Source organism: Dermochelys coriacea, chromosome 2, assembly GCF_009764565.3.
Source record: "Dermochelys coriacea isolate rDerCor1 chromosome 2, rDerCor1.pri.v4, whole genome shotgun sequence".
Classification (NCBI taxonomy): domain Eukaryota; kingdom Metazoa; phylum Chordata; order Testudines; family Dermochelyidae; genus Dermochelys; species Dermochelys coriacea.
The window spans coordinates 156,257,415-156,545,772 of NC_050069.1; the positions used below are offsets into that span (position 1 = coordinate 156,257,415).

The window sequence follows — 288,358 nt, forward strand, 5'->3', positions numbered from 1 at the left end:
CGCACTGCAGCAGGACTAGGTATTATCTAGACCATCCCTGACAGGTGTCTGTCTAACTTGTTCTTAAAAACTGCCAATGACAGAAATTCCACAACCTTCTTAGGTAATTTGTTCTGATGCTTAACTGCCCGTACATTTAGGAAGCTTTTCCTATGTCTAACCTAAATCTCCTTTGCCCCAGTTTAAGCCCATTACTACCTGTCCTGACCTCAGTGGCTAGGAAGAACAATTTATCAGCCTCCTCTTTATAACAATCATAGAATCACAGAACTGGAAGAGACCTCGAAAGGTTATCTGGTACAGTCCCCTGCATTCATGGCAGGACTAAGTATTCTCTAGACCAGGGATCGGCAACCTTTGGCATGCGGTCGATCAGGGAAATCCGCTGGTGGGCCGGGACTGTTTGTTTATCTGCAGCATCCGCAGGTTCAGCCGATTGCAGCTCCCACTGGCCGCAGTTCACCATTCCTGGCCAATGGGGGCTGTGGGAAGCGGCGTGGGCCGAGGGGGTGTTTGTTTAACCAGCTCTTAAAAATCTCCAATGATGGAGATTCCACAACCTCTCTAGGCAATTTATTCCAGTGCTTAATCACCCTCACAGTTAGGAAGTTTTTCCTAATGTCCCACCTAAACCTCCCTTGCTGCAAATTAAGCCCATTGCTTTTTGTCCTATCCTCAGAGCTTAAGAAAAACTATTTTTTCCCCTTCTCCTTGTAACAACCTTTTATGTACTTGAAAACTGTTATCATGTCCCTCATCAATCTTCTCTTTTCCAGACTAAACAAACCCAATTTTTTCAATCTTCCCTCACAAGTCATGTTTTCTAGACCTTTAATCATTTTTGTCACACTTCTCTGGACTATCTCCAATTTGTCCACATCCTTACTGAAATGTGGCACCCAGAACTGGACACAATACTCAAGTTGAGGCCTAATCAGAGCAGAGTAGAGCAGAAGAGTTACTTCTTGCGTCTTGCTTACAGCACTACTGCTAATACATCCCAGAATGGTGTTTGCTTTTTTTGGAACAGCATTACACTGTTGACTCATATTTTGCTTGTGGTCCACTATGATCCCTGGATCCTTTTCCGCAGTACTCCTTCCTAGGCAATCATTTCCCATTTTGTATGTGTGCAACTGACTGTTCCTTCCTAAGTGGAGTACTTTGCATTTGTCCATATTGAATTTCATCCTATTTACTTCAGACCATTTCTCCAGTTTGTCCAAATCATTTTGAATTATATTCCTATCCTCCAAAGCACTTGCAACTCCTCCCAGCTTGGTATCATCCACAAAACTTTATAAGCATATCTAAATCATTGATGATGATATTGAACAGAATCAGACCCAGAACTGATCCCTGCAGAACCCCATTTGTTATGCCCTTCCAGCATCACTGTGAACCACTTTACACTTTGTGGGATAACTACTTTGTGGGAATGGTTTTCCAACCAGTTATGTACCCACCTTATAGTAGTTCCATCTAGGTTGCATTTCCCTAGTTTGTTTATGAGAAGGTCATGCAAGACAGTATCAAAAGCTTTACTAAAATCAAGATTAAACCACATCTACTGCTTCCCCAATATCTACAAGACTTGTTACTCTGTCAAAGAAAGATATCAGGTTGGCTTGACACAATTTGTTCTTGACAAATCCTTACTGTTACTTACTACCTTATTATCTTCTAGATATTTGCAAATTGATTTCTTTATTATTTGCTCCTTTATCTTTCTGGGTACAGAAGTTAAGCTGACTGGTCTGTAATTCCCCAAGTTGTCCTTATTTCCCTTTTTATAGATTGGCACTATATTTGCCCTTTTCCAGTCTTCTGGAATCTCTCCCGTCTTCCATGACTTTTCAAAGATAATCGCTAATGGCTCAGATATCTCCTCAATCAGCTTCTTGAGTGTTCTAGAATGCATTTCATCGGGCCCTGGTGACTTGAAGACATCTAACTTGTCTAAGTAATTTTTAACTTGTTCTTTCCCTATTTTAGCCTCTGATCCTACCTCATTTTCATTGGCATTCACTATGTTAGATGTCCAATCATCACCAACCTTCTTGGTGAAAACTGAAATAAAGAAGTATATAAATAAATTAAGTACCTCTGTCATTTCCACGTTTTTTGTTATTGTTTCCCCCCCCTCATTGAGTAACGGGCCTACCCTGTCCTTGGTCTTCCTCTTGCTTCTAATGTATTTGTAGAATGTTTTCTTGTTACCCTTTATGTCTCTAGCTAGTTTGACCTTGTTTTGTGCCTCGACCTTTCTAATTTTGTCCCTACATACTTGTGTTATTTGTTTATATTAATCCTTCATAATTTGACCTACTTTCCACTTTTTGTGGAACTCTTTTTTGAGTTTCAGATTATTGAAGATCTTCTGGTTAAGCCAGGGTGGCCTCTTGCATACTTTCTATCTTTCCTACACAGTGGGATAGTTGCTCTGGTGTCCTTAAAAATGTCTCTTTGAAAAACTGCCAACTGTCTTCAATTGTTTTTCCCCTTAGACTTGCTTCCCATGAGATCTTACTTGCCAACTCCCTGAGTTTGCTAAAGTCTGCCTTCTTGAAATCCATTGTCTTTATTGTGCTGTTCTCCCTCCTACCATTCCTTAGAATCATGAACTCTACCATTTCGTTATCGCTTTCACCCAATCTGCCTCCCACTTTCAAAATCTCAATCAGTTCCTCCTTTTTTGTCAAAATCAAATCTAGAACAGCCTCTCCCCAGTAGCTTCCTCTACCTTCTGAAATAAAAAATTGTCTCCAATACATTCCAAGAACTTGTTGGATAATCTGTGCCATGCTATGTTGTTTTCCCAGAGACATCTGGGTAGCTGAAGTCCCCCATCACCAATAAATCCTGCGGTTTGGATGATTTTGTTAGTTGCTTAAAAAAGCCTCATCAACCTCTTCTTCCTGGTTAGGTGGTCTGTAGTAGACTTGTACATTGACATCACCCTTATTTTTTACTCCTTTTATCCTTACCCAGAGACTTTCAACAAGTCTGTCTCCTTTTTCCATCTCAACCTCAGTCCAACTGTATACATTTTTAATACATAATGTGACAGACCCAGACCAGTGCGGTGCAGGAGTCTGGTAGAAGGCAAACATACTGGCCACCGGATGAATAGTTTTCTGTTCCCTGAGTGACCAGAGCAGGGCCTGCCCTAGAGCAATCAGGTACTTGCTAGAACCAATTAAGACAGGCAAGCTAATCAAGACACCAGGAGCCAATTAAGAACTTTCTAGAATCAATTATGGAAGGTAGGCTAATCAGGACACCTGGTTTAAAAAGGACCTCCCATCAGTTAGTAGGGGGTGTGTGCAAGGAGCAGGGAGAAGACATGCTGCAAGAGGACTGAAGAGTTCAAGCGTGATCAGACTGCAGGAGGAAGATCCTGCAGTGAGGATAAAGAAGGTGCTGCGGGAAGGCCATGGGGAAGTAGCCCAGGGAGTTGTAGCTGTCACGCCGCTGATACAGGGAACATTGTAGACAGCTGCTATCCACAGGGCCCTGGGCTGGAACCTGGTGTAGAGGGTGGGCCTGGGTTCCCCCTATCCTCCCAACTACTGATCAGACACAGGAGGAGTTGACTTGGTCTGTGAGAAACACCAGAAGGAAAAGTCTAAATTGGAAAGGGATCTGGCCTGTTCCTGACCCACTAGGTGGGACACAGAGACTGCAGGGATTCTTCTCCATTTCCCCCATGCTGGCCAGTGATGAGGTTAGCTGAGTGGACAGCAGGTTTGAGCCACTGGCAAAAGTGGCCAAACTGAGGGCGGCTGTGAATCTCTGAGGCAAGCAAATCTGCCAATAAGTGCAGGACCCACCAAGGCAAAGGAGGAACTTTGTCACAATAAGCAACGCCTCCTCCCTTTTCCCCCTGCCTGTCCTTCCTGAGCAAGCTGTACCCTTCTATACCAATATTCCAGTTGTGCATATTATCCCACCGAGTCTCTGTGATGTCAACTATGTCATAGTTGTGTTTATTTACTAGCATTTTGAGTTCTTCCTGCTTATTCCCCATACTTCTCGCATTAGTATACAAACATCTGAGATACTGATTTCATACCCCCACCACCAGTTCTGACTTGTCTCTCCCTTGTCCCTGCTATAACAGCCCATGCACCCCACAAATTCTGATCCTTCTCTCACGTCTCCATGTTTTTGACTTACCTGTGGCTTTGGTCTCCTGCCCCCTTTGAACCTAGTTAAAAGGTTCTTTTACCTTTTACATACTTGAAAACTGTTATGTCCCCCCTCAGCTTTCTCTTCTCCAGACTAAAGAAACCCATTTTCTGGAAACTTTCTTCATAGGTCATGTTTTCTAGTCCTTTAATCATTTTTGTTGCTGTCTGTTGTGGAATGATCATTGTTCATTTCACTGTGTTTTGTGGGTTATGGATTAAATTTAACCATACCATACACTGATTTTCAGTAATTTGTGGTTCAAGGAGACAAAGATAATTCCAGAATTGATACACATGCACTGGTAGAGCAGAGTTCACACTGTATTTGCAGACATGGCATGTAGCAGAAATGTTTGTGCAAATCCACATCTGAATCAGAGGAGATTTTCTTCTTACAGATCTCTGATTTACTGGTATATCTCATTTGTTATAGATTATTATGGGTTCTTCTTTGAGTGATTGTATATGTCGGTTATGCTGTAGGTGTGTGCAAGTCTCATGCACCAGTGCCAGAGAGTTTTCTCTAGCTGTACCCATTGGGGCAGCCACGCATATGTCCTATCTGACTTGTGCTCTGATCTGAGAGTATAAAGGTTGAAGCTGCCTATCGAGGCCTGTTACTTCATTGCAACTGATGGTGGGGCAACCATCCATTTTGGTGCAGAAGTCTATATGGCTGCGAAGAACCTGTTGCCCCTTTCGGTACTGCCATTGCCGCTGATTGAGGGCAAAGTCCTCTACCAGTACTGTCGCATGTGGTGCAGTCCTTGCACTGGCATTAGGGTCTGTTGTGGCCCCATCAATCTCAAGACCCCATCGATCCTTATCAGCCTAGTTTGTGGCTCAACACATAGTACAAATAGCCAGGAAGCCTCTGCTACTGCTGCCAGTACCGCAGTCTCAGCATAGATCTTGGTCCTGGTCTCTGAGAGCTCCTCCCCATACCCAGGTGTAAAAGTAATATTAATATCTTACTGGTATGAGGGCTGGCTCCGGGCACCTGGCCAGTGCCACCCGGGGTTCCGGTGGCGATTTAAAAGGGCCCAGGGCTCCTGCCGCTGCCAGCCTTTTAAATTGCCAGCCCTGGGGCAGCTGCCTCTTTTGTCCCCCCATTGGGTAAGGTCCCTACTGGCAGGGCAGCCGATGGGGGCACAAAAGGGGCAGCAATATTAAAGCGCTACTGTGGCAGCGCTTTAAGGAGGGTCCTTTGCTATGGCAGCGCTTTCATGTTGCTACCTCTTTTGCCCTGTCCCTCCGCCCCCGTCAGCGGCCCTGCCGATAGGGTCTCTACCAGCAGGGCCGCCAACGCGGGTTGATGGGGGGGCAGACAAAAGTGGCAGTGATGTTAAAGCGCTGCCAGAGCAGCGCTTTAACATCAGCTGTACCTAGGCCAATACCGGCTTCCTACCGGTACATCGTACCACCTACTTTCACCCCTGCCAGTACCACACCACCTTGGCCTTAGGAAGGTTCTTACTCCCCATCAGTGTCTGAAGTAGGTTCCCATGTCTCCCACTTCAGAGTCCAGAACTTACTCCAGACATTCCTGCTCTCATAGAAAGTGCAGATCAAAGGATTGAGAGGTCTGGTCTAGGCACAACTGGCCTCCAGTACTTTATCAGTCCCCTTATTGGTCATATATGGATGCCTTGGGGGATGCCTTCAGCATCAAGATCTACATCTCCACTTCCTTACAGAAACAGATCACCAAGAAGGGAGGCTTTCCTGCCTGGTACCAAGATACTGCTAGCAGTCAGTACCTAATAGCCTCTAGACAGTAAATTCCTGGATCTCCCTTCACCTGCTTTGGATCAACCTTCTACCATGGTGGTATTAGAGTCCTGCCTTGCCTCCTCTGAATATATCATCTTCTTGGATGGAGCTAGTGGAAGAGAATCCTCACAAGTTTATAGACATCTTGCATCTGACTACTGCAGGGAAGATAGCCTTCCCTATTAATGAGGCAATAATGCAGTCTATCAAGTCAACCCTCATCTATTCCACCAGAGGCAAAGTGCATGAGCACAAATAACAGGTTCCATCCCAGGGATTCAAACAGTTTTATTCACACCCCATGCAGGGCTGACTGGTGGTGGCAGAGGTGAAGAAAGGCACCATCAAGGTAGAGCTTGACAGTATATAGGTCTGTTTATTAGACTGGGGTAGAATTTTGGGTTTGACTTTTTGATACTGTTATACTAATATTTGTAAACAAAGGACAAAGACACACTGATGTTGCTTCTGCCTAGTCAGATGGATTTGTTAGTACAATGGGAATAGATAAGAGCAGTTAAAGTGTTACACTTTAAGATTGCGTCAACCCCTATCTCAAGGCAAAATCAAACAACCAGTCGGGAGGGACAAAGGGGCTTGGGGGAGGAGGGGGAGGTATAAAACACTAAAAGACCAAAGAAATGCCTGTCCCTGACCGGAGCACAACCTCACTTCTTACCCCTCCCCTGGGGTACAAAAGAGGTGGGATGAAGACCCCAGACTCAGAATGGAACATGATCCTAAGTTGTAAGGGGTGAGACTGTGGGCGTGCATTTCAGGTATAATTATGCCTTCGGGGGTGTGGGGACGAGACACTGGGAAACAAGGCTCTGCGGTGTGAGAGTTATGGAACACGTTTGCTGGAAACTAACCCCAATAAACATTGCATTGTCTATATTTCGGACTTCAGGCCTTCTGCTTTCTGTCCATGTGAAAAGAACCAGGGGAGAGGGTAAAGGAAAGACCTCTAACAGAGCTAAGGTGACCCCCTCCCTCAGCCCCCAAAAAAGGATGTGAAAATGCTGATCTTTTGGGGAAAAAGATTTGTTCAACTGTGGGGTTATACCACCAAGCCTGCCTGACCTGGTATAACTATTCAAATTAGGAGGCATATCTAAATTCTTAAATAAATTGCCTGACGGTTCTAGGGATGAGTTCCAATCCTTGGTGGAACATCGTCTGGTTTTGTGATTGGCCCTACATACTTCCTTAGGTGCAGCAGATTCAGCAGTGAGGGTTATGGTGACAGCGGTAACTATGCATCATTCCTCGTGGTTGAAGTCATTTGGGATTCCTGCAGAAGTACAGCAGACATTTGAAGACCTTCCTTTGGAGGGCTGTGCCTTATTTTTTTCCAAGACAGATTAGGCTTTACATACATTAAAAGACTCTAGAGCAGTCTTACAATCCCTAGGCCTATACACACTAGTCACAAAGAGAATGAAATACTGCCCTCAAACCGAACTGAGGCAGCAGATTTACCCCCATAGACAGCCTGACCGTTATAGTTGAAAAAACACAAAGAAAGGAGGCTTCTACCTTCTGCCTCTTTGGTCTCTTCATTCAGGCAGCGACAGACCTCAAAACAGCCTGTTTGACTCCTCCATTGAGGACAGAATACCATCACCTTGGATCTCTTTGGCCTTTTCTTGTCCAACAAGGACAAGGTGCAGTTTAGGCCACAATCTACATTTCTTTTCAAGGCGGTATTTGATTTCCTACCTAAACCTGTTGATATATTTATTCCAAAGCCACATATAAAGATAGATGAACAAAACGCCACACTTTAGATGTGCTCTGAGTTCTAGGCTTGGTCTGCGCTAGGAATTTAGATCAGGGGTATAAAAAATCCACGCTCCTGAGTGACACAGCTAAACTGACCTAACTCTCAGTGCAGACAGCATTAGGTTGATGGGAGAATTCTCCCGCTGATAATAGCTACTGCTTCTCGGGGAGGTGGATTATCTAGGCCAATGGGAGAACCTCTCCCCTCGGCATAGATGGCATCTTCACAGAGGCGCTTCAGCGATGCAGCTGTGCTGCTGCAATGTTTTAAGTGTAGCTAAGGTCCTACTCTTTTATCCGGATAGAATAAAGCCTTTTTAGGTTTCTACCCAGCTCTTTGTGTCCTACTTAGAACAAATGAGAGATCACCTTGTTGCACATAACGATTCTCTAAATGGACTTCCAGACGCACGGTCATGTGCTATGCTGCCAAGGGTGTCATGCCCTCTGGGAAGCTGTCAGTGCACTCAGAGCACACTTGGTCTCCATCACGTTTGTGGGAAACGTCTCTATTGCGGACATCTGCAGAGCAGAGACATGCTCCTCGACCCACACTTTTGCGAGACACTATGCAATTACTGCTGCATCAAGGAAAGACGCAAATGTGGGGAAACTGGTCCTATAGTTCCTCTTCAGATGAGAGTTCTAGCCCTACCTCCATCAGAAACCTCTTGGGAGGCCCCTACTGTGCAAAGAACATATTCAATCACTTGACAAAGAAAAAAAATAGTTACTCACCTTCTCGTAACTGTTGTTCATCGAGGTGCATTGCATATGTCCATTACATGACCCATTCTCCCTCCCTAATGCCTCAGAGTCTATCACTGGGATCCCTGTGTGAAGGAACTGGAGGATAGGCGGCATCACTCTGCCCTTTATACCTTTGTCTGGGAGGATGAGGCAGCTGGGGCGCATGCGGGGCTGCCCCATGGGTACCTCTCAGGAAAACTCTCTGGCACCAGTGCATGAGACATGCACACACCTTGTGTAATGACCCATGTAACACATCTCAAAGAATAACAGTTCTGAGAAGGAGAGAAAAGATTTTTTTTTTGTTCTCTCTCCCTGGATTTTAGACTGCATTGCCATTACCGATTCATTTTCTGCATGACCGCTGTGTCCCTATCAGCTTCTGCTGATGCCATCAGCTGCCCCTCCTTCTGTATTATAGTATGCACAATCCGGATCTCTCACTCCATGGGCAGTTAGCTGTGGTTTGGGTCTCCCGAAGACAGAACAGAACTTTTATAGCAGGGAAGTATACATTGCTGCCCAGAATCTCAGAGGTATTTAGGTGCCTAACTCCCCTTGAAACAAATGGGAATTAGGCATCTAAATATCTGTGAGTTTCTGGGCTCATCTCTACATATATGGAATGCCCACACTCATGGAAACTACGTCCACTGTTGGCAGCTGATAGTACAAATCAGTGTGGATTTGATTGGAGAATAGGGCATAATTTACACTTTCTGGTTTAGAGTATATTTTTCCCTTAAAAGCTTATTCCAAAGAAGAGGATTAATTCCTATTCTTTCCCCCCTCTGTGACATCATTGCTTATCCTCTCTGAACGGCTTGTCTTAAGGCCTTGCAGATCCGGTGACTGCTGTTCTAGGGCTGTTGTTGGGAAAATTTGCATGAGGAAGATTAGAAATATTTTACTGAAACACACTCAAGAGATTCCTCTAAAAGCTGAACATCAGGGACAGGTAGAACCTACAAGCACATAGAAACTCACATTCCATGGGGGAATGACAAAATCGGGTACATAGATTATTGGGCTGATTCTGGCCCCTATGTTACAGTGCTATAATATTTCAGGGGAGAATTCTTACAACACAGAAGCAGTGTACAGCTGATGTAAGTGCCTCTAGATTGTGCACACATATACTCTGTGCTCTCCAGGAGGCCCTAGCAAAGGGCTATGCCAGCCTAAGGAGAGGGTGGATCAGTGGTTGGAGGGGGAATTGGGGAGTTTGGACCGTGGCACAGCATATAGACAGGTATGGACAGGTTAAGTTAGAGCAGCCCCAGATCTGCTTCAATTTATGCCATAACCCATGTTGGTCCCCACAGCAGTTCTTCTGGCCTATACCTTCTGTGCTGCATCTCTCAGGAAGCACAAACCAGAACCTCCCCATTTATGTCTCATGTTTAATTTATTTTATTTTACATGTGTGTGTGAACTGTAATATCTGAAATAGGCTCATTTCATTAGTTCATGTCTTATTTCACTTTTTTCATTTGTTGCCTCTTGTGAACAAAAGGCTCTTTATAAAGATTTACAAATACTAACTTTTGACATAATAAATCATCGGACTTCTTCAAAAACTTTGAAACTTGAAATCAGCCATATTTTTAGTCTGTGTATTTGATCCTATACTGGTCCAGTAGGTAGAAAATAAGCTATTTATGAAACATTCCCATAAAATTACATATGCTTTTGATCCATTTGGGAAATATTGTAGATATTTGTTCCACATGGAAAACACTGAAGATCAGTTGCAGTTCTTGATACCATCGCTTATTAGCACCGTAGTGTCCAGGAAGTGGATCTCTTGTGTGGAGTACTTGTGGCACCTTAGAGACTAACAAATTTATTTGAGCATAAGCTTTCGTGAGCTACAGCTCACTTCATCGGATGCATTTGGTGGAAAATACAGAGGGGAGATTTATATACACACGCAGAGAACATGAAACAATGGGTTTTATCATAAGATGATGTCTGTCTGTATCTGTGCGAGTTTTTTCATGAAGTTGACAGATTTCCACTCTATACGGCTAAACACATATAGCTGTATAGAGTGGAAATCTGTCAGCTTCATGAAAAAACTCGCACGGATACAGACAGACATCATCTTATGATAAAACCCATTGTTTCATGTTCTCTGCGTGTGTATATAAATCTCCCCTCTGTATTTTCCACCAAATGCATCCGATGAAGTGAGCTGTAGCTCACGAAAGCTTATGCTCAAATAAATTTGTTAGTCTCTAAGGTGCCACAAGTACTCCACACAAGAGATCCACTTCCTGGACACTACGGTGCTAATAAGTGATGGTCACAATACGGACTAACAGGGCTGCTACTCTGAAACCAGTTCTTGATACATCTCAATAGTCAGCAAAATCTAAGCTTCATCCAAATAAATATTAATATCTTTTCTATTGTGAAAATACAGCCATCAAAATGTAAAGAAATGTGATCTGTCCTGTGCAGCGGAAAACTCTCTAGCCAAACAATTGTAACAATAAAGGTCAGAAGTCCCCACTTCTGCAGCCCCCTTTTGGCCGCAGTAATATCTGATTAGAAATATTTTGTCTTTTTCCAGTTTTAGTTTTTTTCATATGCCAGTGATCTCAGTTTTATTTCAGAATTGATAATTTAACTTCCTATTTCATGCACTAGTAAGATGACATCACTCCCATATGCTTCTAGGAGAACCCAAGGCCATGACTACACTACAAACCTTGGTCTACACAAGTCACGTCAGCATAAAGCTGCTGCAGTTAGTATATCGCTTGTGCTCTGGGCTCTTCACCAGGGGAGTTGTGTCAATGCACAGTGAGGTGCACCATGGGTAGGCATCCCAGTGTGCAACCCACCATTGTCCAGTGCCCTGTCTTTTGGGAAGTTTTGACAATGCATGGTGGGGCAAAAACAAGTAGTGCAGGGATGACTGGGAGAAAGGGGTCAGTTTTCCAGGGTGTAATTGTCTCCATCCCATCATGTCATCTATGTTCCATATTTTTCTCTCTTTAAAAAAAAATCCTATGAACCATCTTGCTGTCCGCCATTTTTGACAGAAGCATGGAGCCTGCACAGCTCGGCACTGTTATCGTAAGTGTTGCAAGCGCAGGACACAATCCCCCAGTATTTGCAGAGCTGTAAGAACCAAATCGGTAGGGGACGTGATGATTTTTTGGAGGATAGATTGCTTTGGGACATAGCAAGAACTTATTCAAGGTTTTTGCTGACATTCATGGAGCAGCTGCAGATCGTGGACCACTGCTTCTGGGCCAAACAAACGAGCACTGGCTTGTGAGATGGTATTGTAATGCAAACTTGGGATGATGAGCAGTGGCTGCAGAACTTTTGGATGCACAAGGCCACACTTCTGGATCTGGATGCTGAGCTTTCCCCAGCCCTCCAGCACAGTGACAGCAGCATGAGAGCTGCACTGACAGTGGAGAATTAAGTGGTGATTGCACTGTGGAAACTTGCAATGCTGGATTGCTACTGGTCACTGGGAAATCATTTTCGAGTTGGAAAAATCCACTAAGGGAATTGTTGTCATGGAAGTGTGCAGAGCCATTAATAATTTTCTGCTATGCAGGATTGTGACTCTTGGCAATTTGTGGGACATAGTGGATGGATTTGCAGCAATGGAGTTCCCACACTGCGGTGAAGCAATAGACTGCACGCACAGCCCTAGTTTGGTGCTAGATTTACCTTGCCGTAGAGCACATCAACAAAAAGGGCTATGGTTATGCAAGCATTGGTGGATCACGGCGGATGATTCACCGACATCGGTATTGGCTGGTCAGGGAAAGTGCATGACACTCGTATCTTTAAGAACACAGGACTGTTCAGAAAGCTACAAGCAGGGACTTTCTTTCCTGACCTGCGGATTACCATTGATGATGTTGAAATGCAAATAGTGATCTGGAGGTCCCAGCCTGCCCTTTACTCCCCTGGTTCATAAAGCTGTATGACCTTGACTCCACTAAGGATAGATTCAACTACGGGCTCAGTAGTCGAATGTGCTTTAGGTCGATTGGATTACTCACAAGATTGGATCTCAATGGGAAAAAAATCCCAATGGTTATAGCTGCCTGCTTTGCATAATATCTGAGAAACAGAGGAGGAAAAGTTGCAGCTTGGATGAAGGGTGGAGGTGGAGCGACTGTCTGCTGAGTCTGAACAACAAGGGCTACTGGAAGATCTCAGTGAGGAGCTATATGGCTCAGGGAGGCTGTGAAAGAGCATTTTAAGAGTGAGTCAAAGTGATGCATTGTGATGTACCCTGCTTTGCCTGGGTCTTCACTTTTGGGGCCTCTCAGGAATTGTGTGGTGTTTGGTGTATATCTATGAATATAACACTGTCCATGCACATATGCACAATGAGGTGCAGCTCAATGTCCATATGCACAAAGCAGGCCGGCAGTTACTCTAAATCAGATTGCCAGTCATCTGTTGAAGGTCGCCAAAACTCCTGTTGACAGAGTTGTCAAATGACAGGTACATGACGGGTGGCAGTGTTTCCTAAGGAGTAATTCAACCAATAGTAAGAAGGAAACATTGACTAATCTGGAATTGGATAAAGTGCTGAATGATTTAAAAACAGGTACAGCTCCCGTATATGATAGAATTGAACATGAATTCATGAAACATCTGGGTCCTTGTGCTCAGGATTGGCTTGTTTGGTTTTTCAATAGAGTTCTGTGGGAATCCAGACTGCCTAGAATCTGGCACCAACCAAAGGTCATTGCCTTGCTGAAACCTGTGAAAGATCCATACTTGCCTTTGAGCTACAGACCAATTTCACTTCTAAGCGTCTGCTTTAAGCTGCTTGAGAATTTGATTTAGCAAAAAATTTCACCATCTGTGGAAGGCATGCTTCCTGTGGAAGACCAGAGCAAGCTAGTCTTCACCATGATTGTAGTACATGTGAGCAAGTGTTGGCACTTACAATTTTCATCAAAAATGGATTCCAACGTAAGCTGAAGACTGGTTCAGTTTTCCTTGACCTGACCATGGTTTATGATACGGTTTGGCACGCAGGCCTTTTGATGAAATTGTCTAGATCTATGCCAAGTTGGTTAGTATGTGCAATGGTTCTGTTTTTGAGACATCACCATTTCCATGTGCATATTAGTGATATAACAAGTTCTTGGAGGCACCAGAACAGCCCCTGCAAGGTTCAGTATTATCTCCAACGTTGCTCAACTTATATTAGAATGATCTATCATATACTGGGTCTCGCAAATTTGTTTATGCAGACAACAAATGCCTCTGCACTCAGTCACACTCACTCCTTTGACATACTTGAGAGTGTTCTGAATGCAGATATGGCAGTTCTGACTCATTATTGTCGTTGGTGGTGCCTGATACCAAGTGGAAGTAAGACTGTGTTGAATGTCTTCCACTTACATCACGCACAAGCGGGCAAAGAGTTGAATATAGTTCTCAATGGTCAGTGAATAAAGCATGATTCACACCTGATCTATCTAGGCGTCATGTTGGATAGAACTCTCACATATTGTGATCATCTTACAAAGACAGCGACTAAGGTCAAAATGTGCAACAACCTGCTCGGAAAACTGGCCAGAATGACATGTGACGCCAACGCCCAAATATTACGCAGTTCAGCCTTGGCACTGTGTTATTCAGCGGTGGAGTACTGCGCTACAGTATAGGCTCATTCGTCTCATGACATACAATTTAATTGCACCATACGTATTATTTCAGGCACACTTAAATCTGCTCCTCTACCATGGTTACTGGTTCTCTGCAATATTGCTCCACCCACGTTTGCAAAGAGGAAAGCATAGTAAAGCTTGTGATGAAATTGTTTGATATGCCACATCTACCATTAATTAAAGACTTGTTTAATCCACCACATGGTCGTCTTCCCTTATGGTGCCTGTTGTGGATAAGTTTACTGTGTGAGGGATTTATGGTAGAGGATGCGTGACGAGCTTCATGGTCCGCAGAGAAAATTACAAATAATTATCATGTCTCAGATCTCACTCAATGGCATCCCAGGTTTGATTTACTGTGAAGGTAATGGAGCCTTCTGAACCGGTTTTGTACTGGACATGGAATTTGTGCTGCAGTGGAATTTTGGTGGCATTGTAGACAGTCCGCTCTGTCAATGTGGGTAGCAATAAATCATAACACATATTGTTGAGGACTGCAAAAATCCTCAACTTCCTGGAGGTCTTCATGCCTTGAACATAATTGAAAAGAACGCTGTGGCTTGGCTTGATTTGATTGCATACACCAAATAAATAATAAATAATAATAACAATGCACATATTAATTTTGTGGTGCTTGCTGTGCATTTATGATTATTACACTGTTTGTCACTGATCCTGTGAGTTGTGTCACACTGTCCAGTAACCAGCAAGTGGGTGCTTTCTGAACTGGTAGGCGCTGTGCAGCATATGTTGTGAACTATTAAAAAATGAATTATTTTCCAAATAATAGAATTGTATTGAGTGCAAACAGTGCAAAGAAAAATCTGTGCAATTTAGAAGCAAATACTTTAAAAACATAAATTAATGGAACAGAACTTAAGGGGAGAGAACATTCACATCCATTTTACCTACACATACAGCAACTGTGGCTTTCACACATCAGTGTATGTGAAGCTGCTGTTGTCCTTAATGTCCCCCAGGGTGGAGTGGTAGGGGCAGGGATGTGGACCCTGAAGCCGCATGGAATGTTTAGGGGGAGGTGTAGGGAGGTGGTGTAGTGGAGTTCACAATTGTGAAGAGAGCGGTCAGGGTTGGTCATTGTGGAACAGAGGATTGTTAGGGTCGACATACATAATGCAGTGTCTACACTTGCACTGTGTCAATCTCAGTACATCAACCATGGCTCAACAACACTCTGGGAGGTGGTGTTGCTGTCGCTGTAAGGAGGTGCTTACGTCGGTGAAAGACAAATTTAAGTGTAGACACATGCACAATTAGGCTGATGCCTACGTGGCTTACATTAACCTAACTGTAGCATAGACCAGGTCAAGGAATCATTTCCATTCACGGTGCTCTTTCAGTCCAAGTAGATGCTCCCCTACATTGATGGGAGGTCCCACAGACAATCTCTCATACTAATTCTGCCACCATACCTGTTTTATCCTACATACGGCATTCCTAGTCTGCATAAGTAAACTGTAACTTAAATTCATGCACTAACAATTCATCAAAACCTTTGTTCTATTTTTACAGCTTGCAGTCGTTATTTCATCATGGAGAAACTGATCCCTTTTATCTGGTGTTTCTCTCTAGTGGGGCAGCTTTTCTATACTCTTCTTCTGGTTAAAAACAAAGATTATTCATCTCTAAATTTAAAGCATTTAGATACGTTCTCACTTGCAGCATCCAAAACCAGACAGCCATTCACTTAACTCTTCTAAGCATGCATTATTGGAAAATGAATGTCTTCCCTCCTTCGAACAGACAGAACCCTGTTGTTCCGATCAACCCTAGTGTCCTATTTTTAATCTCATAAGATAAGAAAAATGACTTACATTTAGTTCTTGCCAAAATCCTGGTGACCAATTGTACTTTACATGAATGTTACTATCTCCATATTTATAACAAAGTCCAGTAAACTCTTAGGTAAAAATATGGGACCCAATTTGAATTAATGTACTGTTACCCTTTTTTGACCCGAGTAGTAGCCAAATTTGGCATGTTGTGGGTTGTTTCAGTTAGGAGGAGAAATTGGTGATGGAGTCAGCAGTTTCTTTGTTGCAATTCTATTTATTTACAAAGAATGTACATAAAACCCTGCGACCCTGAACACAGCAGCAATCAAACAATGAGACAGTGTCTTTGCTCACAGTTTAAAGCCCCTTTCCCATCAGCACTTAGCCCCAAAGCTGTCGCTGTGTCTCTCTCTCTCTCTCTCTCTCTCTCTCACCTTTTCTCGGACCACATTCTTACTGCTTGTTTTGCCTTATCCTTGGCTTTGCTACCCCTGTTTCTCTGGTATTTTCTCCTGCTTTGCTCTCTGCTTCTCTGCCTCTTTCACAGACACACAAACTGTTGCAAAACAATACCCACCGACATCGCTCTGCCTGTATGTGTCTTGCATGTGTCTTTATTTTGGACAGTGACGTGCCTGTGTTTGGGATGGAGGCTACTATTATTTCACCTATCTGGTTCTATAAAGAAGTTTAACTGCTTCTTAAATGAAAGGAGGCAGTTGCACCCAAACTGTAACAATAATATGTATCAATAATAACGCTCATATTCACAATTAATAGAACTCTGTGAAATATTCATGACAAAATTTGTTACTGGGGTTGCTGTCAAACTTCAGACCATGTTTAATGAAACGTTCAGTGGGGCTTAGGAATTGTTGAAGATAATTTGCACTCAGTTTTTGAGCAAATGCTGCAAAGCCTATTTCTTTACTCTGGCTTTTCCTGCAGGATGCGGTCTGAGTAGGGAGGGTTCTTGTGGATTGGGGATGTTTTGAGATATTTTTGCTACTTTAGGGTCATATAGATCACTTTCATGGTGTATGTTTTAAAATATATTTTATTGTGCCACAGAGGATGGTGAAAGTGCACAATATAAACTCTGAGGAGACATGAGACCAGGAAAATTCTACTGACATTGGGTCTGCTGTGGTTTGGACACTTTGCATATGGGGATTCTAAAGTGGCAAGGTGGCTCCTCCACCTATAGTCAGAATAGAAAGCATGCCTGGAGAAAAGGGGGCATGGCCAGAATGGCCCTAAGCCCCCTTGTTCCCTGGCTGCAATATACCCCTTGGGGACATTGAGAGCTAGCTCAACTAAGAGAGGTTGCTCTAAGTTATGCCATGAACTGTTCTGTCATCCAGATGGCCGAGAATCAGGGAGCACAAAGGCAAGCTTTGCAGTTCCCTCCCTAACTGGGCTGTGTGGTCCTGAGCCACAGCCAAAGATTGGGACCGAAAATAAAATGAAGAAGAACTGACTCTAATTTTGCAATGTTGTATGGTTTCAACTTGAAAGCTGGTGAATTTCCGTGTTTCAGCCGAGTTTCATGTTGGGCTCATTTGATCCTGCAACTCAAAGTTAAGTTTGGTGGGAGAATGAATTGAAACCCAAGGCAACGACATACAAAATAAAACTGCCAACTTTTGCACAATTCTGCTAGTGAATGAGGGCCAGATTTTGCCTTTCTAACTCGTGCTGAAAAGTATTGTACTTCACAAGTAGCTCACTGTTGTTCACTCTTGCAATTCAGTGCGAGTCTTGATAGATAGTATTTTTCTTAAAGACCCAGTTTCTGGATTCAGGTAACTACATGACAATGTCAGCTTTAATTTAAAAAAAGTAGGTTTCTGGTCCTCACAGGTGTGGGGAAAAGCTTGAAGATGTGAACACTAAAGGCTCAAAGACCAGATGGCAAATAAAAAGACCAAACCTTTGTTATATTTTAAAATCTCATGATTTTAAAGCCAAGCTCATGATATTTTTTCAGTCCTGACTCATGATTTTCATTGAATGCTTGGGATTGGCAATATTGAAATCAGTGGGAGTATTTGCAGATGAAGGTACTACTCAGAGTGTGGAGGGGGTGACAGAATCTGCCCCAGAACAATTAGTAGAATTGCTTTATAAAAAGTGAAGTCAGTTGGGGTGGGTTACTTTAACATGCAGTCCAGAGGCAGACTTGTTTTTTTAGAATTCTAAACTGGTGATACCATAGCAACTTTATACAATGAAACTAGTTAGGGCCAGATTCTGACTGATGGTCACTAGCCTGCATTGAGGGTGGGGTGGAGCTGCACTATCCCATGGGGCTCCGGGAGGCTCTCAAAGCTTGTAGGCCTACAGCAGAACTGCACGTTCTGCACCAGGCTATAGGTTGGTGGAGCATGTTTCCACCCCTAGAGATAGAGAGGCCACATCCAGGGTCCTGCCTCCTCTTTGCTCCTTCCGGAGCCCTTTGAGGTTGGCCATGACGGAGCAGAACTAAAAGCATGAGGTGTTGCAGCTTGAAGCAAAAAGCAAAGGTTCTCTAGCTGGGGCTGTGACAACTCATCCTCTGTGGATCAGGCTCAGAGGAGGACCTGTAACATACATTCACACTGGATTACATAGGTGCGCATTGATATGGTAGGAGGGAGCAGTCCTAGTGCTCGGGGGGTGGGGAAGAGCACCGATGCTGCAGTATTCCTGATCCTTATGCAGGGACAATTGGGGAGGGGTTTCTCGCACCCGCACACACAAAGTACTCATATTTCTGTGCATGGGCCAGGTGTAATCTAGACCTTGGGGATAAATTCTGCCCAGGATGCCTGCTTCAGGTTACACAGGGCCTGAAACAGCTCCAATGGAAATCAAGTGGAATTTGCTGTTTGCTTTGGTGGGAGCTGGATCAGGCCTTGCACCATATACTGCCCATGCAGGGCAGAAGTTGGCTCACAGTTTGGAGGGCATTTTTCTATAAGCCTGAGCATATTTGGCTCCGCTGCTTTTTGATGTATATAGATGCAGCTACCTCTCCCACAACCATACACACATTTTTGTGGGTTTCAGAACTTTTCTTCAGCCCAGATAAGTGAAATGTGCTTCACAAGGGCTGGTTACTACCCCTAGCTAGAAAAGAGTTACATTACCATAACCATGGCCTCGATCAAGATGTACATTTGAGACCAGAACACCATCCAGGTGGAAGGAGCAGCAGGTCTAGAAAGTGGGTGGTAGCTACCTCCACACCACCACTTAACAGCTCTGCCAGCACAAACACTCAGCAAATTATGAGCCTCAGGGGCCCCCACACACCACAGGATGTGCTGCATATGGGGACCTGATTGACAGGACATTTCTAATTCCTAATTGATCTAGACATACTACTCAAATCTGGGGAAGATACAGACAGCTTATCTGCACAACTGGGTGGACACCAGCTTGTTGTTATTATAGACCCTGCTTCCATGTGGTGCTCCTGGTTCTTGACCTTGGCTTTACCTCGTGGCTCTTATACCCAGTTTCTGAGTTGGCCTTGTTTTCTGCTTCTGAATTCTGGCTCCTGACTTCAGATAAAATAAGTGTCTCCATTTCCTGACATCTGGCTTTGGCACTAGCTACTAGAGAGGCCTGCCCCGACACAGTTCCTGTTAAAAGAAAAAAGAGTACTTGTGGCACCTTAGAGACCAACAAATTTATTTGAACATAAGCTTTTGTGAGCTACAGCTCACTTCATCGGATGCATTCAGTGGAAAATACAGTGGGGATATTTATATACACAGAGAGCATGAAACAATGGGTGTTATCATACACACTGTAAGGAGAGTGATCACTTAAGTTGAGCTATTATCGGGGTGGGGGGGGCGAGGAAGAAAACCTTTTGTAGTGATAATCAAGGTGGGCTATTTCCAGCAGTTGACAAGGACATCTGAGGAACAGTGGAGGATGGAAAACATGGGGAAATAGTTTTACTTTGTACAATGACCCATCCACTCCTAGTCTCTATTCAAGCGCAAGTTAATTGTAGCCAGTTTTCAAATTAATTCCAATTCAGCAGTCTCTCATTGGAGTCTGTTTCTGAAGTTTTTTTTATTGAAGAATAGCTACTCTTAGGTCTGTAATCGAGTAACCAGAGAGATTGAAGTGTTCTCCGACTGGTTTTTGAATGTTATAATTCTTGACGTCTGATTTGTGTCCATTCATTCTTTTACGTAGAGACTGTCCAGTTTGGCCAATGTACATGGCAGAGGGGCATTGCTGGCACATGATGGCATATATCACATTGGTAGATGTGCAGGTGAACAAGCCTCTGATAGTGCGGCTGATGTGATTAGGCCCTATGATGGTGTCCCCTGAATAGATATGTGGGCAGAGTTGGCAACGGGCTTTGTTGCAAAGATAGGTTCCTGGATTAATGGTTCTGTTGTGTGGTCGCTGGTGAGTTTGACAGATTGACAGAGCCAGAAGAGTACCCAGAAGTCACCTACAACAGGACAGGCCCAACAAAGAAAATAGCAGAACGCTACTAGCCGTCATCTTCAGCCTCCAACTAAAACCTCTCCAACGCATCATCAAATGATCTACAACCTATCCTGAAGGACAACCCCATCACTCTCACAGATCTTGGGAGACAGCCCCCCAGCCTGAAGCAAATTCTAACCAGAAACCACACCCACCCACCACACAACAACCACTAACCCAGGAACCTATCCTTGCAACAAACCCTTGAGAGGTGTGGGATTTGCTCCTCCACATAGACAAATATGAGGACTGTCCTTCAAACCTCACAGATCTCTTGGCAGCCATATAGTTCTTGGGGAATCTGGAGAGGTCATGTCCTTCCAAGTAGGAATCCTGGGCCTTCACACACAGGCTGTTTGGCCCCCTGCTGCTTATTCCAGCTCCCTGTCAGCCATTGATCAGGGAACCATCCATCGAACAGGGATATGCTCAAGTCATAATGAAAACTACCTTATACATTTTGAAGTCATTGACAAATAAAAACAATACGTTCTACAGCCCTGTTAACTCCCCTGTGTGGAGGGCAGGTCTACATTACCACTTAAGTCGATCTAACTTACATTTCTCAGAACTGTAAAAAGGACACCCTTGAGTGATGCAAGTTACAGTGACCTAAGTGCTATCCACACTGGTGCTATGTAGGCGGGAGATGTAGCCGATGTAGTGCTTCTAGTGTAGACCTGCCTATGTGATGTACTAGTGTAGTCTGATGAACAGGAGACTCTACAGCCTCAATAGCTTGAATGGATTGGATGAAGGTGGCTAAGTACAAGTTGAAGCCCTGACTCACAAGAAGGCGCATAGAGAAATTAGGATTTCTAGTGTGTCTGGGGAGGGCGGAGGGGCAAGTTTGAATTTCCTGCCTCACAGAAGAATAGTAGATGGAGGAAAAGTGATGTTTCTGGCTGTACATGGAGGATAAGATGTGAGATAGTGTGGTCTGTTGCCCATAGCAGGTAGTTGGGATTAGGGAGAATTGAGTTTCTGTGCTGTATGTTATTTTTTGTATGTGTATGACAGTAGCACCTAGCATCTAGGTGCTGTACATACACCTAGGAAGAGAAAATCCCTGGCCCAAAGAGCTTGAGGTCTTCGTTTAAGACAAGATTTAACAGGTGGGTGAATTAAATGAAGTGGGGGGGGGAGGGAGTCATGTGTGGTTTTGTTCTTTTTTTGGTAAAATAAATGTTTTTTGATTAAAAACAACTGAGACCACGTCATCTTGCTGTGTGAGGAGGGACACTTTGCATATAGATTTCCACTATAAATTGTGATTGCATCTGTGTAGATGGGCAAATCAAATGCGTTAGTCTCTGTCTTAACCATTCAAATAGCGGGGAGAAGAGCATTGTGGAAGCCCATGAGGGAACCAGGCCGCTCTTGCCAATCAGTGCAGCCTGCAAGTATGTGGCCTACATCTTCTAACTGGCCACAGCGGCAAAGGTGGGAATCACAGAGGCCCCACTTATAGTCATTAGCAGCACATCTGATCGTTCCACATCTGAAGCAATTGAACTTTAGCCAGGATGGCATGGAAGGCTAAAACCAGGTAGCTGGACAGTTGGATGTGCCATGAGACAGGGATTGGCTATATTTGAGGTTTGTTCTTGGCACTTTGTACTCCACCTGGAGGTGACATTGAGCTTCCTTAGGGGAATTGTCCAGACAAGTTGCCTTGAGCTAAGACAGTGGCCCTATGGATCAACATATCTTTAAATAGGGATAGATAGCGCCTGTTTTGCGCCTGGAGGTGCAGATTTTGCGGGGTGACTTGTCTGATGTCAGAGAGATCATGTCAGCAGTCAGGCCACGCTGGCCAGTCTCATGGTATCTGTTATTCTATGCATTGCTTCATTCAGCTGAGTGTCTGCTAATTGTGTGTGAGCAGAGCTGAGCCATGCCAGGGAGCAATACCCTTTGACCACAAGGCCAGCGTTTCTCAGTGGCTGCACAGTGCCTCCCCAGGGAGAAGCAGCTAGTCTGCTGATCAGGTTGTTTCTTGTCTTTATTTTCAGCAAGGTCTCGCTAAAGTGTTCCTTTGAAAGTCAAGGAGCAGTTCTGTGTACCACCTAGATACACAAGCTTTGAGTTGTGGTCCAGCCCGTGTCTATTGAGGAAGAAGATGAACTATTTCTTGGCCTTTATGTGGTATAAGATGGAAGCAGCTGGAAACGGTCTTCTTGGTGCTAGGTTTAAGTCTCCATCTTTTGCAATGGTGGGACACGTCTTTCATGTCAGCATTCAGGACTTCTTCAAGCGACTGAAATCCTGGTCCTGCACTGACAGTCAGATGTCATCTGTGTAGATAAAATGCCTGGCAGTGGTGTAGGGAAGGCCACTTGTGAGGAGATTGAAAAGCGACAGTGCTAGAACTGAGCCCTGAGGTAGAACATTGTCACAGGATCTTGTCACAGGGCTCTGAATCAGGAGCTGATTCAATAACCTGTCACTCAAATCCCCACCAAAATAGGTTCTAAGTGGAAGACCAATTAGCAAATAAGGCCATAGCCAAAGGGCTAATTAGGAGGTAGAAGTAACCCCAGCAGCTGGGAGCAGATAAATAGAGGAAGGAAGCCCTGTAGAAGAGAGGGTGCAGAGCCTGAAAGAAGGCAGAACTGGTTGCTACTAGTACTGCTCCCATTTTCCCTCCGGAAAATATATTCCCTTGTATATATTGTGATAGACCCAGGCCAGTTGGGTACAACAAAGTAGTCGTATTGGAATCCAGGAAGTGGGAGGGCTTCACTCGCCCACTGCTAAAGGATCCCCCCCAGCCTAAGAGGGGGGTCCACAGGACTTGGAAAGCCAAATAATTACGGGGGACAACTAATGAACAACAGGATCAGGAGTGCGGTCAATGGGTCAAACGAAGGGAACCGGACGGGGACACTGATCATAGAACCCCGGACAGCGCCCACTGCTCGTCGAAGGTGTCAAGGGAGTCAGTGGACGCCGCCCAAAGGAACTCTGCCCGGAGGCATGAAGTGATCCCTCTAGGGGAGTCAGGGCGGAACGCGAGGGTGAGGACGTGAAGGGTGTGGAGCATGAGCGTGTATAGAGTTGTTTCCTTGGCGCAGTCTGGAAATGGACCGGCTGCAGCTCGTGTAGCCGGCTCACAGTGAAGGGGCGGGGTGGGGCCAGTCGGGTCCACGGAGCAGGGGCCCGATGAAAAGGTCCGGAGGGCCTGGCGTGGAACGCCCTCCCTTAGGACCTGGTCGAGGTAAACCCAAGCAGCGGGCAGCAAAGCGGCCCTCACCTCCTGAAGTACGCGCAGGGGAGTATGAGGTCTGGAGAGCCCCATGCACTGAGCGAGCATCAGGGGATCCAGCCAGTCTCCCCGGTCGTAGTCCAGGAGGTCTCCAACTCTGGTGACTTCTGCCAGGACCAACCTCCGATGCACCGCGGGGGACTCCGCCACCTGCACACAGAGCTGGGGGTTGTGTAGCAGGGGCTCCGCGAGGAGATCTTCCCCCCATGGAGGCCGCCGCGGACCTGGTCGCTGTGAACAGTTTCCAGGTCCGGAGGAGGTCCTGGTAGAAGACTGGCAGCTCGGAGAGGTCTCGCGGAAGAAGTCTCGGATGGAGATAAAGGAGTTGCCGGTCATATCGGAGCCCCCGGAGGCGGCGCAGGAAGGCGTGTGCCAATATGCTCCACGTCGGACTACCTGCACCATAAAGGAGCATCTGCAGGGCCTGGAGGCGGAAGACATTGACCTGAGTGCGAAGACCTTCAGGCCCTGCCCTCCTCCTCCAGGGGTAGATGGAGGACCCCTGCAGAGACCCAGTGCAGTCCTGACTAGAAGAACTCCAGAATCAACGTCCGGAGGTTGGTCAGGAAATCCGGGGCCGGGACCAGGGTGTTGAGCTGGTACCAGAGCATGGACAGGACTAGTTGATTAAGCACCAGCGCTCTCCCTCGAAGGGAGAGACATCGGAGTAGTCCTGTCCATCTCCAGAGCCGCCAGTTCTCCGGTGGAGACAGATGCGTGGCAGAAAGGTAAATGCCGAGATAGAGCAGCGGACCCACACTCCACCGGATGGCCTGAAGCGTGGGTGGGGTGGGAGGGAGCTCGCCTGCTACCCGTCCCCTACCACCAGGCCAGAGCTCTTGACCCAGTTGATCGGGCGGAGGAGGATGCCGAGTAAACAGCTGGCAAGCCTCCACCCATACCAAGTTGCCCGGATCCTGGGCCACGAGGAGCACATAGTCGGCGTACGCCGACAGGACCAGCCGCAATTCCGGCTCCCGCAGCGCCAACCCATCAACCTCCTGTGGAGGAGACAGAGGAAGGGCTTGATTGCCAGAGCATACAGCTGGCCTGAGAGGGGGCAACCATGCCGTGCTCCTCGCCCAAAGCTGACTGGTTCGGTCAGGGTCCAGTTGAGCCTGACCAGACACTCTGCGGAGGTGTACAGCGCCCGGAGAAAACCCACAAACTGGGGTCCGAAGCCAAATGCTTGCAGAGTGCTCAGGAGATACCCGTGATCTACCCTGTTGAATGCCTTCTCCTGATCAAGGGACAGGAGGGCAAACGACAGACCATCTCGACACCCGAGTTCCAAGAGGTCCCGGACCAGAGATAGGTTGTCGAAGATGGTGCAGCCCAGGACGGTGTAGGTCTGGTCTGGATGGATCACGTCCGCCAGCACGGACTCTAGCTGCAGCGAGATTGCTTTCGCTACGACCTTGTAGTCCGTGCTGAGGAGCGAGACGGGATGCCAATTTCATAAATCGCGGAGGTACCCCTCCTTCGGCAATAAGGTGAGCACAGCTCGCCTGCATGAAAGAGGGAGAATCCCGCTCTGCAAAGACTCAGCCCAGACGGTGACTAGGTCTGGGCCAAGGACGTCCCAGAACATGCGGTAGAACTCCACGGTCAGCCCGTCAATGCCCGGAGATTTATTAGTGGGCATGCGGTGGAGGGCTTCCGAGAAGTCGGCCAGAGTGAGAGGCAGCTCTAGCCGGTCTCAGTCACCTGCAGCGACCGTTGGGAGTTCATCCCAGAGCACTCTGCAAGCATTAGGATCGATCAGATCCAGGGAGAAAAGGCGTGTGTAGAAGGCCCTGGCCCTCCCGCACATCTCCGCTGGATATGTGAGGGGGGTGCCATCCTCGGCAAGGAGGCAGTTGACGTGCTTCTATGCCCTGGAGGAAAAAGAGGGGGGCTTAGAAGAAGCAATCCATCTCCTGAAGGAGGCAGATGCGGGATCGAACAAAGGCACCCTGGGCCCGATGGTCCTCAAGGGCCTGGAGCTCCTCCTGCTTCTCCCGGCATGCCCCGCAGAGGGATGTATCCTTGGGGCTGGCGGCCAGACGCCTCTCCAGCTCTAAGACCTCCCATTCCAACTGCCCTATTGCCACATCCCTCCGTCGGCTGGCGCCCCAGGTGGTAGTCACGGCAGAAGAACCAGGAGCGCCTTCCCCAGGTCCCACCACCACCACACCGAGGGAAAGGCATGCCGCTGCCCTCGCCAGGCCAGCCAGAACTCCTGGAAGGACGCCACGAAGCCCACATCCTCCAACAAGCTGTTAAAATGCCAATAGGCCAGCCCCGGCCTCTCTGCACTGAGAGAGAATGTCACAGTGGCTAAATGGTGATCGGAGAACGGGGCCGGCTGGATGCTGGAGGAGTGGGCCCGTGAAAGGTGGAAACGCGATAAGTAGATGCGGTCCAACCGGGAGTGGTGCGACCGATGGGCCTTCACCCGGACAAAGGTAAACGTCGAGACGTTGTCTGGGTGGTGGTCATGCCAGACGTCCACCAGGGAGTGATGGTCGACTATCTCCCAGAGGACATCCGCGGCGGCTGGGCACGGCTCGGTCCCCGAGCGGTCTTGCTCCTCGAGGGTCGTATTAAAGTCCCCGCCCAGGACCAGGCATTCGCGAGGATCCAAGGTGCCGAGGAAGGTGGATGCCTGCTGAAAGAAATGCAGCCGCTCCAGGCCCGATGTCGGGGCATAGATATTGACAAGATTGACCACGAGCCCCTCCATACGGACCCGGAGGTGCAGCAGGCGACCCGGCACAGCCTCGGCAACCCTCAGCACCTCAGGCTGTAGGTCAGGGGAAGAACAGGGTCACCACTCCAGCCGTACGAACTGTGGGATGGCTAAAGTAGACCCTGTCCCCCCAGTCCAGCCGCCAGCTGTCTTCAGCGGCTGGAACCGTATGGGTCTCCTGCAGGAAAACCATAGAGTACCCCTCCCCCCGAAGGAAGGAGAGCACCTGGGACCTGTGGAGACCCATCCTACAGCCACGGGTGTTCAATGTTGCAAAGGTAAAAGGTGCCATGAGGAGGGCTGGAGGGGATCCTCGCCGGCAGGGACGCTTGCGGCTCCCGACGGGCTGCGCAACAGTTCGTGACCTACCCCATAGGTGAATAAGGAGTCACGTAAGAGGCGGACCTGCCGGTAGGCCGCGGTGCCCTGCTTCCCGGTCCTTTTACCCTCCCCCATGAGGGCCCTTGCGGCTCGGAGGATTTGATGGAAGTCCCCCCATCGCTGGAGAGCGAGCTGCACCTTATTACGGGAGCCTCAGACATCCTCAAGGAACTCCCACAGCTCCTCTCGCAGCGTATGGGGGGCCGGGGTCACTAGCCCCCGGCTGTGCTCCGGAGGGACCACTGACACAGCCCAGTGGCCCACCAAGATGGGCAGGCAAGGGGCAGACCCCCGACGTGGCACCCGATGGGCTGGCACCACATGGCCCCCCTCACTACCTGGTTCAATTGATGGCGGCGGAGGGAAGATAGCAGCCCCTGGTGAGTCGGGACTGGGAAATAGAGGCTGCTCCCTGGGGGCTATCCTCTGGGAGTGAGGAGATGGTGGCCCCAGGGGTGGCAGTGATATCACGGAGGTGAAGGGGACAGGGAAGGGGTTGACATCAAGGGCAGGGCAGGGATCCAGAATAGGAGCAGGACAGGGGTCAGAAGCAGAGTCAGGGTGAGGGGCAAAGGCAGGATCCTGAGCTTCAGGAGCCACCCAGCTGGAGATTGGCCCCCCTTGGTTGAGCTCAAGGGACTGGGGGGTGGGAAGGGGGCCCTCCATGATGTCGGGCTCTGGCACCACGGCCGGCGGAGTAGCCACAGCATCTTCAGTGGGGTCCCCGCCCGGGAAGGAGGTCAGTTGCGCCATGCCCACAAGGGACAGCCCGTGGGGCCCGGGTCCCAGCCGCACGGCACCGGCCGTCGCCTCAATGGGCTTGGCAGCCGACAGCAGGGTGCCACCTGCGGCTGGGCAGATGGAGGAGCCCAGGCAACCCTCAGGGGCGGGAGCAGAAGCAGCAGTTTGGCAGGGGGGGAGCATGGAGAAGGGGGGGCTGGGGTGAGGTCTCTCAGATTGAGGCCCGCTGGCATAGGGTCGTTCTCCCCCTGGGTGACTGGGGTCAGACCCAGGGCCTCGATCTCCTTGTAGATGGAGGGGAGCTCCCCTTCCACCACCCCGGAGGTCTCCCTGCCAATGCCCGAAGTGACGCTCGCCTCGGGGCTCACAGGGGCTCTGGCTGGTAACGGGGCAGGAGGGGCTCCATCGGGGGCCTTGGAGGGAAGGGGCTCCAATGGAGGGATGGTACTGCCCTCCTATGCTGCCATGCCCTCCCCAGCTGGCACTGGGGGATGGAACACGCCCATGGGCAAGGCAGAGGACTCTGCATTGATGCCCCCTTTTCTGGTCTTCTGGGGGGCTTCCGCATCGGTGGAAAGGAGCGGAGCTCGAGCCTTCTGCTTGCCCCGCTTCCCCTGGACTAGGGCCCAGCCCTCCATGGCATCATCAGGGAGCCGGCTAACAGGGGTCGGGTCGGGAGGCAAGGGCAATGGCTCAGGGACTGTGGGAGGCAGCGGTGGGGTGGCATGAGGGAGGGAAAAATCCCCCTGGGGCGGGTCTTCTCCCATGCTCGGTGGTATCCCTGCCACACCCTCCTCTAGATGCCCCGCCGAACTGCAGGCAGCAGAGGTGGGGCTCTCCCGCTCATCTGGGCATGCTGGGGGGAGCGGCCCTTGGGCCGAGTGGGAGCAGTGGTGGACTGAGTGGGAGGAGGGGCAGCTCTGGGTGCCGGGCAACCAGGGGCGCCAGCGATGATGGGGCCAGCGCCCCGCTGAGATTCAGGGGTCCCGGATGCCCCTCCTTGCCGGGCCAAGGGGAAGTCCCTCGGGATGTACCCCATCGCCCGGCAGAGGTAGCACCGGGCCTCCCCTGTGGAATAGTGCACCTGGTAATGGGCCCCCTGGTAGGGGACCAAAAAGGACCCCTCAAGCGCCTCTCCAACTGCTGCCAGCGGCGCGTGACGAAGCTGCACTTGCCAGCGGAACGAGAGGACGTGACGGAGGGCGGGGTCCTTGCAGTCCAGTGAGAGGGCTCAGGATGGAAAGGGGCTTCCCCAGGGTCGAGAGGGCAGGTAATAGGGCAGCACTGGGAAGGAAGGGAGGGACTGAGGTCAGGACGAGGCGGACGCCAAGGTCGTCCAGCGGCTCCAGGGGGACGAACATGCCCCCCACTGCCAGGCCCTTCTCCACTGCCTCCTGGGCGGCAGCCTCCAATGCTAAAAAGAAGATGACCTTCCCGTACATTTTGGAGGCCGCCACAATGGCCATGGGCCCCACCACCCTTACCAACGCCCGCACGTAGGTCTCCACGTAGGGCGAGGCGGGCACCAGGAGGCAATGGACGCCGTGCTTCCTGGTCATGGTGAGAAAGGGGCCCCGGCCGCTATAGCTGGTAGCGGTGGCAGTGGGCAGGAGATGTAGCAGCAGGCGGGGGGGCCGGTGCCACCTGGGCGTATGCCCTGGGGGCCGAGGGAGGGACACCCACAGAGCTGGTGGAGGGAGCAGCGGGTAAGGATGCTGCGGCTGGTGGCGGGGCTGCAGCAGTGGGGGCAGTCCCTGCCATGGAGGGCCTGGATTTTTGGCGGGGCCCTTCCCCTTCTTCCCCTGGCCATTCCCGCCGGCTGGGGGGGCTCCCCCAGAATCCAAGGCAGCGAGTTACGTGGCAGCAGCGGAGGTCACCCCGATGCCTGCCGCTGCCGGCGCCCCGGTGGGGGCGGTGGCAGCTGGTTTGGCAGCAGCTGTTGAGGTAGAGGCTTGGGGGGAGTGACGGAGGGCAGGTGGGGGAACAGTATCGGGGCAGTTGGAGGGGCCCCACCCATCGTGTCCCCCTGCCATAATAAGCGAGGAGGGAGGGGAAAACACCAGAGAGAGGAGGGGAAAGAGGAGGCAGGTCGACCACTCCTCCCCGCTAGGTTGCTGGCTGGGGAGGAGGGCGCCAAAAAAGGGAGGCCTGGACGGGGGGGGGGGGTATCAAGGGCTCGAAAGGGACAGTCACCGACTCAGGATAGGAATCCGGCTCCTCTAGCTGCACTAGGGGAGGGAGGTCACAACAACGTTAGGGGGGGTGCAGTGAGATAGGGGCAAACTCAAACGGGAAGGGCACAAGTGCATGGGCGGGGACATGGGCGCACTGGGTATGGGGCCAATCAGGGCAGGGGTACCACGTGGGGAGGGGGGAGAACCAGGCCGGAGGCAGGACAGGGAACCGAGGAGCTAGCTTCAGAGGCCGGGGCGGGGTAAACAAACAAGAACTGCAGAGGGAAAAGGGCAGGGCAGGCAAACAAAACTGAAGCCAGTGAGGTGCTGGGGTAAAGGGAAGGGCAAAAAGGCTGCAAGGGGCAAAATGGGGCAGGTAGCAAGAGACAAAGCTGGGGGCTTGCTAAAGGGGGTCCAGTCCAGGGGGATGGGGGGGCACGTACATCCACATGCGCTTGCAAAGAGTCTACGCGGGCTGGCTGCTGCTTCAGGCCCAAAAGGTGGGGAAAAGGCGCGGCAGGCCAAGCAAGCAGCGGAGTCCCAGAGGCAGGAGCCTGAGGCAGATAGGAAGCGTCCACTGGGGGCTGTGGAGGGGGCAGCAACGATGGTGGCGGTGGGGGTTGGGGACATGCAGATGGACTCGGGGGCAGGCTCCATGCCACACACCTTGTGCCCCCACAAACAGTCAAAACCCCCACCACAAGAGCACAGCTCAAAAGTTACTCAGCCTGAAGGCCCCCTCCACAGTGGTCTGCAGAGTCCCTGTGCGCTCCCCCAGTAGCAAACGGCCTCATCCCCGCCTCCCTCAGGGTCCAGCAGCTCCAGGCAGCAAAGGCAGCAGCAACCCGGTGGCCAGGCAGCAGAAAGGACCCTCACAGGTGGTGGTGGTGGTGTCCCCAGCAGCAAAAGCAATGGCTGGGGTAGGGGGTCCCTCACTCCCCCCCTCTGGGGAGCGAGCCAGCAGCCCCCTCCCAAGGGGCTGCAGCTGGAGCAGCACCCAAGGGGGGGGGGGGGAAATCCAGCAGCAAGTCAGCAACCAGGTAGCAGAGAAGGGGGGTGGGTGGTGTCTGGCCCAGCCCAGCCCAGCCCAGCCCAGCCTGAGAAGTAGCTGGAGTAGTAGTGGTGGTAGCAGCAGGAGCAGCAAGAGCCCAAGGCCCAGTAACAGCAGCAGGAATCTCCCTCCTTTCTCCGGGCCAGTAGGATTCAGTAGAGGCAGCAGCTCTCCTAGTCCCTGGGTGAACAGGTTGCTGTTCCCTGAGTGACCAGAGCAGGGGCTGCTCCAGGCTAATGAGAGCACCCGACTCCAATTAACCTGCAAAGAGTCAGGTGAGGCCATTAAGGTAATGTGACCACCTGACTCTAATTAAGGCCCCTCTGATACTATAAAGGGGCTCACTCGCCTCAGGCTGAGTAGAGCCAGGGAAGAGGAAGTATAGTTGAAGGGCTGGTTGATGAAGACACTGTCAAGCTAGCAGTAAGGGAGCCCTAAGGTAAGGGTGAAGAAGAAGAAGAAGAAGAGAGCTGTGGGGAAGTGGCCCAGGGAAATGTAGCAACTCTGGCAGTGAAAGATCAACTACCAACAGCTGCTACCATTAGGGTCCCTGGGCCAGAACCTGGGGTAGAGGGTGGGCTTGGGTTCTCCCCAACCCCCCACTATGGAAACATCTCCTGGGAGGGGAAGACAGGCCCCTGTCAGGACAGGAGGCTAAACTGTTTAGGAATAAGCCCATAGGGACAACAGAGACTGTGAGAGTTCTCACCAACCTCCTTGCTGGCTTATGATGAAAAGGGCTCAGTAGACTGTAACCCTGGCCCTAGAAAGAGAAGGACTATGTGGAGAGTCACAGTGAGTCTCTGAGGCTAGCATAAACTGCCTAGAAGTGTGGTACCTATGGGGACAAGGTTGGAGCTATGCCACAATATGTAAATAATATAGGCAGTGGCCTGACAGAACCCTTTTTAATAAGACCTGGAATGAGCATGGTCTGCATCCAAGGTGAGAGAGACCTAGGGAGGACCGCCCCATGACAGGCCCCCATGAGCAGCCTTCTGTAGTTCCATTGACATGTGTAGAAAGGGAACCATGAGCAAGGCTAAGCACAGGGCCTGGGGGATGCTTCCCTCAACCCATAGGGAATCCATAGCAAAGCTAACACAATCTCAAGATGGAGTAAGTATGCTACTGATACACACACTTTGCCACCTTCCCATCTCACTGAAGTCCTTGTGTCTCCAGTGAATCCCTAGAGATCTGTACAAATCAACCTGGAGGATGCAGCACAGAGGGAGCTTCACGGAGCTTTCCTCCATGCTGACCCTTTCCCATGGGCTTTTTGTTGGAAGGCAGCAATCTGATGCTGGGAAATTAAAAATGCCTGAAGCCATGCACAGAATTTGTCATGAGCTAATGTCATCACAGTGATAGAAACACCTGAAAAAAGCCCAAGTCTTTTTATAACTTTTAATGGATTTCTTCTTACAGATCAAAGGACACTTTAGGCAAACTATTTTCACCAATAAAAACATAGCATGGACTATCAGCATGATTTATGGAAATCTAATTCAGAATAATTGGACTCATTTTTGTTAATATCTGCTGCCTACATAAATGGAGTACTGAATTTTGAAAAGTGGTTTGACTCATACAAATTTTTTTTTTTAAATTAGAGAGACTAAATACTGATTTTTCTGCTAATCTTGCTAATTGAATTCATCATCACAGCTGGAATTTTATCTTTTAGAAAGTAGGAAAGAGGTCACTTTTTTTGGGAATACATTTGTAATCATTAGCTGAATTCTTGCAACACTTCATTGTTTTTAATAACCGGCTAATTAGAAAACAAATATAATGAAGGCAAACACTAGCTATTTATTTCTAAATGTAGTTGGATGTTCCAAATCTATATCTGTTTTAATAATCTTTCCCCATTTCAAGTAATCTGTGGATTTATCTGGTTTTTGTTGAAATCTTTGTGTAAGTTTGTGATAAAAGGTTATCAAAATGTTAGCATTTTGAAAAGAACTGTATCACTTTGTCTCATAAATACTAATTAAACAACTCAACCTGGCATCAGTGCCAAGATTCATGTCAGCAGTTAGTGCAACTTGTTGTTGTAAGATTAGTTCTGACATCTTCCTTCCAGCATAGCAAGCTGTGAGAGCCTATGCAGTGTTGGGAGGAGGGCATCTCTCTAGAGAATGCCAGTGGGGAACCAATAGAAAGGAAGAATGCTTTCTTTAACTGGATTAAAACTCTTACTACTTAATTTAATCATCTTGAAATATAAATCTCACCACCTAGAAAGGAATAAATATATCACCAATCACCCTGTCTTTTCCCTGTACAAGACTTTCTGGCTGTTTGTATTGCCCATCTGTAAATTCAGGCTGATGTATTGCTAGGAGGCTAGCTGAGGGATTCTTCTCTAGCTTGATTCTTAGCACTGCTGGGCAGGTCAAGAGTCATTCGCAACTACAATAATTGGCAATGATTTTATGAATCCAAGGACATCATGCAAAAGGCTCACTCCTCAGAGCAATTGCTAATAGGGAGGGAGAAAATGGAGGGAAGGAATTAGAATGACCTTGTTCTGTTCAGCTGGCATGCATCTTGCTGGTTCAGAGGTTCTGCTCCAGGGATACATGGGGTAATGGGGGCTGCTGGTAGTGGTGTCAATGTCTTAATGTTATCCTTTGGGTTGGCTGATACATCATTACTTAATGCTGATATAAAAGGGAGCAGAAAAAAGATCAACTGAAGAAGTAAAACACAAAATAAAATAGAAAAAGAAATACGTTAAAACTAAGCTCAAGTTGTTTCAGCTTTTAAACTGAAAATTCATTATAGGAGACCATCTCATGGACATTGCAGATTTGTTGTGTATCTCTTCTAGAATGCTTAAATAGTATGTTAACGTACAAAATCATTTGGCATTGTAAGAACACTGTGAAATACTTCATCTACTTAGAGCCCATTCTCAAAGCATTGCTTAACGTAAGAGTTTAGACTGAACAAGTGGTTGTGGTAAAATGCCTTTACAGAGTAAGTGTGTGTGTGTATACTTGTGAAATTATAGCATGTGGTGGCAGTGTGATATGGACAACACTTAAATGTAATATACAGATTTATAGTACAATCACATACCATGCACCAACTTCTCATGATTTTATCTCAACAGAAAATGTAGATACACACGTTTCTGGAAAATCTGGATTTCCATGTCTAATTTGCACATGCACTTGCCATGGCTAAATGTGCAACTGTGGTAAACTTCCATGTAAGTGACCATTTACGTGTCCAACTGATTGTTTGTTTGCCTGGGTGCTTACAATGATTCAGTTCATAATTCCATGCACAAAATAGGAATTTAAAAATATAGCAGTTCTGAAAATCTGAGTCTTAATAAGAATTTGGGCACGTACTACCTTCACCAAGCAGGGCTAGATTTTTGGCATCAAATTGTTATGTAAAATATCTAAAATATATTTAGAAGACCCCAGTGGATAGAAAAGCCACCAAGGGTTCTAGTAGTGATTCCACTGCCATATTTTTTAAAAGAATCCATTCCAAACATGTTCCCTATTCTCTGCCAAATGTTGAATTTCTCCCAAATTGCATTGCGCCTAAGTACAGTATTGGCAATATTCAGACTTTGGCTATTGTCAGTTTTAAAGGCTGATATCTCGCATCCTATCAGGGCTAGAAGAACCTGGGATTCCTCTCGGATATGACACTTCCACCACAAGCAGTATGACATTTACGTTACAACCTCATGCGCCCCACCACTACTCAAACAAAATCCCTACCTTAAACAAAGTTTCAGGTAATCAGAGAAAGAAGATAAGACTCCACCAAGTCCACCATGGACATTGCTGTGTCAATCTACTAGCCTGGGAAGGGTCTCAAGTACTAAGGTAATGGGTACTGGTACAAAACCCTAAGACAGAGATGGATAGAGCAAATTATTCTAGTTTTTCTGTTTTTTCTGAGGTCTGTATCCAATAGCTAAAGCAACTTGTCTTTATTGGAAGAAGGCTACCCCAAGGGCCTGGGTAGGAACAAGAATTTTTACAGAACTTTTAGAGAAACTGGGCTCATTAATATGTAAGAAGGGGGAGAAAGATAACAATGACTCAAAAATAGCTGAGATGAAGCCTGGCGTTTCTAATTTAAGGCATGTTGGAGTTATGCATGCACAAACATTTTGTATGGAACATACAGTGAAGGCATGGTGTTTATTTCCAGTTGATTCAAAAACTGCTGAATTGATTTTAAGGGAATGTGAATGACAATGGAACTCCAACTTAGCTGAGAAGCTAGAAAATATATAAAATATCATCATACATATGCACTAATACATGTTTCTTAATCCAGAATCACAAATATTATTCTTGTCATTTTATTTACATTGGCTTCAAATTCAAAGGCGCATTTTGAACACACAGTTGGTGCAGTGGGCAAGAATACCATAGGGTTTTGTAAGTGATAGTTCTATCACCAATATACTGTCATTTTGGAGGTTCATTCTAGTGGCACATGATAGGCATTCAGGTTGCTGAGTATTGCTTATTGAAAGCTGGCAAGATAAATGGGTTTCCACCAGAAAAAAAAATTCTTTCCCAAAAGCAGAGATTATTGTTAGCTGTTCCAGAATGCTAACTGTTAAAGCATTCACTCTCAAAGATGCCCTAATGAAGACTGAAGGCTTATATAGGCTTGGCTAGTCCCCATGGTAACAGCCTTTCTACTGGGTTACCATAGGAATTGTAAAAGCCTTTATAAACCTCCATTAGTAGAGCATATACACTCTTCAGGCAGACTGGAATATCTGCTAGAGAATACACCTCAAGTTGTTAAAGATCAAGATAAATGGGTTTTGTTCTGGAGAGGTAGTCCTATCTGTTTGACTAGCTATGTTATTATTTACATTAGAAATTGGAGTCACATGTGATGTGAAAAGGATGAACAGTGTTATGAGTAAGACAATCCATATATGTGCACCCAACCTGCACAGAACCACAGGCAAAAAATAATTCTATACAACACTTCTGACATCACTCAAAGCACGACAATACATTGCCCATTAGCCGTCCTTTGGACAGCACAGGGGGGTTAGTCAATCTGAAGTTTTGTTGGACAAAAGTTACACAACAGGAAACAGATTTATTAAAAAACAAAAACATAAGTTCTTTTGAGGGCTCTTTCCAGGGCTGAAGCAACTCATTGGCTGTTTTTCTATTTGTTGAAGTTCTAAATTATTTTTCTTGAAATCATTGCCCTTGTTACAGAGATGGTACTTAAAATGTGCCAATTTGATAACTCAATGAGATTACTAGTTAACCACAATATTTGAAGCATTACAAGTATAGGGAAGTACAATGGAACACTATTGAGGGAACTGTATCTAACTACCTCAGATTTAAACTGCCATCGTTGTGTACGTTTCATTTTATTCAAAATGGTTTTGGGGAAAAAAATAGCTACAGAAACCTTGACAGGTTAAAAGTCTGAAATAGCACTTCAACCTTATTTCAGCTTCCAGGAGTCACACAAACCCATTTCCAAATACAGCAGTGACCTCCCTAAAGAGACAGAAAATTAAGACACTATGAAACGTAGCCAACACCTGCAGGGTTTGTTACGATTTCAGACAAGTGCTCACTATAATGTTTTCAGTTATAAGACTGTCAGCAGCATAACATTCTGCTTTCCAGTTGGCTAAAGTCCATGATCTATTTAGGGCCAAATTTTCTCCTGGTGTAAATTGCTGGAGCTAAACTGAAGTCAGTGGTTCTGTATGGTTACATGAGCAGAGAATTTGGCTTTTAGGCTCCAATTTGGTAAATGTATAAGCAGCTCATCTGAAATCAGTGGGATTAGTCACATGCTTAAAATTAGGCATGTGCTTCTCCTGGGGGAATTCTACACCACTGTGCAATGCAGAATTTTGCAGAAGTTAATGTTGTGCATGCAGAATTTTCTTTCCCCCACACAAATGGGCTGCTGGCTGCCATTAGGGGCTGCTGGACCCAGCAGAGCCCAGCCCACACATTGAAGACACTGCTGGGGGAAGGGAGCAGAAGCTAGAGGATTCCTGGCAGCTGCAGTTCCCCACACGCCCTGACAGAAGGAGACAGCAACGTGCCGGAAACTCCACACAAGCCTGGGACCCAGCATCAGGCTGTTTCTCCTTCTGGATCCCTGGGCTCTGAGGCATAGGGGGTGGGTGTCTGGGCTGGGGAAGGGCACAGCTGGGCTCTGGCAGGGGAGGAGTTGTGGGTGTCTAGGCTGGGGGGGCCCCACAGCTGGGCATAGGAGGAGGTGGAGGTATGCTTATTTGGGCAAGGGGGGGGCCCTGCGGCTGGGCTCTGGTGGGGAGGGGTTGTGGGTCTGACTTGCTGGCTGGGCTCTGGTGGGGCAGAGAAACAATAACTGGGTTGTCATAGGGTCTTCTTTAACTCTGCTCCTGGGGGAATTTGTGTACGTTACAAACATACTTGCTGACAGGTATTTTGAAATAAATTACCAAAATAATAGAAACTGGTGTGATTATGTAGTTATTTTGACAAATAAAATTTGCAGAATTTTAAAATTGTGTGGTGTGTGTGTGTGTGGTGTGTGTGTTTGTTTGTTTATTTATTTATTTATTTTGGGGGGGGCACAGTATTCCCCCAGGAATAATGTGCTTAAGTGTCTTATTGAATAGGTTTCAGAGTAGCAGCTGTGTTAGTCTGTATCCGCAAAAAGAAGAAAAGGAGGACTTGTGGCACCTTAGAGACTAACAAATTGATTTGAGCATAAGCTTTTGTGAAAGCTTATGCTCAAATCAATTTGTTAGTCTCTAAGGTGCCACAAGTCCTCCTTTTTCTTTTTACTGAATAGGGGCATTTCTAGCTTAGGAAATAAAGACAACATTTTTTTTTTAAAGATAAATGTAAACTGAAAGATGAAAACTGCTCCATATTGTAGAAAGAACACAAGGGCAATACACCAAGACAGACAATAACACATCACATACCTCTTGCCAATAGAGCTGGTTGAAAAATGCTATATACTTCTGAAAATTTTTGAACCAAATGAAAATGTCACTGGTAAAACACCCATTGATTTCAATGGCAACAGAGCACTTCTGAAAAATCTCACCCCAAAGATTTTATCTGATCACGCCAGTTAGTTATCTAAAAGGAGGTAATGAAAACCTTGCATGCCCACTATGACCTAAATCCTTTTCAGAATCACTGCTTTCTAGGATACAGTTCCCCACTCTGTCAACGTGGTCTGCATTCCTTCTCAGATACTTAAAAGTGCAAAGAAACAAAACAAATGGCAGACAACCAGCAAATCAGGACCAAGAATTCTTCTATACACCAATCATTTGAAGAGTTGTATTAAAAGAGGCCAAACCTACTATAGTTCAAATGCTTGAGTGGAGTGTGTCCTCTCTGTCACGGACCATGTGTTGTTGTTGACAGTCTTATGTAAATGTAGGACTGAGAAGGGAGAGATTGGTATTCAGGATGGTAAGCTCTCTCTGGGCCCTGTATCAAAGGAAAGGGTTTACATTTTAAAAGTAACTGAAAGTAATAAAAAATGAACGTGAAAAGGATGACAAATAGATTGCACTTAGGGATTCAGCACTCAGACTGATCTGAAGAATGGATATGATGTCCCAGGCCCTAGAGATTCCAACCAAATCCTAGGAGATTATCAACCCATCCCAGGAGACTATAATGGCCCCAGTTCAGGAAGGTACTTAGGGTGGGATATTCAACTGCATCTAAGTGACTTAGGACCACATGTCCCATCAACTTTCCATGGGACCTATGTTCTGAAATACAGCAGGTGCTTTAAAAATCCAACAATTAAAGCATAATTCTAACTTTTAAGCACGAGTAGCCCCATTTACTTCAACCACAATAGGCCTTTCTCCTGGGACAGATGGTGGCATATCATAGAATATCAGGGTTGGGAAAGACTTCAGTCTAAATCTAGTCCAACCTCCTGCACAAAGCAGGATCAATCCCCAATTTTTGCCCCAGATCCCTAAATGGCCCCCTCAAGGATTGAACTCACAACCCTGGGTTAGCAGGCTAATGCTCAAACCACTGAGCTATCCCTCCCTCGCAGGCATGTTTTCAACTGTTCTCTCTTCTTCTCTCTGCTAGTTATTGCAGGTTTCCATTAGCTGCTGCTTTAGGCAGGGATTTTCTTCCCTTCATCAAAAAGTTATGACAAAAAGTAATCACTGATTTCCTCTCCCCTGTTGTGCGTCAAGTGGCTCACCTGCACTTCATATTTACTGGGAGGGATTTTTGGTTTTAGACTCTCCACTCTGTTCTCCTAATGTCAATGGAAGGAGTTCCTTTATTTCTCATTAATCATCCTAGACATGCAGTTGACACCCAAATCCAAATCCTAAGGCCCTGCTCATGCCTGGGTTCCCCAGGAGTAACTTCCCCTTTACAGCTCCACACAGCGAACAAGGACAATGGCAGTATTTATGCCTCCCCTGAGTGTAAGGATTATGCCTGAAGAGTGCACACTGCACCCTCTTAAAGGGTAGCACAACTGCAGTGCTCCCCTGGGTGCCTGGGTGTTCCAAGAGGAGTTCCTGAAAATTCCAGCCTTCCTGAGGCACAATGGACCAGGTCCTGGCCCCCACTAAAATTGTGGCACAATCATCAGGTAATGTTGTTCTGTCTTAGCCAGCTCTATGCCACCCCCAGCCACAGAAAGGGCATGTGGGGGAAAGCTAGGGAAATGGGGACATTCCTAGGAATCCATAATATCTGGCCAATCCCCAGCTGCTGGAATAAACATGGCAGCTGGGAATAAATTAGAGCTGCCTGGAGGCTGCTGTGTTTTGTGTCAGGGACTAGGTCAGCACCCTGGGAATTGGGCAATGCAAAGGTGATGGACAGATACCTTTGCACTTCCCTGCCCCAAAGCTGCACTAAGCACAGCATAGCCAGGCCTCGAAATCTGGCCCAATGCTTTTGTAAGGTCCTTTGGGGAGAAAATGACTGAGCATGGCACCCAGCCCTGGGCAATTGCTGTCTCACACTATCTGCATTTTCTGTGTTGTTCTCAGATAGGATTATCCCATTGCTAAACAAACAAACCAACCAAACCAAAACTGCTCTGAACCTTTATCAGAGGTCTAAAATATAGCAAGAACTACTTCATCTGGTAATCTGTTGTCTCTGTTGCTTTCCATTAGCGGGCCCATGCTGTCCATCATGGAAAAACAAATGACTTCAAAAAGCCACAATCATTCTTTTCTTCCATTAGGCAAATAAGGAAGCTGCCCTGGCTCAGATAGTATCATTTCTGCTCACTGCTGCTTTGTCTCCTTTAAAAAGCCTCAGGAGGATGGGTCCGTACTCTAGGCTTTCCGTAAGAGCCTACTCAATATGCAACAGAAGGCAAGTGCTCCTTTCTGACTGTCACCTTTCTACCACACTAGAGAGCTATTAATGACTGTATGTTGCTGAAGCCACTGTGGAAGCCTTTAGAGGAAGGAAATCCATCTGGTCTGTGCCTTGTGTTTGAATTGGTGCAGCTGTTTTGCATCTGCAATGATTACCATGTGTGACCGTCTGGAAAGGAACAGCCGCACTGACCGCACTCTTCCAATGAAATGGCCATCATGGTTTGTACAGTGTTGTGATTGCAGAAGAAATCATGGGCCATCAAATTAAGGCAGACTGCAAAACCTGGCACACGGACAAATTGCCTGTCCTTCACGACATGCACATTTGCTCTGTTCTCGGAGGTGGTGAACCAAGGGAGTGGAGGGAAAAAGGGCTAAAGCATATGGCAGTTTAGTGCAATGCGATATCATTCAAAACTTCATTTGACGATTATTATCTGCTGACAGTCACATTGTAGCTCTCACTGGGTAAGAAATCAGACTACACTTTTCTGATAACAGGAATAAAAGGAATCCAGTGGGGTGTTCTAGTAAATAAGGCGGTCACCCGTCTCTAGTGATGTAGCTTGCTCTGTCCTGGCCTCACTTGTGTACACAGTCCTTTTTCTCCTTCTCATCCAGCATTTCCCATTGTACACTACCGATCCAGTAATCTACTTCAGGCTCCACAGAGAACATAAGAACATAAGAATGGCCATACTGGGTCAGTCCAAAGGTCTATCCAGCCCAGTATTCTGTCTGTCGACAGTGGCCAATGCCAGGTGCCCCAGAGGGAGTGAACCTAACAGGTAATGATCAGTGAGATTTTTCCTCACACTGCTCCAGTTATCTTTTTGCAGCAGATGTTCCTATCTATGTACCCTACTTTCTCTTTTGTATACACAGCACACTGCATTACTGTTGTCGTTTCCATCAAGAGAACCACCCCTCCCTCTGGCAATACAAACATACATACTTACACACAGACCCTGGTTTCAGAGTAGCAGTTACCATGTTAGTCCGTGTTAGTCCATGTTAGTACCATGTTAGTCCGTATTCGCAAAAAGAAAAGGAGTACTTGTGGCACCTTAGAGACTAACAAATTTATTTGAGCATAAGCTTTCGTGAGCTACAGCTCACTTCATCGGATGAAGTGAGCTGTAGCTCACGAAAGCTTATGCTCAAATAAATTTGTTAGTCTCTAAGGTGCCACAAGTACTCCTTTTCTTTAGGCCCTGGTTTGTCTTTATAAGCCACCAGGCAAAGGGGTATAATGCTGTTTCTTCACCTCTGGATCTTCAGGAAAGTGTTGTTTTCTGAGCTTTACTTATTTAGCCCTTGCTTCTTTCAGTAATCCTGACTACAAAGGTGGGTTCATATTTATTGCCTTTGTCTCCTATTCTTTCATATACAAAGCTGGCCTTTGGCCTATGAAGTGCCTGCAGATTTGGAGAAACTGAAAATGCAAAGGAGAATCACAGCTTTATTTTTCTAAGCTCTTTCTCATGTGAAAACATTCTTGAAAATATACACCAGTGTAAATCAATGGAAACCTGTTTTTAGGTTGGGAAGGAAGAAGCAGCTGGGCTCCCATTCTGCAGCAGGAAACAAAGGGAATGGAGGGAACCTAAAGATCCCTGCCATGCCCCCCACAAAGAAAAACATTTTATGTGCCTTAAAATGAGTCAGCTAAATTTGGAGCATAGCCCAAAGACACATCTTGCTAACCATTCCCAAAATCCTGAGGCCAGCTCTATGCATAGAGATGTGATAATGATGGACAGGAATCAGTTACATTTTGATGAAGAGTCTAGGGGCAAAATGTTGTTTTGCGGGATTACCACAAAGTTTATAGTCACTATTACAAAGACAAGATTTACTAAGATATTTTTTAAAGTTTTTATGAACATAACAGGAATAGTGTTATTGGGGAATAAACATAAGTACACAGCTGAGGACAACTAATATGCTGCAATGTTCACCCTTATAGTTGTTTTCTGTTTGCTTGTCACTACTGATGGCCTCTTCCTACTTTCTTTTATTTCTCTTTCCGTTACACAAGCAACAATATAACTGTCAAAATCCCTCCTGATCTCCATTTAAAAAAGGCCCCTCCTAGAGCATGGCGAAATTTTCCAACTGCAGCTTTTTAAAGTGAAAAATGCAAATTTGGCAATACCAAAACACTTCATGAATTTGTGTTGATTGTGCTGAATTGTTTCAGTTGAACAAAAGTTGAAAAACCCCCCAGCAAGGTCAAAAAGTTTTGTTTGACAAAACAAAGTAAAACATTTTGATTTTTTCAATTCGAAATGGCTTTTTATTTAGAGATTTCCTTTAATTTTATTTATTTTTTTTAAAAAAAAGTTAAAACTTTCTCATAGTCAAAACTAATTTTTTAAAAAATTTTGATTCACTGAAAATTTGTTTCTGATTTGATTCGAAACAGATTCCCCCCCCCCTTTTTTGGGGGGGGGGGGGAAAGAGGGAAGAAATTTCCATGAAACTGAAAAATCTATTACTGGTCCAGTTCTAGCTTTTGCTCCATCACTGTTACCAACACCTCCATCCTAGCCATCAGTCCATCATCTTATAGCCTTGGGGTTATCTGTGACTCTTCCCTTTCTCTTTCTCTTTCTCCTCTCCAACCCAGATTGACATCACTGATCTCTCTCTCTCTCTCACCTGGTCTACTTTAACCTCCTCTCCAGCCTCACTGACTCTCCTGATGGCCCCCTTCAGTCTAGCCAACATTCAGCAGCTAAATAACCTTTCTGGCCATACCATCCCCTCTTCAGGCCCATTCACTGTCTCCCTGTTTGTTCCCACATAAGTTTAGGTACCTCATTCTCATTCCTAAGTCTCCACACAGCCCACCCTGCCTACTTCTCAGCCCTTTTCAGCCTATTGCCCAACACTTGGTCCCTTCCCACTCTTCTCACATTCTCTCTCCCTTTGTTCTCTCCTCTGACTGACACCAGCTTGCCTTTTCATGCACAGCTCCCTACAGCTGGACAGACGTTCTTCCAGCGCGCCAGTCCTCCCTCCTCACCTTGCTTTCAGCTGTTGTCTTCTACTTGTCCTATGCCTTCTACTCCTTGCCTCTTTCCCCACCATGGTATCTATTTAACAATAGGAAGGTGTACAGGATTTGCTTGCTATTGTGACAGATTCAGACCAGAAGAATATAAGAAAGTGCTGGAATATCAGCCTTCAGAATGAGCAGCCCTTGTTCCCTGGATGGCCAAACAAAGGCTACTCCAGGCCAATTAAGACACCTGACGCTCATTAACCAGTTAAGGCTATTAGGCTAATGGAGACAGCTGGAACCAATCAAGGTTCCACTTATACTGTTTAAAAGCTCTCCTTCCAGGGCCCTCTAGAAGGCTGAGGTGAAAGGAGCTGGAGGAGAGGAAACATTGCTGAATTCTGAGGTGAAGCTAGGAAAAGGGAATCAAAGCAGTGTTGGTGGTGAAGGGAAAGCCACCAACAGCTGCTACCATTAGGGTCCCTGGGCTGGAACTCAGAGTAGAGGGTGGGCCTGGGTTTCCCTCCTCCCACACTCTACAGAGATCCTATGGAGAATCAAAGCAGATTTGGTCCAGGCAGGTGGCTGAACTGTGCCTATTGAGCTCTATGGAGCAACAGAGGCTGTGGGGTATTTCCCCTTCCCATATCCCCTACTGGCTGGCGATAAAAGTAACTCAATAGGTTGTGACTCTTGCTGCTACACTGAGAAAGGGGAGGTCACACTGGGGCCTTATTGAGTTCCTGAGGCCACTGAAACTGCCCAGAAGCACAGGACCCACCAATACAGGCTCAAGACTTTCATGCTATATAATATGACATTATTTTTGTTCCTCCTTTCCCTACTTCTTCCTCTGTCTGTTGTATTCCTTTTCTTTGTTTGTCCAGTCTAGAAGATAACGTATATCTGTCTAGCAAAGCATTTATACAGTGCTCATAGCTGTAGTTGCTGAGCAGCACAAGCCAGATGTTTTTCTTAAAAACATCTGTCAAATATGATACAAGTGTTACTTGTGTGTATTATTAACAACAAACTAAGGAAAAGTTATTAATGCAATTGATGTACATTAGATTGGAATTCAATAGGATACTTCATGGGATGTATAGATCCCATCCTAACACAATCACTAAGGGTTAACAGGTAGGTGAGCTATTTCCACAACTGCAGCTTATAGCTAGCCCAGCAACAGCTGGGGGATAAGGCTGCAGATGGGAGGGGTAGGAGGTGGCTGCCAGTTAAATGTCTACACTGCAATATAAACCTGGGCTCAGACTTGGGTGATGAGCCACCTGTAAATTGTATTGAGGGAGGGGTGAATGTAGTGCATGGGTTCACTGCACTATATACAGCGGGTGTTGCATACAGTCCAGAAATGTGGTGGGAAGGAGGGTGCTCTGCAGTTCTTGTTACCAAAGTATGCCTGAGGTGGCATGGGGTGGGTAATTTAGGCAAGCTATTCCCTATTATGGGTCCCACCAGTTCCTGTGCTATGTATATAGTCCATGTGCATGGTATTAAGAGTCTGTATTATCAGGTGTGTTTTAGTCTAAACAGGCTGTATGGTGAGCCTTAGCTGCACTGGGGTAACTGCATGAACGCAGACAGCTTTCAGCAGCTTACAGGGAGGCAGTAATCCAATTGGAAGCTAGCACAGCATTTTCCCCTGTGAAGTTTGAGCCAATCCTGGGTGCCAATAGCTACAAACTCTTCCTGTAGTAAGAACTCCATGTGGGTAGTCATATTGTGGGGAAGGGCATACTTTCCAGGGCAACTGAAGAGATGCCTGAAGCAGAAGAGGGAGATTCAGAGAATGAGTCTGGAAAAGGCCTACAAGAGAAGTGAGAAAGGAAGTAGGCCAGGGAAGCAGCAAGGGATTGTGAGAAACCAATCCCAGCTACGCAATTGGACTCCTGATCTTTCAGACTCTTTATTGCCCCAGAAGTGGGGAGACTAAACCACCTGGCTGGGGTCATTAGGGGAAACCACCTGATGTTGGCATGGGAGCAAACGATTGTTTGTGGAGTGGAGGAAACTGAGGCAAAGTTGCCATGACACCATGCACAACCATGAGGGGACTGGCTGGCTCAGGCACCCCCAGAGAGACCCATAAGGCAGAGTTTGCATCATTTAGAATGAAACATTGGGATCTGGAATCAAGAGGAAAAAGATAGGGGAACAATAGGTTTATAGAATTAAAAAAAGGTGAAGTGGTATCACAATTAGACAACAAGGAAGAGATTCTGGGTTGTCCCTCTAAGACAGAGGTGGGCAAACTTTTTGGCCTGAAGGCCATATCAGAGTTCTAAAACTATATGGAGGGCTGGATAGGGAAGGCTGTGTCTCCACAAACAGCCTGGCCCCTACCCCCTATTCCTGCCCCCTGACTGCCCCCCCTCAGAACCTCCGATCCATCCAACCCCCCTCCTTGTCCCCCTGACTGCCCTGACCCCTATCCACACCCCCTGACAGGCCATGCAGAACTTCCACTCCTATCCAATCGTCCCCTGGGACTCCCTGCCCCTTATCCAACCCCCCCCCCCCCTTACCATGCCACTCGGAGCACCAGGACTGGCAGCCGTGCTGCCCGGCTAGAACCAGCTGCGCTGCCTGGCAGGAGCTCACAACCCCGCTGCCCAGAGCGCTGGCGGCATGGCATGCTGAGGCTCTGGGGGAAGGGGGACAGCAAGGGAGGGCTGGGGGCTAGCTTCCCTGGCCGGGAGCTCAAGGGCCGGGCAGGAAGATCCCGCAGGCCGGACACTGCCCATGGACCATAGTTTGCCCACCTCTGCTGTAAGAGCTATGGCCCAGAACTCACAGCTGGGGGCAGAGGAGATATGGCAGCTTTAAGCCATTGTTGTGCTCTCCTGATCCTGGGCTGCTCTAGGCACTGGGGAAGCTGCCAGTACCATTTAGACAGCCCTGAGTGTAAATTTACTGACACGAATTGTCTGTCTTCAATGAGATGATTCATATGAGTCTAGCTTAAGGTTTTTTCAGGATGGGGCTCATTCTTGAATGTTTCATCCCTTAATTCCAATTGTGATTCCTCTATATATTTTAAGAATATTAAAGAAATTAAAAAAAACAAACATGCACTGTAGCAGGGCAGTCACCCTGCTTCTGACTCAGAAAGGGGTAAAAGCTGGCCCTTGGAGAGAGCTGGGGCTGAAAGCAGCCCAGGGAGGCTGATTGGGTAGGTAGCTGCAGGTGTGGCCACACCCAATTAGGGTCCAGCTGGCCTGATAAAAGGGCTGGGAGCTAGGCAGAGGGTGTCTCACCCCACCACTGGAGTGGGAAGGACCTGGCTAGAGAAGTGTATCTCAGACAGAGCAGTGCTGAGGAACTCTGGCCAGGTGAGTCCCCCACAGGTTGAGGCCAGGCTAAAAGGGCCTGTGGTGGTATTGAGGGTGCGGCCAGGCAAAGACAGCAAGTCTAAACCCCCTTGCCAAAGATCGGCCATTTGAGACTCCAGTTTGCCCCTGAGACAAGGGGATAAATGAAGACTGGTAGTCACTGAGGCAGGGGGTAATTGGGGTTCCCCAGGGAGGGGAGGATCCCTTAGTGTGGGCAGCACTGCTGCGGGGCACTACCCCGGGAGGGACATGGGGCCTGAACTAAAGGGTGGTCCTAGAAAAAGGAAGAAGCAGGTGGTAGCAAAGGAGACACTGGCCAGCAGGAGGCAGGCTGAAGCTGGAAGAGCTAATTTCCAGACCAACCAGCAGGAGGTGCTGCTGAGTGCTCCACCCTGCTACGTGCGCCAAGGAAAAATGCAAAGGACAGAAAAATTATGCAGACAGAGGATAAGACAGAAGCAGGGTCTAGAAGAGCTAAACTTATAGGGCCAAATTGTTTGCAATAGTAAACTGACAGAGCTCTATGGAAGTCATGGGATTTGACCTATATAATGTAGAGAAGACTTTACAGGACATGATTGGCCTTTTAGTATCTTCAAGATGGCAATATAAATGAAGAGAGGGGGTTATAGATCCATTCAGAAGATCATAGGAAAAATTAAAACTGAAGATAAGAGGAAATTTTTAGGAAAAAATTCTTAACAATTCACCATATTGTGCCAACAGCAACAGAACTGCTGTTAAAATCAGTGGAGATTTCTGTTTAAAACCAGCTGTCATGACACAGCCTAACAAGAGCAGCTGGGCAGTGGAGCAAATAACCAAGGATGGTGGCTGTGGAATCTGTGCTGCAGACAAACCTGATGAAATTAGTGAAGACATTAATCAGAATGATAGAGTAATTCTGCAAACTCCACCTGCATGGCCAAAGATTTATTTTCCTGGATCTACTATCATTGGGCCAAATCCTGAAGACCTTGTACAGTATTTTTTTTCTCAGTCTAATCTGAATAATGTCTTCAGGACTGACTCCATGGTATGACTCTAAAATTTGGTCCCTGTTACTAATACGTAGAGGATACATTTATTTTGTGTGATCTTTTCTAGAGCAGTGAAAAATGACTAAAAGCTGAAAGAATCAGAAATTGGGATTTCAAATTAATTGTTCACTTTGGCTGTAATAGCAGGTTTTACCATGTACTATAGTCCCTGAACTGTTTTGAACTCATTCACCCGAGACCTAAGCTAGAAAGTGGTGAAATCAGAAGGCATTTTGGCATCTAGATCAATTTATCATGAGTTTCTTGAGAACAAATGACATGCTTTGACATGTAAATTGCCTGCTACCACCTGAGCAAAGATCAATAAAATTAGTTTTATTCAATGATTTCACTGCCATCTAACCAAAAGGCGTGTAAATCTCAGAGCTAGAATTGAACTATGACACTTGAGAGAGCGACTAATCCACTAATCATCCTGTCATTTTTCATCACTAAATATAAACATTTGCAGTTTTAAGTTTTTAGATTATCAGCATTAAAGAAACATTTTAAGAAGTCTTGTGGATTCAATATCTGGTAGACTGTTCCAGGGTCATGGTCTTTGACGCATCACAATAAAACTTCATCTTTCATCCTTGGTGGACATTTTTTATCTTGTGGTCCTACATATGCAGTATTATGCTGAATGTTATTAGAATTATTTCTATTAAGGGGCTCAATTCTCATTTACATTAACATCCCTTTTCAATGCTCTGGCCACGTAAAGGGGCCTCACAGAGGGTCTTTGATGAAAAGGGGCCTTACTGTATATGAGAATCAGGTGCGTGGTGTGCATGTGATGCTTTATAGGTCAATAAAAGACCAGGGGCATGGCTGACACTGCCTGTCGCCTTGTGTAGTCATTTACACTAGTGCAAAGTGGGAGCAAAGCTCTTTTCATTCTGCTCTAGTAGTGCTTAACACTTACTTCACATTTACATGGAACTTGTGCAAATGACCACACAAGGCAATGGAGAATTAGGCCCAACTGCTCTTTGGAGCTTACTGTCTACATTAAATGAAGTCGTAACAAAATGTCTCCACCATAAAAAGTAGGGAGGTGGGTAGGGATATGAGTGTGTGAGTCAGTATACAGATATATATGCACACTTATCTCTAGCTAGTTCATGTAGGGTTCTTTTAGAAAATTATTGTCCTTTGGGTGCCAAGAAATGGCTATAGATTGTGCACAAATACAGGGCTGTAATGAATAAACAGAAGTTTCAGATTTTAGAACTAACCAAGTCAAAGATCAGCAAAACTTGTACCACACAGTCACTGGGTATAGCTGAGATGAGAGCAGCATGAGCAAATGAGATTGGGAAGGAGCCATGCAAGACAGAAAATCTGTTGTGACAATACTTTTCTTTTACAGTGTCTGTACCGTGGCTGCCAAAATAAATCAACAGCTACTGCATATTAATGTGCAAGATAGTGCAGTTATTACCTATACTAAGTGTAGGGGAAACTGTTGTATCTCAGATGCAACTGTATAGTTATGGTGTGCGCTACTTACTTTTTAAAGGTGGCCATTGTATACAGGACAATTGCTTGTATCTATTGAGATCAATGGAGCTGCATATGCTTATAATATGGTCATGTACTTTATCCAATGTACACTTGAATGAATTTAGTTTTCACTTCCCAAAGTGAATTAGCTATGAGCATACATGTGTGTAGCTCAATGTATAACTTAATTCTTAGGGCATCTAATGGGGGCGGGGTCCTCCTTCCCAATGCACAACATACAACACTGATTTACTAGGAATAAATCCTTTAAGGCTCCATAAGTGTGATAGGAGCCTCCCTGTGAACATCAGCCACTCTCTTCCCAAAAGTCTTTGGCAGAAAACGAGCTTTGTATTTAGAGGTGAAAGATTCTGTCACAAGGGATTGTCATGCCCACTAAGTTCACTGACCTGTTGGGTCAGAATTAACTGGCACCCGGACCTTTAGTTGTTAACTCTTTTCATGTTAGTGTGCTCATCCAGAATGACTCCAAAGCTATCTGCTGATTTGCAATAGTGGGATGCATTTTCAAAAAGTATTACAAATATAAAATCAATTGCAGCAAATTGCACAAACCATGGTAAAATACATGTGATGCTTTAACATGCTGCGTGTGGTTAACCAAAGCCTGGTATGCATCAGTAAGCTTTCACTGTTAATATCCCTCTCTCTGATAATGTGCTTTTAGAATGTTTTTTCAAACCTATCTATGGATAATGGTTTAAATGTACAAGCAATATAAACTCGTGTGTTTTCTCCATGAAATCATTAGGTGATAAACTTCCATGAAATCATGTAGCAAAATTGTAGCAATATATGCAAAGGACTAGATTATAATTATTCAAAAGACTAGGTCTTAATTGGCGCCTATGTGGAAACTGTTTTGCTAGAAATCCAGGAATATGTATCAAACATATCAATGAGTGCTATGGCATTTTAATATGATAACCACCAGAGATAAGTAAAAGGGATCTTAGTTTGATGTCCTTTCTGCAGCTGCACCTGCACCCTACTACCAAACTAGATTGTCAGTACTAGGTCTGAGGCTTGGGCCCTTATAAGGTGTAGAAATCTATGATCTGCAGGCATTGAGGAAAGACTGCTACAAAATGGGTCACACTGATGCTATAGAAAAGCCCACTTATGTGCTAAGGACCTTGGATGCTGAACATGTAGCATTGCAATGCAGGATCACGTCACAAAATGAATATTTGTGTACAATAGAAGAAATGAAGAGATACTAAAGGTCAAAACTATTTGTACAGAGTCACTGAGATATAATTTGACAATGAGCAAGTTTGCACTGAAATGTTTTGTGCACAGATCAGGAATGAAAAGCAAAGGTGAAGTTACAAGGGGCATCTGCTAGAAACCACCAGGCTCTCGGGAAAATAAGAAATGCTGGATTAACTCTTCTGGCACTCAAAGCCACATGATACTATATCTACGGGGGAACTTAACGACCCAGACATCTGCTGGGTAACAAACGCATCCAAACATGGATCATTAAAGAGCACTTCTACTTTTAAAAATGGCTCTGAAAATGACATCCTGGGGCTCCATGTTTGTTGTCTCAAAGATCTCTATCAAATTTGCTCCATTTACAAGGAAAAGGATGTTTTCTTTAACTGCCCAACCTGCAAACTCAGCCTGCTCTCTGAAAGTCAGTCTGGACTGTTTCCTTGTCATGTGTCATCATGAGCAATGAAAACTTTTCCTCCAGCAGCACCTTTGCAGCCTGGCTTTGCACTGGTGTAATTGACTAGAATATGGTAAACAAACGGTTGGTGCAATGGATGCTAATTTTCACTCTTAGTTGTGTTGGCTCTGCAGGGCTAACAGGAGTAAAAACTGTATTTTATGTCAGTAAAGTCAGCAGATAGGACTTGGTCTATACCCAGGGAACTGAACAAGAAGGTGAGATTTTCAGATAGTTGCTTTTCAGAGTAGGACCACACTTCAGAGTGTATTTCAGGTTACCCAAGGCCAAACTTCTGATTCAGAAAGAAAGGGATTGAAGCACATAAGTGATCAGAATCTGCTTCTTACTGACTAAGGCACCGAGAAGGTGCACAGTCTACATGGTCCATTAGGCTGCTGTGGTCTGCTTGCTCCGCTATGCCTTGCCTGCTCTTTGGGGCAGTGTGGATGAGATGGGACAATAGCTTTGACTTCTCATCTCTTGCTACTCTCTTTGTTCAGTGTGTGCCATGGGGGTGGGGCACATAGAGAAAGTCGTGCCTGTATGATTCTGCAATTGTCACTGCATGTAAGCAGGGGGATGAGTTGTCTCCTTGTATATTTCTTCCCCGGGAACCCATGCAAGGGCCAGTTACAATGTGATGGTGAGTAATGCTAGGGAACAGATGCACAGAATGCAGCAGGGCAATTGTATTGAACCCCAGGGAGGAAAACTGTGGGAAATTAAGAGATATTAAAGTATTAAACTGAATAAATGGGAGTGGAAGATGCTCAGGATTTTGCAGGGGTGGAACCTTAGTGAGCATGTTGTGGCTGGTATTCAAATCAAGGGGCTTAGTCCTCAGCCATGAGACTCCTGTTGGTGCTGCAACAGGGACATACTAGTAATGGTCTTCAATAGCCAGTTGAGATCTCTCTGGCATAGGAATAATGCTCAAGTCGCATAAAGCTGGCATAGCCAGCCCTGTACCATTCCCTAGGGGCAGGTGGAGGCGTGGTAAGCATTCTGGCAATCCCCAGTTGGTAGATGGCAACTTGGAGACTCTTGCAATGGGGACATAGTTTAGAGCAGCCCAGAGGGTGGTTTAAACTAGGCCAGGACCAAATCGAACCGGGGATGTTTCCAAGATCGGGGAGCTGCAGCCAGGTCTTCTGTGACTCTTCCACCTTTACTGAATTCAGCAGAGACTGACACCATAACTTTGGCACAATATGTTATAACTCCTCTTGAAAACAAGAAGTCAAGGGAGGAGAAATGCTCAGCACACAACTGCTTTCAGTAACAAAGGACTGCTCGGACATACCATGGGGATTAAAGCAAAACTCCATAAAATGGAGATGGGTTCAGACTGGGAATTCTGGATCTGACTCCAGCTCAGATTTGGAACTTAAGTCTTGGCCCATCTCTAGTAAAAACAAACACTGGAACTTGAGGAGCCTCAGTAGTAGAAAACCAAATAAGAATATATAGAATCAGATTAGGCTGGCAAGGACACAAATAGGGCTTTTATTTTAGGGTTTTATGCTGCTCTCTGGCCCCACTCTATCTGAGCATAGAATGAAGGATGTCTAGAATGAGTGCATTTCTAAAAAAGCAGAATGAGTGCTTATCTAACCAAAGGGGTAAGAGAAATGGGGAAAGTCATTTTCAAGTATATCAGGAAAAAATAAGTACTAGAAGAAAAAATATGCCATGACCATATTTAAGTTCAGAAGAGCCTGAGTCTTTCTAAAAGGCTGAGAGATTTTAAATTATTCAGTATCTGTCTTAGTCGAGAAAAATAAAGAAAAGCAGTGTGGACAGCAAAGAATGGGCCTGAATGACTGACTTTGAAATTTCACAGAAAACTAGAAAGGTCCCAGAATACTGGGGGGAAAAGCAAATGGGGGTAATGATCTTCAATTCAGAAAATAAGACTGATGTTGACAATGATGGTCTGGTAAACCAGATTTAATCACAAATAAATAATGAACAAATCAAGAAACGGAAGGCTGAATTGTCATTCAAACTTGATTGTGGCTTTTAAAAACTATGATTCCAAAGAGTTAAATTGTCTCTTGTGGTGGATGGTGTGTCATGATAGATCTTTTCCATCTCTAATTCTATAGCTCAGATTTATTCTGTTAATCCTAACAACACTTCTGACTCAGGCCAGTTTTCCTTTGGAAGTCATGCTCTCCAGATCACCACATTCCAATTGGAAATACAATCATATTTTCTGCTGGAATCTGTGTTCCAGTCAACAAGAACAGCAGCAGGGAACACCTGTCCCTAGTGCACTGTTACATTGCTGCTATGGATGGATAATTTACTATATGCAATGATCATAAACATACCCAGTATCCATCATTTTCAAAAGAATAACCTAAAGGACATTTTTACAGCCAATCTGAATTATAAAGCTTTTACATTTTTTTCTGATGTATGCCAAGTTATTGCGCCCATCAGTCAAACTAGATATATAATAGATGCCTTTTTTTTAAAAAAGGATAACAATAAAATCCTATGCTTAGCATACCAGATCACATTTTTGATATGACATTTCATGCTTTTTTATATAGTCCAGGAATGGCTATTAAATGTCCTAAAACATGTTACTCTATTGCCATCTCAAAGAACAGCTTCTCTGGTGGGACACATTTTACCAACTTTCTTCCTTCCAAAGGATAGCAGTCATCCTCTGTGTCCCTTAAGCAGTATCCAAAGATCAAAACACTTCATCTGGGAATTGAGAACAACAATATATACTGACTGGTGGACAGGTACATATTAACCAATGCAATCTTCACATTACAGACCCTGTGACAATAATTTTGCAGTTAATCACAACTCCACATCTCATGTAAAATGAGACCTTCCTGAAATATAAGTTGATTACAATACTTATACAATAAATAAAAAAATTATATTTATAAATATAATTTAGTTTGTCCCATTAGGGTTGGTAAGCAGAGTACATTGACTTAATTGTTCATGAAACCTTAAGACTGAGAAATCAAAAACTTCAAGATCAAGAAAGGGAGAGGGGAAGGTGTAAATTCAATCAGAACTCTGACCCCTTGTATTTATGCTTTACAATTTACAATGATACAAAGAAAGATATTTTATGTCTTTTAGCACAATTCATTATTATAGGAAGGGCAGCTTGGTAGCACTGCCCATTATTAACATTGCACACCCTTTTTCCCATAAAACCCTGTTTTCAGTTGCTTATAGCTTGCCAAATGTTAACTATTTGGGTTGAATCTTTCCATGCCAGATGCCATGCTGCAGAGTGAATTCTTTTGGAACTATTCAGACAAAATGGTTCAGCCATTTCCAAGAAAATGGCTAGGAAAAACATGTTTTGCCATTTTAAAAAATTCTGGTGTCCATCTGTAGTACCACCACGCTTTGGGATGGAGATTAGAAAATTGTTAGGGGAGTCACCTTTGTGTCAGGAATGTGCTTGTTGCTATTCCTGTGAAAATCTGCTCTAATATGGCCAAGTTATAAACTTTTGAAAAATTGCAGTTAGCACATACTCAGTAGAGACTTTTTAGAGTTTAGCAGCTAAAATCACTGAAGATTCCTTCATTACTGAGCATGCTCCATCCCCTCACAGCACCTAGTGTTGACCAAACTATGCAAGTACCCTCCCCGCAGAGCCCAGGGCTATAGGGGAGAAGCTGGGCTTGCCTGGAAATCTATTGCTAGATTTTTTTTAAAAAAAAAACCTACAAGAATTAGATCTCAAAGCTATTCTTGGTGCTTATCTTAAAGGTTACAAGCAAAACAAAAGCACCTAGGATTAGCGCACAGGAATCCACAAGCCATAAAGGAATAAACCTAATCACAACTTCCTAGACATTTCCTGATCTACTTGCATATTTGTGGTTTTAAATGAGTAGTTTCTAGGTATGATACTGATTTTTTTTTTTTCATACCTGGCCTGAACTTCTTACAACATAGCTCTGCCCTGTCCTCTCTCTCCGGGAGAGCAGCAACAGACAAACAAAAGGAGTCATTTTCCAATTTTAAAAAGTTCTAGCCTTCCCATTGGCTCTCTTGGCCAGGTGCCCACTCACTTCCTTTTACCTATGCATAGTATTGAGACTTTTTAACTCTTTACAGGTAGAGCCATTAGAAAACAGCTACTAAGAGGGATTTTATAGCTGCTGGCTGGCTGAATGTTCATAAAAGGGAGCTACCCACACATTTATCACAAATGCAGAGGGGACAAGAGCTGGGCCATGTGGGGCAGGGAATAAGGAGTAAATTGGGTCAATGAGCCTGGTAAGATTGAATCGGGTGGGGGGGGAGAGGAGGAAGAGAATTGGTAGAGGGAGACTTGAACTGGTTGGGTAAGGAGCCTGGGAGTGGGTGCATCAAGTAGAGATTGGGACTGAGAGCCAGTGGAGAGGAATGGGGGTGGTGGGCAAAGGGGTTCTGTGGGAGAGGTGGGACTGGCTGGGCAAACAAACTGGGGGAGGAGGTGAGGGATGGGAGACTGAGACTGGACGAGGAGACATTGTGGGAGGAAATGGGTGGGGAGGAGGCTGACTGGAAGCTGGGCAGGAGGGGAGAGAGAAATTGGATGAGGAGCTGGGAGGGGGAACTTGCTGGTCAAGGGAATTGGATGGGAAGCCTGAGGAGTGAAGACTTGGACTGGGTAGGCAAGGAGAATGGGACTTGAGGTGGTTGGAGGGAATGGGCAGAAGGAGTCCAGCTTGGGGAAACCAGAAGGGTCTGTAACTACTAGAGCGCACTCCCCTCCAGAGCCTGGAATGGAACCCAGATTTCCTGAGTCTGGCCATTCCTCTGCTATCACCAAATATCTGTGAAACCCACTGCCACTGTGTGTCTCTCATCTCACTCTAGTGCTGCTCCACACAGAGGATGACAATCTACTATTATCATCGGTTATTCCATTAACTCAAGAGGAAAAGGTCTGTGTGGTGGATCTAAAAGTTCCATAGCTGCTGCTGACCCATGTGGGTGTCGGTATGATGCCAAATGATGGAATTTCTGTTTTTTTTTTTTTCAGTTTTCTTTTTTTAAAAACAAGAATATGAGGTATGAGTGGAGGGGAGGGTTTGGGGAGAAGTGAAGCCAGAAACTCGGCAAGAGGTTCTGGAGGACCTGAAGCACCTTCCATAGATGTGTACCAGAGTCTCACTCTCACTACAAAAAGAGACAGGTGTTGGAGGAGTTCATGAACCATGCCAGGCATATACCTATGCTCACAGCTCTGTGGAGGAACAGCCAGCTGATATTCCTGATGGGCTGTCGAACCAGAGTGGAGTATAGGCAGGCCCACCAGGGTTCCTCGCCCTCTTCAGGTGGCAGCAGGTCCCCCTACAGGATGTTGGGGTGGGACAGGAGGGTGAGGAAGTGGATGCTATGAAGCACAAATACATACAGATGTTTTCTGAGCACAGTTGGGAGACAGAACAGCTAGATGTCGTTCAGCTGATGCAGGGAGCATCTGGGGAGGCTCGTGGGGCAGGGGGCCTGATGACAAGCTGCAGAGGGCTGGGATGACTTCCTGATTAAAAGGCCTGCAGCTCAGAGAGAGATCTCAGGTGGAGATAAAAGAGCTGCTGCTCACATTCGAGTCCTCAGAGGCCATGGAGAAAGGCATGTACCAGAATGCTTTATGCTGGAGTACATGTTCTGCAACAGAGCCTCTGCAGACCCTGAAGGCAGAAGGCATGGGCCTGGCTGTGGAGGTAGACAAAGCTCTATCTGCCCTCCCCCAAGGGGAAACTCAGAACACCTGCAGAGAGGCACTATAGCCCCAGCCGGAAAAACTCCAGGATCTTCTTCTGGAGGTTGGCTAGGATCCCTGGGGTGGGCTCTGAATGTTGAACCAGCGCCAGAGTGTGGACAGGACTATCTGGTTCGTCAGCATCCTCCCTCAAATGGAAAGGCTCTGGATCAGTCCCATCCACCTCTGCAACCAGTCAGATACTCTGGCCTTTAGATAGATCCAATTCTTCTGTGGGGAGGGATCGGTGGCCTAAAGATACACGCTCAGAGCAGTCAACTTGCACCTCACCAGATGTCCCAAAGCATGGGTGGGAGGGAGCTTGCCTGCTACCCATCCCTGTCCATCAGGCTAGAGTTCTTGACCTGGGTGTAGGAGGCCATGAAATAGATGGCTCGGCAAGCCTCCACCTGCCAAGAGGAGCACATCATCGGCATATGCTGACAGGATCACCTACAAGCCTGTATCTTGCAGCACCAACCCTATCATCTTCCTGCAAAGGAGACGAAGGGCATGATTATGATGATCTAAAACTGGCAGAACAGTGGGCAACCCTGATGTGTCTCTTGACCAGATACTCTGCAGAGGCATACAGCACCTGGAGAAACATCTACGAAGCAGGGTTTGAAATTGAATGCCCACAGAATGCCCAAGAGAGAACCATGATCCACCCTGTCAAATTCCTTCTCCTGGTCCAAGGACAGGACGGCAAGTGACAGACTGTCCATCCACACTAGATAACCTGTATCAGGTTATCAACGATGGTTTGGCCAGGAATGGTGTAGGTCTGGTCGGGATGGATCACATCTGCAATCATGGATCCCAGCCACAGTGAGTTTTTGCTACAACTTTGTGGTCTGTGCTGAGGAGAAAAATTGGGCAGCAATTCCCTAGGTCCCAGAGGTCACCCTTCTTACTCAGGAGGGTGAGCACAACCCACCTGCACCACAGGGGAGCACCCGCTCCCCAAGGACTTGGTCTAGGTGGTGGCAATATCTAGGCTGAGGACATCCCAGATTGTGCAGCAGAACTCTATCGTCAGCTCATCGATGCCCAGAGATTTGTTGGTGGATATCAGATGGAGGGCTTATGAGAACTCAGCCAGTAAGAGGTTGCTATACCTAGACCCAGTCACTCATGCTTACCATAGGGAGTTCATCCCATAGGACCCCACAGGTATCAACATTGGTCAGATTCAGGGAGAAGAGGCTGGCATAGGAGACGCTGGCCCTTTTCCACATCTCCACTGAATCTGTGAGAGGAATGCTCTCCTCAGCCAGGAGGCAGGTGATATGCTTTTTGGAATCCCTCTCTTTTTTTTTTTTTTTTTTTTTTTTTTTCCCCAGGGCATAGAAGAAGCAGGAGCCAATATTCATCTCCCAAAGGAGCTGAGTGCAAGATCTTATGAAAGTGCCCCAGGTCATCGGGGGCCTGTAGCTCATCCTGCTTTTCCTGACACACTCTGCAGAGGAATGGATCCCCAGGGAGAGTGGCCAGATCCCTCTTCAGCTCCAAAACCTCCTATTCCAACTGCTCTGTTGCTGTGCCCTTCTTCTGACTGGTCTCCCAGGTATAGTCACAGCAGAAGAACTAATCATGTATCTTCCCAACATCCCACCACCTCTACACTGAAGGAAAGGCATGCCTCTGCCTTTGCCTCCACCTCTACCAGGCCAGCCAGAACTCCTGGAAGGACACTGAGAAGCCAATGGCCTTCAACAGGCTGTTATTGAAGTGCCAGTAGGCCTGTCCTGGCCTCTCAGATGTCAGTGAGGCCTTCACAGCCACCAAGTGGTGATTCATGAATGAGGCTGGCCTGGGCTTGCAAGATGTTAAACTAGGAAATGTAAATGCAGTCTAGTCAGGATTGGCATGACCAAGTGTCTTGCACCCAGACATAAGTGAAGGTGGTGCAGTTGTTAGGGTGGTGGTCATATCAGACATCCTCATGGAGATTGTCCACCATTGATCCCTGGTGGAAGACTGCAGTGGCCTGGCAGTGCTCTCTCCCAACGCAGGCCCACACATCCAGGGTGGTGTTAAATCCCTATCCAGGACCAGGCAGTTGCAAGGATCCAGGATGCTGAGGAAGGCAGATGACTGCCACTAGAAGCGCACCTCCTCTGTGCCTGGTACCAGGGCACAGATGTTGACCATTTCTAGAATCAGCTGTTCCATGCAGATGCAGAGGTGCAGCAGGCATCCCGGCATAGCCTCAGCAACCTCAGGCCATAGGTGTAGGGAGAACAAGGTGACCACCCTGCCCAAGAGCGTGCTGAGGTGGCTGAAGTACACTCCAATCCCCTGACTTCAGCTGCCAGCTAGCCTCAGCAGCTAGATTGGTGTGAGTCTCCTGCAGGAAGATCATGGAGTACCTGTCCCCCAGCTGAAGGAAGGAGAGTACCTAGCACCTGCAGATACTCGCCCTACAGCCACTGGTGTTAAATGAAGCAAAAGTGGTAGCAGAACCACACAGTTACCTATGGTCAATCCCAAAGGTGATCAGGGAATTGCAGAAGCTGTGGGCTTGCTGGTAGTCTGCAGCATCCTGTTTACTGGTCCCCTTGCCTTCCTCCCATCTAAGCTCTTGTGGCCCGGAGGACAAAGTTAAAGTCCCCAACACTGGAGAGTGAGCTGCACCTTCCCCTTGGTCCCACACGTGTCTGCCGTGAACAGGTGCAGCTCATTCCACAGCATGGCAGGGGAGGAGGGCTCCATAGCCTTAACTGAGCCCATGGACTCTTGGTCATCCTCCAGCTGGCTCCCATCAGTGGCATGTGCCTCTCCCTCAATGGTAGCTGAATGGTTTCTCCAGGTATGTTAGCAACAAGAAGGAGGTCAGGGAAAGTGCAGGCACCTTACTGAATGGGGGAGGCAGCCTAGTGACAGAGGATGTGGAAAAAGGTAATGTACTCAATGCTTTTTTTGCCTCTGTCTTCATGAACAAGGTCAGCTTCAAGACTACTGCACTGGGCAGCACAGTATGGGGGAGGAGATGATCAACCCTCTGTGGAGAAAGAAGTGGATCAGGACTATTTAGAAAAGCTGGACAAGCACAAATTCATGGGGCCAGATGCACTGCATCCGAGGGTGCTAAAGGAGATGGCAGATGTGATTGCAGAGCCATTGGCCATTATCTTTGAAAACTCATGGCAATCAGGGGAGGTCCCAGATGACTGGAAAAAGGCTAATGTAGTGCCCATTTTCCAAAAAAAAAAAAAAAAAAAAAAAAGGAAGAAGGAGGATCCTGAGAACTGCAGGCCAATCAGCCTCACCTCAGTCCCTGGAAAAATCATGGAGCAGGTCCTCAAGGAATCAATTCTGAAGCACTTAGAAAGTGATCAGGAACAGTCAGCATGGATTCACCAAGGGCAAGTCATGCCTGACTAACCTAATTGCCTTCTACAATGAAATAACTGGCTCTGTGGATGAGGGGAAAGCAGTGGATGTGTTGTTCCTTGACTTTAGCAAAGTTTTTGATATGGTCTCCCACGGTATTGTTGACAGCAAGTGAGAGAAGTATGGGCTGGATGAATGGACTATAAGGTGGATAGAAAGCTGGCTAGATCGTTGGGCTCAGTGGGTAGTAATCAATGGCTCCATGTCTAGTTGGCAGCTGGTATCAAGTGGAGTGCCCCAAGAGTTGGTCCTGGGGCCAGTTTTGTTCAATAGCATTAATGATCTGGAGGATCGTGTGGATTGCACCCTCTGCAAGTTTGCAGATGGCACTAAACTGGGAGGAGTAGATATGCTGGAGGGTAGGGATAGGATACAGAGGGCCCTAGACAAATTAGAGGATTGGGCAAGAAGAAATCTGATGAGGTTCAACAAGGACAAGTGCAGAGTCCTGCACTTAGGGTGGAAGACTCCCATACACTGCTACAGACCTAGGGACCGAATGGATAGGCAGCAGTTCTGCAGAAAAGGACCTAGGGGTTACAGTGGACGAGAAGCTGGATATGAGTCAACAATTTGCCCTTGTTGCCAAGAAAGCTAACAGCATTTTGGGCTGTATAAGTAGGAGCATTGCCAGCAGATCGAGGGATGTGATCATTCCCCTCTATTCGGCGATGGTGAGGCCTCATCTGGAGTACTGTGTCCAGTTTTGGGCCCCACGCTACAAAAAGGATGTGGAAAAATTGGAAAGAGTCCAGCGGAGGGCACAAAAATGATTAGGGGTCTGGAGCATATGATTTATGAGGAGAGGCTGAGGGAACTGGGATTACTTAGTCTGTGGAAGAGAAGAATGAGGGGGGATTTGATAGCTGCTTTCAACTACCTGAAAGGGGGTTCCAAAGAGGATGGATCTAGACTGTTCTCAGTGGTACCAGATGATAGAACAAGAAGCAATGGTCTCAAGTTGCACTGGGGGAGGTTTAGGTTGGATATTGGGAAAAACTTTTTCCCTAGGAGGGCGGTGAAGCACTGGAATGGGTTACCTAGGGAGGTGGTGGAATCTCATTCCTTAGAGGTTTTTAAGGTCAGGCTTGACAAAGCCCTGGCTGGGATGATTTAGTTGGGGATTGGCCCTGCTTTGAGCAGGGGATTGGACTAGACCTCCTGAGGTCCCTTCCAACCCTGATATTCTATGATTCTAACATCTGCACAGGTGTGAGTGGCAGGGGCAGTACAGCAGCCCCCAGTAGAGCAAGGAAGGGGAATATAAATATTGTTCCTCATGCTCACCATCCAAGAAAGGAAAATTGACAACCTCGGGGGCAGCAGTAGCACTGGAGGTGGAAGGAGAAGGATCAGGAGTGGAATTGGGGTGGCCAAGCACAGGGATTGGAGGGGCAGGTAGGGGGCCCCTCTATACTAGGGTCAGGTGCCATAATGGTTGCATCACCCTCAGCACCAGATAAGGATACTGATTGAGTCAGGGCTCCTAGGCTGCTCTGGGAACAACTGCCCCATTGCAGGAGGGGATGACCCAGAAAGCCCTAAGCCCGGCTGTTTGGCACTGGACATTGTCTCAATGGATCTGGTGCCATCTGCAGGTGGAAGGGGCAGGGGTTGCTCCAGAAAGCAGAGCCTGTTGCGGTAGGTTGGGATAGGGGAGAAGGAGGAGGGGGCACTGCAATGGACTCTCAGTGCTTGCTGGCAATGGGTCCTCTTCCTACTGGACTACAGGGGTCATACCCAGGGCCTTGTTCTCCTCAGAGATGGCTTGGAGGCCCCCACCTGCCATAAGGAGTGCTCCCCATCAGTGACTGAGGCGGGTTCCACCTCAGCACCAATTGGGATGGGGGGATGAATGACAGCAGCAGGGAAGCTCACTCTGAGACCTTCTCCATAAGGAACTCCAGGAGGGGGGCAGCAGGGGAGGAGGGTTCAGACAAAAAACAGAGGTGATTAATAGAATAAAGAGAGGAGTGTGGGGGCCCAGCAGGCAGTGTTGGGAGAGGGAACTGGCTCCTCTGGCTGCGCTGTGAGTGAGAGGCAGTAATATGTGTGAGATGGGGGAATTCAAACACATTTTTGGGGGGGGAGGGGAGTGTGCAAGTGCAGGGGGCAAGTGGGCCTGGGAGGGGCAGGGGACAAACAGTAAAGGGCTAGTTAGGGGACAAAGCAAAGGGTCTGGCTTGGGCATGCTAAGGAAAGCAGGTGAGCAAACAACAAAGTGGGGCCTGATAGGGCCTGGGAGGTAGGCAAACAGCAAAAGGAGGGGCCCAGGCAAGGCAGGGAGATGTAAGTAACAAACAGCAAAGAAGAAGGGAGGGAGGTAAAAACTCCCCCCCCCCCCATGAAGTGGGAGGGGGAGCAGCAAACTGCAAGGTGGGAAGGGGGGACCGTGCCAGATTGGAAGGGTGTTGCAAAGTGTGAAATGGAGGGACTGGTGGGGAGGCAGGGGGAGAAGGAGGATGCCCTCCAGCCTATGCAAACAGGGTTGGGGGAGAAAGACCAAGGGGGCATGTGCACCCACTTGTGATAAGAGTTTGCTGCAACAGTCCCAGGGTGGGTGGGTGGAGGCAAGCCAGTAGATGGTCTTCAGCCAGAGCAACTGCAGGAAGGAAAATAGAGGGTCTTGTGGGTAAGGCTATTGAATGCTGGTCTGGAAAACTGGATTCGAGCTCTGCCACAGCCATGGAGTTCCTGTGTGATGCTGGGTCAGTCACTAAAACCAAACTTTTCACTGGTGGTCACTAATTGTGTGTGCCTCATTTTCTGGGTGCCTGACTTGACACTGTCTGATTTGGGAAAGTGCTGAGCTACAGCTGAAGTCAGTGGGAACTGTGCTGTGAACAGTGGGAGTGTCACAGGGTTTGCTACTCCCCACTAGGGTACCTCCTTGTGGCTCATCTGGGGATTAGCTCTTGACCTGTCTGGCTCTTTTGGTTGCTTGTCCCATGATCTCTCTCTCTCTCTCTCTGAATTCAGGTTATTCCCTCTTTGTGACTTGGCACCCTGACCAGGTTGCTATAGTTCTCCCGTTTTGGAGTAGCAAAGGCCCACCAGACAAATACTCTATCTGCAGTCTTCCTATCCGCTTCCCAGTCCATGCCTCTCTTCCAGTGGCCAGCAGGGGAACCCAGGCCTGCCCCACTAGTCCAGAATCCAGCCCAGAGACGCCATGCCCAACAATTATGGTCTGCTCAAGCTCTGACTCAACTGCTGTTTCCCTGGGTTCTTGCCTACCTAGCCTTGTTCAGGCTTTTCTCACCCCAAACCCTCTGGGACGACCTTCCTTTCAGGACTTGGATCCCAATGCTTATGCTACTTCTTGGGTTTGCTCCTTCCAGCTCCCCTCCTCCCTAAGGAGTCACTGCAGAGCTCCTCCCTAGAGCCCTCTCTTACTACCATTTTGATCACTTTATAAACCTATCTCAGCTCCTCCCCTTGCTGGGCTTCACCAGCCATTAGGCATCATCAGACCTTGCCTTTCCTCCAGGTGCAGCCTATGAGGTTAATCGGCCTATTTTACCTGTTCAAGCCTTGTGTGGGGTGGACACCCCATCACGCAGTGCAATGTGATGCTGTGTACTCTGAGAGATCAAATCCTAGAGGTCTCAAATTGGGCATCCAAAAGTAGGGGACACTTCTGACCTTCATCTCTCTGTGCCTCTGCTCCCGATCTGTAACATGGGGATAATGCCACCTCCTCACCTCACAGAATGTTGTGAAAATAATTTGTTTTTGAAGCACTCAGATAGCACATTGATAGGCACTATTTAAAAAAAAGTCCATGGGGAAATAAATTAATAATTCCATCTTCACAGCAGGGTTTGAATAGTGTGCAGTAAATAAGGCCTGTGGCGACACACTGAACAATGAGGATACAACAAAATGTTGTATAGCTGCTCATCAATTGAGCACCACATCCATCCTGTGTATTGAATGGGGAATGGGTTTTGTGGACAAAATAGGATGTAATGACGTAACTAAAGACTGTAGCATAACACCTGTGTGCAAGGGTAGTGAATGAAGATTGCACACGCAGCCTTAATTTGGCATTTCCTACCTTTCTGGTTTTGCACCTGGAATGTCTTATTAATGTAGTTGTTTTTGTGTGTATTCTAATATATTACAAAATGGAAATTCTCATACAGCATCACATGCAGGAAATTACAGAACAGTACATATAGTACCCAGTTCTCCAGATCAACCAATTCGGCTGCTATTGACAAGCTCTTCAGAGTGGAGGCATATATGTAAGATGACATACAGGTATGCTGTATGATCCCCCCTCCCCCCCCTCGGTTCTTAAACCAGGCATATCACAATGGTGCTCTGTAATGCACATTTTCAACCATGTATAAACTTGCTAGTTAGGAGGACCTTGTTAAGCTGATAAAATGTTTTACTGCCAACTCTATTAGCAGCCACTTCAGCTTCTTTGGCAATATTATGTATGTACTTCCTCTTGTCTCTTCTCATGCTTCTTTTTAATGCTCTGCCATTTGTTTTATACAGAACTTTTGCTGCTTTTTTGCTTGGTGTTTTTGAGGAGTTAACGTTTGTTTTGGCTTGTTTCTTGTCTTTCATGCAGTTCCATGCACACGCTCAGACTTTTTAGGTTTCTTTGTCGGGAAACCAGCTTCAGTTGTGGCGGTTTCTGTCATATCGTCAGGCAGAAAAGACCGCCAAATGTTAATGTTGATTTTTTTTTTTTTTTTGTGGTCGGTATAAGTAGCACCTGAAACCTGTTCTTTAGTTCCGTTTGAAATTGCTGTTATTTCTTTTTTTTTTTCTATCAGCCTTTTACTGTTAATTTTCTTAATGTTTTTGGGGGGAGGGATTGTTTTTTATTGAATTTTATCCTCAGTCTTGCTGTTGTACACAGGTTTCATGAGCACATTAGGCATGAGTGCAAGCAGACAGGTAACTGCATGCAGAATATGTAGCACATGCAAAATGGGCAACTGCACTCAAATAAGGGTTTCTTCAGTCAGTTACAAAATTTGTCCATGTAACTGCATATGTGGTGCATATAATTACCTGCACGAATCCATGAAATCTCCTGTTTGTGAAACACTTGCTGGTGGTTGTGTTTTACAAAGACATATAAGATAAAGTATTTGTCAGCATCTTTTATGTAATATTTCTACCTTTACTTCCTGAGGTACTCCCCTTTCCTTCCCCCGCACCGTGCAATCCCTTCTTTTCCTTTCTTTTTAGGACCCTTCTTCTCCTCCCTCAACTTCCCCATGCTCTTCTCCTGAGACATTGCCCTTCATCATAGTCCCTCCCCTGCAACTTGTTGCTGCTGCAGTTATTGAGAGAGTAGGTGGATGAGGTAGCAGGGTGTACCAGTGACCTCATCTCCTTCTGTCCCCACCCTTCTGCCTTCTATCTGTGCTGCCGGCCTGTCCTACTCTGCTGCAGAGTGGGAACCTAAAAGTCTAACAGGGAGAATTAGGAAGACGAGGACAGGGTAGGTAACTGCTGCCAACAGAGAAGCCAGAGCAGCTCCCAGAAGCCCAGGACCATTCCACTGTTGCAGAAGAAACAAGAATTCACAGCTATCCTGCCAAAATTGTGATTGGTGTCAGGTATGTAGCACTGATCCCTCAGGAACCTCTCGATTAATCTTTTTCCACGTTTACCCCTACAGTATTCTGATTTTTATTTCTTATCCTGAAGTTATGACCCTGTGAGTGAATTTATTGCGAACCTATTCAAAGTGTAAATAAATTGTACCCACATAGTCCCCATTAGCCAATATTTTCCTTAAATTACGGGGGGTTAGGGGGTGGGAGGGATCAGTGTTGCATGTAGTCTGCATGAGTAAAAAGAATCCACACCAAATATCACCACCTAACATTGCTATTCCTTTGAGTGCATTTGTGTATATAAATTTTCTTTCAACAAAATCTAAATGTAGAAAGGCAGAATTTATCTTAAATAAATGCCACACTGATATGTCCTTGTATTCATTTAGGGGCTTCAGCATTAATAATATTCTCTACTCTTTCTCAGTCTGTCATACCTCAGTATATAATTCACAGGCTCCTGGCTAATATATTTTTCACAAGCTAAAGATGTGTATGCTATTGACTACCCTCCTGTGTTCCAGTGTAGTAGCTGTTTTTAAGGCTAGCGTAGCTATTGCTACTTTGTTAGTTAATGCCTTGTGAATTCTGATATCAAATTGCTGCCTTTCAGTCATGTACTTTATTAATAAAAGACAGACATCAGAGGCAGCCGTAGAAGAACTCAAGAATTAAATTGTAGTAATGTTGTATGCAGTGGTGTTTGTTCTGGGATATTAGAGACAAGATGGGTGAGGTCATATCTTCTATTGGACAAACTTCTGTTGGTGAAAGAGACAAGCTCTCAAGCTACGCAGAGCTCCTCTTCCTCACATTAATAATGTTGTAATTAGAAGTGTATAGAAGATAAATGTAAAGGTCATCATGTAATTGGAGAAATGTTTTGGGCCTATTTTGCTCCTGTTGAAGACCACTGAATTATTGCTATTAACTTCAATTCTATTATCTGTTCTGCTTAGGATCTTACTCCACACCCATTACTGTGGCGCGTGCGCGCGCGTGCGCGCACACACACACACCCCCTTCTAGACAAGAAGACTAATATCTGTCAAGCAAGGTTTTCTTCCTTCTTCTCCCCAAGGGAAATGGGGTGTGTGTGTGTGTATGTATGTATGTATTTTCAATGTAATATTAAACTAATATGTTTTGTGGGAAAGCACCAGGTCTAAGAAATGTGCTTTGGAATTGAACTGGAAGTACTAAGATTTCTGGTTTTTCTTAGTTAGGAGTAAATTCCATAATCTTGGACCTGCCCCTGCAAGAAATAGTTAGTTCCATTCCTCCTGGGCAATAGAGCAGTTGGTCATGGAGGGAAAGGCAGTATTTTAGGTATGCCAGAACATTTAGCACTTGAAGATGAACACAGAAGCAACGTTTTTTTTTTTTTTTTCAAAAGTGACTAGTGACTTTGGGTGCCTCCATTTATGGGTATCCAACTTGAAATACCTTTAAAGGGGTCTTATTTCCAGAAAGTGCTGGACACCCAACCTTGAAAAATTGAGCTTTTTTTTAAGGTGTCTTAAGTCAAAAATGGAGTGATCCAGAAACACAAGTCTTTTTTGACCACCAGACTTTAAAATTGTGGTGATCTCCTGCAGTGAGCCAGGATGAGCATGAAGGTAGTACAGGGATGATGATCTCCCCCTGACTCACGTTGCTGAGAAGGAGTCCTGCAGAATTCTGCACCAGCTGCAGTTTTTTCAGGGCTGATCTTTCAAGCCCAAATAAATAGCATTGATTCAGTCCAATCACTAAGTGACGAATGTGTTATCAAAGCCAGGTCATCAAAAGCAAAGATGGGATACAGTCTACTAGATAGTGGAAGGCAAATGTCTGTGTTTCTCACAAATACTGCTCTGAGAGCTCTGTGATGTACTCACTGATGAATCTAGACTGCAGAAAGTTTCAAAGATTTGCAGACATGCATCCCCCACTGCTGAAGACATTAAGGTAGGTCTTCCTCATCTATGTGTGGAGCTCAGCCAGATAATGTGATAACTGCTTTGGCTGTGGTGTTATCAGTATATTCTGAATGACATACAGAATTCTGTCTCATCTGCATATTGTTGATGTATGAAATGATGAAGTCTCACCATGTCACCTATTGGATGCATATAGGTATTGAATAGGATCTGGGAGGAAACTCAGCCTTGTGGTTCCCCACAGGTGAGGAGCCTGGTGGCCGATGTTTAGTCTTCCATAAGTCTCTGGGTATGACCCTTCCCGCAGCTCCCATTGGCCAGGAATGGCAAACTGCAGCCACTGGGGGCTGCAGGGCACTGTGCCTGTGAGCTGTCAATGTAGGCAAAATGTCTTGTGGCCCACAATCAGATTACCCTGATGGGTCACATGCAGCCTGTGGGCTGCAGGTTGCCCACCACTGGCTTAGATGTGCCAAAATTCTATTGTTTCTGTTTCAAGACCTAGGAAGACTTCCTTGGGGGTGTAGGCTCCATCCCTCATTGTGGTTATTAAGCTCATTAAGCTTGATGGCTTTATTTACCTTCTATGTAGATGTACTTTTCATTGTCCTCTGAGGCTCAATTTACATTGAAGACACAAGAAATCAGGTTGGGTTTATGCACTTCCCGCACAACACCATTTAATAACATTTCCATCACAGAGCTATAATTCCTTATACATCACGTACACATACACCACCCAGTAATATTAATGACCAGCCTGTTACCAGTTTGCAAATGATATCTCCCCTTCTAGATATACATTATGACAACAGTGTGTTGGGAAAATGAGTGTCAGGCTTGCTGTGAGTTATGGTGTACCCTCAATGCCTACCAGCAGAAGGACTCCCTGGGTCACACCTTCAGAAAGGATTCAAATAATTTCAAAGTGTTTCCCTGGACCCTGCCATCTCTTTCAGCTGGGACAGTAGTATCACGTGATTGACCTTATACAATTCAGCAGGGAAATTTGCCATTTATCCATGGATGGGAAGAGGTTGTCCATTGTAATCCAAATACTGGCTCCTCTTTGGGCCAGATTTTTACAGTTGCTCTGCACGCACAATTGGGGCCACCTTTTTCAAAAGTGCTCAGGAGCCAGCAGCTCCTATTTTTCTCAGGTTCCTAAACAGGAGCTGAACTCTGAGAGCAGAATAAAACTACTTAAACATATACATTAATTACTTTAGTTCTGTCACTGATGTATATTTTAATGTTGATCTTTGTAAAAACGACTGTATTCAGACAATATATTGGAACCTGACTTTCAGAGGTGTTGAGCACCCCTGTTTCCCACTGAATTCAATAGGCACTGTAGGTGTCTCAGCACTTTAATGATAAAACATGAAAAAGTTGTTAAAATTCAGCCTGGAAAATACTGTATAATTCATTTGCTTTGCATAATATTTTGAATTTGGCAGAATGTGTATTATAGTAGAAAGAAAATACTAGGCCAGAGCCTCCTATTAGATACATTGGTGTAGCACTGTTGAAGTCAATAGAATTATGCCGACATGCATCATATAAGGTTCTCGCCCAGAGTTGGTACTGTAAAACAAAATGTGACAAACTGTCATTGGTGTATCAAATGTCAATAGTCTAACTACAGGAATGTCTAAAATTAGGGCTCTGATTATTGATACAATACACTACCATTCCATTTACAACTCCATTGTTGTAAGTTTAGAAATCATTCAGTGAAGTTATTCTATAACTAATGCAGATGAAGTGGAACACCACTCATCCATTATTTGTCATTCTTTATTGGCTGCTTAAAACTTTAACCTGATTTCAGCCAATCAGTGTTTTCAGTCTCTCAGAGGCATCTGACAGGCCTCTGTTGTTCTGAGTAATGCCCATGAACATCTGATTTTACATAAAACTTTTTTGATTTGTTGGTTATATTAAAAAAAAAAAAAAAAAAGTTTTGTAACCTCAGTATTATGCCTTGTTTTAAGACCAGTCAAATGACAATTATAAAACATATCAGATCAGAATATAGTATTCAACTAATACAATGATGCTTTTAAAAACATGTAAAGTTCTATAAATAACCTGGTGAACATCTGAAATTTCAGTTTCAGGAAGTAATGCTTCATGGCTATCTAAATCTGTTTTGAAGCACTTCCAAATATCTAAAGATAAAAAAGCTACACTAAGAAAAACATGGTTTTACGTATACTATGACTCAGCAGAAAAAGCCATTTAGTAACACTTGTTTCTTTCAGATTTTTTTAGGAGGAGAGATCTTTCACTGCGTTCTCTTTAGATAACCAAAATATTTCAGCTGTGACTATTTTTTTTTTTTTTAAATAATGCTTTCTTTGTGGGCAGATGGCAGATTGCTACATGACACAGTCATGAAAATATATTCTGAAATGGTCACTGCATATGCATCTAAAATTTTTCATAAACTTAGGTTTTAAAGCTGAGTAAACTACTAATAGAGAATACTTTACGTGATAAATTTAACCTTCACATTTGTCTGCAAGTGGCCTGTGATTTTTCTTGAATTCATTTTAATTGTAAACTATTCTCCAAATATTCCCTGCAACTAATTTTTGGGCACTTAGATTGTTTCTAACCAATTAAATGTGGCTATTTGATATCCAAACTTCAAGCTATGTTTAGTTTAATTGGACATACAGGTCACATGGTACTGCTTCTGTTCCCGGACTAGGGCACTGATCCTAAATTCATTTAAGCCAATGAACTTTTATGACCCTAGCTGAGTGAAAAATCTTAAAATCAGGCTTCCACTATGAATGTGTGTTTATGAACTCAAAATCTTCTGACTAAAATATTCTCCAGTTTTCATTTAAAATTTGCTGTATCTAGGAGCCATTATGCCAGCAAATTCATTGGCTAGAAGAGATGTGAAAGTCAGACTCAAACTATCAGGAAAGCAAAGTGTGATGTTACACCCCATATTCTTCATAGAAATATTTTTATGATGTGAACATGGTATAACTAAGATGTTTTATGCAAGATGGGTCGTGTGGTATCATTGAAAAGGTTATGATCTATTGAATGAGTTGATCCAATTTGTACATACACCTCGACCCCGATATAACACTAATTTGGATATAATGCAGTAAAGCAGCGCTCTGGAGGGTAGGGTTGCCCGCTCCAGCGGATCAGTGCGTCAGCATGTCTGGCTCTGACATGCTTCTCTGAGCAGCATGTTAAGGATGCCAGGCCAGGGCTGAGGGGTTGGATAAGGGGCAGAGGGTCTTGGGGGGGCAGTTAGGGGATGGGGGGGTTGGATGGTTCGGAGGTTCTGGGGGTGGGACAGTCAGGGGATGGGGAACGGGGGCATTGGATAGGGTGTGAGAGTCCCAGGGGGCCTGTCGGAGTTCGGGAGTGTGGTTATGGGTCAGGGCAGATGGAACAGGGGGGTTGGGTAGGGGGTGGGGTCCTGGGAATGATTAGGGACGGGGGGGTTGGATGGGTCGGGGTTCTGAGGGGTCAGTCGGGGCGGGAAGTGACTATTAATAACAAATGTTCAAGGCCAAAGCAAATTCGATATAATGCGGTTTCACCTATAACACGGTGTCAAGGTTCCTTCCCCACTCTGAACTCTAGGGTACACACGTGGGGACCTGCATGAAAAACCTCCTAAGCTTTCTTTTACCAGCTTAGGTTAAAACTTCCCCAAGGTACAAACTATTTTACCTTTTGTCCCTGGACTTTATTGCTGCCACCACCAAGTGTCTAACAAAATTATAACTGGGAAAGAGCCCGCTTGGAAACGTCTTTTCCCCCCAAAATCCCCACAAGCCTTACACCCCTTTTCCTGGGGAAGGCTTGATAAAAATCCTCATCAATTTGCATAGGTGAACACAGACCCAAACCCTTGGATCTTAAGAACAAGGGAAAAACAATCAGGTTCTTAAAAGAAGAATTTTAATTGAAGAAAAAGTAAAAGAATCACCTCTGTAAAATCAGGATGGTAAATACCTTACAGGGTAATCAGATTCAAAACATAGAGAATCCCCCTAGGCAAAACCTTAAGTTACAAAAAGACACAAAACCAGGAACATACATTCCATTCAGCACAACTTATTTTATCAGCCATTTAAACAAAACAGAATCTAACGCATATCTAACTATATTGTTTATTAACCCTTTACAGGAGTTCTGACCTGCATTCCTGCTCTGGTCCCAGCAAAAGCAAAAACACACAGACAGACAACCCTTTGTTCCCCTCCTCCCATCCAGCTTTGAAAGTATCTTGTCTCCTCATTGGTTGTTTTGGTCAGGTGCCAGCAGGTGATCTTTAGCTTCTTAACCCTTTACAGGTGAAAGGGTTTTTTTCTCTGGCCAGGAGGGATTTAAAGATGGTTAGCCTTCCCTTTATATTTATGACACATGGTAAGATTTTTTTTTTTTGGCTCCCAAGGACCACGTTATCAGGGTAGAGGTGTATGTATCATTTCTGTATCTGAAGTTAGGAATATTGATTATGTAACAATTACAACTGTGTGTGTATTTGGGGGAACACCCACGAGACAGTATGCAGTCAGCTTCCTGGGCCATTAAGAAGAACAATAAGACTTGGAAATACTAATCTCCCACCTTCCTGGGAAGCTCTCAGGGTTGCTGCTTTAACACTACAGGGCCAGGTGATTGTGTCACCTGGTAGTAGACCCTCATCTGGGGCTTTTAGTGTTTTTTCTATTAAGAGGGGGTGCGGGGTCAGACTGAGAGAGAAAAGATTCCCGCCTTATGTAAATTCTATTTAAGGCTGGGGAGTAAGTCAATCAGGACTCTTCTCCATTGACTCCCTGTCCAAGAAAGAAAATTTCTTCAGATGCTTTTAGCAAAAGGAACTAAGCTGAGGGAAAGGCAAGGGCTGAATTCAGGCTGAGACAGGGGTCTAGTCTGCAAAGAGAAATAAGTAGAACTCTAAGCTACAGAATCTCTGCAACCTGTCACAAACAACATTTAGGGTGAGAAATTACATTTTGTAACCTGTTTGAGTGTAATAAGCTTAGTTTGTGTGTTTTTTGTTTTATTTTTTCAGTGATCTGCTTTGTTCTGTTTGCTAGACCTTATAATCGCTTAAAATTTATCTTTTGTAGTTAAACTTTTTTATTTATTAAAAAGCCAGTTTGTGCAATTCATATGGGGGCGGGGAGCAAAAAGCTGTGCATATCTCTCCACACTGAGGGAGAAAGCAAATTTTTGAGCTTGCACTGTGCAGATCTTTCTATAAAGCACAAGGTAATATTATTTTGGATTTATACCGGAAAGGAGGGGGGTGTGTGTGTGTGCGTGTGCATGCATGTGTGCTGGAGAAAGCTTGAGAGCCTAGCACAGGAAGAACCAGGTGAGAAAACCCAGGGTGGTGGAAAGGGCAGGCTCAGTGGGACTCCAGCATATCAGGTGACACCCCAGGAGGGGGGTTCAACCCGTCACGCAAAGCGAATTCATACTTTTTATTTTTTCTGAAGATTTACAGTATTTTGGGCAGTATTTGCCCTGCATTAATTATATTGCTGTTCAATTTTATTTTACTTCCCCCTCTGCATCTTTTTCAGATTTACATTGTGACCTCTCCCATGCCCTCACATTAGTTTAGGCCTATGCTACTCAACTTTGAGGTTAGAACCTCATGAAGAGTTATGAAATTAAGTTCTGAGGATGTGATATACAGAATCTTCTCTAAACGGTTATTTAAAATTTTGACTGTAAGTAGCTGTAGCTTATTGAATATATAGCAACAGCTAATGTTCAAATCATCACATTTTCACTAAGAATTTATTTATACTTTGTTGATCTTTTTCTAAAGATGTGAAATTATGCAATTTATTTGTACTGATTGCCAGTGCCTACATCGGCCATATGAAGTATGCTAAGGTTAAATAAACTCTCAGGTTATTCTGTATTACAGAATTGTGGATGGTTAGCTGAAGCAATGCAGAGTACTTTGTGATACAAGCACAGAGGATTCTGTGATATGGAGTTGAAAAAAACCAGGTGGTTTGGAAGTTGTATAATAGACAAAAAGTAAAGAACTCCTGGTATAGGCCATTCATCTAAGGAGAGGGCTGCAGTAGAAAGTTAATGAATAAAAGTCTGTCTTGAATGATACTCAGTGAAAGTAGCTGAAGTCACAGGATTTTACAAGGCACAAATCAGGGCCAAATTCAGCCCATATAAAAGACTTGAGATTTTTACCCATTCCTGAATCGTGAGCAAAAAAGTCTCTGTTTTAATCCTCTCCTGCAGCAGCTGAGCACAAAATAATAATTAGCTCAAAGACTTATTTTCATGGTTAGATAAAAGCACAGATTTGTCACTTTTTTGAAAAAAGAAAGCTACTTTGAAAACAGTCTGAAGGTACAAATACATGATTATTACCTTGCTTAGATTTATCAGGGAATAACTGTACCAATTTATTCTTTTCCCCCACTTATTAGAATATAAATATATAGCAGAGTTCTTAAAAAGCACATTTAAATGGTTATTTTTTATTTTATATTCTCTCATGCATGTATTTTATATATATTTTTATGATTACATTGGTGTGAGGATTCTCTTAAGCCTACATTTAAAATAACTACTCCCTGTGAATAACCCCTCCTTGTGGCCCAAATAAGCCAAAAGAGCAGTTACCAGACATATTAAGTTGAACTCAATTGAATATGTGAACTGCTGACTAGTTAGGTCAAGTGTGTCTTTAATGCTCAGCACAAAAACATGAATAAAGAAATCCTATTTTGTTCTGTCCCAGTTTATATAGCCTACCCATCACCAGGGTATTTGAGCTCCTATAAAACCATCCATTAGATACATGTGATGGGGGAGTGTGATCGAGTGGACCAGGCCCAGAGATCCCCAGCTGGAGGCCTCAGGGTCCTACCACACTCCGTCCCAGAAAGGTGCAGAGGTGTTGAGTCCTCCAAAGGGCCTAGAGAGGCTGTGCAGGAAACAGTAAATTTGACAGGTTTCAGAGTAGCAGCTGTGTTAGTCTGTATTCGCAAAAAGAAAAGGAGAACTTGTGGCACCTTAGAGACTAACAAATTTATTTGAGCATAAGCTTTCGTGAGCTACAGCTCACTTCATCGGATGCTCACGAAAGCTTATGCTCAAATTTTAGTCTCTAAGGTGCCACAACTACTCCTTTTCTTTTTAGTAAATTTGAGAGAGGCTACAAGGAGCAGCCAATCAGGGCCCAGCAGGCTCACATAAAAGAAGCTGCAGAGCCAGTGTCAGTCAGTTCCTTGATGGAGCCAGAGGAGCATAGATAATGCTTCTGGCTGGCCCAAGGAAGCTGTAGTAACATGGACAGCTCAGTTGCTGGCAGGGACTGGGAGAGCAAGATTTAGGGCTCCTGGCTGGCTGCTGGGACTTGGTTGCTGTATGCCCTGAGGTGAGGGTGGGTCATTGGTGAAAGTACTGAGGCTGTGAGGTAGTGGCTCAGGGAATTGTATCCGTTTAGTGAAGAGCTAAAAGGAATGCAGTGTTGTGGCTGCTATTCATAGGGTCCCTGGGATGGGACCTGGAGTAGTGGGTGGGACTGGGTCCCTCCCACCTGCCACAGATGGAATGGCCTTAATCCCAGAGAGGGGAGCTGGACTCCTCTCAGAGAAGAGATTGAAGACCCTGAAGAAGGTCAGGGATTGGACTGTATTGGACTTTGATACACCCCTGGAAGGGGAACTGAACTGCTGAGTGGCCCAGCTGGAGACCTGGTGCCAGAAGGACCCAGTGAGGGTGAAACCATTGCCTCCAGGGAGGAAGCCCTGGGGGTACAGCTTGATAGCAGGGCCAGGACTGTTTAAAGACTGAGCCCGTGGAGGGCTATGGAGATGTCAAATGGAGGGGTATTGGGATAGGCCACTGTTGGACTGTATATCCCGGAAGCGTCTGTTTTGTTTCATGCGCACAGAATGTGCTGGACTTGGCTGGAGGGCTGACTCACCGAAACTGCCTGAGAAGCCACCATCTGGGGTCACCACAGACTGAGAAAGGTGCAGAGGTGCACCTGCCAGGGAGTGTTCACAAGAGGTGGGTGCCACCCTGTTACAGGGAATCAAAAAACTGTATTTATAAAGTCTGGGGGGAACTTCTTTTCATTGGCAAAAATAGGACATATAATTTAATGAAATTACATCAAAGTAACTGAGATCAGAATCTGACCCCCTGGCTCTGTCCCTCTGTACCGCTCTGGCAACACAAAGGGGTAGGGAGCAGCCCTTCAGAGGGCAGTTAGAGATCCCCCCCAATGTAGGAGGAATGCTTGGATGCTGTAAAACCAGCATAGCAACCTGCTGTCACCAAGGCATGGGGGGAATTCCGAGTCTTGGCCTGGAGCAGAAGGAAGTCGGTAGTTCACTGTAAATGGCTTTAACAAGGGTTAAAACTGTAAAAAGTTCTATTGCAATTAGGCTAATAATGCAAAATCCCTCCAAACATGACAGGAACCACATTGTTTGTGGAACCTATTCTAATCTGTGCCAGGAAATTACCCAGATCCTGCTAGTGGAAGCAGGGATCCAGGCATTTCTGAGATAATGACTACCATGGCTGTCATAATACCCTTCGCTTAGTCTCTGGCCTGATGTAATCGCTGAAGTCCTCACTGACAGTATTACAATTTCTTATGTTCCTTGTGTCAGCAGCAGAGACGGGAGCTTGCCGTGGATAAGAGCAGAGCTCTGGCTCACCCCTCTGCTCCGAGTTGCTAATCCAACTGTTGCAGACCTCAGTAAGAGCTGCTTCTCCTCAGCCTTTTACGTCCCTTCTGCTTGAGAAAATTTCTTTGGCTGTTAATTTATTCAAAAGTTCCCTGGTGACCTTTCCATTGGTCACTTTCTGAAGAAGTGAGCTCTTGTTGCTCTGGCAACTGGATCCAAAAAACAGTGCTCCAACCAGAAGGCTTTGCGGGAAGATTTTTGTGCTGGAGACACTGCTGCAGGTGCAGTTGTATTTTTGTGAATTCTTGGACTCTGCAAAGAAGCATTGCTGGTGCTTATAAACAAATAGTGGATTGCTAATTCCTTGGAGCAGATACTATGTACTTCAGGTACTCCATATGTCTGGTGGCTGCCTAGACAATGGGCCTTAATACTTATTGAAATCTCTGGTCACTACTGGATTATTATTATTACTGTTTTATTTATACCATCCCCATGAGAGGTTACAGGGGCTAAATGAGATAATTTAACGTAATGAGTTTTCAGCACTGACTATTTTGGTGCAGCTCATAGAGGGAAGATTTTTCTAATAGAAAAGGTGCTTCAGCATATTTCATTCTCGAGAACAGAGAACAATGCTCATCCGATATCAGTGGGCATCAGTTCTACTATTACTGCTACTTTTGGTTTCTGCTAATATAAGCCACGCTAGGAGTCTGTGGTCTTTAATCCCTTTTGGAGGCTGGTCCAAGTGAGACTAATGAGCTTTCTAGAAGTGTTAGTTAGGGGACTTAGTACTCTAGCTCAAATGATAGTGGCTCATGCTTGTAGACCTTGAGTTCAAACCTAATTTTTGGCTCAGGGCAGGTCATTTATACTGATGGTGCAATGCTGGCCACACTGAAATCAATGGCAAAACTCCAATTGACTTCATTGGGGCCAGGATTATACCCTTCAAGCAAGTCTCTTGACCTTTCATAGACTACGGTAGGTGTTAAATCTTTATCCATGTCAGTGGCAAAACCCAAGAAATCTCTGTCCCAGAAGTGATGATCTGAGTTGCATTTTCATGAAACTGAAACTCTGCTAAACATTTTGCAGGCTTGCCTTTATTTTAACTGTTTTCAAAACAAATTATTTTCTACAGCTGAAAAATGTGCTGTTTTATTATGAAAAAATAAGTTTATTGAAATTTTGCTGTAATATAAATTCAGGAAAACTTACCATTTTATCTATAGCATAACATTGCACATTTAGAGTAGAAGTCTGTTTGTAATGGAATGCTGTTTTCTTCCCCCCAAATGGCACAACTTTTATTCCCCATCATATGAAAAGGCACTTGCTGAGGTTTCTGGTTTCATATGCAAATCTCTGCAAAAGAGAAGTATCTGTCTCTTAAATAATTCTACAAAACAGAATCTTCCACAGATTCACATGGAAGAAAGTTATTTGCACTGACCTAACTTAGAACAGTAATAGTACGAACAGTGAATGTAGCCTAATTGTTATGATGATCATAGCTAGCATAATTAGACAGTTTGTTTTTGTAAAGTACAAACAATACTAACTTAAATATTCTAAAAACTTGAAATTTACTTCCAAATATATACATAATACTGAAGTTTTCCCTTTATTACTTCTCAGGGTTTTAAAGATGCAGTAGCTAGCTTGGTTTAATTTTGCTCTTATTTTTAAATGTTAATATATTTTTGGAAATGAGAACTATAAGCTTTTACTCCTTTCCCAGGGTGCTTGTTCCTGATTGGCTACACTTTTATTAAAGATGTATCCAGTGGCCTAAATTGTTCCCTGGAACATGTCTGTAGGTCTCCCACTGAAATCAGCGCTAATCTCAGTTGCTTTGAGGACAGACTTTAGCTGTATTTATGTACTGTTGACATTGCACATTTTTATTAGAAAGGTGTGTTTGCTCAATCTGTGCAAAGGAAGGAGCAGTTTCAGTGGAAATTTTACATTCCTGAAGCAGTACAATGATAAATTTGGGCTTCATCCTATGTTCATGGAAATCAGTGGCAAAGCTTCCACTGAAGTTAGTGGTACAAGATCAGGGCCTTAATGCAGTAGAAGCTAGGCACTAAGATACCACAGTGATTTCCATGATATGAATACTATTGCCGGCTCCATAGCATCATAATTAATGTTTCTTGTGAAGTTCACTTCCTACTTAGGGTCGGAAGTAGGAGCGCACAGGCCTACTAAAAAAATCTAGAAAAGGCAATTGCATTGATAATGTCTACATTAATGTAATTCTTGGTGTGTTGTATGATGGAAAAATTTCCTACTCAAACATGCTTTATTTTTTTTACCATTGAGTTGGGTTTCCAATTGATGTTACATCAAGCTATATTTGACATCACCAGTCCACTCTGTTCATCAAAGGAGAAAACTGTTATGATGTTATGGAGAGAAAGTGATGTACAACAGAAATAAAGGATAATTTCAGTTTCCCACATATAAAAGTGGTCAAAAAAGCTTTGGGATAAGGTTTAGAGAAGCAGTTTCTCAGCACCTTAAAAGATTGCTTCTTGGGATGATTTGGGATTAGAGCACAGAACAGAGTAATAGTGACCTTAATGTAATTAAGTTCCCCATCCTTGGGGGAGGGGTTGTACCAAAAGATAGCCTCGTGACACTAATGTTAGAAAAGAGGATTTGAAGAAAGTGAGTAAGCTTGTCAAAAAGGTCCTAATGTCAAAAGTGAAGGTGTTAAAAATCTTTAGGGCTAGATCCGCTGACATAAAGCAGCCCTTTAGCCACTTGAGGATTCCCTCCATTTAGGAGAACCCCTGGATGGCAGATAGCCACCTTGTGGCACTCCTCTTGGCCCCCCCCTCAGCGAGGGCATGACTGGGGAAAAGGGTGTGTGGCTGAGAACCCCTATGCCCCATTGACTTCTGGCTTTTAGAATAGCTCCTTGAAGCGATGGGTGGCCACCATAATGTTTTACACCAGGGACTCAGCCAGTAGCCAAAGAGCACTAGGGGTGGTGGTGGTTGTAAGGTGTACCTTTGCACACAATTACTAAGATATGCTGACCACTGACTGGCCACAGCTGAGGAGATAGACCCTCAACTCATTAAACATATTTAACAATGGCTGAGAAAGCAAAGGGAAGCAGGAAGGCCAGGAAAAGAACAACGTGAGTAACTGGGAAGGTTGAAGAGTTCGTTAGAGCCAAACAGGTGCTGGAATGCTTGCCTCCTTACTTGGGGCACAGTTAAAGATGTGGTGGATTCTCTGTAGTGCATAGTGGTTGTGTGTGTGGCTTTGCGTCGGGGAGCAGAGGCTGTGTACAATTAGTAGCCTTAACTTTTCATTTATGGTTGGAATGTTATGAATAGAGCAACCTTAACTGACCTCCAATGCAGTGTTTTTCTGAATATATAAAATAAATTTGGGCTATAAACCCATTATAAACTGCCAGTAACTAATGGGGTTAGGCAGAAACTTCTCTGATGGATTATTCTTTCAACTTTCTTTGAGATAACTGCCACTGGCTACTACTAGAGACGGGATACTCCACTAGATAATCCATTAGTCTGATCTTTTGTGTCAATTTCTATGTTCCTGTGTAAAGCCCTGAGTCAACGGGACAACTAACAGTGTCTAAAATTAAGCACAGGCAGGATCAGAGATAACTTGTATAGCTAGAAATATAGCTGGGAGAAAATTTCTGGCAAATTTATTTATTGAAAAATGTAGTTTTGGGCTGACCAAAGCTATTCACAAATTTGGGTCGAATTCAGTGAATAATTTTGACTAAAAAACCCCACCTCCCCCCCAAAAGTTTTTTCAATATTTTTCATATCAAAACTTTTTTACTTCTTCATTTCAAAATGAGTGTTTTTTGTTTTGAAATTTAGCTAGATTTATTTCAAAACCAAAAAGTGCAAAAAACCCCACAAAAGCAAAATGAACCTGAAAAAGAAAAAAATATTAGTTTGGGGTTGAATGAAATATTTTGTTCAATCTGAAATTATTTTTTTAATTTTTTGGTAAGAAACTGAAATTTCCATTTTGGGTTGACCTGAATGAAATTCTTTCCTGATTCTCTTCCCCCACCCCAAAAATCGGTCACTGAATTGCAAAATCAGGTTCGCTCAGCTCTATATAGAATACCTCTAAAATGAGTAACTCTTCAAGAAAAGATCACATGCAGCTCATTTTTCTTGACAAGAGTAACTAAAGTCCTGAACAAACTTACACACAAAACAATATTTCCAATTTGCTATATTTTGACAGGCGTAGAAGAAAGTGACATACCAATATTCTTTTGAAAAACCCAAAGGATATTTAGGTACTAGATTCTATGCCAAAGTTTAAAAACGACAAGCTGGCTTTTGCCCCAAAAATATCATCCACGTATAACCAAATCTGCATTTTCGTGACCAAGTTAGACACTTACATGAGCAAAAAGGTACTTGCAAATATAGGGTTTGCCTGTACAAACACTGGTACATAAGAGTTCTATTGGCACTTGGTCTGTCTCAGCTGAATCCTAACTGAGCACATTTATCTTAGTTATAAGTAAACTATCTATTTTTGAAAGTGTAGCTCTCTGACTCTTTAGGATTGGCTATTTTTAATATCCATAATTTTCCAGGGTCAAATTAAGCTACCGAGTGGCTGAAATGTTTGAGTCCAACCTTCTGTCAAAGACTAATGAAACTTCTTCTCACAAAGAGTTCTGTTACTCACTCCTCTTGTTGCCTTTGGCATTTGGTCCCTATGTTAACCACTCTGTGCAGAAATAAATGAATCACGGCGTAAATCCCCATTTAAAATGAATCAGACTGCTTGTTTTTAATCAATGTCACAAAAATTGACATTAATCCATTTTTTGAGGTGGGAGAATCCTTTGATTTAAGTGTTGAACAGGAGATCTGTTCTGATATGGTCTGCTTGTGTGGATCCTTAGCTCATTTGCGTGTCCTCTGTCATCAAATGTAGACTTCTCAATAGAGAGCTGGAGGCTTTCCAAAACATATGGGAATTAAAACAAAACACAATAAAACTCCCCTGCCCTTCTTTCTTTAAAGTCGTCTTCTCAGATTGGGAGGTCTGGCAAGAATCTAATCTTATCCTTGCACCCTGTAGTCTCAAGATCAAAGCTGGATCATTTTTATGTGTTTCTCACACCTCTAACCTGAACCATTGTAGCTGATTTGGGTACACTTTGGATTTCTGATAGGCCCTTTCAGCAATCTGCTGACTAGAAATAAACACAATATAAATCTCACTAGGTGGTTTTGTAAAAAGCCAGAATAATTTCTACTAAATTCTGTTACAAACTTTTCCCTTCTGCCATACGCTATTCAGTTACGTGCAGTTTATTGCTGGTATTATTGATGTAATTTACTGTTTTCTATAGCTCCCGTCATGTAGTATCTAAATGCTTCTGAAGCAAATAAATCTCATGGTGAGGTCCCTAGTGGACTTCAGGGATTCTTCTCCTTTTCTCTCCTCCCTGATCCTTTTTATTTTTTTTACCTCCCCTCCCCCCATTCACCTATCATCCAGGTTATAATGAGAACTTTCTGAAAGCGTGTACCTTAAAGACAGTCAGATTCTGCAGTAGGCTGACCTTCTCTAGGAGCTTTTCCCACAAACAAATCCCTTGGATGGAGATCACTGTCTTTCCATCTGTCAGGTACTTCTTCCTGGATTTTGCAAGCTGCTGTGTCTGAGAAAAGAAAAGGAGGACTTGTGGCACCTTAGAGACTAACAAATTTATTTGAGCGTAAGCTTTTGTGAGCTACAGCTCACTTCATTGGATGCATCTGAGAGGAGCACAGATGTGTTTAGAGTCCTGAAGGGGTCAGCTCACTGCTGGCACCTCCTTGTGGCCAGGATTGGCATAGCCACTCTGACTCCTCTGGTGTCTGCTGCTGCGGAGCGGCCTGCCTGTTTCTGTTCCTCCAACCAGGTCATTTCAAAGCAGGGGTGAGAGTAACATTTAACACTTACCGGTACCGGGGCCGGCTCTGGTGCCCGGAAGAGGCAGGGCCTCAGGCGGAAGGGGGTCAGCATCCCCCAGTCAGCCCATCTGTGCTGCCTGGCCTGCGCCGCCCAAGGCTCCAGCGGCAATTTAAAGGGTCCGGGGCTCTGGCCACTACCATGGTAACGGCAGCTGGAGCCCTGGGCCCTTTTAAATTGCTGGCCCTGGGGCAGCTGCTCCTTTTGCCCCCCCCCCCCCCCCCAGCAAAGGACTAGCGCTTTAACGTCACTGCCCCTTTTGCGCCCTTTCCCCCTTCCCTCCCCCCGCGTAGCGATTTAATGTGTACAGGCCGCTACCAGCGGCCTCTTTTTACCGGTACGCCATAGCGGCCCATACCGGCTTACTTTCACCCCTTCTTCAAAGTCTTCCCCTTCCAGGATAGCTTAAAAACAAAAAGCAAGGAGAACTTACACAAATAAACTGCGTTAGTAAGAGAGAGCAAGGAGCAACTCCGTCTCAGGGTAGATCAGGATCAAGCCCTCCCTTCCCTCAGGGAGGGACCGTTGAGCAGTGGTTGTTAGGGAAGTTCCTGCCTTCCCTTGGCCCTCTCCTCAGAAGCTGAGGATTGAAGGTCTGTTCCTTCTCAAGTCTGCCACAAATGAGCTGTTCCACTTCCCTTTTCATTCCTCCTATGCATCTCTTGCAGGTGTGGTAGGTTGCAGCTGGCTGACGCCAGAGCTCTCCTTAGCCTCTCGTCCGGAGTGGGATTTGTATACCCCATCACACACCCTCACCCTCACCCTCAAGATGGCTCCTGGGGAACTGGGGCCAGTTGATTGTGCCATGCCTTTTCCTGGAGGGGAGAAATCGGCATTTTGGTTAGCTTTTCCTGCTCTGTGCTGAATTTGGAAGTTGTATGGCCTCAGTGTCAGGTACCAGTGCATAAGCCTGGGGGTTTGTGTCCTTCATAGCATTTAACCACCTTAAGGGGACATGATTGGTGACTAGCTTGAACAGATTTCCCAGGAGGTAATAACAGAGAAGTCCATGGCCCACTTCACGGTGAGTCTGTCCTTTTCTATCATGGAATATGCCTGCTCCCAAGAGAACAATTTGAAGCTCAAATAGAGTACAGGATGTTCCCCTCCATTTGTTTCCTGGGACAATATGTGCATAGGCCCACTTCTGAGATGTTGGTTTGCAAAATGAACTCTATTGAGAAATTGGGACCGAACGGGACAAGCTCTTTACACAAGTGGCCTTTCAGAAGTTGTTCAGAAAAGTTCAGGCTTTTCCCATGTCTTGGACCAGTGAATATTCTTGGGTCTACTGTCTTTAATTAGGTTGGTAAGGGGGGGCTGCTATTGTCAAAAACCCTGGCACAAATCGGTGGTAGTAGCTTTTGACCCCGCAAAACCTTCAGACTTGTTTATTCATGGCTGGATGAGGGCATGCTTTGGGGGCTTGGACTTTGTTCCTGAGGAGCTGGATTTGGCCCTTCCCCAAAGTAGGTGGTCTCTTCTTTCCCAGTCATACGCTCTGTTGGGTTTGCAGTTAGCCCATCCTCCTGTAGGGACCAAAGTATGGTGGCAACTTGTGGTGGATATTCCTTCCAATCTCAGCTGTAGATGACAACATCATCTAAATAGGCTGCTGCAAATGAGCCATGTAGTTGAAGAACTTGATCCATGAGCCATTGGAACATTGCTGGAGCACCATAGAAGCCAAAGGGCATAGTTCTAAATTTAGACAGGCCAAACAATGTGGCAAAGGCAGTTTTCTCCTATGATTTTGGTGTGAATGGGATCTGCCAGTAGGTCTAATATGTTGATTATATCGGGCCTCACCTAGCTGGTCTAATAGCTTGTCTACTCAGGACATAGGGAAAGCATCAAATCTAAAAATAGCATTAACCTTTTGAAGTCTATGCAAAACTTAATAGTGCCGTCTGGCTTTGGGGCCAATATGCCAGGTTTTGCCATTTGCTATGGGATTTTTCAATAACCCCACGCTCCAACATGGCCTGTTCCTCTTGCCTCTCAGCCTCCCACATTTTTCTAGAGAGTAGCCATGGATTCTCTCAGATGAGTTGCCCAGGTTCCATTTGGATATGGTGTTGCAAGAGATAAGTCTGCCCCAGCTGGGAGACAAATACTGTTAAGAAGAAAAGGAGTACTTGTGGCACCTTAGAGACTCACATTTGAGCATAAGCTTTCGTGAGCTACAGCTCACTTCATCAGATGCCTTTGGTGGAAAATACAGTGGGGAGATTTACACACACACACACACACACACACACACACACACACACACACACACACACACACACACACACACACACACACACACACAGAGAACATGAAACAATGGGTTTTATCATACCCACTGTAAGGAGAGTGATCACTTAAGATGAGCCATCACCGGCAGGAGGAGGAAAACCTTTCATGGTGACAAGCAAGGTGGGCCATTTCCAGCAGTTAACAAGAAGGTCTGAGGAACAGTGGGGTGGGGGGGAGAAATAACATGGGGAAATAGTTTTACTTTGTGTAATGACTCATCCACTCCCAGTCTCTATTCAAGCCGAAGTTAATTGTATCCAGTTTGCAAATTAATTCCAATTCAGCAGTCTCTCGTTGGAGTCTGTTTCTGAAGCTTTTTTGTTGAAGGATAGCCACTCTCAGGTCTGTAATTGAGTGACCGGAGAGATTGAAGTGTTCTCCGACTGGTTTTTGAATGTTATAATTCTTGATGTCTGATTTGTGTCCATTTATTCTTTTACGTAGAGACTGTCCAGTTTGACCAATGTACATGGCAGAGGGGCATTGCTGGCACATGATGGCATATATCACATTGGTAGATGCGCAAGTGAACGAGCCTCTGATAGCGTGGCTGATGTGATTAGGCCCTATGATGGTGTCCCCTGAATAGATATGTGGACAAAGTTGGCAACAGGCTTTGTTGCAAGGATAGGTTCCTGGTTTAGTGGTTCTGTTGTGTGGTGTGTGGTTGCTGGTGAGTATTTGCTTCAGGTTGGGGGGGCTGTCTGTAAGCAAGGACTGGCCTGTCTCCCAGGCTTTTACGAGGCTTCTCACCTGGGCCTCTGTTCCAGGCAGAGGTGTTCTTCCATCTGTATAGGGTCTGGGTCTGGTGAGGTGGGCACTTGGGGGCCCCCAGTTCTGGTTTGGGAGTAAGGAGAGAGAAATAAACTCTTTCGCTCCTTCCATTGCTTCAGAAGGTTAACATGGTAGACGTGAATTTCCTCTTGTGTGGTTACCTGATTTAATAGCTAACTGACCCAACTTGGTGTACTATTTTGTATGGTCCTTGCTATTTAGCAAGTAACTTGGACTCTGTACTTGGAAGTAGAAATAGTACCCAGTTGTCTGGCTTAAATATGTGCATATATACCCCTTTGTTACAGACTCGTTCCTGGGCCTCTTGAGCACTGAGGAGGTATTCTTTGGCAAAGGCCCTTAGGGTCTTGAGCCTCTCCCAGAGCTTCAGTACATACTGTATAATATTGTGTATCCTATGGGTCTGCTCCTCTCACATTTCTTGGGCCAGTTGAAGAGTTCCCTAGAATTGTCTCCCACATAAGAATTAACTTGGGGGAATCCAGTAGGTGACTTAAATAGCAAATAACAACATGAGAGGGGTCAGCTGATCCCAGTGATTGAGGGCCCTGGCAACAAAATTCTTTAACATTCTTTTCAGAGTCAGGTTGACTCATTCAAATTGTACATGTACATAAAGATGTACATTCTTTATATTTAGAACATTGTATATATACCTGTTTCAGCAGTTGGGATGTCAAGTTGGTGTCTTGATCAGTGAGGATCTCCTTAGGTACCCCTATTCTGGAAAGGACTTTTAGCAGTTGTGTAGCAATAATCTTTGCATTAGTGTTGCTCAGTGGGATTGCCTCAGGGTAGCAGGTAGTGAATCAATTATCACCATCTTCACCTTTTTCCAAGAGTCCAATCAGGTTCATCCTGATCCTGTCAAATGGGATGTCAGCTACATGGAGTGGGACCAGAGGGGCTTTTGTCACTCCTTTAGGTCCGATGAGTTGGCATTTGGGGTAGGAACTGCAGAAGTCTTTAACTCCTTTGTGAATCTTGGGCTGAAAAAAGCAATCTAAAATTCTGTCCAGAAGCTTCTTATACCTGAAATGACCAGCAGAGGGGATAGCGTGAGCCAGTTGCATGACTTCTGGAGCTGAACTCTTATGTTCTAGTGTGGGGTTAGTTTATCTCATCACAAGAGTCAAAGCTCTTCTCATATACCACCCTGCGCATCCTTATAGCTGATAGCCCAGAATATAATCTTCTCCAGTGCATTGATTTCCTGAGAGAGGCTACTTCCTGCCATATATATAAAGCCTATTTAGCCAAAATCCACTTTACTCCAAGACAGGAACTGAACCGAAGAGCTGTCATTATCTTGAATTAATTTAGTGTCTTCTCCTAGAAAAATCCTGCATGGCCCATATTTCAGTACCTGACACCCTCCTCATTCTTGCTTGGTATGGACCCACAGTGAAGTGGTAGATGTGAGAAAGGAGGAAAGACCACCTGGATTGAAGACTTACAACTATGATACGCTTAGACAGTGGCGGTCTGTAGTGCTGTGCGTGTCCATGATCACACTGTAAGCTTTATTCCAGGCTCTTAGAGCTCCACAGGGTTATTACTGTTTTGGTGAAGCTAGGTTAATTGCAGGTGATCTTGTTACCAACGCCAGTCCATCACTGGGCAGTGTTCCCTCCTGACCTCCAGTCTAATCTACAGAGCTCAGTGTGCAGGGACTTTGTCTGTGAGGCAGAGAACATGACCAAAAAGTGCCACCCAGCAATGACCAATGATAACTTCAGTCCTCTCCAGGCCAGTTCTCAATTATATATCCCTTATACTGATAGTCAAACCATCTTATACCTATTAGTTACTTCTGGTAAAACATGAAATGTCTCCAGCTTCCTGATATCTTGTTTAAACAATCCTCATGTTTCAGTTTTATACAAGAGGATTGTATGCATACAAGTTTGATAAATCGGTAAATTTATATATAATTTCATTCTTTTGGCTCCAGACCCTAAGAAGGTCCCTCATGACTGAGTCTGCTAAATTAATTCTGCTAAGGACATCTGGCTGGCTGTGCCCATGTGATGACAGTTTACTGCTGAGATAGATGAAGACATCCACTAGGCCACAGTTTTTGGCAGCACAGATGTCTTGCAACTCTTGCACTGACACTTTGGGTTTTTTTGGTTTTGCCCAAGAAACCCTTAGCCCAAGGGCAGCTGCCTCATGCCAGAAGCTCTCTAGTGCATCTTTGAGATCGTCTGCATCCTGCCCGAAAAAGATGACATAATCCCAGAGTGATACAAGAGTCTGAACTGCCAGTTATACAGATAATGATGGAGATGCACTCAAGGAACCAATTCATTACGCAGCAGAACAGGACTCATCCCTGCTTCACCCTGATCTACTGTGAAACCTGTCAGAACTTGGGGTCCCCCAATGCACCCATGTCCCTGAGCCATTATGTAGATCTTGAATTATCCTCAGAAAGAGGTCAGGAACAATGGTGCCTCGTAGGGCATCCCACAAGGCAGCTCTATCAACAGAATTGAAGACTGCCTTTAGGTCTATGTATGCTGCTGTCAAAGTCTGGTTAAATTCACAGTGAATCTCGGATAAAAGAGGGAGAGTGAATATAGTGTCTGTTGTAGATCACCCCACAGTGAAGCCCAATTGCTCTGGGTGACAGTGTTTCACAAGAACAGCCTGGAGCTAGATGAGTAGGACATGTGTGAAGACTTTCTTCTAAGGACAGAGAGCAGAGTTATTGGCCTATAGCTACTGCACTCAGTGCATGGACTTTTCCCCTTATAAAGAGGGAAATGATCACTTCCTTCCACTCTGCTGGTATGTTCCTAGTAGTCCAGACTCTGACAAAAAACTAGTGTAACACTACCCTTATGGCACACCTGAGAAGTTTGGGCATTATATTGTTGGGTCCAGCAGCACACCTGCTTCAGTTTCTCTATGGCAGAGCAAACCTCTTCCAACACGGGTGAATCTACACAAGTTTTGGGGTCAGGGATTGCATCTACTACTAATGCATCCTGATCTGGACATGGAGTTGCTTCAGGATGGCTAAGTGTGGACTTAGAATATTCTTTCCATCTTTGCAGGACTCCTTCTTGAATTCAAGAATTCCCTACATTTCTTTGATTAATATTAGTCTAAATTAACAAACCAAAACAAGAATAAAGAAAATTCAGTTAGGAGATTACAGCTCCCAACACCAAAAGCCCATAAATGGTATAATTGAAGTTCCAGGAGGTTTTCTGAATAATTATGTTTTATCTAGTAGCAGAGAGATGCAACCAGTTTCAATACTACTAAAGGGTGAAATTCAGCACAAAAATCCACTTACAATTAAATGTTAGTCCTATTTTGAATCCTTTCAGTAGGACATAAGTAGTGCTGGCCTTGTGCTGGATTTCTGCATTGGGGTGAATTTCATTTCTGGGAGAGAACCTGTTTCCTTTTATGTTGTTGTTTTTTTTTTTTCTGTTGTGCCTTGATCACAAAAAACACCCATAACCAACAACAAGTTATGGTTCAGTCAAAACTACCTAAGGTATTTGGATGCCCAATTTCTATTAAAATGAATAGTTTCAGAGTAGCAGCTGTGTTAGTCTGTATTCGCAAAAAGAAAAGGAGTACTTGTGGCACCTTAGACTAACAAATTTATTTGAGCATAAGCTTTCGTGAGCTACAGCTCACTTCATTTGGATCGTTTAGGCAGCTTTGAACATCTAATTCTGTAATCACAGATGAGGTGAATACACTTAGTTGGTGACTGTTACAGCAGGCAGGTGATGGCTGTATACTATCAGTTACAACAGAAAAAAACCAACCTGGCCACAGATGTTTCTCGTAAGTCCTTTAAACATTAGGTTTGTCTGAGAGAGCAAACCTTCTGTTAGAGAATGTCTGAGGACAAATCAGCAGAAAACTCAGGAAGGGGAAAAAATGTTTCATATATTCTTTGTCCATTCACATCCATATAGGAGAGCTTTCAGGAGTTTCAATCCAAAGAAGCCTTGCATTCCCTAGCAAACTACCTGCTAGCTAGCAGGCCCTGTAAATTAATATCTAATACACAGTTCCCTAGCAACAGCGTGCTGGGGATTAGAGGATAGTATACGTCTGTTAACACTGGCAGTGAGAGGAAGTGTTTTCTTCCTCCTTCTGCCTATGGAGGGTTCTGTTCAGCACCAAGCCTCTCCATCTATGTATTGTCCATAGGAGATAGTTTGGGGGGTATAGAAGGGCTAAACACATAGCACTATTGGTTTTTCCAATGTTTCCATGCAGTGGGCCATTTCATAGAGACACATTCTTCTATGAGCTACCTAACCCATCCCAACCCCCTTTTCCCTTTACTGCTTGACTTTAAACACATTTCATTCTGCAGCGCGCTAGGAAGGGCTCCCTGGGCCACTGGTGATCTGCAGACCACAAACAGAACTACAGCATAAAGCACAGGCAGTTCTCACTTGGTATATATGGAAATTAGTTATCAACTATTTCATGCTGTCTTGTACAGTTGCAGCCTTTTCAGCATTGTGCAGCTTCATGAGTTGAGAGAAGTAAGTCTTGCAGAAAAATTATTGGGTAATCCTCTATAGCCATATTTATCATAACTCTGTCAGGTTAAGTATAGTTCCGCAAATAGCTTCAGAAGTATGGAACAATTTAAAGTTGAGTTTGTGCCCATCTGCAGCTTACGTTTGAAAAGCTGAATGCTGTTTCATACAAGGCTTATCTTTCCTTTTCATCAGATTGTACATTTACAGAGTATCCCTTTTTATAGCAACGATGATGTATTTTAGTGTGTACATTTTCCACAGATCGTTCCTTGAACATGTGCTTTTCACCCGACTTTTACAGCTATATCTGTTCTGGTGGTGACTGGTGAAATGCTTCAGACACTTTAAGAATGCATAACAACTACTCCACTCGACACTTTACACTCTGTTTCTTAGGCATTTACATATTTTATCAGTTAAAACTTTCAGTGCCTTTGTTTTGTCTGACTCCACACCCTTTAAGACTGATCCCTTGCCTAATTTAGAATCAAGAAGTGCCCACTAACACATGTTGGGAAATGTGTGTATTAGGTGCATAGCAGGGAAGTGGTGTTTGTATTAAGATATACCTGCGTTTTCTGCTCAAAGAACATAAGAATGGCCATACTGGGTCAGACCAAAGGTCCATCCAGCCCAGTATCCTGTCTACTGACAGTGGCCAATGCCAGGTGCCCCAGGGGGAGAGAACCGAACAGGTAATGATCAAGTGATCTCTCTCCTGCCATCCATCTCCACCGTCTGACAAACAGAGGCTAGAGACGCTATTCCCTACCCATGCTGGCTAATAGCCATTAATGGACTTAACCTCCATGAACTTATCCAGTTCTCTTTTAAACCCTGTTATAGTCCTAGCCTTCACAACCTCCTCAAGCAAGGAGTTCCACAGGTTGGCTGTGTGAAGAACTACTTCCTTTTATTTGTTAAACCTGCTGCCCACTAATTTCATTTGGTGGCCCCTACTTCCCATATTATGGGAAAAAGTAAATAACTTATTCACTTTCTCCACACCACTCATGATTTTATATACCTATCATATCCCTGCTTAGTCTCTTCTTTTCCAAGCTGAAAAGTCCTAGCCTCTTTAATCTCTCCTCATATGGGATCCGTTCCAAACCCCAATCCTTTTAGTTGCCCCTTTTCTGAACCTTTTCTAATGCCAGTATATTTTTGAGATGAGGGGACCACGTCTGTACGCAGTATTCAAGATGTGGGCGTACCATGGATTTATAAAAGGGCAATAAAATATTCTCCGTCTTATTCTCTATCCCTTCTTTAATGATTCCTAACATTCTGTTTGCTTTTTTGACTGCAGCTGCACACTGCGTGGACATCTTCAGAGAACTATCTACAACGACTCCAAGATCTTTTTCCTGATTAGTTGTAGCTAAATTAGCCCCCATCATATTGTGCGTATAGTTGGGGTTATTTTTTCCAATGTGCATTACTTTACATTTTTCCACATTAAATTTCATTTGCCATTTTGTTGCCCAATCACTTAGTTTTGTGAGATCTTTTTGAAGTTCTTCACAGTCTGCTTTGGTCTTAACTATCTTGAGCAGTTTAGTATCATCTGCAAACTTTGCCACCTAACTGTTTACCCCTTTCTCCAGATCATTTTTGAATAAGTTGAATAGGCTTGGTCCTAGGACAGACCCTTGGGGAACACTACTAGTTACCCTTCTCCATTCTGAAAATTTACCATTTATTCCTACCCTTTGTTCCCTGTCTTTAACCACTTTTCAATCCATGAAAGGATCTTCCCTCTTATCCATGACAACTTAATTTACGTAAGAGCCTTTGGTGAGGGACCTCGTCTTTCTGGAAATCTAAGTACACTTTGTCCACGTTTGTTGACCCCCCCCTTCAAAGAACTCTAGTAGATTACTAAGACATGATTTCCCTTTACAGAAACCATGTTGACTTTTGCACAACAACTTATGTTCTTCTATGTGTCTGACAATTTTATTCTTTACTATTGTTTCAGCTAATTTGCCCGGTACTGACGTTAGACTTACTGGTCTCTAATTGCCGGGATCACCTCTAGAGGCCTTTTTAAATATTGGAGTTACATTAGCTATCTTCCAGTCATTGGGTACAGAAGCTGATTTAAAGGGAAGGTTACAAATCATAGTTAATAGTTCCACAATTTCATATTTGGGTTCTTTCAGAACTCTTGGGTTAATGCCATCTGGTCCCAGTGACTTGTTACTGTTAAGTTTCTCAATTAATTCCAAAACCTCCTCTAGTGACACTTCAATCTGTGATAATTCCTCAATGTGTCACCTACAAAAGCTGGCTCAGCTTTGGGAATCTCTGTAACATCCTCAGCCGTGAAGACTGAAGCAAAGAATTCATTTAGTTTCTCTGCAATGACTTTATCATCTTTAAGGGCTCCTTTTGTATCTCAATTGTCCAGGGGCCCCACTGATTGTTTAGCAGGCTTCCTGCTTCTGACGTACTTAAACATTTTATTACCTTTTGAGTTTTTGGCTAGCTGTTCTTCAAACTCCTTTTTGTCTTTTCTTATTATATTTTTACACTTAATTTGGCAGTGTTTATGCTCCTTTCTATTTACCTCACTAGGATTTGACTTCCACTTTTTAAAAGATGCCCTTTTTATCTCTCACTGCTTCTTTTACATGGTTGTTAAGCCACTGTGGCTCTTTTTTTAGTTCTTTTACTGTGTTTTTTTAATTTGGGGTATACATTTAAGTTGAGGTCAGCCTCTATTATGGTGTCTTTGAAAAGTGTCCAAAGAAATGAATGTCCTTAAGCAGATGTAAGCTGACTAGTTTAATGAAAACAGTCCTTAAGTATCTGCAGAAGAAACTTCCATTTAAACTGAAAGGAACTTTTACAAATTACCTCATTCTGACATTTTTTATTTCTTCACGAATGTAGACTTCTTTTTTACCTCCTTAGAACTGTAATTTCTTTGCATGAAATGTTTAAAGTATCTGGGCAGCTCATAATTTTTAAAATACACATGAAAAGGCATTTAACAGTTTGCTACATTCAGCTATGTAAGGTGTTACCTGAAGTTGGTCATTAAAGATTTTATGTCCCAAACCCTTTCAGGAAGCGAAGAGTAGAAATGCTTCCATAAGAAAAGGGAGACCCAAATAAAGATGCCCTGATCGGCTTCTCAAAAGTTCTGTATATTTAGCTTTTCTTTTATTAAACTCAGTGCACTTCTGACATGCTACCAGTTCTCTTCCTACAACTCCTGCTGAGTGCTAGTATTCTCCACTGTAACACCTGTTAATCTTCTGTTGTGTGTCTGTACCTGGCCCGTCAGAGCCCAGTCCTGTTTGCCTTACTTAGGGTAGCTATACTTGGGGACAAAAGCCCTGTGGCATGGCCGTGGCTGGCCCAGGGAGCTGACTTGGGCTTGGAGTGCAGGGCTAAAAATTGCCGAGTAGATGTTCGGGTTCCTGTGACCCTCCAGCCTCACAGAGTCCTAGTGCTTGGGATATTGTCCTAGTGCTTGGGATCCAGCCCAAGCCCAAATGTCTACACATCAATCTTTCAGCCCCAGAGCCTGAGTCAGCTGACCTGGGCCATCCATGGTTTTTTTTTTTTTTTTTGTTTTGTTTTGTTTTTTTTTTTTATCCTCATGTAGACAGACATTTACACAATTCCAAGTGATGTTAACAGAGCAGGCTTTAAACTTACATAAGAAAAACAAGTCAAGGGTCAGAAAGGTTTGGAGATGTGTCTCCATATGAATGATAAAAGCTCTGTGTGTCTCATCTTCTGATTAATGTATTCTTCATCTAACAGTTGAAGATGATGCAATGAGTTCCTGGTCAGCTAGTTGTGGGTGGGGTGTGCATCAGGCTATGGTCTCATCTTGTCTAGTCCCCAACCTGTAACCAGTCCCTGTGGAGTGACCCCTTCATAGTGCCCAACCCTAAGAGTCCACCCAAATCTACAGGGGCAGGGTCACTGCTTCCATGACTCTGAAACTGGGCCTTCAGGCACCAGCAATCCATCGCCCCCTCTGGCCAAACCAGATTCTTGCAGGAGGCTTGGTCCATACTCCTTTAGGACTCAATACTCTCAGTAAGTATTTGAAATGACCCCAAGCAGCCTTTTTAAGGTAACAATTTATTAGCCACTGGAAAAAACCTGAAAGGTCCTTAGTTTAGCACAGAGAAACAAAGGTTAAGACAGAGTAATGCCAGGACTCCCTTGAGCCACCCTGCTCTAGGTAGGGTTGCCAGTTTTGGCTGGATGTAATCCTGGAGGTTTCCTCACATGATATAATCTTTTAATTACAGATTAATCTTAAATTCCCTGAGACTCCAGGACAATCCTGGAGGATTGGCAACCCTAGCTGTAGGAACCATCTTTCCTTCTCGTCTTTGTCTATGTCCTTTTGTCCGACAGTCCCAAGTGAGCCCCTGTGTCTCTGAGGGCTCAACTGTTAACAAAGCTGCCTGATACTACTTGTTTTTGTTCTCTGGACAAAGCCGTGCTGTGTTCACATGTTTAGCTGTATCTTCAGATAAGTGTTAATTTTCAGTCATTGGGGTTTCCATTGTTTCTGTAGGGTCTTTCATTCAAAGGTGTTGATTCCAGCCCAGACTGTCTGAGCGGCTCTGTCTCATACCTAGCCTGATTTCCTGTGGGCTAAGGAGAAAATTTTCCCTCAATGGATAGTGATACAAAGGTGATCAGTACAGAGTTATACCAATAGCTCATAAAAATATTACAGAAAATTCCCACATTGATCACAGTAAGTACATATCATAAAGAGAATGGAGGGCATTTTTATCCCAGATATACTTTGGCCTGATTCTGATCCCACACTGGTTTTACACCAGGGTAACCCATTGCCTTGATAGATCACTTCTTTGCATTGAATTCAGAGTCCTGTGTGATTTGTAACTGAATCTAGGAGTATTTTGCAGAAAAGCCCAGAAAGCCATCTGACATCTCATAAGCATTACAGCCCATAACATCTAACTTAAGAAAACCCCTCCACGCCTCAGAGAATGGTGATTTTCTCTTTAAAAATGGAAAATTTGAATATTGTACTGCCCTCCACTTATGAAAATCTGATTGTTTTTCTCTGCCCATTTTAACCATCAGTACAGGGATATATGAAGAGAGAGCATCCTAATAAGTTGGTTCTACTGTCTTTACTGCTTGCTGGAAAATTAATGTGTTGCTGATGGAATGCTTGTTGCCACCTTCCTGCAGAAAATTGCATGAGTTGCAGATATTTGCTGTTACTCATTATAAACAAAATAAATGAAACCTTTGGTTTTCTAGGGAACATAAGCCCCTGACAGGTATGTAAAGTGCCTAGCCACCAGGTTGGCCTGTTCAGGGACAAGGTGAACCAAGTATACAAGGGGCCAGGGGGGAACAATACAAAAACATCCCCACAGTGAGGGAGCTATGCTAGGAAGGGTCAAGATTATGGGGTAAGAATATGCTTGGAACGGGGAGACTTGTGGAATCAGGGAGGCTCACAGAGGCAAGCTTGGACTGAACAGACACCTCCAGGGTATCTCTACACTGCAATTAAAAATCTGCAGCTGGCCTGTGGCAGCTGAGTTGGGCTGCGGGGCTGTTCCATTGTAGCCTGCTCTGGGACCCTCCCACCTCTGAGTCCTAAAGCCCAGAAGTCTACACTGCAAGGGAACAGCCCTGTAGCCCGAGCCTTGTGAGCCTGAATCAGCTGTGGGTTTCTAATTGCAGTGTAGACATCCCCTTCCCAATGTGTACTGGGACTCATTGTTTTGGCGTAAAGGGTATGCCTCCATTCAGTGATGCTACGCTGATTTACAGCAATTGAGGAACTCATTCACTGTGTCAATGTATTTCTTTCTTGACTGGAAACTCTGCTTTGGAAAGTTGTCAGACAGTAAAGCAAAAGTATTCACCCTGTAGGGTATATTGAGAGAAGATGTACCTGAAAAAGCTAGGTAAATTTAATTATGCTAACTGTGATTATGGGTCTCATTCTGCTCATTTACACTGGGTGTAAATCTGGAGTAACAACAGTTGGTGCAGCTACTGTAGTGGAAGTGAGAGGAGAATCAGGCCCTAAATGTTTTTTTATATTTATATGCTCAGAGATTCCTGCTTCCAGTAGCTACTGCAAGTGTATCAACAACAGTAGTGACTATGGCAACAGAACTGTTTGACAGTCACTCTGATATTATTAGTGATGACAAACCAGAATAAAATTTTTAAAGATTTGGCTTCCAAAAGTTTGGGTGTTTTATTTTAAACCTTATATAAACTGTCCAAATCTTATGACCCTGCAGGTTTGGGTCTGAAAGAGGTAGGCTTTAAAAGATTTCTAGTATTGTTCTTTTTTCGTGGGTGGCATGATCAGCATTTAGATATTGAGACTTGATAGGTCTGATTCTGGCTGGAACCAGAAAGTGCAGAGGTGTGGAAAAAGTGCTAATAATAATGTAGAGGAAATGGTAACTAAATTTTCCTGAACCTGAGAAAAAGGTTTGGTTTGAGTTCAGATCAAAGCCGAAATCAATTCTTCTGTTACCCAAAGCAATTTTGGCCATCTCTAGTTTTAGCTGCACATCACTAAGCAGACAGGTTAAAAAAAAAAAATACATTCCATTTCATGAGCTCATTCTAACATGAGGAATTCTGTCTATTACATGACTGGAGATATTTTTGATCAACCAAGTATTGGTTGTTGAATAAATTTATGCACAAAAGTATTCGGAGGTGCATTGTTTTGCAGTCTGCTTAGAGTTCAGCAAAGCTGCTCTAGTGGAAATTCCAGTAGCTTTTATTAATCTAAGTGCTTCTCACCTAAAATATTATATAAGGCATGCAGTTTGCAGTTACAATCTCCCAGATGCATTTGTAGCTGCATATTTTGAATGAACAACTTAAAACTTAACCTAGAAAAGGAAAACTATCAGTAAAAAGCAGCAGTTTAGGGTGGAGAAAGGTAAAGAAGATAATAAATGCCAGCATTCATTTCATTTTTGTTTCTCTCTCCGTGTGTGTGTGTGTGTGTTCCCACAGCATTTACTAAGTTTCCACAATAAATCCTGGCTTTAATACTTTTACATTGGCTTTTGTTGGATTGTATTACACGCAGGAAGAAAATTTCTTGTTACTATTACTCATTGTGTTCCACAAAAAGTCAAAATGGGTTTCTTCGCAACAAAACTTGTCTGACTGGCTGCTTTGAATAATGAATGTCCAATCATGGCTGTGTGGGCATAGCATGTCATCGGAGATCATTGGATAGCCATATGTTTTAAAAAACCTTATTTAAATTTCAAATACTGTACCTTTGCTCTCATTAAAATTCAACTTATACCAGAGTCCAATCAGGTATTTGTCATATTCCTGCCTTTTCTATAAAGGAACAGAAGAAGATAACATTTTAAAAGTGCACAACTTTTTCTGTGTCAGAAGCATTGATGGCAGCCGGGGCACTTATACTTTTGGTTGTGACTCCGTTCCCCCCACACCCCCCAAGCTGTGATATCTCAAACAGCAAAACATGGAGAGATTCCAGGGACTCCTGAGCTCCCTGACATGGTCAGCCAGGCACAACAGCTCCTCTCTGCAGACACATTACCCACACCTGCATACTCTTGTCAGATTTGTAAACGCTTCCAGCTCTGCAAGATGCTTCTGTCAATCAGCATTACTCTCCTCAGTCTGGCAGACTCTTGTCTTCAGCAAAACAACCAGATGCCAGAATGGAAAAAACAGAATTTACTGACAGGAGAATACTGCCTACTTGGATGTCTTAACTGTGTCTTCCTATTCTTGTCTGGCCCATGCTTCCAGAGGTGATACTGATCTGAAACAAAAAGGAATAAAGAACAGAGCTCAACTGAAATAAAGGAGAGTTTAGGTAGGAAACCACAGGAGAAAGCAAATTAGCAAACCAGAAGGATAAGAAAAACAAGAATTGACAAAGGCAAGAAAGTAACAGAGGACAAGAGCTATGGCAGAGAGGGGAGGATGATCTACAGTACTAAACCAGAAACAAAGAAAGGAGAAACTGAACAGATTAAATACAGAAGGACAGATTTTTCTTTCTTTTTAATATTTTGAAGTGGCTGTTATTAAAGAACAGATCCTTCAGCCTTTACTCACATAAGTAAATCTTACTAATGCAAAGCATCCACTAAAATCAATGAGTCTACTTGTGTGAGTAGAGGTGGGAAGGGTCTACAGGGCTCTTGGAGAGCGATAGGTTCATATCACCACCCTGGCAGAACTGCAATCCATGCATTATAAATCCTGGGGGACTAAGCACCACAGGAAGTGCTACCCACGGAGGCCTGATGGGCAGTACCGTCTGTTGCATCTGATTGGTCCAGATGCACTATTTAAGTGTGGTGGGAGTTACTTTGCATTATCTGTTGCTACTACAGATTCCTTTCTTGGTCCTTGCATTGGACTCTGGCTCTGACCTTTTTGGCTTGATGCCTGACGAGGCTCCTGTTGTGTGGCTCTGGCTCTGATCAGGAAGCCTGACTCCTGGTCCTACCTGCAAGGCCAGACTGCCTACATCTTGGTTGTGACATACAGGTCAGCTCTCCCGCTGCAAAGCACAGTCCATGCTGGGTGCCACTCTGCACCTGCCCAAGGCTTGCATTTGGGGGGCAATGGTCCCCCACTGCCCCAAACTATACCCATGTTAAAAAGTGGGGGCATGACCCTGGGGCTGCCCTCCGGTTCTGGTGCCATTGGCTGGGGGCTCCTACCGTGGGCCAGGCTCCAGCTTCTAGTCTCAATTGGACTGGGGAGGGACAGGACTTTCCTCTTCTCTTGCAAGGGCTGCTCCTGGGGCTGAGTCAGGCCTGCTTCTGGGAACATTTCCCTGGCTGCAAGAACCTCCATGGCTGCTTCCAGTGCAGTGACCCCCTGTCCCATGGCTGTGGAGAGATAGGGGTAAGAAGCAGGCTGGGGGGGTGGAGCTTCCTGCAGCCGGGGGAAGTTCCTGAGGTGGGTCTAACTCGACCCTGAGAGCAGCCCCTTCAGCAGAAGCGGAAAGTCTTATCTCCCCCCAGTCAGCTAAAACTAGCAGCTGGAGCCTGGCATAGGGTAGAAGCCATAGGGGAAAAAATAGTGGATGCTCAGCACCCACTGGCAGCCCCCTTGATCAGCGCCTCATCCAGCACCTTGTGCCCGGCAGTGGCCCCCCCATCAATGCCTCCCCCCACAGTACTTCCCACCCGACACAGATCAGCCATTCAACAACATGCAGGAGGCACTGAGGGGGAGGAGCGAGGGCAGGGCGTCCTTACAGATGGGGGTTGAACGGGGCATGGAAGGAGTGGGAGCTTGGGGAAAGGGGTGAAGTGCGGGTGGGCATGGGGTAGAGCACAGGAACATAGCACCTGTGGTAGGAGCTTTGACTGGGATGCACCCAGCACTGCCTCTACCTGTCAGATTTCACGGGGGAGATTTCATGGTTCCTGATAAGTTTTTCATAGCTGTGAATTTGGAAGGGCCCTATTCATTTGATGTTGTAACCGCTGTTTTGAGGTATGTATCTTGCATGTTGAGTATGAAATGTCTGTGCCTAGAGGAGTTAATGAGAGCTTATTGTGAGGCCAGACACCTCCCTGAAGTAACTAATGCAAGTTGCCAACAGTGATTGTCAGAACAGTGGGTTTGCTACAGGGAGTGCCTAGGCTGTAGGGATAGATTTTCCTAGTTTGTCTCCGGGGGGAACTGGGACTTAAACCACCTGACTAAAGCTTTGAAGCTGGTCAGACAAAGAGCTGAAATCTTATTTAGGGGCAAGGTCTGCTCTTGGCCCTCTCTTTCTCACTAGCCAACCATTGGCTGACAAAAGGAGGACTGCAAGGGGCAGGAGGGGCCTGCCTGCCTGACACAAAGACTGGGCCTAAGGACTCACAAGAAGGGGTGAGCATAGACTCAGGAAGGAACATTTATAGGCGCTTTTTTTTTTTTTAAGCTAAAGGTCTATAACTCTTGGATGCTCTGAGAGTAAATGTTCCTGTGGTTTTAGAAACTCCTGTGTGTAACTATAGTGTCCTCACGGCCAAGATGGAGCCTGCTCTGCAGGCAGCTCTAGCCAAGAAAAGGTGCGTGCAGGAACTCAGCAGGAAAGCTCCCTTCCACCCAGGGGCACCTGTTCCAAATCTCCTGGAGTGAATGAACACGCCCGCCTGCCCACTGGTACCACACTGAAAGGGCAGATACCCAGCACTGTATCTACACTCCAGAGTTCAGAAATCGTGGGAAGCATTTCCATGTGGCAGTGAGTCTTGGGTGCTCCAGGTCATCTTCAGCATCAATAAACTTTCCCCAACACACCCATCTGCTGCCCTCCTGTGCCACTTGCCACGTGAGTGCAAACTCATGCAGAGCGACAACCTCCTCACTTATGTAGCTACAGCCTCCCTCCTTATTCCCAATGCAAGGTCACTACCCCCCCCCCCTGCATCCTCACACCAGTGAGACTCTATCTGAATTCATCTGGTTCTCTCCCCCCTTCCTGGTCACCATGCTACCCTGCCACCACAGCCCTCTGGTGCCCTCCTCTTGCCGCACCTCTCTTTCGGCTGCTGACCCGGTGTTGGGAGTCCAGAGAGGCAGCAGGGGCTAAGGATGCCAAAATACAAGTTTGCCCAGGACGCTATTTTCCCTAAGGCCAGTTCTGCTTCTGAGGAAGATTTGAATTGATCCTCATATTAACTAGTCTATTATCTCAGTTGAAGCATCAACTATGTCACCAGTAACACAGCACATGGTGACATATTGCAGCAACACACCAGAAATCCAATTAGGTCAGATGCAGCCAAAATAGTCATTTTCAGCCAACCCAGAAGGAATTTCCAGCAAGGTACACTCCAAAAAAAAAAAAAAAAACGCCATCAGGAAAACAAAGTTCCTCAAGCACACACCAGCCAGATCACCACCAACAGAAGGAGAAAGATAGTTCCATGATTTTGACCCAGGTTAGAGTGCCATCCCTACTCTTTCAAATCTGGGGTAGGTAGAAGTGAGACATTTTGGGATTAGAAATCAAAACCAATTCTCCTGCTGCATGACAGAAGTGTACCATTTACATGACCACCAAAGAAGACCACAGCCAGATATCTACATCTAGATATCTTTTTCACATCAATCCTGCTTCTGTCTGGAAGCATGCATAATGCAGCAGTGGAAAGAAACCCTTTCAAGATTCGTTACTAATTGAAATGTAACTATCCTTTTAGATTTGTGAGGGAATCTGCCTGGGTCAGCATTACCCTCTTTGAGGTTTTGCCTCTTAAAAAACATGTATGGGATAGAGGAGACAGTCACTGAAGGAGAGAAAGTGGTCACAAGGAGGCAGTTTAGAGACTGGGAGGAGTGCGCGGGAAACATACTTCTGATTGCTTTTGACACCTGAGACTGAAGTTCCATGAGCAAGGTGGGCTGGCTTTCTCCTATCCAGCGGTAAGGGACAAGTTTTGTTCAGAGGCGACCTCTCTCTGGATTACAGGGCAGCAGGGTTTCTGGGAAATGGCAGCCAGGTTATAGTCCTGGGCTGGGACAAGGCATCCTGGAAAATAAAAGAGCATATATTCCCCATGCTTTGGATGAGGTGAGACTTGGATGGAGACAAATTGTGCCGCTGGGTCTCTCCTGGAGCCTAAGGGAAGTGAATCCAATTTTCTGTGTATTTTTGGGGCAGATACTTCTGAGGATGGTCTGAAGCAATTTCCCAAACAAATAATTGTAGGTACCTTGTCTAATTGGCTAACTAAACCAGTGCCCCCAGAAAGGGAAGTCTCTTTCCAATGTAAAAAGCTCTAGGGACGTGGCTTTTGTCTTTTGTCTGGCCTGCCTTGTTAATCTTATATAATTATTAGGATAGCTCTTTTCAGTTTAGTCAGTGATATTTGGATTTGTTTTCTATACTGTACCAGTATATTTGAATTATTCTAAAAGTACCAAAGTATGAGGTAGGGTGTCTAAATAAACTGAAATAAAGAAGTAAGTAAATATATAATTGCTATATTAGTTCAGAACTTAGGAACTCAAAAGCCAGTAATTAGAGGACATGGAAGATGAAGGTTAGCAAGCCATGGTAAGGGTAACTGCTTTTACATTGCTAGGATAAGAATGCACTTTGAATCACAAAGCTGTGTTTTTTTGAAGAGGAGCTAGGAGTAATATCTCACATGATTTCTGACAAAGTGGTTTGATTATATGTCTTACTGGATGTAATGTGAAGGTGAACTTTGGCAGAAAGCATCTTAGCAAGAGGATATTGAGGTCCCTCATTTCTCCACAACTAGCAATCTGACTGTAGTTGACTGATGGACTAAATGGTCATCTTTGTTATTCTTGACATTGGGGGTGGGGGGAGGGGTTGTGGGTATATGTGTGTGTGTGTGTGTTTAGAAGGGTATAATAATTTATGAGGAAACCATATAGGCTACTTAAAAATAAAACAAAACCTTCTCCAAGCAGTTGGTATTCAGTCCTCCGAAAGGCAGAATTTAGAATAAAAGGTTACTAACACTTTGGCAGTGTTTTCCTCAGGCTTGCTCTTGTATTTCTGCCAAATGCTCGCAAGGCTCAGATTTGATTAAAATGGCAATGCTTTCTGCTACTTGAATGTAATTAGAACCATTCATTACAGCTTTCGCTGACAGTCTGGCAACCTGTAAATGTTTCTGAATATGGACAGCATTCCATGGAAACAGTTCAAGGAAAAAGTGTAAGAAGGGGAGCCCTTGCTTGAACTACAGTAAATGGAGAGCTGTCCTTGTTCAGAGAAGTTTACAGGTTGCCAGACTGTGAACCAAAGCTGCAAAGAAGAACTCTAATTAGGTTAGGGTAGCAGAGTGCTACATTTTTATCAAAGCCAACTTCTGCAAGTTGGTGCCTCCCTGCCCTCAATCCCACCCCATCTTCATTTATGCTATTACATTCAGTATTTATGTTGCAAGCCACTTAGTATTACCATTATAAAATCATGAGGTTTTTAATAGTACTAAACAGGGAACTAGGATAAGAAAATACTGTGTGTGTGTGTGTGTGTGTGTGTGTGTATAAAGCCCTCTTTAAGCCAGGTGTGTGCAGGGTTGTGGGAGAAGATTTTGAACATGCTTCCCAACCTCTCAAGGTATGGTTGAAAAAAACATGGTTCAAATAAAATAAGAACAGATACTAACCTTCTTTAATCAGTTTTATTTTGCAGTTCAAAAGCTTTCAATTGACTCTTTATTTTTCACTTTCCCGTTCCTCTGCACGTTCTGCTTTTGGAGAGGAAGTGTTACATCAGTACGAGAACTGTGTGTTGACCAGGCCTACATAGTGCTTAATGGTGACCATTACATTCACCCCTCTTTAGATCCATTCCATCACCCTCAGTGGAGCCTTAAGCAATGTCATGAATTTCTGCATTGGCACCCACAAGAATACATGTTCCAAGCAGGAAAGAAAAGAAACATTTAAAGGAATGACAACGAAGGTTTAACTAGTTAAACAATTACATCATTTTCTTCCTGTCAGGGCTTTTCATATCACCATTCCAAATTCATTCGGATTCATGAATTCCCATGCAATTCTCTTTGGGGCAGTCTCTCCCTGACCTCCGTTCCTTCAGCATATCAGGAAGGGCTGCTTTCAACTGATTTCTGTGGTTGGGCCTGGTTTCTGTTGGGCCTGTTAGCTGAAACAGCAGTAAATGATTTTGCTCATTCTCTTCTAATGGGGAACAACTCTTTCATTCTTAGCCCCCTTAAATATTGTGACGGGGCAGGGCCAGATGGCTATAGAAAAGTAGTGGGAGATAGATATATTGGCTCCAGGCTAAACCAATCTCTGGTACCACGATAAGTGAAATAGCGGCTGCTCCAGGTCAATTAAGACACCTGGGGCCAATTAAGAACTTTCCAGAAGGCAGGGAGAAGGCTAGGTTGATTGGGACACTTGAAGCCAATCGGGCTGGCTGAAACTAGTTAAAAGCCTCCCAGTTAGTCAGGTGGGGGTGCATGTCGGGAGCTGTGGGAGGAAGTTGCGCTGTTGGAGAGGCTGAGCAGTACACACCATATCAGGCACAAGGAAGGAGGCCCTGAGGTAAGGGTGAAGTGGAGCTCGAGGAAGTGAGGGCTGCTGTAGGGGAAGTAGCCCAGGGAATTGTACATGTTTTATGTTTCTAAAAGGTCAGCTACCATAGCTGATACTATTAGGATCTGTGGGCTGGAGCCTGGAGTAGAGGGTGGGCCTGGGCTCCCCCCCCCACCTTTGCCCCCTAATTAATCACTGAGACTGGGAGACAACAGAGACTGTGCAAGGAAGGATAACTTCTCCTCACCTCCCTTGCTGGCTTATGATGAAAATGGCTCAGTAGACTGTGACCTTTGTCTCTAGAGAGAGAAGGATTATGTGCAGGATCACAGTGAGCCTCTGAGGCTAGCGAAATCCGCCAGAAAACGTGGGACCCACAGAGGCAAGGACAGAGCTTTGCCACAACTGGTGTCAGGAGTGGGACTTCATTCACAGCGTGGCGGAAGAAAGAGGTTTTTTTAAAAAAAAAAAAAAAGTGCACTGGGGTTTTGGATTTTTTTTTTGTTTTGTTTTTGGTTTGTTTGCTTTGTACCACAAAGGAGGAGGTGGTAAGAGCTCTGGTACAAGCCACGTCAGCCCAGCAGGAGGCCACCCGGGTTCAGACAATGGCACAACAGGAGTCTATGCAGCTACAGCAGGATACCAATCAATTATTGATGAGCCAGGTGACCCAAGATCGTGCCCTCTTGAGAGAGGTGGTGGACCAGCTGAAGATCCTCACCACCCAGGCCCGGGAGTCCAATGGGACGCGAACCCTGAGGGCCACTGGTTGTCTGCCAAAGATGACGTCAGGAGGTGACGTAGAGGCATATCTCCTCTCATTCAAAAGGACTGCTCAGTGTGAGGCATGGCCCCAGGAGCAGTGGGCCAGCATTCTCGCCCCTTTTTTGTGTGGAGAGGTCCAGAAGGCCTACTTTGACTTGCCTGCCACGGATGCCACTGACTATAACCATCTGAAGGCAGAGATCCTAGCACGAGGTTTGAGCATTAGCTTGCTAAACCCAGGGTTGTGAGTTCAATCCCTGAGGGGGCCATTTGGGGCAAAAATTGGGGATTGGTCCTGCTTTGAGCAGGGGGTTGGACTAGATGATCTCCTGAGGTCCCTTCCAACCCTGATATTCTATGATTGTTTGATCAGGGGTAACGGCAGCGGTAAGGGCCCAGAGGTTCTATGAGTGGAAATACCAGGAGAACAAACCCCCGAGGTCCCAGCTATTCGACCTCATATACCTCACACGGAAGTGGTTACAACCTGAGGTGTGCAGGCCAGAGGAGATTTTGGAGACCCTGGTCATAGACGATTATATGCGGGGACTGCTGCCAGATCTCCGCAAATGGGTAGGCCATTTGGGTAGATCGATCTATCCACGTACAACGAGATGAACACACTGGTAGAAAGATGGATGACAGCCAGGGAACTGACCCGACTACTTTCGAAGCAAGTACCCGACCCCAACCCTGGAAAGTTGGGCAGCCAAACCCCCGGGGAGTCCTAGGTGGAAGAAGGGGGGGCAAAAACCAGCGGGGACTCCAGAAGCAAGGGATTGGCCTGAGTGGGGGGAACCCCGGGACTAAACCCCCTAACCCCCAGGATAGGGGAGTGATTAAAAGTGATTATAGATGTTATGCATGTGGGGAGTGGGGACACATAGCAGCACAGTGTCCCACCACCGAGGAGCCTATGCAATGTAACTTGGGGGATTGGGAGGTCCCATGCTCCCTTATCCACCTCGCGGGGGTCGCATTAGCCCTGCATAATTACACCAGGCCAGTGAGGATAAATGGAGCAGAGACTACAGCACTTGTGGAATCTGGGAGTGCTATTACCCTCATATTGGGTAAGCTGGTAAAAAGTAGTCAGCTGCTACAAGCCAAACACGTAACAGTGATGTGCGTGCATGTGGCCGTGAGCCATTACCCCACCATCCCAGTGGAGATAGAGGTTCAGGGAAACCCCATTGAGGTGACCGTGGGCGTAGTTCCTAAACTCCCATATCCTGTAGTCATTGGGAGGGACTATCCAGGGTTTGATAATTTACTCCCCCCGGAGAGGCTGGAGGGAGGTGGGGACCCTGAGGACAGCGACTCGTCACCGGGGGAATGTCAACCCCCAATGTTTGCTGAGATTTCTCAGGATCTGTTCTCAGCCCCCCAAAAGACCCGGAAGACAAAAAAAGAGAAGAAGGCCGCGAAGGCCTTGGGAACCTGGATCCTGACCCAGGGCCAGAAGACCTCCCTAGCAGGCAGATGGATGAGAGCAGCCAACAGAGAAACTTCCACCATTGAAGGTGAGCCAGAAGCTGCCCCCAGCCATGACGGCGGTGAGCCGTTGGAAGAAGCAGAAGCTGGCCCCTGGGAGCTTGGGCAGGCTAGTCCCAGGAGAGAGACTTTTGGGCGGGACCAGGCGGAGGACCCCAGATATAACGCCAGGAAAGAGGTGGCTGAGATCGATGGGAAGGTCCGGGGTCCTGGACCTTACTTTATAGTGAAGAAAGATCTCCTGTACTGCATGGTGCAAATGCAGGAGCAAGAGATACAACAACTTCTGGTGCCACGAAAACATCAAAAAGCCATATTGAGTCTTGCCCACAGTCACCTGTTTGGAGAACACCTAGGGGTAGAGAAAAGCCAGGCATGGATCCTGTGGAGGTTCTTCTGGCCAGGAATACATGAAGATGTCCGGCGATACTGCACCTCTTGTCCGGACTGTCAGTTACATCGCATTTGCGGGCTCCTTTGATACCTCTTCCAATAATAGCTAATAATAATAAGGAACCTCAATAAAAGAGGTTCCTTTCGAATAAATAGCCATGGATCTGGTAGGGCCCCTAAAAAAGACAGCTCGGGGCCACCATGTGCTTGTTGTACTGGACTATGCAACCCGGTACCCTGAAGCTGTTCCCCTGCGCAACACAGCTTCCAAGACAATAGCTAAGGAGCTAGTACAGATCTTTGCCCGGGTTGGGCTACCCAAGGAAATATTGACTGATCAAGGGACACCTTTCATGTCTAAGTTGATGAAAGATCTCTGTTCATTGCTCCATGTACAAGCCCTATGGAGCTCTGTATACCACCTGCAAACAGAAAGGTTCAGTAGGACCCTCAAGGCCATGATCAGGAAAGTGGTGAGCCGGGATGGGAAAGATTGGGATACCCTATTGCCTTACCTTATGTTCGCCATCTGGGAGGTTCCGCATGCCTCCACGGGTTTCTCTCCATTCGAACTACTATATGGGCGCCAGCCTCGGGGCATATTGGATATAGCCAGAGAAGCCTGGGAAGAGGAGCCAAATCCCGGAAAGAACATAGTTGAGCAGGTACTGCAGATGAGAGATTGGATAGCCCGAGTTATGCCCATTGTACGGGAACACTTGAAGAGAGCACAGGAGACCCAACAAACCCATTATAACCACCAAGCGAAGCTTTGATGGTTCCAACCAGGGGATTGGGTGATGGTACTGGTGTCCACAGCAGAAAGTAAACTGTTGGCCCAGTGGCAGGGACCCTACGAAATAATTGAAGCCGTGGGAGAGGTGAACTATAAGGTGCGGCAGCCAGGCTGCCGGAAATCGGAGCAAATTTACCACATCAATCTTCTAAAACCTTGGCATGATTGAGAGGCATGCTTAGTCATGCAGGAGGCCCTTCCCCAGGAGGATAACTTACACGAGCAAGTGAGGATATCATCCGACTTGACACCGACCCAAAAGATCGAGGCAGCTGACATGATTAATCGCAACCGAGATGTGTTCTCTACGAAACCAGGGCGGACGACTGAGACCTATCACCATATCCGCATGATCCCCGGAGCCAAGGTAACATTGAGACCCTACTGAATCCCAGCAGCCAAAAGAGAAGAAATCAAGGCTGAAGTAAAGAAAATGTTAGAATTAGGGGTTATTGAAGAATCTTAGTCGGTGGTCCAGTCCAATAGTTCTAGTGCCTAAACCTGACGGTACCATGAGATTCTGTAATGACTTTTGCCGACTGAATTAAATATCCCAGTTTGATGCTTACCCCATACCACGTATCGATGAACTGGTTGACCGACTGGGTAGTGCCCGATTCTTGACTACACTGGATCTGATAAAAGGGTACTGGCAGATTCCTCTGACCAAAGAAGCTAAAGAAAAGACAGCATTCTCCACCCCAGATGGGCTATTCCAATACACCGTCCTCCCTTTTGGGCTACATGGGGCCCCAGCCATGTTCCAACACTTCATGGATAAGCTGCTGTACCCCCATACTAGTTATGCAGCTGCATACCTAGATGTCATCATCCATACGCCAGACTGGGGAACCCACTTGGAGAAAGTTGAGGCAGTACTGTGCACCTTAAGGTGGGGTGGCCTCACCGCTAATCCTGCTAAATGCACCATAGGGCTAGGTACCTGGGATATATTTTGGGAAGGGGCATAGTGAAGCCCCAAACGAATAAGCTAGAGGCAATTCAAAACTGGCCTAGGCCAACCCGAAAGAAGCAGGTCCGTGCGTTCTTAGGTGTGGTAGGCTACTACTGATGTTTTATTCTCCACTTCGCCACTAGAGCAAGTCCCCTAATGGACGTGGTGAAGGCCCAAGGACCAGACATGGTAAAGTGGACCGACGCAGCAGAGGGGGCATTTACAACCTTCGGACGGCCCTCTGTAATGACCCCGTACTCATAACCCCAGACTTTTTAACAGGGAATTTATTTTACAAACAGATGCTTCCGAGGTGGGGTTGGGGGCAGTTCTGTTGCAAATGGTGGGAGAAGAGGAATACCCGATCCTCTATCTAAGCAGAAAGCTTCTCCCAAGAGAACAGAAATACGCAGTAGTCAAGAGAGAATGCCTTGCTGTCAAATGGGCTACGGAGACGCTGCATTATTACCTCTTAGGCCGGCGATTTACCCTTGTGATGGACCATGCACCCCTCTAGTGGATGCAGCGGAATAAGGAAAAGAATGCAAGGGTCACCAGGTGGTTCTTATCCCTCCAACCATTCCAGTTCCGCATACGGCACAGGGCTGGATGCCACCATGGCAACGATGATGATCTGTCACGAGCATACTGCCTGGCGTCCCAAGTTGCCCAACTCTATGATATTGAGCAGAGGCAGGGATATGTGACGGGGCAAGGTCAGATGGCTATAGAAAAGTAGTGGGAGATAGATATATTAGCTCCAGGCTAAACAAATCCCTGGTACTGTGATAAGTGAAATGGCAGCTGCTCCAGGTCAATTAAGACACCTGGGGCCAATTAAGAACTTTCCAGAAGGCAGGGAGAAGGCTAGGTTGATTGGGACACCTGAAGCCAATCAGGGGCTGGCTGAAACTAGTTAAAAGCCTCCCAGTTAGTCAGGTGGGGGTGCATGTCAGGAGCTGTGGGAGGAAGTTGCGCTGTTGGAGAGGCTGAGTAGTACACACGATATCAGGCACAAGGAAGGAGGCCCTGAGGTAAGGGTGAAGTGGAGCTTGAGGAAGTGAGGGCTGCTGTGGGGGATGTAGCCCAGGGAATTGTACATGTTATGTTTCTGAAAGGTCAGCTACCATAACTGATACTATTAGGGTCCGTGGGCTGGAGCCTGGAGTAGAGGGTGGGCCTGGGCTCCCCCCCTCCCACCTTTGCCCCCTGATTAATCCACTGAGACTGGGAGACAACAGAGACTATGCAAGGAAGGATAACTTCTCCTCACCTCCCTTGCTGGCTTATGATGAAAATGGCTCAGTAGACTATGACCCTTGTCTCTAGAGAGAGAAGGGTTGCGTGCAGGGTCACAGTGAGCCTCTGAGGCTAGCGAAATCCGCCAGGAAACGCGGGACTCACAGAGGCAAGGACAGAGCTTTGTTACAATATGTTCTCCATATCTGGGGGTAACAAAACTGAAATTTTGTCTCCCTGGTACCTACTTAGGTGATCTTTATGAATAATGTGGGGTTTATCCCTTGGACCTGACTGTATTCTATATACCATTTTACTTATTTGTGTCAGTATGGTATAGGGTCCCTTCCAAGGGTTAGCTATTTTAGCACTCTTTTGGGAACCAGACTAGGTTCCCAAACTTCTAAAAGTTTCCGGATATGACCTGACATCAGAAAAAATATTATTTTATATGTGGCTATTTTCAAATTTCTCTAGTAAAGGTGTGTGTCTAGACTTCTTCCATAATGAGCCACCACATTCTCACAAATCCTTTCTGTTCTTGGGCCAATACTACCCCCAGTCTGCAAGAACTAGTATCTGTGTCTAATATGAAAGCGATAGATAGGCTAAGACAGGAGTGGTCACAAGTGCCATTTTAAACTATTTGCTGTTTGTTAGATATGCTCAACAAGTGAACAGGAATCTGTTCCTGCTTCAGATCCACAGCTCTAGCAGCTCTAATCCTCCCAAGATCCTGGGTCTCAAAGTAGATTTCAACCATTCTCCATCTTCCACTTTCTGGAAAGCTACTGCAGCACGTGGCCGATGTTATGGTTTCAGCCTCTGTAAGAAGGGTAACTTGTGTATTGCAAACTAGTCACCTACAACCCATTTGTTTAATCTCAGCCACATCTTTAAAGGGAATCTCTACAGACTGGCATTTCCAAGACACCTTTCCCAGCATTTATTACAGTTATTACCCATAATGAAATCCAAACTGATTATTTGCTCATCCACTATCTTGTCTATCCTGTTCTAATTTCAGCTGTCCAATTTTCAAGCCCATCTTTGGACACGTGCCCATTCCCTAGTCTCTCTCTCCATTTGAGACAAATTAGGTGGTTTAATTTTATATCCTCCATTCCCAAATATTTTTAGCCTGTCCGGTTTAGCAACTGTTGTGGTTGAGCCAGTGTCCTCTATCCCTGTGTTTTTCCTAGCTCCTATTACACATTCAATTATTGTTTTTAACTGCCCAGATTGAAACAAAAATTGTGGGTTCTGAGCCTTGTACCTCCAAACTTTGGCCCTTCCACTGCTTGCTGTCCCCTGTTTCCCAAACTGGATTAGACACTTGACGCGCTGTACAGGCCTGACTTTAAATTTATAACAATCCTTCCTGTGGTCAGTTTTTTTTCCACAGTACCCATGTTTCACAGACCCATGCTTCCCTTATTTGTCGTATTATTCCCAATCTCCCTTATTTTACAAACTAAATTTAACAACTTTTCTAATCGTTCAAAAATGTTACGAACCAGATTAGAGTTCCCTTTTTCATCATGCACATTAGACACAGATTTGTAGTGAAAGGTCTCATGGTGATCAGCTTCCATCTTCCTCACTAGTGGCTGTTTTCTTTTCTGCTGCACTGCTGCCAAGGTCCATCACAAATTCTATAGCTACATCACTTACCTTTGTCCTCCTTCCTCTGATACTGATCTGCAAGTCCAAGTCTAGCTATAGCCCAATTTATAGATGCTTAGCTGATTTATCCTGGATGTGCTCACTGGTATCTGGCATGCCAGGTACACAAGTCTCCTCAAGACCTCTGGCAGTTCAGGTGTGATCCCTTCTTTCCCTCTCCTTCTAGCCATTGGATGAGCCCAGGCCAACTCGGATTAGTGACTGGCTCCAAACTGTCACCCAAGAGCTTGCACAGACCCAACTAACTTGGTCTCTTTTCTGGGACTAAATTTTGCTGCGCTATGAGAGCTAGTCCTCTCAAACTGGCTACTAGACACCTTCCTCCCTGTTCATCTCCCCAACTGTTCATTTGGGCTATAATATTAAATTGACCCAGGTAAGCCTCCCAGGAAGTTTTCTCCTCAAAGTTAGTATTACTCAAGTTGGGACAGTCTGACCTCTCCTACATGGGGCCACTCTGGGTAGAAAAGTAGAAAAGTGTTGTATATGTCCTGTCTTACCCAAGTTCTTTGGCTGGCCCAACTCCTCATTCAAGCAGCTGGCTTCCACTGTGGTATGCATGGGGAAAGGGAAGAATGGTCCAATGGCTAGGTTCTAACTTGGGAGATGTGGGTTTGATTCCCATCTGTGACTTAGGGCAAGTCCCTTAGCCTCTCAGTTTCCAATCTGTAAAAACTAGGATAATAGTGCTTCCTTATCTCAGCAGGGTATTCTGAGGCTACCACATTAAAGACTATGAGATGCTCAGATACTACAGTGATTGGGGCCATAAAAGTATCATAGATAGAATCTTTGAAATTTCCTTTTTAGTTGATTTTCTAGTTCCTTTAGTCCTTGCTGCAGCCCACCTCTGTTAGCAAGTTCCCCAGTTGCTCTAAGTTTTCTGGGTCTAGCCTGTTTCCTGGAAGACATTTTGTTCCTTGCTAGTCAGATTGCTGTTCAACTCTTCAATGTTTTACCAGCCCAAACTGAGCATTTTGTGGCTAGACTTCAAAATCTGTCCAGACACTTCGTAGCTGATGCCCCAACAAAGTTTTTATTTCTGTCTTCAAGTCATCAGTGCTTTCTGGGAAGCCTTCATGTGCTGCTTTAATTGCTTTTGATAAGGCTCTAGATCCACTTTATGTCTTGCTTTAATGGTGCTGGCCCACTTTGATTTTTGTAAGTACCTCGGCGATTTGCCCATTCTTGGTTCAATAGGAATACATAATTTCTTTCCTTGCATAGCCTAAACCACTCCCTGCACCAAAACACAAGGGGAAATATCTGTTTAAAAACAAACACAGAGAATCTGTTTGTATGTGTTTATATATGCAAGGGCATTTGCGTGTGTGAGAGAGGAGCAGACATGATCAGATGCATCACAGGCTGTGACCTATCTCCAGAGGAGAAAGGGACAATTTGGGTGGGATGATGATGGGATCTGTTTGCTTGTAGTGTCACAGCACAATTTGTGAGTGCTTAGACACAGCTTTGTAGTGATAGGTCTTATGGTGATCAGTTTCCATCTGCCAAAGGACCTGAGGATTACAGTAGATGAGAAGTTGGATATGAGTCAATAGTGTGCCCTTGTTTCCAAGAAGGCTAACTGCACATTGGTAGGAGCATTGCCAGCAAATTGGGGGAAGTGATTATTCCCCTCTATTCGGCACTGGTGAGGTCACATCTGGAGTATTGCATCCAGTTTTGGGCCCCCCACTACAGAAAGGATGTGGACAAACTGGAGAGAGTCCAGCAGAGGGCAATGAAAAAGATTAGGGGGCTGGGGCACATGACTTATGAGGAGAGGCTGAGGGAATTGGGTTTGTTTTGTCTGCAAAAGAGAAGAGTGAGGAGGGATTTGATAGCAGCCTTCAACTACCTGAAGGGGCTTGCCAAAGAGGATGAAGCTAGGCTGTTCTCAGTGGTGGCAGATGACAGAACAAGGAACAATGGTCTCAAGTTGCAGTGGGGGAGGTCTAGGTTGGATATTAGGAAAAACTATTTCCCTAGGAGGGTGGCGAAGCACTGGAATGGGTTACCTAGGGAGGTGGTGGAATCTCCATCCTTGGAAGTTTTTAAAGTCTGGCTTGACAAAGCCCTGGCTGGGATGATTTAGTTGGTATTGGTCCTGCTTTGAGCAGGGGGTTGGACTAGATGACCTCCTGAGGTCTCTTCCAATCCTATGATTCTATGATGATTTAAGGTTTTCTTGATTTGAATGCTTACTAGGGTTTACTATCTGGTGCTCTGTTTACTGTATGTGACAATATTGGACACTGCTTCACTGAAGGTTTCAAGCTGAATTTTGTTAGTTCTTGGGTGTTGCTAATTGCATGATCCTTTGTGTGTTATGGCTGTGTGATGATTTACTGCATGCTCTCATATTAGGTCAACAAAGCTAGTGGCTAGCTAATTATAGACTTGTACCTGTGCTTTGGCCAGGTTGATGGCTTGTTAGCTGAATGATCCAAGGGGTATTTTGGCAATGCTTGCTGTGTTCCCCGTGTATGTTGACACATAGAGAGCTGGTTTACCACGTGCTATTATACAGTGTGTACTTTTGTAATACTGAGCCTGGGGTTTATGTGCTTATTTTTTTAAAAATATATTCCTTCATAGTTCTAGAACCAGACAAGAACACTTGGCAGCAAAAATCTTGGTAATGTTCAAGTGAGCAATGGAAAGGCTAAAATACTTCATATTGTGGTAGGGCCATGAATCCAAAACTGAAACAAAATCCAGGGTTAGGTGTTGTTTCAGTGGTTGGAAGGGCTAAAATATTGCCACTTCATCCCAGTCTTCCTCTCCCTTGCAGGATTTCCTGAGGTGGGACACGATTTTTCCCTCAGACTAGATTAAATACATCCTTCAAATGTATTTACAAAAGTTTACATTTTTGACGTCAGATCATGAATTTGGTCCTACACGCCCAGTAGGTATGCGCAAAAAGAAAAGGAGTACTTGTGGCACCTTAGAGACTAACAAATTTATTTGAGCATAAGCTTTCATGAGCTACAGCTCACTTCATTGGATGCATTTGGTGGAAAATACCATCTGATGAAGTGAGCTGTAGCTCACGAAAGCTTATGCTCAAATAAATTTGTTAGTATCTAAGGTGCCACAAGTACTCCTTTTCTTTTTGCGAATACAGTCTAACATGGCTGCTACTCTGAAACCAGTAGGTATGGAAACTTTGCAAATTGTTCAGTACACTGTGCTGCTATAATCACAAATACACATTTTTTGGAGACTCTTTAGTTGTATATTGGCTTACAAACTGTTGCCACATTTGTTGAGAGAGAAAAACAACATATTTCTGTTTCCTGCCACTGACGTCAGACCCAAAGGCGTGCACTGCCTCCAATGGGTTGGTGGTGACATTTATTTTCCTTCATTTATAAAATTATCTTACAGACCTAATCAAGAAATATCAGTCTTGTTGAGAAATAAAGTAGGCCTGTTCACAGAAATTCCTCAAGTTTTATCTTACTAGTGGTGTTTGGCTATGAATTTTTAATGCCTTTCATAACACAAAATAGGAGAATGTTGCCCCTAGAAAAGAATCAATTATTTCTGTTCACATCTCTCAAAATCTCTGATTTGCTTTGATGACACCTTCAGTTTGCTTTTATGTCATAATGTCTCAGTACACAAGAATTTCAAGAAAACTATAGTTTTACCCAGGATACTAATTAAGGATGGATGAACCACCATGAAAATATAACATTTGGGCTGAAACACAGCTATAAAACCATAGGATCATTTGGATTAGAAGGGACCTCTAGTGGGTTATACAATCTATTATTCTGCACTATGAAAGCATTGATTTAATTATCCTCAAATCAGCTCTGGTAGGTGGGTATCCTCAGTGCAGGTGATTTCATAACCTCTCTTGGCAGCTTGTTTCTCCTTGGCAGCCTGCTCTGTTCCTGCCTGCTTATATAGTTATGAAGATTTCCCTAATATTTAACCTACATTTTCCTCGCTAATGCTTGATTCCATTACTTCCTGATCTTCCCCATTGACTAATGAGACTGTCTAATATCTATTTATACACAACCCTGTTTCCCCACAGTCCTTTTCCCCTGCAGACTGAACATGCCCAGGTCTCTTCATCCTTCCTTATAGATTTTATTTCCCAACATTTTCCTTAATTTTATGGCTCCCCTTGAAACTCTCTCCAAATTGCCTGTCTTTTTAAAAACTGAATGCAAGACTCCAGCTGAGCTGTCTCTGATGGCATAATTATATTTTTAATATGATGTTCCTATTACTCCTGCCCCGTATATCATTTGCCTTTTTTCTAACAGTCATATTGACTCAAGTCTAATTCATTAGCCACAGTAATCCTCAGTTCTTTTCAGTGATACTACTGGCCAGCTGTTTAGCCCATTTTATAACTGTGCATTTGAATAGGTTTAAATCAGTTTGGCTAAATACCTGTTTGGAAAAACCTTCTCCTAATTCAAAGATATTTGCCGCCAACAAACCCTTTATCATTGTTGATATATTGCAAAATCAGTGGTGAGGTTTACCTACCTATGCTGGCCCAGCTGTGGACTTCCCCATATTCTGAAATGTCTCTATGCTGGAAACCCCTGGAAAATGTGAGATACTAATACATAACAGTGCTGATTTCAGAATAGCTAACTGTTACTCTATGATGGAAATATCAGAAAAGGTAGGGAGAACTGCTGGTGACTGTAATAGGAAGGAGTTGAGGGTGGGAGATAGAGAGGAAAAAACATAGAAGGAATGGAGGGAAATGTAAGCCATAGCAACCAGTTGGAGAACTCGTATTGGAACCATGGCATAGGAAGGAGTTTTAAAAATAACCCTGAAAGTGTTGCTGGCTGAGAGGATGATTTCTTTTGAATGTTGATATAGTTTCATGGTATTCTACACAAGACAACTATATTGATTGATTTGACTGGATAACATCAGTTGCAGTAGCTTGGTCATACTGATAGCAGAAAGTAATGGACAATTGTAATTAATGCCACTAGAGTTTTCCTCTATCCTCCATATAATGGACTTTCCCTTCATCACTGGCAACAGGAAGTTTGTCTGTCTCATTTCTATAGGGGAGTGAAGCCACCTAATCCAGGTGTAAATATGCTGTTCTTTGGAAAGAACATTTTTCCCTCCTAGACTTCTTCCATGTAATTTCTGATACCTGATTCCTGCATGATATTGATTAGGATGACATAGTGACCCATAGATGACCAGAAAATGTCAGTTTCCAAGGTCTGTCAGTCTCATCCTGATGAAGGGAATCTGATTAATTTATCTTAAAATAATGAATTGGAATCTCATGTATTTGTCATTTCTACAAATTATTTTTAATCTGTCCCAAGAATCTGACTGTTTGGTGGTCATAATTTCATTTCTTTGTATAGGGGTACCATTAATTAACAGGGCTGTCATGCTCTTAATAAAACAAATCTCTTCTATTTTGTTTAGAAAGCAAATGTCCGTGCTTAAATTGTATATTTATGTTGATCCTCTGTTCTCCAGATGCTGTTCTGCGATAAGATACTGTACAACTTTACAGTATCTTACATTATCCATGGCAGCATGCAGAAGATCACATGATGGTCATTTAATATCCATGACTCACAGTCCACAGGACTAGGAGTCTAGCCAGATGGGATTTGTTCTAAGTGGTGTGAAATGACAAACAGTGCATGAGATACAGCTCAGATACCAAACACAGTGGCCAAACATTTATAAAAACATGGCTCTGTGCCCTCTCCAGTGAAAATAACAAATCATGAAAGAGCCTTCAAATAGACTCATCCAACAACTAAAGAATATATGTTTTTTAAAACTTTAGAAAAACTCAGACACCAAGGCTAAGAATATGATACACCTAGGGCCTTATCAGTGTCTTGAATACTTTTAGCATTGACTCTTCCTTGACTGATTTTGTTATTTTCTTCATTTTCTTTAACTTTTAAATTAGATTTTTGAGTTTGAGACTAATGCTTTTTCTCCTGTCTGATTTTTATTTTTTCAACTGAAATTTATTTGCTGTCGCTGATATTCAACTGTGAGGTTACATAGTTGTGGAGCACAGAAGTGTTTAGATGTTACTCTGGGATTCAGTTGGTTCCAAAGAAGAACTATATAAAGTTCATCATCTTCTCTGTGGTCCCAGGAAAGCTGGGCTGCAGATTATGGACAAATGGCAAAGATTAAGGCATAAAGAAAAACCTTACCATCTGCAAAGAGACTGTGTGATTCTAGAACCACACATACCTTCCTTTGTTATCACAGGGGATGTAAATGGAAATGGTCTGTTTCATTGCTCACAAAGTGCTAGCACAGCTACTGTAAAGTGGACCTGGGGGGGAAATGCTGAAGATTCCTTTTCCTAAACTGTAGTTGTTTTTTTGTTTCCCCTGCTCCCCTTGGAAGGCTGTTCCAGAACTTCACTCCTATAATGGTTAGGAATTTTCATCCAATTTCAAACCTTACCTTGTTGATGGCCAGTTTATATCCATTTGTTCTTGTGTCCACATTGGTGCTTAACTTAAATAACTGCTCTCCCTCCCTGGTATTTATCCCTCTGATGTATTTCTCAAGAGCAATCATATCTCCCCTCAACCTTTGTTTGGTTAGGCTAAACAAGCCAAGCTCTTTGAGTCTCCTCTCATAAGGTAGGTTTTCCATTCCTCAGATCATCCTAGTAATCCTTCTCTGCACCTGTTCCAGTTTGAATTAATCTTTCTTAAACAAGAGAGACCAGAGTTGCACACAGTATTGCAGATGAGGTCTCACCAGTGCCTTGTCTAATGGTACTAACACTTTCCTGTCTCTACTGGAAATACCTTGCCTGATGCATCCTAGGATGGCATTAGCCTTTTTCACAGCCACATCACATTAACAGCTCATAGTCATCCTGTGATCAACCAATACATCCAGGTCTTTCTCCTCCTCTGTCGCTTCCAACTGATAAGTCCCAAGCTTATAGCAAAAATTCTTGTTGTTAGTCCCTAAATGCATGACTTTGCACTATTAAATTTCATCCCATTTCTATTACTCAAATTTACAAGGTTGTCCAGATCTTCTTGTATGATATTCTGGTCCTCCTCCTTATTGAGAATACCTCCCAACTTTGTGTCACCTGCAAATTTTATTAGCACACTCTCACTTTTTGTGCCAAGGTCAGTAATAAATATGTTTAAATATGATTTGGACCCAAGACCAATCCCTGAGGGACTCCACTAGTAACCTCCCTGCAGTCTGACAGTTCACCTTTCAGTATGACCTGTTGTAGTGTCCCCTTTAACCAGTTTCTTATCCACCTTTCAGTTGTCACATTAATCCCCATCTTCTCCAATTCAATTAATAATTTCCCATGTGAAACATTATTAAATACCTTCCTGAAATCCAGGTAGATTAGATCTACTGCATTTCCTTTGTCTAAAAATCAGTTATCTTCTCAAAGAAGGAGATCAGGTTGATCTGGCATGATCTACCTTTGGTAAAACCATGTTGTATTTTATCCCAATTACTGTTCACCTGTATGTCAGTAACTACTTTCGCTTTCCAAACTTCGTCCCAGACCTTGCATACAATTGAGGTCAAACTAACAGGCCTGCAGTTTCCTGGATCACTTTTTCCCCTTTCTTAAAAATAGGAACTATATTAGCAATTCTCCAGTCATAGGGTATGACCCTGAGTTCACAGAGTCATTAAAAATCCTTGTTCATGGACTTGCAATTTCATGTGCCAGTTCCTTTAATGTTCTTAGATGGAGATTATCACCCTTCCCCCCCCCCCCCCCGATTTAGTCCCATTAGGATGTTTGAGTTTGACTTCCATCCGCAGTGTTCACAGAAATGATAAAACTTTGGATAGATCCTGTCCTATGAGGTTTCAATAAGAAGTTCAAACTCTGTGTTTTTGTGTAAAAATTTCTTCTAAATTGTTGGTTTACAAGTGAGAAATGTTTTGGATTCACTTGTATAAAATATTTAATTGTATTTTTACATGTGTTATGAATGGGTTTAATATATCAAGAGGATTGTTTTGTTTATCTATCTGAAATTCTCTTGTCCTTAATTTGGTAATGACCCCTCACCCCAAAGCAGAGAGCTGAAAAGAAGAAGAGAATGTCAGAGTGTTGTCTCAAACTACATGCAGCATTTTTAAACTGCTTTTCAAAGCACTCAGACTTCCATATTTTTTAAAAAAAATTCTCTGGGGGTTGCTCCTTATTTTTGTTTTATCCTTGGTTTTTATGTATGAGTCAAGGTATGCTGGAAGGGTTGGATAAAAAAGAAACTTGCACCCTCAAGTCTTTTGCAACTACTGTTGCAGCTTTCTGTCTTGTGAGGGATATGTCCAATTATATTTATTTATCCCTTTTTGTATCCAGGATTTTGCTTTGTCTTTTTTACCAGTTGGAGAAAGATTTCTTTGCTTCAAAGTTTTCTGAAGACTGTAGAGCAGGGCTATCAAAACTGGGCCACAGAACAGTTTCATCTGACCCATGGATTTCTCACGAATTATTGGGCTTATCTACATGATCCCGGAGTACTTACTACAGGGTGTGATTTGTAGAATGCACCAGTGTGTTGTGCTCTAACTTCCCCATGTAGACCCTCCTAATGTGCATTGATGTAGTCCTGTTTTGAAGAGGACTACATCCATAGATTCATAGATACTAAGGTCAGAAGGGACTATTCTGATCATCTAGTCCGACCTCCTGCACAGCGCAGGCCACAAAATCTCACCCACCCACTCCTATGAAAAACCTCACCTATGTCTGAGCTATTGAAGTCCTTAAATTATGGTTTAAAGACTTCAAGGAGCAGAGAATCCTCCCTCAAGTGACCCGTGCCCCATGCTACAGAGGAAGGCGAAAAACCTCCAGGGCCTCTTCCAATCTGCCCTGGAGGAAAATTCCTTCCTGACCCCAAATATGGCGATCAGCTAATCCCTGAGCATATGGGCAAGATTCACTAGCCAGATACTACAGAAAATTCTTTCCTGGGTAACTCAGATCCCATCCATCTAATATCCCATCTCAGGGGATTAGTCCTATTTACCCTGAATATTTAAAGATCAATTACTTACCAAAATCACATTATCCCATCATACCATCTCCTCCATAAACTTATCAAGTAGAATCTTAAAACCAGATAGATCTTTTGCCCCCACTGCTTCCCTTGGAAGGCTATTCCAAAACTTCACTCCTCTGATGGTTAGAAACCTTCGTCTAATTTCAAGTCTAAACTTCCTGGTGGCCAGTTTATACCCATTTGTTCTTGTGTCCACATTGGTGCTGAGCTTAAATAATTCCTCTCCCTCTCCTGTATTTATCCCTCTGATGTATTTATAGAGAGCAATCATATCTCCCCTCAACCTTCTTTTAGTTAGGCTAAACAAGCCAAGCTCCTTGAGTCTCCTTTCATAAGACAAGTTTTCCATTCCTTGGATCATCCTAGTAGCCCTTCTCTGTACCTGCTCCAGTTTGAATTCATCCTTTTTAAACATGGGAGACCAGAACTGCACACAGTATTCTAGGTGAGGTCTCACCAGTGCCTTGTATAAGGGTACTAAAACCTCCTTATCCCTACTGGAAATGCCTCTCCTGATGCATCCCAAAACCGCATTAGCTTTTTTCACAGCCATATCACATTGGCAGCTCATAGTCATCCTATGATCAACCAATACTCCAAGGTCCTTCTCCTCTTCCGTTACTTCTAATTGATGCGTCCCCAACTTATAACTAAAATTCTTGTTATTAATCCCTAAATGCATAACCTTACACTTCTCACTATTAAATTTCATCCTATTACTATTACTCCAGTTTACAAGGTCATCCAGATCCTCCTGTATAATATCCCGATCCTTCTCCGAATTGGCAATACCTCCCAGCTTTGTATCATCTGCAAACTTTATTAGCACACTCCCACTTTTTGTGCCAAGGTCAGTAATAAAAAGATTAAATAAGATTGGTCCCAAAACCGATCCGTGAGGAACTCCACTGGTAACCTCCCTCCAACCTGACAGTTCGCCTTTCAGTAGGACCCGTTGCAGTCTTCCCTTTAACCAATTCCTTATCCACCTTTTGATGTTCATATTGATCCCCATCTTCTCCAATTTAACTAATAATTCCCCATGTGGCATGGTATCAAATGCCTTACTGAAATCTAGGTAAATTAGATCCACTGCATTTCCTTTTTCTAAAAAATCTGTTACTTTTTCAAAAAAGGAGATTAGGTTGGTTTGGCACGATCTACCTTTTGTAAAACCATGTTGTATTTTGTCCCATTTACCATTGACTTCAATGTCCTTAACTAATTTCTCCTTCAAAATTTTTTCCAGGACCTTGCATACTACACGAAGGAACATTTAGTGCACATCAGCAGGATCCACTTGGGGGACTTAGAGCGCAACACACTGATGCACTTTAAAAATCACATCCCCCATTGTTCAGACTCCAGCATAACAATCCAGCAAAATCTTGCTTACAGGTGTAGAACCACTTGGTCACATTTAAGAGGTGCTGGAGAGGCATAAGTCTGGTGGAAGCTGGCAGGTGTCCGGGCAAGAGGAAATGGCACTGAAGAGCATTAGCCCCCAGGCTGAAGAGTAGATATTACAGCCTGGCAAGTCAAAGAAAAGGAAACTTCAAATAACTGAAAGGGTGAATGCCAATTGCAACTGGTAGACTGGCAGATTCCTCTTTAAATTAAAAATTTAAAAATACAAAGAAGAAAAGAAGGGGGGGACCATTCCCTTCCTCTGTTTCTTTATTCCACTTCTGCCAAGTGGCCATCATATCTTTACCCAAGAAGAGAAAGATAAATCAAGAGTGTTGTGTATGTCAAGAGAAACGGAGAATTCTTATTTCTTTGTGGACATGAATGGAGAGCCCTCGTGCTTGATTTGTAAGGAACAGGTAGCTGTGGTAAGAGAACACAACAGTCGATGACACTATGAAGCAAACCATGGCAAGAACTATGGTAAGTACACAGGAAAGTTAAGTGAAGATAAATACTTTGAATTACCACAGTCGTTGAAAAGGCAGCAATCAGTGTTTACTAATGCTTGTCATGAAAGTGATGCTGCTAAAGCGAGCTAAGTGATTGCCCGTGAAATAGCTGTCTCATCAAAACCATTTTCTGAGGCAGTTCCTCAAAAATGCTCCATGCCATAAACTGCAGAAATGGTGGGTCCAGATAAGCCATAAGCTTTGTAAATATCTGCCTCTCAGACACAATTGCTGAGAGAATCAATGATTTAGCTGAGAATTTGAATGGTCAATGTTGGGACAACCCTGTGCTATTTTTTCAGTTGCAGTTGATGACAGCACAGTTGTAAGTGACGTCTCTCAGCTAAGAGTGTTCATTTGTGGAGTTGATGGGAACGTGTGTAGCAGAGGAGCTTGTAGCATTGGTGACCCTGCCAGCAAATGACTTTTTTGGTAGCTGGGTGAAAGCGCTGAACACATGGGAGGTGGACTGGACAAGAGCTGTGACTCGGCTGCAGATTAGGTACCCTCAATGGAGATCAAGAAAGCTGGAGTTGTGACAAAATTGAAGGCCAAATTGCAAACTATCAACCATAGCCAGCAGTTTAGCAATTTTCACTGCATACAGTTTCATTGCATTTTACATCAAGAAGCTCTCTGTAGTAAAACTCTGAAAATGAATCATGTGATGGATGTGCTTCTTTAAACTGAAAAAATTAGTTGAGCTAGAGGTCTAAACCACTGGCAGTTCTGCTGTCTGTTGGAAGAACGAGACAGTCATCGTGGACTTCTGCATCACACTGAAGCTCGGTGGCTAAGTCAGGGAGCTGTGTTGAAGTGGTTTTTGAATTGTATGGTGAGATCCAACTTATCATGGATCAGAAAGGGGAAGATGCTCCTGAATTGCAAAACAATGAATGGCTTCAAGACCTTACTTTCATAGTACATATTACAGAGCATCTGAACTTGCTCAACACAAGAATGCAGGGGTGTAACAAAGTAGTGACAAAATACTATGACAACATTTGAACCTTTGAAATTAAGCTTTAGCTGTCAGAGAAACAATTTTCCTAGTGTAATTTGGCACATTTTCCCTCCCTGAAGTCACTACGTGACTCTGTGTGATGATACCACAGAAAGGTACTTGGGCAAAATTGCTGAACTGAGAGAGAAATTTCAGGGATGATTATATGTCTTCAGGAACCAAGTTTGCAATTTTTGGCACACTATTTTGTCAGTATGCATGATATATCAGAGGAGCTTCAAATGAAATGTATTGAACTGCAGTGTGACACTCTGAAAGTCGAGGTTTCCAATATTGTTATTTCCAAGTTTTATCAATATCTGGGATCAAATCATCCCAAACAGAAAAGTATTTTGCATCAAGAATTCTTTCCATGTTTGGAAGCATGGAACATGTGAACAAATATTATTCATCATAAATATCAGCAAATCTAAACTAAGTTGTCAACTAAGTGACACACTGGTTTAAACTAAGACACTGGTTTAAACTAAGACAAGCTAAGTATTTGGGAGCAGCAGTAGCACTGAAATCTAAATTAAATGTGAGTGATCACCAAAATAGTTTATCTATTTCTATTTTCATAACTTTTGCTGAATGTGGCCCACTCCAAGTGGCAGAGAATCAGATCAGGCCTGCCATATGAAATGAGTTTGACTCCCCTAATGTAGAATGTCTGATAGATTTTAGCTGTGATACAGGAAATGCTTGTCCAAATGGAGGTTTTGGCCTTCTTTATAACAGGGAATGTGATCCCTTCTTGATTTGTCTTATAAATGATTAACGCCACACTGAGGGGATCAAGGTTATTATAGATGTAACTGGTACTGCTATTGCAATAGTTAAGTTTGCACTGCCACTTACATTTTCAGTCACTTTTCACTTAGCAAGGGGGAAAAAGCCCCTACATTCCAATAAAACGCTCTATGGACAAGTTTGAAGCTGGAAGTAATTTCTCTCCGAAAGTTTGGGAAAATTATTTTTCTGTTAGACCTGTGGGTCCGAGGAATTTGTTGGTAGATGGATTTTCTTTTCCAAATATCCAAGCTCACCTTTTCAGCAATGAATTTTCTTCTTCTCTGTAGCTGTTGGAGGAAGGATGGGGAGAAATCCTGGCTTCATTGAAGTCAGTGGCAAAATTCCCATTGACTTCAGACGGACCAGGATTTAACCTCGGCTCTATAATTCATAAGAAGAACATTTGGCTTCTCTTTCTGGAAAGCCCACAGCTTAGACTGCTTTTAAAGCTGAAATATATTCCAATAATTATTATTGGCTGCATTAACAGTATATAAAATGTTACATTCTCTTTTCCTTAGAGATCCATTTACAGAGCAGAATAAGCTGCAAGGTCAAATGTAACTTTAAATATATGTCAATTAAGGCAGGGTTCGGACAGCGAGCCTGAATACTTGAGGAAAAACTACTGAGGAACAATTTTCTCTTTCATATCCAGGCTTCCCATTTGCAATCATTGGATTGTTACAGCAGTGAAACCTCAATATCTTAACTGCATCAAAAGAAGTTTGATTTCATTAGAAATTCTGAGACACCACAGGTTTCAGAGTAGCAGCCGTGTTAGTCTGTATTCGCAAAAAGAAAAGGAGTACCGGTGGCACCTTAGAGACTAACAAATTTATTAGAGCATAAGCTTTCGTGAGCTACAGCTCACTTCATCGGATGAAGTGAGCTGTAGCTCACGAAAGCTTATGCTCTAATAAATTTGTTAGTCTCTAAGGTGCCACCGGTACTCCTTTTCTTTTTGAGACACCACAGTATGTGGTGCCCCCGTGCCAACAGAGACTCCTGCCAAGGCTTTTTGTTGTGCCTGCCGAATGTAGGGTGACCAGATCACAACAGTAAAATATCAGGACATATTGGGGTACCATCAGCACCACCCACAGTCCGTCCCATGTCCCACCCATTCCCCGCTTTCCCCACCCCCACCGCACCCTTCCTCATCCCCTGGCCCGCCGCTGGCTTGCTGCATTCCTCCTCAGTCCACACCCACTGCTTGCCTCTTCACCCCCCCATGCCCGCTCGCCACTCGTCTTTTCACCCCCCCCCATCTGCCACTCACCCCTACGGTGCTGACTTCCCCTCTGCCTGGTGGGTGCTCACCCGCCTCTTCCCACTCCTGCACTGCCCTCACCTGCCCCATTCCACTCCCTTCCCCCAAGTCCCCACCTCTTCTCCGCCTCCTCCTCTGAGCGTGCCACATCCCCACTCCTCCCACTCCCTCCGAGGAAAGTCCTAATTGCCGCCAAACAGCGGTTAGGTGTTGGGAAGTGCTGGGAGGGTGGGGGAGGAGTAGGGATGCGGCCCACGGGAAGGAGTGGGGAGAAGGAGACGAGGAGGGTGGAGCTTGGCTGCGGTGGGTGCAGAGCCTGCTAATTTTTCCCCGTGGGTGCTCCAGCTCCGGAGCACCCACAGAGTTGGCATCTCCCTCCCGCTCACCTCCTTACCTGAATATCGGGACAAATGGCGTCCCGATCGTACATTGATCAGGATGCGGGACAAAGGGCTAAATATCGGGACAGTCTCTATTTTATCAGGACATCTAGTCACCCTAGCCAAATGTCAAATGTAGATGGCCAGGTAGCCATCGGACATATTTCTTTGTATGATGAAAAACCTTTTCAGCCAATACAGTAGACACTGACTAGGGCTTTTGTGCAATAGGTGATTTTGGAGAGATAAAGCCTTGGTAGATGGTAGGCTTCTTTAATACAATATTTTTTCCAGTTGAAGGTACTGATATTTTTCTGGGTTGTTGGTAGCAGGTAATACTCACAACGTCTCCTAATTGCTTTGTTCTGATAAGCGTGGTTTTAATTGCCCTGTGGACATCAAGCATATGCCACTGGGTTTGTCCTAGGTGTACTGAGTTAATCCTCCCAACATTCTTCACCATCTCCTATGTGCTGTGATGGGTGGCTTAGTTAGAGCATTCAGCACCAACATGAGTCATCTTGGGGCTGTCTTGTGGCTCTTTTTATTTTTGAGCAGTAGTAAGTGAGGGTGAGATGAAGCCGGAAAGGTTTGTTCATTCCAATAATGGATGGAATTGCCGAGGCACATTTGCAAGCCCTGCCTGAGATTTGGCTGATGTGGGCTTGATTACCTTTAGTTGGGCATGCTGAGCTAAATTTATTCTAAACCCTGGAATACTGATTTAGTAGACCTCTAAGGAGTGTTTCAATCACTTTCTCAAAAGAGCTTTCCCTTCTTAGTTGTCTCTGTTCAATATTCAGGTGGTCGGACAATTTTCCTGTTTCTGGAAGGACGAGGATGTTTGAGGTAGTGAATGCTACCAGATGTGTGCAGATAAATAAATGGATGGGAGTATAATTTCAACAGCTCGATTAACCAGGGCTGCAGGAGCCAGAGCAGATTCAGTAATATTCCTGATGCATTCTCTTGTCTTGCTTGTCTTAGAGTTCTGGATATCAGCAGAAAAAGAAGGAAAGCTATGTAGAAGACCAATTTCCCAGGTTGGAACAGTGCATTCCTAGCTTCCCCCCTAAATTTCTATATCTGGAGAAGAAAATGTAAATCTTGGTATTTTGTTGGTTGTAAAAAAAAATTCCACATTGGTATTTCAGATGTCTGCAACAGGGAGTGGAACGTGGACTGATAAGAATTTCCATTCTACAGGAGTCACTGATTGCCTTCTCAGACTGTCTACCTCCTCATTGCATTGGCTTTTGATGCACAGGGCCTGAAGCAAGGCTAGTGTTTACTCTTTTCACCTGATTAGCAATATTGCGTCTGTTTGCAGGCATGGTGATTTTGTGTTTCTCCTTTCCCCTCCTAACGTGTTGGTAAGTCACATGCTGTTTCAAGGCCAGGAGCACTAGCTGAATGGCAAGTTCAGCAAATGTATACTTTCATTTGTCTATTTATGGATCCACTTACTCTGGACAACATGATATGATAGTTAACCTCCCAAGCCACATAAGATGGTATCTCTAGTGGCCATCTCTTGCTCTGGTTTTCTGATTGGATGTCAGTATTTGAAGCTCATATCTCAAGAGAAACGTATCTCACAGGAATGCATCCGATGAAGTGAGCTGTAGCTCATGAAAGCTTATGCTCAAATAAATTTGTTAGTCTCTAAGGTGCCACAAGTACTCCTTTTCTTTTTTGCGAATATAGACTAACATGGCTGCTACTCTGATATCTCGCAGTGTTGCTGGAGTCACCTGACAGGAGATAGCAACTGTAGAAATTTTTGGAGAGGACACACAAAGCCTTGCTAAAGTCAGCAGGCCTGTCCAGGATATCAGCATTCTACAAAGGCTCAATTTTGAATGATGAGATGCTGTGGATATGAACCTGCCTGTTCACTTCCCTGATTGAGTTATCTCTCTTCTCTTGTGCAATTGGTGTTGGATAGTGTGGAATGTGCTAATCCTCTTCTTCTGGAAATTTACTAGAAAGTTTTGGGATGAAGAAATTGAACTGTTAAATTTGGTATCTTGTTCCATCTTGAAGGGGCTCCAATCAAGACATCACCCAGAAATAAATATAGAAATACATCCCTTTCTGTCTCAGAGTTGCACTTGGGAACTCTCTGTATATGCTTGGTAATAAGGCTAGGCCAAACTTCCACTGGCAAGTTTCTGGCCATAAGTGAACCCCAAGGATCAGTGTCTGGGCAGAGTTGATCAGCATGTGCAGGGTTGAATGAATTTCCTGAAGTCAGGAAATCTGCACAATTTGTATGTATATTTCAATATTTTCATTGTGAATTTTCATTTCCTTTCTGATTTATTAAGATTCTTCAGATTAAGGATGATGCTAATTACAAATAAATAAATACACAATTTCTCCCAGAAGAATTTGGGAACTAGAGGTAGGCAAGTTCTGACTCTGAGCTTCGTTTGATAACTCCACTAGCTGTTTGTGGCGCTTGCTATCATGGGATGTGGGTCTAATAGCAAGGCCAGGAATCTGATACAGGAATGAAAGGGAAGAGAAATGAAGGACCAGAATAGCATCTAGATTGCAACCTGAAAAAGTAGGGAAGGGACAACAGAAGCACCCACAAAACTGGACACTTGACAACCAGAAAAATGTCATTTTTGCCATTGATTAAAGGAGCAAACTGATATTTTTTTAAATTTTCTTTGCAAAATGGTACAAAGGAATTTCAGACTATTTCACAGCTGGGTTTAGGCCATGTGCAACAAGTTTCAGCTTGAAGCTCGTTTTAGAGCCAATTCTAAACCTAGAAAAATAGGAGTATACAATGGAAGTGCAAACAAAACCATAACTACAGCACTGTGAAGGATGAGGCTATAATTACTAACCATTTATGGGTGGGGGTGGGGAGAGAAACAAGCAAACAGCTTAAGCAGAACACTTTTTGTGAGGGAAAAGAAACTGGTAGATATAAAACTCCCCCTTCGCTCTTTGTCCTCCAAGATGATTTATGAACTCTCTGCTATTCTGTCCTAGTCTTTTAAGTTAAAGAATCCAGTTAGCTTTTCATAATGGCAGAAGTAATTAAAAAGGTGATCAACTTCAGTGGAACATAAAACACAGAAAAGGTCTGCCTCTTTAATGATATCCCTTACATACTTTACTGGCGGGGATTCTGCTAATCTAATACCTGTTAATTTTCTTTCTAATTAGGGCTATAGCTCACCAGAGGCTGTTTTATATTCACTTTATATACAGTTAAGGGCCTCAATCCTGGGTCAGGGAAAGAATCTGATCATGTGGAAAGAAATTTTTGGGGAGGGGAAAGGGAGAATAGAAAAGCTTATATTATTCCCTTGATCCCTGCTCAGAACTCCTGTTGCCATCAAAAGATGCACACAAATCATATTACTGTCCATGAGAGTTGCATGTATAGGACTAGGGCTCAATGTGGCCATAAATATATAAAAATTCAGGGCAGCTCCAGATTACTAAAATGACACCTGATATCCAAACCCCTTTGAAAAATGGGGTTCTGTAAAATAGGGGTCCCAGTCTGCTTGAGCTAGTGGATTTGGAAACAGCTGGTCTCCTTGTCTCCCGAACATAGAGAGCAGCAAAGACAATGCCATCCAGCTTTCGGAAGGCCATCTCTCTGTCAAGGCATCAGACTGTACATCTGCAGCCTTTTTAAAGCCAACTGGTCAGCACAGCTAGTTAGAATTCTCTTTCCTGCAATCCAGGCTTGGGAGGCCATAAATGTGGGGAACATAACTTCATTTTGGTTATGTAGGATTTCAGTTAACCAGAGTTCTATAAATCAGGGCGGGACAGCATAATTGTATTCCAGTTATTGTGTGCCCAACTTTTATTCAATTAGAATGGCTTGCACTCTTGCCTAAAAATAGCCACATTCCATACACTGACACCTAATCACTGAAACTATAGTTGGAAAAGCCTGTTAGGCCATTTACTCACTCCGCCTGTCAGTACAAGATGCACCGGCTCCCTGTTTTGTCCAGTTTAATTTGATATTCCAGGCTTCTACCACTTCCTTTGGAAGACTATTCCACATCCTAAGAGGTCACACTGTACTGGAGCTCTCTGTCCACTGCAAGACTTGGGGAGGAAAACTTCAAGGCTCCCCTTGCAGATTGTTTCTTTGGGAGAGTGGGGTTTGCACCCCGACAAAACTGGCTTCAGGGTCCAGCCTGACAACAAGAAGGTTGTGTGTGAATCCCAAGGAGTCCAGGACCATCTATGAGGAAACTCTCTGCCTCCACATCATCTCTATGCCCCCTGCAACTTGGGGCTGTATGAACATTTTCTTGTAATGTCCACAGGGTCAGTGGAAGGATGATACATATGTCCCCCCCAACCAATGCCCATCTCCTACCACATCATGATCCACCTAGAGGACCTTGTGAGATCTGGGGGATGCTGTGGCGATTATCTGATTCCCTTCTGCAATTGAGGGGTAGATATGCATGTGGAAGGCCCTCTCCTTGCATGGACGTATGTGGGGTATATGATTCCCCTCTACTTTCCTAACACGCAGAATTTTTTCTTGATTGATATTCAGCTCAAAATTCTCTGAACTGTATCTGGTTATTCCTAGGTATAAACCACTTGTGTCACCATGAATATTTATAGAGGTATCAAAATTATCTTCCATAACCCTGCTGCTATTTTAAAATATTTTCAGAAAAAAACCCCACACAAACAAAAGAACCCCCACCAGTTGGCCTTCCTGTTTTGTCATATATGCAAAAAGTTGTACCCTAATTCTTTCCTCTGTCACTTATGTAGTAATAGTGGGACGACTATAAGTAAAATTAAATATTATTTTCACTTTGCTATGTTTCTTTTCGTACGCTTTTTGGTTGCCCTGTCCTTAGTTACATCATTTAAAAATAGACACATCAATTTTGAGTTCTAAGGAAAAATGGGCTCCTAAGGTATGGCTGTGAATGCTTAGTAGTAGTAATTTATCGTGAAGTTACAATGAAACTTGCAACAAGCCTTGGTTAGAGGTGGGAGGAAGGAAATAAGACTGAATGTTTTGTACATCTGTTTGTACTTCAGTTTCTTCATCTGTAAATGGGTGGTTTTAAAACCTACACAGAGGGCTTGTGAGGATTAATTGCTGAATGTCTATAAAGCACTTTGATCTTGGCATTACAAAGAAGTGCAAAGTAGTATTTTTTTATAGCCTCTCAAAAAATGCTAAAGCAAATCACCCTACTGTAAAAACTTGTGTAGAACCACCTTCTTTCTGTGTTTAAAAAAAAAAAAAAAAAAAAAAATCACTGAAGGATTATCTTGTCTTTGAGACAAGGTGGGTGAGGTAATATCTTTTAATGGACCAGCTTCTCTTGGTGAGAGAGACAAGCTTCGAGTTGCACAGAGCTCTTCTTCAGGTCAGGAAAAATCTTGTGTATGACATTTTTCAATATAGTTGTACATCTTTTTCTTTTCTCTCAAAATTCTCCCAAGTAATTTCAATACAAAAATGTCATAATGGGAGCACTGATGAGGAGGTTTGAAACCAACAAAAGGTAGGAAATTCAAAGGTAATGTTCTGTGCTCCTGCACATAGACTATACATTCTGAAAATGTTCTACTATGGTAATATTTTGCACTAGATTTTAGAAATTATAGTTTTAAATTCAGCATCAATCAAGGTGCTTAATTTTTCTTTTACTCCCCTTTAAGAACTTGGGCCCAGATTCTCAAAGTATTTAGGTGCTTAACTGACATTGATTTCAATGAACGTTAGGTGCTTAAATACCTTTGAGGATCTGGGCCTGGCTCTGTTGGCTTTTTTGGGGTGTGAAAAAGGTAAGTGAAATATTGTGACCTGGCTCCTCTCTCAGGTGTGGTAGAAACTGATTTGCTCTAGAACAATTCTGTTTTTCAAATTCTCAAGGGCAAAACTAGTCTAGTGAGAGGCAGATTCATGGGGACTTCCTAAGCTTATGCAATATTAGCTATTGCTTACATGGCTGGATCTGATCAGGCCTCTGGGTATTCCACTTACAGTTAATGCACTTCCTGGTCAAGCCAAAGTTTCTTGGCAATTTTTAACCTTTCCTAACAAGTGTTAGACTCCTAGGAAAACTGAAGGATAAGTCCTAACATTAAGGACCAGACTGTGCCTAGGATTGCCAACTTTCTAATTCCAGAAAAACAAACACCCTTGCCCGGCCCCTCCCTTTCCCTGAAGCCCCGTTCCCACTCACTCTATCCCCCCTTCCTTTGTGGTTCACTCTTCCCCATCCTCGCTCATTCGCTCATTTTCACTGCAAGGCCCAAACAGGTGCCAGGAGAAGGCCAGGAGCTGCAACAGTTTGAATGTGGGAGATGCACACACTTGCCTACACAGAGACTCTTTTTCATATACTTTCTTAGGGCCATATGGGGGAAGTGCCGCAGAAATCCCTCAGGCCCCAGGGCCCCGAGAGGGGCAGTCTCGTATTAGGGCTGGTCTTAGGGAAAATGGCACCCTGGGCAAACTTGCATTTTGGTGCCCCTGGCCCCAGTGGTCATGGTGTACCCGCACCCCCATGGGCTCCCCACCCTCCCTCACCCTGCCCTAACCCCTGCACTGTGCTCTTTTCACCCCTAATCCCTGCATTCCCCTCCTGTGCCCCTAATCCCTGCACCCCCTTTGCTCCTACCCCTGCACCTCCCTCCTGTTCCCCTAATCCCTGCACTGTGCCCTCTTCACCCCAACCCCTACAGTGCCCCTAACCTCTGCATCCCCCTCCTGCACCAACATGGGAAAACTGACCTAGATGCAGTAAGGGAGCAGCTGGCATTGCCCCCTGGGCGGCTGCTCCTGTGCCCCACCCCTGCGCACTCCTAGGGGGCTGTGAGAGGGGAATCGAGGAGTGAGGTCAGGGTTCCCTGCATCCAGGTCACTTTCCCTGCTTGGGCTGGGTAAGGAGAGGGCAGAGAGTAGCAGCTCCTGTTGCTCACCTCACAGCACAGCCCAGGTGGGGAAAGTGACCTGGATGCAGGGAGCCCTGGGGGTGAGTGTGTGTGTGTGTGTCTGCCTGAATGTATGACCTTTAATAAGGTTTCAGGGTCAGGCAGTTGAAGGCCTGTTCAGACACAAGCATCTCCCAGCAGCACTGGAGCCAGAGAGGCAGCAGCACACACAGATTCCCCCTGACCCGTCATCCCAGCTCAGTGGAGACAGGGTACACTGGCAGGGGACACCCCACCATCAGCCTCCCCTTCCGCCGCACAGCTGACAGGAGGACGCTCCTAGCCCGGAGTGGCCAGGGCTTTTGGGGAGAAACAGGGTTTGTAGGTGGGAACAGGAGCAGCGGTGGCTGCATGCGATGGGGGAGGAGGGGCCACCCCTGCTCTGGAGAAGTCACCTGGCTTGCTGTCCTCTGCAGCTCAAGTCTATCCCCCCCACACTCACAGGGCTGGCCCTGGTCTCCTCCTCCCCTGCCCTCCAGCAGCCCCATTCCCAGCACTTGGAGATGGGGATACGGACCATGGGTTGCTGCAGGGGCATGCGTCGCAGCTTGAGCCCAGCCACATGGGGAGTGCGAGGAGGAGAAGCGGGCTGGCCAGGCAGCAACAGGAGAGGCGCACGCCATGATCCCTCAACAGCCCCTGCTGAGCGCTCGCGAGTCCTGCTAGTTCGTCCCCTGCCCTGCCCTGGCCCAGCCAATGGGAGCTGGGGTGGGGCATAGGGGCAGCATGTGGAGCCCCCAGGCCTCCCCTAAGCATAAGAGCCGTACGTGCCGGCTGCTTCCTGGGAGCCGTGTCACCTGGCGGCTAGCAGCAAGTCTGCCAGCCCCGCTGGGCAGCGCTGCCAACCGGACATTCAATGGCCCAGTCAACAGTGCTTACGGGAGCCAGCAGGATCCCTTTTCGACTGGGTGTTTCGATCAAAAACCGGACACCTGCTCACCCTAACTGTGCCGTTAAGGCAGTCTGAGTAATAGGATAGAGCTGCACTGTCCAGAGGGAGCTCTGTGAGGCGTCATGCCTTAGAGGTGCACTGGCTCCCAGGGAGGATAGCTGCTGCACTGCCCCTTTAAAAGGGATAGTGTGTGCTCTCCTCAAAAGCTAGCCTGTTCTGCTGACTGGTGCAGGGATGGGACTGAAGGGTGCAAGCCCTTCCTTCTTCCTGCCCTCTTGCAGATTCTAGCACTCACAGGAATACTAGCCCATATCAGTCCTTGCATTCAATGGAGTAAAAAGGCTGCATCAGTGACCAGTCTGCATGTGGATCAAAAGAGGAAAAAGTTCCTTGTCCCACCTCCCTCCCATGCATACCCACACAGAGGTCAGCCACAATCTGGCCCTGAACACACACACTGTAGAGTATGGTGCTGATCATAAATTACTCAGTTACAGGGTAATGGAACTGCAAATCCCACAGGTGTAGACTTTTAAAAATAAAGCCACTCTAATCATCTTCCAGGTTGGAAAGTTCTTTACAAGTGAGCTCTTGGTTAGGTTTGAAGGGTCATTTGTGCCGCCTGTTACAAGGTGTGGAGGGGAGAAAGGCCAGGTAAAACTTCCCTAAACATGTGAAGTGGTGATGGGGGAAGCAGTGCCTCTGTGGCATGGTTAACCTCTCCCCTTAAGAAGGTGAATATCCCTCTGCAAGAGAATTTTGAGTCCCAGGGCTTTGGGTTGAGGGTGTTTGCAGGTAGGAGGGAGGTAGAATTGGGCATAGCTGCTATCTGTTTGTTCACAGTGCAGATTTCTGTTAAAAATCCACGAAGCGGTCTTTGATTGCCTCAGCAATAACTTCCTTTGATGCCTGCGCTCTCTCTAAGAGAGGCATGGGACTGGAGTCTATGGAAGCCTGGGTGCAAAAGGAATGGAGCTGCAAGTGGGAAGGTGACCCCAGTGACTGGTGCGCAAGGGATTCCACTGGGAAGGCCATGAAGAACCACATGGCCTCACAGTAGGGATGACCTGAATCTGATGGTTATACCCTTACCTCTCTGTTCAAACCCAAATGCTCCCTATGCTCTGTGAATTCTTCCTAGCAGCATTTGGACTGCCTGTTTTACTGAGCAGGGGAGAGTAGCTTACAGCCCTATGTTTTCATGTGATACCTGTTGTTTGCAGCTGAGGGCTGGTTTCTTTTTCTGGATGGGGAAAAGATGACAGACTACCTCAAGCAGGGTTTACTTGTTCCTTGGACTGTGTCAGGGCTAGCAGCCTTCAATGACCAATGGAGTATGAATAAATTGTTCTTCTGCCTAACTGGATGCATTTCACACATCTAATCAATATACATACTAGCTACAAGGCTGGCTTTGATGATGATATTTTGCCTGGAACTCCCTGATCCCAGGAATCCAATTCCTTTGGTTTTCCATTGCCAAATACTATTGGAGATTCTTTGATCTGTCATGTACCTGTGCAGTCAAACGCTCTGTTATATTAAGTCCAGATCACTTGGTTTTTGTTTGAGGTGGACAGAATTCCAGTACCTTGTACTTAATTAGATAAACTAAGGCAGTTAGATACGTAGCTGGATTGGCTGCATAGGCTCTTTTGCCATAACTATTAATTTTTACACAAGGTTTAATGTCTGGGGAGGAAAAAAATAACTCCTCCAACAAAATCCGAACAGTAAGAGACCAATGTTTGGGGTGGGACTTTCCCAAGCTTATTTTTATTGGTGATTTAGACAGTAGTTATATGTATCCTATGTAGTATCAATATTTTCCGTTTCCTTTAATGGAAATAATATTGTCATATATAACTTTTACTATAAATGAATTGTCCTTTGTTTCCCATTTTCCTATTTTTGTAATTGTGAAAACCTGAGAGTTGCCCGCATCAGAACCTGACAAGTTAGCCCTTTTATTGCCTTGGATGTACAGTACAATGCATGTCCAAACCTGTGTGTTATCGTCAAACAACATATCACACAAAGTGCTCTTATAACCCCCTGTGTATAATTAAATAATTTGTAAATGTACTTCTACTTGATAAGTTTATGGAGGAGAAGGTATGATGGGATAATGTGATTTTGGTAATTAATTGATCTTTAAATATTCAGGGTAAATAGGCCTAATCCCCTGAGATGGGATATTAGATGGATGGGATCTGAGTTACCCAGGAAAGAATTTTCTATAGTATCTGGCTGGTGAATCTTGCCCATATGCTCAGGGTTTAGCTGATCGCCATATTTGGGGTCGGGAAGGAATTTTCCTCCAGGGCAGATTGGAAGAGGCCCTGGAGGTTTTTCGCCTTCCTCTGTAGCATGGGGCACGGGTCACTTGAGGGAGGCTTCTCTGCTCCTTGAAGTCTTTAAACCACGATTTGAGGACTTCAATAGCTCAGACATAGGTGGGGTTTTTCGTAGGAGTGGGTGGGTGAGATTCTGTGGCCTGCGTTGTGCAGGAGGTCGGACTTGATGATCAGAATGGTCCCTTCTGACCTTAGTATCTATGAATCTGATGGGTGTCTACAAGATGTAGGGTGTAGTTTTCCATTTAACAGCTAATGGTGACTGTCTAGTTATACTTTTGAGTTAACACAACACTAAAACCTATGTTTATTTGGAGATATCCTCAATATCTTAGAGGAAAGACCAAAAATTGCCAGCTTTGTAGGCTGGTACAAAGGGGCTGACAGAAATGTTCTTTTATTATCATTTGTTGAATCCTAGATTACTCTAAAACGCCACTGAATTTGCTTTAATTGTGAGCTATTTACTTTTTTCTCCTGTTAATTCCAAGAGAGATGGTTTAACTGGTGCATAATTTGATTATAAACTTTTTACAAAAATAGCAGCATTAATATTTGGAACACATTTTTCCCCTGAGACCTTAAAACTGCTCCAAACATATAAACATCTCCTGCTGAACCCTTCTTGATCTTAAAGAACTTGAATGTTCTACAAACGCTAGAGACAGTGAGAATATTCTAGGAGAATGCCTCTTTTTGGTTACACTGAAGAATGCTTTTAGCCTGATTCTCTGGTTTTATTTATATAAAATATATATATCCTTAACAAAATCTAAGAATGGTTGAATGGAGGATATTTCATGTCAATTAAAAGATGTTTTTTGAGGTGAATTTGGTCAGCACTTAAAATTCCACCTTAAATTCTCAAAAGATGGCACTTGCTTCAGGTTCTGAAGATGGGAATATGATCTGCTAAAAATCAGACAAGTGAGCAGAAACAAAATATGACTTTTTGCCCCAAGGGTAATGGAGATGGAGATGAATGCTGACAGGCACACACATGACAGGACCAAGGCAGAGCAAGAACGGGTGACTCACAAATTGTAGTGGCACGTTCTCTCCAAGGGCCTTGGTGTGCAGTAATGCCTGAAAGATCACAGCCAGGATCACATGATGCACACAGTGGTTGGCTGACTGTTGAGCCATATAATAAAACCCCAACAAATTTAAGTATAAAACAGCCGCTGGTGAGCTATAGCCCTAATTAGAAAGAAAATTAACAGGTATTAGATTAGCAGAATCCCCGCCAGTAAAGTATGTAGGGGATATCATTAAAGAGGCAGACCTTTTCTGTGTTTTATGTTCCACTGAAGTTGATCACCTTTTTAATTACTTCTGCCATTATGAAAAGCTAACTGGATTCTTTAATTTAAAAGACTAGGACAGAATAGCAGAGAGTTCATAAATCATCTTGGAGGACAAAGAGCGAAGGGGGAGTTTTATATTTACCGCTTTCTTTTCCCTCACAAAAAGTGTTCTGCTTAAGCTGTTTGCTTGTATTTCCCACTGGATGGTCAGTAATTATAGCCTCATCCTTCACAGCGCTGTAGTTATGGGGGTTGGAGGGGAGTTGTGCTTCCATTATATACTCCTATTTTTCTAGATTTAGAACTTGGCCATAAAATGAATGCTAGGCTGAAACTCGTCACACACAGTTTCATCCTAGCTGTGAAATTGTTTTTTATCTTTGTTTATCTTTTGCAAATTAAAGAAAACCAGTCTGTCCGTTTGTATCATCGATAGGCAAAAGTGACATTTTTCTGATTGTCAAGTGTCCAGTAGTGTGGGTACTTCTGTTGTCCCTGCCCTTCTTTTCCAGTTTGCCACCTAGTCCTCCATTCTGATCCTCCACTTCTCATCCCAGTCTATCTGTCTTTCCTCCTCCTTCTGCCCCTTTTGTTTTGCTTGTTTTGCTTCTTCCCTACCTTTCAGTTTCTCAGTGACTGCCATTTTGCCCATATAATTGGGCCCACTGCTCCCTGCTCGTTATACTATTGTATACCACAGTCCCACCAGCTCACCAGTGGAGAATCCTGAACCTGTAGACATTGTATGGTCTGTAAAGAGAGGAGTGTCACTCCTTCACATCTTCATAGGTCCTGAGACTCAGGACTCCTCTCCTGTTCAGTGTAGGAAGCGAGTCCCTGATGTTGAACGAGTGGGGGGGTGATAACTGTGGCTCATGTTTGAGTGCATCAGCCGCTGTTAACCTCACATCCCTGAAACCAGAGGTGCATGTCAGAAAAAATAGAATTGCATGCCAGAAATTCACTATATTAATGTCTATAGTTGACCAACTCTCCAATTTTGACATCCATGCCTCCAGTCAGACCACTTGGGCTATGTCCCTGTCAGCTCAGACAAGGTGAAAAGGGTCAATGTTGGTCAGTACTTGGCTGAGAGACTTCTGAGGAAAGCCCAGGTGTGAAGGGAAGTAATGTTACTGTTTCAGTACTTAATGCCCTTCCTTCTGAGGGCTAATGCCCTAGCAGGTGACTAGGAGGCACTGTGCTGAGACGCTACACATGTTCTGTGCACTCTTCTGTAGTAGTCTGCCTGTCAGAATGAAACATTTGTCCCCTGTATCTTCTACACACAGATGCAGACACCAGTGCTCAACACAAGGGTCCATTTGTTGTCCTTAAAGATCTCATGGCATTTTTGCAAGAGTAGGGGTGTTAGCATCCGTGTCTTGCCCTTGAATATATTTAGTCTGTTTGTGAACTGTGGACCAGGTTGAAAAGTCCTGGATTTTGAGCACACCAAAGTTAACAGTGTTCAGATCAGGGGCTGTGGTTTGAATGGAAGCACGGACAAATCCATAACTACAGCTCTGTGTATATATAGAAATATCATTTGTGTAATTCAGATCTATTCTGTATAGGTTCTTATACTTTCTTATATCTATACCCAGATCTAGGTTCAGATTTGGATTCCCCAGAAGTCAAATGGTGCTGAGCTCCAGGCTGCTAGTTTGGGATGACCTCTAAAAATTTAATTAAACCTTCCAGTTTGGACAATTCATTCTATTGGCTTAAAGTCCCCCTGCAGTTTCAGATGAATAAACATTCTTCATTATTTTGTGTTCTTGTGAGCTATGCTACTAGCTGATATGTCCCTCCCCAGATGTGGCTACAGCTCAATGGTGATTGAAGTTATTCATGTCTAGAGAGGGACACTTTCTGGCAAATACTTTTCAGTGATGCCCACTTCAAATCCCAAATCCAGCAGCGGAAGCAAAGGTAAGGTGGCTGAGGCTATTCTGGCTGACTACATAACTCATAGTTAATTATGGAGGGCTGCTCTAAGCCAGGGTATACGGGTCTGGGATGTCAGCGAGCCAGGAAGTCCCAATGTTCCTGGCCAGATGTTTGTGCACAGGCACCCCATGAACTGACAATAGCCATTATGCATGGCTAATGAGTAGATTAATTGTGGATCTGACAAGAGGTGACTATGTGTGGGGCTGCTGCTGTCCATGACATATGGGTGAACATTAATGCCGCTGCTGCAGTATAGCTAAGTGTCAATTTTGGCAGTATTTGCAAGTTGTTTAAGGATATATGCTATAGTTTACAAAGCATTTTGAGACAAAAAGTGTTGTATATTCTATGATTTAGGACTCTAGAGTGTGACCAGTTTAAGAGTAAACTTGATATGAATTCACTGTGGATGTACCTAGATATAGATCAACTATACCCATGTTTAAGTAGGCGGTGTACATGCAACACCTCACTTTTCCCCACAACCTCCATCTCTTTTTTTTTTGTGCATGTCCTTCCTGCATAAGAGAATGTATGTAAAATTATACCGTTTGCTGCGCTACCTGTTAGTCCTATCCGATCCTGACAATTTGTCTGAGAATCCCTTGCTCTGTATATACTCTCTTATATCCTGATGAGGCTACTCTATTAGAAGTCTCAAAAGTCAGAGGCTAAGTCAGCATTAGCCATTAACTTCTGTAGACCTGAAATCAAATGCTAGATTAGGTCACACGTATAGAATGAGTTTGGTATTATCAGTGGTAGTAGTGTTTGTACATATCGCAACCCCCCCAGTACACTCTTTGTAACAATTCAGTACAGCTGATAATTTTCTGATCAACAGAAGCTCAGAAAAGCAAAGGAATTGTTAGGTCAGGCTGGATGCCAGAGTGAGTGTGTAGCGGGGTGGTCACCTGATCCCTGGTCTGGAAAGGGTTACAGCCAGCCCTGGGAGAGGGCTGGAGCTGTGGGCTAAAAGCTAGGTTGATTGAGGAAGAAGCCACATCTGGGCCACGCCCAAGTCAGACCTCCCTGGCCCTGATAAAAGGGCTATGAGCCAGGAGCTAGACACCCTCTCCCTCTAGCTTCAGAGGGAGAAGGACCTAGCTGTCTGGGAGTTGAGGGTGCAGGCAACGGGAAAGGTGAGAGGAGCAGGGGAGCTCCCGCCTGGCAACTCCCCAGGCTGCAGGCCTTGTCAAAGGCTAAACCAGGTACTGGGGTTGCAGAGGCTGCAGCCCAGAGGGTAGATAAAAGCAGCAGGTCCAAACCCCGCTTTGCCAATGATGAATGGCTTGTACACTGCCGTCTGCCTCACTATAGAGTGTATGTGTGTGAGAAAGATGTTTGCACAGAGCTCTCTCTTTCTGAGGGAAACAATATAGAAGGGTTTGAAGGAGGAAAGACAAAGACAAGTCCACACATTTGCTTGTTCGTTTAGTGTATTTAAAATACTTGTAGTTGATATATAGCAGCAGATCCACTGCTGCTCTGCTGACTGAAATTGGAGATGGGAGGCAGGAGTGTAGCTGCCATTCCACTCATAATGGACTCCAGTAGAAGAAGCGAAGCAGTAACATTTTAGTGCTGTAAACCAGGGATGGCCAACCTGTGGCTCTGGAGCCGTATGCGGCTCTTCAGAGGTTAATATGCATCTCCTTACTTGGGCACTAATTCCAGGGCTGGACTATAGATGCTAACTTTCCAATGTGCTGGGTGGTGCTCACTGCTCAACCCCCTGCTCTGCCCCAAGCCATGCCCTCGCTCCTCCCCCCGTAGCCTCCTGTACATGTGAAACAACTGATTGCGGTAGGCTGGGGGAGTAGGGAGTTGGTGGGGGCTGCTGGCAGGTGGGAGGCACTGGGGCTGGGGAGCGGATGGGGGGCTGCTGACATATTAGTGTGTACATTGGTAAATTCTGGCTCAGGTTGGCCTTCCCTGCTGTAACCCTTCTGCCAGGTGGGTAATGGCTGCAAAAAGGGCCAGGGATTCAATATATGCAGGATCCCTCTTGACAAATAACTAAAGTGGCTCAAGCCCCCACCCAGAAAACTAAATACCCCCTCCCTGGGTGCCCTTAAGAGGCAAAACTTCCCCCTTTGCAAGCACACTCAGACCCTGTGCAAACAAGGAAACCTTCATCGAGGGACAGCAAACACAATCACAAACTTGGGAAAACACAGCAACAAAACGTATGTGCAAAAAAAGAGTAAATACCTTCCCGCCCCACACGGTCCAATAACTTTGGCAATAGTCCATCTAACATCCTTCCCACCCACTGAATTCCCACAGGTGATAGTTTCTTGGTTGTACCACATCACCTATCCACCAAACACTCACTCATGGTTTTGGTGAGTGAGTAACAGCAGCCTAAGTGTCTCTTTGCAGGTTTATCTCCAATCCCTGGGGAGCTGCTTGCCCCGTCCCATGGGGAGGCGCCATTTCTGAACCCAGTTTAATGATTCAGCCTCATTGAGGTTCTGGGAGGTGGTGTCCTCACCGGAGTCCACTCAGCTGCGCTGCTGTCCTCTGTATCGTGCCTTGCCACAGAGTCCTCTGAGAAAGCTCTCTTAGCAAAGTCCTCAGTATGCATCATCTCTTTGTGGAGTCCTCTGGGACATCTCTCACAATGAAGTCTTCAGGTTACATTGCCTCATGCAGCAAACTCCTCACAGGTGGTGACCCTTGAGCAGAGGCCTAGCTGCTTGGAAATGAGCTCTTTGCTACAAGGGAAGAGTTCTATCCCCTCTCTAAGCCCAATTACCCCCCCTCCACATTCATGTATAGTTAAGGTGATTCCCCAAGTGTCATTAGGGAAATTGTGGGTATGCAAAATGAAGCTTTCAATGTCAGCACTTTTCATCAGTAGAGAGAACAGTAAGCAGCTTCCCCTCTGGAGCCAGAGAGCTCACACTGTGTGTGTGTTTTCCTTTCCTATACCATTGGAATGTATTGTCATCCATTACACAGAAATGGAGGCACTTTTAATCCACCATTCCAATGCTCACTCATTTCGCCATTCATTACGAGTCCTTGTCTATTTCTTGGGGGCTGGTCATTTGTTGCACCTGCGGACTTGCACCCTTTAAGAGAATACATGGAATGAAGCTGGATGAGCTCCACAAAATGGACCTGATCCAAAGCTCATTGAAGTCAATGGAAAGATTCCATGGACATCAGTGGGTTTGGATCAGACCCCATGTGTTTTCCCGACACAAGTCACATTCCTTTTATTTTAATGAGCAAGGAGGCAAAGGCTTAAGTCTCTTCAGTTATTGGTGTAGTGCTGGCTGTGTTTTTCCTCTTTCCAGGGTCAAATGCATTAGAACTGATACTGGTGTGATTTGCTGGGTGATTGGCAAATGCATGTTTTTTCCCCAAGTCTGTCATGCATTGAAGGCTATCACTGGTGGTGTTGGTATTAATTTGGTTCTCTTGCTTTCATTCCATGTGCTCTTTGGTATTTCTCGCCTGTTTCCATGTGAAATTTTTCCATTCTGTGGCTCCAATATATGAGGATGTAGGGCCTTAGGATGCAGCAGAGTTGCAAAGATATAATGCTAGCTGTCAAACATAGCTGAAGGCAAACTGTCCATATGTATTTTTAGGGTGATCTTCTACAGCAGCAGCAGGTATCTGCTCTACTGCGATTTGGCAATCTAAGAAATATAGCACTCTTGGATCACCATGAAACCATGCAGTATATTGACTGCAAGGTTGACTTCATTTACTATCATTGAAGTTATGTGCATCCCTTTCAGAGAGATTCCACCAAGAGCTAGTTTTAATTTCCTCTGTTTCATGCACCTTGGTCCACTCAAGGCTTGTTGAGTATGGATACTGGTCTAAATATCATGGGTGCAGTGAAAACGACTACTAGTAGCTTCACTGAGAAGCTGAACACCTTTCAGGCACATGTTAATTAGCATTGTGTTGGAAAATATGGCTCTTACAGGGATGGTAAACTGTATTTCAGATGCAAAATGTACAGCTGTTACCTAACCCCAGTGTTCCCCGCTACAGAGAATGACTGCACATCCATGCCATCTGCTCTCTGATCAGCTATGTTATCCACTGTTATCTGCAAAGGACACATATTTCATCCTTATGTGGAATGAATGCAGAATTCATGGCACTGATATTGCAGTCACTGCTCATTTGGATATGCTCCTTCTCTGCCAGTCAGTGGCAATGAGGAAAGGATAGAAAACAGAAGTGTAGGGCATAGATAGATATGACATAAATGCTGTCGCTAAAGGATGTTGTTGATTTAAGTGTACTGTTTTTGAGACATGAACACAGACACAATTCTGTAGAGTGGCATCCTCATCCTCAAATTGTTAATGGGGATCATCATTAAGGCTACGATTGAGTCACAAGTATTTTTAGTAGAAGTCATGGACAGGTAATGGGCAATAAACAAAAATTCATGGAGCTGTGACCTGTCCATAATTTGTACTAGATACCCCTGACTAAATCTTGTCTCAGGGTGCGGGGGGACTGCTGCTCTGGGGAGTGCATAGGGGCCATTGCTCTGAGGAGTGCAGGGGGGTGCTGCTCTGGGCGGGGGGGGGCAGGGGCCAGTGGCACCAACTGCCAGGGGTCACCGGGCTGCAGCTGCTTCCGATGCCCTGGGACCACTGCTCAGGTGTCCCTGGGGCCGCCCAAGCAGTGGCCAATGTGGCTGGCCCTGGGGCCACTCCAGCAGAGCCGGTACCACTGGCTGCAGGAGCCGCTCCAGCAGCGGCCGGTGTGGCCATCCCCAGGGATTCCTGAGCTGCTTGGGTGGCCCTGGAGTCAGCCACACCGGCCGCTGCAGAAGTCACAGAGGTAGCGGAAAGTCACGGAATCCGTGACTTCCACAACCTCTGTGACCAACACAGACCCTGCTCATCGTACAATAGGGATATTTTTAGTGGTTCACTCTAGGGAGCTGTTCTTGCCCCAGTGCTATTCAATATCTTTAGCAATGATCTGGAAGAAAATATAAAATCACCGCTGGAAAATTTTGCAGATGACAGAAAGACTGGTGGAATGTAAATAATGAGGGACACAGGTTAATTATACAGAGCAATCTGGCTCTCTTGGGAAGCTGGGTCAGGCTCATTCAAACAAAATGAATATTCATACATCTGGGAAAAGTGTGTGTGTGTCACACTTATCGAATGGGGGTCAATGTCCTGGAAAGCAATGCCTCTGAAAAGGACTTAGGGGTCATGGTGGATAAATAGCTGAACATAAGCTCCCTCTATAATATATTGGCTAAGATGGCTAGTGTGCTCCTTGGATGTGTACCGGAATTTCGAGCAGCAGGAGGGAGGTGGAATTGCCCTGGTATAAGGCATTGGTGAGACCATTACTGGAATATTTGGTCAAGTTCTAGTGTCCACACTTCAAAAGAGATGTTTAAAATTTGGAAAAGGTTCAGGAAAGTGTCTGGGAAACGTTCCTTAGTGTGAGGGACTTAAGAAGCTCAATCTATTTAGCTTATCAAAGAGAAGCTTAAGAGGTGACTTGATCACAGTCTATAAGTATGTACATGGGGAGATAATTTCTGATAGAGAACTCTTTAATGTAGAAGACAAAGGCATAATAAGTTTAAATTGCTGGAAATTGAAGCTAGGCAAATTCAAGTTAGAAATAAAGTGTAAACTTTTAAGTGAGGGACACTGGAACAATTTACCTAGGGCATAAGCTGATTCTGTCACTTGAAGTCTTTAAATCAAGCCAGGATATCCTTCTAAAACATAAGCTCTGCTCAACCAGAAATTCTGTAGTTGATGGATGCAGGAATCAGTGGGTGAAATTCTAAGGTCTTGGGTTAGGCAGCAGGCCAGACTAGATGCCCCTAATGGTCATTTCTCACCTTAAAACCTGAATTTATGCAATACAATCAAGGTGGCAGTTATTAGATGTCCCAGGTAGCATGACTGACATACGGCTGACAGGATTGCATGGTATGTTCCAGCAGCAGACTGCAACTGCACATATCTCCACCAGAGCTACATGTCAGCTTTGGCAGAACAGCTGCAATTTTCCCGTCTGCTCTTGCGCCAGCATCTGCATTACAGTCACCTCTGCTAGCACTGCTGGGTCTTTGTTCTGACACTTCTGCACAGCAGCAGTGGAAGAAGCAGTAACAAATGCTAATTGTGGGCAAAAACCAGGGGTTTTGCTTTGGGATTCCTGCCCTATGTCAATAAGTACAATTTTTTTTCACTCTTGCCATCTCGTATGTGACATTCAGTAGTAATGTCCTTTTCTTCTTTTAAGGAATCTTTCCATGCCTCTAGGGCTGCCAGTGAAATGCAACTGAAAACCACATCTGGCATGCGCATCGTCAAGAGCCACAAAAACATTCTAACTCGTTGCATAATGAAAGTGTTTATTTGCAAATAGCTCATCTGCTGATTGCCAGAAAAATATCTGGAAAAAAGTATCTGATGAATAATGCTTGAGCACCTATAAAGTTGGTAAAAAGGAAGACCTGTCCATTTAAATCATTTGTTTGACAATTCACTGGTGGGGGAGTGAGGAATGATTGGATAACGCATCTATTAATGTTATTCAACTGGCTCCAGTAAATATATTCAGTTCCAAACTAAAAATGTCCCATTTCCCCTACCAGTGGCTAGACTCCAGCTTCTGCAGCCAGAGTGACCCTGGAGGGGAAGGTGAGGGGCTGAGCTGCAGCCAGACGCCTCAGGAAGTATTGTGACTCACTCAACCAGAATTCTTCCTTGAGTCAGCTGGAGAGCACACTCTGGGGCCGTAGCTCTGCATCAGTTGTTCTCTCCTGTCAGCGCAGAGGAGTGAAGGAAAAGAAGGAGTAGGGCCATGGTCCTATCCTCTCCCCACTCCTTTTTTAGGCAGCTAACATTAATGGGGTGGGGGGTGTCCTAGCAGGAGACGGGGCCTGTGCTCCTGGTTGTGTGGCTGGCCCTTGTGCATGAATACCACGGTGTGTGAAATTTTCTTCACACACATACACACACACACAGAGATAGTCACAATCTGGCCCTTGAGTTTGTCCATTGCTACCCGTGATCAGATCTCCAAGTCCTCCCTCTGGCTACAAAATCATGTCCTTGCTATCTCCTGATCCACATGCTCCACTATCAAATAACAAGCTGCCCTGACTTCTTTTTTTATTCCCATACCAAGCACTGTGTTTTCCTCTCACCTAGTCAAGTTCCTCCTGACAGAGAAATTTCACCTACTGTTGGCTATATTCACAGCATAAATGATTAGCCACAATTTGCTCAGCTGTCCTGCCAAGAAACAAAAAGAAGGTATGCGGGTCCAGTGAAAACAGTGTCAAAGGTGATGTAAATTAGAATTACTTTTACTCCTTAATGGGGATTTCATTTTCAGACTCTGTCAGAGAGCAATAAACTCAAAGTGTAGTGAAACAATGGAAACCCTACTACCCCTCAGGCCAAGAAGAAAAAATCAGAGCACAGAACTTAACTAGGATACTTTACAGGAGAGGAGGAACTAATATTGAATGTTAAAACTCTTGTGTGTGCAGATAGATGCCTACTGGGATTTTCAAAAGTGCCTAAATGAGTTAGGTGCCAAAGTCCCATAGACTTCAATCATCCATCTGTATCTTTAAGTGCCTAAATACCTTTGAAAACTTTGCGGGATGACTTCATTATATTGCTGAGACAAGGTGGGTGAGAGAATCTTTTATTGGATCAACTTGTGTAGGTGAGAGAGACAAGCTTTTGAGCTTAAACAGACATGGGTGGCTCGAAATGGAGGCTAGGGGAGGCTAAACCTCCCCAAACCTCATGCTGCCAGTGGGTTCCAGGGGAAGACGGTGGCTGATTACTGCACAGGCCCCGGCCTATTTGGGGCCACTGGAAAAATCTCCCCCCGCCATGGCCCTGGGGCTGGAGGAGCTCTTGCCCCATGTTGGAGCCCGCGGGCTGTGGCAGGGGCACAGAGCAAGCCGACGGTGGGGCCAGGGGTGCTGGAACAACTTTTAAAGTGGGGGTGCCGACAACCCTTGAACCAAACTGTAAACCCTATATATAATGGAAAGCAGTTGAAACCAGGGGGTGCGGCAGCACCCCTAGTTCCAGCACCTCTGAGCGGGGCCTTGGGGGAAAGAGGTGGAGTGGGGACAGAATGGGGGTGAGGCCATGGGCAGGCTCACAGGAAGAAAAGGGGCAGGGCCTCCACTGGAAGAGGTAGAGCAGGGAGCTAGCCTCCCCAAGAGGAAGCTTCACGTGCCGCCCACGTACACGGAGCTCTTCTTCAGGTCTGGGACATTATCAGTCTTTCTTTGTTAGATGCAAAGGGCAGTATTCAATAGTCGGGTCTGCACAGGTCTCTCTGAAATTTGCCTTAAGTTTGGTAAGCTGTGGTGAAGTGCTTATGTGAAGGTCTTTGAGATTCTTTCACTTCAAAATATGCTTGAAGTGCAGGGGACCAAATTCAGATCTGGTGTAAGCAGATGCAACTCTACTAAAATCAGAGGAGTTGAACCTGCTACAAGAGCTCTGAATTAGACTTGATGCTTTACCCTTTTGTGTGGGCTCTGCAAGATTATTAGGAATAAAAAAAGAGAGGGCTCTGGATTCTATAGCTTCATGTGCCCCACCAGCAAAATTGTTTATTAAGTTCCAGCAATAGAGTCAATCAGGCCAGGTCTACTTCCTTGTCACAGTCAAAGTCAAATTACATTACAAGCAACACACACAAAAAACAGCAGTGCAGAGCAAACATAATGCATGGAACAGGAGGATTTTATATTGCCTCTAATTTAAAGATGAGTCTGTGGGAAAGCATATGTTCACATGTAATAAATTGATGTACATAGTAGGGCATTGTTTTTCTAGCATTTCTTTTTAAAATATAGGGCAAATAATCCAAGACTAAGGGCCTGTTTGTCAAGGGAAGTTTTGCCATGGAAGGAAGATGAGACCCAGAGTTATTTCAATATTTTAAATTAAGGGGGAGAAAAAGAAGAAGCCAGAAGATAAAGATTATATTTCAAACATCACAAACACACTAGGTTGGAGGGAACAAAGATTATTCAACACTTTTTATAAACCTCTAACAGCAAAACAGATTTAACTTTGTATCATCTATGCTTTTTTGCTTGCTTTTAAAAACAAATATCTATAAACTATATCAGAAGCCACAGTGGTATATATAGGACACGACTGGGCTTACAGACATGAATTTGCTCAGGCTACTAAAATGCATTAATGCACAGTCACTAATTTGTAAGGCAAGTAAACTGCCGTTATACAGACAGGTGGACAAACTTTTGCCACCTGCAATTTCTGAAGCTTTCATCTCAACGTTGGACTCACTCCATTGTTATTACAACATATAATGAATACTGTAAGACAACATGAAATTGATTTAAAGTGTTTTTGCTTTTCATGTGCCTCAAGATTCAGGCAGAAGTGGAGGGGGGAATGAGCATGTAGACAAAAATTACTGGAAGAGTTTTAAAACTACTAAGATATCTGACTACCTTCTGGAATAGCATCTATTTTAATGGCAGGTATATTTGATCATGCTTTGTCCAACTGTTCCATTTTAAATGAAGCACTTGCACATTAGTTCTCCTCATTGAAATTCTTAAATTAATCATAATTATTTTGTTTGTGGAAATATGGGCCTTGGCATTTTTTTATTATTATTTTTTATTTAGTATGATAAGAGCTGCGCTACAATGGATTTTAGCATTCATAAAGAATGGTTTCAGAGTAGCAGCCATGTTAGTCTATATTCGCAAAAGGAAAAGGAGTACTTGTGGCACCTTAGAGACTAACAAATTTATTAGAGCATAAGCTTTCGTGAGCTACAGCTCACTTCATCGGATGCATTTGGTGGAAAAAACAGAGGAGAGATTTATATACACACACACACACACAGAGAACATGAAACAATGGGTTTATCATACACACTGTAAGGAGAGTGATCACTTAAGATAAGCCATCACCAGCAGCAGGGGGGGAAAGGAGGAAAACCTTTCATGGTGACAAGCAAGGTAGGCTAATTCCAGCAGTTAACAAGAATATCAGAGGAACAGTGGGGGGTGGGGTGGGAGGGAGAAATACCATGGGGAAATAGTTTTACTTTGTGTAATGACTCATCCATTCCCAGTCTCTATTCAAGCCTAAGTTAATTGTATCCAGTGTGCAAATTAATTCCAATGCAGCAGTCTCTCATTGGTGTCTGTTTTTGAAGCTTTTTTGTTGAAGTATAGCCACTCTTAGGTCTGTGATCGAGTGACCAGAGAGATTGAAGTGTTCTCCAACTGGTTTTTGAATGTTATAATTCTTGACGTCTGATTTGTGTCCATTCATTCTTTTACGTAGAGACTGTCCAGTTTGGCCAATGTACATGGCAGAGGGGCATTGCTGGCACATGATGGCATATATCATATTGGTAGATGCGCAGGTGAACGAGCCTCTGATAGTGTGGCTGATGTGATTAGGCCCTATGATGGTATCCCCTGAATAGATATGTGGACAGAGTTGGCAACGGGCTTTGTTGCAAGGATAGGTTCCTGGGTTAGTGGATACTCTCATAAAGAACCAACCTTCCACACAAACTTCCTCGTGGCTGGACTTTACAAAAACTAGACAAGCCATTTACAAAACACACTTTGCTTCTCTACAAAAGAAAAAGGACACTAAGCTATCTAAACTACTATATGCCACAAGGGGCCACAACAATGGTTCCCGTAACCCACCCAGCAATATTGTTAATCTATCCAACTATACTCTTAGCCCAGCAGAAGAATCTGTCCTATCTTGGGGCCTCTCCTTTTGCCCCTCCACCCCCACGAACATGATACAGTTCTGTGGTGACCTAGAATCCTATTTTCGACGTCTGACTCAAGGAATATTTCCAACACACCTCTGACCAACATATTAACCCACAGAGACCTTCCTGCCAACACTACAAAAAGAAGGATTCTGGGTGGACTCCTCCTGAAGGTCGAAACAGCAGCCTGGATTTCTACATAGAGTGCTTCCGCCGACGTGCATGAGCTGAAATTGTGGAAAAGCAGCATCGCTTACCCCATAACCTCAGCCATGCAGAACACAGTGCCATCCACAGCCTCAGAAACAACTCTGACATCATAATCAAAAAGGCTGACAAAGAAGGTGCTGTCGTCATCATGAATAGGTCGGAGTATGAACAAGAGGCTACTAGGCAGCTCTCCAACACCACTTTCTACAAGCCATTACCCTCTGATCCCACTGAGAGTTACCAAAAGAAACTACAGCATTTGCTCAAGAAACTCCCTGAAAAAGCACAAGAACAAATCCGCACAGACACACCCCTAGAACCCCGACCTGGGGTATTCTATCTGCTACCCAAGATCCATAAACCTGGAAATCCTGGACGCCCCATCATCTCAGGCATTGGCACCCTGACAGCAGGATTGTCTGGCTATGTAGACTCCCTCCTCAGGCCCTTCGTTACCAGCACTCCCAGCTATCTTCGAGACACCACTGACTTCCTGAGGAAACTACAGTCCATTGGTGATCTTCCTAAAAACACCATCCTGGCCACTATGGATGTAGAAGCCCTCTACACCAACATTCCACACAAAGATGGACTACAAGCCGTCAGGAACAGTATCCCCGATACTGTCACGGCTAACCTGGTGGCTGAACTTTGTGACTTTGTCCTCACCCATAACTATTTCACATTTGGTGACAATGTATACCTTCAAATCAGCGGCACTGCGATGGGTACCCGCATGGCCCCACAGTATGCCAACATTTTTATGGCTGACTTAGAACAACGCTTCCTCAGCTCTCGTCCCCTAATGCCCCTACTCTACTTGCGCTACACTGATAACATCTTCATCATCTGGACCCATGGAAAAGAAGCTCTTGAGGAATTCCACCATGATTTCAATAATTTCCATCCCACCATCAACCTCAGCCTAGACCAGTCCACACAAGAGATCCACTTCCTGGACACTACGGTGCTAATAAGCGATGGTCACATAAACACCACCCTATATCGGAAACCTACTGACCGCTATTCCTACCTACATGCCTCTAGCTTTCATCCAGATCATACCACTCGATCCATTGTCTACAGCCAAGCGCTACGATATAACCGCATTTGCTCCAACCCCTCAGACAGAGACAAACACCTACAAGATCGCTATCAAACATTCTTACAACTACAATACCCACCTGCTGAAGTGAAGAAACAGATTGACAGAGCCAGAAGAGTACCCAGAAGTCACCTACTACAGGACAGGCCCAACAAAGAAAACAACAGAACCCCACTAGCCATCACCTTCAGCCCCCAACTAAAACCTCTCCAATGCATCATTAAGGATCTACAACCTATCCTGAAGGACGACCCATCACTCTCACAGATCTTGGGAGACAGACCAGTCCTTGCTTACAGACAGCCCCCCAATCTGAAGCAAATACTCACCAGCAACCACACACCACACAACAGAACCACTAACCCAGGAACCTATCCTTGCAACAAAGCCCGTTGCTAACTCTGTCCACATATCTATTCAGGGGATAGCATCATAGGGCCTAATCACATCAACCACACTATCAGAGGCTTGTTCACCTGCGCATCTACCAATGTGATATATGCTATCATGTGCCAGCAATGCCCCTCTGCCATGTACATTGGCCAAACTGGACAGTCTCTACGTAAAAGAATGAATGGACACAAATCAGACGTCAAGAATTATAACATTCAAAAACCAGTTGGAGAACACTTCAATCTCTCTGGTCACTCGATCACAGACCTAAGAGTGGCTATTCTTCAACAAAAAAACTTCAAAAACATACTCCAACGAGAGACTGCTGAATTGGAATTAATTTGCAAACTGGATACAATTAACTTAGGCTTGAATAGAGACTGGGAATGGATGAGTCATTACACAAAGTAAAACTATTTCCCCATGGTATTTCTCCCTCCCACCCCACCTCCCACTGTTCCTCTGATATTCTTGTTAACTGCTGGAATTAGCCTACCTTGCTTGTCACCATGAAAGGTTTTCCTCCTTTCCCCCCCCTGCTGCTGGTGATGGCTTATCTTAAGTGATCACTCTCCTTACAGTGTGTATGATAAACCCATTGTTTCATGTTCTCTGTGTGTGTGTGTGTGTGTATATAAATCTCTCCTCTGTTTTTTCCACCAAATGCATCCGATGAAGTGAGCTGTAGCTCACGAAAGCTTATGCTCTAATAAATTTGTTAGTCTCTAAGGTGCCACAAGTACTCCTTTTCTTTTTGTGAATACAGACTAACACGGCTGCTACTCTGAAACCTGTCATTATATGGCAAAGTATTTAGAGTGATACCGAAAGATGGTAATAAAGTCTCCAAACTAGTAGTATGCCCAGTTCTACTCCAACTGAAGTCAGCTACAAAACTCCTTGTTGACTTTATTATGAGCGGGTTAAGGCCCAAGGAGAATGTGGCACAAACTCTTATTGATATGTTACAATTCTTTGGTTATTTTAGTTCCAAATTCTATGTATACATTTGAGAAAGGTAACTGCATCAAAAATGCAAACAAAATTGCATCAGAAACACTTTTATGACCTAAAGCAGGGCGGGGGGAACACAGACAAAAAACTCCCTCCAGAACAGCTCTTTAGCATGGGAAAACAAAGCCAGTTTTATTTGAATATATTTTGTCTTATGCCTCTTAAAATTTAAAGTACTTAACATTGTGTAATTGTTCCCTTGTCCCTAATTTAGTTATAAAGCAAATACAGAAATAATAAGAGGAAAACCCTCCATGTTCCCAAGTTGTACAAACAGCATTAATTAATTCAATGTGACAAGCTGTGTGAAATACTTGTATAAGTCAATCTACTATAATTTTGTTTATAAAGCCCAAAATATAGTCTGACAAAACACAAGTATTAAATGCTTTTCAATCAGTTTAATCAAATGGCATCAATGTAAAGAAAAGGGGCACTGTCAAGAAGTGTCAATGAAAATTTGACCCATCTTGAACTCAATATCATTTAGTAGGGAGTGTTCTCTTGAGGGGGATGTCCTCTTGAGTCTACGTTGAGGTATCAAAAAAATAAAACAATATTTTTGAATTAGGAATCTAAGAAAAATGGACTTGGGAAAGAAATTTAAAAAAACCTAAACCACAATGTATACAAAATGTATACAGAAAATTGGCTCAATCTTGCAGCCCTTACTCAGGCAAAACTCCTATTTACTTTAATGAGAATTTCAGCTGAATTACAGGAGCTGTTACTACCTCTGGCCCAGATTTTGGTCAGCCCTGGCACAGAGGCACAAGATGTGGAAGGCACAGGAGCGAGCCAGAATCCCCTTGGAGACATTAGTCTATGCACTCCATAGTGCATGAAAGAGCCTGGGAAGGGTGATGTCACGGCAGAACTGGCGGGGCAGAATGCTAAGCTTTTTCAAAGGTGGTATTGGGGGTATGCACTGTGTACTGCCATGAGACAACAGAAGGAATTTTGGCTGAATCATCCAGGAATTGCATTAATTCTCTGCATCTTCCTCCTAATGTGCCTGGTAATGTTAATAATCAACAGTTCTTTATAAAAACTATTCCCAAAGCTGTGTTAGTGCTGCATCCTTGATCCGGCTGGTGCCAAATGAAGAAGCAAACAAGAATGCATATTCATTTTAAGGTCAGGAAAAAATCATAATACTATAAGGAGAAATTGGAGAATTGGTCTGAATTTAACGAGGTGAAATTCAATGAAGATAAGTGCAACATACTAAGGAGGAAAAAATCAATTGCATTACTACAAAATGGGGAATAACTCATTAGGTGCTAGTAATTCTGAAAAAGATCAGGGAGCTATAGTGGATCACAAATTAAATATGAGCCAACAACATGATACAGGTGTGGAAAAGGCTGATGCCATTTGGGGGTTTTTTAACACGAGCGTTGTATGTAAGACAAGGAGTAATAGTGAGGCCTCAGCTAGAGTACTCTGTCCAGTGCTGGGCACCGCACTTTAGGAAAGATGTGGACAAATTGGAGAGAGTCCAGAGAGAGAAAAGTAAAAATGATTAAAAGATTTAGAAAATCTGAGGAAAGGTTAAAAAAACTGAGAATGTTTGGTCTTGAAAAAAGAAGATGGGGGGGGGGGGGAGACAAGATAAGTCTTCAAAAATGTTAAAGGCTGTTATAAAGAGGACTGTGATCAATTGCTCTCTATGGCCACTGAAGTTAGGAGAAGTAGTAATGGATTTAATCTGCAGCAAGGAAAATTTAATTTAGATATGAGGAAAAACATTGTAACTATCAGGCTAGTTAAAGTATGGAACAGGCTTCCAAGGGAGGTTGTGGAATGCACATCATTGGGGGCTTTAAAGAACAGGTTGGACAAACACCGGTTGGGGATGGTCTAGGTTTACTTCATCTTGCCTCACACAAGGGGCTGGACTTGATGACTTCTTGAGGTAACTTCCAGCCCTAAATTTCCATGATTTTATGGTATGACTCTTAGGAACCTCTAAATATGCTCCTCCCCATGTGATATTAATATAGTTGAGATCAGCACAGAAGTGGGGGTGTAGAGTAATTTACCTATCCCTCAAATTTGTACATTGACCGAATTCCAATGTTCCTGATTCCAGTGTTCCAGCTGAAGGAGCAACTGATTCCAGTATTCCAGCTGTAGAGAAACTAAAATTAGGCCTTGTCTTTATGCAAAAAAAAGGGGTGTTCTTAACGTGTGTTAGCTAACTTAATTTAAAATTCTAGTGAAGACTAGGCAGTCTGCAGTTTTCATATGAGGCATTAGGCCTAACTTATATGAAAACTACAAACTGCTATGTCTTCACTAGGATTTTATCTCAAGTTAGTTAACTTCATTTAGAAAAACACTTTTTTCGTAGTGCAAACAAAGCTTTAGTGATAACCAGTGCTTGGAAACAGCCAATACATGCCCATATGCCATAGTGGCACTTAGCTGAAGGTACTATTTCTCCAGAATCTCAGCTTTCTTTAAAAAAAATAAATAAAAAAAATCAAGTCTCTAGCAGTCACGATTGAGGGGGACAGAAACCCCCTCAAAAATATGAACCAATTGTAAGAAACACAGGGACCTGTCTTCAGAGAGCTTGGAACATAGTTCTGAGAGGTGTGAACTGCCCCATTTATATCAGTGGCCAGTTCTGGATTAAGGTGTAAGCTTATTAAACTACAGTTTAGGGCCTTGCAATATGAGGGGCCTCTAAAAAAGAAAAAACTGACTCAATTTCAAATGTTATCAAAATCGGTTGATAAATAAAGGCAATATGGGAAAAAGAGTCTCTCTAAATATAGACATTTTCATTCAAATATGACAAATATACACATCTGGCTACACAAATACCCTTACCCTTTGTTAATTGTTCATTATTGACAGGCAGGAGGCCAGCGCTGAGAAAAAAAAAACGATAATTGCACTTGTAAAGTTAGTATTTCTATGAGTAAGTCTGTTATCCGTCTCCTAAGGCAGCGTTTTGTTGGCCGGCTGCTACTGATAAGTTACGAAGTCACGGTCAGAATTGTATTTAAATAAATAAATAAATCCCACTGCTGATGAAATCCTGGAAAAATGTGAGGTCGGAGACAGCAGTGCCGTGAAGCTGTCCTGCCAGGCTCATACTCGTATGTCAGTGTGGTCTTTCCCCGTTTGATCTGTGCATGCCTTCAATTGTGTATTTTAGTGCGCACGCGGATTTTTGCTTCATGTGCTATCCATGCTTCATATGATTGAGTTTGCAGGTGATTGTCGTATGGACTTGGATCGAGTGGCTCTTGAGGAGGATAAATTTGTGTAGGCTTCCCTCCGTCAGTTTCGGGAAACCTTCACAGTAAATATCAGAGTGCGCTGATGAAAGGATAAATAGTGAGTTTTGAGAGAAGTGAAGGAAGATGTACATAGATATCAAAATATTCTGAGTACTTGGTGAGCAAGTTATTTCAAACTATGTGCATATATGATTTATAGGCTATTAAAGCCTATAATATTCATTATATTCGCTTGAATATAGGCTAGTTTTTCTCACTTTCTCAATGTCAGTCTAGAGATTACCAGTCTTTTTTCTGGTAAATTCTTTCTTTCTCTTTCGCACATGTAGCTTGTTGTCACTCTGTGTCTGAGGTGTTTACTCGAGATTAATTAGTGGTCCTGGGGGGAGACAGAGGATAAAGAAGCGAATGTGAAGAGAAATGTCCGCCTAGAAAAAAGACAGGGATTTTCTGCTTGGCGAGTTTGGAGCATGCAAGATAATATTTTATTCTAGGTAGTATGCTATGTAAAAATTCTTATATAGACTTATAAATCACATGTATGCATAATACATCGTATTTTTATAGTATGGCAAAAGAAAAATCCCAACAATTCATTATTTTGTAACAAAAATTAAATAGGAATAAACATTTGTAAATATATATATATATATATATATATATATATATATATATATATATATATATATATATAGTCTGGATAAACTTTGTATTTCCCTAACAAAATTAATCAAACATTTTTTTCATTCATTCATATGAAAAGAAGGATAATTTTCCTTATTCATGATGTAAAAACAATTATATATCCTCTCGTTTTCCTGTGAGAACATAGACAAAATAGAAGTAACCTTCACAGAAATATCCTGGTAAAATATCCAGGTTTTTGGCCTATATAATTTGTTGTTGTATAGATATATAAAACTAATTTTTTTACTGGTTTCAATAAAAACTTTCTGCTACTAATTTTAGTAGCAATATTAGCAATTCAGCATAACCTTCTATAAAAACAACACAAATCCATTTATTGGAAAAATGCAACCCGCATACAGTTTTCTAATGGTTTGCTTATTACCTGGGTGTAATTCATATCATTATAACTAACAGCTGAGCTTCAAGCTTGTGGGTTATAAGTCTCCTGTATCCTCTAAGAGTCTCATTGCGTATTCAGACAAGGAATTCCACAATTTAGATGCCCCAACAGAGAAGAAAAATTTCTGAGAACTCTTCTAGCAAATTGTATTATTTACTCTATTTTTTATTTTGTATTTTTTAAATATTGTATTTACTTCTACTATACTTACATATGCAATTAGTTCAAAGAATTTGTCTAAAATTTATTTCGTCATGATGTCATTGTTACAGAGAGGGTTGCTGAAAATTATTCTATTTTTACAACTTCGCCTTTGTATATATGCAAATAATAAGCTTTTGTGTTTATATATAAATAGTCCTCTCTGTGAAAATAAAATTCTTTTTTTAATGGTATGGGGCCTCTTACACTTGACTTAGTTTAGGGCCTCAGAATGTCATAATCTGGCCCTGTCCGTGGGATGTTATTTAAATACCCAGTGATTTATGATTTTAAGCGTCAACATTAACTATTTCCAGCCTTATGTAACCGGGGGTGGAGGGGGGAAGAGCGGGCGGGGTGTCACAGATTTGCCCAATTTACTGTGAGTGACGTCTCATTTTGGTAATTCAAGTGGGTGGTGGTTGGGAGGTACCAGAATTTATTATTTTTCTCCTTCAGGAAGGAGCCATGCCCAGAGCCTAAAAGAGTCCATGGGCCCCACTGAGGGGGAGTCAAATTTAGGAGTCTAGTGGCCAAAATGGCAAGAAACTCATATTTTGAATACCTGTATAATCTACTGTGAGCAGCATTTCATTTGGGAACTCATCTGGGCAGAACTTATTTTGTGGGTGAAGCTTGGAAGAGCACAAATGCCTTTTCCCCACAGTCTGATTCCTGGTATCAGTGCACCTCTTGAAGTGCACCTGACATGGATAGTCACCCCAAAACTTCAAATTTTATTTCTGAATTTCATAGGACTGCAAAACTGTGCTTGGAGCATCAAAAAAAGGTTTTCTACATGATTTCTAATGCTTCTTGCTTTAGGTTACACTGTAATGAGTTTAGAGATACCTGACGAGAATAATTTTTTAAAAGTTAATTACAGTTTTACAAATCTTAAAGTTCATTTCAAGTTTGGTTCAAACTTTGAATATGCATCTGGGTCACTCTTATTTATTTGAACTGGTTCACCCATTCTTTTTACAGCAATCAAGCTAGTACTGTACACACCAGCCTACTCCAAATTGTTTGACTTTGATATTTACAACGTTTTCATCCCGTTATTTTGTTTAAACCTTCTTGTTTGTCATAAATAGATGTTGCTTGTTCCATGGCTAAGCCATTTCACAAGTGAAAGTGGAGTATTTTGCTTCTACAGACTTAAACCTTCTGAAGACCCTAATCAAAAACAGTTTTTTTTTTTTATTTTTTTTTTTTTTTGAAAAGGAGGTTTTTTTATTGAAAAGGAAATTAGCTAGTTTATAGTTCAAAAACACTCATTAGCACTATCATGAGCAACTCCCTATTAATCATGTACCATTTTTTTTGCAGCTATGTACAGTAACTGACCTGTCTGGATACACTATATGTGAAACAATTAAGGATCTTTTGTATTTTAAATAATTGCCATTTCTGAGCCATATTGCTAAATATTGGGACATTTGGGGTACAATTTCAAGATCATTGTTTTTGTTCATCTCATTTCCTAGAAAACCTATTTTCAGACTTGCCTCAAGCATCCCAGATACTGTACATTAAAGTATGGCAAATTAATTTAATCCTCCCCTCTCCCATTCAGTTGTGTGTGTCTCTTTTTCCAATGTATAATACCTTGTGTATTTTTTTTTTATTTTAAACTATTCCTGTTTTTAATGATGCAAACAATGGAAACACCAAATAAGCTAGAAGAGCCAACACATTTATCTCCACTTTCTGCCATCTGTTTGAAACTGCTGATGTAATTCCAATTTTAAATTACATTAGATCCTGCCTTCTGGACCCCTTTTCCTATTTATTTTTTATTTAAGGCTTTAGAGAAAGCAATGCCTTCAGGTTGTTGATCACTTAATAAGAACCTGTATCTTTGACCATTTTCAGTCTGGACTTAAATGTGGCTTTCCTGCATGAACAGGTATAATGACAGTAATAGAACTTTTATTTCCAAAAGATAAAACTTATCTTGTGTACAGAATTTGATTAGATCTGTTTTCAACAATAACACCAGCAACCAGCAGATTTGTTTACACTGAAAAAGATGGCAGAGATGAAGGGTTGTGGTCCTGCATACTTTATTATCTAATGATGGAATTTCTCAGTTTTGCTCTGAGTTTATGCCTCAGAATTAACTTTATTTCCCTTATCCCCCAAAATTATTTTACCTAATGAATTAATAACTTTGTCTTTATTTTTTTCATATAATCTTCATTTCCTTTGTTTTCTCTGGAGCCCACTGGGGCAGTTCTCCAGTTGCTGCCTTCTTCCTCTCTTGTGCTTGGGAGTACTCATTCCTTTGCAGCTGAGACCAGTGCCTGGACCTGAGACCAATGTCTTTTAAGGATTCTGTGTCCAGCCACACTCTAACACACAGCCTGATTTCTGTGCCATCGCATTCCAATGTCAGTATGAGAATTCAAGACTTACTGTAAGCATTGTGCAAATAGTTACATTACTTTCATCTTGCAAACTCAAATAAATACAAAAGAGCCTATTTCAATCTTATTTATTTACTGCTATTATTTGTTGCGCAATCCCACTGTGCTTACAGCTGTACTGAACTTGAAGGAAGGTGAGGTCCTGACATGAGATGTTTGCAAGCTGAGAAGAGTCAAAAAATAGGACATAGTCACTGGAACTAATTAAAAGAAGCATGTCTCTTTAAAAAAATAAATGAAAACGTACAAGTTAAATTCATTCCTCCACAGAAACTTTCCACTAGCATATTATGAAAGTCAAAGTCCTCTTACTAAATACAGAATTAGTGACTTTAGAATATGTTTCTTAAAATTTCCTACTGGTTCAGTTCCACTAGTGGGAACAGTGGTGGAATACTAGCATAGAACAATCATTGTTTTCACCTGCTGTGTTGCCTAACCATACTCGCCACATGTCTAGGCAACTTGGTGGTTACAATGGCACTGGCTGCCACCTCCTCTCCTACTATTAAGACCACTGATGGAACTGAACCAGTGATAGCAATGGTGGGGATATTTTTTTTTACTCTATCATACACAAGCCCAGTGATGAAAACAGGGAGCAAGAAGGCCCACTTTAAGCCTTAGCAAATCAGACATTAGAGAAATACTGTAAAAAAATACAAAGACATACAAAAAAACCTAAAAAATACAAGAAATTCAATTTTTGATCGCTTGGAAAATATGTTTAGTACAGGGAATAGGGCTGTGTATGTCTATGACAAAGTAGGACTCCTCTATAATATTTTTTATTAATGATATGCATGGCAGTGACTTACTTCACTTGGTATTGCTACCCAATGGGTGCAGAAGGGTTAAAATGCTGCTGGTGTAGAGCAGGAGATGATGAGGTATTTGTGTCACAAAACTGTCTGGGGTAGTATGAATGGGTCCTTAAGGACTGGCTGAAACCAACCTATATCAATGAAATATCTGGAAGGATAATGGGAATCCCAACAACTGACACCTAACAGAGGGAAGCTCTGGCCAATTGAACTTGTGAACTCAACATAATTCTGCAGGAGGAGGACAATGGACTGAGAGGTGTCATATATCTGTGTTAAGAGCTAAGCTCAGAGAGACACAGGAAGCTGTCACCTGGGACTGTCTGGCAGAAAAAGGAACAGGGACGGAGGGAGGAGAGCAAGATAGTTCCTACAGCGGCATGGCTGGCATTGGCCAGCATGAACCATTTCTTAACTTTTGCTTCTCTATGCTAACCTAAGGACTCGGCAGTGCTGTGTTCCAGTTGACTAATAAACCCTACTCTGTTCTGAAAAGGCTGCCTGGTGTCACTGCACATACTTGCTGAGGTGCATTAGACTCCAGAGGCTTTCACCATAGGGATTATCTCAGTTGGACTCACTGGGCAGAACTCCTGGGGTGAAACAGGAGTGCTAGAGCCCCGTGGCTCAGTCTCTGAGGCATTCAGGGTGTGTGGTCTACCCTTGTAGAAGAATGGGTCCCCTAGGGGGTCTGACACACTGAAGGGGTATCTCCAAGGGACTGTTTGAAAGCTGGGGCATAGCACAGATCCTGGGGATCCATAATGGTGTCAACAGTGGGTTTGTAATACTTCAGCTTTCAAGTGATGTTCGTGTGTGTTACATGTGCTTTTCAAAACTCTTACACGTATTTTATTATTTTGGCATTAAATACTATAAATTAATATTTTTAAAATTAAATCTCCCTTATCTTTGTTTTCTATTTTCTTTCCTTTTCTCTGCAGCCTTTTCTTTCTTTCTATTGCATATCTTTTGGTATAATTTTTCCTCCCTATTACTCAAGCTCTGCTCTCCTAAATCCACTTTTCGTATAATGTTTCATAATTGTTCCTTCTTTAACTGTCAATATCTTGTTTTCTTTTTATCCCAGCTCTGTCCAGCCCTTACCAAAGAGGACTGATGGAAAAGAACCTTGCAGCACCCCATATAAGAGAGCATTAAAGCCTGGTGAACAATTGCCCAACATCAGACTCTGGAGCCTCTCCAAGGAACCACTCAAGCATGATTTCATCCTTTCCAACAGGATCTGTAAGTGAGTCAACAGCTTCTCATGGTCAGCAATGTCAAAGACAGAGCCAAATGGGTCCATAAAAACATTTGACATCTGTCTATTGTCAGGGAGAGGTCATTGAACGATATAAACAAATAAGTGTTTGTGCCATACCTACCGTAGGTCTAAAGTCATATTGGATGGGGAGTCATCTTGCTACACACAAAAAATATATTTCTGGCAGAAAATTTAAACTGGATGTGTTCAGGTAAAAGAGAGTACAAGGTTCAGATAAGACTGAAGCTAATGAATGTAGCAAGATATTGATAGTTCCTTGTTATTGGAGCTGTCGTCAGTTTTTCATGGATGGAGCAAAAATGGTAGAGAAAAGGGGGTTATTTTCTGACTGAAAAATATAATTAACTGATGCAGACTGAGCAAGTTTAACCTAAACTAAGGATCTACACTGTACACTTGCCTAAGAGGAAAATAAGGGCTAAAGCTTCATTATTTTTATGCACCTATTCCAAATGATCAGAGTTTGAATATTTGGTAAACTGCTCATGGTAGCTATAAGCTGCCATTTCTGTACAGAATTTGTATTCCATAGCAATACCAAATTAGTGTATAAAATGTACTGAGTGAATGATTTGTTAGAATAACTTTTTGTTGTCCAAATATAATGAATATTTCATGATTCAAATTCAAAGCCACTATAAATTTAAAATATTAAGTTTTGCTATGATGCATAAAAACCATTCATCATTACTGTTAAATACAAAGCATATTCACTCCTGGCAAGAACCATAAATACTACTAGTAGTCCCAGATGGAAAGTCGTGGTTAGGGTTAAGAAGGACTGCAGTGTAATAAAAACATGAGGATTCCTCCTGCATGTTTTAAATAATGCTATCTCCCTTGAGGACAGATTTCATTTCAGTGTAATTGAGATTTGCAAATCAGTCAGAAAAGCCAAAAGTCAAATCATAGAATCATAGAATATCAGGGTTGGAAGGGACCCCAGAAGGTCATCTTGTCCAACCCCCTGCTCAAAGCAGGACCAAGTCCCAGTTAAATCATCCTAGCCAGGGCTTTGTCAAGCCTGACCTTAAAAACCTCTAAGGAAGGAGATTCTACCACCTCCCTAGGTAACGCATTCCAGTGTTTCACCACCCTCTTAGTGAAAAAGTTTTTCCTAATATCCAATCTAAACCTCCCCCATTGCAACTTGAGACCATTACTCCTCGTTCTGTCATCTGCTACCATTGAGAACAGTCTAGAGCCATCCTCTTTGAAACCCCCTTTCAGGTAGTTGAAAGCAGCTATCAAATCCCCCCTCATTCTTCTCTTCTGCAGACTAAACAATCCCAGCTCCCTCAGCCTCTCCTCGTAAGTCATGTGCTCTAGACCCCTAATCATTTTTGTTGCCCTTCGCTGTACTCTTTCCAATTTATCCACATCCTTCTTGTAGTGTGGGGCCCAAAACTGGACACAGTACTCCAGATGAGGCCTCACCAGTGTCGAATAGAGGGGAACGATCACGTCCCTCGATCTGCTCGCTATGCCCCTACTTATACATCCCAAAATGCCATTGGCCTTCTTGGCAACAAGGGCACACTGCTGACTCATATCCAGCTTCTCGTCCACTGTCACCCCTAGGTCCTTTTCCGCAGAACTGCTGCCGAGCCATTCGGTCCCTAGTCTGTAGCGGTGCATTGGATTCTTCCATCCTAAGTGCAGGACCCTGCACTTATCCTTATTGAACCTCAGCAACAAATGCTGTTGTTGCTCTCCCAGACCAGGGTGATATTAAAGCAGGAACATTTTATGAAAACTTTAGCAAGCATCAAAGTACATAACTCACAAAGTCCAGCACTGGAGTGTTTGCAAGAAGCTCTAAAAACCTCTTGTACAACATAATCTAGTCACCTGACCTCTCTGCATAGTTCCAGGCCTTAAAGAGGAGCACTGAAGGTACAGCTCTTGCATTCCAGCCAGTTCTTTGTTGAAAGATATTTTTCATTATCCGGCATGTCAAGAGGGGGTGGGGGCAGTGCTGGTTAATCAAATATTCCGGTTAAGTAAGAGTTATACTTACCAATGGAATACCAATTTTCAAAAAATTAGAATACAATAAAATTAATAAAATATAAAAGAGTATACAGGTACTCACCAATTCAGTAGTAGTAGTGCTGTAGAGTGATTGGTTTCTTGAAGCACTTAGGTATATTCTGGTAAAGGGTTTTTTTTATAGTAGGTTATCCTATGACACTACACATCACTATGGGCAATGCGTGATGTACACCCAGATCACTAAAAATACACTTAACACTAAAACTATACTGAACATAATTTGATTCAGAAGGCACTTCAGGATCTTGCAGTGCCTCAAGGTCATCATTATAAACATCAATTATCATTGTAGATGTAGAAGGTGTTGGAGATTGGCTTGAATTTGTAACAACCCTATGACACACCCTGGAAGCTGCTTTTTTTAATAAATCCCTGATATCTGCTTGCTTACTTGTCTTCTGCCTCTTTTGCATAAAAGTAGAGTGCAAAATGTCCAACTGCATAACCTCCTGGGCAGTATACTTGTCCCAGTTACTAGATTGAAGATTTGTATTGGGAGCTATCAGAAATGCCAGTTAATAGAGCTTTCTGGTTGGTAAAGTGCCAGATAACACTGTACTCTGGTACCTTCCAGGTAAGGTGATGTGTGAAATTCCATTAGAGCAAGATTGCTTTTTAATTCATGGATAGATATAAGTGAATCATGTCATTTTTATTTAGAGAATTATTGGTCCCATATTTTCTTCTGCTTTTTTTAATAATTTATTTGTATTTTTATATTTCTTGAAAGCACCTATATGTAGTAGCTCTAGGTTCCTGTATGAGTTTCTTTTAAAAAGTAACATTTTAGGAAAAACCCCAATTCAAATGAATTGCCTTATAAACCAACCAACCAAACCCACCATAAAACAATAAACCTTATAAATCACCAGCTGCAATACAGTAAAAGTTTCAGAGTAGCAGCCGTGTTAGTCTGTATTCGCAAAAAGAAAAGGAGTACCGGTGGCACCTTAGAGACTAACAAATTTATTAGAGCATAAGCTTTCGTGAGCTACAGCTCACTTCATCGGATGCATTTGGTGGAAAAAACAGAGGAGAGATTATATACACACACACAGAGAACATGAAACAATGGGTTTATCATACACACTGTAAGGAGAGTGATCACTTAAGATAAGCCATCACCAGCAGCAGGGGGTGGAAAGGAGGAAAACCTTTCATGGTGACAAGCAAGGTAGGCTAATTCCAGCAGTTAACAAGAATATCAGAGGAACAGTGGGGGGTGGGGTGGGAGGGAGAAATACCATGGGGAAATAGTTTTACTTTGTGTATTGACTCATCCATTCCCAGTCTCTATTTAAGCCTAAGTTAATTGTATCCAGTTTGCAAATTAATTCCAATTCAGCAGTCTCTCGTTGGAGTCTGTTTTTGAAGCTTTTTTGTTGAAGTATAGCCACTCTAAGATCTGTGATCGAGTGACCAGAGAAATTGAAGTGTTCTCCAACTGGTTTTTGAATGTTATAATTCTTGACGTCTGATTTGTGTCCATTCATTCTTTTACGTAGAGACTGTCCAGTTTGGCCAATGTACATGGCAGAGGGGCATTGCTGGCACATGATGGCATATATCACATTGGTAGATGCGCAGGTGAACGAGCCTCTGATAGTGTGGCTGATGTGATTAGGCCCTATGATGGTATCCCCTGAATAGATATGTGGACAGAGTTGGCAACGGGCTTTGTTGCAAGGATAGGTTCCTGGGTTAGTGGTTCTGTTGTGTGGTGTGTGGTTGCTGGTGAGTATTTGCTTCAGATTGGGGGGCTGTCTGTAAGCAAGGACTGGTCTGTCTCCCAAGATCTGTGAGAGTGATGGCTCGTCCTTCAGGATAGGTTGTAGATCCTTGATGATGCGTTGGAGAGGTTTTAGTTGGGGGCTGAAGGTGATGGCTAGTGGCGTTCTGTTGTTTTCTTTGTTGGGCCTGTCCTGTAGTAGGCGACTTCTGGGTACTCTTCTGGCTCTGTCAATCTGTTTCTTCACTTCAGCAGGTGGGTATTGTAGTTGTAGGAATGCATGATAGAGATCTTGTAGGTGTTTGTCTCTGTCTGAGGGGTTGGAGCAAATGCGGTTATATCGTAGCGCTTGGCTGTAGACAATGGATCGAGTGGTATGATCTGGATGAAAGCTAGAGGCATGTAGGTAGGAATAGCGGTCAGTAGGTTTCCGATATAGGGTGGTGTTTATGTGACCATCGCTTATTAGCACCGTAGTGTCCAGGAAGTGGATCTCTTGTGTGGACTGGTCCAGGCTGAGGTTGATGGTGGGATGGAAATTGTTGAAATCATGGTGGAATTCCTCAAGAGCTTCTTTTCCATGGGTCCAGATGATGAAGATGTTATCAGTGTAGCGCAAGTAGAGTAGGGGCATTAGGGGACGAGAGCTGAGGAAGCGTTGTTCTAAGTCAGCCATAAAAATGTTGGCATACTGTGGGGCCATGCGGGTACCCATCGCAGTGCCGCTGATTTGAAGGTATACATTGTCACCAAATGTGAAATAGTTATGGGTGAGGACAAAGTCACAAAGTTCAGCCACCAGGTTAGCCGTGACAGTATCGGGGATACTGTTCCTGACGGCTTGTAGTCCATCTTTGTGTGGAATGTGGGTGTAGAGGGCTTCTACATCCATAGTGGCTAGGATGGTGTTTTTAGGAAGATCACCAATGGACTGTAGTTTCCTCAGGAAATCGGTGGTGTCTCGAAGATAGCTGGGAGTGCTGGTAACAAAGGGCCTAAGGAGGGAGTCTACATAGCCAGACAATCCTGCTGTCAGGGTGCCAATGCCTGAGATGATGGGGCGTCCAGGATTTCCAGGTTTATGGATCTTGGGTAGCAGATAGAATACCCCAGGTCGGGGCTCCAGGGGTGTGTCTGTGCGGATTTGTTCTTGTGCTTTTTCAGGGAGTTTCTTGAGCAAATGCTGTAGTTTCTTTTGGTAACTCTCAGTGGGATCAGAGGGTAATGGCTTGTAGAAAGTGATGTTGGAGAGCTGCCTAGTAGCCTCTTGTTCATACTCCGACCTATTCATGATGACGACAGCACCTCCTTTGTCAGCCTTTTTGATTATGATGTCAGAGTTGTTTCTGAGGCTGTGGATGGCACTGTGTTCTGCATGGCTGAAGACAGAGACAAACACCTACAAGATCTCTATCATGCATTCCTACAACTACAATACCCACCTGCTGAAGTGAAGAAACAGATTGACAGAGCCAGAAGAGTACCCAGAAGTCACCTACTACAGGACAGGCCCAACAAAGAAAACAACAGAACGCCACTAGCCATCACCTTCAGCCCCCAACTAAAACCTCTCCAACGCATCATCAAGGATCTACAACCTATCCTGAAGGACGAGCCATCACTCTCACAGATCTTGGGAGACAGACCAGTCCTTGCTTACAGACAGCCCCCCAATCTGAAGCAAATACTCACCAGCAACCACACACCACACAACAGAACCACTAACCCAGGAACCTATCCTTGCAACAAAGCCCGTTGCCAACTCTGTCCACATATCTATTCAGGGGATACCATCATAGGGTCTAATCACATCAGCCACACTATCAGAGGCTCGTTCACCTGCGCATCTACCAATGTGATATATGCCATCATGTGCCAGCAATGCCCCTCTGCCATGTACATTGGCCAAACTGGACAGTCTCTACGTAAAAGAATGAATGGACATAAATCAGACGTAAAGAATTATAACATTCAAAAACCAGTTGGACAACACTTCAATCTCTCTGGTCACTCGATCACAGATCTTAGAGTGGCTATACTTCAACAAAAAAGCTTCAAAAACAGACTCCAACGAGAGACTGCTGAATTGGAATTAATTTGCAAACTGGATACAATTAACTTAGGCTTGAATAGAGACTGGGAATGGATGAGTCATTACACAAAGTAAAACTATTTCCCCATGGTATTTCTCCCTCCCACCCCACCCCCCACTGTTCCTCTGATATTCTTGTTAACTGCTGGAATTAGCCTACCTTGCTTGTCACCATGAAAGGTTTTCCTCCTTTCCACCCCCTGCTGCTGGTGATGGCTTATCTTAAGTGATCACTCTCCTTACAGTGTGTATGATAAACCCATTGTTTCATGTTCTCTGTGTGTGTGTATATAAATCTCTCCTCTGTTTTTTCCGCCAAATGCATCCGATGAAGTGAGCTGTAGCTCACGAAAGCTTATGCTCTAATAAATTTGTTAGTCTCTAAGGTGCCACCGGTACTCCTTTTCTTTTTGCGAATACAGTAAAAGTCACTCTCCTTTATACACATCACTATTTCTCCACCTGTTCTATCCCCAAAGAGGAGCCTTGTCTTTTTGTTCTGTGTTTGTACAGCACCTAGCACAATGGGGTCCTGGACCACAACTAGGGCACCACAACACTATGGTAATACAAATATGTCATAATAAATAATAATTAATAAATAATACCAATAATGGCCTGATGGGCAACAAATTCAGGCTCTGATGGAATGAGAGTCAGAGATCCATGCTCAAGAACACTTCACAGAAAATGACCCAAGGCAGTCCCTTCCTTTTAAACAAGGGGAATGTTAGTTTGAGCATACAACTGCTGTGGGATCACACACAGAGGCAGCCTCTCAGGTAATCAGGGCCCAAACCATTTAGGACTTGTGGTATAAGACCAAAAGCTTTTACTTCACTAAGAAACTAAGGCCATGAGCTTGTCTTCTCTACAGGCTAAACCGGCGTTGCTGCGATTGATGCAGTGGGCATCAATTTAGCCGGTCTGGTGAAGATGCGATAAGTCGATGGGTGAGCGCTCTCCTGTCGACTTCAGTATTCCACTTCCCTGTGAAGTGGATACTATGTCAGTCGGAGGGTGTTTCCCATCGACATAGTGTAGTGTAGACACTTCTGTAAGTTGATCTAAGCTACATCGACTTAAGTGATGTATCTTACATAACTTAACTAACATAACTTAGATCGACTTACCTCGTTAGTGTAGACCAGGCCCATGTCTACACTTCCATTTATGTCATCAAAACGTATGTCTCTCAGGGGTGTGAACTCCCCACCCATCACAAGTGACATCAGTTTTACTGGCATGGACACTCGTGTGCACAGTGCTGTGTCGGCGGGAGATGCTCTACCACTGCTCATTTAGGTGGTTTTATTATGTCGACAGGGGAGCTCTCTCCTGTCTGCATAGCACAGGTACATGAGCGGTCTTACAGCAGCACAGCTGTGCTGATACAGCTGTGCTGCTGTAAGCTTGCTAGTGTAAACATGGCCTTATAATAAATGTATGGTTTGCATAATGCACTATCTAATGAACAAGCTCATTTTCCAAATTGCTATGCCATAACTGTGTATGTAAAACATACTTAGAATACAACCTCTTTATGGTTACCATAAACTGGCTGTGCAGTTCCTAATCCTCAATAATTTTACTTACTTTTCAAAAGAGATTAGGGATATTAAAGCTCTTTTTGAAAATGTAAATGCCCCTATTTTTGCAATTTATCTGAATTTAGGTAGTGAAAGGTTGCAAAATAGATCAGAACAGTTAGAATCAATGATTATTTAACAAGTAATAAATTGACATTACAGTCAAACTAACTCATTGTAAGCAGTATTACAGTACTATCCAAATCCATCTTTGCATGGCTGGCTTATTTAATTAGAATCTGTTTTTGCTGGACCACTTCCAGAGATCCAGAGCTCATACTATCTGGAATTACCGGGTCCCATTAAACATGAATTATCTGGCCGATATAAGACTAATGAAAGAAAATTCCTAATACATTGTTTGTTGCTTAAAAGTCTAGAGCCCAGTCATACAGTCCTTATTTAGGCAGAACACCACTCAAATCAATAGAGTAAATACTGCAGCACTGGCCCCTGCACAGTAAATTTATTATTTTATTTGCTATTTCATAGAAAGTATGCTTCTTACTGGAAAATCCTTGGATAATTAAGTAAAAAGTAAGCTCTAAATTCCATGAGTAGGATTATATTTTGGCCTGTTGGAAAACAATATATTGATAGGAGAAAGGAAACATAATCTAGTCTAACTACAAGGCTAAACTAGAAATCCCAGGGTCTTTAAATTAGCTCTCAGCAATCCTTGGTCATAATCATGTGTGTTGGACCATGTTGATAAGGCTGCAAGGGAAAAATCTACTCCTAATAACTAGCTTTAAATTCAGAATTACATTGTGTTCAATAAGCTTCTGACAGGTTTCAGAGTAGCAGCTGTGTTAGTCTGTATTCGCAAAAAGAAAAGGAGTACTTGTGGCACCTTAGAGACTAACAAATTTATTTGAGCATAAGCTTTCATGAGCTACAGCTCACTTCATAACAAGCTTCTGGACAGTGACACTTCAGCTGTTCAAAGAGAAGTGGTTTCCTGGTCGGAGGAGGAAGAGTCAGGTGAGTTAGGATGCTTGTGATGAGGCAGAGTGGCCTCCCTCTGAGCCTGACAGGGAGGGACCACTACACTTCCGCTGGTGGGTGGAGCCAAGCCAATCATGCCCCATATCCCCTGTGCTGGAAACAGAAGAGTGGGACAGGAAGTATAAGAGGCAGAACTTCAAACTCAGTTGGCAGGGAGCCAGGGAAGGAGCCATATGTCTCTTGCCTGCTGCAGGACTCTGGCCCCATTACCAAGCCATGTAATGCCCTGATCCTGGAGCACACTGACTGTGGAGAGGAGCTGCTAGAACTGCTGTTTACCAAGAGGAGGCTGAGGACTCACAGATGATGGAGCCACGCTGACTCACTGGGGTAGGAAGTAGCCCAGGGAAACCAGACATTAGTCCAGTTGTGCTGTCACAGTATGAGTCAGCGTGCTGTGGTAGGATCCCCAATGATGGAAGAACTCGTCACTGTTAGGACCCTGGGCTGGGACCCAGTGGAGTAGGGTGGGCCCGAGTCCCCCTATCCTTCTGACTTGGATCCCACCCCTGGGATCTCATCCTAGGCCTGAAGGTCTGTACCTTGTGTGCTAGCTGTCTGGCCTAGCCAGGAGGCTAGGTTAAAGATGGCTCATTGCTCTGCCGCACCCAGAGGGCCAGGGCCCATAGACTACTAACTAACAGTGGTTTTGCTGTGTGACGCAGGAAGGCAGAGTGGCCTCCCTCCAGCCCTGACAAGGCGGGACCACTACTGATAACTACAATGCTACTAAATCTTGAAAAGAGTTAAGCATCAATAGAAAAAGAAGAATTGAAACTCCAGAGGTACAGGGGTGGCTGGTAAGTTTACAATATCCTGTGAAAATAAAAATTCCCACAGTATGTATTTTCCTAAAACATAAAGGACCTTCTCTCTTAATTGAGCACTTGATACAATTATCAATCAACTTTAAAATACTTTTATATTTCAGATTTCCAGTTCATTATTAATTTGGACAGTGACAGCTGAATTTGGAATTCTACTGAAATAACCTGGCAAGAACGTATAGTGGAAAAAAAAACTGTAACCTTCCCTGCCCATGCTGGCTAATAGCCATTGATGGACCTATCCTCCATGAATTTATCTAGTTCTTTTTTGAACCATGTTATAGTCTTGGCCTTCACAACATCCTCTGGCAAAGAGTTCCACAGGTTGACTGTGTGTTGTGTGAAGAAATACTTCCTTGTGTTTGTTTTAAACCTGTTGCCTATTAATTTAATTTGGTGACCCCTAGTTCTTGTGTTATGGGAAGGAGTAAATAGCACTTCCTTATTTACTTTCCCCACACCTTGACTGTGTGTTGTGTGAAGAAATTCTTCCTTGTGTTTGTTTTAAACCTGTTGCCTATTAATTTAATTTGGTGACCCCTAGTTCTTGTGTTATGGGAAGGAGTAAATAGCACTTCCTTATTTACTTTCCCCACACCAGTCATGATTTTATAGACCTCAATCATATTCTCTCTTAGTCATCTCTTTTCCTAGATGAAAAGTTCCAATCTTATTAATCTCTCCTCATATGGAAGCCGTTCCATAGCCCTAATAATTTTTGTTGCCCTTTTCTGAACCTTTTTCAATTGCGATATACCTTTTTTGAGATGGGACAACCACATCTGCACACAGTATTCGTGATGTGGGGGTACCATGGATTTATATAGAGGCATTATGATATTTTCTGTCTTATTATCTATCCCTTTCTTAATAATTCCCAACATTCTGTTTGCTTTTTTGACTGCTGCTGCACGTTGAGTGGATGTTTTCAGAGAACTATCCACAGTGACTTCAAGATCTTTCTTGAGTGGTAACAGCTAATTAAGACCCCATCATTTTATAAGTATAGTTGGGATTATGTTTTCCAATGTGCATTACTTTGCATTTATCAACATTGAATTTCATGTGTCATTTTGTTGCCCAGTCACCCAGTTTTATAAGATCCCTTTGTCACTCTTTGCACTCTGCTGTGGACTTAACTATCTTGAGTAGTTTTGTATCCTCTGCAAATTTTGCCACCTCGCTGTTTACCCCCTTTTTCCAGATCATGTATGATCTGGAAAATCCTTAAGGGCACTAATACTCTACTGATTGGAAGGATGAGGCCCTCATCAAACTCTTTTTAAATCCCCAGGATGCTAGAAAGGGAGCCATTCTGAAGGAAGGCACCGTGAGAGAGATGGAGAATAACCTGAAAGTGACACAGGAGGAGAGAACTGCTGAGGGCCTACCACAAATGGAAGAAATGAGAGAGAACTATCTTCTACCCTGCTTTACCTGAGCCAGAACAAAACTGGCAGTTTTGTTTGACAATAGCAGTCTGATATCAGAGCCTTGAGCAGAAAATATGGTACTGAAAATATGTGTGGTGATTGGTGGCGTGTCAGGTTAAATTAATAGATTGTGAGAACAGAAATGGAATTTTGGCTAGTGCTGTAAAGAAACACTAGAATAGTTCCACATTTCCCAAAGGGATACAACTGGGGACATCTTTTGGGACCTGGGTAAAGACCAGAATTATCTGGTTCAGCCTTCTGATATTCCTGATTTTGGGGTGGGGGTGGGGGAAGAACCTAGCCTGAATTTAAAGAAGGTTTCTTTGACTTTCCTTGAATTTTTAGTTTTCTTTTTATTTTACAGTAAATATTACAAAATGATTTATTCAAATTAAAAATGTTGTTAAAGGAGACAGAGGTGCGTTTTGACCAATCTACTTTTTAATATTTATAAATTGTGCTAAGAATTAGAAAAGCTTTAGTTCATTGTGCCTAGCTACTGCCATCTGATGATTGCATTATTATGTGGCTCTTCATTGCAAGCAATTAGAACATGTAAGTCCTTTTAAAAATGGCTTCAACAATACTAATAAACTTGAATAATTTCCCTAGAAATAGAGATGGAAATGAATCAACAGTCTAGATTTAAATTTTGTAGCTGTTTATAGCTAAAAACCTGGATTCAGACCAAACTTGCCAATTTTGTATGTACCTCAGATTCAGAACTTGGTTCAGCTGGGCAGAAACCTCTGGTTCGGAATGGGATAAGATGGCTGAACTCTTGGTATCTGGGAAACTATTCTTGCAAGTCCAGAAAAGGCTGTCTCAGCATCATGTGGCAGGTGCTCTTATGTGGGCGTTGGCGGCAGCAGCAGCAGCCTGTGGACGATTGTGAATGGAGAATGCAGCCTGGCCCAGCATATTGCTTTGAGCCACTCTGGGTAAAGAAAATTTAGGGGGTTAAAAGAGGAGATAGAAGGGAGAAGATCTATGTAAGGTGCTGGCTTGTTCCCAGCCCACAAACCAGCTGACACACCAGAGTCTCTTTTCCAGGCAGTTTTGTTTCTCAAACATAGGCAAAGAACCCACAAACGCGGTTCCTCAGCCCACTGTGGGCTATAGTTCTCAGGGGGGTTTTCCCTTTGCCTCTCTCACTTCCTCCTGTTTCAAGGCCTACTGCAGGATTCTCCCATCCTCTGTTAACTGAGCACTGCCTCACAGGGTTGTCTCCCCAAGGATCCTTTTCGGCCAGGAGATTCCCACTGTCTCTCCTCCTAGGGGACTCTGACAGCCGCACCCAGGGCATTTTCTGCTGCTCCTGCTCCCACTACTCAGACCTCCTGGCCCGAGCCGGCAGTGAGATCTTGCTCTCTCGCTTGTGCTCTCTTTTGGTTGTTCTTTGTCCCTTTCCTGACTGACCCTCAGGCCTGACTCACCCAGCTTGCAGGTGCCTTCTTATAGCCCAGCTGGGAGTCAGCTAACCAGTCAGAGGTGCATTGGCGTCTTCCCTCTTAAAGAGCCACTACTCCCCTGTGATACTCCTTCTGTCTTATCAGCAGGAAGATGCATGCTGGAGCCCACACTGAGCAGGAAGATTTTATAGTCCCTTATTCTGCATAGATAAGGGTCTTCCAAATCTAGCAGGCATGTGTCTGTATAGCACTGTGATGGCCACAGAGCGAGAGAATGTGCTGCAAGCTAAATTCACCTACAGTGCTCTAAGACAAGACTTCTCAGCTGGTGAGACAGGTGGGCTACAATAGGTCATCTGCTCACCCAGTGCATTACACTTCATCAGTTGAAAGGGCAGCAAAAATCAAAAAGCTGAAGTTTTGCAAGGATCAAGCAGGAAAGGGTTTATACTAGCTTTTTTGGATTTCTGTTAAGCATTCTGTCTTTTCTGGGTGCTGCCTTTGCCTGTTCCTATTGGCTGCCATCAAGCCTTTCTCTGATCTGTGAACAATCACAGACCTCACTGAAGCTGATGGACATGCTAGCCACCCTTCACTCTGGCTAAATGAGATAAGCAATTAAGCTTCTTTATGCAGTAAGATGGCTGAAACAATAGAAGCCACCGCCTAAGGCCCAGGACTGCATGGAAAGGCCTGAACAAGCACTAACTCTATGAGAATCAGAGTGAGAATCATTGAAAATGCAGGGCCCTGGGCATTGACTAGTGGAGTGTGTCTGTGTGTATCAGAGCAGAAAGCAGAGAGAAAGTGAGCTGACAGCAAGAGAAGCAGTGTGAGCATGGCCCTGGGAGGAAGTCAGGAGGAAGTACTTCTGTTGGGCAGAGTAATTGGCTGAAAAGGCAGGTTTGGAGATTGTGAGCAATTGATCTCCTGTTGTTTGTTGCTACTATGTTCAGGGAAATAGGACTTTGTCCATTGTTTGTAGATAAACAGGATTGCACCAAAGAAATACCTGATTTGTATAATCAATTTTCCCACAAAATGGAGGTACTTGTATGTCTGCCTCTGCTGGTCCTTCATAAAAATGCTTTTAGTGCCACACATACACGGGGCAGTGTGGCTGTGTACTGACCCTTACTCTTGACTGGATTTGCCTAACAGGCACAGTCTAGCTCTAAGGAATTAAGATCAGTTATCCTATGCTTACCATTGAGTGAAGTCGTTACTCCCCACCTCTCTGGAAAAAATTCCTGGACTTGGTGGCTACTTTAAAAGTAATGGTTTATTTTTTCCACTGTCTTTCAAATACAATTTTATTTACCCAGGCTTTTCTTTTCTTTTTCATGTCATGTAATACTTTGGAGTTTCTTTACCAACTTTTCAATATGCCCAAACAGATCAGGATGGCACAATGAGGACTGAATGCAGGGCTGTTCATAGGGCGGTGTGGGGCCCGGGGCAGAAGTGACGAATCTGTCACTTCTGGGACCGACCCGTCACTTCTGGGACTGACTGTGCCTGGCCAATTGCAGCAGCAGCCCGTGGGGCCCCCCAAAGCGCAGGGCCCGGAGTGGTTGTCCCTATTCACCGTACCCAGGGGTGACTCTGCCTGAATGCATATCTTGAGCAGAAAAAATATGAGAGATAACAATGAATGTTGCTTGAGTTTTAGAATATAGACAGTTACCACAGGTTTTGTGTTCTGAAGAAGATACCACAGGAATCCTGTATCTGTGTTTGCATATTTTAAAGAAAAAAGTGGAGATGGTTTGAGGAACACAATTGTACATTACTTTATATAGTTTTCTGAAGGGTGTCCATCAGTGAGCCCTTGATTGTCAAAGAGATCCAGATAGTGTAGTTTTGACAGTGTTCAGATATGTATGAAGGTTTTCTAGGAAGCCTAGAATATAGAAAGAAATTAATTAAAATGTAGGTTTGGCAGCAAATGAATGTTCTGAATCATTCCCATGCCATTAGATGTTGCTTAAGACACAAACAAGGCATGGCCATACCCAAATATCCTGGGCCACTCTTTGCATGCCCTCTCTATTGTGAAGTCCCATAAGTTATCCCTCTCTTTGATGGATTATGGATGATGGAAAGATTCTTTTGGTCAACCCCTTTTGCACATTTTTCAGCTGCTGAATGGCATGCTTTCCCTGGCAAAAGAATCCTAGCCCTGGTCTACACTGGGGGGGGGGAGGGGAATCTATCGAAGTTACGCAACTTCAGCTACGTGAATAACGTAGCTAGAGTCAACGTACTTAGATCGACTTACCATGGTGTCTCTACTGCGGTGAGTTGACTGCTGCCGCTGCCCCATTGACTCTGCCTGTGCCTCTTGCAGCGCTGAAGTACAGGAATCTATGGGAGAGTGCTTGGGGGTCAATTTATCATGTCTAGTCTAGACACTATAAATTGATCCCCACTGGATCGATTGCTGCCCGCCAATCCAGCGGGTAGTGAAGACATACCCATAGAAATATAATGCTGGAAGGGATCTTGAAATGTCATCAAATCCAGCCCCCCCATACAGACGCAGGACCAAGTAGACCTAGACCTAGACCATCCCCAACAGATGTTTATCTAACCTGTTCTTAAAAATTTCCAGTGACAAGGATTCCACAACTTCTGTTGGTAACCAGTTCCAGTACATAACTATCCTTACAGTTATGACGTTTTTCCTAAAATCTAACCCAAATCTCCCTTGCTGCAGATTAAGCCCATTGCTTCTTGCCCTACCTTCAGTAGACATGGAGAACAATTGTTTACTGTCCTCTTTATAACAGCCCTGAAGGTATGTGAAGACTGTTATCAAGTTCCTCCTTGGTTTTCTTTCCTCATGACTAACCATAAACTCAGGGTTTTTTTTAACCTTTCCTCATAGGTCAGATTTTCTAAACCTTTTATCATTTTTGTTGCTCTCCTTTAGACTCTTTCCAATTTCTACTCTTCTATCTTAAACTGTGGTGCCCGATACTGGATACATTACTCCAGATGAGTCCTCACTGGTGCTGAACAGAGCAGAACATTTACTGCCTATGTCTTGCATACAACACTTCAGTTAATATAATTTTGCAGAATATTAACTTTTTTTGCAACTGCATTATGCTGTTGGCTCATATTCAATTTGTGATCCAAATAATCCCCAGATCCTTTTCTACTATACTACTGCCTCACCAGTTATTCCCCATTTCGTATTTTTGGGTTTGATTTTTCCTTCTTAAGTGTAGTACTTTGCACTTGACTTTATAGAGTTTCATCTTGTTGATTTCAGAGCAATTCTCCACTTCTAATCCTGTCCTCCAAAGTAATTGCAACCCCTCCCATTTTTGTGTCATCCACAAATTTTGTAAGCATACTCCCCCCTCCATTATCCAAGTCATTAATGAAATTTTTGAATAGCTCTGAACCCAGGACAGACCTTTGCGGGTCCTCCATGTCTCAAATATTTCCACCTTCATTTCTTTTTAGATAAGAATTCAGCATAAGTTCAAAACAAGATTTTTTTTTTCATACAGATAGTCCTTGTCAGAAATATACAGGTCTGTGGCTTCCATTTTGTGTTAAGAAACACGGCTGCTACTCTGAAACCTGTATTAAACTTGGGAGTAATCACTGCAAAGCTTAGTAGGGGCCACTGAAATTACTAAGCATAGCAACCTAAGAAACAAATACTTGGCTGGAGGCAAAGGGTTAGTTTTTCAACTCATAAGTCTTAGTGAAGTTGATTCAGCTGTTACCATCACTCCCATCCACAACCATCACTAAGTAAACATAAATGACTGCAATAAACCAGGAACTGATTAATAGCTATAAATAAAACTCTTATCACTACTGGTGGTATGTGGTGAAGGTTACACCTTTGCTCTTGTTGCTCTTTGGCAGACAATTTCCTGCAAGTCTGGGTAACAGGATCACAGTGCATCTGTTTACATTATGAAACCTATTATCTTAATAGAAATAGTTCTATGTATAATATTTAATATTTTAAAATAAAACTAATATGACAGAAAACAGTCAACCTTGCAAAAAGACCTTAAAATTGCAGATTCCACAATTTTCTTGCATCTACAGTTTTACGTTACCCTATGTCATTACAATATTAAACATAATTCCTTTCTGTTTTGTAGACAATGGTTTGTGCAGTTCTCATTTGCATTACTTTGCATTTCTGATTCATTTACCTTTTAACTTATCAGACAGATGAAAGATTGATTGAGTTGGCCAAGCCAATTCTTCATAGGCTCATCGAAAAGAGTTGAGACTTTGGACTAAACTGTCTTGGTAAGCTCTTCATGAATAATGCAATGAATGTGAATAAATGGGACATTCTTTACTAAAATATATTCAGAATATTTTCTTCCTCTTCTTCCTGCCTGATTTTTACTTCTGTGGGCAATTTATGAGAGGCTTTTTCGGCAATTCCCCAATTTTGTCCTGAATGGAGATCTTTCACCTCTGGTAATGACTTTCCAGATTGCATGGGCTATGACTGCCATAAACTCAGAGGAGAGCATGCTGCATTACTACCTCTCCACACAGCTTCTCAAATTAGCGAAGAAGGAACTATTTATTCAGCTACATATATTTGTGTGGCACTTTACAGATAGAGAGATTGCCAAAAGAGATTACAACCAAAGTTCAAATATACTGGTGAGATAGGGAGCAGTAATCCCATTTTACAGACAGGGAACTGAGTCACAGAGGGATTAAGTGATTTGGCCAAGGTAAAACAGTGTGTGGCTAAAATTGACCCCAGGTCATTTTCAGTCTGGTGCTTTAAATGGATGGAAGAATGGTCTAGTGGATAGCTATTGGCCACCCTGTTAGGCTCTTGCAAAGAGCTGGTGACTGTTTTCTACTGAGTCATGGCAGTTGTGAGCTATTAACACCATCCTGGATGTAAAGGAGGTGAAAGTGGCTTTTTGTTCAGAAAGAACTAGGGTCTGGGGCAGCCATTCTTAGGCTGTCTCCACTGCCAAAATAAAGTTGGGGTTTTACTGAGAGAGAGTTAATATGCATTAGTTATCTCACTGTAAAATCTAGTGGAGACAAGGCATAGGCAGCTTTTACAATGAGGTAGCTATGTGAGGTCAACACTGTACCCACCCTTCACACTTGGGTTTGATCTCACCCAGGTACGTCACGGTAAAAACTACTGTGCCTTGCCTGCATTTGGATTTTAGAACTGAATAGCTATGTGCATTGGTTAGCTCATTGTAAACCATGCCTTTTTTTGGCAGTGAAGACATAGCCTTAAAGAGAGAACATACACAAACTGTGGCTTACGCTTTGGTCGTTGAGTGAGTTTCTGTTGAGGCCAAACCCCAGGAGAGGGTAAATTTAGAGTAAATACAGTGTTTGCAGAGCAGGCTGGGATTTACTCATGCTTACGAACAGAAAAGAGGAATTAGACAAAGATTGCTGGGGTGCCTAAAGGAGGCCAAAATAGGATAAGCACAATAACATTACTGATTGGGGTTTTGTGGAGGGAGAAGAAGTAGGTAAGTTTTTTTGTGTGTGTATATTCATAGAGATAGACATGGAGTCACAGTGCTGATTGGGAGTTTCTTTTACCCAGTCGCCAACTTTGAGGTCAAAATGACTTTCTAGTTTATTTTGTACATACATTAAAATAATCCAGATTCCCCTCTCTTCCTTTTTCTACTATAGTTTTTGTCAGTTTGCATTAAATATGATGAGCACAAAGGAACTTAAAGACATCCCCTCCAGCAACAAAACATGCATATTTTCCATCATACGAGAGGATTAATCACAGATTATAATTACAGTACAAAAAGGAGAACACTCATAACTAGGGTTGTCTTCTTTTTTGGAGTTAGCAGATTCCAAATAGTAGGTGTTTCTCCCCTGCTCGCGTAGCTCAAACAGATCCAGATAGCTGGTGAGGTCAATCTCACATTAACTAATAATAGCCTGAGCTAATATAATAATTCAAGTAGAGTATATCATCTGTTTGCACTCATAAATAGGTCATGAGCATGAAGGAGACAATTTGACCAGTTTCTTGAACCATTTAAAATAGCTGTGAACAAATACTTTTTAAAAGAAGCAACCAGCAAAAATGCTAATATCCATTTCAATATTTAAGTGAATAACTATTACTTGGAATCCTTTTTTGCTTGAATCCCTAGAGTCAGAGGTCATATAAAAGACTACTATGGGTATTTGAATTTCAAATCTGAGAACAAATTGCTCTTTGCTCCAAGACATTGGATTGTACTAAGGTATCCTGGTCAAGTGTCTGGAGTAAAACTTCAGCAAATCATAGAAGCTAGAGATGGCAAAAATCTATTCAATGCTGTAATCCACTTCCTTGCCAATACAGGATTGTTCCCTATGGTACATTTTCTAGTGTTTTATCCTGTATCCAGTTTAGTTTTAAAAGCCCAGAGTGATGCGTCTGCCTCCATAAATAGACATTTTATCTAATTAATCATAGAACTGGAAGGGACCTCGAGAGTTCATCTAGTCCAGTCCTCTGCACTCATGGCAGGACTAAATATTATTTAGACTGTCCCTGACAAGGGATGTCTAATCTGCTCTTAAAAATCTCCAATGATGGAGATTCCGCACCTTCTCTGGCAATTTATTCCAGTGCTTAACCACCCTGACAGTTAGGTTGGACATTAGGAAAAGCTTCCTAAGTCACCCTTGCTGCAATTTAAGCCCATTGCTTCTTGTCCTATCCTCCGAGGTTATAGAGAACAATTTTTTTCTCCCTCCTCCTTGTAACAACCTTTGTATATACTTGAAAACTGTTATGTCCCCTCTGTCTTCTCTTCTCCAGACTAAATAAACCCAATTTTTTCAATCTTCTCTCATAGGTCATGTTTTCTAGACCTTTAATCATTTTTGTTACTCTTCTCTGGACTTTCTCTAGTTTGTCCACAACCTTTCTGAAACATGGCGCCGAGAACTGAACACAATACTCCAGTTGTGGCCTAATCAGCATGGAGTACAGTGGAAGAATTACTACTTTTGTCTTGCTTACAACACTCTCTTGCTAATACTTCCAGAACAATGTTTACCTTTTTTGTAACAGTGTTACACTGTTCACTCATATTTAGCTTGTGATCCACTATGACCCCCAAATCTTTCTGCAGTACTTCTTCCTAGACAATTTCCCATTTTGTACATGTGCAACTGATTGATTGTTCCCAAGTGGAGTACTTTGCATTTGTTCTTATTGAATTTCATCCTATTTACTGCAGACCATTTCTCCAGTTAGTCCAGATCATTTTGAATTTTAATCCTGTCCTCCAAAGCACTTGCAACTCCTCCCAGATTGGTGTCATCGGCAAACTTTATAAGTGTACTCTCTATGCCATTATCTAAATCATTGATGAAGATATTGAACAGAACTGGACTCAGCACTGATCCCTGTGGGACCCCACTTGATTACTAGCTATGCCTCCATGTATCACACACTAAATAACAACTTTCTATTCTTCCTTTGTACATCCTTCAAATATTTGTCAACTGTTTTCATAGCCCCACACCTTAGTCATCACTGAGCCTGAGGTCTTTTAATCTTTCATTAGAAATCAGTGTCACTAGGTTCCTGGATCTTTGTTGTTTCACATACTAGAGAGATTTCAGAATTTAAGTGTTTCTGGTTATTTGGAGACAGATTTTCAGATATTTAGGCTTTTAAACAGGCAGATAGGCACCTAGTGACATTTTCAAAAGTGCCTAAACAGATTAGTTATCCAACTTCTGTTGAAATAATTGTCAATGGGAGTTACATGCCTAATGTAGTTAGGCACCTAGTGGAATTTTGAAGATACCTATCTGCATCTTTAGATGCCCAAATACGTTTGAAAGTCTGGCCCTTTGTCCCTGAATTTGCAATTGACTCTCCATGGAGCCCCAATGATGTCAAGAATCAGGGCTTGGTGCTCAGCTATGAATAGTAATGATCAGTGCAGATGGTACCTCCACCAATTAATGGTATGTATCTGTACCATAAAGTTAAGTTGTTGTCTTGTATGTTGTGTTGTAAGATCTGCTCTGGGGGGTTTAGCAGGAAGTTCAGTCCTGCCTGTGCCTGCTGGAGTTGGCACTTGCAGCATTCTAGTAAATCCCTGTGATTCTATAAGTGACTATTACAGCTGGTGGCAGCAGCTTCAAGATGGCAAAAGCACTTTTGCTGAGAAGAAATTTACTGACAATGCAGATGAGGCTGGAATCTGTGAATACTTGACAGACTTTTGAACTGTTGTTCTCTGAGACTGAATGGACTGATGGGAAAGCTGCACAGTATCTAGGAGTATCTTTGGATATCAAAGCATGTTGCCCGCAGCTGCCTAGTGTGGATCATGGGGTTGTTATAGATAATTACATGAACACTTATACAATGACTAGGAGGAGGGGATTGGCCCTTTTGAAATACTGGGAGGAATGGCAAGCCAGGAGGTGGCAGGGAGGGGAACTCCTATACAGTTATTTGTGTGCATTGCAGAGATTGTTTGATAGGGATTTCTCTGCACCACCCCGGCTGGGAGATGGCTTGAGTGAAGCAGAACCTGTTGTGCTGAATCTGGAACTAGCAATGCAGAGAGAGGCCTGCGCTCAATGGCAGGTCATGAGGGAATCCTGTGCGAAAAGTCAATTTATAAACAGTTTAACAGAGGAACGTCATAACCTCCTGGTGAAAAAGAATGACATACTGGATAAACTTATTGACTAGATTATTCAGAGTTTAAGATGTGGATGAAGAAACTGCTGCTTCTGTAATGGTATAATTTGTTAACTCCCAGCCCTAGGGTGACTCTTTTGCAGCTCTTTGAGAAAGGATTGCTAGGGAAGTGGCTAAAGAATTGGAGGATGTCCAGGTGCAAGCTAGTCACAGACGCCCAAAGGGTCAGAAGAGAGACTGTAGATCATTTACTACCCTCTGAAATGTCCCTGGTGTATTCATGAATCCAAAAGGCATTCTGCAGAATTGGAACAGTACATAAGGTGTCACAAAGGCAGATTTTTTCTTGATCCTCATGTGCCACTTTAATCTGCTGATATCAAAACAACTAAAATATTTTGTCTTTATATTTTATTCAGGGTATCTGCTCTGCAGGGAAGTGGGTAACTAACTTGAACTGTCTGTGAATTAAGTTTCCTGTAGTCAACACATATCCTCAAGTCTCCATTGGGCTTTTTCAAAATTACAGTTGGGAATGCTCAAGCTGATGTAGATTGCTTAACCAGGCCATCCTCCAGCATGCAATTGAACTTTTTCCCCCCTGCAACTGGATACTCCAGGGGAATCTGATGTGGGGGCTGCCTCACAGGAACACTTCCTGGCTTAAGCGCAATCCGACGTTGCACCCAATCATATCTGCCAAGCTCTTCATTATTTTGGAGAGCACACTAGCATACCATAAGAACAGCTGTTCTAATCATTTCCTTTTATTGCCTTCTATGGATTCTTCTGTCAAATCAACCCTTAGCTCTTTTATTGATTGGGCTGCTTCACAGCTCTTGATCTCTGCCAGATTGTCGCTGGAAAGTATCAAGGGAGACTATGCTAGGCTGGGGAAGACGCTTAAGGAAATTGAGGCTCAGGTGATCTTTAGCGGGATCCTTCCTGTTCCTAGAGAAGGGCAACAAAGGTGTGACAAGATTATGACTGTCAACAGATGGCTTAGGCAGTGGTGCTATAAGGAGGGCTTTGGGATGTATGGCCACTGGGAGGCATTCACGGACAGAGGTCAGTTCTCTCGGGATGGACTTCATCTGAGTAGGGAAGGAAATAGACTTCTAGGATCGAGGCTGGCACAACTGATAAAGAGAGCTTTAAACTAGGAATTGGGGGGAGATGGATGGGAGATGTCCAGAAAATCTCCACGCCAGATTTTAGCATTGAGAGGGAAGAAGATGAAGTAAGAAAGGATACAGCCATGGGTAGGAGAATGTATATAAGGAGCGAGGGCGGTGTGGATACTAGTCTAATAGGTTATACTGGCTGTAGAATGACTGTGCCTAATAGGGTACAAAATGTGAGCAAGGCCAAACAGCAAAAATTAAGATGTTTGTACACCAATGCGAGGAGTCTAGGTAACAAAATGGAGGAACTAGAGCTACTGGTGCAGGAAGTGAAACCAGATATTATAGGGATAACAGAAACATGGTGGAATAGTAGTCATGACTGGACTACAGGTATTGAAGGGTATGTGCTGTTTAGGAAAGACAGAAACAAAGGTAAAGGGGGTGGAGTAGCATTGTATATCAACGATGAGTTAGAATGTAAAGAAATAAGAAGCGATGCAATGGATAAGACAGAGTCCGTCTGGGCAAAAATTACATTGGGGAAGAAAACTAGTAAAGCCTCTCCTACGATAGTGCTTGGGGTGTGCTATAGACCTCCGGGATCTAATTTGGATATGGATAGAGCCCTTTTTAATGTCTTTAATAAAATAAATACTAATGGAAACTGCGTGATCATGGGAGACTTTAACTTCCCAGATATAGACTGGAGGACCAGTGCTAGTAATAATAATAGGGCTCAGATTTTCCTAGATGCGATAGCTGATGGATTCCTTCATCAAGTAGTTGCTGAACCGACTAGAGGGGATGCCATTTTAGATTTAATTTTGGTGAGTAGCGAGGACCTCATAGAAGAAATGGTTGTAGGGGACAATCTTGGCTCAAGTGATCATGAGCTAATTCAGTTCAAACTAAATGGAAGGATTAACAAAAATATATCTGCAACTAGGGTTTTTGATTTCAAAAGGGCTGACTTTCAAAAATTAAGGCAATTAGTTAGGGAAGTGGATTGGACTGAAGAACTTATGGATCTAAAGGTAGTTGAGGCCTGGGATTACTTTAAATCAAAACTGCAGAAGCTATCGGAAGCCTGTATCCCAAGAAAGGGGAAAAAATTCATAGGAAGGAGTTGTAGACCAAGCTGGATGAGCAAGCATCTTAGAGAGGTGATTAAGAAGAAGCAGAAAGCATACAGGGAGTGGAAGATGGGAGGGATCAGCAAGGAAAGCTATCTAATTGAGGTCAGAAGATGTAGGGATAAAGTGAGAGAGGCTAAAAGTCGAGTAGAGTTGGACCTTGCAAAGGGAATTAAAACCAATAGTAAAAGGTTCTATAGCCATATAAATAAGAAGAAAACTAAGAAGGAAGAAGTGGGGCCGCTTAACACTGAGGATGGAGCGGAGGTTAAAGATAATCTAGGCATGGCCCAATATCTAAACAAATACTTTGCCTCAGTCTTTAATAAGGCTAAAGCGGATCTTGGGGATAATGGTAGCTTGACAAATGGGAATGAGGATATGGAGGTAGATATTACCATATCAGAGGTAGAAGCGAAACTGAAACAGCTTAATGGGACTAAATCGGGGGGCCCAGATAATCTTCATCCAAGAATATTAAAGGAATTGGCACCTGAAATTGCAAGCCCATTAGCAAGAATTTTTAATGAATCTGTAAACTCAGGAATAGTACCGAATGATTGGAGAATTGCTAATATAGTTCCTATTTTTAAGAAAGGAAAAAAAAGTGATCCGGGTAACTACAGGCCAGTTAGTTTGACATTTGTAGTATGCAAGGTCCTGGAAAAAATTTTGAAGGAGAAATTAGTTAAGGACATTGAAGTCAATGGTAAATGGGACAAAATACAACATGGTTTTACAAAAGGTAGATCATGCCAAACCAACCTATTCTCCTTTTTTGAAAAAGTAACAGATTTTTTAGATAAAGGAAATGCAGTGGATCTAATTTACCTAGATTTCAGTAAGGCATTTGATACCGTGCCACATGGGGAATTATTAGTTAAATTGGAGAAGATGGGGATCAATATGAACATCAGAAGGTGGATAAGGAATTGGTTAAAGGGGAGACTGCAACGGGTCCTACTGAAAGGCGAACTGTCAGGTTGGAGGGAGGTTACCAGTGGAGTTCCTCAGGGATCGGTTTTGGGACCAATCTTATTTAATCTTTTTGTTACTGACCTTGGCACAAAAAGTGGGAGTGTGCTAATAAAGTTTGCAGATGATACAAAGCTGGGAGGTATTGCCAATTCGGAGAAGGATCGGGCTATTATACAGGAGGATCTGGATGACCTTGTAAACTGGAGTAATAGTAATAGGATGAAATTTAATAGTGAGAAGTGTAAGGTTATGCATTTAGGGATTAATAACAAGAATTTTAGTTATAAGTTGGGGACGCATCAATTAGAAGTAACGGAAGAGGAGAAGGACCTTGGAGTATTGGTTGATCATAGGATGACTATGAGCTGCCAATGTGATATGGCTGTGAAAAAAGCTAATGCGGTTTTGGGATGCATCAGGAGAGGCATTTCCAGTAGGGATAAGGAGGTTTTAGTACCGTTATACAAGGCACTGGTGAGACCTCACCTAGAATACTGTGTGCAGTTCTGGTCTCCCATGTTTAAAAAGGATGAATTCAAACTGGAGCAGGTACAGAGAAGGGCTACTAGGATGATCCGAGGAATGGAAAACTTGTCTTATGAAAGGAGACTTAAGGAGCTTGGCTTGTTTAGCCTAACTAAAAGAAGGTTGAGGGGAGATATGATTGCTCTCTATAAATATATCAGAGGGATAAATATAGGAGAGGGAGAGGAATTATTTAAGCTCAGCACCAATGTGGACACAAGAACAAATGGGTATAAACTGGCCACCAGGAAGTTTAGACTTGAAATCAGACGAAGGTTTTTAACCATCAGAGGAGTGAAGTTTTGGAATAGCCTTCCAAGGGAAGCAGTGGGGGCAAAAGATCTATCTGGTTTTAAGATTCTACTCTATAAGTTTATGGAGGAGATGGTATGATGGGATAATGGGATTTTGGTAAGTAATTGATCTTTAAATATTCAGGGTAAATAGGCCAAATCCCCTGAGATGGGATATTAGATGGATGGGATCTGATTTACTATAGAAAACTCTTTCCTGGGTATCTGGCTGGTGAATCTTGCCCATGTGCTCAGGGTTTGGCTGATTGCCATGTTTGGGGTCGGGAGGGAGTTTTCCTCCAGGGCAGATTGGAGAGGCCCTGGAGGTTTTTTTGCCTTCCTCTGTAGCATGGGGCATGGTTGACTGGAGGGAGGCTTCTCTGCTCCTTGAAGTTTTGAACCATGATTTGAGGACTTCAATAGCTCAGACATGGGTGAGGTTTTTCATAGGAGTGGTGGGTGACATTCTGTGGCCTGCGCTGTGCAGGAGGTCGGACTAGATGATCAGAGTGGTCCCTTCTGACCTTAGTATCTATGAATCTATGAATCTACCCCAAGTTGTGAGAACTGAAGACAGCCTCACATACTTAGAGGAATTCATATTTTTTCCCCACAGGACACTGGAGGAACACTTGGTAGGAGTGGAAATGGTTTAAAGCTTTCTAGAGAATGTTCAAGAAACAAATATCATTTTTCAAGGAATTGCATCACCTTCCTAGGATATATAGCTGGGGAGGATGGATTGTAGTTTGAACTGCAGAAACTGAATGTATAAAGGACTGGAAGGCTTGTACAAACATGGAGAAGGAAGAGTGGTCTGTAGGCCTCCACAGGTTCTACAGGAGATTTGTAATAATTTTTGCAGAGAGGGCAGTGCCATTATACTAGCTAACTATGAGCGACTTTGTCTGGACAGAGCATTGCCAAACAGTGTTTGCATCACTAAAGGAAGGATTTCTAATCTATGTTGTAATTAAATTCCTTGATCCATCTTCTCAATTTGTGGTGACCTGTGATGTCTCAAAGGTTGCTGTCAGATTTGCACCTGAACAAATTGATGAGCTTGGTAAGTGCAGACCATTGGCTTTTGGAGGTTGCAAGTTAAATGAGTAGGAAACCAAATATCTGGCTACAGAATGGAGCATCTGGCTATTGTGAAGGCCCTCAAGGCCTATCATCCCTATTTACTAGGTACGGAATTTACACTGTACACAGAACATGGTGCCCTGCAGTGGCCCCTTATGAAGCACAATGCAGAAGGATGCCCAGGGAGATTGATTCATGAACTGTCTGAATAAACATTCCCAATGCACCATTAACCTAGAAAGCAAAATGTGATTGCAGATGCTCTCAGCTAGATGAGGGCAGCGAGAATAGACTCAGCCTAGACTTGTGAGGACACTGAGTTATGTTCAGTGCACCAACAGATCTAACGAAGGAGACCCAGACTGGGGAGATTCAAAGCAGTACAGGACCCAGGATCTGGCTACCAACTTGCTGATTTATGAGGACAACATTGGTCCTGGAGTGTCTACATGATGATGAAGGAGCAGGCCACCTGGGCTATGAAAAGACACTAAGTCAGGCATTTGACAGATTTTCTTGGTTGGGCATGGCTGCAGATGTTGAGACTGGGTACTTTCCTATCTTACCTAACAAGGAAGGAAAACACAGGAAGGAGAGGCAGAACTCCTTTAGGGGAAATATCCCAACTTAATTAGCCCCAGGAGTTCATACAGAATTACTGGAAAGGCCCATACCAGAAACACCAGCTGGAAATCAGTATTTGCTGGTATGTATGCTTTCTCAAAGCATGTGGTAGGCAGCCACTGAAGATAAAGACTGAGGCAGTTATGACTGCATTGATGGAACATGTGGTGTTGCATTTCAGCCCACCAACCTGCATCTGCAGTGATAGGGGAAGGAATTTGAATCAGTTATTATACTAGGTTTGCTGGCCTCTCAGATAACCCAGGTGAGGACCAGTGTTGCCTACCCAGTAGGTAATGGAGGAATGGAGACAGTAAACCACACTGTTTGTTGGTTCCATGATTAGAGTCTTAGTCAGTGAAGACCTATGAGACTGGGGTACGAAGATATCTCTTGTCATCTTTAAAAGAAAAGGAGTACCGGTGGCACCTTAGAGACTAACAAATTTATTAGAGCATAAGCTTTCGTGAGCTACAGCTCACTTCATCGGATGCATTTGGTGGAAAAAAAAAAGTTTTTTCCACCAAATGCATCCGATGAAGTGAGCTGTAGCTCACGAAAGCTTATGCTCTAATAAATTTGTTAGTCTCTAAGGTGCCACCGGTACTCCTTTTCTTTTTGCGAATACAGACTAACACGGCTGCTACTCTGAAACTTGTCATCTTTGTTCATAACACCAGCTGGCACTCAACTATCCATTGCTCTCCCGTTGAGATTATTTCTGGACTGCACAAACCCTTGCTTCTCTGATTTGATGTTCAGGCAGCAATAACCAGCAAGCCCCTCTGCACCTGCACAGAACTGGTGCACACAGATTCATTGACAAAAAGGGAAGGACAAACGCTGAGGATGCTCAACAAATATCCCAGAGGGATGCAGATTCCTGTGGCTCATAATGGGGGATTGGTTGTGGAGAATGAATTGTCCAAAGTGTCCTTGGGTCCTTAACACTCTGCAGTGTTCAACTGACTACCGTGGATAGATGTAACTTGGTGGATGTGAGCCGTGCACATCCTGGTAATCTAGACTGAATTAAAAGTGACGTCTTCACGATTGAATATAGGATTCAAACAGGCAGACCAACACGGAACCTGTGTGGATGGCAGGCTGCCTGGATTGCTAGGAACTACTGATTTAAGTTTGTATTCAACTAGAGCAGAGGTGGCCAACCTGAGCCTGAGAAGGAGCCAGAATTTGGCAATGTACGTTGCCAAAGAACCACAGTAATACGTCAGCAGCCCCCCATCAGCTCCTGCATCCTGCTCCCAGTGCCTTCCACCCACTTGCAGCTCCGCCAATCAGCACCTCCCCCTCCCTCCCCGCACCTCCCGATCAGCTGTTTTGTGGCATGCAGGCGGCTCTGGGGGAGAGGGGGTAGGAGTGAGGGCATGGCAGGCTCAGGGGAGGGGGCAGGAAGGGGTGGAGTGGGGCCGGGGTCTGTGGCAGAGCCAGGGGTTGAGCAGTGAGCACCTCCTGGCCCATTGGAAAGTTGACATCTGTAGCTCCAGCCCCGGAGTTGATGCCTATACAAGGAGCCGCATATTAACTTCTGAAGAACCGCATGTGGCTCCAGAGCCACAGGTTGGCCACCCCTGGACTAGAGAGAGGAAAGTTGTAATCATCAGGGCAGATAGCACCTCCACCAATAGATGGTGCTGTATCTTTACCTTAGGGTTAAGTTGTTGTCTTGTATGTTGTTTTTGTTGTTCTATGGGATGGGGAATGGGGAGGGGAAGGCGTTAGCAGGAAGTATGTCCTTCCCGTGTGTCCTGGGGTTGGTACTTCGTGTTTCATTAAACCTGTGATTTTTATATGCAAGTGTTACAGAATACAATCTTTTAGGAGAGCCCCAGAATTACACAGAAAGGAGCTATTATCTCCACACTCCTGGATGTGATGTCTTTGCAGCTACATTGACCTATTTCTGCAGCCATATTGCATGGCAAACTCATGTTTAATTTGCCATCTACTACCACTTCAGGTAACTTTAAGCATTACTATTTTCCCTCCCCTATAATACATGTATTTAGAATTATTTCCCTTCAGACATATTAGCTAGTGGTTTTTCTAAGATTAGTCTAATTGTGTTATCTGCCCATGTTTCCAATATCATCAGTTCCTTTTGTATCTGTTTCTCCTGACCAGTATTTCCACTTTCTCCTAATTTATGAAAAATTAGCAAATACTGCAAAATATTTGTTCATATTTTTAAATTTGTTCCCACTTGCTTTGCTTTCACAGAATAACTGAATGGAATATTCACCAGGTGGAATATTCACTAAAACAGCAAATTTTAAGTAAATATTAAAGAATAGTAATGGTAAATGAATTTTTTTATTCATAAATCTAAGTATTTCTGTCCCAGAAATCTAATACAAAGACTTATGTTCATCCAATCATCAAAAAGAAACATATACCGTAAAACCTATGTATCCAGTTAAAACTGACCAATACAGCTAAAATTTTCAGTATCAAATACTCACAATGAAATATTCATGTAGAACAGTGTTTCCCAAACTTGGGACGCCGCTTGTTCAGGGAAAGCCCCTGGGGGGCCGGGCCGGTTTGTTTACCTGCCGCTTTTGTAGGTTTGGCCGATCGCGGCTCCCACTGGCCACAGTTCGACTCCACAGGCCAATGGGGGCCGCAGGAAGAGGCAGCCGGTAGGTACTTGGTCTAGACCAAACGAGTGAGTCATTGATAGACTCCACCAAATCCAGAGAGTTGTTGCATTGGGTGGGGATCCTATGTAGCTTTGCAAAATCCAAGTCTGTGAAGTTTCTGGAGGCATCTGAGTCCACCAGCACCTCCAGATTGACCTTGGATATGGTGACATGTCAGATCTGCAGGGGGAGTTGGAGGTGTATTGGGTCCTGCTAAGCTGTTGCCAAAGTACCAGTGGACAGATACTGATGCTGAACAGAGTGGGAAAGCACTACCCCAGCCTGGATCCCTTTGTTGGAGGCGGGAGTTGGGGTTCCCAGCTGGGTTGCAGATTGGACCTTTGGCAGGGCTGCTTGACATTAAGAGTCCCAGTTTCCTGCAGTATAAGCATAGACGTGATGCCCAGCAATGAGATTTCTGTGTATTGTAAAGGGAGGGAGGAGCCTGACTTGTGTGGGCTTGGGCTGTAGACAAGGTGATTGGAGGGCTGGAGCCAAATGCGGGGGAGGGGTGGCGGGAGTAGGAGACTGGCCTTTCTTCTTCATGGCATTCTGTCAAGAGGTTGTTGATTTTTAAGCTAAAGTCAAATCAAGGCATCCAGGCCGGGTGGGGATCCACTTGCTCCAGCTCATCTCTGATATCGTCATTTAGATTGAGGCAAAAGTGACAGCACTGTGCGGCCTTGTACTACTTGGTGTCTTCTACCTCATGGAACTCCACAGCATGCTCCACAACAAGCCTGCGCTCCTGCCACAACACCAGCCGGGCAGTTGCAGCTGTACGCTCACCACTCAGGTCACCAAAGATCACCGGCATGGCTTGAATGAAGCTCTCAAGCTGTCCCAGGAGCAGGCTTGCTTTCTCTAGAGTTGGGAACACCCACGTTGGAGCCTGCCCAATCAGCAGGCTGATAATCAGTCCTACTCTGACTTGGTCAGTGGGGAATGACTATGCGTGCAGCAGAAATAAGGGCAGGCATGAATTAAGAAACCCTCAAAATTTGTCACAACCTGCCCTTGCAGTGCTGCACTGTGTGCCTGTAAGGCAGTGACCTGGACCAGCAGGGTCTGTAAGTCCTCCATTATATCCAGCAAGGAAATATTGGCTAGGAAGAGGTCTGTTCTAGCTGCTGGGCTGTACCCTTTATTAACTCTTGTTCTCTTTTGTTGTTGTGGCTGCTCACACCATCAGTGACTGGGACTTGGGCAGTCCTGCCTAATGGCTGGAGCAGGCATTGATAGCTAGAACTCTGAGTCCAGGATCAGAACCAGAGTCAGAGTCCAGATATCCAAGCCAAAATCAGGAATCTGAGCCCAGAGTCATAATTGGGTTACCTGGAGTGAGTCAAGGTAGGAACAGGGCTGGAAGAAGCAGGCACATGTACTATTGCAGCTGTGAGTGAATGCTTTAAGTAGTCAGTGACCTGCTGCTGGGCTTAAGAGCAAGCCTGCTAGCTTCCTCAGCCAATCAGGTGGGGGCAATCCATCAAGTGGTTTAGCTGAAGTAGTTCAGCTGTGCTCATTAGGCTGTCAGGAGTTTGAGCTGGAGCTGCTGCAGGGTATTAATCCTGACAACAACTCTGGAGAAAAGTAGCAATAATAAGGTAATGTCTATGCAGTAAAAACAAACAAAAAAAACCTGTAGCAGTGAGACTCAGAGCCAAGGTCTATGGACTTGGGTGCATGGGGCTCATGCTATGGCACTAAAAAAAAAAAAGCTGAGTAGATGTTCAGGCTTGGGCTGGAGCTCAGGTGGGTTTTGAAGTCCCAGCCTGAACTCTACATGGCTATTTTTAGTACCATAGCACTAGCCCAAGTCTGTAGACCTGAGCTCTGAGACTCCTAGCTGCAGCTGTTCTTTTGCTTTGTTTTTTTGCCATGTAGACTTAGCCTAAAATTAAGAAGGGAAGAAAGTCACTTTTTGATAAATTCATTGATTCCCCTCTTCTCAATCACTGATTTGCTCCTGCCCTTTCACTGGACCCCTGAATTGGATTTGATTTACCCATCTCTGTAGGGAGTCCATTAGGGGGGAGGGATAGCTCAGTGGTTTGAGCATTGGTCTGCTAAACCCAGGGTTGTGCATTCAATTCTTGGGGGAGCCATTTAGGGGATCTGGGGCAAAAATTGGGGATTGGCCCTGCTTTGAGCAGGGGGTTGGACTACATGACCTCTTGAGGTTCCTTCCAGCCCTGATATTGTATGACTGGCACACCCATGATTAAAGCAAAAGCTTAGTTGCCATTTATTTGTGTTATTTGTATACTATTTTATTCTAGTGGGGTGACTATTAATCCCATCACCAAGGTATCTGAGGACCTTCGAGCTATGCATTATGCATTACAACTAGCATCCATCATGTAAGCTTCCTCTTCCATTCTTCTCACAAGATGGAAAATTACTTGGAATTTGTAAATGATATGCTATGTGTTTTGTGTTAGTGAGTGCAAGTTCAAAGAAGTGTGATTTGCACTTGTAATGGACTAAGTATTGCTGGGCCTGTGATACCTGTGATGGAAATAATTTTGAACAAGCTGTTAAAAAAAATGGCAGCTTTTAGAAAAATACTTAGAGGTTTTGAATGTTAGAAATGGTCAAGTGCATGATATAAGAAATGTATCGCCTGGATCTGCAATATTTTACATGTGTTGTGGTGGAGTGTAGGAAGGATGGGTAAATTAAATAATTGATATTGCTTTTTTTTGTTACTAATAGGTATTTTATCTATAGGAAACCATATATCAGCAGTTCAGTTAAAATTCTGGGCAAAGTTTCAGGTCAGTTCTTATATAAAGATGAACAATGGCCTCATGTTTTGGTAATTATTGAAAGATTTTCCAGTTAAAGGACCCCAGACATTGAAAGAAAGTTTTAACTTTGCCTCTTGCATTACTTTGTGTTTAACACTTGTTTCAGATGTTTAAGACTGTATTTAGTAGATTCTGCACCTCTCAGTAATGTTCAGATGAGTTTCTTATAAAATAGTCAATACTTTAATGCATGGTGGTCAATTGAGCAAAATATTTAAAGAATTGGCTCACCACAGCTTCACATGTGATCAGAATGTTAAATACTACAGAAATTGCACTAAAATGAATATTTTTGCTCCACTTTAAGGGTTGACAAATCTAAGCATTTCCTCAAAATTCATATTACTCTATGTATACATTTTAAAAAGCCAGACTCGGATAAAGTTCCTGCAGATACATTGAGAACCTCTCTTCTCAACAGTCAACCCGGTATCAAGGCTACTAAATGATCCAGTCAAGATTTGTAGGCACCATAGCTTGTACATCTTTTCTAAGAAGATTTTAATCTTTGTCCTTGCCTTCCAGTGGAGGTTTTTTCAAAGCATCTTTGCTTAATAAATGCCTTTCAACAAGGCTTCAGCAGCAGTGAAAGTGTGCTTGAACAGCAATCCTGAGTCCTTATCAGCTGTATAGTGATCAGGTGAAGGAATAATTGATTTCAATCAGCAACACCTGTTTTTTTAATTGCTCAAGTGATTATAATTCAATAATAAAAAGCCAATTTAGCTATCTTAACTCAGATTGCATTAACCTCTGATATACAGTATAACAGTGAACTTGCAATCGGCTAAATTACTTTCACAAAACAATTGCAAATATGACTTTATCTTGGGTTTGTTTGGCAGTTAAAGATCTTTGTTCTCAGTTGAAAGATCTGCATTTCTTTCTGTTTAGTGGGCTAAAATTATTCTTCTGCAAGCTAGGGGGGCTCAAGTTTAAGGCCTAATACCAAGATCACTGAAGTTCATAGAAATGCATGCTTCTATTGACTTCAATAGGCTTTGGATCATACTCTTGGGGCACTACAGTGGTTAGGGATAGTGACCCTTCAAACCATAGCCATATGGATGGCTTAGATGTTGGAGCTGGTCCAGAGTGGTGATGCAGAAGAGTCTCCAGATGCTTCCCAAGTAGAAGAGGAGTGAGTGAAGGTAGGCTCTGATCCTGATATCTGAGTGGAACTAGCCAAAGTTGTATAGCAAATGGGGAGAACCAAGCCAGATATTTAGTTTCACAGTCACCGCCCCCAGCTAGCCAGTAAGCAGAAAGGTACAAAATTCACAATTTTGGCTTCACAGAAGTTCATCTGACCATTTTGATGTGAGCAATTTTGCATCATTTCACATTTCTGCTTCATTTGCGGTTTTGATGAAATAACTTCTTTTCAATGAGAAACTAGTTAACGCAAATGTTCACATTTTTAGTTTGAAAACTACCTTCGCTCAGCAACAAGCCAAATTCCCATCTAATTCTCTTTCTATTAAACCCCATTGTACTGGAAAATGGGGCTTATTTTCACTGGAAAAAAATTCTCAAAAATGTTCTTATTTTAGTGACATTTGCCACAAAACTGAGCTTGTTTGGATGGATTCATAGTGAACTGTTCAAATTCTTCCATTTCGGCTACTTTTGCAGTCTATTATGAATGTTTTGCACCCCTCTACCACTGACTGGACTGATTGGCTTCTTCATGTGCAGCTGGCCAATGGAGAATACGTTGGGTTGGAATAACTGTGTCAATGGGACCAATCCAAGCCTTTAGTATGACTATACTCTGCTCATTTCAGGATAAAGGTCAGTTTTGCCTCCAGTGTCAGGACTGGGAAGAAGTGACATAACATCAGGGTAGAGAAGAAAATTATCTAGGAGACTGGTATGCCTAGTGTCAATCCAGCCAGCAGCCTGGATTTATATTACATGCTATGAAGTGGAAGAACCATGTATAAACCACTCTTTTTGCCTCTCGCTTCTGAGCCAGTCAGAGATGGGAGTGCTGGGGAGGGAAAGGTTGTTAATTATGCATTTCTACATTTCCTCCTTATGGCAGATTAGAAGCAGCGATAACTGAGCTTTGAAAAGTGGTAAATCAAACCCCAGCCTCTCAGAGGACAAGGCATGTACACAAGTTTAGGGTAGTCTACTTTATTAGGGTGGCCCTATCAGAGAATATCTTTCTGGGATTGTAGAAATGCAATGGTGGGGGGCCAAAAAAGGAAACTAGAAACAAAGGTGTTCTTTAAAAATACTTCAGAGACGAGAACTTTTCATTACTCTGGACACCATTCTGCTGGACGTTTGATTAGATTGTATAGATGGTGTCCCCAAACCCACCCATCCATACTGTCTTTTATTTAAATGGCTCTCAAATCTCAGGTTTCCTGGCATTACAAAGCTTTGTGTTATGGAGACACCTATGCCAGGGCAATACAGAGGCATCTATCATGCATGCCATATAATAAGTCCACCCAGAGAGGGAAAAAATGGTTAAAATGTAGTTCTGCACTGAAAACTGACTCTAAAACTCACATCATGGGGCTCCATGATTTCTGTATCAAATGCACTCCCTTCACAAATAAACAGATGTTTTTTCTTACTGCCATTCCACAAACTTGATCTGGGTTCTGAGTGGCTGAGTGTATTATTATTCATTATTTATTCATGTAATTACTAACGGTAACCAGCAGTAAAAGTTCTGCAGGCCAAATTGTGCCTTTATTAACATCTGTGTGATCCCATTGACCCAAATTCTGAGTTTTCTTAGAGCAGTGATACTCCCTCAGGGATATGTATACCCCTGAAGGTAGCAGAGCTCTTCTGGGGGTACTCAACTTCATCTAGATCAGTGTTTCTTAACCTGGGGATTGCAGCCCCGAGGAGGGTCATGTGACATCCTTAAACCTGTCCCAAGTGCAGGGTTGGATGGCAAGCAGGGCAGTTGCCTGGAGTCCCATGCCACAGGGGCCCCTGCGAAGCTAAGTTGAATGCTTCAGCCCCCGCCACCTGGGGCTCAGGCTTCAGAAAAGGCTCACAAGTGAAAAACAGGCTCAAGTATCACACTGAAATGTAAGTACAATATTTATATTCAATCAATTTATTTTGTAGCTGTATGGTAAAAATGAGATGGGAAGCAATTTTTCAGTAATAGTGTGCAGTGACACTTTTTTGTATTTTTATGTCTGATTTTTGTAAGCAAGTAGTTTTTAAGCGAGGTGAAACTTGGGTATGCAAGACAAATCAGACTCCTGAAAGGGGTACAGTAGTCTGGAAAGGTTGAGAACCACTGACTTAGAGCATTGTGACACCAGACCCAATGGAAATATCCACAGCAAGAGTGAAATCTCATAAGATCAGGACCCAGAGCTTTTTCAGTGATTGGCCCACATCTCTGGAACTCCTTTATGGAACAGATGAGAGCAACCACAAATCACACCATCTTTAGTACTAAATTCAAGTCTCACAGCTTTGACTTAGTTTTCCCACTTCTTTTTAATCACTCCCTTTCTCATTTAGCTGTATATGAAGGTGAATATGGGGAAAATAAAAGATAGACCTAGATCGATTACATTACACGTTGAGTAATATACTTCTGCAAGGCACTCAGGTACTAAGATGATGTGTGACATTAATTTCTAGAGACAGGCAGTGTAAATCAGGAGACTCTACACTGAAGGTAATGGAGTTGCACCAATCTGTAACTGGTTTAAGTCAGATCAGAATCAGGCTCTTTGTCTTTAAATTATGCCCACACTATGCACAGGTGTAGGAGGCAGAGCTCCAGGCCAGTCTCTTCTGCAGAGCTAAGGGGAATAAAAGGAATCGTTTAATCAGTAAAGTCAACAGATATGATTTATAATTACACACAGGGAGTAGATGTGAGTAATTTTTAAATTGTCAGAGCACAATAGCATTACAAACGGTTACAAAACAAAATAATGTGAGAAACGTACGTGCAAAATGCAGCACGCTCTGCAGTGTGGCTAACAAGTTATTTTTACTGACATCTGGGTTTGGTAGAATATTACATCAAGTTGATCAAATAATTTGCAGCAAACAATTTCCTTGATAGATTTAGCCTTTTTCCTTTCTGCACAGGCTGATTGCAGTTTCCTTGGGTTCGTTCATTTGAATTTTTTCTGGGTTGATTGGTTGGTTTGTTTTATTTATTTTATTGTTGTGTTGCATTGTATGGGTTAATTGCAAACTGCTTGCTTTGAGATTTCAATACCCGATATTCAAAATGTGATGCATGTTGGTTAATTATGGTATGTCAAATAAATTTCATGTTATTGTCTATGTTCATATGAGTGTAACTTTTATTAGCCAGAGGCCTTGCAAAAGTCACTGAGGCTTTGAATCTCTCTGGGGAAAGTAGCGCTTTAAGGCAAGGTAGCTGTGAATTCTAGAAAATCTGAGCTAATTTAAGAGGCTTTTTTGCAATATTTGCTCAGTTTTGAAATGATATTATCAGTGAAAATGTCTGGTTCTTACTAGAACACTGTCACTGACATTGCCAGAAACTTTCTTCATCTTACGTAACACAGTTGTATCACAGCTAGATCAGCAAAGGGGCTGCTTTGACTGTGACTTTACCAGTCACACATGCCATGTATGTAGCTATGAACTGCAAGTGTGCTCCAACTTTACATTTCTGAGACTCGAGCCTGCCGCTCTGCAGGACCAGTGACCATTTTGTGAGGAAAATTGATGCAGCAACATATGGGGCAGCTAAACATGGTGTTCTCTCTCACGGAGAACTTCCTTTTGTGGTTTGTTTTTTCCCTTACTCAATAAGTCATTAAGACTGAGAGTATCTGGTTGCTTTTTCTGCATGGCAAAAGCATAATAATACGGTATACAGTTAGTCATTTATTCCCTTTTTGACAATCAGAGGTCGGGCCACAAAAGGTTAAATAGACCTAATTAATTTAAAATTATTTGTAAGTGATGTAGGAATTACTGAACCCTCAAAATATACTCTTTTTTTGCCTTTTTTGTTGTACTTTCCTCCCAGAGATCTTTATGCTTTCCTAAAAGAAATGATAGCAGCAATTAGGATGAGAGAATTCAGAAGCTTCCTGCATTTCCCAAGTAACATGAAACTGTTCCCCATGAGAGAGAGAGACATTTAGGCTGGCAGCACAAAAGCAGCACTGAGTCATTGATTTGTATATGGGTAGACTGATAATCCTGTGGTTTTAGATTGCACTGGTGTAATTTTATATAGGACCATGATATTTGTTTGGGTGTTATATCCACGGGTTGACAACTGACCATGGCTGGGGCCAACAAATGGGATACAACTCCCACTGGTTTTGGAATAAAATACTTGGAGTAGCAGAGCCTGACATGGATAAGGACAAGAGTCAGTTCCTGAGGTAAAAATCCATCTGGTCCATAACTAAGCCTGCCCTTTACTCACAAAGACCTGGGAAGCCTCTCCAGCTCACAAGAGTAGACAAATAGTCAGTTCTTGATGCAAACCAAAGCCCATGCGCTTTGTCCCAAGTGACTGTTGCCATCTCTAGAGGGCAGAGTTAAGGGTGTGGTATGAGAGGCTTTACCACAGCTCTGTAATTCCTGGACTTCAGAGATTGAAATGTAGCTTTGTTTCCTGATGGGGGAAGGGTTAGAGGGGTGTGGTGCGTATTACTTAGAACTATGCTTTTTTTGATTTTCTGACATTTCAGTTTTGTTTAATTGTTTGTATTTCCTGGTTATGACAGGTTTGAACCTGGGCTGCCACATTCTGGAAGGGCATGAAGGAAGTGCTAAGCTTCCTTAACTCTGCCTCAATGAAGATTTTTGGTAATAAATATAACTCTGTACACACCCAAATCACTGCACTTTTACTACTGTGTTATTACTAGTTGCAATTCTAAAACATTTCCAGGGGACTGCTGCAAGAAAGGAACATCAGCCTTAATGAGTTTGCCAAATTCTTCCTCTTCTGTAGATATAGCAGAAAGAAGACTAACTCCATTAATGAATAACTTTTAAAACTTAATCCACCCAGCACTCCAAAGAAACATATAGGACTAATTCAGCACATACATATTTTGTGTGTAAATTGAGAGGGCATAGCAAGATTGCTCTTGACAACCTGATAGGGGGTGAAGCTATAAGGCATCTAGAACAGTTCTATTCTCTGTTTTTTCCAGTTCTTCATATTCCTTAACGTATCACAGTCCAAACCAAATGCATCTCATGATGACAGGGATAACAAACACCCACAGTGGTTTCGTTATATTTACTGATTCATGCCTTTTCTACAGGGCAAACTATGAAGCAACATTTAACATTTGTCACTTATGTCTACATTTCTCCAGTAAGATTAAATATATTAATGATGTGAAGATCATATGAAGAACATTCTGTACATAGTAAGATCTCTGAACTGCCTTAAAGGTAAAAGTAGAATTGTCACTTTCTCCTCCTTTACTAGCAGTTGCTCATAATCTGTTATTGCTTTTCTAACTGTTTTGAAATTAGCAAATTTAAAAACCAAGCAGTCTAGAAACATAGTTTCCATCTGTGTATCACAACTGTAATCCCAGATAGGCACAGCTAGTCGTAGCACAACTCATACATTCAAAATGTCTCTTTCTTCTGAATAAGTCATTTCATTATAACAATAGAAAACGAAAAGCGGGTTCTCAGCTTGTCATTGATTTCAGACTTTGAAACGCAAAGGACAGGCAGGTACCTCTGCATTCTTTTGATGTTGAGCTCCAGGGATTGTATCTTTGTCTTAAATTACTCTCCAAATATGCCTTTATAGTTGGGAGATCCACGATGTGAAGTGAAATATTTGTAGTGGCAAATGCTTCTCTTCATTGAAGCAGTTTGGCCTGACACTGTTTCCAGTTCGCTGTAGATTTAGCGAATAAGTTGTGCATAGTTCCTTGCACAAGTTCCACTGTCTCCAAATCCTGAAAGTTCCAGTAGTTTGCATTTGTGTAGGACAGCATCTAAATATTTTTCATTGCTGATCAACAGGAACACTTCAGGCAGAGCAGAAAACATTTATCTTGGTGATGTGAAAACTCCATTTCTCTTTTGTCCATGCACTGAGTTGGGGTCACTTGAGCTGTTTTTCTCTGTGAAGCAAATAAAAATGAGCACTGAGCTTGTTGCCGTTTCATTTATTGTTTCCATAAACCAAGTCTAATCTGGTACCCTGTCCAAATTGACAGTGAACTTGCAGAAGCAAAACCTGAAAGAAAGGGGTTCTGAAAACATTAATTTCGTAGACAAGAATGTAGCTGCTTATGTCACCTCAGAGGATGCATCCATCAGCAACACAGCAATGGCAGTACTGAAATATTGCTTAAGAGATGGAAAATTTGGCAGAAAAAATAATTGCGAAGCTATTTACAAACCAGCCAGATAAGTGTCCATCACAGGTCTACTGCTAATGTGAAGAAAATAATAATTAGGAATAGGCCAGTCCATTTGGATAAAGTGAGAACTGACCTGGGACAAAATATTGAATCAAACTTTTTTGAAATTTGAAAAGTTTTTTTGGTTATTTTTGTCCCTGTAATTGATTTTCACAGTCCTCTGCACTTCCTGATTCTGTCGAGGCTAGCAGGGGAAGTGTCAGATTATTGGAAGAAAGATTGTTTTCTGGGTGTTTCTGACCCACTCAGAAGCAAGAAATCTCAGGCTAAAGGTTGATTTCATGTGACTTCCCAACACATTGGCAGATTAAAGAGAACTCAATGGTTTGGCTAAACATTAGTAAATCTTCTGAACTTTTGGGTGCTTAAATAAATTGAACCTGTAAAGCCTTTTGAGATTCATTCATCACTAGTAAAAATGCTTGGCAATCTGCAGATATAAAAATGGTTCTTGGCTCATGATTAATCGAGAAATTGTGAAGACAAGCCAGTAGGACAAGATGGACAGCTCCTGTGAAAGTTGAATGCATAGCTAGGAAGCCACCTATTTATCTTCAGGTCTTTATCTGAGCACACAAATAAGGTAATAGTGGGTTCAACTAGGTGTTATGTATGCAATTACCCAAAGTGTATGTATAAATATGGCTTTGAAGGGTGCATATGTATGTTTGCACCACTTTATCTTCCTTTGAAAAGGTGTCCCTACACCTCCTCAAATGAAGAAGGAAATGATCAGGTCCTACATCAAAGGTATATCACCAGAGCAAGCTGTATTGTTTAAGCAGCTTGATTAGTAAATGATACCAACTACATTTTTGATTCTGAAGTATTTTTCACAAGTATCAAGGACAATAAGACTGGAAGAGGCAGGGAAGAAGAAAGGAGGATCGTCGGAGTTCACCAGGAGGCCTGATCTGAAGTTAATGGCAGTATTTCTATTGACTGCAGTGGGCTTGGATCTTGTTTTAAGGGAGCAGCAGCTATTGTATTACCTGCCCTACAAATGTATTATGCTACTTAAGTGCCATAATGAGATTATTGCCACAAACTGCATGTAAATTCCTGCTGTTTCATTTTCTTTTGGGGTGAAAATGTAGTAATTTATTTTTTTTTTCTCACTGCATCTGGGCCATCTGTTCCTTACTCAATACACTGTTCCTTACTGGGAATAAAAAAAAAATTGATTACTGAACTTCTGATTCAGTTGTTTTATTTCTTTCCCTATTTCCATTTTTTTATTTTCAAAATATGAATCGGGACAGATTGTACTTTATAAACTAAATCTGTAACCAAAATATATTGTTACAATGGCACACACAATTTAACAGCTTTAAACAGTGCAATAAAATGAAAATGTAGGACCTGCAGTCTAGATTTCCAAAGAATGCAATTTAGGTATGGAATTAGGGACTTGCACCAGGCACACCATTATTTTCACAAGTGCAACTGAAGTTCCTAGCGCGTATACAGTTATAATTCTATTTCTTTATCTGGGGTATTTTGCACATCTCAGTTGTTCCTCTTTAACTTTACAAGTGCAATCTATCACTGGAATCTCAAAAAAATTCATTACAACATGTTATGCTCCCAGCTGTGCATTGATCAGATGCTTTCTTGTTCATTGACATACGTGCCCGCTCCAATTTGTGTTCTGATTTGCACAATGTCGACAGCATCTAACAGCTCCATTTCCTCCTTTTTTCCAAACTTTTTTTTGTAATCAGCTAAATTAGTAGCAGTAAAAGCGTATTTCTAATGATGCTGAGACTAAATTAATTAATTTAAATTAACACCAATTTCCCTCCAAATCTTTTTCAATCCCATCACATGTTAATTATAGTTTGTCAGACTAGATGGTAGCTCTGAAGCAACGTTCCTCAAAGAGAGCTTAAAATTAACTCTTTGGCTATATATCCTTTTAGCCCGTTAAGAGTTCTTCTTTCTCTTGCCTTTTCTTTCAGTGAGAGTGATGCTATTCGTGGGACCCCAATATTTAAAGGGCTCTGCTCTTAATCTTAATTCTGTATCTGAGCTACCAAAGTGGATGTGCTCAGGTGCAGAAGATACCCACTAATATCTTGGGAAAAGAATGTTGGGGTAATAACTGGGGCCTGGGAGGCTTCCTTTAATTGTGAGGCTAATCAGTGGAAAGTGGGTAGTTTCAGGAATTGTCACAATAACCTGTTATGTAAAATGATTTAAGAAAAGATTTGAGAAGGACACAGAAAGACTTAATTAATTTAAACAAGGACAGTGGTGAGATTATGACTGTAAATAAGAGGAGTAGGGAACTAGAAATCTATGGACCAAAATTTGTGCTTTGGAAATTAGGCCTAATTAATGGGCAAAATAATGAGAGGGTGGACCATTCCACCCATCACCCCTTTTGGGGGGCCTTAAAAAGAGACTTGGGGGAGAAAAAAAGGAACTTCCACCACCATTGAAGATATAGCAAAAGGATGTTTACTGTGACACCCAGACCTTGATACTGCAGTGGGATGATTGACCATCATTGCTGCACCAGCAAGGATCCCAGCATTCTCCATCCCAGAGGTTTACACTTGCATCCTGTTGATGAAATCCTCATGCTCCTGGATGCAAGACAGATCAACCACCTCTTCCTGCAGCTCTCTGACCTGCTTCCTGATGTAGTTCCCCTTGCTTGGCTTTAGTTGATGGGGACATGCGGACCACATCCACAGCAAGTCAAGATCAGGGCCTGGGTGGAAGCCTCCAGGGTCAGGATGCCTGTCTGGTCGGGAGTCCCACAGGTGCAGGCAGATAAGCTTGCAGTGTTGTTGCCAACGCACCATTTTCCTCCCATTATGGGTTCCTTTTTGTAAACTTACCAGCATGTTTGTTTGTTTTTTTTGCCTTTTGTTTTGTGTCTTTCGTAATAACTGGTTCTGGGATTTTGTGCTTGAATTATTTAGGCCCTGATCCTTCCAGCATTTACTCATGTACATAGTACTATTGAAGTAAATGGGAATACTCACATGCTTAATGTTTAGCACATCTATAAGTGTTTGCTGGATCAGGGTCTTACTTTGTACTAAACTATTGTCATGGAAATTTGAAAAAAAGAAGACGACCCTTTTCTAACTATATTCACAATCAAATATTCCCCTCAATAATTGGATTTGTACAAAATAGAAAAACAGTGCTTTGCAATAATTTATAATTCTCTAAACCACCAGATAGCTTAAACATGAAATTTCTGCCACTAGCTATATTGAAAATGCACATACACACTTAGGGCTAAATTATGCATGGGTGGTATTGCCACCCTTACTTCTGCACTGCTGCTGGCGGGGCACAACTCTCTGGCTGCCGAGCTCTGAAGGCAGCACAGAATGAAGGGTGGCAATACCACAACCCCCCACAAGATTCAATAATCTTGTAACCCACTTGCAACTCCCTTTTGGGTCAGGACCCCCAATTTGAAAAACACTGGTCTCCCCCGTGAAATGTGTATATTATAAGATAAAAGCACACAAAAGACCAGATTTCATGGGGGAAGAAGAGATATCACATGACACATGTCCGTGACATGTTTTTCGTGGCCGTGAATTTGGTAGGGCCTTAATTATAATTCAAGAAATCCTTTTTTAAATTCAGTTTAAACTTTGTAGAAAAAATCTCCCTTGGCCACAGATCTAACCAACCAATATTGAGGCCAAAATGGCTTTTTGTGTGTGTGGATTTTAGAGAAGGCCAAAATCTAGGCTTATAATGGCATCTCAATTGCAACATTAACTATATAGTGATCACTCTCTCTCCATAATCCTTCCAATATGAATAAACTATATGATAAAGAATAATGGATTCCAAAGTCCATTGACCCTTATATGACATTTCTTCCTTTGCTTTATTATCATGTCCAAACACTGGAATTTGTTTCTTTTCCTGTGTTGTTAATGAATATAATTCTGATGTTTAGTTTATCATGTATTTGCAGTAATTAGTCTGACTAATTAGCTGAGAGAAAGACTTGCACATTTTTAATCTATATCATATTCCATTAGAGTATTCAAGAACATTGATATATCCACTATGTATATGCGACTGACATTCAACCTATAAAGCAGACATAATAGAGAAAAATAGATGCTGATAGAATTGATATAGATATAGAATTGATAACAGAAGAATGGATACTTTATCATACTTAGTAAATAAATTCTGGGAAGAGATAAGAATAAACATGATTCCTGATAAGTACATTCCCAGTGACCAATCAATATTTATTTTAGGAAATTTTAAAAATATACATAACATCAATAAATTGGAAAGAAATGTTCTCCTGAAAGCTAATATGATTGCCAAGAGACTACTGCTACATAAATGAAAATCTGCTAATCTCTCAATGTTGCCAAATGTTTAATTGGCCTTTGAAACTTGGCAAACGCAAAGAAAATTACCTACCAAATGGATGAAACAATAGAAATTATGCAGGAAACATGGTCCTGTTTTCTTGAGATTTATAGCTCAAATGAAGGATGGGGCTGTGGATTTAACCACTATTTATGTTTCCAGGGGGAGGTCTGAAGGCACATAGTGGGTCCATGTCTTGGCTGATGTAAATTAGTGCAGCTACACTGACTTCAATGGAACTGTGCCAATTTACACCAGCAGAGAATTTGGTGTAGTGGCTCCAGGACTGTTGAGGAAGTGCCTAATGGTAGCTTCTACTCCACTATTTTACAGGATGAATCATGAACTCCCTTCATGCTGTCCCAGAACCTCTAATTGATACAATACAGTAGGGCATGCTCCAAGCACTTAAGAGGCTTTCTGCACTACAGTCAGCTTCCTTAGTGTTGCTTATTGAGAATGCAAGAACTGAGATTGCAAGGGGTTGGGGGGAGGGTCCTTCTGCCTTCTCCTTCCCCACTCTCCATAAATGTACAGGGCTAAATTCCCAAATATATGTGTAAACAGGGAGCTGGGGAAGAAAACTTCATAAACTGATCTTGTTTGCATAGACATGCCCACTCTGCCTAGATACGCAGCATGATGGGGCTGCTTTGCCCAAATGATCACTTTTGGCTGGTGTTGGATTGCAAGTCACTTTGAAATTGGGTGCAGGGGTAATAAAGGGTCGTTAATTGTTCTGTAATAGCCCACTTTAATTGAACTGTCTCATTAGAATTGGTAAGGCAACCCTCATCTTTTCATGTACTATGTATACATATCTTCCTACTGTATTTTCCACTCCATACATCTGATGAAATGGGTTTTAGCCCATGAAAGCTTATGCCCAAATAAATTTGTTAATCTCTAAGGTGCTACAAGTACTCCTCGTTGTTTTTGCTGATACAGACTAACACAGCTACCACTCTGAAACCTGATTGAAGGGTATTTTATTACAAACCAATAGAGCTGAACTAGGCCTGCTTTGAGACAATGTCTTTGACGAAAGAGATTACTCATCCTGGGCTAGCAGTGAGGCTCCCCCATTGAGAGCTGAAATCACTGGAAGCTGTGCTAAGTGGTATGACCTCAAGACATCCCAGAGGTTGCAGTGGAGCAAGTAGCAGGCAGAATGAGTGGCACGGAGCAAGCAAGGTACCTTCCCCCCCCCCCCACCGGGGTGGGAAGTGAACTCATGTGAATGCACCTCTAAACTTTGGATCTCCACTGACCAAGAACAACAACTGTGAGTGGGGTGGGGTGGAGGGAGATGGGAGGCGCATGTTAAAGGAACTTTTGGTTGTTGGACTGAAGAACCTGAGGCAAAAGGCACTGCTCAATGTACTCCGGGGTGCGTGTTTTGCTCATGGTCTTATGATCATGAATCCAAGTTAATGCTGGGTTACTTTCTGCCCTTTTTTTAAAAAAAATGTTTCTTTTCTAAACTCAGACTCAGGGCTTGCAAGAGGGGAAGTATTGCCTCTTTGAGGCACCCAGGGGGTAGCTTGTCATTTCCCCTATTACTAAGTGGGGGGGCTTGAGCTGGGTCTTTTGGTATTGTTTAAAAGAAACCCCTAGATATTGAACCTGCCCCGTGTTGCTGCTAACTCTACCTGGCAGAAGGGTTACATATGTGTATATTAGTGATAGAAGGAATATTCTGGGTCAGATTCTTTGATCTGGCTGAGGTGTGCTTGGTGCAGGAATTCAGGATGGGAGGGACAAAGCTGGCTTTAAACCCACCTTGAGTTCCGCCAAACTCAGGATTGCTAGGAACCAACTTTGCCCTGAAGTAAGTTACTGCTGCTTTAACTCCTACGGTCCAAAAGGGACATTCTAGCAGCCATGGATTAGCCAGACATCAGCGGCCCAACCATGCTCCCTCTTCTTGGAATGTGCCCCTTACACTGGTGGCTGTGAGAGATGTGGTATACAAGTTGCTATGGTACCCCAATATCCCTGTGTGTTGGGAATCTTCCAGTGCCCAGTGGGTTTAGACCAGTGGTTCTTAACCTTTCCAGACTACTGTAACCCTTTCAGGAGTCTGATTTGTCTTGCATACCCCCAAGTTTCACCTCACTTAAAAACAAAATCAGACATAAAAATACAAGTGTCACACCACAGTATTACTGAGAAATTGCTTACTTTCTCATTTTGTCTGTATAAAATTTTAGTTTGTACTGATTTAGCTACTGCTCTTAATGTAGCCTGTTGTGAAACTAGGCAAATATCTAGATGAATTGATGTACCCCCTGAAGTCCTCTGGTTCAACCATGCCCCTGGTTGAGAACCCCTTTGCACTGGTGGGCCAGAGCAGAGGAGCTAGGGTGGAGTCCTAGATCTGGGCCTTTACTGACTATTATTCAAGCACCATATTCAAGCAATGACATTTTCAAATATTGGTAGTCAATGATGATAAAATGTAAAGTCTAGAACAGTCACAGGAGCAATAGGCAAATCATGAGAATATCCAGCTGTGAGCTAACTATTCCCAGGTTGTTACTCAATTTAAAAATCCCCAATGTGTTTACAAGTACTCCCCAGTATGCACAGATCACCACAAAGTACTAACAAATAGAGGGGCCTGTTCCTGCAGTTCTTTACTTGTGCAACTTTTGTCATTGACTTCCATGTAACTTCCTGTGAGTGTCCTGCACGTAAGTACAATCCTCCCGAATTACTGACATAGTATAAATTCCCACTTTTCTCCCTTTCCCCAAAATATAAGCAAGCCACCTCCAAAGGATTGACAAAACCACCAAATATTACTGCTGTTTAGCTCCTATATAGTTGTTTTAATCATAGATCTAAAAGCGATTGCAAAAAATAAAGCAAGTATATCACCCAAAGCACATCTGAAGAATACTCATTTGGAAGGACAACACGGTACACCTGTCAAACCTCACTGCTAACATTGTGAGGTCATTTACTGGTACACAGCTGAGAACTGTCCCAGCCAAGGTACTGTTCTGTGCTCCTTGTCAGAATAGACATCTTCCAAAGAATACCAGCACACCAAAAAGATGATTTTATAAATACTATTTATTATCCCACAAAGAATGCAGCAAACCATCCCCAACATATTTGCAACTCCCCTAATCATTTAAAAATAACAGTGCCGCCCCGCCCAGTATGTTTCATTGACGATGTGTAAATCAAACATGCCCAGAAGTTCTGTGCGACCAAAAAATAAATTCCAATTGAAATAATTCCTCAGGATTCCTTTGGGGAACTGTGCTGCTAAGAAGTAGCTAAGTACCAAAAGATAAACAAACCAATACCAAATATTGTTCATACGCTCAGTCATTCCACATGTTTGTTAAAAGGATGTGCCAGAAAACTTTAATATTCAGAAAAAACACATCTATGCACAATACTATAGCAAACAATGCACCATGCTATAATAACTGTAGTCCTTTTACTGTGTTTCTGTATATATTATTGCCTTTTCTTCCAATCCCAGTGTCCTGTTCTGCTACCAGTGTCACCTCTCTCCCCGGGCAGCAGCACGTGACCAGGGCCTTGCAAGTCAACTTCCCAGTGAAGGATAAATCAGTGCTGTGGAGTCTGGGTGTATTTTAGGTTATTATTTTATTTACACATGCACAGTGTCCTGAAACAGAGATGATCAAACAGCATGCAGGGCAATCACTTACAGCAACTTCAGTCCAACTCCAATGCCTGAATTCCAGAGAGCAACTCTGCCTCAAGAATTGACTCTAATCAGAGATCAAGACAGGGTAATGTCTCTTGCCAGTTATACATCTCTTGCCTTGGACCACTGCCTCTACACAGATCTGTGCGTGACAAAAACTACAATACTGCTCGTCTTCCCAAGACTGTAGATTTGCTCACACACTAAAAAGTTGGAGGACTATGTGTAACATCACCACCTGATGATACCTGCCATAACAATATATTGTTCATGACCACTGTTATGACTGATTTATTCCTATTTCATGTCCCTCAACGTTCACAGCTACTGAGATAAGATTGTCTAAAAAGGGAGGATTATAAAATTAATGTACCAACCTGAAAGTAAAAGAAAGAGGAGAGAGGAATATGGGTTTGCTAAATATCAAAATAAGACTTTTTATCCAAAAAGGTAGGAGCAAAGAGCTCTTAAAATGATGGTGACAATTCCTGAGTTCCATCCAGTACTATGGTCTATTTTTTAAATTAGGCCTGACTTATTTTTATTTCCAGATGCTTCAGTAAGCAGGAAAGAAAGAAAATCTTGGAAATAAGTATACACATTTTTTTGAAAAAACAGAAGACACCTGATGCTCTTAAGTCAGAAGCCAACCTCCCGCAGACTCTTCAGGATAGCAGTAAGATACACAGATGTAATTATTTAAAGTTCCGTAAGGAACTGATATCACAGTAATTAGATATCTACTTACATCAAGGAATAAGCAAGTAAAACTGACAGTGATCAAAATGTGAACATATTGAAAGTTTAGCAGTATGCAAAGACGTGGGATCATAAGAACTGATTTTCTCAGGAAAAAAAATCCAGGAATGAGTCAGCAGAGCTAGTGTTTTCTGTAGGTCAGTGCAAGCTCATTGACAGAACAAAGATGGAAAGAAGAAAGTGACAGAGACCAATTCCGCCTAGCAACTCCTCAGGATGAAAAGAATGGCCAAAACCTTGCTCAGAGCACTAATCACCTAAGTAAAGATTACTCAGATGATTTAGGATTATTGATGTGGCGTACTGAGGACTGTGTTGGAATTGCCAGCTATTGTTTTAAGAGTGATGGTGGTGGAAGGGGAATGTTTCCTAGTCCTGCTTGCGGGTTAGGAGGGCTTTCCAGTAGAGCATGCTATATTAGAGTCAATGTGAAAAGAGACAACTTTCATAGATTCATAGATACTAAGGTTAGAAGGGACAATTATGATCATCTAGTCCGACCTCCTGCTCAACATAGGCCACAGAATCTCACCCACCCATTCCTGCGAAAAACCTCTCACCTTAAGCAAGGTGCGGTAAGTTGTGCCTCTATTTTAGGTTTCAGAATAGCAGCCGTGTTAGTCTGTATTCGCAAAAAGAAAAGGAGTACTTGTGGCACCTTAGAGACTAACAAATTTATTTGAGCATAAGCTTTTGTGAGCTACAGCTCACTTCATTAGATGCATTCAGTGGAAAATACAGTGGGGAGATTTATATACACAGAGAACATGAAACAATGGGTGTTACCATACACACTGTAAGGAGAGTGATCACTTAAGATGACAGGTTAAGATGAGCTATTACCAGCAGGAGAGTGGGGTGGGAGGGGAGAGATAACCTTTTGAAGTGATAATCAAGGTGGGCCATTTTCAGCAGTTGAAAAGAACGTCTGAGGAACAGTGGAGGGTGCGGGGGGGGGGAAATAAACATGGGGAAATAGTTTTACTTTGTGTAATGACCCATCTACTCCCAGTCTCTATTCAAGCCTAAGTTAATTGTATCCAGTTTGCAAATTAATTCCAATTCAGCAGTCTCTCGTTGGAGTATGTTTTTGAAGTTTTTTTGTTGAAGAATAGCCACACTTAGGTCTGTAATCGAGTGACCGGAGAGATTGAAGTGTTCTCCAACTGGTTTTTGAATGTTAGAATTTTTGATGTCTGATTTGGGTCAATTTATTCTTTTACGTAGAGACTGTCCAGTTTGACCAATGTACATGGCAGAGGGGCATTGCTGGCACATGATGGCATATATCACATTGGTAGATGCGCAGGTGAATGAGCCTCTGATAGTGTGGCTGATGTGATTAGGCCCTATGATGGTGTCCCCCTAATAGATATGTGGACACAGTTGGCAATGGGCTTTGTTGCAAGGATAGGTTCCTGGGCTAGTGGTTCTGTTGTGTGGTGAATGGTTGCTGGTGAGTATTTGCTTCAGGTTGGGGGGCTGTCTGGAATGGCCTTCCAAGATCTGTGAGAGTGATGGGTCATCCTTCAGGATAGGTTGTAGATCCTTGATGATGCGTTGGAGAGGTTTTAGTTGGGGGCTGAAGGTGATGGCTCGTGACGTTCTGTTATTTTCTTTGTTGGGCCTGTCCTGTAGTAGGTGACTTCTGGGTACTCTTCTGGCTCTGTCAATCTGTTTCTTCCCTTCAGCAGGTGGGTATTGTAGTTGTAGGAATGCTTGATAGAGATCTTGTAGGTGTTTGTCTCTGTCTGAGGGGTTGGAGCAAAGGTGGTTGTATCGTAGAGCTTGGCTGTAGACAACTGATCGTATGGTGTGATCTGGGTGAAAGCTGGAGGCATGTGGGTGCCACAAGTACTCCTTTTCTTTTTGCGAATACAGACTAACACGGCTGCTACTCTGAAACCCGTCATTATGTAAGGCACTGAATTTAGCCGTATGGAGTGGAAATCTATCAACTTCATGAAAAAACTCATACAGATACAGAGAGACATCATCTTCCTTTCCAAATGCAAACAGATGGACATCATACCAAAAGGACTGAAGGTAAAAAATCCATTACAGTCTACGTACCACACAGACTATGCTGACAGCTGGTGCCACACGCTCTCAAAGAAACTGCGGAACCACCTGATCAACATCCTCTACAGCAAACAGGGAAAGATTAAGAATGAACTCTCAAAACTGGATACTCTCATAAAAAAAACCCAACCTTCCACACAAACTTCCTCGTGGCTGGACTTTACAAAAACTAGACAAGCCATTTACAACACACACTTTGCTTCTCTACAAAAGAAAAAGGACACTAAACTATCTAAACTACTACATGCCACAAGGGGCCACAACAGTGGTTCCCTTAGCCCACCCAGCAATATTGTTAATCTATCCAACTATACTCTTAGCCCAGCAGAAGAATCTATCCTATCTCGGGGCCTCTCCTTCTGCCCCTCCACCCCCACGAACATGATACAGTTCTGTGGTGACCTAAAATCCTATTTTCGACGTCTCCAACTCAAGGAATATTTCCAACACACCTCTGAACAACATACTAACCCTCAGAGACCTTCCTACCAACACTACAAAAAGAAGGATTCTGGGTGGACTCCTCCTGAAGGTCGAAACAACAGACTGGACTTCTACATAGAGTGCTTCTGCCGATGTGCATGGGCTGAAATTGTGGAAAAGCAGCATCACTTGCCCCATAACCTCAGCCGTGCAGAACACAATGCCATCCTCAGCCTCAGAAGCAACTCTGACATCATAATCAAAAAGGCTGACAAAGGAGGTGTTGTCATCATCATGAATAGGTCGGAATATGAACAAGAGGCTGCTAGGCAGCTCTCCAACACCACTTTCTACAAACCATTATCCTCTGATCTCACTGAGGGTTACCAAAAGAAACTATACCATTTGCTCAATAAACTCCCTGAAAAAGCACAAGAACAAATCCGCATAGACACACCCCTGGAACCCTGACCTGGGGTATTCTATCTGCTACCCAAGATCCATAACCCTGGAAATCCTGGATGCCCCATCATCTCAGGCATTGGCACCCTGACAGCAGGATTGTCTGGCTATGTAGACTCCCTCCTCAGGCCCTACGCTACCAGCACTCCCAGCTATCTTCGAGACACCACTGACTTCCTGAGGAAACTACAATCCATCAGTGATCTTCCTGAAAACACCATCCTGGCCACTATGGATGTAGAAGCCCTCTACACCCACATTCCACACAAAGATGGACTACAATCCGTCAGGAACAGTATCCCCAATAATGTCACAGCAAGCCTGATGGCTGAACTTTGTGACTTTGTCCTCAGCCATAACTATTTCACATTTGGGCACAATGTATACCTTCAAATCAGCAGCACTGTGATGGGTACCCACATGGCCCCAAGGTATGCCAACATTTTTATGGCTGACTTAGAACAACGCTTCCTCAGCTCTCATCCACTAATGCCCCGACTCTACTTGCGCTACATTGATGACATCTTCATCATCTGGACCCATGGAAAAGAAGCCCTTGAGGAATTCCACCAGGATTTCAACAATTTCCATCCCACCATCAACCTCAGCCTGGACCAGTCCACACAAGAGATCCACTTCGTGGACACTACGGTGCTAATAAGCGATGGTCACATAAACACCACCCTATACCGGAAACCTACTGACCACTATTCCTACCTACAAGCCTCCAGCTTTCATCCAGATCACATCACACGATCCATTGTCTACAGCCAAGCTCTATGATACAACCACAATTGCTCCAACCCCTCAGACAGAGACAAACACCTACAAGATCTCTATCAAGCATTCTTACAACTACAATACCCACCTGCTGAAGTGAAGAAACAGACTGACAGAGCCAGAAGAGTACCCAGAAGTCACCTACTACAGGAAAGGCCCAACAAAGAAAATAACAAAACACCACCAGCCATCACCTTCAGTCCCCAACTAAAACCTCTCCAGCGCATCATCAAGGATTTACAACCTATCCTGAAGGATGACCCATCACTCTCACAGATTTTGGGAGACAAGCCAGTCCAGACAGCCCCCCAACCTGAAGCAAATACTCACCAGCAACCACACACCACACAACAGAACCACTAACCTATCCTTGCAACAAAGCCCATTGCCAACTGTGTCCACATATCTATTAGGGGGACACCATCATAGGGCCTAATCACATCAGCCACGCTATCAGAGGCTCGTTCACCTGCGCATCTACCAATGTGATATATGCCATCATGTGCCAGCAATGCCCCTCTGCCATGTACATTGGTCAAACTGGACAGTCTCTACATAAAAGAATAAATGGACACAAATCAGCCGTCAAAAATTATAACATTCAAAACCAGTCGGAGAACACTTCAATCTCTCCGGTCACTCGATTACAGACCTAAGAATGGCTATTCTTCAACAAAAAAAACTTCAATAACAGACTCCAACGAGAGACTGCTGAATTGGAATTAATTTGCAAACTGGATACAATTAACTTAGGCTTGAATAGAGACTGGGAGTGGATGGGTCATTACACAAAGTAAAACTATTTCCCCATGTTTATTCCCCCCCCACCTCCCACTGTTCCTCAGATGTTCTTGTCAACAGTTGGAAATGGCCCACCTTGATTATCACTACAAAAGGTTTTCTCTCCCCCCGCACCGTGCTCTCCTGCTGGTAATAGCTCATCTTAACCTGTCATCTTAAGTGATCACTCTCCTTACAGTGTGTATGGTAACATCCATTGTTTCATGTTCTCTGTGTATATAAATCTCCCCACTGTATTTTCCACTGAATGCATCCGATGAAGTGAGCTGTAGCTCACAAAAGCTTATACTCAAATTTGTTAGTCTCTAAGGTGCCACAAGTACTCCTTTTCTATTTTAGAGAGACTGTTTTCTTTCTCTTTATTTTGGGGTTCTTCTGTGTTTCTGAATTCTAAGAAAGTAGTGTTTGCATTCCAGCAAGAGTATTTTAAGTTTTTAACTAATTTCTATGATTCTATGTTGTGGAACATAACAATAGAATTTGGTCCTATCAATCTCTCAGGGTCTGAGCCAAATCTCAGTGGAGTCAGTGGGAGTCTTTCCAATGATTTCAATAGTCTTTTACTCCTGGGGCAATTCTATGCCACTGTGCAATAGAATTTGTGCAGAATTAATGTTCTGTGCATAATTTCATTCCCCCACCCCATCATAGAATTGATGCTGCAGAGCTGCTGGCTGCTGGTTGAGGCCACTAGACCCGGCAGAGCCCAGCTCCCCAGCTCATGGTGCGCCTTCATGGGAGGTGTGGGCAGACTGCAATTTCCAGGTTTGCCAGCCCCACTTGGTCACATGGTGCCCCCTCCCTGCACTACAGCTGACAGAGCTGGTGAACTGTGCCCTGTTAGGAGAGGCAGGAGCAACAGCTCAGAGCTGCAGGAAAGGGTCACTGCTTTCCAGGAGGGAAGAATGAGGGTAAGGCAAAGTCCTGCTGGGGAGTGGGCATGCCCCCCACTATCAGTAGGTGTGGGTCATCTCTGCCTGGCAGGACAGTAATGAAGCTGTGTAGAGTGGAGCCTGTGACTGTGCTCTGTGGGGGAAGGAAGTGCAGGTGTCTGGGCCAAGGAGGTCCTGCGCAGCCCTCTCCGATACTTCCCAAATATCCCCTCCCAGTACACACATGCCCCTTCAGCACCCCTGAAATACCCTCTCCTGCACTTCCCAAATACCCCCTTCAACATTTCCCAACTGTACTCTCCCCACTCTCCAACTTCCCCTGGGAGTGTTCTCTATTTGGGAACTTGAAATATGGTAAGACTGGGGAGGCAGGGCAAAAAAACAAGAATCAACTAAACGAGCAGAGGGACAGAGTTTTCCCCCAAGATGTGCCCAACTGGCATATGTGACACACCCAGACTCAGACACCCGACAAAAGCATAACAGAGAAACAGGGACTGGGTTATCAAAGGGATTTCTTTAACTCTTTACTCCCGAGGGAATTTTTTTGTTGCCTGTTTTGTTTCAGACGTACTTGCTGACAGGTATTTTGAAATAAATTACCAAAATAATTGAAACTGGTGTGATATTTTGTTATTTTGACAAACAAAATATGCAGAATTTTAAAATATTGTGTGCAGAATTTTTAATTGTTCGGTGCAGAGTTGCCCCCAGGAGTAGTCTTTGTATCAGGCCAAGTGAATGATAGGGGGTAGCAAAAAGTAACTCAGATGTCCATACTCCTGCACTGTGGTTTCTCTTTCCATTGAAAGAAGAATTAAAATATAAACTAGTTCCAATATTCATTTCATTATAGTGTCCTTATCTAATTTCCTGCACTCCTTTCTTACTGTGCAGTCGATTAAGTAGTCTTCAAAAGCACTCCTTGGACACTCTCTTCAGCTTCCCATTTGGGTTTCCAATTTCATGTCTTGCCTCCTTTTTAATCTATGGATCTCCTGATATCCCAATTTTTAGCGCATGATTCATTTTTCTGCCATTTGCCTTTGAGAAGAGTTTACCTTAACTTTATTAGCAGAGTTACCAAATGGTAAAAAGTATTCTCAAGGCCATAGTGGTGTAAAGAGTTAGTAAAAAGTTGGAAAACTACATTTCCAAATCACTAGTTTGAAGTCAGTCTAAGTCAGAAGTGACCAAAGTTGTTACCTTCTGACTGTTGTTCAGCAGACTGTTGTATATTAGAACTGGTTAAAAAATAGGTGGGTATGTTTTGTGAAAAAAAAATTCTGAAAATGTTTTCAACTAAAACAGAAACCAAAAAGACCTCTTTGGGGAAGGGGGGTATTTCAGAATCAAAAATGAAAATCTGTAATTTTTTAATTCAGAGGGGTTGCTTTCTTTCTCCCCCTTTTCCTTTTCTTCCATTTCCCCCACTACCTGCACTTATAGTGGCAAAATAGAAAAAGGTAAGTGGGGAGGAAAAAAGGAAGAGGATGGAGAGGGACCCAAAACTGGAAAACCAAAAAAAATTTCATTTTTGTTTTTGGAAAACTGAAACTTTTTTAGTTGGGGGGGGGTGTGCATAAAAATGGGGAAAAATAGAAATAATGCAAATTTTCTGCAATTTTAAGGGCTTTTTTGGTTGTTGAAAAACATTCCAAAGGAAAAAATTTAACCAGATCCCCTTGCTATAAAATGAGTTATGTGAGTATGAGATGTGTGGCCTCGTGGCCAGCATGCTGTGCTGTGACACCGAAGCCCTGGGTTCATTTCCAGCTTTGTCCCTGATTTCTTAGGCAAGTCGCTTCTGTCTTTATGCTTTAATTTCCACATTAGTAAAATGTTGTTTCTTTTGTTGTTTTTTGTTGTTTTTACTGATCCAGACTAGCATGGCTACCCCTCTGAAACCTTTAACTATAGAGTGCAGCAGGAGACTGGAACACTTTGTCAACTTGTAATGTATTCACCACCCAGGAGGATGGCATTTTCCCCTTGTCTGAGTAATATGTAGATAATAATGATTTACTAAATAGTTTTTGGGGAAACTATCCTGGAGATTTTCACTACTGCTTAGCATCTGTTGTCTCCTAAACTGAAGTAATACTGCAGATTAAGAGGATTTCATAAATTGCTAAACTCCCCACCCCCAAAAATCAAGAAGTAGAGAGATTCTGACAAATGCCATCTGCCGATTTTTTCAAAAAGACAAGATTTTCTGCTATGACCAGTAAGTGCTTCAGTTCTACCATGCAGTACCAAAATAATCACTATGGTAACGCTTTTAGGGCAGTCTTCCAAACAGATTTATTGTGAACGCAGAAACCATACAGCACTTTCAAGCAAGAAAGAAGACAGCCTCTATAGCAGGTTATTTTGTTACGCTGTATGAATGAAGGCTAATAGGCGTCAGAAAGTCTGTTCTAACTTTTTTAAGTTACCTAGTTGGATTAACTTGTCTTGCTTGTAGTTGGTGGGAAATGCAAGTGTTGGAAAATAACAGCAATCAGTTTTAGCCTCGCATCTCTTACGTTAGAGTAACCCTTCCTGGACATTTTATAGGACCCTGATGGCTATGATACTACAGCAATAGCTCACTGTATGTACCACAAATACTAGGACAATGACGCATTAGACTAGAGAAAGGTAGAATTACTCTTGAGATAAGAGCAGGAGCTTTGAGCATATCAGTTTCCTTTTTCTCTTTCTTTTCTCATTCTGCTTTCTTAGTAAAACAATGAAAGTGAAGGAGCGTGCCAGTACTGTGACAAGTCTGACTGGATGCTGAACTGGAGTAAAATCAGACTGCTTTGCAATATTTTGAAGATGAAAAATACCTTACATTTAAAGGGAATAGAGCAAACAACAATGACAGCTAAACTATTAATCCCAGATAGTGAGGGTGGTATTTCCCTTTTTGGCCCAGGTAGTGGTGGGAGTTAGCAGCTAGAATTTGTACATGCGCCAGAACTTTGTAGGGCAGCCAGCACTGCTATGTTACATAGTTGTAGAAGAGGTTATATATAGTTCTCGCTTTGTATTTGGCAAAGTGTTCTCATTTAAACATTCATTTAGCGTGATTACTTGAGTGAACCATACAAGTCTATTCCTTGGAGTACTAAAATTAACTTGTTCTAGTGATGCACTGTATCAAAGGTTAATTTACAATATACATGGGAACTTATGTATTTACCATGCCATTTTAATAAGGCAACTTTTACCAACAACTTTTACCCGGGCCACGACTTTATATCACTTTTCATGTCATTTACCACTCAACAATTGTTCTTTTTTCCATTACATTTGCCACCCCATGTTAGTGAAGCAAAAAGAGATAGAGATAGAAAAGGGGTTACAGAAAAAGAGGCTTTCTTTTTCTCTGTGTGTGTCCTGGGTAGAGTTTTCCTGAGAATTTGAAGCTACTTTTAGTTGTATTGTTTCTTTTAACAATAATTGTAAAGGCACTCAGAGAAGCAGATGAATGCTTAATTATAAACTGAAATAAATAAAATACCCTTTTTTGTCAAGCTGAATATATTTAAGGCCCCCTTGAAGAATATCTAATCTTTACACATATAGTAGGGACACCAGTAGACTGATAATTCCTTCTTTTTGATCAATACAATTAAAGCAGATTTTTTTAAAAGGACATACTGCATGCCACAGCTAATAACACCTTGACATGATATTCTTGGGATGTAATGTAACTTGCCAGTCCTTTGTAGCCTTCTGTGTCATGCAGGATAAAGTCTTAATTGGGTGTAGATTATTCCATAGAGTTTATTTGGGGATTTTCTAAGTTTCCTTATTTCAGAGCTTGTTGAATATGTGGGATGAAATACCAAGTAAAGTATTAGGGGAAAAAAGTGAAGTCTATTTTGTTGTCACCAGAATCCAGTATATGCATTTTTATTGAGACAAATCACTGCCACTTTCATTCTTTTCATTCAGCACAACAATAGGCTCCCTGGCTTAAATTCTGATCTCAGTTACACCAGCATATGTAAATCCAGAATAGCTCCATTGAAGTCAAGGAAGTTACAGTACTCCTTGTTTACTTCAGTGTAACTGAGATCAAAATCTCTCCCACTGTCTCCATATCCCATTTTCTGTGCAACCATTGTTTGTCCTTCTTGGGTCTAGATTTATCATTCCTCTTTCCTGTAGTTTCCTCTTTTTCCTTTTTAGCGCTATTACAACATGCAGACATCTGCCAGTTATTTTACCCTTGTCCACTTTCCAAACAATGAATGGGGAAAAAACTAATTTTCGTCTCATTGTAAATACTAATGGCAGAGTAGTTTGTCTTTCTTTTTTCCCTTTTCCCCCCTCCTCTGACGCACATGCTCTATAATAAGCTTCTGTTCCTTGGAGCTTGTGAGCCTCAATAGTAAGCTGAAACCGCTACTATATTTACACACTTTCCACATTTAGACAAAGGCTATTTTTAACTGGCGTTCTATTTGCGGGGGCTGCCAACGTCACTTTATGTTCACATGCATCTCGGGCATCATATGCTTGTTATTTTTATTTATTGTGCCTTTGCCAGCTCTGCCTTTTTTAAGTGAAAAAAGAATTGAGAGTGCTTTAGCAGGCCAGCCCTTGAGAGCTCTTTTGTATAACAGCAGATACACAGATTAGGAAAGAAAAGACAACTCAGCGGTATATTTGGCAAACCCGTTTCTAATAGCTGGCTTCTTTTTTCCATGAGTCTAGTCACAAAGCTGTTTTCTTTTGACCACTGCGTTTGTTTAAGGGGAAGCTGTTTCTGAGGTACGTTTGTTATCCCCGTATCACTTGTAGCAGCCATTATTTCTTGTTACATGATGCAGCATCTAAAGATATTGAGAAATTAATATAAGAGCTCTACTGTCATGTTGTAGTTAAAGTAAATGACGTACAAATAATCGGCTGCTTTCTGTTTCTTTGTTAGCAGCTGCATGCTTTGGAGCCTAAAATAAAATAAATGTTATTTTCAGATAAATAGTTGTATTTTTAATGTGAAAGAACTCTGAAAAATGCTGGAAACTGAAGTCTTGCTTATAAAGCGCTCTCCAGCCAGGAGTAGGACAAACATTCGCAACGTGAACTTCCCTGGGTTGCTCTAGTGACCTCAACGTGACCCAGAGGAACTACCCTTTCTGAGGGTTAGAAGTAATTCATGCCACATGCTGACTCAGGATGCCTGATTCATGTGATATCACCTGCATCATGTGCTGGGATTTCTAGATACTCATATGCTTCTGCAATGATTAGGGTAATTTATCTACACACATGCCAACACCGTCTTTATTCACACAGAAGAATTAATGGTTAAAGGAGGGGCAAAGTTGGGGCAAACATTTAATGCTTTACTGTAAGATAAGAGTGTTCAGTGGGAAGTTATTTAGAGACATAGGCAGATAAAGTTAAGGATGAAGAGCTAACTCAGAACCAACTGGAATTCTTTTATTTTTAAAATTTGAAACAGTTTGGAAAACTTCTTAGGGTTTAAACTATTTTGCTATGCCTCCTCACTTCCTGATTTCACCACTCACCAGATTTTCAGCTTGATTTCACCATCAAGAGGGACTGAATAAACTTTGGATACATGTTGAATCTTATGGATGCTTATTACAGCCAAATTAACCTTGTAAGGTTTGCCCATTACTAATTCAGTTCCCCCCACACTTCTTCCCTTCACTGGACTATAAAAATACTATGAGCAATTGAATTATCCAAGACTGCATCTATTGACAAGAGTTTAGTTTCCTGAGGGCTATAATACTTTGATCCAGTTCTGGTGGCAGGGCTTAGTCTGAAGATGGCTGGGCAGTTAGTGGCCTGAGATATACGTAGGCTTGGCAGAATGATATCAATTTTTATTTTTAAACTTTTTAAAATTTTTATCTATTTAAATGTTCACAGTTGTAGCATGGGGCATGGTTGACTTGAGGGAGGCTTCTCTGCTCCTTGAAGTCTTTAAACCATGATTTAAGGACTTCAATAACTCAGACATGGGTGAGGTTTTTCATAGGAGTGGGTGGGTGAGATTCTGTGGCCTGCGCTGTGCAGGAGGTCAGACTAGATGATCAGAATGGTCCCTTCTGACCTTAGTATCTATGAATCTATGAATTAGATATATACTATACTTATAATAATAATACCTAGCTCTTTTTTTCATCAGTAGATCTCCAAGCAATTTACAAAGGAAGCCACTCAGTATCTCCTTTTTACAGACGAGGAAACTGAGTCTCTGAGCATTAAAGCGACTTGCCCAAGGCCACCCAAAAGCCTATTGGCAGAGCTGGGAATAGAACCCAATTCTCCTGAGTCCCAGACCAGTGTAAGCCCCTGGCCAACACTGCCTTCTATAAACACTGAGCAAATTACTGAAAAATAAATTGGACAGGTTACGGAGGTCATGCTACTCTCTGCAAATATATTTGGTTTTCCCCAGTACCAAATACTTGTTGGCATGGAGGTACTATAATGACAGGAATATTAGAAATATGTGGAGGGGGGTGAAGAGGAATTACTTTTTCATTTTCAGTAGTGTGACTGCGTAGGTTGGCAGTCAGCACTGACACTGTGCTGGTTTGCTCGAGATCTGCCTTTGGTGGAAAGTATTTCTGTGACACAAACACCACTAGTGGCAGCAGAAGTTGGGGTATTGTGTTTCCCTAATGAAAGCCTAATTCATGCCAGTAAAACCTGTGTAAGAGGCACCTCCAGGAACAGCTATGGCCAACTTGTACCCAGATCTGCACAATGTGTCTTTAGCCCAAGATACTTCTAACATTTTTTGAATGAAGAAAAAACTGGTTTCCTTTTTCATGAATTAATACTTGCTGACTTTGAGGAATTACAGCAGCAAATTGTAGATGAGTCCCGAAGCATTCGTGTGCACCCATGCACAGAGAGACCGGGCAGTGCACTGCAGTCACTTCTGCACTGTGCTATTTGTAGTTACATATATCTGTAAAATTGGGGATGTACATAGTCTGAAAAAAGGAACAAATTAACTTTTAACTTCTAAATGATACTCTCAGATTATTTTACTGTATTTCAGAGATCTCAAAATTGTGCTTTAAGTAGCAATGAGCCTTAGTGAATCATGCAGATCTGGATCCAGAATTGCAAACCTGGGATCTGTGGTTTCAGTTCAGCTCATGTTAAGGAGCCAATTTGTACAGGTTGGGGCTGAACCCAATTTGGAATACTGCCCCCTGCTCAATTCAGTAATATTCAGTAGTTAGGGCACGACGGCATCTTAAACCTGGAGTTTTGAATCAGGCCCCGAGTTGTCAGTCCCATCTTTGTTTTGCTTTTCCTCCAGGAGGGTGATTTGGCTCTCAGTTTTAGTCCTTATTCAGGCCGGATTCCAACTGTAGTATGCCAGCTCCTCACATTCAAAAATCATGAGATTGGCGAAAGAATCCCAACAAAATTTTTTAAAATACTAAATGTTGGATTATTTGCCTTCTTGTATTTGAGCCATATTGGGCCATGCTTTCATCTCTTCTCAGCAATCAAGAAGACTAGACATTTACTTAAAAAAAGAAAACTGAGATTCTCACAAGATCACTTAGCTCCAGGAGGTGGAGCTTGAATTAAAACTCCTGATATCATTCGACTTACAGGAGAAAATCACGAGTGTTGGAAACACTGTTGTTGAATTCAGTGGGGATTTTGTTCAAATAAGAACTGAGGACTTGCTCTAATATAGGCAATACAATTGCAGAATGTGTATACTGGTCCCTTAGAGTTATCAAAAACTTTTAAACCCGACATTTTTTTTTTTTTTAGAATCAATGTGGGCTATAAGAATCCCATTTTTAAAAGCCCTTTAGCAAGAATCCCAAACTACATCTAGAGGGCTAGCTCCTGAGCTGACTTATGGTGACACACTATAGGAGTGAACAACGGACGTGTGCTGGTGGGGCAAGTAGCAAGGCAGGGGACTCTGCAGGTATCTGAGCACCACAGATGTGACCTCTCTCGGGTTGTTCACTGCTCAGGAACAGGGATAGGGAAAAGTGGAAATGTCTTAGCTATGGCCGATTAGTCCATGCAGCATAAAGCCTCATGACCCAAAATCAGCCTAATTGCTGAGCTACAGGCCATGTCTGCTTCTCTCCCCCATACCTAACAATAGCTTGATGCACAGGCATCTGGTCAGCAACAACATTTTGGGCTGAAGTTCATTTTTCTATGAACTGGGCCTTTTCATACTAACGTTGGGGGGGATTTGGCTTACAGAGATCACTTCTCCACATGACTGAAATGCATCCACTTCTGGGGTGGGATGTGATAACCTTTATAATAGCACATGTAACACAAGGCCCCTGCATGGGTAGCCAGTAACAGGGACTGAAACTGGGAACTCTGGCTCTAAAAGCAGAAGCTTCTGCTATAGGAGCGAGATGACCCAGTGTCCACTTAAAGGCTCTAGTTGACACATAAATGTCTGTGTGGTCCAGTCACTAGAGGGAGACAGAGAGCCACACAGTGTAATCATGGGTTACACACACGAGAGTTTTGGGATAGAAATGAAGACTATTATAGCCAACCAAACCATTTATTTCTACTAATTATCAGGCAGGGGGGAAGACTTCTCCCTCATGCAGTGCACTTCCTTTCATTGAGGAGCAGAAGAATCTTGTTGATGTTCCCGCTGCCCTTCTTCCCTTAACTCATCCCAACTGTTTCATTACCCCCTCATGTCAGAAGTGACTTTGTAAGCTGCTTGAGGCAAGGATCATGCCATCTTGTGAAACTCCAGCATGTTTTTTTGAGGATTGTAAGACAGTAAATAACATCTCATGTGAAAGGGGCTGGCTTCAGCAGCACAGTTGATCCCTTGTAGGATGCCATCTTATCCCAGTGCAGTGGGGACACAGCGGGAGGAACACTTCCATTCTACAAGCTCAGTTACACCACCTCTTGTAGCACCTGGGATTTATGTCAAAGTCCCCAATCCAAGTACTGATCCAGCCTGATGTTACTTAGCTAATAAAAGCTGATACGTGTACAGCCCAAGCTGGTGTGGCCACAGGCCAGCTTTAATTAGTTAAATCAAGCTGTACTAGGCATCACTGATTTACTTCTAAAAAAAATCTTGCTTAATTCTGTTCTTATTAAATAAAAACCTTCTGGTGGGAGTAATAACCAAATCCAACCCACACGCCCGAGCCTGGGTACAGTGCTGCAACACAATGTCCTCTCAGTTGCCACTCGAGCGTAAGCTGGCGTAGCTGTTATCAGACCTCCATACCACTCTTCTACTACTAAATTATACAATCCCTCCCCGCCACCTTCCCCAATCTGGAGCCAGATTATGGGACAACTCCTGCTCATTTCATCCAATGGGTCTACTTGCATGAGTATAATGAGCAGGATTTTTCCCCTTAGGTTTTGTCTCCACTAGCATTTTTGTCAGCCAGGGATGTGAAAAAACACCCCCCCCCCCGATTGACATAAGTGTCACCGACAAAAGCGCCAGTTTGGACAGCGCTCTGCTGGCATGAGAGTGTCTCCTGCCGTCAGATCTACTGCCGCTTGTTGGGGTGGTGTAATTATGCCTGCGGGAGAGCTCTCCTGCCAGCACAGAGCAGCTATACAGGAGCCCTTACAGCGGTGCAGCTGCAGCTGTAAAGCTGTGCTACTGTAAGGTCCATAGTGTAGACATTGCCTGTGTCTCAACAACTGGAAACTAGTGCTTTAATTTTATCATCCAACAACCTCTTTTGAAACCCCCTTCTTCTTGGAAAAACAGTACAGCCAGTTGTCAGGCTCCAGATGTTATGAATAAAAAGCTTGTATTCTTGCTACTGTAATAAGAAAATCATTAACTGTTTGGTCTGCGTATATTGCAGCCGATAATTCATATGATGAATGTAGCCTCTTTTTCGGTTCCCAGAATATCTGTGGGCAGATCACTATTTCCTGGGGATGGTCGTATGACAAACTAAAAGGAATAAAATAGAATAGAATTGATTGTATAGAATGCCTGTAATCTTGTTTCTGATGTAAACTGCTCAAGAAAAGCGAATTGATAAAATTCTCTTTCCATGCGTATTTGAGCATGTGAGATTAAAATTTGATTTCCACCATCATTCACGCTAGTAAACCTCAATGATGTGAATGATTATATAAAGCAAACACAAAAGTTGTACGCACCCTAACAAAGAGTTTTACGTCCAGTTAGTCATTGCTGGGGGTTTTTTTAACTCCTGAAGTGTGTATTTCAGAAGGTCATGAATTTGTTAAATGACATTATTTCTAGGTCACATGTGTTTTACTGCCAAAGAAATGCAACACATGAATATGTGTGGCTGCAACTTTCATTTGTGCAAAACATATGAAATTTAAATGGGCTGTGCTTCAGATTCTGCTGTGCATGGAAACCGTTTCTGCAATGCTGTGCACTTGGCATGGTGGAGAATGAGTGGCTGGTATCACGCATTGTCATTTTTGTATCAAGGCTTTGGCATGCCATTCAGTGGGGGAGGGGGGAAAAAGACCCCATGTTAATGAATATCTTCCTTGCTTCCTAGTAGTCCTAATGTAATATGCCTCCTCTTTTTCAGAATAACTCTTCATACCTGATGTCAGTCATTGCTTAGAATGTGGAATCCCTTTCATGGGAATAAATGAATACAGTGGCATGCCATTTTACTCGGGAAATTATGCATACACTTCGTATGGTGAAAAGCGATTCTTCCCTCAAGCCCACATGGGTGTTTCAAATACTGGCGTTTGTAGAAAAAAGCAAAATGCCATTTGGAATCTGCTTAAAAGGACACGATCAAGATTTGTAGGCCCAGCAATTGATATGTAGTAAGGACCCTTCCCTCTTCCTTCTTAGATTCATGTCCAAAGTCCATGTAACCTTTTATAGCTCATGTCAACACTCATGTCTGCTGAAAGAAAGACCCTCCCCATCCCCCAAAGGCCAGCAACTCAGACCTTTCTGCTGAGCCTTGTGAAAACAAAATGGACATGTATGATTGAGGGAAAGGGAAACTGCTGTTTCAATCTCCTCAAGGCATCTTATAAACTAGTGATGGAAAATCATAATTATGAACATGATTTTGCAGTCTTAAAATGATGCTTTGTAGATATTTCATTTTTAATATGCATTCACTTGGACACAAAGAATGATCATTTTAACCCCAAGTCTGGTAGTTGCATATATTGATGTTACTCTTTGGCAATGTTCCGATGAACTTGCAAAATAGGATGCAGGGGGAGGGTGCATCTCTCCTGTCTGCTAAGCATTCCCAGGCTACTACTACTACAGACCTATTAAACCTCCTTCAGTATCTGGCATTTTTAATGTTTAGGAATGCTGGGTTGGTTTCAGGCCTAGTAATATCTGTAGGATTTTGCTGAGCATTGCTATAGGCCCCAAGAGCCTTGCAAATAGGAATATCCTGCCATCCAATTATTGCAGGCATGCACGGCTGCTTTGGAGTACAGGGTATCAGATATGGGACAGGAAGGGACCACCTGGGCCATCAAATCCTGTCCCTTGCTATCACATTTAATCCCATTTATAAATGTATCAGCTCAGTCTTAAAACTAGGTTATTTGCCCCCAATACTGCTATGGGAAGGCTGTTCCAGAATGTCCCAGGAATGCATCTGAAATTATTCTACTGTGTCCTGTGTGGGGAGAGGTGGGGACTCCATGCAGAGCCAGCGTGCAGTCACCGCAGGCCTCAGAGTAATGTTCTGCAGGATTCTGTCCTCAAGAGCAGTGGATCTCAATCTTTTCCAAACTGGGACCCCATCTTACAACAGACTACCATTTCAGGAACCCTTCCCATCTAGCCATAAATAAGGGAGGGTGGTTGTTTCCCACCGAAACATGTTTACAACCCCTTGGTGGTCCTGACTCCCCATTTGAGAATCTATGTTCAAGGGTATGGATGAGCAGCTGGTGCATGGGCAAATAAGGGAGGGTTTGGAGTACAGCCCATGCACCCACAACTACATGGAGAATTTGGCCAAACCTTCTACAGCGAGGCGCATCGGCTGCAGAGTCAACAGGGGAGGCTCTGGAATGCACGATAGCCTGAGAAACAGTTTCGACTCTGAGCATTTTACCTCAGTCAGGACTGGTTCCCAGTTGAGGATCGGTCCCTAATGGAACATGTGATACCATTTTAAATGCCAGTCCGTAGAGCTCTGACAATGTATGCCGGCTGAATTCTGGCCCCATAAATGCATTACGCTCTCAGAACATTGTGCTTTTGCTTGTTTGAACTGCCCTCATTTTTTTTTCCTCATTTTTTTAAAAACAGTATGTTATGTTTTGGTACTAGAATTTTACCCTTATTGTTTTCATGCAGAATATTACCACATTCCTCCTCAGTCTGTCTGATTTTAAAAGTTTGTGTTGTGATTAAGCTATTTTCCTTTTCTTTTGTGAGAGATGGACAATTAAAAACATTCCCACTATGTGTAAATTCTCCTTGTGAGGAACAGAGCAGATTGCCTGGATCTTCTGGTTGTTGTTCTGGCTTCAGTTTCAGAACTGAATGCACTCCTTCTGCTCCATCTGTTTGAGTTTTGACAATGCAGTGGATAGAGCTGGAGGAAGTCCCATATATAAGGGTGGCTAAGCTTCACATTTTAAAATTGTATTTTAATTGAGTAACTGGATTCAATGCAAATGGAAATGTAGCAGGGTATAGAGTGTTTCCAGTACTCTCTTTAAATGCAAAGTTCTCTTAACATTACTATTTACCATAAGAAATATCTTCACAAAACTTAAATATAATGAGCATTATATTTAAATGCACCTGCTATTTTTTATTACTGTTCTTTTCTTCCAATGTTGCTTATTTGATGTATCTTTTGAATTGCTAAAACATACATGTGAGTGGCCTAGAACTTCACTTTTGAATGCATCAATATGTATTTTCCCCATTAAATAAACAGGATGTTAATTAAGACGCACGAAGAAAGATAAATGATCACGTATTCTTTAAATAATTATTTGGTCTTCTTTTGCAATATACTTACATTTCAATAGACAATGGGACAAACCCTGCACTCAGATGTATGCACGAAGGGCTTCCCTTTAATTGCAGTGTCTCTGTTAGCATCTTTTGGAGAATGTCTTGTCTTCTTCTTAGAATCTTTTGTATAAACATCTTACTTCATATTCTCCCTACAGCCTTATTTCCTCTCATTGGTCAAATTTTGCATTTCATGGGTGTGTATCCTGTTTGTCTACCTTACATTCATTATTCCTGTTCATCTTGATGATTTTCTGTTTTATGGAGAACAAGTTTAAGGACCAGAAATACAAAATCAACTCTTTTTGTAATGTGACTAGTCCAGGGTTTTCTGATTTGGGCCCATATAAGATCTCTGAAAAAAATGTCTTCCGGCAAGGGAATGCAATTAACTCTCACTTCATTAACTTGCTAACCCAATAATTGACACCAAACAAAGTTTGGCCTCTCTCCACTTCTCAGGCGGGACATGATCACCTAAGGTGCTGAGGGAATGCACCTTCCGTTGCTGTCACTGACTTGCAGCAGATGTCCATTCCCCACAGTGTAAGAGTGTTACTTAAGCATATGTTAAGGTACGTATGTCCCAATGAAGGTAAGCACGTGCTTAAGTGCTTTTCTGACCCCAGGCTAGTGCTGTAGTCAACTCTTTTATTGCCAACAATTCCTTTCTGTAACAAAACAGACTACCGTACATTTAATAACACTTTAATATAGTATGTTTGTGGCTTTTTTTTACATTCTCACCGCTTCACAAAATCTGACAATCGGCAATGGGTCTGCCAGTCATTAGTGCACATTTTCAGTATTCTTTTATAGATTCAAATGTTTTTTGTGAGAAATATTTAAGAAGTGCACTGAAGAGGAAAAAAAGGACACTAATTTCCACAGACTGCCCTGCTGAGGTGTGGAGTTTGATTTTAGTTTCATTGGGTGAAAAAACCCACTCAAACTTAAAATAATTCATCCTACAATTTAGGGCCTCATTTTGCAAATTTTTAATTGCATAAATGAAGAGTTTTCAGGATCAGGAGGTAGGTATGAAAGCAAAGAAGTGCAATTTGGAGGGTTCTGTTACAACTCAGGCAGAATTAGGGTTTAGGTTGTGGAGACTGAAAATCTCAACACATCCATGTGTTTTAAGGGACAGTGTGTTAAGCTTGCTGTTAGAATAGGTCATTTCCTAAGCTTCAGTGTTTGAAGATAATTGTCTCTTTGAGAAATTTGGACTACTTGCAGTGCACACGAAAAACATATGAACCTAAAATTCATGAATTGCAAAGAATACATTTATAACAGTTATTTTTTATTAATGAGTAATTCAAATCTCTAGAAAACGGATCCCAGCGGCACGGCCCCTACAAGGAGAGACAAAGGGGATGGCTTGTAGATCCATTGGCCACCCCCACACCCCAACCCACCCTGTACTTTGGGGTGGAAGGAGGCAAGCCTCATGGGGAATAGATCTGCAGGGGGTTCAGATTCAGTGCTTCCTGCTTCCCACACAGCAGAATTCTTTCAGTTTCGCTGCCTAGCAAGCGGTATGTGCCCCCAGAGAGCGGGTGGACAGGATTTGCTCACTGGTTCTGGAGACAGGACAAAGAAAGAGACTTAATACGGTAGACAACTTTGCTTCAATACTGAGGGGAAATAAAAGCATCTTGCACTACAGATATAGATAATTTTGTTAGTCTGTCTTCTCAATTACCTGTTTGCTAAAGCAGTTGAAATGAGATTCAGTTTAATTCAGAAAGTAGGTCTCTCGGCATGTTTCATAATATTGTTCAGAAAATCACAGAAGTGCAGAGACAGTAACAGTTGCACTTGGTAAAGATTCCTCTGCTTCTCTGTCTGTGGAGCTCAGGGATATCTGCAGAGTGGGTTAGGGCCATTTCCTTTCACTCCAGAATGAATTCAGAGTATTTTCTAAATATCAGTTACTGGAGGCTGTACTATCTTACAGTGAAATATGCTCCTGATTGACTATTGTGAATGGTCTGATAAGAGACAGGGCTTTGTGATTATAAAATAGTATCTACTTTGTGTAGGAATAAAACTTTTAGCACTATTATCTCTGTAGGGGGCCACTGTTATTTTCTGGCATCTTAGACAAAGGCCCTAATTCTGATTTCACATACACTGAGGTAAATAGGCAGTAACTCCACTGAAAGCAGTGAAGTTTACAATATAAAACTGGTGTAAGGTCAGAATTAGGCCCCAAATGACAAACTGACTCCTGGTTCTGTCAAGCATTGTTGTGGAAGCTGCACGAGTTTATTTTTAACATTCTCTAACCTAACAAGGAATTTCTATGTATTTTCTCCTTTTACAGCCACATAGTGCACTTTGGTGAAGTTAATCATGTGCAGCCTCAGGTGACTACTGCTTGTGCTTCTAGTTTATTTTCTAGCCCTACTTTCACTCTCCCTTATTAATAGATATGCTGAGGTTTCAGGGGAAGCTTAACTGTCTAGAAGCAATTTCTCTTGAACTAGCTGTGACACATACCCGCCTGAGAGAAGGCACTCACTTTCCCCTCAGAGGGGTATCTGCTTTCATGGGGAGTCCTCTCAAACTCTGGCATTGCAGAAACAGGTGCCCATCATATTTTGTTCAGCTAGGAAGCACTATGTACTCACTCTAATTACAAATCCTGTGATCTGGCCCTACTTCAGCATTTGCAGCTTGATACATATTGCTTTATGTAACCTCAGACTGATTTTTTTCCCCCCACTAATTAAGATGTTCTGGAGTTCAAAATGCCTGCTCTCTACTTGAACATGTAAGCAGGGCTGCTACTCCCATAATCTATTTTTTAAAAAATATTTTAAAAATCTTTTAAAAACCCACTGCAAAAGCTACACATAGCAGATAGAAAAGGAGGACTTGTGGCACCTTAGAGACTAACAAATTTATTTGAGCATAAGCTTTCGTGAGCTACAGCTCGCTTTGTCGGATGCAGCTGTAGCTCACGAAAGCTTATGCTCAAATAAATTTGTTTGTCTCTAAGGTGCCACAAGTCCTACTTTTTCTTTTTGCAGATACAGACTAACAGGGCTGCTACTCTGAAACCTGTCACATAGCAGATAGATACTTTCACTTTTGAGTCAGATATTTTATTTATCTGCTTACAGCACATGCTGAACAAAGGTATATGCGCCTGACTCTGTCTCATAGCTGGTTCTAGTAACTTTAGAGCCTCCTACTTTCTCTTAGTTATTGGACTACTTCTTCAGCTCAAGTGGTAAAAAGCTATCTTCTTGGTGCAGAAGACCCAGTGGTGGCTGTGGTATGTAGTGGCAGAATACTGAAATGCTCAACCATGTGATGCTTACCTGTGACCACAGTGATTTTTTTTTCCAATTCATTGTTTGTTGTTTGAAAGTGTAATTAATTTTAAACACCTGCTAATTAATTAACTAAATAGCTGGCATTATCAGAGGGCAAGGACTAATGTAGCCTATAACCCATCTGGATTCATTTGATTAAAACTAGTCACAAAGAGATTGATCCTGTGAAGTGATTGAGTGTCTTCAATTTTGTTTGGTTTCAAAAGGGGCTGAGGGTCCCCAAAAGACTGAGTCCATGTTGTCTAGAGGTGACATCTCAAATGTGAAATGTAAACTGTTGTTCTTATCACAACCATTAAATACAAATAAAACACACATGAACATATAGATGGATATGCCAGTTGATGGTTTGGGCATCCTTAAATGTGATCTAGACATATTATTGACCATGACCATCTATTTTATCCTTCTCTTTAGCACACTTTATTTTATCCATGTATCATGGTTACAGGGCTAGCTACACCTCTGTCTGAGAGCACCTCTTCAGCTGTTAGGCTGCATGCCTTTACCTATCTGGAGATGGGATTTCACAGTTCTTTCACTTCTAGACCAGGACCTGGACTATGTAACCTATGTGGCAACCATGATTATCCTACAGGTCTGAGTGAGTATGGGCACCTGACCAGCTCTAGCATTGTCCCTCTTAAATGTTTGTTGAGAGGTGGCTTATCTTGTGCCATTCTTTTCCTTCCTCCCTATTTCATCCAGACAGTCCACTAATGAACCTAATATATTCTTACAGTAAACATCCCAATAGCCAGGCCAACATATAGTATTCACAAATCATTACAGAGCGGCTCCAAATCCCTAGCGCATCCCTGCTTTATGCCAAATGTTTTACCTTTTGTCTGAGCTTTATTTAACTTCACATTAGGGAAATTGTGGGTGGCAGAGAAGATTCTGTGTCAAGGACATATTAGGCTTTAGATTGCTAATGGGTGGAGAGCCACACCGAGTGTTTGTGTGGGGACTGTTGGTTGAATATCAGCCTGGCTCAGATGTGCGAGAATGGTGAATGCACAGTCCAGTCTATTAAATTTAAACACATGTTCCAGCATCTGAACGTTGGCCTGTTATGTGAAGGACTTATTTCCAGAGGGGCATGGGGGACACAAAGCCAATACTAGGAGAAATAGATGAACTTTATGTACCAGCAATATAACAGTCAAATGCAGGTGACATTTACAGAAACAACTAAAATTATGTGATATTTTGAGTCCTATGAGTTCAAATATCCCATCATAACAATACTGACTGAATGATGGGGTGATCGTCACCTCTTCCCACCTTATGTGAGATCCCCAGAAGTAACTGGTGGGACGGTGATATGCCTATGACTTAGTTATACATAGAGGCAAAAGGGACAGGTGGAAGTCCCTTTAGGCCTTCATGAGATCTAGATGTGTGAAGCTGGTTCCCTAGCCCTACACTGCTTGGTGTAAATGGTTGTTTTGGGTTTGAATATTTATTTTCTCTTGTAGAATGAATTGGTCAGGAGGTGTATGAGCTGGAAGGGAAAGGGCCATTCTGAGAAGACAGGATGAAAAGACAATGAGAATGAGAACAAGAAGATGAACCTGAGGAAGAAGCTGAATTCCAAAACATATTGCCCAGGCAGTATTGCCTTGTGGATTACCATATCCCGGTTGACATATGAATGTAGAAGTGATATACTCTATGGGTTGTCCAAATTTTCATTTGGCTCTGATTGGAGTTCATAAAAGATATGTGTGCCTTGTTTTCAGAAACAAAAGCTGCATCTGTGCATGGAAATAGTTATTTGTGTATATCACATACCACACAAACAGGTATGACTGCAAATTTGGAGTGTACACCAAATGGAGGTCCACTGAAAAGCTGGACCTACATGCCCAGTGAGTATGGAAGTGTGTTGCAGATGTGAAACAAATATATGTTAATAAACAGCAGTTGTAGCCCAGGATCTGAGCATAGCTCAAAGAATTTGAATCAACTTCTGAGCTGATCCAATTTAATCTATGTGGCTTGTGTTCAACAACCTAGTTCTTTCTATTGTGGAGTGTGTCTGTCTTATGAGATAATGATAGTCTATCTAATCATCTCACCTTGTCACCACCCCCTAGAGATTCATAGACACTGCTGGGTTGAAACATAGTGACTATTAACACATTCTTGGAGAGATGCCTAGGCCACTTAAAGAGCTCGTGGAGGCTTTGGTGGAAAAAAAAAATCCTTCTGTTAACCTCTTCACTGCTGAATATATGTACAATCCTCTCTGTAAGGAAGTTTGTGATTTTGTGCTGAGATATCCTATAACTATTTTCTCTTTAAGAGATCAAAGGAAAATTTATATTATGGAGGTGATAGTTCTGACTGCATAGCTAAGGATATATTGAAAAATGAAGTCAAAGAAGAGAACTATCTAACTGGGTTTGTATAAAGAACAACATATATCCTTCCCAAATACACAGCACTTAATACAAGGGCTAGATTTATTTTTTTCTGAAAATGACAAGTCATTCCGTTGAATAGGTTAACGGTGAGATGCATATAAAATGATCTTGATTTTTTTCACCGGCTTTACATTTCTTTGCGTCCTTCCAATTTAATATTGTTAAAAGTTGGAAACATCAGACTTAACACACTGATCAACATTAATTGTGCGCCAGAACCTGGCCATTTTTCCTGCCCTTTTGCACCATTCTGGCCCTCAGGATTTGGCCCTAATAAGTTAACCACTTCAATCCCCATATAGATATATAAGAAAGAGCATGAACCTTAAGAAAAAAAGAAGGGAAAAGGTAAAAAGAATGATAATGTGTGTAATTTGGATAGAATCCTTTATTGCTTAGTTAATTTTCATTTATCCTAAACTTCTATATATTTGAGAAGAGTATAATTCTGGCCATAATTTCCTGAAATGATACCAGCTTTCTAATTCAAGGAAAACAGTCCTATAAGGTTTGAGGCAAAGGACTCCATCATCTTTGAAGTCAAAGTGCTACGTACACACTTCATCAGCAGAAATGCACTTCTAGTTAACCTTTCTCATGTTTTGTATTTCACTAAAATCCTGTAATAACATAACATATATTCATGTAATTAGTTATCACAGTTGTTGACTTTGTGGGTGAAATCCTAACCTCACTGAAATCAATGGCAAAACTCCAGTCGACTTGGGGCGGGGAGAGGGGCAGGATTTCACTGTTTGTTTATTATGGACTCGACCTTACTCCCAGTGAATTTTTGGAAGTTTTTCCAGTGATTCCAGTGGGAGAAGAAGCAGGCCTCTTCTACCAAGAGAAGTGGCTGTATATCAGTGGTAGGTAATGTGATAACTATACATTCCCTTCCCCTCCTCACAGGTGTAATGTGAGACTCAATATGTGTTTGCAGAGTGTTGTGCAGTCCTCAGATAAACTGCACTATAGGACAAAAAGATGGCAAGTATTTTACATTCCAGAACTGCAGTCACCTACACAACATGTGTGATACATTGTCCAAAAAACAATCGGGATGCAGTAGCACAGCACATGTATATATTTTCTAAGTTTACAGTAAAAGAGGATTTTAAGCAGATATAACTTAGTTTCCCTCTTTAAACTTTGTAATGTCTTTGTATCTGTTGTAAGGAGTGCTATAAAAATCATTGCGTTTTCACCAGTAAAGTCGTAGGCCACATAAAAGATGGGAACATTTGAGAATTCCCCAAGATGTTCTGGTGGCTAAAGCACCACACATGTGCACGTATTCATGGATATTTTTAGGTTTCTAAGAGATCCAAAACACTATCAAATCTTAACTGCTTTTTCACTCTGCATTTTGTAAGCCCTGCTTTGTGGCACGCGTTCGTACTGGTATCATGCCAAAGTAATGGCTGAATAACAAGAGACCCTGGCACTTATGTATATTTTCTGAAGTTACATAAAATGACAGTTTCAGCAATATGTAACTCAACATACCCATTAAAATCCCTAACCGATAGTGTTCCCCCTAACCTGTGCCAATCTTGAAAACATAAAAATCACTCCTCCACAATCTTGAAATAGTCATTATCCTTGTAAGCAGCTAATCCCCCCTCATAAACCACACAAAAATACTCCTCTGACATATCAAATTACAAAAATTACTTTGTTTCTCTTGAAGAGCCAGACACTGAAATGACAGGCCCATCTGCAATGAATTCAGACTTACACTTGTTTCCTATAGAGATTAGGATCTGAATTTCACCAGGTAGTCTATGTTGCTATCACTCAGGTCAGACTAATGTACAGTATGTAAATCATTTTGGACTCTCCACATCTCCTTTCATATCAGCCTATCTTGCATTCTGTTATTTTTCTGTATTTGCTAGCTTCTTTTCATTGGCCTGTGACATAAAGACACAACCCACTCTTTCCTTTCTGAACGTTTCTCTCTCATATAGACCACAACAATGCATGATTCTCACCCTCTTCACTGTGAGCATTAAGTAGATGATTTGATCAGCTTGCAATGTACCTAGTACACGTGCAGTGCCTGTGGGAAAACAGTTACCACTTCACATAGCCTGATGTAACCTAGCTGAAATGCAATGTGAGACTCTAGAGCTATCCTTCCATGGATCCCCCCAACCCAAGTGTAAAGCCCTCTGAACCATTATGGGAGGTTCTTCCTGAACTATTGCCACTTGTGGGGTGAGGCGTCTGCCAAGCTATTTTTACAAGAGGTTTCTTTTAAATCTCTCGGCCGCTCTCCTAGTCACATTGCTGTTCTCGGGCTCCAGAGCAGCATGGTGGCTGACAGGGAGAGGGACACAGTCCAGGGCAGGTGGTGTAAGCTATGAGGCCAAGTGACACACATGCAGGCTGTGTGTCACGCAGCAAAATTGCATCTTGACTAATCATTAATCTGACATGGAGTCTTACTGTTTCCCAGTAAAAGCATCATTTCTTAGCCCAGCAGAAGAATCTGTCCTATCTCGGGGCCTCTCCTTTTGCCCCTCCACCCCCACGAACATAATACAGTTCTGTAGTGACCTAAAATCCTTTTTTCGACGTCTCCGACTCAAGGAATATTTCCAACACACCTCTAACCAACATATTAACCCACAGGGACCTTCCTACCAACACTACAAAAAGAAGGATTCTGGGTGGATTCCTCTTGAAGGTCGAAATAACAGACTGGACTTCTACATAGAGTGCTTCTGCCGATGTGCACGGGCTGAAATTGTGGAAAAGCAGCATCACTTGCCCCATAACCTCAGCCGTGCAGAACACAATGCCATCCACAGCCTCAGAAACAACTCTGACATCATAATCAAAAAGGCTGACAAAGGAGGTGCTGTCGTCATCATGAATAGGTTGGAATATGAACAAGAGGCTACTAGGCAGATCTCCAACACCACTTTCTACAAGCCATTACCCTCTGATCCCACTGAGGGTTACCAAAAGAAACTACAGCATTTACTCAAGAAACTCCCTGAAAAAGCACAAGAACAAATCCGCACAGACACACCCCTGGAACCCCGACCAGGGGTATTCTATCTGCTACCCAAGATCCATAAACCTGGAAATCGTGGACACCCCATCATCTCAGGCATTGGCACCCTGACAGCAGGATTATCTGGCTATGTAGACTCCCTCCTCAGGCCCTACGCTACCAGCACTCCCAGCTATCTTCGGGACACCACTGACTTCCTGAGGAAACTACAATCCATCTGTGATCTTCCTAAAAACACCATCCTGGCCACTATGGATGTAGAAGCCCTCTACACCAACATTCCACACAAAGATGGACTACAAGCCGTCAGGAACAGTATCCCCGATAATGTCATGGCTAACCTGGTGGCTGAACTTTGTGACTTTGTCCTCAGCCATAACTATTTCACATTTGGGCACAATGTATACCTTCAAATCAGCGGCACTGCAATGGGTACCTGCATGGCCCCACAGTATGCCACCCTTTTTATGGCTGACTTAGAACAACGCTTCCTCAGCTCTCGTCCACTAATGCCCCTACTCTACTTGCGCTACATTGATGACATCTTCATCATCTGAACCCATGGAAAAGAAGCCTTTGAGGAATTCCACCATGATTTCAACAATTTCCATCCAACCATCAACCTCAGCCTGGACCAGTCCACAAAAGAGATCCACTTCCTGGACACTACGGTGCTAATAAGCGATGGTCACATAAACACCACCCTATATCGGAAACCTACTGACCGCTATTCCTACCTACATGCCTCTAGCTTTCATCCAGACCATACCACATGATCCATTGTCTACAGCCAAGCTCTATGATACAACCGCATTTGCTTCAACCCCTCAGACAGAGACAAACACCTACAAGATCGCTATCAAACATTCTTACAACTACAATACCCACCTGCTGAAGTGAAGAAACAGATTGACAGAGCCAGAAGAGTACCCAGAAATCACCTACTACAGGACAGGCCCAAAAAAGAAAATAACAGAATGCCACTAGCCATCACCTTCAGCCCCCAACTAAAACCTCTCCAATGCATCATCAAGGATCTACAGCCTATCCTGATGGATGACCCATCTCTCTCACAGATCTTGGGAGACAGGCCAGTCCTTGCTTACAGACAGCCCCCCAACCTGAAGCAAATACTCACCAGCAACCACATACCACACAATAGAACCACTAATCCTTGCAACAAAGCCCGTTGCCAACTGTGTCCACATATCTATTCAGGGGACACCATCATAGGGCCTAATCACATCAGCCACACTATCAGAGGCTCATTCACCTGCGCATCTACCAATGTGATATATGTCATCATGTGCCAGCAATGCCCCTCTGCCATGTACATTGGTCAAACTGGACAGTCTCTACATAAAAGAATAAATGGACACAAATCAGACGTCAAGAATTATAACATTCAAAAACCAGTCGGAGAACACGTCAATCTCTCCAGTCACACAATTACAGAACTGAGATTGGCTATCCTTCAACAAAAAAACTTCAAAAACAGACTCCAACAAGAGACTGCTGAATTGGAACTAATTTGCAAACTGGATACAATTAACTTAGGCTTGAATAGAGACTGGGAGTGGATGGGTCATTACATAAAGTAAAACTATTTCCCCATGTTATTTCTTCCCCCACCCCACCTCCCACTGTTCCTCAGACATTCTTGTTAACTTGATTATCACCACAAAAGGTTTTCCTCCTTCCCCCCCTCCTTCCTGCTGGTAATAGCTCATCTTAAGTGATCACTCTCCTTACAGTGTGTATGATAAAACCCATTGTTTCATGTTCTCTGTGTGTGTATATAAATCTCCCCACTGAGTTTTCCACCGAATGCATCCGATGAAGTGAGCTGTAGCTCACGAAAGCTTATGCTCAAATAAATTTGTTAGTCTCTAAGGTGCCACAAGTCCTCCTTTTCTTTATTTCTGGGAAAGATTCCTTCAGATCTAGACATCCCTGGGAAATAGATTTGCAAAGGGGGTCTGGGTGTTGTATTTTCATTTCTGCTCAAAATGCTGCTACCCATACTGAAAATGCTGCATGCCAGGCAGTATTAAATAAAGAGCCTTCTTGTCAATTTCTTTAAGTGAAGTGCTTGATGTAATGATACGTTGCAATGTTAATTTGCTTGCTTCTTTGCTTTTATAATGTCTAAAGCACCTGTTGTGAACATCTGGGAGACTGCAGAATTAAAACAATAATTAAAATACTACTAGAAGCCCAGGCTGCTGCCTCCTGTTCCCACTCACGCACGAAGACTGGGATCCATCGCATCTGTTTCTCCAGTTGTCTGTCTGGTTGGGGAAAGAGGACAGGTTCCATGCCCCCCGACTCCAGTGGGTTGTTAAGGACATTGTCCACCTACAAGTGCCTGTCTGGCCTGCGAGAACTCTTGTTGACGTGGCTGCTGTTCTGACTGATCATGAATATTTACATGGTACCAAAGGTGCTGATTTAAATAAAAAAAGAAAAAAGGTGCAAAATCCATTGTGGTGCAGCATAAGGTGTCTGTGCTTCTATGTAGGCAAACTAACTTCTACTCTAGCTCCATCCATAGTGTATGGATTGTGTTTGGAAAGCTTTCAGAGGGACATTGTCAACTTTAAAAAAATCACTTCTGTCCAAAATGTTTCTCCCTAACCGCGTTGCAAGAAATACCCAAGATTACTGTAGCTGTAAGAGATTAGAGAAAAACTGTGTTTTCCCCCTCTGGGTTTTTTTCTTCTTCCAGTTTGTTTACTTTGTGCAGGTGACAGAATTTCACTTATAGTCAGTGTCTCTGTTTCCCCTGTGTAGTTGAGTCGCTCACGCATCAACAGGCGAAAGAAAAGACATTTTAAAGAATAGAAAAATATGATTTAAAACCATAACAATTGGCAGGGGGATTCAGAGGCAGTGGAGTACTCACAGCTACTTTTACTTCACTTTTTGAGGCTGACTAAATTTCAGGCTGATGGCATACCTTTTAAGCAGAAGTTTATACCAAATCTTATAATAGTTCATGCAGTTATAAACTGAAAAACCTAAAAACAAGAAGTAGCATTACACCCTGCAATAACAGAGCTATAAGCAACGGCTCTTTTTAATGGGTGAACATATTTCGTACAGATGAGAAAGACAAAATGCATGTTCAAACTTTTGATAGAAAACAATTCAGCTCTGCAAATAAGAATGAGACAGACTTCATAAAAGGTGTCTTGCTATGGAAATATCTTTGAAGATCTGGGCCTTGACGTCTTTAAATATTTACACCACCATTTAGGGAAAGTACCTGGGTAAATTTCAGACAGCTTCCTCCAAGTTTGCATCATCAAAATGAGTGGCTTGCAATACTGTCAGTAAAGGGTGCAGTGTGCCCACACTTACTTTTTCAATAGGCAGCACTATACATTTCAGACCTACTGTTCACCCAACAAGAAAGTAGCAGGAAGGCCTATTTACAGATGCATGTGAATTTTCAACAGAGTCTGATTGCAAATTGTGTTTGTTCCTAGATTGAGTGGCAGTCTTTCCAAAGCTGTGGAATTAAGGATGAATGAATGAACAGATATGGCAACGCAAGGAAGAGCAGAGCACTTCTGACACTATTCGACACTACAGCCATTCTGTTGATCAGGAAAGTTCGGGGGAGAACTTGCTGCCAAGTGCATCTTGTTGCTCCTGTAAAAAGAGGTGATATGCATCCTGACTGCCAAAAGCTGCTAACCATGGGATATAGTCTAGCTGGCTGGGGTATGGCCATCAGGAAGTTTAGACTTGAAATTAGACTGAGGTTTCTAACCATCAGAGGAGTGAAGTTCTGGAATAGCCTTCCAAGGGGAGCAGTGGAGGCAAAAGACATATCTGGCTTCAAGACTAAGCTTGATAAGTTTATGGAGGGGATGGTATGATGGGATAGCCTAATTTTGGCAATTAATTGATCTTTGACTATTAGCAGTAAATATACCCAGTGGCCTGTGATGGGACACTAGATAGGGTGGGATCTGTGTTACTACAGAGAATTCTTTCCTGGGTGTCTGGCTGGTGAGTCTTGCCCACATGCTCAGGGTTCAGCTGATCGCCATATCTGGGGTGGGGAAGGAATTTTCCTCCAGGGCAGATTGGCAGAGGCCCTGTGGGGTTTTCGTCTTCCTCTGCAGCGTGGGGCACAGGTCACTTGATGGAGGATTCTCTACACCTTGAAGTCTTTAAACCATGAGTTGAGGACTTCAATAGCTCAGACATAGGTCAAGGGTTTGTTACAGGAGTGAGTGGGTGAGATTCTGTGGCCTGCGTTGTGCAGGAGGTCAGACTAGACGATCAGAATGGTCCCTTCTGCCCTTAAAGTCTATGAGTCTATGAGAAATGCATACAGGTATGTCTACACTGAACTCTTCTTTCAGCAGCGTGTAGACTACATACCCACATAGCACGGATATTAATAGCAATGTAGCCAGCAAGGCACGGCTTAGGCAAGTAAAGAAATGCCAGAAGGGTGTGGGTATGTATGCAAATACCTAAGCACTCTCTGCTCCCCTAAGCTGTGCCTTTGTGAGTGTCCTGCCTCTCAGCTGCTGGAGCCCTTTCCTGCCTCAGGGAACAACTCCGGCAGTGGGGAAAGGCTCTTGCAGAAAGCTTGCCCCCTGCCAGAGTCTTTCATTGATGTGTGTGGCTCACACAGCGCAGTGTGGACACAGTCTGCTTTTCACTGCAGCACGTAGCCACACGTGCATTGCACACCGCTGCCAGTGTTGTGTCGGGCAGACATCACCTGAAACAACAACATGGAAAAAGAAACCTGATTTCATGCAACTCCTTATGAAGGCCGTAAATAAAGACAACACCATCCTGGTGCAGAATACAGAAAAAGGCTCTGTCTACCCCAGACTTCCCATCCTACAAGATTTCCCACCACTGACAGCAGTGCTAGAAGTGCAGTGCAGACAGGCCACCCCGAGCCTGTCTCATTTTACAGCTATGTCACCTTGGCCTGCTCAGAGCAGTCTTCTACAACATAATGGTTAGATTGGGGTAGGCGGCCTTCATTAATGCTCCCACTGTTGCTACCAGTGGTGGGAAATTTTAGGAACCAATGGTAGGAGTATGTACCACCTAGGGCACAGTACATTCAAAAAATACAACAGGTGACAAGACCTTTTGGCTGAGCAGTTCCTCTAATTATTTTTCAAAAGTCACCTGTGTGCCACAGGTCTAGCCTTGCAAATTACGGTCATCACAGTGTTATACACATTCACATGGTGGCTTAGGGGAACAAGTGCTGCCTGTTCAGCATAAGGGCCATGAGTGGGAATCCTCTCCTCTAGAGCTGTTCTAAGCACGAAGCAGGGGTGCATTTAAAACAATAGTCTCCACTGCACACACAATTTCCCCCCTTGGGAGAAGACGAGAGCAAGAAAAAAAGAACCACATCACAGATGTTAGTCATGTTGCTTAGTGCACTAGCATATTCAGGCTACTATGGATATGGCATAAGGACCTATATGGAATGGAATAGAATTGTTAGCCACATGTAGTTCAGCCAGCATGTATTTGACCAAGCTCAACACAGCTGTAAGGACTTTAGCACAGAACATTGCATGCTCATTTGACCATGGACCAATTTAGGCATAAGTGTTGTAATTAGTTATGACCCAGCACAGATGGACCCGACCCCTTTGCTGCAACGATTACACTGCTTACTTTGGTATTTGACTGCTACCTTGAGTTTACCACAGCCTGCATTCTTTCTTTTGTATACATTTTAATTGCATACTGTGTTGGTTATAGGGGTGTCTTTTGAGGTTTTTTTTTCTATACTGTCTCTGATTTAAAAGAAGCTGCCCCCCACTATAAATTTCCATTTTAACTACACAGTCACTTTTCAGTACTTGATCATGCGAAGGAGAGAAAGCTTTTCAACCTGTACATAGTTTACTAATATCTGGCAACTCTTGTGCTCTCTCTCTCTTCTTTGTCCTCAGGTTCTGCTGTGACATACATGACAGTTTCCTCTGGGATCCCTGGGGAATGGTCTGTTGTGACAATGGTGTTCCATGACAAGCTCTCAGAATGTGTCCATAAGCTCAGCGGCGTTGCTCTTTAAAGGAACACAAGCCATTCCTGTGTTTCCAAAGCAGGTATGTAGGGTGAGATTTTTAGACTTGCTTGTTAGTTTTACTGAAGCAGCTATAAAATATACTTTTCCAAATGTAAAACATGTCAAAAATCTGGCCCGTCTGCATGACCAAAGCTAACAGGGCAGTGAATCTTTTTATATGCAGCTTGCAACAAACCATCTCTTAGCTCAGAGCTTTGCATGCCACAAACAAATGTCATGCCATGCTTCCTTTAGGAATGGATCAAAAGAACACATTCTTGCTAATTTCTTTAAATTTTCCAGGCACTCGGACATTTCCCAGACATGCCAGATGTGCGAAAAAAACACAGAAATTGGGCTTGTTTTTGGCTTAATTAGCTTGTGATTGGCTTGCTTGTTGGCTAGTTTTCAGCTTGTCACTTGTTGCTTGTTTGGCTTGTAGCTTTTTTTTTTTTGATCGACTTCCAGCAAGCAGGGGCAAGGATGGGCAGGCAGGGGCAAGCAGGCGCAAGGGGAGGAAGAGTCAGGGGTGCACAGTGGGCCCACCGCAGTCCCAGACTGCACACCAGGGGGATCTAGTCACATAGAGTGTTGAGGTTCTTAGGGATTGGCTTGTTTTGCCTTGTTTTGAAATGGGATTAGCTTGATATTTCGCTTATTGTAAAAGTCGGGGTGCTTCTTTACCACGTGAAATCTGGCAACTGTGACATTTCCCCTTCTATCTGATTGTAGGGGATGAAGTGTAGTTCAAACTGTTCAGCATGAAATTTGTTCTGGAAACATGATATTCCCTTAAAATCTCTGTTAAGTCCTGAACATCCTTTTGTGTTAGATTTTGGTGTGATGTTCTTTAGCAATAACTCTATGCATTTTTCTCATCCCTACAGTCATAGATGTTTAGTAGTGCTATTAACAGAAAATAATTTTCAAGGAGATCTCAAATAAGAATTGAAGTGCTGTTCATATTCATTAAAATGGAAGTTCCACACCATATTATAGTTCTTAAAATACTGTTTTTTTTATCTGGTTAGTTTGATCCTTAGTGCTTTACTAGGAAACAATTTAGAAGTCCTTTAACCAGTTCACATCAGACCAGACCCCAAATTCAGCATGTATGTTGTGTATTGAAGAATCATGAAACACTGTCTTAAAATTTCTTAACAAGTGTTTAAACACAGAAATAATATTTCAAAGTATGAGAGACCAGTACATCCATCTAAACAACTTAGAATCCAATCTACAGCTCTGGAAGCTTCTTACCATTCTATTGTCTCCAGACTAGAGCTGATCAAAAAAGTTAAATATATTTCATGAAGCTTTAGAAAGAAAATAATATGCTTTGTTTCATTCATATTTTTTCCATGAACATTTTCACTGAACATAAGAAGAGAGATAGTGAAAATAAATGAAATACACTGTTTTAGTTCCCCACCTTTGACAGCTAACTCCTAGCCAGTTGGAACATCAGCATGGTGCTCTACTTCATTGTTCTTCAGGGCTAATTTTAAGGCATGCTCTATATATAATCAGTGTTTAATTGTGAGCATAAACATTATCCATGAAGTTTTGAAAATCTATTGATACTATGACATTATGGCTCTGCAACGATTTAGGAAATCTGTCTATGTACAACTTACAAATTCCATTTGGTATTATGAATGCTGCATATGTTTAAGCCCTTATGATGGTCATTACTGTATTCTTACCTCATATATTTAGATCATGTCTATACTACAGCGGCATAGCTGCAGTAGCCTCTGTAGCTCTGTAGATTATACACTCCCTACATCAAAGGAAGGGTGGTTTTTTTTCTGTTCACATAGTTAGTCCACCTTTAAGAAGTAATAGCTAGGTTGATGGAAGAATCCTTCAGTCAACCCAGTTGGTCTACAGCGAGGGCAAGGGTGACCTAACTATGAAATTTTTCACAGCCCTGAGTGACGTAGCTAGCTTGAACTACATTTTAGGTGTAGACCAGGCCTCAGATACCTTATGCTAGGAGCAGGGAAGTGATGCCTGAATGTTTGTCTTGGAACAAAACAGTCATTAAGGGCTGTCAACAAGTGAATAGGACATGCCTGAACAGAACATTGGGATGGCTGAAGCTAGGAAAACCAGCTTTCTCCAAATCTCTAGAAAAGATGTGGAAAAAGCTCCAGGCTGAAGACCCTGATCAATAACTTCACTCTTCTGGCACAAAGGAGCTCTCCACAATAAAGGTAAAGCTACTCTGTGCAGGAGACAGAATTTGGACTGAACTCCCCAACAAATGCAGGACCATCACAAACCTCACCACCTTCCACTCCATTTGCAAGGTGCATGTTTTTGACCTGCTTTCTCTAACAACCAGTATACAGTATTTATTAAAATATGTATATTTAAACAAACAACAACAAAGCACCACAAAAAACGAAGAAAAAAACAACAGCAACCAAACCAAAACCCTAAAAGCCTGTTAAAAGAAGACACTCCATTGCACATGCTACTTCCCCGGGGAAAGGATGAAAGAACAAACAACATGTGACAAATGTGTAATCATGTTGCTTAACGCACTACTGGAAGGCGCTCAGATACTACAGTGATAAGAAACTAAATAGAATAGAAATTCCCCAGGAGGGAAACAAAGAGACTGTATTGTTAGTATAGCCTTTAAAAACACAAAGATCGAGGCCTGGTCTACACCTGAAATGTAGGTCAACCTAGCTTAGGGATTGACAACCTTTGGCACGTGGCCCATCAGGGAAATCCACTGGTGGGCCTGGACAATTTGTTTACCTGTGGCATCGGCAGGTTCAGCTGATCGCAGCTCCCACTGACCATGGTTCACTGTTCCAGGCCAATGGGGGCTGTGGGAAGAGGCAGCCAACACATCCCTCAGCCTGTGCCATTTCCGCAGCCCCCATTGGCCTGGAGCAGCGAACTGTGGCCAGTGAGAGCTGCGATTGGCTGAACCTTTGGATGCTGCCAGTAAACAAAGTGTCCCGGCCCGCCAGTGGATTTCCCTAATGGGCCGTGTGCCAAAAGTTGCCAATCCTTGACCTAACTATTTTGCTTAGGGATGTGAAAAACTCACACCCCTGAGAGAGGTAATTAAGCCAACCTAAACCCTGGGATAGACACTGCTAGGTCAATGGAAGAATTCTTCCATCAACCTAGCTACATAGCCACCACCTCTTGAGGTGTACCCCTTCTGTTGCTGTATGTAGTGCAGACATAGCCTGAGAAGCTGTGGGAGGACTAAGAAAGGGACAGGTTTCTGGAAACTTTTTTGACTGCAGGAGCACCCAGGAGCTGAGGGACTCTGAATGTAGGGGTCAGAGAGGGAGAGACTGACTGACTCCATGTTCTTGAGAAGAAGCCACACATAGGAGGGAAGGGGGAGAGGAAAGATCCTGGACTCCTTAGAAGATGCTGATCGAATCCCAAAGAACATTTCAGAGTGGGAAAGAAATGGAGGCAGGGATTTGTGTGCAGGTCTGTTGTTTTCTCACAGCTCTGGGTATCTCAGGCTGTTTACAGTGAAGAGTGGTTGCAAAGTCTGGGTCTGTTGGCTTCAACGATCATGCATCCCTGAAGGGATAAATTGTAAACCAGAAGGCCCACAAGGTTAAAGGTCTGGGGACGGTGTGATTAAGCTTGTGGGATGTCTTAGGAATCAGCATTGGTCTCTGGGCTGAAAGGTCCAACTTCCATGAAGGAGCTCAGAGACATAAAGTCTATCCCCAGAAAGTGTGCCAGAGAGGCAAAGAAAGAGGCAGTGCTGGAGCCTACTCAGATTAAGGGAAGCATAAAAGTACATAGTCCAGCATTGGGATCCCAATGCAGCAGCCATGTGGATATACAGTAGGGGGAGCATGACCAGCGCAATGAGAGGCCTCCATAATATAGCTGGGGAAAACTATGCTCCAACATTTAAAATAATTCTTTTCTAAGACATTAGGCAATTTTGCTGCATTTCTGAAAATAACTTTAGTGCCTGATTTTCAGAGCTGCTGAACACCCCCATCTCTCACTTACACTAGTGGGAACACAGCATGTACTCTATACCTTTTAAAATTAGACTAGTAAGATTTCACATGTGCAATTTTGAGCTCTGCCATAAAGGACTAAATCTTGTTGTGATGTTGCACCCCATAATGCTTTATGAAAATATGCTTATGAAAGTAAATATGACATAATGGAATATGTTTTATGCTAGATATGCCATGTAACATATCTCAATAAAGGTTGTGATCTACTGAATGTATTCATCCTATTTGTATGCACGTATCATTTTTGTATTTGAAGTTATGAATATTGGCTATGTACTTGTTTAATTTTAAGTAGTCTCAGTGAAAAGACTATTCTCAGTAAGTGCCCAATCAAGAAACACTTAAGCTAACAATGAACTTGGAAATGCCAATCCACATCTGAGCTTTCCCAGGAATGTGGCCTGGCTGGTAAAAAACTCAGTCATGCATGGACATGTGACTTGCCCATGTGACTCCAAAACTCTATCTTGGAGCTGAATTCTGGATAGGAGGGAGGAGGGGGTCTCCACCCACAAAAGAAAGTCTATTTAAGCCCCTGGGACACCCCTCCATTTTGTCTTCAGCTGGCTCAAGAGATAGCTTCTCCACCCCCAAAGGATACCTGAAAGAAACTGGAACAAAGGACAGTAACCACAGGGGTATGAGTGATTGCCAGAGCCAGACTAGAAGGAGGCTAGTCTATAAAAGAAGCTTACTGGAACATCTCTGAGGGTGAGATTTCATCTGTAATCACTTTCTTACTGTATTAGGTTTAGACTTGCATGTTTTATTTTATTTTGCTTGGTAATTCACTTTGTTCTGTCTGTTGTTACTTGGAACCACTTAAATCCTACATTTTGTATTTAATAAAATCACTTTTTACTTATTAATTAACCCAGAGTATGTATTAATACCTGGGGGGAGGGAGCAAACAGCTATGCATATCTTTCTATCAGTGTTATAGAGGGCGAACAATTTATGAGTTTATCCTATATACATTTTATACAGGGTAAAATGGATTTATTTGGGGTTTGGACCCCATTGGGAGCTGGGCATCTGAGTGTTGGAGACAGGAACACTTCTTAAGCTGTTTTCAGTTAAGCCTGAAGCTTTTAGGGAATATGGTTCAGACTGGGGTCTATGTTTGTAGCAGATTAGCGTGTCTGGCTCAAACTAGGCAAGGCTCTGAAGTCCGAAACTGCCAGGGAAAAGAAGCTCAGAGGTAGTCTAGGCACATCAGTTGGCAGTTCCCAAGGGGTTTTCTGTGATCCAACCCATCACACTTATAAAATAGTGCATAGACAAGGGGTGGCCAAACTTACTGACCCTCCGAGCTGCATATGATAATCTTCAGAAGTTTGAGAGTTGGGCGTGCATGTTGAGGCTCGGGCTTCAGCCTTGCAGGAGGCTCCCCAGGGGTCTGAAACCCTGAGCCTATCCACACCCGATGGACCTTCCTGAGGATGTTCTAGCTAGAATATGGGTAATGCCCCCTCCTATGACTCAATGAAGCATGCAATGGCATGTGACTAGATCATGTGACCCTAAACTCCATTTTGTGTCTTTACTTTTCCACTAACTATGCTGATGGCTTTGCTTGAAACAATGGGTTTCCCGTCACATGGCAGAAGCTATAAAAGGCCCTTGAAACATCTCCATTTTGCCTCTTTCCTACTCTGATCTCTGGACTATGGACTTATACTAATGGGAGCATTCTAACCAAGAGACTGATGACTTTCCAATGATTTGAAAGCAACCAGAGACTTAACAAGCCAGCAGCTTATTTCATTATTGTATGTATTTGATTCCTTTAACCAATTAACTCTCTCCTCTCGCTTTCTTTTTTATAAATAAACCTGTTGATATTAGATACTAAAGGATTAGAAACAGCGTGATTATTGAGTAAAATCTAAGTTATATATTGACCTGGGTATGTGGCTGGTCCTTTGGGATCAGAAGAATCTTTTGTTTGATTAAATTGGTTTTAAATAACCACTCATCATTAAGTCCAGTTACTGGGTGTTGAATCCAGGTCTGGAATACCTAAGGAGGCTGCATTTCTGACTTCTTGTTAGCCAGTGTGGTGAGACAGAAGTTTACTTTTGTTGCTGGTTTGGTATATCTCATGGAAGAATAACCACCAGTTTTGGGGTGTGTCTATCCTCCTTCTCAGCAGTTTTTCCTGAATTTGGTATTCTCAGTTGTGACCCACTGAGGCACAGTGATACCATTATATTGCACAATCAAGTAATAAAGCTTAATTATGTGAATTTGAACCATTAACAAATGGACAAGTTCTTTATGGTATGACTGATAATCAACAGAACCCACTGAGAACATAGTTACTCCTAGCAGCCAGATGTGTGAGAGTTTGTTTTTGGAAAAGGACAGATCCCCCTCCCGCCAACATTAGTGGCATGGAGAAATAAACTATGGGAAATCCTTACAATGGAAAAACTAACAGACAGCCTTCCATCAGGATCAAGCAGGTTTTTTTATACTGTATGGTTACCATTTCTGGAATTTGAGCCAAATAAATACACAGATAATAAGAGGTTGACCAAACACAATGGGGCTCTTAAAGATGGAAAAATATATAGGTTATGAATAAGAATTGTTAATACTTGTATGGAAAGTTAATGTATATTAATAATGATAAAGTAAAAGCATCCTGATACTCAGCAAGGTTTTTTCAAGAACAGCGGATATTTGCAGGGCTAGTGAAAACTGGGCTTCTTGAATGAAAGCGTTAACAAGCAGAAAAGAACTGAAGTGAATCAGATTAAAAATGCATACCAAAGCATAAAGAAAGAATACAAGGGTAAACAAACAGCAGAAGCCAGGTTTGTTTGCCTTTATATTTATTGCAATCATAGTGTGACACACAGATGCATAACACAACATGTTATACATGCAATACAAGAAGCCATTTTGCAAAAGTGTATTGCTTTCAGCCCAAATTGCAAAGAAATACAGAAGTAAAATACATTCATGAACACACAGCTAGGAGACCTGAAGATCTTGCAATAGTAGAGTTCTTTACTGGATCTCTTAATAAATTTACAAAGCTAAATTCAAAACTAATGGATTTTGAAATAATTGACTGGAAAGTGCATATTAAAAGATACTGGAGTCGAGTGGTACATAATCCCAATGGACAAAATTTTCAAAAGAACCTAAATGACTCAAAGTCTATTCTTCAAAGTGAATGGTTGATTGTAACAGGGGTAGGTATACCCATGTTAGCTATACTCTACCTAGCATGAGTAACAATAGCAATGTAGATGTGGCGGCAGGGGCTAGAGAACAAGCCCTCCAGGGACCCTGTCTATGTACTCAGGTTGCTAGTCCATGCTGACGCCTGTGCCACCACATCTACACTGCTGTTGTTTCCCTGCGATTGTTCCCCATACCTGATAGATTAAGGCTAATGCAGGTAGCTTTAATTGTATTTGTGCTGTGATCACACCTTCGCTTTGCAGTGCAGACATACCCTAAAGGCCCCAAGGGCCAGATTATTTTAAAGTATTCTTTAAAATAATCTGCAGATGGGAATCTGGTGGGATTTTCAAAAGCACTTAAGCAGATTAACCACCTAACTCCCATTGAACTCGATAGGTCTGATCAAGGAGTAAGATACCAAATGTGCAGTTTGGACCCAGTATTTTTGGTAAAATATGTTTATCCTTTACATAATTCCAGTTCTGTTACTAACTTCCTCTTTTCCCCTTTCCTAGCAAGGGCTAGGAAGCATATTATGAGACCTGCAGCAGCCATGGCTTTCATTTCACAGACTTCAAAGGCCAGTTCTGGATAGCAGTAGAGGAGGATCACAAATAACCCATGATCATTTTTTTGCGGGTGTGGGGTGGCGGGAAAGGGCTAGGAATTGGTAACACACTGGTCACTGTGGGTCAAAGTTTATCCTGGTTTGCAGTTTCAAGGCTACGTGGGCAGACTAGTTGGAAACTTACTTTGCAGAAACTCTGAACGCTGACACTAGCCTTGACACTTCTGCCTCCAAATCAGGAAGCACCAGATTAGGGATGTTGTAAGTCCCAAGGGACTGTTCTCTTCAGAGAACTAGGCAGCTATAGGGAATAGAATCCCTGGGTGGTAGCATCCAGTCACAAGACCTCTGAACCAATCCCCCAGCCCTTTGCAGAGGACCCAAAGTCCACAGGATTACCCATGAATCTCACAACTTCTGTTGGAAAAGGCATTCCCCCCAGCAGGTACTATAAAGGCAAACCTCTATCCCCAGTTCATTCATAGGGATGATGCCCTAGAAGCCTCATGATTTCAAGAGAGTTCACAAATTTCCCTATCTCTTCTGCAAGTTTTTTTCCTTGCAGAGTATGACTTGGCCCTGAGCATTTAGAGTTGTTTTTGTTTTGTTTAAAGCACTATGAGATTCTATTCAGCTTTCAAATAAAATTATATCAACACCTTCACATGCATAGCCCACTTTACAGAATTTTGCTCTATGCTCTACACTTCCACCTCTTGTGGGTTTATTTTATTTTCTGTTTATTATCTAGAGTACTGCAGGTGGTCCCTTATAATCCAAAGGACACCACTCAGGAAATTCCTGAAGAGAAGTTAGATCCACTTGAATACTTCCAATTTTTCTCCTCCTACACATTTCTATGTTCATACCTTCTACAGGAATAATTATTTTAAAGGAATAAGTCAAATACAGTAGGGTTGATTAAGACCATTTTCATAAGCAGCATTGTAAATGTCTATACATAATTATATTGATAGCTAGTGCTTTACAATTTAATTTGCTGGGTCAACTTTTAATGCCTTTTCTCATCAGATTTGGTGTGGTTTCATGTGGAAAATAATCCCATTTCCCAACAAACTTTAGGAGATAACAAATATTTAATGACACCCTACCTAGAAACAATAAATAAATTTGAGTTGCTCTTGGACTCCTGTGGAAAAAAGTGATGAAAATTTTATAAGGTGGGAATTAATAAATTATAACCTGGCTGTTAAAATGTGAATCACTAAAGACTCCTGACACCCTTTTCCTTTCTCTAATTAGAATTTTAAAATAAATAAATGAACAAATAAACTTGCTGTGTTTAGACGCTAACTTGTTTTTCAGTATATGTTGTGAAACTAATAAAGCCTGACAGTGCTATGGAGGACATGCCTTCATTCGCAAATTAATATTGCTTGAAGGGACAGTAACCAGATAAAATACCAATGTTATAAAATGCAGTCCGTTTACAAGAACCATGTTGTAACAAGCAACACAACTACAGACGAAAGTAACCCGACAGCTCAGGATTCTTCAAAGCATTTTGTATCCATGAAAAAGAAGCAGTAACGAGACTTTTCAATATAAGTAGTAAAATAAAATGCAGCAGAAGCACTTTTATGGCTGTCTGTTTATTGGCATTTAGCATTTCAAATGGAAATGCACACAACAATAAAATAGGGTGACACCATTACAATAATGCATGAATTAAATGTACTGTGTATCCAAGATAGTTGTCTGGGTAGTAGTGGATCCTAAGTCTTTCCAAGCATTGACCCAGATGGTGCCACTGGGTTCTCTACAGTGAAATTTCCTTGGGCCTGTGTGGAAAGGGACAGTGCCTCCATGGGAAGGAGAATCCATGCATGAGCTGGGACAGGAGGGGAAGGAAAAGGGACCCTGACTTTTATGGGGAGCTCTGGGAGCACCTGATGGCAGAGGGAGCCAGAGTTGCTGGAAGATGTTTGCAAAGGGCAGGGAGGAGTGCAGAGGGCACAGAAATCCCCCACTGATGCTTTTGTCCACTAGCTGATGGCTTGAGTTTTGCAGTCTCAGGAAACTTAAATCCGTGCTCCGTTCTGAGGAGAGAGTAAGGCTACACAGGCCCCTCCAGCAGTAGGATCTGCTGGAAACTCTATGAAAGGAAACTCTCAGTTTCCTGTCTCCAATAATGGTTTCCCATGTGGGAAAATGATATGGGCCAGTGGAATGGAATGTTGTTTTTCTTCCTGGTTTTTAGGTTATTTTATACAAAGCAGAGCACATATCATCTACTTACTTCCCTGGTAGTTGATAGAGCTGACCATTCATCCAGGGAAAATCAGTACAATCAGGTTTCTCCCCTTCCAGTTTATTATCAGACAAAATATCTACCATGACACCTACAAGAAAGTAGCCAGCCAACAACGGCAGTCCTGGGTGTTAGGGCAGGCCTTATAGCGTTCCTTAAAAGAACCTGTTGTTAAAATGTTGTATTATCAGGATGTGGCTAATCACCACAGGCACCTATGAGTGAAGGCACTGCATGCAGGAGACTTGAGGCCGGGAGAAGGCTTGCTAGATGAGCCAACCAGAGACATCTCATGTGGGGAGGGAACCTCAAGCAGTTGTTTGTGAGGGCTGATTCTGGGAAGGCTACAGGGCAGTTGGCTCTGTGCAAGACAGCTTCAAGCCAAACATCAGGGTGAGTCACCCCCGAAGGACTCTGTGAGGGAACCTTTTTGCTTGCCTGGGTTCTAAGGTAAGAGCCATGCTGTGGGATGGATTTTTGGGACTTTGAATTTTACTTTTGAATTATTTATCTGAATCATTCCAGTAAGGGTGATGATTGGCTGAGCAAGTGAGTGGAGTCTCTGTAAAAGGGCCTTGTAGAGGGAGAATAAAAGGCAGGGCAGGTTAGAGATACCCTGGCCATGACAGCATGCATGGTGGCATGGTGTAGGGCCCCAATATGATTGTTCCCCTTTCCCTATCCTGGTCAAGATTAGTTTGGGCTCAGCTAAAAAATGTGCTAGTTGAGCCTGGCCTTTTTCTGAGTTTCGATGCAGTGGAGCATCTTGTAGCTGGATTTGGCTTGTTGAGTCCTAGCCTAAGCTCCTGCTGATACCACTCTCATCCATTCTGCACAAGTATCTCCTCTTCCAAACTTTGCCAACTCCACAATCAGAAAATCCCCTTCAAGACTGACCAAGGCATTTCTGCCTCAGAAATCTCGACAACGTGAGGACAATGTTTAGTCTGTTGTGTGGTGTTAAGTCACTTCCTGGGGCTGCTTGCCAGCAGCTGAGAACCATCTTTAGGTCCGATGCACAAGTATCATTCTCTTAATCAGTACTTTAGCCTGGATTTTGCAGTTTCCATTTTTGAAAGAAATGGATCTGTAACTAGAACAGCAGATCTGGGCTCTGTCAGGTTTAGGTATGAGCACTGCCCAACACTTCACAGCTTTTCTGGGTTTTCACTTTAAAAAAAAATCTGCTTCAATTAGAATAGCAGCAGCTGTGCCAACAAGTGATGCTGGGAAGTACCAACAAGGGCTCCACTGAAATCATGGTGTTCTGGATGCAGTGTCTGATTAAGTACTGTATAGCACAATACCTAGAGTGATATTGATCACATGCTACACTATCCACTTTTTTCTGACTAGATTTTTCTCCTTGAAGGGGCAGACAACTACCTCCAGGGTCTCTACTGGCTGAGGAATAGGAGATCCCAAATAGCTGTGCTTTTTGCAGCCTTCTCTCTCTCACCCATGTCCTCCTGGCCTCTGATCGAAAAAAGTATCCCCAGGTATAAATTTCTAGGCTATCTTTATGTTCCAATGACCCTGGAGCCAGTCTGCATAGGGCCAGCCACTCAGCATAAATAAGAACAGCTGTTACAGCAAGTCACAGTGATGACCACCCTGTTCCTTGTTTTCTAGTTATCCTCCCCTGCCATCCCATGCCAGCCAGAGGGAAGGCTGGGAGATCAGATGTGTATAGGAGCCAATATGGCAACTCTGTGCCAAGTAAGAGTCCCCTTCACTGTGGGGGATCCTCCTGTGACTAAGCTTCATTTCTGGGGTAGCTTTGTGCCTGCAGTGCAAGGCAAACCTGCCCTAACACAGGGCAGAATCTGGCCTTTTAATTGCACAGTCACAGGTTTTCCCCCTGTGTATTGCACCATCAGTCAGAGTGGTGGTTGTGTTGTTTCTAGTGTAGTGAGCCTGAGCCCCACCCAGTGAATCTGCAGACTTGGACATATTTAATATGGACTTGAGCCACAGAGTTCAGGTCTGGAATCTGTTCTGACTTTCTCTGTAGTTCAGGGGTGCTTAGGTCCAGTAGATTGCAGGTTGTCTCTTCTCTACAATGGCATGAGTCAATGTTTGGATTTGGATTAGGATCCCAACTTTCTCAAAGCATGAGGTGTTTGGATCGGACATCTGGTTTCAGCCCATCTTTAGTGGATATACATAACCTGTGTTCAAATTCTTCTTTTTAATGGTAATAAAATAGCAGCAATTCTCTTCTAGGAGATTACTCTTATTTGCTCTAGTAAAATACTGACTTGTAGGTAAAGTATTAGATTTGTCTGTCAGTTATATCATCATCATTCAGTCTCAATCAAACAAAGTGCTCTGTCATGCCTCATAGATACTGTGAAATGAGAGGAGAGTTAAGCCTGCTATGTCTGAACCAGTTACCATATTAGTGGCTGTTCCTGTTAATAACATAGTGGAATATTAGTTTCTGGTTTAGTAACTATTACATTTTTTAACATACTGGGGTACTTCCTGCTCTCATATGAACTGGCATAAGTGTAGAGTAATTCAGCTGACTTGCAGTTATTTTCTTCCCTAGAAATCGGACATTTTGGTTGTAGCCTCAAGGAGCTACCACAACATAATTAGAAGAAAAATAGATACTTGTTGATACCAACAAGATTGTAAGTAGTCTGAGAACAGATTTTCTTGTTCTGGTATTTTCAGTTCCAGCAGATATACAGAAAAAAAGAAAAACTTTTTAGATGTTTCAATCTGGTTAATTTAAATTCACCTCAAGTACTGGACAAAAGTCTAGGATAGTTCTCATGTCATCTGCACCAGATGATCCATCCTCTTAAACATGGTGATGTTATATAGACCTTTAACTCTTCCTATCAAAATCTGTTTCTCATATCTCTAACTACAACCATTCTCTCACTTTGTTCATCTACTCCGCAAAAAGTAAGGACTTCTTCTCATTTCACTCACCAACACCACCGCAAACCCTTGGATCTATACAACTATTTCAGTGTTGCTTGAATACCTTGCTCTCTAGGCTGAATTTTTGCAGTTGTGTTTGCAGAGAGAAGCTCACACAAAATGGTGTCAAATTCCTAGCAACTAGCTGCTTGGGTGGACGCTGGCAATATTAATCTCATTATTAGACATGATCCTCTTAAGTCAGAGTTGAGCACGCTGGCTGGACATCGTGGGGAAGCTTGTACTACTGATACTACTTCTGTACCCATTCTATGGATAAATGGAGTACATCTATCTCCAGGACTGCTACCTGACATCCTTTATAAGAACTCAATTAACATTTGTTTAAACAGTTTGTGAAGGGTGATTAATAATGCTGAGTAGAAAAGAACTTATAAAACATGATTTAAACTGAGTTTTTCAATACTTGGATTATTTTTTACTTCTCACCAGACCCTTAATACTACTCCATTTGCAAGCAGTAATTAAAACCCTGTATTACTGGGCTAGTAATCTCTTCTGCCATTTCAGCCAGTATTCTAAGGTATAATTTGCTTAGCCCTGGAGCTTTGCACAGCTTGATGCTTGTTATAAAAGAAGGTATTTCCAATAAGATTTGCATCTATTAAGACTCTATTATGGAGGACCCAATCCTGATCCTATTGAAGTCAATGTGAACATTTATTTTGCCTTCATTGTGAGCAGGATAAGATTCACACAGCAGGAAAAAGTCCTGGAAATCTTGAGAGCAAAAGCTGCCCTGAAACATTTCTAGCACTTTCTAGTCTTAGTTGGGTGAGATGTGTCATCAGACTAGCCTCCAATCATATTTTGGTCCAGCCAGGATATGCAGAGGTGCTCATAGTGGATATTTTCAGAAAAAGTTAACCCAACTCTTCCAAACTTCTAACAGGAACTAGTGATTCAATACGCAGAATGGGAAAAGGTTTGCAATGGTGCTAAGTTTATACAAACTGGTTCGCTCATCCCTACTTTTCAGGCTTTGTTCCCCAAAGGACTGAAAGAGCTGAGTGGACATCTGAAAGGGAAATAAAAGGGGGTTACTACATAGAGATAAACTTTGTTGGAATGTTGGTCCTCTTCAGGAACAGCTTTAGGATTTGTGGGGGCTTAACCCTCATGGACCCACAGTCCAGGTCAGCTCATATCACCAAAAGTTTTTCTCCTAGTCTCCCAATTCCCCCAATCTTTTTCCTGTCTCTCCTATTTCCGCTCCATGCACTTCGCCTCCTTTGCTATATGTTTTTTATTTTAATTCTATAATATATTTAAAGGCACAGATGTCCTGCCAGACCCCTTACTCTCCCATTTTTTTTTCCTTTTCAGATGTACAGATCCTTCTCCATACTCATGTCACTTCCTCTATCATCAACAAGGGGAGCTGGCAGCAGCAATTGTCCATTCCTGCTGATGAAATAGAAGCTACCTATCCAGAGTAAACATAGGACTTGCCATATTGCATCAGACCCCTAATCCATTAGTCCAATATCCTGTCTCTGACAATGGCCAGGACCAGATGCTTCAGGGGAAGAGGCAAACACATATCGTAGTAGGCAATTATGGAATAACCTCCCCACAGGGAAAGTTACTTCCTAACCCTGGCTTTTAGTGGTTGGCTTATGCTCTGAGGAATGAGGGTTTCTGCCCCTTATGTTAGATGGGGCAGGGGAGAGGGGGTAGAGGGAAACTGTCTATGTAAGTATATCATCTTTCAAGCCTACTGAGCTGATGGCCTTTATGATGCCTATTGACAGCGAGTTTGACACGTGAATTATGAGTTGCATTAAAAATATTTCTTCAGAGATAGTGTCCCAGGTTTCTCGCTCTTGAGTCGCAAGACTCCACCAAGAGACCAGTTGCTAAAAGCTTGTGGTCTGCACATCCTCACCTGCTTACGTACTTCAAGGAACTGATAACTGAAGGCACCAGCAGGCTCCATCCATCTTGTAGTGGGCTCAAAATGTTCTACATAGTGATGTGAGTTGGGTGCAGCTCTCCAAAACGTTAGCTGTGGGCTCTGCAACCAATGAGACAATATCTTCAAAGAAGCAGAAATACAAGGCATGCCACTTTCACATTCTCTCTCTTATCAGTTTGAAACTGCTTCCCTTTCACTTTCATTGGGTGTCCCACTGTTCTTGTGTTGTGATAAAGCAGAACTAGATGCCCCAAATTCACCTTTACTTTACCAGTCATTATTTGCCATCCCTTTGTCATGTCTCCTTTCACTTGTTTACATTGAGCAGTTCTAATATTTTCAGTCTCTCCTCCTGTGGAAATCTCTCCATGCCTTTAGTAACTCTGCTCTCATGTCATTGGGCCCCTTCTACTTTGGCTCCATCTCTTTTTGAGATATGTTTACCAGAACTAGTACAACATTTAAGGTGAAGGCATATGATTTAAGCAGGGTTGGGCTTCCTACCTTCAGTAAAGTTTAAAACAGCAGAGGGTATTTGGAGGCCTCTAAGCATCTAAAACACTTGCAGATATTTTAAGACACAAGTTAATGAAATTCCGACGTGCTTTTAACATTTTTTTTAAGGCCAATTATCTTCATTATGAGCAAAACAGCCAAACTGGCATGTGTTCGTGAGCCAAGTCACACCTTTTATTCCAGTGCGAACATAAAAGACTGAAAAAGATGTAACTGATTTAGCTGAATAGATATTTTTGTAGCAGAATTTATCATGGGTGCAAAATGCCTATTATGCCTTGATTATAACTATAGTCATCAATTAAAATGATTGTGATTATCCCATGCATGGTAAGGGTCAAGATTATTTTTTTTAAATAAGAATCAAGAATGGGATTGTTGGCCTAGTATAATTAGCTTGAGACTGCTAGAAGCAATCCCCGAAATGCTGTGGTATCACTAACACAGCAGAAGTAAACTGTGGTTTCTCTACATTGTCACTATTACCGTATCACATCAGGATTAGAAAGGAATCAGCAGAATTGAGCAAATCATTCATGGCAAATAATTAATTCACAAACTTTTCTGTTCACAAATTATCCAAAAACAGCTTGCAATTTTTGCAAATGTATCAAGTATTCCGACTTAGCTGTTTAATAACTCGTATTATGTAGGTCACTCACAAGCAGTTCATTAGTTATTTGATGATCCAAATTCAAAGGAAGTTGGTAGTCTTTGATTAGACACAAGTCACATGATATGGTTTCTGTTCCCTAACTGGATGAGAGTCTCTCTTACACTAGACACCTGATGTTAAGTGTTCAATTTTGAAATTCTCTTCATACAATTATTTGCTTAATGTGCTATTTCTATTAATTTCTGCTCGTGAATGATTCACAGAAAGCAAACATAAGAGTGTACACACAGGCAAAGTGAATTTTAACCAAATTTTGACCAAAAATTGGAGAACAATTTTGTAGGTATTCATCCAGCTCTATATTGAAAGTCTGTCCATCCATCATATTCCTCAGGAACCTCTTAGGTTGGTATCTCAGAACTTAATATTATTAAGATAAAAGGATCAGACTCTAACAAAAATGCTGCTATTGACTTCCTGTGTTTGTGAATTTACATGTGGGTAGCAAAAATCAGAGGGTGGAGCAGCAGAAAGTTAAAATAGGCAGGTGCCTTTTATTGGCTTACAACAGAATATGTTCAAACTAATACTTCTTTAGAGCCGTAAATGCTCTGTGCAATGACAGAGTCTTGAAGAGTGGCATTTTTTATTGTTTCCTCATTTTCAATTGTTTTAATGTTACTTTTAAACCAGATTGAGGAAGTACCATTGGATCTGGATCTGCACTAGGTTCAAATGGGTTTTGAAACAAGGCTAAATCAGACCTTAGGTTCAGATTCAAGTTCAGTGGTACTAAAAGCATCTAAGCTACTATTCTGGGAATTTAGTCCCAAATAGCAGAATGTGTCATGGGGGTCAGCTGACCATGAGAAATTTGTCACTTTGAATGATGAAATATCACAAGATCAACTTTTCTCAGAAGTATGGTTCCCATTCAGATGCAGACAGATTTTAAGCCCCTTCCAGATGTGGATCCAACCTGGAAGTAAAACCATGGAGGCAGGTGTGATTCAGAGTTGAACACTATCAAAATTTCAAGAGGTTCAGATGGGAAGTTCTCATTTTGTCTCCCTTGTAAAACTTTCATTTCTACCGTGATTCAAAAAGCTCCAGTTGAGATTCAGAAAGTTCTGGGGAATTGATGCAACTTTGTACTCAGCAGCAGAACCCAAATCTGAACCCAAATGTCTAGTGGTTCTGCTAGCTCCTACCAACCATGCAATACTGCTGCATAAATTGTAGGTACACCAGTTTCCACTTCAAAGACCACATTTGCCAACAGTTACCACACAAGCAGCTGAGATACTGCAGTATTTTTGTACTTACTGCAGTACTTACTGGTTTGTTAGCACATACTTACTTTCACCTGTCATACCCCTCCTATCCCCTTGCAGGAGGTTAGCAGCTCCAGCAGTGCTACCCTGGACCATTGCGAATAGTTCCCCACCAAGATTATGCTCAGCCACTGTATAAGGACACTAACACCCATTGAAGTCAATGGAAGGCTTGAGGGAAAGGCTCCTTGCATCCCTCCACTGGCTTTCTACATCTCTGCATGGTTAAGCACAGTCAAGCCCCAATTTAGTGGGACAGGTATTCATAGTATATTAGAAGTGTGTTTTCTTCCTGCAAGCTGCAATAAGGGCTTAATTAGTTTGATTTTGCTTATCATGGTAGGATGAACCATGCCTAGGCTGTCATTGTGGTATTTATTTGGTATTTCCTTTGTATGTGTCATAAAAACAATAAAATACATTTTTCAAATTAATTTTCCTGGTCCTATGATGCTATGAAACAACATTGTAGTGCTCAACATCATAGCAAAAATAACTTTACTTTTAATCCCAATCGATCCCAGATTGCCTTACAAATTCTGTCACCCATTACATAGAGGCATGGCAGCTATTTCACAGTGCACAGAAACATTAGACAACTGATTGGGACAGGAAGTGAAGAAGAAGAAGAAGATTATATCAATCTGAAACTGCAAATATTATATCAATCAATAAGTAGGCAGCATGTAATTAATCAAATTGGAAAGTGTCCAGGACATTAAAGCTAACATTCTGCCTCATTCAAAAACTGTCTTGGGTGCTTTAATGAACACAAATGGCTAAGGAGCTGAGTTTTACATCTCATCCAAAAGACAATAAGTAGCCCAGAGGTGCTTAACGCTGCCTGGGGCATTGGTTCAGGACTAATTGAAAGTGTGACAGAGTGCTAGCTATGGTACCCTGGTCACTGAGGTTGCTGCAGCACAGAGGAGTCTGCTGGCTTAATTGGAAGCAATTAACCAGTTTCTCTTAGGGATTACTGACACATGGCTGGCAATTACTGGACTAATGATGCAATTGGCTCAGTATGTAGGGGGCTATATAATTGGGAGGGACCTGTTTCCTTGGAGGTCTCCCAGATCTTGGAGGCCTGGTCTTGCTTAACTGAAGGGATCAAACAAGGTCACAGACTAAGGTGACAGTAGAACCCTCTAAATCCTACCTTAATTTTTCTGAATGCTCATCAGTGTGAGCAGTTGTCATGGTTACTGGGTGAGCCATGATTTTTAGAGCCCTTTTAGGCTCTCTCAAATGAACCTCTCAGTCTTTCTTGGATTCCCAGGGACCACTATGCTCACTTGTCTGATTTCCTCTATAAAACAGGCACTAAAACATCCCCAAAATGATTCTTAGAACATATCTTTTAGAAAAACTTCCAAGCTTCACTTTAAAATTATCAGTGATGGGGAATCCACCATGGCCCTTGGTAAGTTGTTCCAATGGTTACTCTCCATTAAAAACGTATGCCTCATTTCCAGCCTGAATTTGTCTAGCTTCAACTTCCAGCCACTGGATCTTGTTACACCTTTCTCTGCTAGATTGAAGAGTACATTATTAAATATTTGTTCCCCATGTAAGTACTTATAGACTGTAATCAAGTTATTCCTTAATCTATTCTTTGTCACACTCAAAGAGCTCAATCTAGTTATCTTATCACTATAAGGCATGATCTCTAGTCCTTATTCATTCTCATGGCTCTTCTCTGTACCCTCTCCAATTTATCAACATCCTTCTTGAATTATGGACACCACAAATGGACACGGTGATCCAGCAGCAGTCACTCCAGTGCCAAATACAGAGGGAAAATAACCTCTCTACTCTTACTTGAGATACCCCTGTTTATACATCCCACAATCCCATTAGCCTTTTTCGCCACATCATCATACTGGGAGCTTCTGGTCAGCTGACCATCCACCACAACCCCCAAATCTTTTTCAGAGTCACTGCTTCCCAGGATAAGTCTCCTCATATGTACGTATGGGCTATATTCTTTGTTCCTAGCTGTATACATTTTACATTTAGCCTTATTAAAACAGAGTTTGCTTGCACCCCACTTCCCATGCAATCCAGGTTGCTCTGTATAAGTGACCTATCCTCTGCATTATGCACCACTCCCCTAAATTTCTGTCATCTGTAATCTTTCAGTGATTTTATTTTCTTCCAGGTCATTAACAAAAATGTGAAACAGCACAGGGCCAAGGACCCCACTAGAAACACACCCATGCAATGATGATTCCCCATTTACGGTTCCATTTTGAGATCTATCGGTTACCTAGCCTTAAATCCATTTAATGTGTGCCATGTTCATTTTACATCATTCTAGTTTTGTAATCAAAATGTCATGTGGTATCAAGTTAAATGCCTTTCAGAACATCTAAATACATTACATCAACATGATTACTTTATCAACAAAACTTGTGATCTCATGAAAAAGATATAAAGTTAGTTTGACAGGATATTTTCCATAAACCCGTATTGATTAGCATTTATTATATTACCCTCCTTTAATACTTTCATATCAGCAGCTCCACTATCTTGCCTGGATCTATGTCAGATTAACAGACCTATAATTACTAAGGTCATTCCATTTATCCTTTTTTTTTAAAGAACTTGGCACAAAATTAGCTTTCTTCCAGTCTTCTTGAACCTCCCCACTGTTCCAAGACTTATTGCAAATCAACATTAATAGTCCAGTGAGCTCCTCCTCCTCTTTTAACACTCTTGGATGCAATTATCTGGACCCGCTAACTTAAAAATGTCTAACTTTAGTAGCTGCTGTTTAACATCCTCCAGGGACACTAGTGGGATAGATTTCAGAGTAGCAGCCGTGTTAGTCTGTATTCGCAAAAAGAAAAGGAGTACCCGTGGCACCTTAGAGACTAACAAATTTATTAGAGCATAAGCTTTCATGAGCTACAGCTCACTTCATCGGATGCATAGAGTGTTATCATATGGCTTATTGCACTTGACTTTGGGTGGAACCATGTGTTCCAACCATTTTTAGACTACTGCAGCACTCCCTGTTTCCCCAACTGTGTTAACCTGACAAGTCTAACTGAGTTTGGCACCTAGAAGCGTTTTCTTCCAGGAATTTGTGTCAGTAGCTGATTAGTGACTGAAAACCAGTTTCTTCAAAACAAAGCATTCTTTATTCATCCACCTAAAGCTACATAGGAGACAGAGCAAAGGGCGAAAACAATAAAGGACTAGATGCATATTTCCCTTTATCTAAGTGCCCCTCTACCCAGCTAACCACTCTCTCTGAGCGGGTGAAAGAGACTGCCCTGCTTGCAGCATGCTTCTCTGTCTGTATGTCTCCTTGCATGCCGCTCAACTCTCCTTGAGCAAACAGTATTCACCTTTAGGCCTTATCTTTAAGGTTTAATATTCCCTTTGACCATGAATTTTTTGGTCAGGGAAGAATACCCCTTGCCAGACTAGCTGGACACTTGGTGTACTTTGCCATAGCCCCTTATATTTGCTGTTATTTCATTTTCTCTTGGTTTCTCTTTTACAACCTCCTTTGATTTAACTCTATTTATTGGGCAGGATAATATCACACAGGTAACCTGGGGGGGGGCGGGTGTCACATGGTATTTAAGAAATATTATACATAACTCTCTTATTCTCCACAGAAGTAAAGATGCATTTTGATATTACACTCTTCAACATAGTGGAGAAGATTTGGGCTAGTTAAGGAGATTCCAGTGAACTAAACACCATCAAACAGGTAAGCAAATTGAGGATACAATTCAAGGTAAAGGAAAAGGTGAGATGTACTGCAAAAATTACAATGCAATTTAAAATGATGATAGCTGAAATGAAATCTATCCTTCTGAGCCCGCAGCTTTGTCTCCAAAACTCACTCCAGAAGACCCACATGAACTCTGATAATGAGGATTATCAAGGTATAGTCTATGCCATGTGTACCCACAAGGATAAGCAATTCTGTGAAATCACTGTGGGCTAGGTTATCCGTTGTATTCAGATGAGCAAAGGCTGCTTTCGCTTGGTTGAGATCTTGGGCCTTGGTAGAGAGTGGAGTTATTTCCTCTTTCACTACGAAGAGTAGGTGGGCAGGTGTGATTCAAGAATAAATGATTATAGATGAGCCACTAATAGTGCCCACCATAAAATTAAGTCCAGCATCCTCAGGAAAGGGATCATACCAACAACTAGTACTGTAATACTAGACTGTTTTGATCATTACAATGTGAGGGAGCTGGTGAAAAAGTCCCTTAAGACACAGTGAGAAAATTAAATCCTTAAACTCACTATGAAAGCTATTGAGAAAGATGAGGTAGGTGAAGTAATATGTTTTATTGGAGTGACTTCTGTTGGTGGAAGGTACAAGCTTTTAAGCTTCACAGAGCTCTTCAGGTTTGGGAAAGCAAATCAGAGTGTCTGAGTAAAATACCAATTGGGACAAATTGTTAAGCATACGGGATAACATATGACAGGGGGTCACTTGAAATGATCTGGGCAATTGAGGGTGGCAGGCAATGTAGTGTGTTACAAATTGTTGTAATGAAACCAGTGTCCCTACTGAGTCCAGGGTTTTTGGTGCCCGGCAGAGTTAGGAATTAAATTCCCAGGGTTGCCTTTTGAAGGTGCTGTGCAGGTTTTCTGTGAAGAGTCCTGAACAATCAGATATGAAATGATTGCTTTGTGAAAAGTGTTTGCCCATGGGTGATACGGTTTTTATGTTTTATCCCTTTTCTGTGTGAGTACACATAAGAGCATAGTGATTGGTTTCACCACATTAGTTGTTTTTGGGACATTTGCATCAAATAGTATCAAATGGTAAGATACACCACATGTCGTGATAAGCATGTGTAAAATTCATGAATCTTAAAAGGTGTGTGTGGGAGAGGGTGTTGCTCATCATAGTAGTGGAGATATGTCTTCAGGTTTTGCATCTGTTGCTCTGGCAGGGTCTGATGCTCCTTTCAGTTGGTGTGTCCTGGTCTGTGGGGAGCTTGTCCCAACTTGTATTTAGCTCAGACACTCTGATATCTTTTCCCCGACCTGAAGACGAGCTCTATGTAGTTCAGAAGCTTGTACCTTTTACCACCAGCAGATACCAATAAAAAAGAGGTGACCCCTGCCTGCCAATAGTTGGGGGGCTGAGTGAGGGCAGCCAGCTTCAGCCGTGTTACTGAGCATGGTCAGTCTATGTGACCATGCTCAGTACAAGCCAAGCAGCAAATCTGGGGGGAAGAGGGGGCGACCTTGCCTGCCCCCACCTCCACGCATCCCCTCTGTAATAAAAGATACTATCTCACCTACTTTTTCTCTCTCATATCCTGTGCCCAACATGGCTACAACTCCTCTGCAAACATATGAAAGCTACTGAAAGATACTTTGCTAGAATATCAAAGTATGCATTCCTCTAAATAAGAAGCAGGAACACAACTCAACAAATCCACTATTGTTCAAAACAGCAAAGTGCAAGAGGTTATTTCAGTCAAATAGGTGTCCTTTGGAAAATGGAAAACCAGCCTGAGAGAAGTCCATAGAGAGGAGCACAACTTAAGGAAGGTGGGAGTGAAGAAGAATAAGGGAATTTGAAGAGCTAACACTCAAAGACATAAAAACAATTAAAAATTCTTTATCTCTATCAGCTGCAGGCACAAAGCTTGTGAGGGAATCAGTAGCTCCTCTGGGCCACCAGGAGGTGAAGAGAGCAATTAAACAATAAGGAATACAGCACAGAGAAGCTAGTGAATTCTTTTTATCAATCTGTGGTGGTGAGATACTTGGCCCAGATGTAGGCTTTTCAGATGCTAAAGTTGAGGGACTGTTCCAGGGATTGGGGTGGAAAAAGAATGGGTGCTGAAAACAACTTGAGAAAATAAAGAGCAATAAGTCACCAGGCTAATATAGTATCCTTGGGAGGGCTCTGAAGCAGTCTCAGAACCTTGAACTCCTAATAAAAATATTTTACCTTTCATTAATATCAGCTACTATGCCGGAGGGTAGGAAATGTTGAACCGATCATTCAAAAAGGCACTAGGTTTAATTCTGGTTATTACAGAGCAATGAGCCTTGTTTTGACACAGTTATTCATCTCCACATCTGACACAACCATCCTTGGTTGCCCAGCCGGGAACTGAAGATGAACGGGAATGGGGTAGAGGGATGGTAACATAGGCGCTGACTCCGTGGGTGCTGTGGGGTTGGAGCACCCACAGAAAAAAATAGTGTGTGCTGAGCACCTATTGGCAGCCCCACCAGTCAGCTCCACCTCCTCACCCCCAGCACCTCCCATCTGCTATTGATCAGCTGTTCAGCAGCAGGCAGGAGGTGCTGGGGGAGAGAGGGAGGAGCAGGGGAAGGAAGAGGCGGAGCGATGGTAGGGGGTATTTGGGGGAGGGTGCGGAACAGGGCAGGAAGAGATGGGGCGGGGGTGGAGCAGGGGCGGGAAGAGGTGGGGGTGGGGCCTTGGAGAAAAGGGTGTAGTGGGACAGAGCAGAGGTCAAGCACCCCCAGGGATATCAGAAAGTTGGCACCTTTGGATGGTAAAGGGGAATAATCAGCTGTGTGGTGGGGGACATGGGGTTGAGTGACACTCAGTTCACATGATAAAGGTTTTCTTCTCAACCACGAGGGCTAGAAAACTTTTTGTAAGTGAGCGAGAATCCAGAACATCCATCTGATGTCAATCAATTTAATCAATAAACATCCCAATGGAGAAACAGCTATGAGGAATATGGGGGAATAACTTTTTCAATTCTTTTTAAAATGTAAAATGCAATGTAAAATTTGATGTTTGGGGGATTGTGTTTTTTTTTATCTAGAGGGAACCAAAAAAAGTCACAACAGTACAAAATTCGAGAAGAACCCATTTTTAATTATGCTGACCTCATAAACCAGTTAGCAGACTTACTTGAAAATCCTCAGAAAATTCAGGCTTTGCTCACAGATGATTTGCTGTCAATGTGGGCAAGATACACTGTACTCTTTATACAAAGTAAAGAGGCTGAATCTCTGCTTTAAGTGAAAAACTCAATGCCACCTTAATTATGCAATCAGAACCAGCATCTCCATTGTATTATATTTACTAGTCACTAACTAGTTGCTCAGGCTAGTTTTAAATATCCAAAGAAATGTTCACTTCTTATCTTCATCCTGTTGCATCTATTTACAGCTGTCTTGCCACATTCTTTCAAATATTTCCCCTTTCAAATGTTTATGGACTATTACAAGACTCAACCCAAAGGGTTTGACTTATCATTTAGACAAGCTATATATGTTTAGCTCTTTCAATCATCCTTCATAAGGATTGTGTGAAAGTTTTACTAGAACCCAGAACTGACCCAAAACTAAGGTGGGTTTGAATTCTAGCTAAGTCTATGAACAATTAGCCATGAATGCTGCACAGCATCACGCCAGCAGCCCCATCCAGACATCATTATGGCCCAGGAACCCCACCCCACGTACCAGGTCCACCTTCCTCAGGGTTTTCTGGAAACTCTAGACAGCAGCTACCCATATCTTGTAACTTTGTGCCTGGTGTTTTCTCCCAATCTTCAGACAGTGGTCTGACTCTTTTCTCCACAGGCATCTGCATCTGTTGCAAATGCTGAGAGATCAGAAATGCGGGTTGGTTAACACCCAATACATTTTAGCACAATAGCTAGGGAGAGCAGTGCTTCAAAATGGGACAAGTCAAGCTCCAGGTGAACTTACAGAGGCTAACTTAGTTCCAGCCTATGCAAACAGATATATCAGGATCAGATTTGTAACTCATACAAATAGGCCCAGTGTTGCCGATCCAGGGATTCCCTGCAGATGTTGCTGCCTCAATTTTTGCGCATCTTTCTTGATTTCAAAATTGATCAAAGTAACCATTTCTTTGGAATCATTAGTTTGTGAGAATTAATGAGAGAGCTGATCTTATCTAGCCATTGTTGTAAATAGGGACTCAGTCTTCCTGACTGAAAGTATTATTAGCTAGAGTCAAAGCCATGTCTCATCTTGTACATTGCTCCATGGAATACCAGCATGAGTAGAGGCTTTAGTAGAGAGATCAGCCCAGTGCTTGTGTAGGGGTGATTCTGCAGAGTGGGACAAGCTAGTGAGAAAAGAGCTTTAGAACTCACTCACTGGCTATCATGTCTGTGTCCATGGACAGAGCTTTGAAAATTGTGATCATTTCCCTCTATAACCCTGCGCAGGATGATTTCCCTCCCCCTCCTCTCCTCCCGCCCCCCCCCAACATATATTAAGACACAGAGTAGTCTAGAGTGGCAAGGAATAGGAATTCCCACACTGGAGCATCAGATTTGTTCTATGATTACATCCTGGCCTCTTTTGATTAGTTACAGCAGTACTCTGAAGCTCCAGAGACACCCATTTTCCAGTATACTGTATGCAGATTAAACAATGGCAGATTACAAAATTAGGTGCCTGATTACAGCTGCCAGAAGGCCAGTCTCTGGAGACTCCACTCAATAAAATTCAGAACATAGGAAGAAAGGCCTGCTTTCCATGTTGTATATCCACTTAATTAACTCTCTTACTCAGCATTCAGGTTAATGTGATGTCTAGTGCACAGTTGGAGAAACATTTGATACTGTATTGCAGACAAGGGAGTGGAGATTTGTTATTCTCTCACCAAAAATCTCACTATTGGGTCCAAAAGTTGAGAGTTCCGTTCAGTTTGGTTGAATGCTGAGTTTAGATGTTATAGTTTCACCTATTTCTAACGTACCTGAACCTTTTTATTATTGTCTCTATTTCTTACCTTTTCCACATCACAGCCTGAGTGGGGGTGTGGAGTAGGGACTCACGGAGAAAGATCATCTCCTCCACAGCACTTATTTTTAGGCTATTCTACTCGGGGGCTCTACTGAAGTTGTTCTGAACAACTAAACCATGGAGCGATGTGAGGCTCCACCTGCCTTTTGGGTTTCACCAAAAATTCAAAACCTGGCAGAGGTTCATTGAAAGGTTTGTTAAGGCTCGGGAACCCTTAGAGAGAAATTTGTCCCAGTTTCATGAGAACCTAAGCCAATTTACAGTTCTATGTCAAGACTATTTGAACCTGGTGGCTTCATATAGTTACAAAACTACATATAGCTGCAGGTTTTTGGCTTTGCTTAAACTCTAAACCCAAAACAAAACTCAAGGAGTGCAAATACATGCACATAAACTTAACACACTGAGTTTTGCATATCTCTAGTCTTAGATCTGTATTAGCTACAGGAATTTAAATTAAAGTTTATAACTAATGTATTTCCCTCTAGTATTGCCACATATGGGTTATCATTTTTACAGTACCAAGGTTGTCACATAGTTTTATCTGCTGTGAGCACAGATGTTGCCATTTTTGGTGTCTCTTTCACAAACAGCACTTTCAATAAACAGTTTCACTTATGCCTGACTCATTTACCATGCAGACATCTCTGTTTCATTTGGTTTTGCTCCTAGTAAAGGATATTTTAGCAAAATGGTAGAGCTAAGCAAATAGTTCACATCAAACACTTCCTTCTTTTTCTCCCCACAGAAAAATCCATGAGAAGATTGCAGTTACTTTGAACTTATTCATTATTCATACTTATTCAACCAAGATCTATTCATTTTTTTTTAGTATATGGATTAATTACACACATTCTAAATTCAAATTGTGTTGCTTAGTTCTAATTAGTCAGCTAGGTCACCTGGTATTGTTTTGCGCCCTGATCTGACAGGCAGACAATTGTTCTTGGCTTAGACATTCATTTTCAGCAAGTATTGGTGCCAGGAAAGTGAGCTGCTCTTGAATGTTTGCAGAAAGCAAACAACAAAAGGGCAAATGAACCTGGTGAAAGTGAATTTGTTTTAAAGTCCTAAAATACTCATGGAAATGACCTGTGTCTTATTTGCCCATCTCTACAAAAAACCTTCTTTTTACTAAAGTTACCAAATGCTGGGCATTCAGAGAGCATTGGAGCCACTGTTTTTACAGCCCGGTGGTCTGTGCTTTGTTTAACACTTTTAATCAGCATCTGTTTTGGTGGGAATTGATGAGACACAGCACCTCTCAGTAGTGTTCAGCGACTTTGAGAAGTGAGGCCTCTCTTTGCATTTGTGTTTCTCTGATTACATTTAAGATGTGCAGGAGATCTACGTCACACAAGCATGGGAGCCAGCAGCTCTTGAGTTCTAGGCTTAGCTCAGACACTGAAATCATTTTCTCCCAATCCTATAAATTTTGGCTCAACATCACAGAAGTTCAGTGGACCTGGGCTAATGCTGTTTGCCTACCCAACTACCCTCCCTGTCATTAGATTGTTTTCAGGTATGTGAATAACTGAGGGGGTGGGGAGAATACTCAAAACATAGTCATCAATGCTCCCTGTCAAACTGGGAGGGTGCATCTAGTGGGGTCCCACAGGGGTCTCTGGTGGGTCTGTACTGGTCAATATTTTCATTAATGACTTGGATGATGGAATGGAGAGTAAACACACAAAATCTGCAGATGGCACCAGGCAAGCACTTTGGAGGACAGGATTAGAACTCAAAATGACCTTCATAAATTGAAGACTTGGTCTGAAATTAATAAAATGAAGTTCAATAAAGACCAGTGCAAAGTATTTCACTTAGGAAGGAGAAATCAAATGCACAAGTACAAACTGGGGGTTAACTGGCAAGGTGGTAGTACTACTGAAAAGGATTTGGGGGTTACAGTGGATCACAAATTGTTGGTTCATATTCAATGTGATGCAGATGCAAAAAGGGCAAATATCACCCCAGGGTGTATTAACAGAAGTGTTGGATGGAAGACATGGGCAATAATTGTCCTGCTCTGCTTGGCACTAGTGAGGCCTCAGCTAGAGCAGTGTGTCCTGTTCTGGGCACCATACTTCAGAAAGATGTGGACAAATTGGAGAGAGTCCAGAGGAAAGCAACAAAAACGATAAAAGGTTTAGAAAACCTGACCTCTGAGGAATGGTTAAAAAAAACCCTGGGCATGTTTAGTCTTGAGAAAAGAAGACTGAGCGGGGACCTGATAACAGTCTTCCAATATGTGAAGGGCTGTTTTAAAGAGGCCAGTGATCAATTGTTCTCCATGACCTCTGAAGGTAGGACAAGAAGTAATGGGCTTAATTTACAATAAGGGAGATTAGGTTACATAGTAGGAAACATTTTCTGACTATAAGGATAGTTAAGCACTGGAACAGGTTACCTAAGGAGGTTGTGGAATTGGAGGTTTTTTAAGAACAAGTTAGACAGTGATGGTCTGGGTCTAGTTAATCCTGCCTCAGCATGGGAGGATGGACTAAATGACCTTTTGGGGTCCCTTCCAATGCTATATTTCCATGATTCAGGAGAGTCAACATCTGTACCTCTTGCCACAGGGCCAGGTCCGTGGAGTCATTAGTTCATTTCAAACCCTCAGCAGATCTTTGAGGAGGTCACTAGGAAAAACCACTTCCACCAGGTCTCAGTACTTCTTGTGAAGAGAGGCAAGAAACACCCACTACTTTAGACAGGGCAGTGGGAGGCAGGATATAGTCTTTCTGATTGCAACAAGCTCTGTAATGTCAGAACTGGGTAGTTAGTGAACTCCCCAGGACATCTTAGCAATCATAAGTGGAGAATTAAGGGGTATCACTCAGAGTGCATTATTCAGAATATTTCCTTGATCTAGGATAATGCACCCTTGACAGATTAGACCCTGGCAGTTGTCAGTTTTCATAAGAATAAAGGGGAAGTTTCTTCGTTGGGGGAAAGGCTTTTTTGTACTCAGAGTGGGGAAGGAGCTTGGCTTTGAGGCACTTGTTCTGAGGGAAAACACCACATTTTTAAAATACATAGGCATAGTGAACAAATCCCATCAGGTGTTGAGCACCTCCAGTGTGCTGCTAAATAGCTTCAACTCCCAGTGAAGTGTATGGGAGTTTAGGATGCCTGTAAGGGAACTCAGCCGGGGCTTGTCCTTCACACCACGTCACCTCACTACACTCTCTGCTGGGTTGGGGAATACCCAGTCTATGGCCCAGACCTTCAGACTGGGTCCCGCAAGCAATTCAATATAAGCCCAGGCCCTGAGTCAGGGCAGGGCAGCAAACAAACAGTCAGGAACTCAGGCCCTCAGGCAGGGGCTGAGCAAACAGTTCAATATAAGCACAGGTTCCTAGCTTTAGCAACCAGGGGGAGGGGGAAACTGCCACCCGCGAGGTGGGAGGCAAGGGGGACGCAGGCCCACCCACTCCACTGCGGCCCAGCCCGGGGCCCTAGCAGCGGCCGAAGACCCGCTGCTGTGTCAGTGGGGATCCTGGCCACAACACACTGACATTGGCTCTGGCAGTGCTGCAGCCAGACTGAGGTCAGCTGCCCCCATGCTACTTCCAGACTCCCCATCGTAGGGTACCTAGGTCAGGGTGGTTTCCTCAGAGGGTTCCAGCACCATGGGCTCCTCTGGGTCACCGGCAAGGGGTAGACTTGTCAGCTCCTCTGGGTAGCTGGTGAGGGGTAGGCTCAGCAGCTCCTCTGGGTGTGGGTCAGCATCAGGCATTGGCCGGTCCGGCCAGTCCTCGGGTCGGCCATGACTTGCCAGGATCTCCCAAGCCAGAGCCAGGCCACGGCTGTCTGGCCTCTCTGGCTGCTGTTGCCCAACTGAGCTCCGGGGTTGGGCTTTGCTACTTCCTGTCCTGCCCCTTGATCTCTGGGGGGGGCGGGTGCAGGATCCACTGGCTCCACCCACTTTGGTGTCTGGGGAGGTTCTTCCCTCGGCGGGGTGGTGGGCACCGCCTCACTACCCGCCCCCAAGTCTGGCTCCCATTCATCGGGGCCAGACCCTTCTATCTCTCCCAGGAGGGACAAGAAATCTGCATTTGCGTGGTCCTTACCTGCCCTATGGCGGACAGTAAAAGCATAGGACTGCAGTGCTAAGTACCAATGCGTTAGTCTCATATTATTATTTTTCATTTTGGCCAACCACTGAAGCACGGCGTGGTCAGTGACCAGCATGAACGGGGCCCCAAGGAGGTAGTATCGCAATGCATCACAGGCCCATTTCACTGCCAGAGCCTCTTTCTCTATCACCATGTAGTTCCTCTCTCGTGGAAACAATTTCTGACTGAGGTATAAGGTCGGGTGTTCTCCATCCACGTCCTGGGACAGAACAGCCCCAAGTCCTACCTCCGAGGCGTCTGTCTGGAGGATGAGCTCCCAGTTAAAGTCAGGGCTGTATAGGACATGCTCGTGGCATAGACTGTCTTTGAGTGCCTGGAAGGCGTCTGTGCACTCTGAGGTCCACAGTATACATCGGGCTGTCTTTGGTCAAAAGCCCCGTTAAAGGGGCTGTGATCGACGCAAAACTGGGAATAAACTGCCAGTAGTAGCCTGCAAGTCCCAGGAACTGGCGCACTTGGCGCTTTGTGGTGGATGATAAGCAGGCTGCCAGGGCCTGAACTTTTTCCACGAGGGATCTCACCTGTTCCCCTCACGATAGTGTACCCTAGGTAGGTGGTCTCTTGCCATCCAATACGGCATTTTTTTGAATTGACAGTTAATCCTGCTGCCCACAGGGACCTCAGGACCGCAGCTACCCATTCCAGGAGGTTCTCCCAATGGCAGCTGTAAATAACGACATCGTCCAGGTACGCAGCAGCGTACTTTCGGTAGGGTTGAAGGAGGTGGTCCATCAGCCGTTGAAATGTTGCCGGGGTCCCATGGAGACTGAAGGGCATTCAAGTGAACTGATACAGGCCCATGGAGGTGGCAAATGCAGTCCTTTCCCAGGAGGCAGGGTCGAGTGGGATCTGCCAGTATCCTTTGCTCAGATCAAGTGTGGTGAGAAAGCGAGCCTCTCCCAAGCGGCCCAGCAGTTCATCAACCCGAGGCATTGGGTATGCGTTGAATTTTGAAATGGCATTGATGCATCGGAAGTCAATACAGAACCGCTGCATGCCATCGGGTTTGGGTACCAGCACTACCAGGCTGCGCTACTCACTTTGCGATGGTTCAATGACCCCCCAAGTCTAACATAGCTTGGACTTCCTCCTCAACAACTTGCCACATGTGGTGTGGCAAGGGCCTATTCAACTCCCGGATCACCACTCCAGGCTCTGTGTCTGAATGGCGTGGTCAACGAGGGTCATGTGAGCCGGCTGGGCGGTGAAAGTTCTGGGGAACGTCTGGAGGAGGCACTGGGTCTGCTTATGTTGCTCCTCGGTCAAGGTTTCTCAGAGCTGGGGTGCTGCGGAGTCCTTGGTCAGGGGTACTCGGGGGCCCAACTCAGGCTCCGGGGGGCAGGGGTTAATTAGAAGGCCCTCTCGCTCTCGCCAGGGCTTCAGGAGGTTAACATGGTACCGCTGAGTTTTCTTACGCCGGTCAGGCTGATTAATCTCATCTGTGACTGGTCCAACCTTTCGGACCACCTCATATGGCCCCTGCCAACAGGCTAGTAGTTTTGATTCGCTGGAGGGCAGGAGGAGCAGGACCTGATCACCGGGTTTGAAATCGCGGACCCAGGTCTTCCAGTTGTATGTTTGGGCCTGAGCTTCCTGAGCCGCCTTCAAGTTCTCCCAAGCTAGAGCTCCCTCATCTGAGTGAGGCATTCTTGAAGCTGGAGGACATACTTCAGAAGGCCCTGGGTTGGTGACGGGGCTTGCTCCCATGTCTCCCTCATGAGGTCCAGTAGCCCCCTCGGGTGACATCCATACAATAGCTCGAAAGGGGAAAATTTTGTGGAGGATTGGGGTACCTCATGGACGGCCAGAAGCAAAGGCAGGAGCAGCTGGTCCCAGTGGCCTAGGTCCTCTGAGGGAAATTTGCGTAGCATGTCTTTGAGGGTACAGTTGAACTTTTCCACCAAGCTGTCGGTTTGCGGGTGGTAGGTGGACGTGCATAGCTGCTTAATCCCCAGGAGGTTGTACACCTGCCATAGCAGCTTGAAGGTGAAGTTGGTGCCTTGGTCAGTAAGGAGTTCCCGGGGTAAGCCCACGCGGGCAAAGACCTTCACAAGCTCATCAGCGATGGTTCTGGCGGTGATGCTCCATAGCAGGACGACTTCGAGGAAACGGTGGTGTAATCCACGATGACCAGCATGTACTGGAATCCAGCCATACTCTTCGGGAGGGGGACCACCAAGTTCATGGCCACTTGGTCAAATGGTGTTTCTACAATGGGCATGGTAATCCGTGGGGCCTTAGGCATCCATGAGGGAGCAGCCAGCTGACTTTCTGGACAGGAATTACAATAGTGCCTCACCTCCTGGTGCACCCTGGGTCAGAAGAACCATGTCAAAATTTGAGCAAGGGTCTTTTCCTGTCCCAAGTGCCCTGCAGCTGGGATGTTGTGGGCGAGTTTCGTTACCACTCATTGGTGACATCGCAGCACGAGCAGTTGGGTCTGGACCTCTCCGGTGAGGGATCTCGTTCCACCCGATAGAAATGATCACGGCGTAACTCAAAATGGGGCCACACCTTTGCTCGGCATGGATCGATCAGGGTCCCATCAATGGCCACTAGCTGCTCATAAGCTCGCCTAAGGGTAGGGTCTTCCCTTTGGTGCCAGCAGAAGTCGATGCTAACCCGAGATTCGTCGGCAGACATCAGTGGGGGAGGGTCCTTGGGCTGTCCTCTCTGTCCATTGGGGTGTCTTTCCTCCCCCTCCTCTGCGTGGGTCTCAGGGCAGCCACGTTCCAGTGCTGGAGTGATTTCTGGGCCTTCCACAGTGTTCAAACAAAGGACCCCTGGGAACTCTGGCCAATCACATCCTATGATCATGGGGTAGGCTAGTCGCAGAGCCAGGCCAACCACCATCAGCCGCGTGACCCCATCCACTGTTAGCCGGACTTGGGCACTGGCGTAGGGCCGTACATCACCATGGATAGACTACAACCAGACGGTCCCCAAGCGGGGGTCCGCCGAGAGGCCTAAACTTTGGCGGATGAGGGTCTGGCCGCAGCCTGAGTCAATCAGGGCCAGGGTTGGGCAATCCTCTACAACTACTGGCACTGTAATCTTGGTGGTCTGCGGCCCTCGGGTGCAGTTTTCCCCCCTCGCAAATGTGCTCGAAACTGCAGTCCATTTCGGTGCAGTCCTGTTGAAAGTGTCCATATTTCCCACAGGAGAAACAGGGTCAGAGCTCTGGTAGTCCGGGCCAGGCGGATGCTTCCCCAGGGCGCCTTGCAGGGCTTTGATTGGTCCTTCCAACCACTGTCTCAGGAGCCTGAGGGGCTTGTCGAACCAGCCCCTCAGGACGTCGATACCAGGGCTCCTGGCCCTTCAAAGGGTTTCGCAGCTCGATCTGGGCACTCCCCTTTCTCCCTAGGTTGGGGCGGTCTGGCCCTCATGGGTGGGCTCAAAGAGTCGGTCCCACTGGGGCTTCAGCCGCAAGGAAAGCTTCCATTAGGGCGATGGCGGTGGCTAGCATCGCAGGCCGATGGCGGAGGACCCAGGCCTTTCCTTGCGGTGGGAGGATGTGGATGAACTGATTCCAGGATGACTTGCTCAGTGAGCTCATCTGGGGTTCGCTTCTCGGGCTGTAGCCACTGCTTGCATGCCTCCCTCAGTTCCTGGGCTACCAACTGGGGTCGAGCGCCCGCGGTGTAGGTCCGACTCTGGAACCTCTGCCAGAAGGTTTCCAGGCTGACATCTAAGGCAACTAGAACTGCCGCCTTTACCTGGATGTAATCCTGCACGTCCTCAGTGGATAGCCCCCGGTATAAAGCTTGGGCAGTCCCGGTCAGATACAGGCCCAGGAGGATGGCCCACTGGTTGAGTGCCCAACCTGCGACCTGCGTCACTCTTTCAAAAGTCACCAAAAAGGCTTCAGGGTCATCCTCTGTTCCCATTTTGGTTAGTCGTACTGGCGCAGTGGGCTGGGGTGCCCCAGCCACGTCTCCCGGCTGGGGCTCCGGGGGCCGTGGCAATGCCACTGTCAACTGCTGTATGCATTGTCGCTGGAACGCCTGGATCTGCACCCCCCAGGTCCCGAACCAGCTGCTGCTGCTGCTGGGTCCCCAGTTGCTGGATGAGCTGCTGGTGGGCGGCCTGCTGATGCTGCTGTTGTTGGAGCTGGGCCACCTGTTGTCGCTCCTGGCTCTCCATCTCCTGGCTCTCCATTAAAAAGTCTGGACAAATCCATGACTTCTTCGAGGGACCGTCTCCCCCCAGGCCTCTTCTCACATGGGTCAAGGGCTCGTGACCGCATTCTCCACCACATGTAAGGGAACTCAGCCAGGGCTCGTCCCTCGGCGGGATGGTGGGGCACCACACCACCTCACTACACTCTCTGCTGGGTGGGGAATACCCGGTCTATGTCCCAGACCTTCAGGTTGGGTCCCGCAAGCAATTCAATATAAGCCCAGGCCCTGGGTCAGGGTCATGTCCTCGGAGGGTTCCAGCACCATGGATCTGGGTCACCAGCAAGGGGAAGACTTGGCAGCTCCTCTGGATAGCTGGCGAGGGGTAGGCTCGGCAGCTCCTCTGGGCGTCTGTCAGCATCAGGCATTGGCCGGTCCAGCCAGTCCTCAGGTCGGCTGCAACTTGCTGGGGTCTCCCAAGCCAGAGCCAGGCCACGGGTGACTGGCCTCTCCAGCTGCTGTTGCCCAACTGAGCTCCGGGGTTGGGTTTTTCTACTTCCTGTCCTGCGCCTTGACCTCTGGGGGGTGGGCGCAGGATCCACTGGCTCGAGCCACTTTGGTGTCTGGGGAGGTTCTTCCCTCGGCGGGGTGGTGGGGCACTACACTGCCTCACTACAATGCCACACACCTTGTGGAATCAAGTCCAGGTTACAAAAAGGTTGTGAGAGGAAGTCCTTTAATTTATGGTATCTGTTCAGGCCTTAATTAATGGTTCTTTATTATTGGAAAAACCTAGGGCAATCTGTAATCTTTAAGAAGTGTAACAATCTTTAAGAATGATGACAGGTTTCAGAGTGATAGCCGTGTTAGTCTGTATCAGCAAAAAGAACCAGGGGTACTTGTGGCACCTTAGCAACGAGCAAATTTATTTGAGCATAAGCTTTTGTGGGCTAAAACCCACTTCATCGGATGCATGCAGTGGAAAATACAGTAGGAAGATATATATATACACAGAGAATATGAAAAAATGGCCAGTCCTTGCTTACAGACAGCCCCCCAACCTGAAGCAAATACTCACCAGCAACCACACAACAACAACACTAATCCAGGAACCTATCCTTGCAACAAAGTCCACTGCCCACTCTGTCCACATATCTATTCAGGGGACACCATCATAGGACCTAATCACATCAGCCACACTATCAGAGGCTCGTTCACCTGCACATCTACCAATATGGTATATGCCATCATGTGCCAGCAATGCCCCTCTGCCATGTACATTGGCCAAACCGGACAGAATCTATGTAAAAGAATAAATGGAAACAAATCAGACGTCAAAAATTATAACATTCAAAAACCAGTCGGAGAATACTTCAATCTCCCTGGTCACTTGATTACAGACCTAAAAGTCGCAATATTATAATAAAAAAACTTCAAAAACAGACTCCAATGAGAGACTGCTGAATTGGAATTAATTTGCAAACTGGACACCATTAAATTAGGCTTGAATAAAGACTGGGAGTGGATGGGTCATTACACAAAGTAAAACTATTTCCCCGTTCTTATCCCCCCCCCACTGTTACTCACACCTTCTTGTCAACTGTTGGAAATGGGCCACCGTGATTATCACTACAAAAGGTTTTTTTCTCCTGCTGACAATAACTCACCTTAATTGATCACTCTCGTTATAGTAAAAAGAAAAGGAGTACTTGTGGCACCTTAGAGACTAACAAATTTATTAGAGCATAAGCTTTCGTGAGCTACAGCTCACTTCATCGGATGCATTTGGTGGAAAAAACAGAGGGGAGATTGACATACACACACAGAGAACATGAAACAATGGGTTTATGATACACACTGTAAGGAGAAAAGCAGTACTTGTGGCACCTTAGAGACTAACAAATTTATTAGAGCATAAGCTACAGCTCACTGTAGCTCACGAAAGCTTATGCTCTAATAAATTTGTTAGTCTCTAAGGTGCCACAAGTACTGCTCTTCTTTTTGCGAATACAGACTAACACGGCTGCTACTCTGAAAACTGTAAGGAGAGTGATCACTTAAGATAAGCCATCACCAGCAGCTGGGGGCGGGGGGGAAGGAGGAAAACCTTTCATGGTGACAAGCAAGGTAGGCTATTTCCAGCAGTTAACAAGAATATCTGAGGAACAGTGGGGAGTGGGGTGGGGTGGGGGGGAGAAATAACATGGGGAAATAGTTTTACTTTGTGTAATGACTCATCCATTCCCAGTCTCTATTCAAGCCTAATTTAATGGTGTCCAGTTTGCAAATTAATTCCAATTCAGCAGTCTCTCATTGGAGTCTGTTTTTGAAGTTTTTTTATTATAATATTGCGACTTTTAGGTCTGTAATCAAGTGACCAGGGAGATTGAAGTATTCTCCGACTGGTTTTTGAATGTTATAATTCTTGATGTCTGATTTGTGTCCATTCATTCTTTTACGTAGAGACTGTCCAGTTTGACCAATGTACATGGTAGAGGGGCATTGCTGGCACATGATGGCATATATCACATTGGTAGATGCGCAGGTGAACGAGCCTCTGATAGTATGGCTGATGTGATTAGGCCCTATGATGGTGTCCCCTGAATAGATATGTGGACAGAGTTGACAACGGGCTTTGTTGCAAGGATAGGTTCCTGGGTTGGTGGTTCTGTTGTGCTGTGTGTGGTTGCTGGTGAGTATTTGCTTCAAGTTGGGGGGGGGCTGTCTGTAAGCAAGGACTGGCCTGTCTCCCAAGATCTGTGAGAGTGATGGATCGTCCTTCAGGATAGGTTGTAGATCCTTGATGATGCGCTGGAGAGGTTTTAGTTGGGGGCTGAAGGTGATGGCTAGTGGCGTTCTGTTATTTTCTTTATTGGGCCTGTTATTTCTCCCCCCCTCACCCCACCCTCCACTGTTCCTCAGATATTCTTGTTAACTGCTGGAAATAGCCTACCTTGCTTGTCAACATGAAAGGTTTTCCTCCTTCCCCCCCGTGCTGCTGGTGATGGCTTATCTTAAGTGATCACTCTCCTTACAGTGTGTATGATAAACCCATTGTTTCATGTTCTCTGTGTATGTATATCAGTCTCCCCTCTGTTTTTTCCACCAAATGCATCCGATGAAGTGAGCTGTAGCTCATGAAAGCTTATGCTCTAATAAATTTGTTAGTCTCTAAGGTGCCACAAGTACTCCTTTTCTTTTTGTGAATACAGACTAACACGGCTGCTACTCTGAAACCTCTCGTTATAGTGTGTATGGCAACACTCATTTTTTCATGCTTTCTGTGTATATATATCTCTTCCTACTGTATTTTCCACTGCATGTATCCGATGAAGTGGGTTTTAGCCCACGAAAGCTTATGCTCAAATAAATTTGTTAGTCTCTAAAGTGCCACAAGTACTCCTCAATCTTTAAGAAGTGTAACATGTGCTGGGTTTCTCAGAATTGTTCAAGGGAGAGGGTGGAGGTATTCCTTGTTAAGGGCTCTTTCTCTAGCAGCTCTTTGGACAAGCCGTCCTCTTGACTTACTTGCCCCTCCACCTCCTGAAAGACAATTTTGATATCCAAGCTACAGTTGGCATAGAAATTGGCAGGAAACTCATGCCAGGACCACTCTGCTGTGGATTTCCACTTTTCAGTTAATGAGTTCTTAGCATTTCCAAGGAATGTAAAAGGAAATGAGAATGAAGACAGAAATAAAGCCTTGTCAACACAGAGTCAGGGAGTGAAGTCAGCATCCATGTTTAAAACTGGGGCTCAAGTCACCAACTGGACTGAATTCTGTCTGGAGTTAGGACACAGTGGAGTTGTCAACCCACAAGTCTCCTGGGGGCATGGAACAGATCAGAGTAGCATGAATAATAGGAAGGGCCAAGCCCAGCAGGAATAAAGCTGAGCAAAGGAGTGGGTGAGTCAGGGACAGGCTGGCTGGAAGACAGCTACCTGCTGATTCAGTGCCTCCACTGCCAGGGCTCCTATACAACCCCATCCAGCCTTTAAAGCTGTTCTCTCCTGGTGGAACCCCCTGAGGTAGGGAGGCAGTGATTCTGCCACCAATTGCCCTTGCGGATGTACCCCTCTCTGACTGATCTGTTCTTTCAGGGCAGTGGGGTGCAAATGGCACCCTCTTGCACCAGTGATAGTGAACGTGAACTGAGGTTTCTAACACAGTTGCACTGGTTTGGGGATTTTTTTTTTCATTTTTAAAAACTGCCCTGGAGCAGATTGGTCTCATCTGTGTGGGGCAATCGAAATGCATCCAAAACCAGTTTATCTGGAACTGTGGTGTTCGTTTAGATATGGATCCTTATCCTGGGTTCCCTCCCAGCATGAGGAGGGCCAATAGAATAGATATTCTTTCTTCAACAATTTACTTTGGGAAAATGTTTTGAATGGAAACAATCAGCAGGAGAGCTGTCTTCCTTATTCAACAGCTATGTATCCTCTGCTCTCTGCAGAACATGGTAATCTCCTGTGGTGATTCCCTCACGGTCAATTTATGAACATTCCGTGTTCATTAGTTATAGTTGGAGCAGCTCTCTTTGGATTCCCATCCAAAGCAGCCAAGTACCTACATATGCTGAAGTGGCTGTCTGGCCTACTATACTCATTCTAAATATGGCAGGGCTAGAAATACTAGAAAATACCAACCTAGTCATCCCCTCCCTTTTCGTACACTCCTCATAGTAAAATCAATATGCATTGTGCTCTGGGACTGGGGCTATTTTTAGGTGGTGTTTTTCCACTCGTTCTGCAGCTGTTTTCAGTCACAAGCTCTGGAACTAAAAAAATACACAGTCCCTGGCCTAAAGGAGGGTCTAACGAGGACACAAGTAAGCACGTGAATCTTCCCTGCCTCCCATAATTTTACAAATTATGGATCAGATGCCTCCTCCCAGCTCCTCAAGCTTCAGTGCCCTGAGGAGAGGGCAGCAAAACATAACATGAAAGACCCCCACTGCCCAAGGGAATATGCTATGTTTCAACCCACCCTCAACCCCATGGATGTCCATTCACAAGTGATCCATGAAGGAGGTTCAAGCATCGCATGGTGGAAGGGGGTGGGAGGATAAGGATGGGGAAGCACAACCATCATTCGCAGCATTGCCCCACACTCCCTCAGCCCCAAAGGGTTTCTGGCTGTCAGTTATTCCTGAGCCTGTGGACATTAACTTATGTCAGTGCCCAAGTATGATGTTCAATCACCCTGTCCTCTGGGGGGGTGAGGAATGGGCTTGAGGATGGGCAACAGCCTACTGGGGAAGCTATGGATGATAAGTCTCTGTAAGATGCCATGGAGACACTGGGTCTCTGTACCTTGACTTCTGGAGGATCTCCCAAGATCTATGGGTTTCAGAGCTAACCCTCCCTCCAACTGTGCAGGGGAAAACCTGCTTCCCCCCTCACCCTCCCTCCACCCCCCCCCCATAAGGAAGGACATCACATACATTCATAGCTGCAGTTTCCCATCCTCTGTGCAGGACTAGCCCTGTAAGGGTTGATTTGACCCTACTGGTAATTAGGAGAAGGAGCAGAGGAATCCAACAAGGATTGTCTTGCTTTTCTTTTTACGAAAAGTACAACTTCCTACTACAATATTTCATAAACCCAACTGGGAGCGGCTTCCACCAACTCCCTGCATTTAAATTGGAGGTGAAGTGCCAGTGATGGAGAGGGAATGAAATGGAATAAATGAGTTATTATGCAGCCCAATACTGCTCCCAGGGTAGCCATGGCAAATCTACCACTGACTGCAATGGGAGCAGGATGGGCACCTGTCAATCATAGCACACATAGATTTTGCTCATCCTCCTCTTTATTGTTATATAAAATTGAGATGTTAATTTACAGAGCTAGTGTAACTCTGTTGACTTCAATGGAATTATTCCTGGTGCACGGGTTAAAGGAGAGGACCACTGGGTAATAGAAGGGAATTTTTATTTGGTTTATATCACTTAAAAGAGAGCTCTTTGAGGCAAGGGGTGGATCTTTCTATAGATCTATAGGCATCCAGCACATATGGGCTGCTACTGTAATAATAAATAATCTCTCTTGTGGTGACCAGCTGAATTTTTGGTTCCTTATAAGACCTTTTATGAACACATTGCTAATAGAGCGAGGCAGAATTTTTCAACCAAACCCTTTTTCCCCCCAGTAAAAAATGCAGATTTGGCAACACTGAAACATTTTCAGATTCATGTTGCATCTGCTGACTGGTTTTGGTTGGGGCGGGGCGGGGGGGAAGCTTAACAATAAGTCTGAAATTTTTTGCAGCAACATTTTTGAAATGAAACATTTTGATTTGTCTATTCAAAATGATTTTTTTAAATTTCCTTTCATTTTATTTTAGAGAATTAAAAATGTTGAGAACATTGAAACAAAATGTTTTATTGGAAAAAACATTGTCTGGGGGCAACACTTTTTGATTCGCCAACAAGTTTGTAAAGTTGTTTGATTTTGGTTCAATCCAAAATTATTCTTTCCCCTGCTTTTTTTTAATTATTATTTTTTGCGGGGGGGGGGATGGACAGCAACCCCAAAACTTCCATATTTGCCCACCTCTAAGCACTAGATCTCTGTAGATAACCACACCTACTTTCCTAGCAAACTTACTAAGAGGAATTTTCAGCTGACCCCTGTTGTGTGCGTGCAACCCCCCCATTCACGTGCATGGGTGGGCATTTATGCAGTGAGGTAGGTGTAAGTACAGTTACCCAAACTGGGTGTACAAATTCTAAAGCAAGTATTGTGCCAGTTCAGAACAAACCCTTTGCAGCCTCTACCTGCAGGGCTCCTGGTTGTACCTGTGCTCCCCTGGCAGAAATCGCTTTAGCGCAGCTGCACCCGGGGTTGTAGAAGTGCATATTAATCGGACGTCTCCTGAGGCAAACTGTATTTATTTAAATAGTCTGTGCTATATATGACTGCATCTGCCTCGGTGTCAAGATGATTTTGGCAACACCCTTTGTAATGATGTATTGAAGACCAGAAAAGACAAAAGCTCTCCTGTCAGAAAATGGGACTCCATGCACATAAGAGCAGAATAGTGCAGGTACGAGAGAGCACAGGGACAGTCTATGCAGTGCTGGGAGGGGAATTTTGGTTCAACTGAGGTTAACAGATTTTTTCTGTATTCTCTAAACTTATGTGCGATGGGCCAGATCCTGAAGGCCTCATATCTGTGCCTCTGTGTAGCTAAGCACATATACTGGTTTCAGAGTAGCAGCCGTGTTCGTCTGTATTCGCAAAAAGAAAAGGAGGACTTGTGGCACCTTAGAGACTAACGCATTCATTTGAGCATAAGCTTTCGTGAGCTACAGCTTACTTCATCAAATGCATCCGATGAAGTGAGCTGTAGCTCACGAAAGCTTATGCTCAAATAAATTTGTTAGCATTTATACTGGGTACATTTATAAATGTATTGATGATCATATGGTACCTGAGTTCCTATCACATATTGCGTGTGTTGACAGTTTGCTTGAACACTGCAGAAAATGCACATTGTTTTTGCCAGTATAAAGATTTCCATTGCTCTGATACAATGGAATGAGCTCTGTACCTGGTAGCCCTTCAATTTCTCAATGTTGGTTGCTATATCTGTTAACTCTAGACATCGAGTAAGCATAGAGTTATTAGTCAGATTTTTTTAAAAAAAAGAAAGAAGAAAAAGGAATTGAAATACTCACTGCAAAACAGTTGGCATGCACAAACAAGCCAAGTTTGACATGGAGGCATTCAGACTTTGAAATATATGAAGTGACATTTATTTTTAAAATAGCCTATGCACAAAGGGTATATGCATTTAAATGAGCAAGTTAAAACAAGAAAGAATCAAATCAATGTTACTCCCTGCTCCTAAGGTTTAAAAACGGCAACAACCACCACACACATAGGAGCTCTGAACTGGGGAGGGGACCGAGTTTAATTTAACCAGCCCTTCTCTAACATGACTGATGATGCGTACTTATGCTAACTTGTTCTTCTAGCTTATTGATCGTCTAGTATGTGTGAAATGTTTTGCATTAGGTAGAGACTGTAGTCCACTGTCTAACCACAGATAAAGGCTTCTGCTTTACCCAGTGCCAGGGCACCAAAAATGAAGTTTGAAAATCAGGACTGTACCATGCAAATGTCTGAATATGAACAAAGTGAGAACAAAACAAAGCTGCTGGAGCTTTGGGTGTTAAGTCTGTGCCGAAGCCCCCACCAAAACCAATTCTTTACATCTATATTTTTAGTCGTAGTAAATAAGTAATGTGACCCAAAGGAATGAACTCAACTAAACATTAAACAACTAAAATTAGCACTAGGCAACAGAGCAACATACAGCAACTGGGTGACAATAGTGGCTGAATTCTCATGATCAGACTGAATACCGCCTACCAGATTCATTAGCAGTGCCATCAGTGTCGTCATCCGCAGTGATACGAGCAGTACTGACTGAGTGGAGCTCTCCTGGTGGCTGCCTGGGTGCATGTGGAAAGGAAATGCTTATGTCATTCTGCATCTGCTCTGTGGCCTGAACTGCTGCCATCTCTGCACATACTTAAGGCATTGCCTCTAGCTCTTTGGGGGCATCTTGGTTAATACTTCATACTGTCCCCTCTTTGTTCCTTGTTTGACTCTACTCCTCATTAGCTCTTTTTCATGATGTCTCTCTTGATTTCCTTTTGCACACTTGAAGGTTGAAAACAATTCCTGTCTAGCAGCCCCCACCCACCTTCTCTCCCACAATCACAACCACAAAAACGAAGACAGGAACAAAACACTTTTGCAGTTATAACCTTCTACACTGAACAGCAGCTAAGCTACAAATACCCTCTGACCCAGCCACTTCAGCTGCAGGATCAGATTGTCAGCTGTGGCCTATTTTCAGCATTGTTTGGGAACTAAATGGCTGGATTGTGATTGTCCCTTCCACAGGTGTGCGAGTACAAGGGGAGACCGCAAAGAACTTTCCCCTCCTCTTGCGCCCTCTCTGCAAGAGTCAGGAACAATTGTCATCCCTGTGCATCCGCAGAGATGGTTCAGCCTCCACTCACCCCTTCACTGGCTGGAGATAGCTCCAGGGCAAATCACCCTGCTGCTCCCCTTGCAGCTGTGCATGGCCTTGGGCTGTAAATAATCTAGCCCACAGCATTTGCTGCATTTAATCCTCTGCCTTTGTTTTCTAATCCCCCTCCAAGGACCTGATTCTGCCCCCTTTACTCACATCAAGTAGTAGCTTACTCATGTGAGTTGCTCAGTGGGACAGGTCACACGAGTAAGGTGCTACTCAATCAAGGATGGCAGACTCAGACCCCGAACCACAGTTCTTCATCTCGTCCTACAGACACACATGTGAGCAATTTGACTCATGTGAAGAACCCCCTGGAATCAGCAGGAGTTCTGCGCTACCTTCAGTAGCAAGTTGCCAGGATCAGGACCTTAGTAAGCAAACTCCTGGGGGGCAAAGTCATTTGCTCTTTATGCTGTGGGTATAACACCCCAGAATGCCTGCCAAGCCCCACTCCCTTCAAAGAGCTTTACTTGGAGACACCACATTTTTCAGTCCTGTATAGGTTTCGAGTGTGGTGGAATAACACTCACACAAGTAAGGGGTATCTGTAGCCTTCCCTGCTCCGCTGTGCAGCACTGCTGTTGGTTCCACTACAGAAAAAGCAAGTTAACTCGTATGGTAATAATTTTAAAAAGATGCATGACCACAAGAATAGTTTTTTGTTTTTCCTTTGCATCTAATGGATGAAACATCAGATTCTGGTAGACATTGTTTTATATGGAAACTTCCTCACAACCTTTTAGTATTGACCATTGACACGGTTCTGCAATTTCTCCACTTGCGCAGAATAAAACATTGATGTACAAGCCCTTGTTGTGGGTTATTGTTTAATCAAGTTACTTGCTGTATTTTATATGAAAGGCAAACAAAGACTCCATTTCATGAGATCAAAATTGCCCAAATTAGATTTTATTATATTTCACATGTATGATTTTCCTTATTTTTATTAAAATTAAGTTTGCTCATTTGCTGTTTTCAAGCTAGTTTGAAATTAGGATCACCTTGTATCCTAGGAAACACAGGGAGAATTTTATATGTGATCAGATTTTTATCCATGTTATGAAAAAAAGCAGCTGGTAATTAGGTGCATTATTCATAGGAAAATCTTGTTGAGCACACTGTCTCTGTGGTTCTGGCTTAGATTCTAACTTTTCTTAAAGAACCAGTTTATACCCTTCAATTGGCCCTCATTAAGTATCATCGTTCTTCTTCTATGGCCCACAGCACCTTTGTGCACGGAAAGCAATGACTTACAATATTGATTATAAAAGTTGTTAATTTCTGATGTCCGTAAAACATTCGCTTCTGTACTGAAGGTTGACATCAAAGTGTCCTTTCTGCAACGTTATTAGTATTATTTATGGCAGGCGAGATTGTGTGTTGCAGAAGCAGTTCTGCACTGGCGATTGTGTGGAACTGTGCTGGCCCAGAGAAAGCACCAGATCCATTCTGCAGGCTGCCTCCTTGAGTAACCCAGTGTGCAGTGTAGTGCGGAAATGAGGGACTCACAAATCGTCCCCCTGCAGCCAATAACCTGTGTTGGTAGGTCGAGGG

General features: G+C 43.4%; 1 long non-coding RNA gene across 3 annotated transcripts; it reads left to right on the top strand.

The window, feature by feature from the left end:
• The first annotated feature begins 74,748 nt into the window (after nucleotides 1-74,748).
• On the top strand, nucleotides 74,749-234,999 carry LOC119851446. 3 transcript variants are annotated; one of them, XR_006279133.1, is made up of 5 exons: nucleotides 74,749-74,886; nucleotides 161,500-161,661; nucleotides 170,364-170,500; nucleotides 170,836-170,970; nucleotides 172,292-172,990. It is a non-coding gene; the product is annotated as an uncharacterized LOC119851446 (long non-coding RNA). The 3 variants fall into 3 exon arrangements; XR_006279132.1 differs by lacking the exons at nucleotides 170,364-170,500; nucleotides 170,836-170,970; nucleotides 172,292-172,990 and adding exons at nucleotides 232,228-232,380; nucleotides 233,258-234,999; XR_006279134.1 differs by lacking the exons at nucleotides 170,836-170,970; nucleotides 172,292-172,990 and adding an exon at nucleotides 179,272-179,281 and having other exon boundaries at nucleotides 161,500-161,665; nucleotides 170,409-170,418.
• The last annotated feature ends 53,359 nt before the right edge of the window (nucleotides 235,000-288,358 follow it).